The 268,057-nt window shown below is 42.8% G+C and overlaps 11 protein-coding genes across 20 annotated transcripts; 5 read left to right on the top strand and 6 right to left on the bottom strand.

Annotated features, from left to right (window-relative positions):
* Positions 1 to 12,798: 12,798 nt before the first annotated feature.
* Positions 12,799 to 17,717, bottom strand: mstnb (myostatin b). Its single transcript, XM_029673580.2, has 3 exons — positions 16,963 to 17,717; positions 15,530 to 15,897; positions 12,799 to 14,550 (listed from the first exon to the last, which is right to left on the bottom strand). Exons 1-3 carry the CDS (start codon positions 17,333 to 17,335, stop codon positions 14,170 to 14,172), a joined length of 1,122 nt encoding a protein of 373 aa, XP_029529440.1. The 5' UTR covers positions 17,336 to 17,717; the 3' UTR covers positions 12,799 to 14,169.
* Positions 17,718 to 19,160: 1,443 nt separating this feature from the next.
* LOC115130752 (small membrane A-kinase anchor protein) lies at positions 19,161 to 27,819 on the top strand. 2 transcript variants are annotated; one of them, XM_029662181.2, is made up of 2 exons: positions 19,161 to 19,709; positions 22,846 to 27,819. In XM_029662181.2, exon 2 carries the CDS (start codon positions 23,029 to 23,031, stop codon positions 23,299 to 23,301), a length of 273 nt encoding a protein of 90 aa, XP_029518041.1. In that variant the 5' UTR covers positions 19,161 to 19,709; positions 22,846 to 23,028; the 3' UTR covers positions 23,302 to 27,819. The 2 variants fall into 2 exon arrangements, with proteins under 2 accessions (XP_029518041.1, XP_029518051.1); XM_029662191.2 differs by lacking the exon at positions 19,161 to 19,709 and adding an exon at positions 20,247 to 20,352.
* A 41,755-nt stretch (positions 27,820 to 69,574) lies between these two features.
* On the bottom strand, positions 69,575 to 73,617 carry LOC135561028 (uncharacterized). Its single transcript, XM_065002285.1, has 2 exons — positions 73,180 to 73,617; positions 69,575 to 70,498 (listed from the first exon to the last, which is right to left on the bottom strand). Exons 1-2 carry the CDS (start codon positions 73,510 to 73,512, stop codon positions 69,761 to 69,763), a joined length of 1,071 nt encoding a protein of 356 aa, XP_064858357.1. The 5' UTR covers positions 73,513 to 73,617; the 3' UTR covers positions 69,575 to 69,760.
* A 46,821-nt stretch (positions 73,618 to 120,438) lies between these two features.
* On the bottom strand, positions 120,439 to 135,215 carry lss (lanosterol synthase (2,3-oxidosqualene-lanosterol cyclase)). Its single transcript, XM_029673118.2, has 22 exons — positions 135,069 to 135,215; positions 134,474 to 134,642; positions 131,946 to 132,084; positions 131,498 to 131,606; positions 131,173 to 131,294; positions 130,874 to 130,970; positions 130,530 to 130,665; positions 130,254 to 130,362; positions 130,044 to 130,162; positions 129,493 to 129,590; positions 129,370 to 129,397; positions 129,163 to 129,219; positions 128,915 to 128,986; positions 128,689 to 128,739; positions 128,324 to 128,473; positions 127,965 to 128,061; positions 127,739 to 127,844; positions 127,575 to 127,640; positions 124,165 to 124,245; positions 123,844 to 124,017; positions 122,316 to 122,394; positions 120,439 to 122,041 (listed from the first exon to the last, which is right to left on the bottom strand). Exons 1-22 carry the CDS (start codon positions 135,083 to 135,085, stop codon positions 121,904 to 121,906), a joined length of 2,214 nt encoding a protein of 737 aa, XP_029528978.2. The 5' UTR covers positions 135,086 to 135,215; the 3' UTR covers positions 120,439 to 121,903.
* A 205-nt stretch (positions 135,216 to 135,420) lies between these two features.
* On the bottom strand, positions 135,421 to 161,487 carry mcm3ap (minichromosome maintenance complex component 3 associated protein). 2 transcript variants are annotated; one of them, XM_029672873.2, is made up of 28 exons: positions 161,403 to 161,487; positions 159,234 to 160,992; positions 158,863 to 159,110; positions 158,641 to 158,722; positions 158,220 to 158,385; positions 157,789 to 157,982; positions 157,417 to 157,553; positions 156,904 to 157,101; positions 156,376 to 156,644; positions 155,917 to 156,079; positions 155,558 to 155,718; positions 153,798 to 154,036; positions 153,150 to 153,481; positions 152,610 to 152,710; positions 152,346 to 152,477; positions 151,946 to 152,059; positions 151,605 to 151,757; positions 149,495 to 149,692; positions 149,304 to 149,372; positions 149,055 to 149,189; positions 147,644 to 147,797; positions 140,750 to 140,993; positions 140,502 to 140,599; positions 139,689 to 140,079; positions 139,212 to 139,466; positions 138,832 to 138,961; positions 138,361 to 138,691; positions 135,421 to 136,204 (listed from the first exon to the last, which is right to left on the bottom strand). In XM_029672873.2, exons 2-28 carry the CDS (start codon positions 160,849 to 160,851, stop codon positions 136,031 to 136,033), a joined length of 6,486 nt encoding a protein of 2,161 aa, XP_029528733.2. In that variant the 5' UTR covers positions 160,852 to 160,992; positions 161,403 to 161,487; the 3' UTR covers positions 135,421 to 136,030. The 2 variants fall into 2 exon arrangements, with proteins under 2 accessions (XP_029528733.2, XP_029528656.2); XM_029672796.2 differs by having other exon boundaries at positions 161,366 to 161,452.
* On the top strand, positions 161,468 to 163,331 carry LOC115137231 (endoribonuclease YbeY). Its single transcript, XM_029673457.2, has 4 exons — positions 161,468 to 162,060; positions 162,270 to 162,401; positions 162,822 to 162,890; positions 162,975 to 163,331. Exons 1-4 carry the CDS (start codon positions 161,851 to 161,853, stop codon positions 163,068 to 163,070), a joined length of 507 nt encoding a protein of 168 aa, XP_029529317.1. The 5' UTR covers positions 161,468 to 161,850; the 3' UTR covers positions 163,071 to 163,331.
* On the bottom strand, positions 163,328 to 192,862 carry LOC115136997 (ubiquitin carboxyl-terminal hydrolase 37). The gene is made up of 24 exons (XM_029672995.2): positions 192,692 to 192,862; positions 189,847 to 190,054; positions 186,381 to 186,546; positions 186,187 to 186,275; positions 185,971 to 186,086; positions 185,553 to 185,630; positions 185,177 to 185,265; positions 184,992 to 185,085; positions 184,711 to 184,866; positions 179,192 to 179,323; positions 178,713 to 178,836; positions 178,416 to 178,633; positions 178,080 to 178,197; positions 174,191 to 174,270; positions 173,916 to 174,080; positions 172,591 to 172,641; positions 169,437 to 169,572; positions 169,090 to 169,306; positions 168,716 to 168,876; positions 168,366 to 168,426; positions 166,576 to 166,691; positions 166,016 to 166,085; positions 165,535 to 165,673; positions 163,328 to 164,662 (listed from the first exon to the last, which is right to left on the bottom strand). The coding sequence occupies exons 2-24, from the start codon at positions 190,018 to 190,020 to the stop codon at positions 164,572 to 164,574; spliced, it is 2,841 nt and encodes a 946-aa protein (XP_029528855.2). The 5' UTR covers positions 190,021 to 190,054; positions 192,692 to 192,862; the 3' UTR covers positions 163,328 to 164,571.
* A 186-nt stretch (positions 192,863 to 193,048) lies between these two features.
* LOC115137122 (CCR4-NOT transcription complex subunit 9) lies at positions 193,049 to 213,935 on the top strand. Of its 4 annotated transcripts, XM_029673329.2 has the most exons (10): positions 193,062 to 193,310; positions 193,434 to 193,496; positions 193,607 to 193,910; positions 194,260 to 194,439; positions 195,676 to 195,791; positions 195,879 to 195,988; positions 196,118 to 196,227; positions 196,341 to 196,439; positions 205,117 to 205,208; positions 213,006 to 213,935. In XM_029673329.2, exons 4-10 carry the CDS (start codon positions 194,398 to 194,400, stop codon positions 213,172 to 213,174), a joined length of 738 nt encoding a protein of 245 aa, XP_029529189.1. In that variant the 5' UTR covers positions 193,062 to 193,310; positions 193,434 to 193,496; positions 193,607 to 193,910; positions 194,260 to 194,397; the 3' UTR covers positions 213,175 to 213,935. The 4 variants fall into 4 exon arrangements, with proteins under 4 accessions (XP_064858355.1, XP_029529104.1, XP_029529189.1 ...); XM_065002278.1 differs by having other exon boundaries at positions 193,062 to 193,496; XM_029673244.2 differs by lacking the exon at positions 193,607 to 193,910 and having other exon boundaries at positions 193,058 to 193,496.
* Positions 213,936 to 216,170: 2,235 nt separating this feature from the next.
* On the top strand, positions 216,171 to 242,612 carry plcd4b (phospholipase C, delta 4b). The gene is made up of 16 exons (XM_029672674.2): positions 216,171 to 216,566; positions 220,237 to 220,290; positions 220,494 to 220,652; positions 226,051 to 226,279; positions 226,735 to 226,864; positions 227,205 to 227,436; positions 229,845 to 230,046; positions 237,176 to 237,320; positions 238,369 to 238,521; positions 239,365 to 239,526; positions 239,803 to 239,953; positions 240,109 to 240,225; positions 240,315 to 240,490; positions 240,617 to 240,749; positions 240,967 to 241,116; positions 241,875 to 242,612. Exons 2-16 carry the CDS (start codon positions 220,269 to 220,271, stop codon positions 241,973 to 241,975), a joined length of 2,262 nt encoding a protein of 753 aa, XP_029528534.1. The 5' UTR covers positions 216,171 to 216,566; positions 220,237 to 220,268; the 3' UTR covers positions 241,976 to 242,612.
* On the bottom strand, positions 241,746 to 253,043 carry znf142 (zinc finger protein 142). 3 transcript variants are annotated; one of them, XM_065001959.1, is made up of 9 exons: positions 252,760 to 253,043; positions 251,178 to 251,314; positions 249,391 to 249,877; positions 249,040 to 249,270; positions 247,951 to 248,775; positions 247,675 to 247,852; positions 243,947 to 246,962; positions 243,628 to 243,733; positions 241,746 to 243,510 (listed from the first exon to the last, which is right to left on the bottom strand). In XM_065001959.1, the coding sequence occupies exons 2-9, from the start codon at positions 251,178 to 251,180 to the stop codon at positions 242,891 to 242,893; spliced, it is 5,466 nt and encodes a 1,821-aa protein (XP_064858031.1). In that variant the 5' UTR covers positions 251,181 to 251,314; positions 252,760 to 253,043; the 3' UTR covers positions 241,746 to 242,890. The 3 variants fall into 3 exon arrangements, with proteins under 3 accessions (XP_064858031.1, XP_064858057.1, XP_064858004.1); XM_065001985.1 differs by lacking the exon at positions 251,178 to 251,314; XM_065001932.1 differs by lacking the exons at positions 251,178 to 251,314; positions 252,760 to 253,043 and having other exon boundaries at positions 249,391 to 250,349.
* A 3,814-nt stretch (positions 253,044 to 256,857) lies between these two features.
* Positions 256,858 to 264,652, top strand: LOC115136607 (mitochondrial chaperone BCS1). Of its 3 annotated transcripts, none has more exons than XM_029672376.2 (8): positions 256,858 to 256,970; positions 260,125 to 260,503; positions 262,254 to 262,393; positions 262,562 to 262,756; positions 262,896 to 262,959; positions 263,219 to 263,391; positions 263,977 to 264,094; positions 264,195 to 264,652. In XM_029672376.2, the coding sequence occupies exons 2-8, from the start codon at positions 260,184 to 260,186 to the stop codon at positions 264,445 to 264,447; spliced, it is 1,263 nt and encodes a 420-aa protein (XP_029528236.1). In that variant the 5' UTR covers positions 256,858 to 256,970; positions 260,125 to 260,183; the 3' UTR covers positions 264,448 to 264,652. The 3 variants fall into 3 exon arrangements, with proteins under 3 accessions (XP_029528236.1, XP_029528058.1, XP_029528329.1); XM_029672198.2 differs by lacking the exon at positions 256,858 to 256,970 and adding an exon at positions 259,539 to 259,804; XM_029672469.2 differs by lacking the exons at positions 256,858 to 256,970; positions 260,125 to 260,503 and adding an exon at positions 259,591 to 259,804.
* Positions 264,653 to 268,057: the final 3,405 nt, after the last annotated feature.

Here is a 268,057-nt window from a genome sequence, read left to right as displayed (position 1 = left end):
ACCCCGTGGGGTCAAAATGATCACAAGAACGGTAATCAAAAATCGCAGAACCACACGGGGGGACCTAGTGAATGACCTGCAGAGAGCTGGGACCAAAGTAACAAAGCCTACCATCAGTAACACACTACGCCGCCAGGGACTCAAATCCTGCAGTGTCAGACGTGTCCCCTTGCTTAAGCCAGTACATGTCCAGGCCCATCTGAAGTTTGCTAGAGAGCATTTGGATGATCCAGAAGAAGATTGGGAGAATGTCATATGGTCAGATGAAACCAAAATATAACTTTTTGGTAAAAATTCAACTTGTCGTGTTTGGAGGACAAAGAATGCTGAGTTGCATCCAAAGAACACCATACCTACTGTGAAGCATGGGGGTGGAAACATCATGCTTTGGGGCTGTTTTTCTGCAAAGGGACCAGGACGACTGATCCGTGTAAAGGAAAGAATGAATGGGGCCATGTATCGTGAGATTTTGAGTGAAAACCTCCTTCCATCAGCAAGGGCATTGAAGATGAAACGTGGCTGGGTCCTTCAGCATGACAGTGATCCCAAACACACTGCCCGGGCAACGAAGGACTGGCTTCGTGAGAAGCATTTCAAGGTCCTGGAGTGCCCTAGCCAGTCTCCAGATCTCAACCCCATAGAAAATCTTTGGAGGGAGTTGAAAGTCCATGTTGCCCAGCAATAGCCCCAAAACATCACTGCTCTAGAGGAGATCTGCATGGAGGAATGGGCCAAAATACCAGCAACAGTGTGTGAAAACCTTGTGAAGACTTACAGAAAACGTTTGACCTCTGTCATTGCCAACAAAGGGTATATAACAAAGTATTGAGATAAACTTTTGTTATTGACCAAATACTTATTTTCCACCATAATTTGCAAATAAATTCATTAAAAATCCTACAATGTGATTTTCTGGATTTTATTCTTCTAATTTTGTCTGTCATAGTTGAAGTGTACCTATGATGAAAATTACAGGCCTCTCTCATCTTTTTAAGTGGGAGAACTTGCACAATTGGTGGCTGACTAAATACTTTTTTCCCCCACTGTATGTAAGCATATTACTAGCATATTACTTCAGAAAATTGTGCCTTCAGAAATTATTGACACCCCTTGACTTTTTCCATATTTTTTTGTGTGACAGCTTGGATATAAAATTGATTACATTGAGATTTTGTGTCACTGATCTACACATAATATCCCATAATGTCTAAGTAGAATTTTGTTTTTAGAAATTTAAAACAAATGAATTACTGAAAATCTGAAATGTTTTGAGTCAAAAAGCATTCAACCCCTTTGTTATGGCAAGCCTAAATAAGTTCAGGAGTAAACATTTGCTTAACAAATCACATAAGTTGCATGGACTCACTGTGTATAATTTAATAGTGGTTAACATGATTTTTTTTAATGACTACCCCATCTCTCTGTACCCCAGACATACATATGTAAGGTCCCTCAGTCACGTATTGAATTTCAAACATAGATTCAAGTTTTCCAATGCCTTACAAAGATGAGCACCGATTGGTAAAAAAAAAAAAAAAAAAGCAGACACTGATTATGCCTTTGCGCATGGTGAAGCTGTTAATTAGGCTTTGGATGGTGTATCGATACACCCAGTCACTACAAAGATACAGACGTTCTTCCCAACTGACTTCACCCGAGAGAAAGAAAACTGCTCAGGGATTTTACCATGGGGCCAATGGTGATTCTAAAATGGTTGCTGTGATAGTTTTTTCCTATCAACAACTTGTAGTTACTCAAATACTACTTGTACCTAAATGACAGCATGTACAGAATAAAAAAATATTCAAAACATGCATCCTGTTTGCAATAAGGTACTAAAGTAATACACATGACAATGAAATGACCTTTTTGTCCTAAATACAACGTGTTAGATATTTTTTGCAAATCCAATACAACACATCGCTGGGTACCCTACTCTGTATTTTGCTTGTCAGGATAAAAAGAAACGGAATATAGCTAACCACAGGTAAAATCCTAGAGGAAAACCCGGTTCACTCTGCTTTCTACCAGACACTGAGAGACGAATTCACCTTTCAGCAGGACAATATCCTTAAAACACAAGGCTAAATCTGCACTAGAGTTGCTTACCAAGACAACATTGAATGTTCCTGAGTGGCCTACTTACAGTTTTGACTTAAATCTGCTATGGCAAGACTTGAAAATGGCTGTCTAGAAGTGATCAACAACCAACTTGAATTTGAAAAAGAATAATGGGCAAATATTGCACAATCCAGGTGTACAAAGCACTTAGAGACTTACCCCAAAATATTAACAGCTGTATTTGCTGCCAAAGGTGTTTCTAACATGCATTGACTGGGGGGGATACTTATCTAATCAACATGAGTGTTTTATTTGTCCTTCCACTTTGACATTATTTTGTGTTGATTACTGACAAAAAAATTACAATTCAATCCATTTTAACCCCACTTTGTCACTAACATGACAAAATGTGGAAAAATTCAAGGGGTGTGAATACTTTCTGAAGGCATTGTATTATGACAGATGGTTGTGCATAGTCCCAGGATGTAAAAGGCATTAATTAATACTGTACTGTCATTTAGCCAGTGCTAATTTGTGTTGTTGGTTCTTGCTGTTAAATTACATTTGACCAAGCAGGTCATACTGTTATAATGAATAGTTCCTTCTGTAACTAATTGTAACTATAAGTTTAATTGTAATGGTAAATGTGCTTAGCTATGCCGTGTCTACAACAGGTAGCAACACCAGAAATTAGCACAGTGTGCAAATCTCTGAGCCATCTTGTCCAGGGACTATACACAACTATCTGTAATTAATAAAGACCCCAGCAGCTGTCACTAATTAAGGGAAGGGAATTGTGGCAGCAGCTAGCACCCAGTGGGCCACTGCATGTCCGAGTGGAGAAACTTGCCAAATAAGATCCATTCCAACAGTGCCACAATGACGCTCAGAGCTGGCAGGCTTCTGGAGCTGTTTGGATATGTGTGACGAGTCAGACTGTGAGTCAGATGTCACGCTCCGCTGCTTGAAGACCAAAGAGCAGCACTGGTGGACAAATCCAATTACACGATATATACAAAAGTATGTGGACGCCCCTTCAAATTGATCGATTAAGCTATTTCAGCCACACCCGTTGCTGACAGGTCTATTAAATCGAACACACTGCCATGCAATCTCCATAGACAAACATTGACAGTATAATGGCCTTACTGAAGGGCGCAGGGACTTTCAATCAGTACATCAAATTTCTGCCCTTCTAGAGCTGCCCCGGTCAACTGTAAAAGCCAACCGTCGGCTGGAGTGGTGTAAAGCTTGCCACCATTGGACTCTGGAGCAGTGGAAACGAGTTCTCTGGCATGATGAATCACAATTCACCATCTGGCAGTTCGACGGATTAATCTGGGTTTGGTGGATGCCAGGAGAATGCTACCTGCCCAAATGCATAGTGCAAACTGTAACGTTTGGTGGAGGAGGAATAATGGTCTGGGGCTGTTTTTCATGGTCTGCGATAGGCCACTTAGTTCCAGTGAAGGGAAATCTTAATGCTATATCATACAAAGACATTCTAGGCGATTCTGTGCTTCCAACTTTGTGGCAACAGTTTGGGGAAGGCCCTTTCCTATTTCAGCATGCCAATGCCCCCGGGCACAAAGCGAGGTCCATACAGAAATAGTTTGTCGAGATTGGTGTGGAAGAACTGAGTGGCCTGCACAGAGCCTTGACCTCAACCCCATCGAACATCTTTGGAATGAATTGGAACGCTGACTGTGAGCCAGGCCTAATCGTCCAACATCAGTGCCTGACAAGTCGTTCGTTCTAAATGTTCCATTGCCATGATGGCAGGCAGCGTTCTTATCCCTTGCTTGCTCGCTAACCAACTTCAGCTAACACAGTCACGTCAAACAATCTAGGAAGAATAACAGCAAAGTAGCTGCATTTGCCTTAAAACACCAGTCAAACCTCAACAGTGAAGATGCGACTCCGGGATGCTGGCCTTAAGGGCAGAGTTCCTCTGTCCAGTGTCTGTGTTCTTTTGCCCATCTTCATCTTTTCTTTTTATTGGCCGGTCTGAGATATGGCTTTTTCTTTGCAACTCTGCCTAGAAGGACAGCATCCCGGAGTCGCCTCCTCACTGTTGACGCTGAGACTGGTGTTTTACGGGTACTATTTAATGAAGCTGCCAGTTGGGGACTTGTGAGGTGTCTGTTTCTCAAGCTAGACGCTCTAATGTCCTCTTGCTCAGTTGTGCACCGGGGCCTCCCACTCCTCTTTCTATTCTGGTTAGAGACAGTTTGCACTGTTCTGTGAAGGGAGTAGTACACAGCGTTGTACGAGATCTTCAGTTTCTTGGCAATTTCTTGCATGGAATAGCCTTCATTTCTCAGAACAAGAATAGAATGACGAGTTTCATAAGAAAGTTCTGTGCTTCTGGCCATTTTGAGCCTGTAATCGAACCCACACATGCTGATGCTCCAGATACTCAACTAGTCTAAAAAGGACAGTTTTATTGCTTCTTTAATTAATTAGAACAACAGTTTTCAGCTGTGCTAACATAATTGCAAAAGGGCTTTCTAATGATCAATTAGCCTTTTAAAATGCTAAACTTGGATTAGCTAACATAACGTGCCATTGGAACACAGGAGTGATAGTTGTTGATAATGGGCCTGTGTACGAGCCAGTTGTGTGTTGTGACAAGGTAGGGTTGGAATACAGAAGATAGCCCTATTTTTCCTATTTTGTTGCCTTACAACCTGGAATGAAAATATATTTTTTGGGGGGGGGGTTGTATCATTTGATATACACAACATGCCTACCACTTTGAAGATGCAAAATATTTTTTTATTGTGAAACAAACACGAAATAAGACAATAAAACTGAACTTGAGCGTGCATAACTCAATACTTTGTAGAGCCACCTTTTGCAGCAATTACAGGTGCAGGTCTCTTGGGGTATGTCTCTATAAGCTTAGCCGCTGGGATTTTTGCCCATTCTACAAGGCAAAACTACTCCTGCCATTTCAAGGAGGATGGGTTCCGCTGGTGTACAGCAATCTTTTAAGTCATACCACAGATTCTCAATTGGATTGAGGTCTGGGCTTTGACTAGGCCATTCCAAGACATTTAAATGTTTCCCCTTAAACCACTTCAGTGTTGCTTTAACAGTATGCTTGGGTCATTGTCCTTCTGGAAGGTGAACCCCTGTCACAGTCTCACATCTCTGGAAGACTAAAACAGGTTTCCCTCAAGAATTTCCCTGTATTTAGCTCCATCATTCTTTCAATTCTGACCAGTTTCCCAGTCCCTGCCGATGGAAAAACATCCCCACAGCATGATGCTTCCACCACCATGCTTCACTGTGGGGATGGTGTTCTCAGGGTGATGAGAGGTGTTGGGTTTGCACCAGACACAGCGTTTTCCTTGATGGCCAAAAAGCTCAATTTTAGTCTCATACCTTCTTCCATATGTTTGGGGAATCTCCCACATTCCTTTTGGCGAACACCAAATGTGTTTGCTTATTTTTTTCTTTAAGCAATGGCTTTTTTCTGGCCACTCTTCCGTAAAGGCCAGCTCTGTGGAGTGTACGGCTTAAAGTGGTCCTACGGACAGATACTCCAATCTCTGCTGTGGAGCTTTGCAGCTCCTTCAGCGTTATCTTTGGTCTCTTTGTTGCCTCTCTGATTTATGCCCTCCTTGCCTGGTCTGTGAGTTTTGGTGGGTGGCCCTCTCTTTGCAGGTTTGTTCTGGTGTCATATTCTTTCCATTTTATGGTCTGGAGTCCAAAATTTAGATTTTTGCTTCCAACTGCCGTGTCTTTGTGAGATACAGAGGTGAACAGATGATCTCCACATGTGTGGTTCTCACAGTGAAGCATGGAGGAGAGGTGTGATGGTGTGGTGGTGATTTGCTGATGACACTGTCGGTGATTTAGAATTCAAGGCACACTTAACCAGCATGGCTACCATAGCATTCTGCAGCAATACGCCATCCCATCTGGTTTGTGCTTAGTCCCACTATCATTTGTTTTTCAACAGGACAATGACCCAACACACATCCAGGCTGTGTAAGGGCTATTTGACCAAGAAGGAGGGTGATGGAGTGCTGCATCAGATGACCTGGCCTCCACAATTATCCAACCTCAACCCAATTGGTTTGGGATGAGTTGGGCCGCATAGTGAAGGAAAAGCAGCCAACAAGTGCTCAGCATACCATATGTGGGAACTCCTTCATGACTATTGGAAAAGCATTCCAGGTGAAGCTGGTTGGGAGAATGCCAAGTGTGCCAAGCTGTCATCAAGGCAAAGGGTGGCTACTTTGAAGAATCTAAAATCTTAAATACAGTATGTATATGAAATATTTTTGTAAGCATTCACACCCCTGAGTCAACACATTGATGTCTCTAAGAGTTTTGTAAACCTGGATTGTTGACACATTTAAATTCTTCAAGCTCTGTCAAGTTGGTTGTTTTGCTAGACAGACATTTCTGTCATAGATTGTCAAGCAGTTTTAAGTCAAAATTGTAACTAAGCCACTTAGGGATATTTGTCATGGTAATGTCATGGGGAGCAACTCCAGTGTATATTTGGCTTTGTGGTTTAGGTTATTGTCCTGCTGAAAGGTGAATATGTCTACCAGTGTCTGTTGGAAAGCAGACTGAACCAGTTTTTCCTTTTTGCCTGTGCAAAACTCCCTAATCCTTGCCCATTGACAGGCATGCCACTAATATCATGCAGTCACCACCATGCTTGAAAATATTAAGAGTGGTACTCAGTGTTGTGTTTTGGATTTGCCCAAAACATAACACTTTGTATTCAGTTATTTTTTTTTCACACATTTTTTTGCAGTGTTACTTTAGTGCCTTGTTGCAAATAGGATGCATGATTTGGAATTTTTGTTTTATTCTGTACAGGCTTCCTTCTTTTCACTGTAATTTAGGTTAGTATTGTGGAGCAACTACAATGTTGTTGATCCATCATCAGTTTTCTCCTGTCACAGCCATTGAACCCTAACTGTTTTAATGTCACCATTTACCTCATGGTGAAATCCCTGAGTGGTTTCCTTCCTCTCCGGCAACTGAGTTAGGAAAGACACCTGTATCTTTGTAGTGACTGGGTGTATTGATACACCATCCAAAGTGTAATTAATAACTTCACCATGCTCAAAGGGATATTCAATGTCATTTTTTTTTTACCCATCTACCAATAGTTGCCCTTTGCGAGGCATTGTGGTTGAATCTGTGTTCATTGCTCGACTGAGGAACCTTACAGATAATTGTATGTGTGGGGTACAGAGATGAGGTAGTCATTCAAAAATCATGTTAATTATTATTGCACACAGAATGAGTCCATGCAACTTATGAGACTTGTTAAGCACATATTTACCCCTGAACATATTTAGGCTTGCCATAACAAAGGAGTTGAATTGTTGACTCAAGACATTTCAGCTTATAATTTTCTAAAAACATAATTCCACTTTGACATTATGGGGTATTGTGTGTAGGCCAGTGACACAAAATCTAAATGTAATCATTTTAAATGCAGGTTTTAACACAACAAAGTTGAGAGGTGTGAATACTTTCTGAAGGCACTGTATATGCTGCATGTTTGGTTCATAGTCAATAGACTTACCTCATTACAACACAAAACCCTTAGTTTTAGTATACCAAAGTTTCTAAATGGAAACTGTTGATCTGTCGCTGTGGTGGGGGAGGCACATTCTCAGAAAATAACGGCTAACGGCGCACATATTCATTCCCATTGAGGAGGCTAATTATTAACAGGGATGTCCAATGAAGTTTTGTCGGCCCGTATATATTTGGCTCTGGAAATGACTGCTTGTCAGTTTATTGTACATTTTACAGCATTATTGCTTCTGAACATTTCACTCAACCCAGAGTTTTCCGTATAATTAATTGTATGTAATAATATCTCTAAAAACGTTTCATAAATATTGTTCTGAGACATGTCAAAACATATCCCCCATCTGACAGATAGCTGATATTCTTCTTCATCCGGCTGTCGGAACTGCACAGGAATGACACTGGGAGACATGAGGTTTCCATAATCCAGACTTCTCCCAGTCTCCTTAGAGAAACATCTATCCTCCATCACTGTCAGCCCACGGCCCCTGAGAACACTTGCTTCATTGCCTTGGGCCTTGGCTGTCTTTTAGCCACATTTATGTCAGTCACTGTCCTCCTCGTAAACGAAGATAGATATTTAGATGTGTTGTAAACACGATTGTTGCAGCGGATGTAACTCCAACTGTCATGTCACACAAAAGACAAAAAAATAAGTAATTTAAATGTATCTTGAATGGACACCAAAAAGATCCCAACTTTCAGTAGCTTTACAATGCCATTAATCATGTGATAGTTTCACAGAGGTCAGTATAGTTTAGGGATGGGAGCGCTGATTCCTCCCCTAAGTGAAAAAGCAAGCAGCGGTGTGGACGGGAAGGATAAATCATTGTGGCCTGACGACAGGTAGCCTCCAGCAGCTGCACATCTGGCTCCCCTTGTCCCAGACTGGCTCCTTTTATTGCATTTCATTGCTTTCTTCGGACCCGAGAGAGACTTTAACAGACTACCTTTCAGCTGGCCCCTTATTCTCATCCTTTCTTGGTTATTTTAGTGATTACTACATATCTGCAGGTACCTGGATGCCTAGCAGTGTGAGGATTGAGAGGCTTCCCACGATTGAGAAACTTTCCCAGGCTTTCCCTGTGTGGTTGATTGGCCCATCTCTTGCTGCACTTTTATGCCAGTGTCTATCCTAGCTACTTTGATTTAGTTAATTACTCACACTTGTGTGATGAGCAACCTTCTTGAGACTTGAATACTTTCTGCCATACATACCAACTCCATACCAGTTACCAAAGACCCAAAACACTTGTACCTCCTTTGGTATGGCTTCCCAAAACTCTCCAACACAACTGGCATAGTAGTGATGATCCATTGATGACCCCTCAGCTATTACACCAGGGGTGGGCAACTCCAGCCCTTGGGTAACTGATTGGTGTCACACTTTTTCTCCATCCCTAGCAAGCACAGCTGATTAATCAAATTGCATTCTAAACTGAAGATCATGATTAGGTGATTATTGGAGTCAGGTGTGTTAGCTGGGGCAAAACTGTGACACCAATCAGGCCCTCGAGAACTGGAGTTGCCCACCCCTGTATTAGACTTTCCTCAATCAGTTAGAAGAACACAAAGGGTTTTCGTCAAAGGGTTTTCATCAAGTGCGACAGCTTCATCCATCCTAATCCCTATCAACCCGTGTACGTTACAAGGAAGTCCTTCCTTTCCACAATCTGCCAGAGTGTTTCTCCAGATGTTTTTTTTTGTTCAGACTCCGTATGTCTTGCACGTCTGCCGAAGGCTCCAGATGTCGGACTGCCCCTGGCAGCCTACCCCTTCCCCTTGTTTGTGGCTCTCTGCCCCGTCCGGGACCGGGATGAGGTGGAGCATCCTAATACCAGACGGAGGGGAATCCTGAGCGCAGCAACCAGAACTGTTTCCCCCTCCTTCCCCTTTTCTCACTGTCACATCCTCACCTGTCAAGCACGGAATGTTGTTGGCAGTGTCACTTCTCTGGAAATGCTAGTCTTGCGGTGACAGATGTAGTGATGATCAGTCAAAGCGTTTCCCTGCTGCTGTTCATTTAGCAGCAACACTTACCTGGCACAGACCAGGAAAACAATTCAACATGTGCAGTACTATTGCTACCTTGACAGATATTTTTTGGAGAATGGGGATTTTGGAGAATGGTGCTGATTTGGAGGTTTATCACTTAAGCACACCTATCTGATGATTAAATTTGAATGTTGGAGGTGTTCAAGAAGTGCTACTTATTTATGAAAAAGCTGATCTGGCTGCTCCAGTAGCCATGACAGCTGTTACAGTAGACTTCCAGTCATTGCGCTAATGCTAGTTAGCAATGGCTCGCAAAACTACCTTCAACTTTCTTCAAACTGCACGCAGGAAGGAATTGCTAAATCTCGCACTATCCCTTTAATACTTAGATAGCATTACCTAATACCTAATTAACAAACCATTTACTTACTAATACTTATGTACATGCCATTTTCACCTCTTTACTCATTTATTAAAAGTCTATATTTTTTTCACACACACAAATGGCAGAGAATATACGATTACAGTCATGTAATACCCTCCCGGTATTACCTTCATTAGCTTAATGATGTAGTCATGTTAATTACTGCATGAACTCATTAACTAAATAATCCACATGAGTAATGAAGCTGTATTCTAAAATACTGCCGATTAGGTACTAGATCTACATTGAACTAGCTTCAACAAATATTCATTGTAAACATAATGGAAAATATGTGATGTTGGCATAAAGAATACTTAATGATTTGTAGCACTATTACTTAATCATTTGTTTGTGCTAACTGCTGCATTAACTAATGTTAATTCATATCTAAGTCTATATTGTAAAGTGTTACATCAGGTATTTTATCAACTGAATGTGTAATTTTCTACAATCATAAACATTGTGGAAAATTGTCATGCAATGTTGTCATCATGTTTATAAGTTTCAATGTAGTGTAATTTGTGTATATGTCATTGATTACATGTTTTAATTGAATTAATTGCTTCTACCTCTGAGAATGATTTGGAAGTAACTTGATTTAAAAAAAAAAATGTTATTCTTGGATTAGTGATAAGGTTCCTTCTATTAAAGATTGGCACAAGATACTATTTGAATGGGTGCCTCTGGAATATCTGACATGTACATTGCATTCTAAAACAGACCAGTTCTACAAAGTATGGGAACCTTATCTAAATTACCTAGAACCTGAGGTATCAGCTATTATGCTGCAAGGATTCTCTTAGAATGGCGGGGATCTATGTATTTCAGAACTACACTGTACGTTCCATGTGTGGAACCTAACTTCTTGGTTTAAACTGAGCTTTTTTGTTTAATTTCTGTTTGTAAGTTTGTTTAAAATGTATGTATTGAGAGATGCAATGATGGGAATGGGGTGAGAGAAGCACCAAGCGGGAAGAGGAAAATGGTGTACGTATGTATGGGTGTGTGTGGTATGTATGTATGTGTGTACGCGTATATATGTGTATATGCATGTGTGTATGTATGTGTGTGTATGTATATATATATATATATATGCGTAGGTATGTGTAAGTGAGTGCTGTTTTTTTTTGTGTGTGTGCTTTGTCTCTGTTGTTGTATCTCTTAATATGGGTGAAAATTGTGAAATTCCAATAAAAATACTGTTACCATTTTTTAAAATTCTACCTACTACTATTCGTTGGGCTTTTCTAGAACTTCCTGCCATTGCTATGTAGCCTAAAGGCATGATACGTGTAGGGTCCACGTAATGTGTAAAGCTCGCTCCCATAGTGCTTTACTTCCTGAAAATGCACCTGTTACGTGTACGTATGCATTAGTTGGGATGGCAGTGGGCAAGGAATAACTTTGGGGGAAAAGAATACTCTCAAGGAAAGCTGTTCTGTGAATCTACTGCACCTGTCTGCTAGACTTCAGGGTTTCGACCTCCCTGGTGCCCATTTTTTGCCCTAGCCTGAGTTTTTTTTTATCCTAGCCTGTGAATTGCCTGTGTAGTGGATGAGAAATTCAGGTGGCATGTTGGCTTGATGACATCTCTGACGTCACCTTCCGTGAGATCTGAAGCCAATTGTCGCTCATGGGATGACAGCTGATTAAAATAACCAACTCATCATCAAGCTTGAATTATTTAATCAGCTGTGTAGTGCTAGGGAGAAGAAGAAAAAAACATGCACTCGGTGGGGCCCCAGGACCGAGTTTGGGAAACCCTGTACTAGAGTCCCACCTGACTGTCATGGCAGGCCTCCAGCTCACAGCAAGAAAGGATGTCACTCTGGGCCAATGCTCAGTTCGCCCTCTACCGGTCAGAAGTGAAGCCTCATGAAGCCATCAGTTCAATAAGTCATGCTGTCCGAACGCAACAGATTTCACTTCCTCTCTCATTAGACTGCAATGCCTTCTACAGCCCTGACTGACTGCTAGACCCCTAGCTGGAAAAGCAGATTGAAAGAAAGTTGGCATGAATGATGTCCACAATACGTATGATATAATGTTATCAGTGAATGTTGATCTTATTACTTTTCTGTACATCCATGCATGGGTGCATGCACAAACTCACACACCTCCTGTGGCATATCCATCAGTAGAAGACATATGTTGAAAGAATAAGGGTGGATAAACTCAAGTGAATGAGACATGTTGTCCAGACTACTCTGATCACTGCATATTGTTTTGGTGATGAAACGAAAATGGTAACACCACCGCTGGCTGGGTCCGTGTGATTGGTCAGCTGAAAGGCACCATGTTGGTCCAATCGTTTTAATGGGGTATGGTAGGATCCATGCTGTTCCTTAGCCTGGACACACTTTCTGTGACCATGGATGGGAGGGTTTTGGGTCTTGCGCTATTTGGCTGAATTGCCTGTGTAGTGGATGAGAAGTTCAGGTAGCATGTTGGCTTGATGACATTGCTGACGTCACCTTCCTTGAGATCTGAAGCCAATTGTCGCTCATGGGATGTCAGCGATGTCATCATGGGATGTCTCTTGCTCTGTTGGCTATAAGTGGTGTTGTGCAAAGTATTTTGAGTTTGAGCCCTGTTCAGGGGAACAGAATGAACTGTATTGCGGTCTATAATTCACATTTCATTTGATGTGAATTGGAACCTTAGGGATGCATTAGTCTTCATGAGTTTATCACAAGAACCATCCTCTTATGATTCAGTTTACATGACTGAGGCTTGTGCACATGAACAGGAATGTTAGAAATGACCTTTATATGATTCCACATGGCACTTGTGTCATTCAGAAGTCATTGCTGAAGGAGCACATCGCCCCTTGTCTAGAATACATGCACAGCCTCTAGTAATTCCTAGGGCAGTAAAATACCATTACTAAGCTATTGGATGAAATAACTGAACTTAACATATAAGCAAGCACCTTTATTTGATTAACAGGTATATAGTCGCATTTGTACTGTTTTCTTGCTAGTTTGTGGTCTTATACATTTACTAACAGTGGTTTAGAAAGGCAACTGCTAATGGAAACAATGGTATATGTATACAATACAAATTTTACAACTTTTGTAGCAACCAATTCTTTCTATTGGTTTGCCATAGTGCAAACTGTGTTATTTGTAAGACAGAGTTTAAACGTGGTTTTAACATTCATACTTTTCAAAATATATTTATCTGTCTTAAACACATCTCAATGTGTAGACTGCATTCATTGTGCCTCCGGTTCAAGTCCTCCTGTCCAGTAATGTTGATTTACAATAAGAATAATTCAAGTGAGTAGGGCAGTTCAGGCAGTTGAATGGTGGTAAAGCTATGATTAAAAGTTGAATAAGAATGCACTGTTGCTGTGTGTGTGCATGGTGTTTATGGCATTATGTATGAAGGCCAGTTCAGACTGAGACCTCAGCTATAGTTTTCCAAGCCCTTTCAAAAGTCGTTGAGGATTCCCGGTTTCACTCTCAAACATTGCTTATATGATTATCACACCGATAGGTAAGCGTAGCTGTAAAATCTTGGGGGGAAATGAGTCTGTGTGTGTGTGTGTGCACCTATGTTTCTGACCTGGGTTGAAATATGATTTGTTTTCTTTCCAGTACTTAAGCTGTGCTTGCCTGGTGCAATGGAATCAATGGATTATTCCCCAAAGTGCAAACCCCACCTGTCTCCATTAAACAGTCAAAGTATTTGAAAGAAAACAAATACTATTTGAACCCAGGTCTGGTGTATGTGTGTCCATCCATGTCTGTATGTTTGAATAACTGGACGGAGCGTGTAACATTTAACAGTTTTGTGGGAACATGTGGCGTACTTTAGGCTACTACGTCCACTCCCAAGTCCAACAGGCGTTGTGTTCCTACATCCATGTGGTTTTAGGCCATTGTGGCTGCGAACATGTGATTGGAGGAGGGGAAAAAAAAAAAAAATGAACGAGACATGTCCGTGGTGGAAGCGCTGCTCAGCGAATGAACGGGCATTTCTTTAGCCGCTATTCTGGCTCTATTGCACCGTGTTCTGCAGAAAGCACTGGTAGTGGTGGATGGATCTGTCCCAAAGTCCAGGGGGGAGACCCTGGCTGAGCCCCTCCCCCTCACCGGCAGAGCTCTCGCTCACGAGCAGCCGCATCGGTCCACCACCATGGAGGGGATCTTGCCGTAGATTATCTGCTCTTTGCGGTTGAAGTAGAGCATGTTGATGGGGGACATCTTGGTGGGGGTGCAACAGGGCCCGGCAGTGCCGCGAGGGTTGGCCTTGTTCACCAGGTGGGTGTGGGGGTACTTCTGCAGGTGCATGTACTCGCACTCACCAGAGCAGTAGTTGGCCTTGTAGCGCTTGGGGGCAATAATCCAGTCCCAGCCAAAGTCTTCAAAGTCTACCGTGAGCGGGTAGCGACAACAGCGGGACTCGGGGGAGTTCTCGTCACAGTCCAGGCCCGAGTCTCTCCTGAAGCGCTTTGGGCCCTCTGAAATCGTCACCTCCATGAAGGGTTGCTGTAAAGGCACAATACGGAATGGTTGAAAACCAGAAACAGGCATTGCTTGATACATTGGGAAATATATTTGATTTTGCCTCTCCAATAAAACATTGCTTTTTTAATAAAGGTAAAAAATTCAATAAAAAAATTGCTGGTCAAGGTTACAAACCTGGTGTTGTGATACTTTGAGCCACTGAAAATGTGTGTGTGTGCGTGTGTGTGTGTGTGTCCTTGTGGGGACCTAAAATCCCCAAAAGTCCCCACAGGGATAGTAAAACAAGGAAAGTTCTCCCTCGCCATAAGGACATAGGCTATTTTAAGCTTAGGGGTTAGGTTTAGGGGCTAGAGTGACAAATAGGGTAAGGATTTAGGGTTTGGGTTACAGGTTAGGGTTAAGGTTTAGGGAAAATTGGATTTTGAATGGAAAACAATTGTAGTTCCCCATGAGGATAGAAGAACAAAGTGTGTGTGTGTGTGTGTGTGTGTGTGTGTGTGTGTGTGTGTGAGAGAGAGAGAGAGAGAGAGAGGCTGTAGGCAATTACTCTGATTAGCACAGTCACACAGAGGACTTCAGGAATTTCTGGCCATGTAAATAATGTGAACTTTTATGTAATCAGGTGATAGAACATGATATTATTGGTGGCCAGGGAAACTATTCTGTAATAGATATACTCCTTTAATGAGGTCTGTGTGTTAATACTAAAGATTCTAAAGTACTTTGAAAATGTGATTGTTAGCTAAACATAAAAGCACATGAGAGCAAGTCTTAGGATGCCAAGACCCCTCTGATCAACAACTGGTATTTGAAGCCAGATGAGTCTTGCCACACAATTTGACACAAAAATGTATTTGCACTCTTGACAAGGGTGGTACGTGTTGATATTGCATCATTACGCATTAATACATGGGTTATGGATTATTTCACATAGATCCCACGGGGATAAATTACAAAACTATTTGTAAATTGCTTCGATGGGAGATCAATCTAAACTCACCAGTCCTTCTCCTGCTTCTGCTGAGGTAACGGCCAGATCATTTCCCTTCGAGTCGAACGCATTAATCTCGATCCCCCAATTCGTCTCCGGCTGCCGCAGCCATACGGACAGCACTTGTTTCACGTCGATACTTTGCCAAGAGCTGACTCCTGCATTCACGTCGATCTTTAGAGACCGGATACCTATGTGCCTGCCCCCGTCCGTGACAGGCATCAGGCGGGAGATTTGCAGAAACACGGTGGTGACTTCGTCAGCTGGCAGAAGGTGCACCCATAACTGCGCATGAACTATGCGGTTCACCTGAATCTTCGAACTGAAGGAGAATAAGCAACACTTGGGTTTCCGATCGACTTGGACGATGGATTCGGCTGGAGGAGAGAAATTAGAACATTAATTACAATTTGGAAATGTCATCTCTAATTCCACATTACAATTTGATTTATAAACTAAATTAAATGACTGCAAAAAACGTTTGCAGTTGTATTTAACACAAAACACAAAAGAACCCCCTTGGTAAACCAATTTCAAAATGTATATTTAAAGTTACAATGTCATGACAAGTATTGATAAACTATAAAACACAACAATGTGTCATCTCCAGGGTATCCTCCAATATAGCCTACCCTATCTAGTTTTAGAACTTCCACACTCAACACCAGAGTGACACTGGCACATTATACGATGGAACTTGGCCCGTGCGTATTGTTCGTAAATTTACTGCGTAAAATTCTATAGTGGTTTCAATTTAACATGAAATTACAGATCAATACGAATTCATCATTCGTATGAAATTCCAACCTATTCTCAACATAGTGGTGCAAGTAATACGGGATCAGATATGCAAGTGCGCTCTGTGCCCAATGCGTAAAAACAGCTGTGGTCTGGTGCCTTTTTAACGTTATTAAACACTGAGTGTACAGAACTTTAGGAACACCTTCCTAATATTGAGAACAGCCTCAATTCGTCGGGGCATGGACACTACAAGGTGTCGAAAGCGTCCCAAAGTGATACTGACCCATGTTGACTCCAATGCTTCCCACAGTTGTGTCAAGTTGGCTGGGTGTCCTTTGGGTGATCGACCATTCTTGTACACAGCGTGAAAACCCAGCAGCGTACATTCAAACCGGTGCGCCTGGCACCTACTACCGTACCACGTTCAAAGGCACTTACGTATTTTGTCTTTCCCACTCACCCTCTGAAAGGCACACATACGCAATCCATGTCTTAATTGTCTCAAGGCTTAAAAATCATTATTTAACCTGTCTCCTCCCCTTCATCTACACGGGTTGAAGTTGATTCAACAAGTGACATCAATAAGGGATCATAGCTTTCACCTGGATTCACCTGGTCAGTCTATGTCATGGAAAAAACAGGTTGTCCTAACGTCCTAACGTTTTGTACACTCACTGTGAATAATAGTCTGTCAAACTTACGTTCAGTGGCCATTGTCATGATTGTTTCTGTGATGGCATGTTCATCATCTTCTTCCATAACTCCATCCTTATTGTCATCTCCAAGAACATCGTACTGGTCAAGAAGTTGCTGCAAAGGCGGCGCCTTAGGCAAGAGCTGCTTGACAACATCTCTGCTGATATTGGGAGCTTGCTTGAGTCGCAGTTTGCTAAGAATTTGGGACTTGATGGCGTGTAATCTCATGTTTTTGATCTGCTGTCGGACCTCGCATGTTGAGCACTGCTCGCCGTCATCCGTGGCAGGGGGCTGGTGGTGCGCGGTTTGATCACCAAGACCCACTGGACCGAAAGCAACCATGAAACTGAGATAAATCAGAACCTGCGTCAGATGCATTATCTAAGGTGCGGAGTTTGCTATAAAAATTGAATCCCAAATGTAATATGTATTGGCATATGTGAAGGCGGACTACAGAGTTGCCTCTGTTTGAAATCAGGCTCTACACTGATAGGTGTCATACTTTAATTCGGCAGCCCTTTTTATATTGCAACTTTGGCCTCTCTTTTGTGTCGTCAAAATCTATGATTGGTTGGGCTGGCAACAATGAATTTAACAGACAGACATGAACTGCATTTTTCTGTCAAACCTTAAAGAGGTACGCAATGGCAAGGTTTGGAATAGTTTTGAGACAACTACACTATCAATCAGACAAGACAGTACTGCAAATGGTCAAATAAACATTTCGGATATGGTTATTGATTTATTGCATGAACTTAAGTCAGCCACAGCCTGTCAACATCTGAATGCCACTGAGAAACCTGTTTTATTCAGCCTGTCCCATCACACCAGCGGTGGACTGGAACCAGAAATCGATTCTGGCATTTATAACACAATGGCACATTTTCCCCCTTGAGACACCCACAACTAAAAATGTTTCCTCATGGCCCCCACACCAGCCCATTTTATTCATTGAGGCCACCATTATTAGCCAGATAATTATCATTTTGCGCAAAAAAAGAAAAAAGAAAGTTAGGCAAAGAATTTACCAACCCTTCTGACATTTGCCAGGAATGCCAGATGGTCAGTCTGCCCCTGCATCCCATCAAAGCTACAGGGATCAAATGAATCTGAGTTTTGACCACTTCTTTACAATCAGTTAGTTATATGATCAGCTTGCCTATCTTTCTGAATCTCTCTTGAAAATGTAAGGTCAATTATTTACAAATATGACAGGAACCAATATTTAGTCTATGTAGACCTATAGGCTACATGGAGTAGACCTACATGTCTCCAAACATACTTTCCAAAGGCAAAATGTATTAATCAATAGGCTATAGGATAGATACCATTCCAAATATATAGCGAAATGGGCTGTAATGTAGGCCTACTATACTGTACTAAACGATAGGCTACTGGTTATTGTTGCCTTGGGGTGTCTGATTTGCGAAAGCTTTTTTGTCTAGACGTTTAGTGCCATCGTGCGGCTTATCGACAACTACAGTTGCAACATTACACACAGGTTATGAAATATTATTTTCATTTACAGATGAAAAGTAACATATAGGTTCTAATGAAAGTCAATCAAATCGTCTAAATGATGTACATTTTACGCAGCAATATGGATGGCATGACACAATGACTTGGTCACGAGTCATGTCAATGGTTTATAGCCTATTATCATTATGGAATTTCAGACTATATCCCTTATGTGAAAGAAAACATACTAAACGACTTTAACTAATGTACACTTATGGACTATACAGTTTTACGCACACTCCTCCAATGAGTTTTACAGATTTACGCATTCGTCAAGAACGAATTCGTCATATATATATATTTTTTTAAATGACAACAATTGGTTTGAAATATATCCGAGCACATATAGCTTGCTATCAATACTCATAAAACCTCTGCGGCTTAAGCGAAAGCACACTACCGTACCTCCTGTGCCATAATGGTCCAGACCCCTTGGCAGACTCAGTAGTAGCCTAAAATTTAGACACAGGGAAGCTGCACGGGGGTACACTTCCAGCAAAGGCCTGGGAGACAGGATTATAATCTATGGCATTAGTTTATAGCAACAACTGAATATATTCCTTACATTGTAATAAATCACTGAGAAGTCAAGCATGCCACAAGAGGGTGATATTGTACAAGTATCGGTATCCTGATTGTATGCGCACAATTTACTTCCACGACATAGTCGACACAGCTACTAATTGCTGTTGAGTGTGTATTAAAAATATAATTACGTCCTACAAGCTACGGCCGCCATTAGAAAGTGTAGTCAAACAGGCAACAATTTCAACGATGACCTATGGACAATCTCGAGTAGAATGATGGCAAGAAGGTGTAGTCATCCAGGTATGACTATTCATGGCTTTAAGACCTTAAATCGATTTAGCATTTAGTTAAATTACTGCACAATGTGGTATGGTGCAACATTGGATGCCCAGTTTGGTAACGTAGTGCACATTTCGTGCAGAGAGAGAAACCGACCAATGCTATCGCTGCCTTCCAAGCTTCAAGTTCAAATCATTGGACGCATATGCAGCGGTTTGAAGGCGATAAGGAGATTGAATAGAAAGGAGAGGCGGCACACATATTTCGGTTCACAATCCGTGTGGATGTATGACACTTCTTTATTGAAATCAACCATAGGGGGAAGTGTCGTTAAAGAGAAAACGAGGATGTGATTTCCCCCTGGGTGAATTTGATATTCATGTGGGTAAACTCACATAGTCCTACTTTTCCAAGAGCCCTCTTGAAGGTACGTATCCCAGGCATCAACGATATTTCATGATATGTATTTGTGTGGGAAATGGGCTATAGGCGCAGGCTACCTCTAAATAATGCTGTATTGAGCAGAAATGCGCTCACGAGTAGGGATTTTTCAGAATCCTGTTTCCAAGGGTGACAACTATTTCGCCCTCTATTTCCCCATCCCGGTTAGCATTTCTCCTTGACCTTTTATGTTCACATTTCAATAGTGAGATTATTTCATATATGCCCTTACTAATTCAAGAAAGGTGGGTTATAGGAGAATGGGGGTTAAACGTCCCTGGTATGGCCAACTTCACCCTCACATTCCCAAGGACGGTAATGAAATGGACACATTTTTTATTTAGAAAAACTTTTTCTCAAAGAATAACCTATACGACTATATTACACAATCAGGTTATTTCTAAATGTAAAATATAATAAAAAAATGTAAAGTAGAATTGTTATATGTGTTGGTTGTAATATCCCCCCCGGCTTCTAAATCCGCTGGGGAGGGAGGTAGGGTTATAGGGTCGCGTCCCATGATACCTGGGCTAGAGCGACATGCTTGCCACGTTCCATGCTTGAGCGAAATGCTACATTGCCACGTTCCTTATAGGCTACCTGGGCTAGAGCGACATGCTTGACATAAGGTAACAGACATCACCTTTCCCCACTTTGTCTTAAAATATGAAAAGATGTGTCATAAAAATCTGATTGAAGTTTCAGGAATCAGCACGGTACTTATATAAGCGGGAAACCACTGTCAAAAAGCATAAGCTACAATGCTAGCATTTTGCAGCATCTGTAAAAATCTAATTGTATGTGAGAGATGAAGGGATGATATAATAGTGTGCTGCTCTGTCAGAGAAATAATCACATGCCACCTTGAATCTGGATCAGGCAGCACACACACACGCACAGGACAGATGGAGATGTGGACTACAGCAAATAACATCAGTCCTTTGTGCATTCAACCTAGAGCCACACAGTCTATTTACACAATGCCTAGTCAGTCTACACACCCCTTGCAGTTTTCACATTTTGCTGCCTTATAATTAATAACAACCTAATCCACATTTTCAAAGTGAAAAAAATGATAAGTAGTTTGGAAAATGCTCTATATCTACACAGAACAGAAATATAAACGCAAGATACAATTTCAAAGATTTTACTGAGTTACAGTTCATATAAATAAATCAGTCAATTGAAATGAATTCATTAGGCCCTAATCTATGGATTTCACATGACTGGTAATACAGATATGCATCTGTTAGTCACAGATACCTTTAAAAAAAGGTAGGGGTCGTGGATCAGAAAACCAGTCACTATCTAGTGTGACCACCATTTGCCTCATGCAGCGCGACACATCTCCTTCGCATAGTTATTCAGGCTATTGCTTGTGGTTTGTGGAATGTTGTCCCACTCCTCTTCGATGGCTGTGCGAAGTTGCTGGATATTGGCGTGAACTGGAACACGCGGTTGTACTCGTCGATCTAGAGCATCCCAAACATGCTCAATGGGTGACGTGTCTGGTGAATGTGCAGGGCATGGAAGAACTGGGACATTTTCAGCTCCCATGAATTGTGTAGATCCTTGCGACTTGGGACCATGCATGGGGTGATGGCGCCGGATGAATGGCACGACAATGGGCCTCAGGATCTCGTCACGGTATCTCTGTGCATTCAAATTGCCATCGATAAAATGCAATTGTGTTCGTTGTCTGTAGCTTATGCCTGCCCATACCATAACCCCACCATGGGACACTCTGTTCACAACGTTGACATCAACAAACCGCTAGCTCATACAACGCCATACACACTATGCTGTCTGCCATCTGCCCAGTACAGTTGAAACCAGGATTCATCTGTGAAGAACGCACTTCTCCAGTGTGCCAGTGGTGGATATAGAGGTCCTGGGCTGGCATGGTTACACGTGGTCTGCGGTTGTGAGGCCGGTTGGATGTACTGCCAAATTCTCTAAAAGAACGGCTTATGGTAGAGAAATGAACATTAAATTCTCTGGCAACAGCCCTGGTGGACATTCTTGCAGTCAGCATGCTGTTATTTCAGCTCATGAAACACTTTACATATTGCGTTTGTATCTTTTGTGCCATTAACTTCATCGAACTTTAACTCCAGTTTCTCTACAAGCTATACAGAACAAAAATATATTTCCTTCAAATGTTGATATTTGCTTCCATAACACAATTCAATATTACTTTTGAAATACAATAAATAGCCTTATAACTTTGACAAGTTAACAAATTATATATTCGATTCACGTCTCCAAGTAAACCAAAAATAAAAGTTAAAGAATGTGATTAACCCAGTGGCTCAGATGAAGCTATTGAAGCATTAGATACATCTCTTTTAGATGTTGATATTTGGTTGCATTATCAACCAAACACAATTCAATATGACTTTTGTAGTACAGTAAATAGCCAAAAGTTAAGGCAATCTTAGAAACTAATGTAACAGTATCTATTCAACCTTAAAATGAGTAACACATCCATGGCCACATGGAGGTTTTCTAACCATACATGTATTTTTATGTAATCATAGAAAGCGTGCATGTTCAACATAGCATGTAAAGGTCGCACGTCTGTGGAAATCTTCACAATTGCTGTAATAATCTGTGGCAGAATCTTGAACAGCATTGATCACTTGCACTATGTACTTTTAATGCAGTCTAATCTCAACTGCAATCCAGGTCATTTGGTTGTGCTATTAGATTAATGGTTGAAAGCGCAGTGATAACACATTCAGATGACTTAACTTAACCAAAAATCAGACATGGTTTTTCCATTGGAATTTGGTTGCGCTTTAGATGGTTGAAAGCGTAGTGATAACACATTGGGAATTCAACAAACTTCTGGCTGTCCTTTTTTGAGTGGGTGAATAAAAGGTTGAAATCTCTCATTGATCAACGTCTCAACCAAATATGACCCAAAAGGTCCATGTTGAAATGACGTGGTTTGTCTGGTGTGTAGCTACTGCTGCATAGGTGGTAACAGAGGGGAAAATGCTAAGTCACTGTGAAAATAGTAGGCCTCTCAATCCTTTCCTTTGCTATCTGGTATTTTTAGGCTGCCTCTGATGGAAAATAAAACACTGAAGTCCTCTCCCTATTTTCTCTCCCTACAGCACATGGGAAAGATCTGTGTAGGGGAGGTACAGGAGCATGGCTGACCGTCTGGACTATTCCAGTGAAGCTCGGTCCAGACAAGAACCGGCTTCCTAGCCGTCACTTCTCGACCAGAGCCTAAGCTCCTCTGACACACTCCTGCTTCACCAGCTCCCTGAAATCAATGCTACATTATTTCTATCATGGGATGCGTCAAATCCAAGAAGAGCGATCCGACCCAGTACGCCAACTCGGTGGAGAAGGTGGACGGCAAGCTTGGGAAGCGATGGGGCGAGAATGCGCTGCTGGTCCACTCTGAGACGGGGTCGGGGAAAGACTCTGCCCGGGTGGACCCCATCCTGCTGGAGTACGCCCAGCGGCTGTCGGAGGAGATTGTGGCCCGAGCAGTGCAGCAGTGGCTGGAGGTGGACAGCCGCTACAGTGACATCCCCTACATCGAGTGTGACGTGCCATGAGGGGAGGGGGCAGGCAGTGCAAGAGGCATTTCTGTTCTGGGATTCACCTTGACCCTCTGGGGAGAGAGAGACAAATGGATGCCCAGAAGACAGGAGACCAGACAGCACTCAGATTCAGGGTGAAACAAAAAACACTACGAACATGTACCAGCTGGAGATGACAGTTTATCCAAATCTATGGTCCAAAGCCATTTTTCTGTTTAATTAATACATACTTGGATGTTGTAACTCATTTGGTGACATTTTGACCTTGACTAACAGACAAAGACCTTGGCTACTCCTCTCATATTCAATTTAGACCATGTGCTTCCCTCCATCGTTAGCTAGAGGATGAGAGTTGGGGTGGGTTTGGTTAAACCGTCTTGGGAGCCAATAAAGCAGGAGAGTATCATTGAATCCTGCTTTGAAAATTACCGGTTCTGCCTTTCAGTAAAATTATACCGTTTTTGTTGTTGTTGCTTGACGCGTGTCATCCTGGGGCCAAATTTCAGGTCCTATGTAGGAAATTATTAATAGGCCCCTCAAGTGGCCAGTGTTTTTCACTTGAAATGTTTGCTGGGATCAGCAGCTACACACCTCCCTCTCCATCTGTCTTCCCAGACAGAAGCTCCCAGTTTAGGGTTATTGGATAATGGCGTCCCAGGGGGCCTGTGGTCCACATCCACCAACAAAGGAAACTCATTCTTCAAACTACCCATGAAGTAGGTCCGGGACGATACCAGTATCGCGATATTCGTTAGTATCGGGGCAAGGAAACAAAACATGAAGCGAATTTAACTTCAGCCCTAATGTTGGAAACAAAAATCATTATGTTGTCCCATTCATTTATTTTCCAAGCTATAGCACACGATATTTTACATACAGCAGGTTTTTAAAGGACCAAAGAGCTTCGTGTTTTTATTTTTGCCATGGAAAGAATATCGCGATACGGGTATCGTCCCGGCCCTACCATTAAGCATGTTTGACCACAAGCTGCAGCAACCGAGGACCTGACTACGGTCACTTTGACAAAATGATGCTCTAGGAATGTTTTACAGAGGTTCAGCGTCCTCCCATTTTGTGAATTTGAATGCCAATGACAATAGGACATTCCTGAGGGCTGGCTAGGTCCGCATGCCATGAGTAAATCAGGACATTAGGACGGATTCACACACTTCTACCGGGACTTTGCTTCTGGGCACAGAAAGAGTGCTGGGTTCACAAATACCTTTTGTTTTGGCCAAAAATGTCTAGGGCCAAGCACCCTGGTTTTTACTTACTGTATTCTATCCAATGATGAACTACTGCCATCTGCCCCATAGAATTTACAGCAGAAATATGCAACTCTAAAAGGCCATGCTATTTTTATTAAGAGCAAATGGCATCTTAATTGTACGATGCTATTTTAACAGGCCAAAGACACACATACTCACAACAGAGTTGAGTTGTTTGGAATAAGGGGACCACAACTGCCAAAGTCCTTAATGAATGTGAATACAAGCACAATATGTTTGACTGGCTTTCTTACGACGTTTATTCAATAGAAGGCGATATCAGTCATAGTTTAGTCATAGCACGTCAGTTCCCACCCTACCACAAACGATGTTCAAGAAGCTCTAAAAAAGGTGCATTAGTCTAGGCTGGGCAACATGGTACATTAACAAGTGCACATTATTTCACTGGAAAATCAAGTTTTGGTGAAGTTTGGAATGTGTATCTCAAGTGAGAATTCAGCTGCCAGGGCATTAGGTTTGCTCAGCAAATAAATGTGGTGGTTGTGTGCTTTAACTGCTACACCAAAAACTCCATTACAGTTAAAAGCAACAAATAGTGTTTATAACGACATTTGCACTAATCTGGGTTGAGTGATTAATCTCTTGAACCATCCCAAAAATTCTGTAAACAAATTGAAAAGCCTGTCGAATGCCTCCCAGTCGAAACAGTTTGCGCGTATATTGCAACAACATTTTGTGACGTTATTCTTTGTTTTGGCTGTTTTTTGTTGTTGTTGTCTGTTCGCGCACACAAACATTTTTCTTGAGGCAAGTTGAAGTTTGGTAGCCCAAGTATATGCCCCTTCGTCGGTGATTGGTCAACAGTACTACTCCTAGTAGCAGTGGGAACTATAGACAGGATTCTTCAAATTGTCATGCACATTTTCTCACTTGAGAAATACTGCACCAAACATCTTAGTTAGATGTAAAATTACTAAGACCTCCTCAGCAAAAATGCCAACATTAATTACTAATAATTCTTGATTTATCTTCGATTAATTCTGACTCTTTTGAGGAAGTGTTATTGGCTAAGTTGTTGCTACGGCATCTCAAGAGGGACAAACCGTAATATTGCTGCTTTTTTCTTGTTTTTCAAGCGAAGGTCTTTTTAAGGGAGTTTGCTAGTAGCAAACCAAACCTAATTTGCAGGCCCATTTAGCGGTGTACCCAATTTTTTTCCCCATACTGAATTCCTAAATCTAAAAACTGGGAGGTGGAGGGTTTAGAAACAGATCACTGTTATCACTGCTTCAGCTAAATGTTGTAACAACTTACAGATAAAGCTGCAAAAAACAATACATTCAAAAGTTGATTTCCATCAAGCTTGATTTTGACTCCAGTAAATTGGTTGATAAAATTAATGTTTTACTATGCAGAAGACAACTAGTACTACAGTATATAATGTATACAATGCATTCGGGAAGTATTCCGACGCCTAGACTTTTTCCACATTTTGTTACGTTACAGCCTTATTCTGAAATGGTTTCAATTTTTTTTTTTTTTATCTACACACAATACCCCTTAATGACATAGCAAAAACAGGTTTTTAGTCTCGAGTCTTCTTGGGTATGACGCTACAAGCTTGGCACACATGTATTTGGGGAGTTTCTCCCATTCTTCTCTGCAGATCCTCACAAGCTCTCAGGTTGGATGGGGAGCGTCGATGCACAGCTATGTTCAGGTCTCTCTCCAGAGTTTGATCTGGTTCAAGAATCACTCAAGGACATTCAGAGACTTGTTCCGAAGCCATTCCTGCATTGTCTTGGCTGTGTGCTTAGGGTAGTTGTCCTGTTGGAAGGTGAACCTTCACTCCAGTCAGGTCCTTAGTGCTCTGGAGCAGGTTTTCATCAAGGATTTCTCTGTACTTTGCTCCATTTATCTTTCCCTCAATTCTGACTAGTCTCCCAGTCCCTGCCCCTGAAAAACATCCCCACAGCATGATACTGCCACCCCCATGCTTCAACGTAGGGATGATGCCAGGTTTCCTTCAGACTTGACGCTTGGCATTCAGGCCAAAGAGTTCAATCTTGGTTTTCATCAGACCAGAGAATCTTGTTTCTCATGGTCTGAGTCCTTTAGGTGCCTTTAGGCAAACATGTGCCTTTTACTGAGGAGTGGCTTTGTCTGGCCACTCTACCATAAAGGCCTGATCGGTGGAGTGCTGCAGAGATGGTTGTGCTTCTGGAAGGTTCTCCTATCTCCACAGGGGAACTCTGGAGCTCTGTCAGAGTGACCATCGGGTTCTTGGTCACCGCCCTTCTTCCCCGATTGCTCATTTTGGCCGGGCAGGCCAGCTCTAGGTAGATTCTTGGTGGTTCCAAACTTCTTCCATTTAATAATGATGGAGGCCACTGTGTTCTTGGGGACCTTCAATGCTACATAATTTTTGCTACCCTTCCCCAGATCTGTGCCTTGACACAATCCTGTCTCGGAGCTCACGGACAATTCCTTCGACATCATAGCTTGGTTTTTGCTCTGACACGCACTGTCAACCGTGGAACCTTATATAGACAGGTGTGTGCCTTTCCAAATCATGTCCAATCAATTGAATTTACCACAGGTGGACGCCAATCAAGTTGTAGAAACATCAAGGATGATCAATGGAAACAAGATGCACCTGAGCTCAATTTCGAGTCTCATAGCAAAGGGTCTGAATACTTATGTAAATACAGTATTTTGTTTGCTTTATACATTTGCAAAACATTTGATAAACCTGTTTTTGCTTTGTCATTGTGGGGTATTGTGTGTAAATTGATGAGGGAAAATAATGTATTTATCAATTTTAGAGTAAGGCTGTAACGTAACAAAATGTGGAAAAAGTCAAGGGGTCTGAACTTTCCGAGTGCACTGTATTTCATAATAATAAAACTGTGATAGCCTTCTAAGTTACGTCGAACACAGAAATACAATGCTTTGGATTATGGTCAATGTTGCAGTTCACAATGCTTCCATCTTGAATGAAATACAAGGTATACCAACGTATGTACAATCTAGGTATACCTGGATTCTTTCCTTCGAAATATGATGTCAGTATCGGTAACCATGGCAAAATTACAGTAACAGTCTTTCAGTCAACCCTTTAGTTTGATTATGAACTAAATGTGTTTTCTGTTGGGAGATCCTAATGCTTCCTTTGAATCGTCTGAATCTATATATTTAAATATAATATGCATTTCACCTGCAGCACTGTACAGGTCTGTAAATAACTCATTGATTAAAAAAGGTGAATACCAATAAAGCTGAAATCTATGCCTTCTACCATTGATTAAGTGACTTAATCTCTTTTTTGCGAAAGGGCATCGGCGAGGTTAGAACCTGTGACCCTCTATCCCAGTGCATAGTCAACTGCTGTTGAGGCACTTAGAATGTTAATAAATTAGAAATGTGATTAGTGAAATATGTTGGGTAATGTTGGCGGGGAAAAAAGTAAAACTTGGGTTCGAACTGGAAACTTTGCGGGTCACAACCCGCGTCTGACATTCCCCATCCACCTCAGACCCCTTTAACCTTTACTAAACTGACCAGTGAGCTTTAATCCAACCAATCAATTCGTCCAACTACCTCCCGAAATGCTTGGGAAGTTCTGATTGCAATCAATTATTTTAATCGTCAACATTTTTAAAGATATGGGCACAATCAGAATGTGGGCAAGATCAGGAGATAGGACATATTCGCACCTGGTATAAATGGGTCCGTTGATCATGAGCAACAAAGGTTAATCATCTGATAATGACCCTAACCCTTACTTACCCCTTACTGAAGTCTCAGGGTACCACATCAACACTGTATTCTCATTTGAGAATGGCTTGAGAAAAATCGTCTGGAATCAAAGCTACCCTTACTCTAACTTTAAGCAATTTACATTTCCCTATTCCCTAACCTTAACCTTTGGATCTGCTGTCTTCTGTCTGAATTAAATCAAATTATATTTGTCACATGCGACGAATACAACATGTGTACTTCAGGAAACAGCAGCGGGATCACCCCCCTATCCACATCGACAGGACAGTAATGAAGGTGGAAAGTTTTAAAGTTCCTCGGCTTACACATCATGGACAAACTGAAATGGTCCACCCACACAGACAGCATCGTGAAGAAGGCGCAACAGGTGACAAGCCAAATTTCTTTGGCTTGTCACCTAAAACCCTCACAAACTTCTACAGATGCACAATCGAGAGCATCCTGTCGGGCTGTATCACCGCCTGGTATGGCAACTGCACCGCCCTCAACCGCAAGGCCCTCCAAAGTGTAGTGTGGTCTGCACAACGCATCACCAGGGGAAAACTACCTGCTGTCCAGGACACCTACAGCACCCGATGTCATAGAAAGGCCAAAAAGATAATTAAAGACCTGTAACCTGTTCACCCCGCTATCATCCAGAAGGCGATGTCAGTACAGGTGCATCAAAGCTGGGACCGAGAGACTGAAAAATAGCTTCGATATCAAGGCCATCTAGCTGTTAATACAGCCATCACTAACATAGAGAGGCTGCTGCCTACATACAGACTCCAATCACTGGCCACTTTAATAAATTGATTTAATAATGGTCTCACTAGTCACTTTAAATAATGCCACTTTAATAATGTTTACATATCCTACATTACTCATCTCATATGTATATACTGTATTTTATGCCATCTTGCCTATGCCGCACGGCCATTGCGCATATATACATATATATATGTGTGTGTGTGTGTGTACATATTCTTATTCCATCCCCTTATATTGTGTGTATAAGGTAGTCGTTGTGAATTTGTTGGATTACTTGTTAGATATTACTGCACAGTCGGAACTAGAAGCACAAGCATTTCGCTACACTCGCATTAACATCTGCTAACCATGTGTATGTGACCAATAACATTTGATTTGATTTGTGTAGACCTTACTGTGAAATGCTTACTTACAAGTTAACAAACAATGCAGTTTTAAGAAAATAAGAGTTAAGAGAATATTGACTAAATAAATGAAAGTTAAAAAAGTTACAATAAAATAACAATAACGAGGCTATGTACAGGGGAGACCGGTACCGAGTCAATGTGCAGGTGTACAGTTTAAGGTAATTAAGGTAATATGTACATGTAGGTAGGGGTAAAGTGATTATGCATAGATAATCAACAGTGAGTAGCATCACCTGCAGTGCAAATAGTCCGGATAGCCATTTGATTAATTCTTTAGCAGTCTTATGGCTTGGGGGTTGAAGCTGTTAAGGAGACTTGGCGCTCTGGTACCGCTTGCCGTGCGGTAGCAGAGAGAACAGCCTATGACTTGGGTGGCTGGAGTCTTTGACAATTTTTTGGGCCTTTCTCTGACACCGCCTAGTATAGAGGTCCTGGATGGCAGAAAGCTTGGCCCTAGTGATGTACTGGGCCATACGCGCTACCCTCTGTAGCTCCTTACGGTCGGATGCCGAGCAGTTGCCATACCAGGCGGTGATGTACTGGGCCATACGCACTACCCTCTGTAGCTCCTTACGGTCGGATGCCGAGCAGTTGCCATACCAGGCGGTGATGTACTGGGCCATACGCACTACCCTCTGTAGCTCCTTACGGTCGGATGCCGAGCAGTTGCCATACCAGGCGGTGATGTACTGGGCCATACGCACTACCCTCTGTAGCTCCGGATGCCGAGCAGTTGCCATACCAGGCGGTGATGACTGGGCCATACGCAGCACCCTCTGTAGCTCCTTACGTTCGGATGCCGAGCAGTTGCCATACCAGGCGGTGATGTACTGGGCCATACGCACTACCCTCTGTAGCTCCTACCACGTGAGCAGTTGTCTGGGATGCACTACCCTCTGAGCAGTTGCCATACCAGGCGGTGATGTACTGGGCCATACGCACTACCCTCTGTAGCCACGGTCGGACGCAGTTGCCTACCCGGTGATGTCTGTAGCTCTCTTACGGTCGGATGCCGAGCAGTTGCCATACCAGGCGGTGATGTACTGGGCCATACGCACTACCCTCTGTAGCTCCTTACGGTCGGATGCAGGCGGTGATGTACTGGGCCATACGCACTACCCTCTGTAGCTCCTTACGGTCGGATGCCGAGCAGTTGCCATACCAGGCGGTGATGTACTGGGCCATACGCACTACCCTCTGTAGCTCCTTACGGACGGATGCCGAGCAGTTGCCATACCAGGCAGTGATGCAACTGGTCAGGATGCTTTTGATGGTGCAGCTGGAGAACTTTTTGAGGAATATCCACAACCTATCCACTACCTAGAGTTGAAACAGATTTGATCATGTGCTCAACCTATCCTTGCCTATCCAGCTCCCTCTGCGCCTGTGTTATGTCCCTTTAACGTTAATTGAATCATTAGATTAGCTGATAGACTGTCAGGTCCAGGAGATTTGTAATCGGCCAAATGGATTAATGGATCACACAAATTAGCTTTGATATAGTGACTCAGAAGCTTTAGCAGCTGAACAATACAGGCTTGTACACAACGCCAATGTTTAACATTCCACTTTATAAATGGAATATACAACTAAGTGTTAATATATAGTTACATAGGCAGGTACAGTGTAATTATGCTTTTGTCAACGGCTTCAAACAACACATCAAATTACAATTGTTACGATCAGGTTTTCATACACATCTTGATCAACGTAATTATTATACAACATGCTTTTGAAGCTACGAGTTGGGAAATTGTAGTCATTGAATTGTACACCAGAGTGCACAATGAATTGAGAACTGGCCTTTAGCATACAGTAATACAATGCCAAATGTAACACTGAGTGATCACTTCAGATACATGACACGGGCAAGAGACATTAAGAAGGATGCCACCTGGCTGGTGCCTTTTGAAGGGCAAATTCTAAACCCTAAAAATCTCTGACACCAAGAGAATTACTGAGCCTGTGTTCTCCAGGAGAGAGTGTTTATGCTGGTTCATTGTTTACTTAGCAAACTCCATGGCGGGTCATTTAGCTTCTCTGGCCTCATTTCTCTCTGGGAGCCTGCCTGTAAGTGCTCTTAACTGTGTGCTGAGGGTTAGAGTGCTGCAAATGGGATTTAATATAACCAATGATTTGAGCTGCATACGGAGAAATTCAATCAAAGTCACACTGCAGGAAAATAATGTAACAGCTCAAGTGCTGCAAAAATCCCCCTTTTCATTAAAATACAAATGAGGTAGAAATGACAGTAAATTGCTGTACATTTTGACATGGTGTTTTCCCAGCTTCCTGCATTGTGTATTTGATTGAATGTATTGGACAGACTCACATGCACAGGAAAGTATGACTCAACAAGGGCCATAAAAACCACCTGACAGTACCATCCCAAGTTATGTGATACTTCAAACAGGATAGAACCTCTTCCTTACCCAGCGGCTCCACCTACTCACCAAAACAAACATTTGCTTCTTTGCACCACCAACTGTAATGAGAAATATTGCCCTTTTGCCAATAATTCTGTACATCAGCACAACAGAGATATTAGATCATCGCTTGATCCATAGTCCTACGATTTGCAATTCAGCACTACAAACTTTGAGACCAGCTAGCTAGATAATGTAGATGTATATTAGGGAACATCAATTTAGTAAATCTAGTAGAAACAAACCAAAATGATTCACTGTGTTATCAACCATCATTGTAGGAAGATAATATACTTTGAATCCATGTTGATAGATGTCATGTAACAATCATTGACACAGTATTGTTATAATGCACTGGTGAGGTCATACTCTCTCTGCCCCCACAGAAATGGGCACGGCACTGTGGTGTGGTCTTACCAAAGTCCTGCTGTTGTGAGAGGCCTGGCATGCCATGTCTGATGGTCCTTTCCCTGTCTCCTTTCCAACTGTATGACCACTAATAGGTGAATATGGTGGCTTATTTCAACCATAAAACTCAATGAGAACATGGATTATATTGAGTGGACATGAAAGAAAGGATACGAGGGACAGAAACTAATTTAGGCAACTTGGACAACTCCTATGAAAAGACCTCATGAGTGGGAGGTTATGGAGGACCAAAGTGGTATCCCTTGATCTAATCTATGGGGTTGTCCTTAGAGCTTGAGGTCATGCTCCCCCAGTGGCAAGAAGTAGTCATCCACACTCTGTTCTGAGACCTCCTCCAGTGTGGATGGTCTCCACTTGGGGCCGTGGTGCTTGTCAACCAGCACTAGGCACACAAAACAATCAATTGCATACTGCCAGAAACATCCTAATAGACAGAAATGAGGGATGTAGAGCAGTTTTTGCCAACTACTACTCAACATTGTACAGAAAAAGGATTTTGCAGGAGTCAAACACCTTACCTGCCTTCACACCCTCGTAGAAGTCACTGCCCTTCTGCAAAACAACTCAAATAAAAACTCATGACACACATACCTGTTTTAAACTAACTACCCAGGATAAGGGTGCATAGCTGCTGAGGGGCGATCCTATTCCAAACCCAGTAAATTAGTCAATTGCATTACCTTTAGATGGAAAAACTTTAAATTGCTAAGAAAAGAGAAAAAAAGGGGGAAGAGGAGGTAGTATTAAGGGCCTGGGGACTTTTGGCACGTACCACCATGCAGGCTTGATTGAGCCTGCACTCCATCACCAGAACCTCCTACAAACTCTCGCCGCTTCCCTCCTGAAGCTGCTTGAAGGTTCTCTTCAGCGATGTGGGAGACATCTTGGCTAGGATCTGTCAAATTTACAAACACAAACCTGGTTAGCTGTAGCCTAGTTTGTTATGACCATAAAGTATTGATCATTAACTTTATGGTCAATACACTGGAAATGATTTCATGTGATATTGTGAATAGCCTATATCATTGTAGTCACCCACAATTACTAGCTTTGCATTGATATGTGCAAATCACATTTTATTTGTTACATGCTTCGTAAACAACAGGTGTAGACTAACAGTGACTAACATACGGGCCCTTCCCAACAATGAAGTTGAGGGGCTGCACATGTAATTCACAGCCCTAACCCCCTAAATGCCCTTTCCCTAATTTCCCACACACCACCATCTGAACTCATCACTTAGTGTATGTCGGCAACCGAATGTGTTACTCTCACATAATTTTATCATGTGAAAAACTTTTATTATTTTTGTATTTTACCCCATTTTTCTCCCCAATTTCGTGATATCCAATTGCAATCTAATTACGATCTTGTCTTATCGCTGCATCTCCCCAACAAGCTCGGGAGGTGAAGGTCGAGTCATGCATCCTCTGAAACATGACCCGCCAAACCACGCTTCTTAACACCCGCCCACTTAACCCAGAAGCCAGCCGCACCAATGTGTCGGAGGAAACACAGTTCAACTGACGACCAGGGTCAGCCTGCAGGCGCACGGCCCGCCACAAGGAGTCACTAGAGCGCGATGAGCCAAGTAAAGCCCCCCCGGCCAAACCCTCCCCTAACTCGGACGACGCTTTGCCAATTGTGCACCGCCCTAATGGGACTCCCGGTCGGATCAAACCAGGGTCTGTAGTGACGCCTCAAGCACTGCGATGCAGTGCCTTAGAGCGCTGCGCCACTCGGGAGGCCCAATGTGCACATTTTTTAAAGCAATGTTACTACTCAATGAAAAAACTATTTTCATTTAACATACACATTCTTGACAAGGAACCAATGTTATAATCCCCAGTGTGCAGGTGGGATTTACATCCACTAAGAATGTGTGTGTTAGTGAAACAACCAGTGTCAAAAATAGCCCACATTACACAACAGCTTTTCATGAAAAACACATACGGTAGACAGGTCCATGTGTACTCGATGATAAGAGTGTATATAAATAGCGACTAGTGGTGATCTCTCTCTCTCTGCTCAAAAGTACCCTGTGCTGCAGGCCCCGACTATTAGCAATGCACCAATGCTAAATATAACAGAACACTTGGTAGTGCAGTGTGCTGCAATGCTGGTTCTGGAGACACACATGGTGTGCTGGCTTTTGTTCCAGCCCAGTACTAAAACATCTGACAACTGTAATCATCAAACCCTTGATTAGTTGAATCAGGTGTGATATTATTTAGAGCTGGAACAACAGCCTGGACACCCTGTGGATACCTAGACTACTGCCTTCAGGCTACCAAGGGGCAACTAACAGAGAGAATCTAATAACAGTTGACCCAATATGACTCAGGCTTGTTTACTGCGTCAAGGACTGTGGTAATGCCACGGTTCAATGCCTTCTAGGCCAGAGAGGCTGCGACTGTCACGCATGGACACATTATTGTAGTCACAGAGGAAAGTCATCAGTGCTGGAGAAATGTACTGTAACTGGTTGTATGGAAGGGAAGGAACTCAACTTGCCCTGCCAGTGTGTTATTACTGTAAATATGGCTATGCTCTCTAAGAGCCGGGGTTCAATTGGTGTGTGTGTGTGTGTGTGTGTGTATGCGCACACAAACAAGCGTGCGGGTGCATAAGCCAGCATTGAAACAAGGACAGTGTTGGCTGGAATCAATCAGTTTGGATGTGCAAAAGACACCACGCTGGTTTTTAACAGTAAAAAAAATCATGTTTTTCATGATGTATTAACCAAAGTATTTAAAATGACTGTTGCTTCTACATTGAAACAGTTTGATCATAGAGTTGTCAAACACTTGGATTCAGGAGGTTGGATTATTAAGGGGATAGAGTGACATCCCCCTGACTCATTTTAATACACCAATGGTAACATGATATTCTATTACTGAATTTAAATAAGTACTACCTTGTAACCAACATTGGAGAAAGCGTGTTTGCAGGGGGGTGTGGTTTATATAGCTGGATACCTACTCCACAGGTGCCAAAATTATAATTAAAAGTGTACACTATTCATCTATGGCAAAGAAACTTACACTACATGACCAAAAGTATGTTGACACCTGCTAGTCGAACCACTCATTCCAAAATCATGGGCATTAATATGGAGTTGGTCCCCCTTTGCTGCCATAACTGCCTCCACTCTTCTGGGAAGGCTTTCCACTAGATGTTGGAACAGTGCTGCTATAACAGCCTCCACTCTTCTGGGAAGGCTTTCCACTAGATGTTGGAACAGTGCTGCCATAGCAGCCTCCACTCTTCTGGGAAGGCTTTCCACTAGATGTTGAACACTGCTGCTATAACAGCCTCCACTCTTCTGGGAAGGCTTTCCACTAGATGTTGAACACTGCTGCTATAACAGCCTCCACTCTTCTGGGAAGGCTTTCCACTAGATGTTGAACACTGCTGCTATAACAGCCTCCACTCTTCTGGGAAGGCTTTCCACTAGATGTTGGAACAGTGCTGCTATAACAGCCTCCACTCTTCTGGGAAGGCTTTCCACTAGATGTTGGAACAGTGCTGCTATAACAGCCTCCACTCTTCTGGAAAGGCTTTCCACTAGATGTTGGAACAGTGCTGCTATAACAGCCTCCACTCTTCTGGGAAGGCTTTCCACTAGATGTTGGAACAGTGCTGCTATAACAGCCTCCACTCTTCTGGGAAGGCTTTCCACTAGATGTTGGAACATTGCTGCTATAACAGCCTCCACTCTTCTGGGAATACTTTCCACTAGATGTTGGAACATTGCTGTGGGGACTTGCTTCCATTCAGCCACAAGAACATTGAGGTCAGGCACTGATGTTGGGCGATTAGGCCTGGCTCGCAGTCGGCGTTCAAATTCATCCCAAAGGTGTTTGATGGGGTTGAGGTCAGGCCTCTCTGCGAGCCACTCAAGTTCTTGACAAACCATTTCTGCATGGACTTCGCTTTGTGCATGGGGGCATTGTTATGCTGAAACAGGAAAGGGCTTTCCCCAAACTGTTGCCACAATGTTGGAAGCACAGAATCGTCTAGAATGTCATTGTATGCCGTAGCATTAAGATTTCCCTTCACTGGAACTAATGGGCCAAGCCCAAACCATGAAAAACAGCCCCAGACCATTATTCCTCCTCCACCAAACTTTACAGTTCGCACTACGCAGGTAGCGTTCTCCTGGTATTCGCCAAACCCAGATTCATCCGTCGGACTGCCAGATGGTGAAGCGTGATTCATCACTCCAGAGAACGCGTTTCCACAGCTCCAGAGTTCAATGGTGACGAGCTTTACACCACTCCAGTCGACACTTGGCATTGCGCATGGTGATCTTAGGCTTGTGTGCAGCTGCTTGGCCATGGAAACCCATTTCATGAAGCTCCAGACAAACAGTTCTTGTGGTAACGTTGCTTCGAGAGGTAGTTTGGAACTCAGTAGTGAGCGTTGCAACCGAGGACAAATTATTTTTTACATGCTATGCACTTCAGCACTCAGCGGTCTCGTTCTGTGAGCTTGTGAGGCCTACCATGTCGTGGAGGAGCAATTGTTGCTCCTAGACATTTCCACTTCACAATAACAGCACTTACAGTTGACTGGGGCAGCTCTAGAAGGGCAGACATTTCACAAACTAACTTGTTGGAAAGGTGGCATCCTATGACGGGGCCACGTTGAAAGTCGCTGAGCTCTTCAGTGAGGCCATTCTACTGCCAATGTTTGTCTATGGAGATTGCATGGCTGTGTGCTTGATTTTATATACCCGTCAGCAATGGGTGTGGCTGAAATAGCCGAATCCACTCATTTGAAGGGGTGTCCACATACACCAGACACAGATATATACAAGTATCTGGTGTTAGCTAGTTACTGGATAGCCAGGTCTTCTGCCAGCATGGAACAAAAGGGGAAGAAGGGTCATTCAAAACTGACACAGTAGTCATGTCAACACATCTGTCAGTACTGCTGTGAACCACATGATAAGTAACATGCCAAACGGGATTTCAGTGTTGTTTGAGTTTCTTTGTGTAACCACCAAATTTGTTAGAGATGATTTTACTGCAACACTGCATCTAAGTTTCTTGACATAGGCATTTCAAATAGCTGCCAGTCAAGGTAAGCTCATGATTATAAGCTCCCCGCCCACTCAGCCAGTCTTTTCAAACTTCCTGGTAGTTAGCTATGAGAGAAAAAAATACTTTCACATTTTTGGGGGGTGATACTTCAGTCAATCAAAAGGGTCCTTTAATACTATCTGTTCCTGGAGTCTGCTCACAACTGTGGTCTACTCTTCAACAATAAACACTACAGCAGATGAAGAAGCCGGGTGTTGAGGTCCTGGGCTTGCATGGTTAAAAGTGGTCTGCAGTTGGGAGGCCGGTTGGACGTACTTCCAAATTCTCTAAAACAACATTGGAGGAGGCTTATAGCAGAGAAATTAACATAAAATAATCTGGTAAACAGCTCTGGTGGACATTCCTGCAGTCAGCATGCCAATTGCATGCTCCCTCAAAACTTGAGACATCTGTGGCTTTGTCTTGTGAGACTAAACTGCACATTTTAGATTGCCCTTTTATTGTCCACAGCACAAGGTGCACGTGTGTAATTATCATGCAGTCATGATCATTAATCAGCTTTTTGATATGCCACACCTGTCAGGTGGATGGATTATCTTAGCAAAGGATAAATGCTCACTAACAGGGATGTAAATAAATTTGTGCACAAAATTTGAGAGAAATAAGCTTTTTGTGATTATGGAACATTTCTGGGATCTTTACATGTTGCTTTTATATTTTTGTTCAGTATAGTATCTGAAAAGTACAGATGTTTCGTTATACCGTGCAACACTAATTCTAATGTTTAGGACTGGCAACGCAGACAGTGTTGGCATTTCCAATTATTTCCATTTCCACTATGGAAAATCTCAGGCCGATTGGCACAATATTATGCCCCATATTGTTGTTCACCTCCATCTCTACTGGTTTACTGTAGGTCCCAAAGTCATTTATATTTTATATTACCCCTGTATAAACCCACATACAGTAGGAGGCTATAAAAAGCCTATCCCTGAACACACCATCCCAAGGCACCAGATTTCTGGAAAGCTGTCTGATGAAAGGCATGTTTGAGTCTCTTGGTCTGCGTCACAAATGGGCTGCGGCCCTATGGGCCCTGGTCAAAAGAAATGCACTAAAAAGGGAATAGGATGCCATTTGGGATGCAGCCTTGGTCACCTTCATTTGAGGCCCCTTCAGTCAACTTTATAGAGGGGCCATAAATCTGCTAGGAAAAATTATCTGATGCACCAATGCTCAATAAAACAAGGCGGAGTAGGTTACTTCCAGCCCTGGGTCAAGCAGACGTTACTGATGAGGAACCACACATGGACATCCACACACACAGTACATCCTACTGTACCAGTCCAAAGTTTGGACACACCTACTCATTCCAGTTTTTATTTTTATATTCTACATTGTAGAATAATAGTGAAGACATCAAAACTATGAAATAACACATATGGAATCATGTAGTAAACAAACAAAAAAGTGTTCAACAAATCCAAATATATTTAAGATTCTTCAAAATAGCCACCTTTGCCTTGATGACAGCTTTGCACACTCTTGGCATTATCTCAACCAGCTTCACCTGGAATGCTTTTCCAATAGTCTTGAAGGAGTTCCCCTTCACTCTGCGGTCCAACTCATCCCAAACCATCCCGATTGGGTTGAGGTCGGGTGATTGTGGAGGCCAGGTCATCTGATGCAGCACTCCATCACTCTCCTTCTTAGTCAAATAGCCCTTACACAGCCTGGAGGTGTGTTGGGTCCTTGTCCTGTTGAAAAACAAATGATAGTCCCACTAAGTGCAAACCAGATGGGATGGCGTATCGCTGCAGAATGCAGAAATGCATTCCAGGTGACTACCTCATGAAGTTGGTTGAGAGAATGCCAAGAGTGTGCAAAGCTGTCATCAAGGCAAAGGGTGGCTACGTTGAAGAATCTGAAATCAAATATATTTTGATTTGTTTAACACTTTTTTGGTTACTACATCATTACATATGTATTATTTCATAGTTTGATGTCTTATTATTCTACAATGTAAAAATAAAAATAAAAACTGGAATGAGTAGGTGTGTCCAAACTTTGGACTGGTACTGTATATGACTGAAATAATCAAATTTGTAACAGACGGCTCTCCCTTTCAGTCGGTCACTCAGCAGAACATACTGTACTACGTGGAGTTGACCAATCCTATTCGCCTGAAGCAAACTGAATTCACGCCCAGAGGGTCAATGGATGCAGATCCAGCCCAGAAGCCCTGCCTTCCTGGCTATTATATCAGGTCTGGCATCCATTCTATAAATTCTTCGCTCTTCAGCTCGCCTGAAGGAAGAACACTCTGATTTGGCTCTGACTTCGTTGTCTGTTAGTGGGGAGAGAGTACTAGATGTTGCGAGTTTTGGGTCTTGGTATTGTTTTTTGTGTTTGCTTGGGTAGGAGTTGTGTTGGCTAAAAACCAACTCGTTTTTGCTTTGCTTGTGTAGCTAGTGCTTCCTTGCTTGAGTAAGATGGGCAGTGGTAAGAGTAAGTTCAAAAAGGCTAACCAGTTTGAACCTCCTACCATGCCCTACCATGTGGTTTCACAATGAAAATTAAAGATACTCACAATACTCACTGTTGTCTCCCGGTGGATTCATCTTCCATTGAGATTCGGGCTGACTTTGTGAGGAATATTGGTGATCAGAGTTGATAGGGGTATCATCCCAGCCAAATGAGGCTCATTCCAGTTTCTCTGGCAGTGTTCAGAGTCCGTATTCCGCGGAAATGATATACACTCCCTGATGAGCTCTGGAGGATTTTCAGGGGTGTGAATCGGATAACATCAGTCCGGGGAAGCCTGAAGCCCTGGCTTTGGATTCGGCATGAGGGAGAACCATTGGGGATGAATGCACCTTTGATGGTGTTTTCTCCTCCGCAGCGAAGTTCCTCCAGGTTTGGGCGAAGGTATTTACCTCCTGTCCCTGCAACGGTGATGCGTTGCTTATCCTCCGTTGAAAGATTTATACTGAGGCTAACAAGGTGGCTAATCCTAGCACAAATATACAGCGCCGGTTCTCTGGATTCCTGGGGGGGGCAGTTGGATGTATTTGGATGAGACAGTTTTGCCAACAAAGCTGTTTGACTCCCCAACTATTACTGTTCCAACAGTGCTCCCAAGTGACTCAGTGAATGGTGAGCAAGTTACTGGTTGCCGAGGTCCCCGACCCCATTGTTGGCCGGGTATCAGAATGCACAGTCTTTCCCACGTTCAGACAAACAGTTGTCAAGAGTGGTGGATATGAAGGCAGGAGAATTATGTGGATATATTGAAGCAACATCTCAAGACATCAGTCAGGAAGTTAAAGCTTGGTCGCAAATAAGTCTTCCAAATAGACATTGACCCCAAGCATACTTCCAAAGTTGTGGCAAAATGGCAAGGTATTGGAGTGGCCATCACAAAGACCTGACCTCAATCCTATAGAAAATTTGTGGGCAGAACTGAAAAAGCGTGTGCAAGCAAGGAGGCCTACAAACCTGACTCAGTTACACCAGCTCTGTCAGGAGGAATTGGCCAAAATTCACCCAACGTATTATGGGAAGCTTGTGGAAGACAACCCGAAATGCCTGACCCAAGTTAAACAATTTAAAGGCAATGCTACCAAATACTAATTGAGTGTATGTAAACTTCCGACCCAATGGGAATGTGATGAAAGAAATTAAAGCTGAAATAAATCATTGTCTCTACTAGTATTCTGACATTTCACATTCTTAAAATAAAGTGGTCAACTGTATATTGTGACATTTTATATAATGTTCATTAGAGTTGTCACATGTTAAATGGGACACTTCACGCTCACAGGCATTAACTACTCGGAGCGAATATGGCTAATGGTTATGCATGGTTGTCAAATCACATCAAATGTCATACACATATTTAGCAGATGTTATTGCGGGTGAAGTGAAATGCTTGTGTTCCTAGCTCCAACAGTGCAGTAGTACTTCACTTGTGGTTATACTAGGTTTTACTTTACTTGTGGTAACCAAGTGAATAGGAAAAATATTTTTTTACATATTTAAAATAAAAACAGGCAGATATTGTGTTCATACAGGAATCACATTTAACAGGCATTGAAATGTAGAGGATGCTGTGTTGCATAGGTTAATCATAGCTAATTGAATTCCAAACAAAGTGGTGTGATTATCCTGATAAGCCAAATACTTCATTTTGTAATGTTGAAGCAACACACTGATGAGTTTGGCTTATCTGCATTGAGGCTCTTATAAACGGTATTAAGGCAGTGTTATGCAACATATAGTGCATCCCTGGACTTTTTCCACATTTTGTAAAGTTACAGCCTTATTCTAAAATGGCTTAAATTGTTCTCCCCCCCTCATCAATCTACACATACAAACCCATAATGATAAAGAAAAAACAGGGTTTTTCAAACGTATAAAAAAACAAAACAGAAATTACACATTTACATAAGTATTAAAACCCTTTACTTAGCACAGTACTCAGTACTTTGCATATCCTCTCAAGCTCTGTCAGGTTAGATGGGGAGCATTGCTGCACAGCTATTTTCAGGTCTCTCCAGTGATGTTCGATCAGGTTCAAGTCCGGGCTCTGGCTGGGCCACTCAAGGACATTCAGAGACTCAGCCCCTCCCGAGTTGTCTTTGCTGTGCGCTTAGCATCATTGGAAGGGGAACCTTCGCCCCAGTTTGAAGTCCTGAGTGCTCTGGAGCAGGTTTTCATCAAGGATCTCGCTGTACTTTGCTCCGTTCATCTTTCCCTTGATCCTAGTCTCCCTGTCCCTGCCGCTGAAAAACATGACACTTGACATTCAATTGTTTTAGCATGATATCCTATTGGTAGTTACTGTCTTGTCCCATTGCTGCAACTCCCCTAAGGACTCGGGAGAGGCAAAGGTCGAGAGCCATGCATCCTCTGAAACACGACCCTGCCAGGCGGCATTGCTTCTTGACACACTGCTCGCTTAACCCGGAAGTCAGACGCACCAATGTGTTGGAGGAAACACAATCAACTTGCAGGCGCCTGGCCTGTTTTAAAGTTTTTATGATGATTTATATACATCCTCCTGTTCAGCGAGCCTCATAGATATGGATACTTTTTTTGTCTGGTATAGAATTACCTAGATTATCAGATTATCTGGTAGAGGACCTGGACTGTACTATAACATTGTACTATAACATTTTATATGAAAGCAGGGAAGCCACCTGGTCTGGATGGCCTTCCTGTAGAATATATATATATATATTTTTTAAAGTATATAGACTTTCTTGTACCTGTATTGACAATGGTTTTCCAGGAGGCATTTAAAAATGACTCCCTTTCAGACACCTTTATATTCGTATGGCTGCAGGGGCAGTATTGAGTAGCTTGGATGAAAGGTGCCCAGAGTCAACGGCCTGCTCCTCAGTCCTAGTTGCTAAAATATGCATATTAGTATTAGTATTGGATAGAAAACACTCTGAAGTTTCTAAAACTGTTTGAATGATGTCTGTGAGTATAACAGAACTGATATGGCAGGCAAAAACCTGAGAAGAAATCCAAACAGGAAGTGGGAAATCTGAGGTTGGTCGATTTTCAACCCAGCCCCTATTGAATAAACAGTGGGATATGGATAAAGTTGCACTTCCTATGGCTTCCAGTAGATGTCAACCGTCTTTAGAAACTTGAATGAGGCTTCTACTGTGTTGTGGAGCCGGATGGGAGCTCTTTGAGTCAGTGGTCTGGCAGAGAGCCAGGTCCTGGCCACGCACATTTCACATGATAGCGACCTGCGTTCCATGGCTTCTCTACAGACATAGGAATTCTCCGGTTGGAACTTTATTGAAGATTTATGATAACAACATCCTAAAGATTGATTCTATACTAAGTTTGACAAGTTTCTTCGACCTGTAATATAACTTTTTGAAGTTTTCGTCCGACGTTCGGATGGACCTGCACGAGCGTTTGGATTTGTGTACTAAACGCGCTAACAAAAGTAGCTACTTGGACATAAATAATGGACATTATCGAATAAATCAAGCATTTATTGTGGAACTAGGATTCCTGGGAGTGCATTCTGATGAAGATCGTCAAGGTAAGGGAATATTTAAAATGATGATTTATAGTGTAATTATTTATAGTGATTTCTGATTTCTGTTGACTCCAATATGGTGGATAACTTTGTTTGTTTGCTTTTCTTTATTTTCAGATTATTGCATGGTTGCTTTTTCCGTAAAGTTTTTTGAAATCTGACACAGAGGTTGCATTAAGAAGAGGTATATCTATATTTCCATGTCTAACAATTGTATTTATCGACATTTATAAAGAGTATTTCTGTAAAATGATGTGGCTCTCTGCAATTTCACCAGATGCTTTTGGAACTAGTGAATGTAACGCGCCAATGTATACTGAGATTTTTTAAATATAAATATGACAAAACATACATGTATTGTGTAACATGAAGTCCTATGAGTGTCATCTGATGAAGATCATCAAAGGTTAGTGATTCATTTTATCTCTTTGTGCTTTTTGTGATTCCTCTCTTTGGCTGGAAAAATTGCTGAATTATTCTGTGAGTTGGTGGTGACCTAACAATCGTTTGTGGTGCTTTCGCTGTAAAGCCTATTTGAAATCGTACACTGTGGTGGAATTAACAACAAGATTACTTTTAATCTTTTTAATTTACTGTTTGAGGAATTTTAAGTATGAGATTTATGTTGTTTTGAATTTGGCGCCCTGCACTTTCACTGGCTGTTGTCATATCGATCTCGTTAACGGGATTGCAGCCCTAAGAAGTTTTTAAAAAGGCTTTGATATTTTTTATCACTAAAAAGGATAGATACTACAGAGCTATTAGCCTCAATGTGGATTGTAAGATTCTTACTAAGACTCTTGCGATACACTTAGAGAAGGCACTACCTAATATCATATATTGTGACCAAGAAGGATTTATTAAGAACAGGACCTCAACTGATAATCTCATGTGGTTAAACCACTCCAATATAGTTCCTACCGCTGCTGTCTCCTTAGATGCCGAGAAGGCATTTGATAGGGTAGAGTGGGCTTTTCTCTTAAGAACCCTAGGAAAATTCAGGTCTGGACCAGACTTTTGTAAATGGATAGGTGTCCTTTATTCCAATCCTAAAGCAACAGTACTTACAAATGGAATTATGCTTCCTTTTTTGTCTTTCTAGAGGCACAATGCAGGGTTGCTCACTCTCCACTCTCCTGTTTTAGAGTCTCTTGCGACAAGGATAAGAACAGATCCAGAAATTATAGGTGTCCATGGAGGAGGTAAAGAGCACAAGCTGCAGGCAATATTCTACTGCTGGTCTCTGATCCTCTTCAGTCTGTACCACAATTACTTACTTATATTTAATCATATTCTAGTTTGTCAGGCTACAAAATGTATTGGAATAAGCCGGAAGCAATGCCAATTAATGCCCAATGTTACTCTGGAACCGTTACCCCATTTAATTTAAAATGGGTTCCTACTGGGATGAAATATTTGGGTATTAAATTGAGTTCAAATTTGGAGGAAGTGATAGGCAAACAAATTGAACCACTACTTATCAAGATTAAGACCAATTTATTTATGATTAAGACAAAAATATGATGTGGGAGACAAACCAGATTTCTAGAAATATTTATAATTGAGGGAATGTTTGTTAACCGGCTATCAACAAAATCCAGGAAAGAACCCAATAGCAGAGTATTTGGAATGACCCCAACATAAAGCAGCCCATTTTTACTCAATATTTAGTCACCTGCAGAGTAAAGACTTTACAAACCAAATTTTCCTTAAGTGTGAAATTAAGGAGGATACCTGGTTGAAGATCTTGTCCAGTTTAGGGAGGAACATAAGGGAAGCCAGGGGGAAACTTACTCAAGATACTACATTAGGTTTTATTTGACCCCAACAAGGCTTCATCAGGTGGGGCTGACCAACAATTCTCTGTGTTGGAAATGCCAACATTAGTGTACATTAGTGCTACCTTTCTGGAAGGATGTTTTTGAAATATCTGGAGAAATGGTTGGGGTTAACAATTCCAGTTTCACAGAGAATATGTCTCTTGGGTGATAAAACAGAGATACCTAATGTAACAAATGAGGAATATGCACTGATCACTGTTGGTATCGTTACAGCAGCTAGAGTAATCCTTTGAATTTGGAAGGGCCATGTCACTCCTACTCTGAAACAGTGTATAGAATCAATGTTGGAGGTATCATCTTATGAAAAAACATGCTTGCTAGGATCACTGGTAGAAAAGACAATTCTAGAAGCTTGACGTGTTTTATTTGTCATGTTGTTTCTAAGACTGAGAGGTGATGACTTATGTCTGTGTCCCCATTGAGATCTGTATTCTAACTGTTTATGTGTGCTATGTTGGAGGTCTGAATGTCATGTTCATTGTTTTGATGTTGTACAATTTTTGGTTTATTTGTTCGTTTGTTGAAAAAATGAAAAAATAAATAACTTTAATAACAACACTTGTAGTCTGTGCGTCCCAGAGATTGGTTCACGTCCATAGACCTGAAGGATGCATATTTTTATGTGTTATACATCCTCCCCATTTCCCTATCGCCCGCATCTTTTCTGTGGTGGTGGGGTCGGCTTTGTTGATGGAATATGGTTCCCATATTCATTCTCTGGGGTTTATAGTGATTCACAAGAAAAGTTGATTGACTCCGGCTTCTGGACTCGGTTCTGAATCATGCGTTTTTTGTCCCAACAGAGGAGGGTCGCATTCCGGCTCTGTCTGGCATGGTTCCAGCTGGGGCAAACGGTGTCTTTTCGCTTGTGCCTGCGGTTATTTGGTCTGATGGCCTGTATGATAGCTGTGGTGCCTCTGGAACTTCTGTTGATACGTTGGTTTCAGCGCTGGGTGATTGCCGACAACAGGACGGTGGTGCCGTACATCAACAGGCAGGGAGGGACACGGTCTCGCTTTCTCCTGAACCTGGCCAGTTATCTTCTCGTATGGAGCAGCGTGTATTTCCTGTCTCTCAGGGTGACGTATCTTCCCAGATCTCTCAACATGGGTGCGGATCTACTTTCCAGGGGGGGGTCCCCATCTCTACGGAGTGAAGACTGCACCCCTCGGTAGTGGTCCAAATAGGGGACAGGCGGGGCTGAAGAAGATCTTATGCATAGAGAGAAAAAGCGCATTGTTGTCTGTTCTTCTCAATAAGTAATCTTGGCACGCCGTTGGGAACGGATTCTTTGGCGTATCAGTGGCCTAAGACCCTGCTTTATGTGTTCCTCCAGTGGAACTGATTCAGGCCACCGTGGATAGGGTCCATCAGGAGGGTCTGTTATTGATTTGGTGGGACAACATTGATTGCCGGAGATCATTGATTGCGGGGTTCCGTGTAGTCGGGATCTATTGTCCCAGGCGCATGGGATAATTTGGCACACACGACCGCAGATATGGGATCTGTGGGTTTGGCCCCTGAAAGGTTGAACCCTCAAATGTGATTACGACTGTACAGTCAGCGCATGTGCTTTCTACAAGACAGCTGTATACATATACAGTGCATTCAGAAAGTATTCAGGCCCCTTCGCTTTTTCCACATTTTGTTACGTTACAGCCTTATTCTAAAATGTATTAAATATTTTGTTTTACTCATTCTTCGACACACAATACCCCATAATGACAATGGGAAAACAGTTTATACATTTAATTTTTTTTTTATTATAAATAAAAAACTGGAACTTGTTTTTTATTTGTACTTTTTACCCCCAATTGGTAGATACAGTCTTGTCCCATTGCTGAAACTCTTGTACGGACGCTGGAGAGGCAAAGGTCGAGAGCCATGCTTCCTCCGAAACACGACCCCGCCAAGTTGCACTGGTTCTTGACACACTACTCGCTTAACCCGGAAGCCAGTGGCACCAATGTGTCGGGGGAAACACCGACCAACTGCCGATCGAAGTCAGCGTGCCGCCACAAGGAGTCGCTAGAGCGTGATAGGACAAGGACATCCTAGCCAGCCAAACCCTCCCATAACCCAGACGACACTGGGCCAATTGTGCGCCGCCTGATGGGTCTCGCGGACGCAGCCCGGAATCTAACCCAATGCAGTGCCTTAGACTGCTGTGCCACTCAAGGCCTGAAAACTTTACATAAAAAGGCACATGACAGCCTGCCAAAAAGAACCTTAAGGACTCTCAGACCATGAGAAACCAGTTTATCTGGTCTGATGAACCAAGATTGAACTCTCTCACCTGGCCAATACTATCCCTACGGTGAAGCATGGTGGTGGCATTATCATGCGGTGGGAATGTTTTTCAGGGCAGGGACTGGGAGACTAGTCAGGATCGAAGGAAAGATGAACGGAGTACAGTACAGAGAGATCCTTGATGAAAACCTACTCCAGAGCACTCAGGACCTCAGACTGAGGTGAAGGTTCATCTTCCAACAGGACAACAACCCTAAGCACACAGCCAGGAGTGGCTTTGGGACAAGTCTCTGGCTGTCCTTAAGTGGCCCAGCCAGAGCCCGGACTTGAACCTGATCGAATATCTAAACATCTAACCATCTAAAAATAGCTGTGCAGCGATGCTCCCCATCCAACCTGACAGAGCTTGTGAGGATCTGCAGAGAAGAATGGGAAAAACTCCTCAAATACAGGTGTGCCAAGCTTAAACTTGGGTAGCAGGGTAGCCTAGTGGTTAGAGTGTTAGACTAGTAACCGCAGGGTTGCAAGTTCAAATCCCCGAGCTGACAAGGTTCATATCTGTCGTTCTGCCCCTGAACAGGCAGTTAACCCACTGTTCCTAGGCCGTCATTGAAAATAAGAATTTGTTCTTAACTGACTTGCCTAGTTAAATAAAGGTAAAATAAAAAAAATAAAAACTGTCATACCCAAGAAAACTTAAGGCTGTAATCACGGCCAAAGGTGATTCAACAAAGGGTCTGAATGCTTATGTGATATCTGTTTTTATTTTTAATACATTTGCAAAACAAATTGCTTTGCCATTATGGAGTATTGTATGTACATTGATTGAATTTTATGTATGGTGTGTACAACAATTTAATCCATTTTAGCATAATGAAACAAAAAGTGAAGGGGTCTGAATACTTTCCGAATGCACTGTAAGTGGCGCGAGTTTGAGGGTTGGTGTCAGGTTAAAGGTGTTTCTCCTTCATCAGAGAGCTTTGGTGGACATTTTTGTGTTCTTGCATGAGGATTTTGAGCAGGGCCTTTCATTTTCCATATTGAAGGTTTATATGGCAGCCAACTCAGCTTGTCATGTAGGGATTGACGGCTCTACCCCAGGGTCTCATCTTCTGGTTGTGCAGTTCCTGAAATGCGTGTGTCAGCTCAGACCAGTGTCTAAGCCTACAGCACCGATCTGGGACCTGCCTTTGGTCCTGGATACTGTGTGAGCCTTTTTTTGAACCATTGGAACCTGTGAACCTAAAAGTCCTTTCCTACAAGACTGCCCTGCTCATGACCTTGGCCAAGGGCATTGGGGATCTCCACACACTATCACACTACCGGAAAATTTCAAGAACTTTCTAAGTTTCTTCAAGTGCAGTCTCAAAAACCAACAAGCGCTATGATGAAACTGGCTCTCATGAGGACCGCAACAGGAAAGGAAGCCCCAGTGCTACTTCTGCTGCAGAAGATAAGGTTATTAGAGTTACCAGCCCAAATAAATGCTTCACAGAGTTCAAGTAACAGACACATCTCAACATCATCTGTTCATACAAAAATCCCTGTTCAGATCACTGCCAAAATCTGCATCTAATTCAGGAAATTTTTCAATGATGCCTCAATTGTACAGGATTGGAGTATTCCTGTGTCAAATGATGCAACGCTTCAATCACATTGGACAAAGGAGCAGATGTAAAGGTTCCAATAGTTTTGTCCTTGGCATGACTGTCAAGCCCTAACCTTAGAAATCCTTTTATTTCTCTATTTGGTTAGGTCGGGTTGTGACTAGGATGGGCATTCTAGTTTTTTGTTTCTAGGTTGGCCGAGTAATGTTCCCAATCAGAGGCAGCTGTCTATCGTTGTCTCTGATTGGGGATCATATTTAGGCAGCCTTTTCCCACCTGTTGTGTGTGGGATCTTGGTTTTGTATTGTTGCTTTTTATCCCTACAAAGCTGTACGTTTCGTTTGTTACTCTTTATTGTTTTGTTGCTGGTTCACATTAATAAACATGATGAACGCCTTCCACGCTGCACCTTGGTCCACTCCTTCCAACAACGATCGTTACAATGACAATGCTATTGGAACAGAGAAAGAGAGAGAGAGAGAGAGTAGGCTCAAGGTTTAGAATCTCTGACCTGATTCTGGGCTGAACATGTAATATCATAAATGCCAGATTATGAATCCCGTTGGAGCCTGAGGCAGGGAGGGTTAAAGATGAACACAATCTCTTAATCCTATGATAAAGGGGGTTAAGGGACTGGGGCTGAACGATGGGGGAGGGACATCCAAATGAAATCCCAGATGGATAGTACATACAGTGTGCAGAGAGCACCGTTCGACTGGGTTTGTTTCAAAACCATGTGCCAGTGTGTTTTTCTGTTTGGCACTAATTTCTGATCAACATGCAGAAAGACTGTTCGTCATGTTTCTCAGAGGTTGAAGCAAAACCACTGATTAATTTGCGCTTCTCTTCATTTCCGGTCAACGTACAGAAAGACTGGTGAGATTTCACTTGCTCTTACACCCTGTGAACATGAAGCGTTCAGAGAAGCATGATTGGACATTGGATCTGAACTTTTTCATAGAAAGTATCGGACTGTGGAAGAAATGAAGGACGAAATGCTTCACGATCGGAATATATCGACTTGCAAGACCATTTGTCATTGTGTAAAGTCCAGACCACAGTAAAACCATGATTGGGAGGTAGACTTTGTGTGGGTGCAAACATTTGTGTGAGGAGATGGTGGGTGTCTGAGATAAACCGTTTGTCTATCCTTGTGTCACAGTTTTTGGGGTAATTGGACAAGAGATTACAAAGACACCAGCCAAGTGAACTGCAGTGATGGGATAAGGGCCAGGGGGTGGTGGTGAGAAAAAATGATATACTACTAGGCCAATCGTCTCATCTGAGTCATTGATGGCCAGGGGCAATTCCTAAATGCTCCTTTCACCATGACCTCAAAAAACCTTTCAAGAGGATGGAAGCAGTGTTGGCGTACCCCTGGCGTTAGCATTCAAATGCAAGAGAAAGTGTAACAACTGAATTGAGATCTGAGAATTGAAGCCTGATCTGTAGCTTTGAGCTTTGGCCTTTCCATTGTAGTAGGGTCAGAGAGGCAGAAGGGAAGAGAAGTGCACTGCAACTTGTGGCTCTAGGCACTTTGAGAAGTGTGGCCAAGCAGCAGGGAAAAAAGCCAGCCAGCGCCAAATAGGATTAGTCCCTCAGCCCTAGCTGAAGTTTCAGTCTAACTCCACCCAAGACCATCTCTGCTAATAAGATTACTAGAGCCCGAACGATAAATCGGTTGACCGATATTATCGACCAAATTTAGCCTTTCACGGAAATATTTGTATCGGTCTTTATTCCACAGATAAAGCGCCAATATTATATACATAGAATAAACAAATACATCTGCTCATTTGCGGTCATTTCTTTTTTCTTTTGAATGGTTTCTTGAAGAGGGTGCCTACGAGCTGCTCATTGAACAACACTCAGCCCAAGGTGAGAGATAGTAGGCATGGTGGTTTGACGGTGAGTAGCTTACCACAGCCAGCATATCTGAATAAGTAAATAATCAAAAGTATACTTCAACAAGCGAGCGGTCCTGTCCTCATCACATTCTCACTTAGTTAATGTTAACTGGCTAGCTAGCCAGCAAGGTAGTTAGCTTAACTAGCTAGCAATCTATGTTAATTATGTGCCAATACTGAACTGGTGCCAAAGTGAACACTCGTCCTTGATACAAAAAGAGCACCGTTACTGTATGTGCCTATTATGTTAGCTAGTCATTCAATAATCATGTTAAACACTATTATTTCACACAGTGAGTCCATGCAACTTATTATACAACTTTTACTCCTGAAATGATTTAGGCTTGCCATAAGAAAGGGGTTGGAAACTTGACTCAAGACAATTCAGCTTTTCCTTTTTTATTAATTTGTACAAATTTATAAAACATAATCCCACTTTGACATTATCTGGTATCATGTAGGCCAGTTACACAAAATCTAAATTTAATACATTTTTAATTTAGGCTGTAACTCAACACAATGTGGAAAAAGTTAAAGGGTGTGACTACTTTCTGAAGTTAATCGGTGGACTTTTGCTTCCATAAAATTGGTAACAGACTCCAAAATACCATTACGGTCGGGCTCTAAACATTTCTGCATGCTGCCCTGCCAGCAACCCTGGCCTGTGCTGGCTAGCTACGTACGCACACACACACACACACACACACACACACACACACACACACACACACACACACACACACACACACACACACACACACACACACACACACACACACACACACACACACACACACACACACACACACACACACACACAGACAGACAGATTTACACTCTGAAACAGATGGGTCTCGGTTTGTGCAATTGAATGATTATCCTGATTATGTTATTTTTCCTCTGCTGCCTTGCCAGTCCAGGGGCACATGCTGTGTGTTCAAAAATGACAAACTGTTGTTTTTTTTCTCTATGAAAATCTTCAGGATTTACTTCAGTGGTAGCCCATCCGGCAAACATTGAGACCCTTGGAAACATTACATTACTTTCTTATGCCGAATCATAACTGACAATGACAGCTCCATCTCTAAGAAAAATATAGATGAACTGACCTTGACAGTTGGCTGCACCCACCCACCCACACACACACACACAGACAGACAGACACAATCAGAGATCAGAAGAACTTCCCGACAGTCACGTCTCAGTGGGAGACAGCATCTGCAGCTCAGGTGGAGCACAGTCAGGAATGTAATTATTTAGACACAGCACACAGAAGTCTCCTTTTTGTGTGTGTGTGTGTGTGTGTGTGTGTGTGTGTGTGTGTGTGTGTGTGTGTGTGTGTGTGCGCGCGTCCGGATTGATAGACTTAGAACACAGCATCTATCAGAAGAATTAATGGCATTGTACAAACAAACTTTCACAGTCCAAGAGGTATTTCAATCTGATTTTGGATCATATAACTGCTAGAATAAACGTCGCTTTAAAGGGCTCAATGGCTCGCTTCAAATGACTCTAACAGGCCGTGAGGGTTCCTGAAATAATAAATCATTCTAACTTCATACACTGAGTACACCAAACATTAGGAGCACCTTCCTAACATAGAGTCGCAGCCTCCCTTTTGCCCTCAGAACAGCCTCAATTCATTGAGGCATGGACTCTACAAGGTGTCGAAAGCGTTCCACTGCAATGCTGGCCCATGTTGACTCCAATGCTTCCCACAGTTGTGTCAAGTTGGCTCGACGTCCTTTGGATGTTGGACACTTCTTGATACACACGGGAAATTGTTGAGTGTGAAATACCCAGCAGCGTTGCAGTTCTTGGCACAAACCGGTGCGCCTGGCACCTACAACCATACCCTGTTCAAAGGCATCCACATTATTTGTCTTGACACTTCACCCTCCGAATGGCACACATACACAATCCATGTCTCAATTGTCTCACAGCTTAAAAATCCTTCTTTAACCTATCTCCTCTCAGTCATCTACACTGTGGATTTAACAAGTGACATCAATAAGGGATCAGAGCTTTCACTTGAATTCACATGGTCAGTCTAATTCATGGAAAGAGCAGGTGTTCTTAAATGTTTTGATATACTGTACGTACACAAGCCAGGCTACCTACCTACCTACCTACCTGGGCCATCAAGGCAAAAAGTCTGTGAATCAGCTCCCTCTTGCTTGCCTGGACAACCACCGGTACTAACTTCCTCGCAGTGGGAAACCCTGAGGGGAAATTATCGTATGAGGGGAGCCTCATCTATAATATTAGAAGCGACCATGATAGACCCCATTACGTATCTTTCTGGTAGGGCTGGGAGATGTATCTCATTAATTAGAGGAATTCAATGTATATATATATTTTTTTTTAAACAACAAGAAAATGGCTCCGTCTGGTTTGCTTAATATAAGGAATTCCCGTCAAAATAATTATTATTGCAAGCTAACGTGACTAATAAAGGAATTCGATTATGTTGCAAGAGAAAATATCATTTGCCCTCATTAAACTAGCCAGATCAATTTCCATCAATGGATGTCGATTTAACTTGTATGACTGCTAGGATTGTGAATAAATCCCTTATGCGCATGAGCGTAACTATAGATAAATCCAACAGGAGAGTTTGAGGGATGAAAGTTAGACACATTGATCTCAAAATCTCTGTGCAAGAAACACTTCAACAAACTACAAAAGAATGTTTGGCTATTTTCTGGCAATTATGCCTTCATTATGTGTCAGATGTTAAGACTACAAACCGTTATAAAATGGCCTATTTGCGAGATTGACTTGTCATGTCAGTAGGCATAGGCTTACTAAAAGCTAGGTTTATGATTGTAATTCAACTTTTCCATGGTTTGTTTAGCTGGATGCAAGTATCCCATAGTTACTGATAGCCTACAGTAGCCTAGGCAAGATGAAAGATGAACGATTTAGCAGCTTGCGTAGTTCAAATTAGACACACTCATTTATTTAACATGAATAGCGAGTCGATTTTGAGGTAAGAAGTGCATCTATTGCCAAACAGCTTGCTGGTATAGGCTACTGAGGACGGTGTTATAATGAATCAATATATTCATAATATGGATATGAACTGAAGAGGCCTATGCTTGTCAACAACAGCCAGTGTTTATTTCTTCATTTTTTAAATTTATTAAAACATTTTTTATCTGATTGACTGTTACCTTAAATCTAATGCATTCTAACAACAGCTGATTGGCAATTGCGATAGAATTGACCATGATCACAAATGATAACTTTCAGTGTCATTACCTAAACATGGCCATTAATAATTGCATAATAACACAAGGCTACAACAACAATAAAGTTATAGACTATTTATTAAATCCGTTTTCCAGCTTCAGGTAGTAACAAGTAACACAAATTGATTTGCAATGACTCCATTGATCACATAATATCAACATATTTATTGTATCCAATGGTAGGCTACAATAGCCTACATAGGCATATAAATACATAGGCTACTTAATGGCCAACAGATTGTGATGGAAAATGTTATGTGATGGAACATTTTATGATTGTGCTTTTCTAGAAACACATTTCTGTGTTCTATGTTTGTGCTTTTCTAATAAACAATTTTTGTGTTCATGCAAATGACTGGTTAAACAAATCCTCACTATCAGTATCTCCAATTTGGCCGTACACCCAGATCCTTGTTTTGAGAACGAAAGATATCTCTGTTTCAAGGTCTCAGCTTAGAGAGAAGAAGCCTTGTGAGGTATTGGTCAGTCACATGAATGAAGCAAATGTTAATGCAAAATTAATTATGATGAATGAATAAGTTAAATCATGCAAATATAACTTGTCTGCAATATATAAGAGAACTAACGGGACTGCTCCGGTAGAGCTCCTGATCGACATGTGTACTTGGTGCATTGAGTTGGTTGGAAAGAATGATTCATTTAAGATTGATTTGAATGTCCCTGTGTAGAATGTCCACAACAAGATGTATCACTGTCCACATTCAATTTTAGTTTCATTGTGGACTTTTCCCCATATCCGAAGCAAGTGAGGGAGATCCATAACTTCCATTTGAAATTTCCACTCGCGCAGCACTCGAGACCCAAGAACTGAGCATGCGTAAAACCTTTCATTTTACATGGTTTTTCCATAAGCAAAGTTGACATTAGAATGCATTTTAAACCACCTTCAAGCTAATTTATCTAATGCGCTCTAGAGCAACTTTTTGAAGTTTACATGTGCATTGTCATCTTAGAACTGATGGTGCGCATCAGTTCTAGCGCTTTAATATTTTTTGAGGAAAAAAGGTTGGAAATGGGTGTCTCCATAATGACAATCTAAATAGTCTACCTACAACTGGTAAAAAGTTGTAATGATCTGCACGTTTGCTGCTCTGTATCCTCTCACTCATGTGACCCAGCTGCCTGCTGCAGTGTGTACAAACCTGGTCAAGAACTACAGGAAACGTATGATCTCTGTAATTGCAAACAAAGGTTTCTGTACCAAATATTACATTCTGCTTTTCTGATGTATCAAATACTTATGTCATGCAATAAAATGCAAATTAATTACTTAAAAATCAAACAATGTGATTTTCTGGATTTTTGTTTTAGATTCCGTCTCTCACAGTTGAAGTGTACCTATGATAAAAATGACAGATCTCTACATGCTTTGTAAGTAGGAAAACCTGCAAAATCGGCAGTGTATCAAATACTTGTTTTCCCCACTGTATATGTAATAAAAATGCCATGGTGGCCGTGGTGCAATATAGAAATAACCTAAAACCCCGCAACCAATATACAGTGCCTTGCGAAAGTATTCGGCCCCCTTGAACTTTGCGACCTTTTGCCACATTTCAGGCTTCAAACATAAAGATATCAAACTGTATTTTTTTGTGAAGAATCAACAACAAGTGGGACACAATCATGAAGTGGAACGACATTTATTGGATATTTCAAACTTTTTTAACAAATCAAAAACTGAAAAATTGGGCGTGCAAAATTATTCAGCCCCCTTAAGTTAATACTTTGTAGCGCCACCTTTTGCTGCGATTACAGCTGTAAGTCGCTTGGGGTATGTCTCTATCAGTTTTGCACATCGAGAGACTGAAATTTTTTCCCATTCCTCCTTGCAAAACAGCTCGAGCTCAGTGAGGTTGGATGGAGAGCATTTGTGAACAGCAGTTTTCAGTTCTTTCCACAGATTCTCGATTGGATTCAGGTCTGGACTTTGACTTGGCCATTCTAACACCTGGATATGTTTATTTTTGAACCATTCCATTGTAGATTTTGCTTTATGTTTTGGATCATTGTCTTGTTGGAAGACAAATCTCCGTCCCAGTCTCAGGTCTTTTGCAGACTCCATCAGGTTTTCTTCCAGAATGGTCCTGTATTTGGCTCCATCCATCTTCCCATCAATTTTAACCATCTTCCCTGTCCCTGCTGAAGAAAAGCAGGCCCAAACCATGATGCTGCCACCACCATGTTTGACAGTGGGGATGGTGTGTTCAGGGTGATGAGCTGTGTTGCTTTTACGCCAAACATAACGTTTTGCATTGTTGCCAAAAAGTTTAATTTTGGTTTCATCTGACCAGAGCACCTTCTTCCACATGTTTGGTGTGTCTCCCAGGTGGCTTGTGGCAAACTTTAAACAACACTTTTTATGGATATCTTTAAGAAATGGCTTTCTTCTTGCCACTCTTCCATAAAGGCCAGATTTGTGCAATATACGACTGATTGTTGTCCTATGGACAGAGTGTCCCACCTCAGCTGTAGATCTCTGCAGTTCATCCAGAGTGATCATGGGCCTCTTGGCTGCATCTCTGATCAGTCTTCTCCTTGTATGAGCTGAAAGTTTAGAGGGACGGCCAGGTCTTGGTAGATTTGCAGTGGTCTGATACTCCTTCCATTTCAATATTATCGCTTGCACAGTGCTCCTTGGGATGTTTAAAGCTTGGGAAATATTTTTGTATCCAAATCCGGCTTTAAACTTCTTCACAACAGTATCTCGGACCTGCCTGGTGTGTTCCTTGTTCTTCATGATGCTCTCTGCGCTTTTAACGGACCTCTGAGACTATCACAGTGCAGGTGCATTTATACGGAGACTTGATTACACACAGGTGGATTGTATTTATCATCATTAGTCATTTAGTTCAACATTGGATCATTCAGAGATCCTCACTGAACTTCTGGAGAGAGTTTGCTGCACTGAAAGTAAAGGGGCTGAATAATTTTGCACGCCCAATTTTTCAGTTTTTGATTTGTTAAAAAAGTTTGAAATATCCAATAAATGTTGTTCCACTTCATGATTGTGTCCCACTTGTTGTTGATTCTTCACAAAAAAATACAGTTTTATATCTTTATATGTTTGAAGCCTGAAATGTGGCAAAAGGTCGCAAAGTTCAAGGGGGCCGAATACTTTCACAAGGCACTGTATTTTCACCAAAGGCATCGTTTTCAAAGTAGCCCAATTCTATATTGTGCTTGATAGATTGTTTATGAGACCTGCGTTAAATGTCTATAATGCTTGCTTCAAGAAGTTAGTCATTATTAGTGAATGTGCATTTTGCATGGTTCAGGTTACATTTGTAACAAAAAAGGGCATTTTCATAGACAGATTTGAAAGCCATCTCAGTGATTATTGCAAAAAAGCAGGTTAAAATATTTTGACAAAATAATTTAATTATTAGTGAGTCATATGGTTGTGAAAGGCCTAGGTATAATTTCAGAATCCCTGAATTCATAAGATATTGCTGAATGTCTGAAATGCAATGTAGTTGATATTTAATTGTACAACAAAGCTTATTTAGATATATTTTTTATTAAATTGCCTTTGTAAAGTATTCAGACCCCTTGACATTTTCTACATTTTTTTAACGTTACAGCCTTATTCTAAAATGCATGAAATAAAATAAAAAATCCTCAGCAATCTACACAAAATACCCCATAATGATAAAGCGAACAGGTTTTTAGATAAAACATTTAATTTAAAAAACTGAAATACATCATTTACAAAAATACTCAAACAGGATTGTGTCGAAGAACAGAGAGATCCTTGATGAAAACCTACTCCAGAACGCTCAGGACCTCAGACTGGGGGCGAATGTTCACCTTCCAACAATGACCCTAAGCACATCCAAGACAACACAGACTCTGAAAGTCCTTTAGTGGCCCAGCCAGAACCCGGACTTGAACCCGATCGAAAATCTCTGAAGAGACCTGAAAATAGCTGTTCAGCAACGCCCCATCCAACCTGACAGAGCTCGAGAGAATCTGCAGAGAAGAATGGGAGAAACTCCCCAAATACAGGTGTGCCAAGCTTGTAGTGTCATACCGAAGAAGAATCGAGGCTGTAATCGCTCCCAAAGGTGCTTCAACAAAGTACTGAGTAATGGGTCTGAATATGTATGTAAATGTAATATTTCAATTTTTAATACATTAGCATAAATGGCTAAAAAACGTTTTTTGTCTGGTCACTGGGGTCTTGTGTTGGTTGATTAGGGGGAAAAGGCAATTTAATACATTTTAGAATAAGCCTATAACCTAACAAAATGTGGAAAAAGTCAAGGGGTCTGAATACTTTCCGAAGGCACTTTATATCATGAATCGCCCAGAAGTTTGAAAAAAATTGAGATATGACTTCTACGCCATAATCACCCAGCCCTACGTTATGGCCAATTACTACTGGGTCGATATACAAGACCTTGCAAACCACACATAATTACAGGTTGGTCTAAAAACCTACCAAAAACACAGAAGGATCTGGATCGATTCAGAGGCAGCTCCTCCCCCTTAATGACTGTGCTGTTCATCTTTGTACAGTATAAGAGGGGAATCACTACAGCAGCAGCCAGTAAGATGCGATCAGTCAAATCAATCACAACATAACAAAGAAGCAAAGAAACTCCCAAAATGATCTGGGACACATTACAGCATGGGGTGCCATGAAAGCTTTCTATTGTTCATTACAATCGATCGTCTCAGGAAAAGTGGCCCATCTTCAATAGACGAGACGAGTAAGGTGTTCATCATGCCCAGTGGAACATGATGTTGGCAAACCCCACACCTGGCAACTTGGTAAAAAGTGCACATGGGAATGAGTGACGGTCCGAGACCAAGGGTTGACACTTTGAGACTCTGCGTGAGACCGGCCTCAAGCATTTTAACGATGGTTTGATTTGCAGTTGGCCGCGTGGCGAGCATTCCTTCCTTCCATAGCGGGTAGTGCCCACCAGGTGATCATCTGCATACCTTCTGTTCACGCAGCATAACTGGATGTCAGTTTCCATATAAAACTGTATTTTCCCATGGTCCCCATAACCATCAACACTCAAAATAATATGAATAACATATAGCCAAATACATTTTTGCACCCAGGTTCATATTCTCATTTTAAATACCCATACTTACTGTAGTTTGAACAAATCAGCCATATATTGACCTAAACAGGTAACAGGCTATTGCGTAATTAGGGTCGATATACAAGACCTTGCAAACCACACATAATTACAGGTTGGTCTAAAACCTGCCAAAAACACAGAATGATCTGGATCTGTTCAGATTTTTTAAAACAAATGACTCTGTCACCTGAAAGAAGTGTGACCATCTATTCAGGGTAGGCGGTCAACAAACTATTTAAAAATGTTTACATAAAACATTTAAGGTTTAATTGTCACATCATGCCATGTGAAGCCTTTGTAAAACATTAGGCAACCGCAGAGAAACAGCCACAGAAACAGCTGTGTATGTTTCTGTGTATGTGTGTAACCCTGCTCTGCCTGTTCATATCTGACTGAAGAGGATGCTCTTCTTGCAATGTCTGCATGGCCTATTTATTATTAATGCACTGAAGTGACTGTGCCAAGCAAGGTGAAAATACACACAATCACAATAACATGAGCCAAACATGGACCTCAGGGGAGGGCAGGGGTCGATGCCGGCACAGTGTCTTACCGATTGCCGTCTCCGGCATGGCGAACAGAGTCTTCTCAGTGGCCACCCGAAACCTCCCGTGGACTGAGAGGCCCACACCCTGAGGGAGAGAGAGGGGAAGAAAGGGTTAGTGTGAGTAAGATAAGGGAAGATAATGAGGGGGAAATTATTAATGAGGGAATTGGGACAGAAGGAAATGGGCAAGAGAGAGAGAGAGAAAAAAATATGAGATAGAAAGAAGATGAGAAAGAGACTAGAGCAAGAGAAAGAAAGGTAAAAAGAAGGGCACACAAAGATCCATCGCTAGATATGAGTGATGTGACTGATGGAAAGGTATGTAACAGATTGTAAATGCAGACTGAGGCAGAGGCCATGTTAAGCCCTTTGTGTGTGTGTGTGTGTGTGTGTTTCTGTGTGTGTGTTTAACGAGCCACACGGGGAAGGAAGAAGGGTGAAGCATCCCTTTACTGCCATAGCAGCACACCAAACGGTGTGTCCAAGACAAGGCAAGGACTGCATCGTTACCGTGGAAACAGCCTCCGTCTCTCACTCTCTCTCACACACACAGTGCAAAAAATATTAAAACTCAAGTTCACCCAAAGTCAAGCACCAATGGCAGGGCGGCATAATACAGTGGAGAATCTGATATGATCAGACTAGATATTGTAGACACTAACATTATCACACCCTGTCCTGGTCTGTAGCAGCCATGTCCCTTCAAGGAGCCCTGTAGCACAGTGGAAGCAGAATATTAGTGTCTGACTGCTGAAAAAATATATACTAGGCCTGATATATCAAAATGCTCTGTAGACTTATCAAGTAAACTGTTTTTGATTGAAGATGGCACTAAAGATGTAAACCCGTCTGATTGAAAATGGTTGCAAAGTACCTTTTCCAAATGGAAACTGCCGTCAACACGAGCTCATTTTATAGATGTTTCCCCTCTATAAGAGATCAGTTTTTAAAGAGCAGCACTTTGTTAACATACAGTGCCTTTGGAAAGTATTCAGACCCCTTGACTTTTTCCACATTTGGTTACATTACTGCCTTATTCTAAAATGGAGTAAATAAAAAGTCAGTCTACGCACAATACCATATAACGACAAAGCGAAAACAGGTTTTAAGAAATGTTTGCAAATGTATTAAAAATAAAAAAAACTGAAAAATGTAGCTCAGGTGCATCCTGTTTCCAGTGATCATCCTTGAGAAATTCAATTGATTGGACATGATTTGGAAGGGCACACACACCTATCTATATAAGGTCCCACAGTTGACAGTGCATGTCAGAAAAAAAAACAAGCCACGGGGTTCAAAGGAATTGTCCGTAGAGCTCCAAGACAGGATTGTGTCGAGGCACAGATCTGGGGAAGGGTACCAAAAAATGTCTGCAGCATTGAAGGTCCCCAAGAACATATTGGCCTAAATCATTCTTAACTAGAAGAAGTTTGGAACCACCAAGACTCTTCCTAAAGCTAAAATAGGCAAATTGGGGAGAAGGGCCTTGGTCAGGGTGATGACCAAGAACCCAATGGTCCCTCTGACAGAGCTCATCTATGGTGATAGTAGAACCTTCCAGAAGGACAACCATCACTGCAGCATTCCACCAATCAGGTCGTTATGGTAGAGCGCCAGACGGAAGCCAGTCCTTAGTAAAAGGCACATGCCACCTGCTTGGAGTTTGCCAAAAGGCACCTAAAGACTCTCAGACCATGAGAAACAAGATTCTCTGGTCTGATGAAACCAAGATTGAATTCTTTGGCCCGAATGCCAAACATCACGTCTAAAGGAAACTTGGCACAATCCCTAGCATGGAGGTGGCAGCATCATGCTATGGGGATGTTTTTCAGTGGGAGGGACTGGGAGACTAGTCAGGATCAAGGTGAAGTTGAACGGAGCAAATTACAGATACAGTTGAAGTCGGAGGTTTACATACACCTTAGCCAAATACATTTAAACTCAGTTTTTCACAATTCCTGAAATTTAATCCTAGTAAGAATCCCGTGTCTTAGGTCAGTTAGGATCACCACTTTATTTTAAGAATGTGAAATGTCAGAATAATAGTAGAGAGAATGATTTATTTCAGCTTTTTTCTTTCATCACATTTCCAGTAGATCAGAAGTTTACAAACACTCAATTAGTATTTGGTAGCATTGCTTTTAAATTGTTTAACTTGGGTCAAACGTTTCGGGTAGCCTTCCACAAGCTTCCCACAATAAGTTGGGTGACTTTTGGCCCATTCCTCCTGACAGAGCTGGTGTAACTGAGTCAGGTTTGTAAGGCCTCCTTACTCGCACATACTTTTTCAGTTCTGCCCACACATTTTCAATAGGATTGAGGTCAGGGTTTTGTGATAGGCATTCTAATACCTTGACCTTTCTGTCCTTCAGCCATTTTGCCACAACTTTGGAAGTATGCTTGGGGTCAATGTCCATTTGGAAGATGCATTTGTGACCAAGTTTTAACTGATGTCTTGAGATGTTGCTTCAATATATCCACATAACTTTCCTGCCTCATGATGCCATCTATTTTGTGAAGTGCACCAGTCCCTCCTGCAGCAAAGCACCCCCACAACATGATGCTGCCACCTCTGTACTTCACGGTTGGGTTGGTGTTCTTCGGCTTGCAAGCATCTCCGTTTTTCCTCCAAACATAACAAACAAACAGACCAGAGGACAATTCTCCAAAAAGTACCATCTTTGTCCCCATGTGCAGTTGCAAAGCGTAGTCTGGCTTTTTTATGGCGGTTTTGGAGCAGTGGCTTCTTCCTTGCTGAGCTGCATTTCAGGTTATGTTGATATAGGACTTGTTTTACTGTGGATATAGATAATTTTGCACCTGTTTCCTCCAGCATCTTCACAAGGTCCTTTGATGTTGTTCTGGGATTGATTTGCACTTTTCCCACCAAAGTACGTTCATCTCTAGGAGACAGAATGCGTCTCCTCCTGAGCGGTATGAAGGCTGCGTGGTCCCATGGTGTTTATACTTGCGTACTATTGTTTGTACAGATGAACATGGTACCTTCAGGCATTTGGAAATTGCTCCCAAGGATGAACCAAACTTGCGGAGGACTACAACATTTTTTTCTGAGGTCTTGGCTGATTTCGTTTGCTTTTCACATGATCTCAAGCAAAGAGGCACTGAGTCTGAAGATAGGCCTTGAAATACATCCACAAGTACACCTCCAATTGACTCAAGTGATGTCAATTAGCCTATCATATGCTTCTAAAGCCATTACATAATTTTCTGAAATTTTCCAAGCTGTTTAAAGGCACAGTCAACATAGTGTATGTAAATGTAAACCCACTGGAATTGTGACAGTGAATTATAAGTGAAATAATCTGTCTGTAAACAATTGTTGGAAAAATTACTTGTGTCATGCAAAGTAGATGTCCTAACCGACTTGCCAAAACTATAGTTTGTTGACAAGAAATATGTGGAATGGTTGAAAAACGAGTTTTAATGACTCCAACCTAAGTGTATGTAAACTTCCAACTTCAACTGTAGGTAGTTGATGAAAACCTGCTCCAGAGCGCTAAGGACCTCAGACTGGGGTGAAGGTTCACCTTCCAACAGGACAACGACCCTAAGCACACAGCCAAGACAATACAGGAGTGGCTTCGGGACAAGTCTCTGAATGTCCTTCAGTGGCCCAGCCATAACCCAGACTTGAACCCGATCAAACATCTCTGGAGAGACCTGAAAATAGTTGTGCAGCAATGCTCCCCATCCAACCTGACAGAGGCTTGAGAGGATCTGCAGAGAAGAATGGGAGAAACTCCCCAAATACAGGTGTGCCAAGCTTATTTCGTCATATCCAAGAAGACATGAGGCTGTAATCACTGCCAAAGGTGCTTCAACAAAGTACTGAGTAATGGGTCTGAATACTTATGTAAATGTGATATTTAAGTTTTTTATTTTAAATAAATGAGTAACATTTTCTTAAAACCAGTTTATGTTTGTCATTATGTGGAATTGTGTGTAGATTGATGAGTGAAAAAAAATCATTTAATTAATTTTATAATAATCCTGTAACGTAACAAAATGTGGAAAAGGTTACATGATGTGGATAGGTGATTTATACGTCTGTGGATGTGCACACAGCACAGCAGCACCTGCTCTGCGTTGATGTCTGTGAAGGAGCGTCTGGTCTGCAGTACCTCCGTGACTACAGACAGACAGGCAGCTGGCAGTAACAACAATAAACATGAAGCCAAATCAAACCAAAGACGACCCCAACCACCCGGGGTTCACCTGGGGGTTGTGTGACCAACAGCCATGCAGACTAAACATCAACAGAGTGAACAGACGTCACTGCAGTGTTAACTGGAAGATATGTAGCACTGATGTGACTTAGTGAGAGCCCCTCATTGACACGCATTGGCTGCAACAGACAACTACCCCAGAGCTGAGGTGTGAAAGGCCACATTGGGGACAAGTACAAGGAGGGTGGCTACCCATTCATTTTTTGAATGAAATTAGGACATGCTGTACAGGAGATCTTTCTAGAGAAATAAAGGAGTAGAATAACAATGTTTTTGAGGAAATAAAGAGAGCGGGGAGGGACCTTGGTAAGGAAAACAGAGCTATAACTAGTTGATTAAACTGCCCTGGACAGGTCACCTCAGATAAGGGTCATTGGTGCCCGGCAGCTGGAAATGGTGACTGTGTCCTTTGCTGTAGGTGTGTTGGGCTGTCAGCGGAGATGAGTGTCATGGTTGTGTCAATACCTCCGCTCCTCCCAATACATTCCAATTTGCATCCTTGCAGCAAGTCAAATCAATCACATTCTGCTCAAGGTCTGAGTCGTCGAGTGATTCCTGTCGAACTGAAGGTTGATTTATATAGAAAAATGCGCTTGTAGTTAGGGACTTCAACATATTTGACTAACTTGCATGAAACTGTATGAATCTATATTTCATGAAGTTCAGATTACATTTTGATTGAATCTGAAGGGTAAGACTTTGTGAAGTGTTGTGTGTGTAAATGGCCGTCAAAGGACATTCTGTTCATGTTTGGAATGTCTCACAGAACCTATCAGATCAGGTCACCAGAGATATAGAGAAGCCATTAAACATCTCAAATGAACGGAATATGAGTTGTCTATCTTGCTGGCACTAAGCAGCATTTTCTCCAAAGTGGAAAATACCACCCATTGACATGGCTGTGCAGGCTCTGGAGACTGGAGTGGAAAAGCAGATTCCCCGCACATAGGTTTACAGAGAATTATTCTCAGGATGGAATCTGAGGCTGTATATCTCTCACCTTTTTATAGCAATGGGAACTGCTGGTCGGAATGAAGGAGCATGAAAGGGGAGCATTTCATTTAGCATTTCATAAGATGAAATCATACCCATAAAAGTAAAGGAACAATATGATCTACGGGTACCACCGACCACCTAAGTACACGTTCAGGGTATCTGGATTCCCGGAACATAGGACTTGTCAAACAACTAGTCAAATATACAGTATAGCCCAGGCATAGCACATTTCATACTTAACATTTTACAGCTTCATCAGGGGTCTCTGGGGTATTCTCAATTATATCACTGGAGGCTCCTCAGAACAGGAAGAGGAGAACCATCCTCAGTGAATTTAATTCTGAAAGAAAATGTGGGGAACATTTAAAAAGTTAGATAAAACTATACTAAATATATTCATGTCACCAATCAATTAATTAAAAACAATTAAGGTCTACAGTAGCCTCAACAGCACCCTGTAGGGTAGAACCATGGTGTAGCCAGAGGACAGCTAGTTTCCGTCCTCCTCTGGGTACATTGGCTTCAATACAAAACCTAAGAGACTCACGGTTCTCACCCTTTTCCATAGACTTACACAGTAATTATGACAACATCTGGAGGACGTCCTCCAACCTATCAGAGCTCTTTCAGCATGAACTGACATGTCCACCCAATCAAAGGATCAGAGAATGAATCAGGTACTGAAATCATAAGCTATAGCTAGCTTGCACTGCAGTGCATCAATGTGTTTGACTCAAATAGAGAGAAAGACAATAGTTGAACAGTTTTGAACAATTAATTTCCTTAAAAATGAATGAGAAGCGAGAGAGAGAGAGAGAGAGAGCTATATTTCATTGTATTTTTTCACTTTCACTGAGCTAGCAAATGCAGGTTAGCCTACACAAACAACAGGCTCAAACAGAGAGGGACACAATGTTAGCTAGCTGGCTGGTTATGGCTATCCAACACTGGAACTCTTCCAAGTGAAGGTAAGTTTTGGTTTTATTAATTTATTGCCACCGGGGTAACTGCTAAACTGCTTGCTGACTGTACTGTATGATTGTAGCGGGTTAACTAGCGCTTTAGCTCTAGTAGCTATGTTGACTATGACATTACCTAATATGGTGACATGGATGTAGGCTGTATGTAGCGGTTAGCGGTTATGATATTTTGAGGTAGTACGCACACGCGGATATTCTGTGTTGAGCGGTTAACAAAGAAATAGGTACACCTATATGCTTCATTTAGAGTTATTAATGTAACTTTAGTTGTTCTACATGTTTTGATTTTTAATACATTGTAAGGCTGCATGGTGCGACTAATGATGATTTGAAAAAAATCTCATGAAAGGCATGAACTCTGATTTGTTTTTTGCGCAGGCTGTACATACTTCATCAGTCTCTCATTCACAATTTGACAAGCACTTGATAATGCCTCAAATTTCCCAGCGGCATCCCCTTTGTGTGGCCGTAATGCCCCCTAAAAAATCTGGCCTTTTGTGGCCAGTGGCAATTGTGCCCTTGGGTTGAATATAATAATGATAATTCCCTTCTCCCTGAGTGCTGCTTGCTCTGAAGCACCTCTCACCTCACATGGATCTCCATCACGTATTATCAGGTATGAAGGTAAGACACAGATGCAGACAATGTCGAATTAATAATGGTTTAATAATCCAACAGGGGCAGCCATAGGTCAAGGCAGGCAGGGGTCAGTAGATTTTCAATAGATTTTCAATTACATTTGCATTGATGTCAGAGTGATTAGAGGGACAATAGAGTGCTGACTACCAGGCAGTTAGCAAGCTTTTTTAATTGAATATCCAAAATATACAATATACTTGCAGTGAAGCTGCTCAACAACTACATCATACCAGTCATCCAACAGACTATCATTCAGAGCAACACACAGAAGCATCCAGGGTCAATGCCCTGCTCAAGGGCACATTGACAGATCTCCCACCAGGCCAAAAAACGTACCCTCCAAGATCCCCCACAGTTTCCCAATAGCGGTCCCTCAACCATCCGAGACCGCTCCCACAGCCCCCCCCCCCCCCAAGAAGATTTTTTTTAATGAAAAATACAATTAATTTTATCGCCACCCCCAAGAATTAACTAAAGAGAGAAAAGAAAAAGACAGAAGAAAACAGCAAACAACAACGCAAAAGACATCAAGGACAACTAAAATCATAACAGCAATGCCAACTGTATATGTTCGTGTGCACGTCTGGCACGATTACATGTATGTGTGTGTTCCTGTATGCATTTATTTGAATGAGAGTGTGTGTATATGCATGTGTACAAACACCTGCATGGCATCAGCCTCAGACAAACTGGCATTAGCTGTAAAAACACAGTGTCATTCAAACATAATAAAAAGTATGTTTTATTTGGACTTTATTTTGTACTTTTATCTTTGACCATCATTCTATCTCCCACAAGCAACTCCACTCCCACTTGTCTCGAATTCCACATCCCAACCCTCAGCTTCTCTCAGCCCATCCCACCTATCTCTGCTGGCCACCCTCTTTGGATTTCTACGCAACACATATCTTTCAACTATGCTGTGATGTTTAACGTACAATTTCAATCTATCTAATCGAATAGAATCCAGGTTGCGAGTTGAAGATAAATACTTTTACTAAGAGTATTAGTATATTAGTAATTGACTGACCCATTTCTAGGGTCAACCTAACAGTACTATTTCTAGGGTCAATTTTAGATCAATAGACAGGTATTTAGTGATCAATGGTTGCAGGATCTTGTCTATTTTTACAAGTTTTCAATTGAAATTCATTGTTGAAAGCTTATTTATATATTTTGTGATATGAATACCAAGTAGGTCACCATCAGCCAATTTTATAGGTAAACCTCAAGGTAATGTAAAAGTTGTATTTTTAAAGTTCCAATATGTAATATTGTACACTTTCATAATTAGGTTTTAGTCCAGAGAGTACAGAAAAGTTATCTTCATTGAGACATCGCAGGGATCTAGCTTGCGGACTTAATATAAAACTTGAGTCATTAACATCAATGGACACCTTTGTTTTTTAGCCTTGGATTTCTAATGCTCTAATGTTGTTATTGGATCTGATTTTAATAGCTATCATTTCGATGACCATAACGAATAGATATGGTGACTGCGGACACCCTTGGTTAACTCCTCGACAATTCAAAACTCTGAGAAGTAGCCGTTATTTACTATTTTACACCTGGGGTTGCTATACATTATTTTTACCCATTTTATAAGACAATCACAGAAATTGAAAAAAATCCAGGCATTTATAAATAAAGTACAGTCTTACTTTATCAAATGTCTTTTCAAAATCTGCTATAAATACCAAACCTGGTTTCTTAGATGTTTCATGATGTTCTATTATTTCTAGTAGTTGTCCTATATTATCTCCAATGTATTGTCCATGTAAAAAACCTGTCTGATCAGGATGAACAATAGCTGGTAAAATCCTTTTAATTCTGAGTGCTATGCATTTCGGTAGTATTTTTGCATCACAACATTGAAGTTTTTAGATAGACTGGATCTTAATATTTTCCACCTGGGTCTTGTTTTAACAATAGAGAAATCAGACCTTCCTGCTGAGTACCTGACAGACTATCATTTCTATAGGAGTAGTTAAAACAATCTAACAATAGAGCTTTACGTATATCAAAAAGGCTTGATATACCTCTACTGGTATGCCAACAAGCCCTGTGGTTTTTCCAGACTGAAAGGATTTAATAGCCTCAAAATATTCTTCCTCTGTAATTTGGCCTTTGCACTGATCTTTGTGTACATTTGTTAATTTTCCATTTGTTATATTATTTGGAAATAATTCCTTACCGAGACGGAAAAGAGAACATCTGCCTAAAATATTCAGCTTCCTTTTTAAAAATATCATTCGGAGAATCATAGATGTCTTCAGTAATGAGTTTCTGCTAGTTATTTTTGTTAGCCTTCCTGTATTGGAGATTCAATTTTTCTCCATATTCCATCCAGTTTGCTTTATGTTTGTAATAGATTACATTAGATCGATCATTCTTGAATAAGTTCAAGTGCTTTTTGTTTCTCCTCTAACTTATTTTGTATCTCTGTCGTATCGTTTTTATTGCTATCTACCTGTACTATTAGTTCATGTATTTCCCTTGTAAGTCTTGTCTCTTTAGCCAGAAACTGCTTTTTAACACTCCTACCACTCCTACCAACACTTAACACTCCTACCATAATGATTTGATCATTTGTTGCCTGTAAGTTCAATAAATTGGTAGAAATATTTTTGAAGAAGTATGGATCTGTAATGCTGCGGGTGTCGTGGGTGTGGAGTCAGACGCAGGAGACAGAGAGTGCAATGCTGTGCGTCTTTAATTGCACCAACGCACCACAGGGTACTCACAATAGTAACGACCCCAAACACAGGGAATGAAAAATGTACAACGGAAAAGTCACGACCAGGCACTAACACGTACCTCTACAACAGAGCCGAAGGTTACACTGAAATAATCCCGCACAACAACCAGGCGGGCCGGCTGTCTAATAAAGACAAACTAATCATACCTAAACAGGTGCTACCAATAAACATACAAGGAGGGGGAGGAAAGACAATCAGTGGCAGCTAATAGGCCGGTGATGACGACCGCCGAGCGCCACTCGTGACAGTACCCCCCCCTGACGCGCGGCTCCCGCTGCGCGCCGACACCGGCCTCGAGGTCGCCCCGGAGGACGAGGTGCAGGGCGATCCGGATGGAGGCGATGGAAATCCCTCAACATGGATGGATCCAAGATGTCCCCCACCGGTACCCAGCACCTCTCCTCCGGGCCGTACCCCTCCCAGTCCACGAGGTACTGCAGGCCCCTCACCCGGCGTCTTGAGTCCAGAATGGCCCGGATCGTGTACGCCGGGGACCCCTCGATGTCCAGAGGGGGGGGAGGGACCTCCAGCACCTCACTGTCCTGCAGGGGACCAGCTACCACCGGCCTGAGGAGAGACACATGAAACGAGGGGTTAATACGATAATAGGAAGGGAGTTGTAATCGATAACACACCTCGTTTATCCTCCTCAGGACTTTAAAGGGCCCTACACACTGCGGACCCAGCTTCCGGCAGGGCAAGCGGAGAGGTAGGTTTCGGGTCGAGAGCCAGACCCTGTCCCCCGGTACAAACACGGGGGCCTCACTGCGGTGGCGGTCAGCACTCCTCTTCTGCCGTCCACTCGCTTGTTGTAGAGATTCCTGGACGGCCCTCCAGGTCTCCTTGGAGCGCTGTACCCATTCCTCCACCGCAGGAGCCTCGGTCTGGCTCGGATGCCATGGTGCCAGGACCGGCTGGTACCCCAACACACACTGAAAAGGGGACACGTTAGTAGAGGAGTGGCGTAGTGAGTTCTGAGCCATTTCAGCCCAGGGAATGTAGCGTGCCCACTCCCCTGGCCGATCCTGGCAATACGACCGCAGAAACCTACCCACCTCCTGGTTCACTCTCTCCACCTGCCCATTACTCTCGGGGTGATAACCGGAGGTCAGGCTGACAGAGACCCCCAAGCGTTCCATGAACGCTCTCCATACCCGAGACGTGAATTGGGGGCCCCGATCAGAAACGATGTCCTCCGGCACCCCGTAGTGCCGAAAGACATGGGTGAATAACGCCTCCGCAGTCTGTAGGGCTGTAGGGATACCGGGCAACGGGAGGAGACGGCAGGACTTAGAGAACCGATCCACAATCACAAGAACCGTGGTGTTCCCCTGAGACGGCGGAAGATCGGTCAGGAAATCTATGGACAGATGTGACCATGGCCGCTGTGGAACGGGGAGGGGTTGTAACTTCCCTCTAGGAAGGTGCCTAGGAGCCTTACTCTGAGCGCACACTGAACAGGAGGAGACATAACCCTTAACGTCCTTAGCCAAAGTAGGCCACCAATACCTCCCCTGAAGGCTCCCCACTGTCCTCGTCACCCCAGGGTGACCCGAGGAGGGTAGGACATGAGCCCACCGAATCAGCTTGTCCCGAACACCAAGCGGCACGTACCTTCGCCCCGCTGGACACTGAGGAGGAGCGGGTTCAGCCCGTAACGCCCGCTCGATATCCGAGTCCACCTCCCATACCACTGGTGCTACCAGCTTAGAGGCGGGAAGGATGGGAGCAGGTTCGGTGGACCCATCCTCCGTGTCGTAAAGGCGGGACAGTGCGTCAGCCTTTACGTTCTGGGAGCCCGGTCTATAAGACAAAGTAAACCGGAACCGGGTGAAGAATATGGCCCACCTTGCCTGACGTGGGTTAAGTCTCCTAGCTGCCCGAATATACTCCAGGTTCTGGTGGTCGGTCCAGATGAGAAAAGGGTGCTTAGCCCCCTCAAGCCAGTGTCTCCACACCTTCAGAGCTCTAACCACCACTAGCAACTCCCGGTCCCCCACATCATAGTTACGCTCCGCTGGGCTGAGCTTCCTTGAGAAGAAAGCGCAGGGGCGGAGTTTTGGTGGCGTACCCGAGCGCTGCGATAGCACGGCACCCACCCCAGCCTCGGACGCGTCCACCTCCACTATGAATGCTAGAGAGGGGTCCGGATGCGCCAACACGGGCGCATCAGTGAACAGCGCCTTCAACTTGTTGAACGCTCCGTTCGCCTCTGCTGACCACTGCAACCGCACTGGGCCCCCCTTCAGCAGTGAGGTAATGGGAGCCGCTATCTGGCCAAAACCCCGGATAAACCTCCGGTAGTAGTTGGCAAAACCCAAAAACCGCTGCACCTCCTTTACCGTGGTTGGAGTCGGCCAATTACGCACGGCCCTAATGCGGTCGCCCTACATCACTACCCCCGAGGTGGAAATGCGATATCCCAGAAAAGAGACGGCTCGTTTAGAGAACACGCATTTCTCAGCCTTGACGTATAGGTCATGCTCCAGCAGTCTACCAAGCACCTTGCGCACCAGAGACACATGCGCGGTGTAAGTGGCCGAGTAGATCAGAATGTCATCGATATAAACAACCACTCCCTGCCCGCACAGGTCCCTGAGAATCTCGTCTACAAAGGATTGAAAAACGGCTGGAGCATTTTTTAACCCATACGGCATGACGAGGTACTCATAGTGGCCTGATGTGGTACTAAATGCGGTTTTCCACTCGTCTCCCTTCCGAATACGCACCAGACTATACGCGCTCCTGAGATCCAGTTTTGTGAAGAACTGCGCTCCGTGGAATGATTCCACCGCCGTAGCGATGAGAGGTAGAGGGTAACTATACCCCACTGTGATGGCGTTTAGACCTCTATAATCAATACACGGACGCAAACCTCCCTCCTTTTTCCTCACAAAAATGAAACTCGAGGAGACGGGTGAAATGGAGTGCCGAATGTACCCCTGTCCCAGCGACTCCGTGACATATGTCTCCATTGCCAACGTCTCCTCCTGGGACAGCGGGTACACGTGACTCTTGGGAAGCGCAGCGTCTACCTGGAGATCTATCGTACAATCCCTTCCCGGTCGATAAGGTGGTAATTTAGTCGCTTTCACTTTACTGAAAGCGATTGCCAAATCGGCATACTCGGGGGGAATGCACACCGTGGAACCCTGGTCTGGACTCTCCACCGACGTAGCACCGATGGAAACTCCCAAACACCTTCCAGAACACTCCTCTGACCACCCCTGGAGAACCCCTGTTTCCACGAAATTTTAGGATTGTGCCGGGCCAGCCAGGAGTCCCCAGCACCACTGGAAACGCAGGCGAATCAATAATAAAAAAACTGATACGCTCCCTATGATTCCCCTGCGTCACCATGTCCAGTGGGACCGTGGTCTCCCTGACCATCCCTGACCCTAATGGCCGGCTATCTAGGGAGTGCACGGGGAAAGGAGAATCTATCGGCACCAGCGGAACCCCTAACTTAAGGGCGAGTCCGCGATCCATAAAGTTCCCAGCTGCGCCTGAATCGACTAGCGCCCTATGCTGGGAAGAGGGAAAAAAGTGAAGAAAAAGGTTAAGACAAACATGTGGCCAACAGGGGTTCTGGGTGAGTTTGATGCAGACTCACCTGGGATGATCGAGAAGCGTTCCGCCTGCCATCTCTACTCCCAGACGGACCCCCCCAGCACCGATCAGACGTGTGTCCTCTCCGACCACAGTTGGTGCAGGGAAGGCCTCCTCCTCCGGTACCCCTCGGCGCAGCCCCTCCCAACTCCATCGGAATGGGAGCGGAGGGGCTGGGTGGTGGAACGCACAGGACCCTCTCTGAACGCCCGCGGGCAGCCAGCAGATTGTCCAGTCGAATGGACATGTCAATCAGCTGATCCAGTGACAGAGTGGTGTCCCGACACGCTAACTCCCGGCGGACGTCCTCTCGGAGACTACACCTGTAGTGGTCCATAAGGGCCCTGTCGTTCCACCCAGATCCGGCTGCCAAGGTCCGGAACTCCAGCGCGTAATCCTGGGCGCTCCTCCTCTCCTGCCTGAGATGAAAAAGTCGTTCTCCCACCGCTCAGCCGTCTAGAGGGTGATCAAACACGGCACGGAAGCGGAGGGAAAACTCTGGGTAGTGCTCCCGCTGAGTCTGGGCCATTCCAGACTGCGTTCGCCCACTCCAGAGCACGACCCGTGAGGCAGGAGATGAGGACACTCACCCTCTCCGCTCCTGAGGGAGTGGGTCTAACGGTGGCCAGGTATAGCTCCAGCTGAAGCAGAAACCCTGGCAACCCGACGCCGCTCCATCATAAGCCCTCGGTAGCGTCAGACGGACGGTGCTGGAGTCGAGTGATGGGGAGTCCGGAGCCGTGGGTGCCGAAGGTGGAGAGAGGAGACCACTCCTCTCCCATCGGTCCATTCTCTCCATTACTTGATCCATCGCGGATCCGATCCGATGGAGAACGGTGGTGTGGTGGAGAACCCGTTCCTCCATCGATGGGAGAGGGTTGGCTGCTGCTCCTGCTGACTCCATTCAATTTGATTTAGGTGCGGGATTCTGTAATGCTGCGGGTGTCGTGGGTGTGGAGTCAGACGCAGGAGACAGAGAGTGCAATGCTGTGCGTCTTTAATTGCACCAACGCACCACAGGGTACTCACAATAGTAACGACCCCAAACACAGGGAATGAAAAATGTACAACGGAAAAGTCACGACCAGGCACTAACACGTACCTCTACAACAGAGCCGAAGGTTACACTGAAATAATCCCGCACAACAACCAGGCGGGCCGGCTGTCTAATAAAGACAAACTAATCATACCTAAACAGGTGCTACCAATAAACATACAAGGAGGGGGAGGAAAGACAATCAGTGGCAGCTAATAGGCCGGTGATGACGACCGCCGAGCGCCACTCGTGACAGGATCATCCTGATTTGGACCAAATAGATTAATGAGCCAAGTATTTTTTTTGTCCATTTTCATATTTAAAAAGATCCACCGTCCTTGCAAATCATTCCTGACTTTTTGCACATTCAGATACTTAAAAAAATATATGTTTTTTTTATTGAATATTCAAAACATACAATATACTTGCGGTGAAGCCGCTCAACAACTACATCATACCAGTCATCCAACAGATTCCCATTCAGAGCGACACACAGAAGCATCCAGGGTCAATGCCCTGCTCAAGGGTATGTTGACCGATCTACCACCAGGCCAAAAAACATGAGCCCGATCCCTCCACAGTTCCCCAATAGCTGTGTGCATGTCTAGCACTATTACATGTATGTGTGTGTTCTTGTATGTGTAAAAAATGTTGTTAATTAAAATCATCACACCTTTTGAGTTCCTTTGTCCATGACAGAAAATTATTTCTCCACCCCATTCCTTTTTCCACCAACTTCATCTAAGAATTGAGTTTCCTGTAAACAGTGTATGTTTCCTTCCTTTTCTTTTAGCCATGTAAAGACTGATATATTTTATAATCTGCTAAACCGTTACAATTATAACTGGCTATACTTATGTCTTATTTCACCCCTTACCATAACTAGATACTTTTCTCTGTCTAAATTGACCATAATTAGTGCTTGTAAAGTTACTGTCACAAGAGGTATTATGACGGTGAAAATTAGAGCTTTCAAATGTCATATTTAGAATTCAAGAAATATGTTCTAGCAATATTTGTTTTATTCCCTTGCCTGTTTGCCTGTGAGCCAATGCCACAGATGTTAGAAAATTGAGACAAGATGTTGTGTGTAGTAAATCTGAGTAGGTTGATGTGTATGATATTGGATGTGATTTAGTGAAAGTGTCTACGATGTCTGTATAAGAGTAAGACTATAGTGTGTGCTGTCCAAATAAATCATTTGCATGGTTGAGTGTCTATGTATGTGTGTAACTTGTAGTGCATATATCCTTAATATTCATGATGATCATTGTAATCCATATCGTATCACCGTCAATGTTGCATCATAATTACATAATTGAAAAACACATCCCAGCATTTCCATAGCAACTGACGTTTCACATGATTATGAAAGAGGCCTTGCATTACCCTAGAGTTAGCAAGTTTGGTAAGCTACTAATGGCCATCAGCAGCATCAGAGCTTGGAGAAGACTAATTACTGTGACTAAACAGTCATTTGACTGCCTTCATGACTTGTGACCGCCGGTGTGGAAATAACACAGCACTAGTCACAGACACCTGATGTGTTGTGCACTGAAGTCCACAATCTAAGGGAAAAGATGTAAATCTGGGAAAAGATGAGAAGGAGAGTGCAAAGAGGCAAATTATACAAAGCACAAAATGATCATGCTGTTTGTATGTGGCTGCTATGAAAGTGATCTGAATTTGCTTATGATCGGGGGTGTATTCATTCCGCGGATTCTCTTGAAAAACATTTCTTAAAACGGAAGCAAACAGAACGGGGATAAACATACCTGAATTTGTCCAATATAAACTCTCGTTTGCAACTGTTGGACTAATGAGTGCTACACTGATCAAATATATTAACACATGAAACAATTTCAAAAGATTTTTCTGAGTTACAATTCATATAAAGAAATCAGTCAATAGAAATAAATTCATTAGGCCCTAATATATGGATTTCACATGACTGGGTATACAGATATGCATCTGTCAGTCACAGATACCTAGGGTCGTGGATCAGAAAACCAGTTGTTGTGACCACCCTTTGCCTCACGCAGCCCAACATCTCCTTTGCATAGAGTTGATCAGGCTGTTGCTTGTGGCCTGTAGAATGTTGTCCCACTCCTCTTCAATGGCTGTGTGAAGTTGCTATATATTGAGGGGGGGGGGGGGGGGACACTGTCGTACAAGTCGATCCAGAGCATCCAAAACATGCTCAATCAGTGACTGGGACATTTTCAACTTCCAGGAATTGTGTGCAGATCCTTGCGACATGGGGCTGTGCATTATTATGCTGAACCATGAGGTGATGGAGGCAGATGAATGGCACAACAATGGGCCTTAGGATCTCGTCACAGTATGTATCTGTGCATTCAAATTGCCATCGACAAAATGCAATTGTGTTAATTGTCCATAGCTTATGCCTGCCCCTACAATAACCGCCACCATGGGACACTCTTTTCACAATGTTGACATCAGCGGACCACTTGCCCCACACGATGCCATTCTACCGGTACATTTGAAACATTGATTCATCCTTAAAGAGAACAATTCTCCAGCTTGCCAGCGGCCATCAAAGGTGAGCAATTGCCCACTGAAGTCGGTTACAACGCCAAACTGCAGTCAGGTCAAGACCTTGATGAGGACGACGAGCATGCAGATGCTTCCCCGAGACGGTTTCGGACAGTTTGTGCAGAAATTCTTCAGTTGAGCAAACCCACAGTTTCATCAGCTGTCCGGGTGGCTGGTGTCAGATGATCGTACAGGTGAAGAAGCCAAATGCGGAGGTACTGGGCTGGCATGGTTACACGTGGTCTGCGGTTGTGAGGCCGGTTGGACGTACTGCCAAATAAACTAAAACAACGTTGGAGGCGGCTAATGGTAGAGAAATTAACATTACATTCTCTGGCAAAAGCTCTGGTGGACATTCCTGCAGTCAGCATGCCAATTGCACACTCCCTCTCAACTTGAGACATGTAAATATATTATTTTAAATGTATAGTTTTTTAAATGTATTTCTTTATATATTATTTTCCCCTAACCCTACTACCCCTCCCCTAATCGGAGTAAACTAATGGACAACAATACTTTGGCTTCCACTTCCAGCTAATACAGTGCATTCGGAAAGTATTCAGACCCCTGGACTTTTTCAAAATTTTGTTACGTTACAGCCTCATTCTAAAATGGATAAAATTATTTTAATCAATACCCCATAATGACAAAGCGAAAACAGGTTAACATTTTTTTTGCAAATGTATATTATTTTTTTAAACAGAAATATCTTATTTACATAAGTATTGATAGCCTTTGCTATGAGACTTGAAATTGAGCTCCAGTGCATCCTGTTTCCATTGATCATCCTTGAGATGTTTCTACAACTTGATTGGCGTCCACCTGTGGTGAATTCAATTGATTGGACATGATTTGGAAAGGCACACGCCTGTCTATATAAGATCCCACAGTTGACATTGCATGTCAGAGCAAAAACCAAGCCATGGAGGTCAAAGGAATTGTGCGTAGAGCTCCGAGATAGGAATGTGTCGAGGCACAGATCTGTGGAAGGGTACCAAAACATGTCTGCAGCATTGAAGGTCCCCAAGAACAGTGGCCTCCATCATTCCCGAATGGAAGAAGATTGGAACCACCAAGACTCTACCTAGTTCTGGTCGCATGGCCAAACTGAGCAATCGTGGGAGAAGGGCCTACAACTTGATCAGGGAGGTGACCAATAACCCAATGGTCCCTCAGACAGAGCTCCAGAGTTCCTCTGTGGACATTGGATAACCTTCCAGGAGGACAAACATCTCTGCAGCATTCCACCAATCAGGCCTTTATGGTAGAGTGCCAGACAGAAGCCACTCCTTAGTAAAAGGCACATTACACCTGCTTGGAGCACCTAAAGACTCTCAGACCATAAGAAACAAGATTCTCTGGTCTGATGAAACCAAGATTGAATTCTTTGGCCTGAATGCAAAGACTCACGCATGGAGGAAACCTGGCACCATCCCTACGGTGAAGCATGGTGGTGGCAGCATTATGTTGTGGGGATGTTTTTCAGCAGGAGGTACAGGGAAAGATGAATGGAGCAAGGTACAGAGAGATCCTTGATGAAAACCTACTCCAGAGCACTCAGGAATTCAGACTGGGGCAAAGGTTCACCTTCCAACAGGACAATGACCAAGACAGCCAAGACAACGCAAGAGTGTCTTCGGGACAAGTCTCTGAATGTCCTTGACCTGAAAATATCTGTGCATTTAACGCTCCCCATCCAACCTGACAGAGCCTGAGAGGATCTGCGGAGAAGAATGGGAGAAACTCCCCAAATACAGTTGTGCCAAGTTTGTAGCATCACGCCCAAGAAGACTCAATGCTGTAATCGCTGCCAAAAGTGCTTCAACAAAGTACTGAGTAAAGAGTCTTATGTAAATGTGATATTTCAGATTTGTATAAATTTGCCAAAACCCTGCTATGTCATTCTGGGGTATTGTGTGTAGATTGATTAATTAAATATTTTTTCCCCCCTAATTTTAGAATAACGCTGTAACGTAACAAAATGTGGAAAAAGTGAAGGGGTCTGAATACTTTCCGAATGCACTGTAAGTATTGGCCAGTACGCATATGCAGCTGTCGTTGACTTATTCCACATTTTGTTGTGTTACAGCCTTCAGAAAATACCCATAATATACACTGAGTGAACAAAACATTAGGAACACCTTCGTAATATTGATTTGCACACACTTTTGCCCTCAGAACAGCCTCAATTTGTCTGGGCATGGACTCTACAAGGTGTCGAAAGCGTTCCACAGGGATGCTGGACCATGACTCCAATACTTCCCACAGTTGTGTAAAGTTGGCTGGATGTTCTCTGGGTGGTGGACCATTCTTAATACACACGGGAAAATGTTGAGCCTGAGAAACCCAGCAGCGTTAGCAACCAGGAAATTAGGGATTTCCACTAGATAACACAGCCACAAAGTCAAATCAAATCATCAAATCAAATTTTATTTGTCACATACACATGGTTTGCAGATGTTAATGCGAGTGTAGCGAAATGCTTGTGCTTCTAGTTCCGACAATGCAGTAATAACCAACAAGTAATCTAGCTAACAATTCCAAAACTACTACCTTATAGACACAAGTGTAAGGGGATAAGAATATGTACATAAAGATATATGAGTGAGTGATGGTACAGAGCGGCATAGGCAAGATACAGTAGATGGTATTGAGTGCAGTATATACATATGAGATGAGTATGTAAACAAAGTGGCATAGTTAAAGTGGTTAGTGATACATGTATTACATAAAGATGCAGTAGATGATATAGAGTACAGTATATACATATACATATGAGATGAATAATGTATGTAAACATATTAGGTAGCATTTTTTAAAGTGGCTAGTGATATTTTACATAATTTCCCATCAATTCCCATTATGAAAGTGGCTGGAGTTGAGTCAGTGTGTTGGCAGCAGCCACTCAATGTTAGTGGTGGCTGTTTAACAGTCTGATGGCCTTGAAATAGAAGCTGTTTTTCAGTCTCTCGGTCCCAGCTTTGATGCACCTGTACTGACCTCGCCTTCTGGATGATAGCGGGGTGAACAGGCAGTGGCTCGGGTGGTTGTTGTCCTTGATGATCTTTATGGCCTTCCTGTGACATCGGGTGGTGTAGGTGTCCTGGAGGGCAGGTAGTTTGCCCCCGGTGATGCGTTGTGCAGACCTCACTACCCTCTGGAGAGCCTTACGGTTGTGAGCGGAGCAGTTGCCGTACCAGGCGGTGATACAGCCCGACAGGATGCTCTCGATTGTGCATCTGTAGAAGTTTGTGAGTGCTTTTGGTGACAAGCCAAATTTCTTCAGCCTCCTGAGGTTGAAGAGGCGCTGCTGAGCCTTCTTCACGAGGCTGTCTGTGTGGGTGGACCAATTCAGTTTGTCTGTGATGTGTACCCCGAGGAACTTAAAACTTACTACCCTCTCCACTACTGTTCCATCAATGTGGATAGGGGGGTGTTCCCTCTGCTGTTTCCTGAAGTCCACAATCATCTCCTTAGTTTTGTTGACGTTGAGTGTGAGGTTATTTTCCTGACACCACACTCCGAGGGCCCTCACCTCCTCCCTGTAGGCCGTCTTTGATGACAGGGAAATATGTACATTGTAGCTAAGAAAGTAATACTACATGTATGTTGTGTAGTATTCCAAGTGCCTCACCCTAATAATTTGGTCCCTTTTCCCCTCTTAATTTTGCCTACTGTTCTGACTTAGTGGTTCACATGTAGCCTATAACCTGTTTTAGAGAAATGTCATCATTGAATATTTTAAGAGCTTTTACTGTCTTCTTATATACCCCCTTTGTTTATCCTACGGTTCTGACTTGGGTTTACAAGGAGAAAACTGTAAGAACGGCCAATGTTCTGAATTCTGTCGATGTACATTTCAAAAGTGTTGAACAAATAGTCAATATAACTATGTCCTAGCTCGCTCATTAATGTCTTAAATCAAAATTACGGATTGCCTCTTATCCGCTCATCGTCCCCTTTTGAGATGTACAAACTATGGCATTTGTCAGTCGAAACCACATTTGTTTTTAAGCAAGTCAGCCATGTTTTTTTTTTAAAGCAGTAAATGAGGTTGAATGAACTATTTTTTGCTTCCAGACAAGGCTCCACTGATAGCCAGGTGTAGCTGTGTTGGGACAGCTTTATGTAGGCCCAAACAGTTTGTCGGCACCGTTTGTCACCGTTATAGTGCAATTAATGTCTTGTTTAGTGGTCTGGCTTTGCTGGCATGCATATATATATATATTTTTTAAATTGTTTGCTGTAAATACTAAATACTAATTCTCCATTAGCTAGTGTGCTTCAGTAGGACACAATGGAAAGAGTCACTGTGCTACGAGTGTTGCACGGTATACCGAAACTTCTGTACTTTTCCTATACTAAAACATGAAAAACGTTTCGGTACTAGAATTGTTGTTACTAGAATGTGCCTTTAAAAATATATATATATTCTCCCCAATTGGTAGTAGTTACAGTCTTGTCTCATTATAACCTGCCCAGGGACTGCGGTTGAAAATTAGCCGGCTGGCTAAAATCGGCACTTTTACTGAAACGTTGATTAATGTGCACTGTCCCTGTAAAAATAAAATGAACTAAACTAAAACTAAATTGCTGCAACTCCCGTACAGACTCCGGAGAGGTGAAGGTCAAGAGCCATGCATCCTCTGAAACACAACCCAACCAAGCCACACTGCTTCTTGACACAATGCCCATCCAACCCGGAAGCCAGCCGCACCAATGTGTCCAAGGAAACGCTGTACACCTGGCGACCTGGTCAGCGTGCACTGCGCCCAGCCCGCGCTAGTGCGCGATGAGACGGATATCCCGCCGGCCAAACCCTCCCTGACGACGCTGGGCCAATTTTGCGTTGCCCCATGGACCTCCCAGTCGCAGCCGGCTGCAACAGAGCCTGGGCTCGAACCCAGAATCTCTAGTGGCACAGCTAGCACTTATCCTGCACCGGGAGTCTGGGCTGTATCATGTTAGCTCCCCACTCATGCCTCCCAGAAGTTAACACACTTGAATAATGCGACATGGCATGTAGAAATGTTGAAACTGTTATTTACTGTTCACAGAACAATGTCCATACAGGCAAGAACACTTTACAACGCAAAATGATACTGGTAGCTTCCAGCTTTGTAGGTAAACTTTGATCAGTCCCAAATGAAAGGGAAACTGATTGTCATCTGTAGCCCCATGAAATCAACCAAAACAAGCTCAATAACGCAATGCATGCATACACTCCTATTGAATATGCATTGACCAGTATATTGTGAATAGGCCTAGGCTACATCTTGATTTACCCAGTTTATCAAGAGATTTACCATTCAAATAAATGACTACTATCAGGAATCAAGGTAAGACCCAGATGCAGTCTCGTCGAATTGACAATGGTTTAATATTCCAACAGGGGCAAGGCAGGCAGGGGTCAGTAAACCAGAGGTGGGGCAACAGTACCGGAAGCTCTGGTCAATGACGCTCCTAACAGGAATGTTCTCCATAGCCCACCAGAGTACTCGCTCCTACCGGTGAGCCTGGTTTTTTAAAGGACAAGGGGACACAAAATGACGAAGAATCCTGCAATACAGACAACTCTTCATGTCAATCCTGTATTGCCGTTCCGCTGGCGATACCCCAGCTCTGCCTAGTGGCATAGGCTCATGAAGAGGAGGTGACTCTGCCATCTTTAGCAGCCCTCGGGGCAGTTCGGGAAGCTTCAGGTTCTCTCGGCAACGAGGCCATCGGGAGCTTCCGGGATGACTTGGAGGCAAGGTGGGATCCCTGGAAATTCAATTTCCTCTCCATTCGTCGTTCCCATAATCGCTCATCGATACAGATGGTCAAGCGATGAAGGAATTGAGCTCCGTAGGTAACGCCCCGGGCTGCAAGCTTGTCCTTGACACCCTCTGAGACGCCGTGCAGGAATATATGGGACAGTGCCATTTGATTTCAAGCACTCTCCGCTGCCAAAGTATGGAAATCCACAGCATAATCAGCTACACTGCGGGAGTCCTCTCGCCCGGAGAATGGGGCATCAAAAACCTCTCTCACTTCTCCCACGAACCACTCCAGACTGGTTGTTGTTCCCACACTGCAGCAGCCCAGGTGAAAGCCCTCCCGGACATCAGCGTGATGAGGTAGGCTATCTTGGCATGATCCGAGGGGAAGGAGGGCGGCTGAAGCTCGAAGACGAGGGCACACTGAGCTGGCACCGGATCTGCTGGGTCAGTCATGGCCAGTTCGTACTATCAGGAATCAAGGTAAGACCCAGATACAGACACGTCGAATTGACAATGGTTTAATATTCCAACAGGGGCAGGCGATAGACAGGTCAAGGCAGGCAGGGGTCAGTAAACCTGAGGTGGGGCAACAGTACCGGACGACAGGCAGGCTCAGGGTCAGGGTAGGCAGAGGTCAACAATCCAGAGGTGGGGAAAAGGTAGGCAAGGGTCAAAACCAGGAGGGCAAGAAAAAAAAGAGACTGGGAATAGCAGGAGCTGATAACAAAAAACGCTGGTTGACTTGACAAACAAGACGAACTGGCAAAGGACAAACAGTGAACACAGGTATAAATACACAGGGGATAATGGGGAAGATGGGCGACACCTAGAGGGGGGTGGAGACAATCACAAGGACAGGTGAAACAGATCAGGGTGTGACAGACTGCCATTATGTTATGCAGTTAGATTGTTTTTACCGAAGTCAAATTGATTGTATGATTGATTCACTAATGCATACATGACTGTCTAATGAAAGTCTAATGTAATGATATTGAACTCAAAAGATGCCCAACGATTGAAAAGAGCAGTAACTGAATTTGGGTCTGGATCAGTGCCATTCGGTGACTTGGACTAATATGCCTTCTTGTCAAATACTAGGATATTTACCATCTACTATTCTTTCTAACCAGGACTAAAGAAAAAGAAATGTGAATCTTGCATTTCTTGCAATTGGATTAAATGGTAGTTAAAATTACTAAATGGTGAGCCTATCATCTAATGTAAGATAGGGGGCATTACAAGTTATCAGTTTAGAGTTAAGTACATAAGAGTTAAAAAATATATACAACTTACATCTGAAAAATGTGGCAGGGTGATTCAAATAACACGTTTAGAAATTGTGTCAATATAGACCAGTGGCTCTGTCGTGTTTGATCAGGCCAACAGGTAGGCTCGTCATTGTTTTCAGTGTTAGACCAGGATCTGGGCACACCATAAAAAAACAGACGGGCCAATAAATCAAGCCCTCACTCAGGGGAGATAGTTCTGATTGGACAGGGGTAAAATGCTTCCATAACACTTGCTTTCACCATCCAACCTCTGAATTTATGATTTTTCCCAGTTGTCTATCGCTAAGACATCCACACTTTCCCCCCATGGAAATATGCAGAGAACAAACTTGAAGCCCAAATGTATAAACAATAGTGATAAAGATGTTTGGTGTAAAACATCCTTTAGACGACTCCTGAGATTCTCAGGTAGTAGGCTATATTGCCCCTTACTGGTGAGTAATTAAGTAAGGTAAGTAAAATCACACTTTATTTGTCACACCATGGTGTAGACCATAGTGTGAAATGCTTACTTTCAAGCCCTTAACCAACAGAGCAGTTCAAGAAGAGTTAATCAAATATTTACCAAATAAACTAAAGTAAAAAATCAAAAAAATGTAAAAAGTAACACAATACGTAACAATAACGAGGCTATATACAGGGGGTACCGGTACCGAGTCAGTGTGCGGGGGTACAGGTTAGTTTAGGTCATTTGCACCTGTAGGTAGGGGTGAAGTGACTATGCATAGATAACAGACAGTGAGTAGCAGCAGGGTACAAAGCAAATGGAGGGGGGTTGTCAATGTAAATAGTCCGGTGACCATTTGATTAATTGTTCAGCAGTCTTATGGCTTGGGGGATAGAAGCTGTTAAGGAGCCTTTTGGTCCTAGACTTGGCACTCCGGTACCACTTGCCGTGCGGTAGCAGAGAAAACAGTCTATGACTTGGGTGACGAGTCTGACAATTTTATGGGCTTTCCTCTGAAACTGCCTATTATATAGGTCCTGGATGTTAGGAAGCTTGGCCCCAGTGATGTACTGGGCTGTACGCCTGTAGCGCCTTACGGTCAGATGTCGGGCAGTTGCCATACCAGGCGGTAATGCAACCATGCTCTTGAATGTGCAGCTGTAAAACCTTTTGAGGATCTGGGGACATATGCCAAATCTTTTCAGTCTCCTGAGGAGGAAAAGGTTTTGTCGTGCCCTCTTCATGACTGTCTTGGTGTGTTTGGACCATGATAGTTCGTTGGTGATGTGGACACCAAGGAACTTGAAACTCTCAACCCGCTCCAATACAGCCCAGTCGATGTTAATGAGGGCCTGTTCGGCCCGCCTTTTCCTGTAGTCCACAATCAGATCCTTTGTCTTGCTCACATTGAGGGAGAGGTTGTTGTCTTGGCACCACACTGCCAGTTCTCTGACCTCCTCCCTATAGGCTGTCTTATCGTTGTCTGTGATCAGGCCTACCACTGTTGCGTCGTCAGCAAACTTAATGATGGTTTTGGAGTCGTGTTTGGCCACGCAGTCGTGGGTGAACAGGGTGTACAGGAGGGGACTAAGTACACACCCCTGAGGGGCCCCAGTCTTGAGGATCAGCGGGGCACACGTGTTGTTGCCTACCCTTCCCACACAGTATTCTCACATAGGTGTTCCTTTTGTCCAGGTGGGAAAGGGCAGTGTGGAGTGCGATTGAGATTGCATCATCTGTGGATCTGTTGGGGCAGTATGCGAATTGGAGTGAGTCCAGAGTTTCCGGGAGGATGCTGTTGATGTGAGCCATGACCAGCCTTTCAAAGCACTTCATGGCTACCGACATGAGTGCCACGGGGTGGTATTCATTTAGGCAGGTTACCTTCGCTTCCTTGGGCACAGGGACTATGGTGGTCTGCTTGAAACATGTAGGTATTACAGACTCAGTCAGAGAGAGGTTGAAAGTGTCAGTGAAGACACTTGTCAGTTGGTCCGTGCATGCTTTGAGTACACGTCCTGGTAATCTATCTGGCCCTTCGGCTTTGTGAACGTTGACCTGTTTAAAGGCCTTGCTCACATCAGCTACCGAGAGAGAGCATTACCACACAGTCATCCAGAACAGCTCTCCGTGACCATATTTTTTATTTATTTAACTAGGCAAGAATTTAATTTAACTAGGCAAATTCTAAATAAGAACTTGTTCTTAACTATGACGGCCTAGGAACAGTGCCCCTGAACTGCCTTGTTCAGGGGCAGAACAACAGATTTTTACCTTGTCAGCTCGGGGATTTGATCTAGCAACCTTTCGGTTACTGGCCCAACGCTCTAACCACTAGGCTACCTGCCACCCCATACAAGAAGATGTGTCTGAATGTAGCCTGCCTGAGTCAAACCCTTTCATATGCCATAAGAAATTTATATATCTTTGTGTGCCGTGTGTGAACTCGATCTAAATCACTCACACCTCTCCATGACTTCACCCTGCCAGGGGGAAACCGACAAAAACACACAAACACATTGAACCTGATGGACACACGCAGTTCGTCTGTGCTCAGTGACCTTGGTGGGCACCCGGAAGAGGAAGGGAGGGGACACACAGCTGACAGTCTGACAGCTGGGTGAAACTATTGCCACAGTGTCTCATCCAGCATACACATGCCACATATTACTTCTCATTATGGGCTGGGCGAAATAATACATCGCTAACATGGAATGACTGGACAAGATTCTGAGTGGATCGAAATGTGTACGTATAAGTGAGATTTTCTTTAACCCTTTATTCCAAAACAATCTAGGCTACTCATATTAAATCATGGCTTGGCTTCTACTCTGTCAGACATACCACTTCCACACATTCCTATCACAATGTATGATGGTGCGCTCTTCATGGTTGTATTGACCGTCTTCGGCAGCAGCTCTATGTCTACTGTCTGAGTAACTGAGGCTAGTGCCTCTCCGGTTCTAACCATCTGCAGGACAACAAGGTATCAATTCACAACCCGGGCAAGTCTGATAGGAGGATGGGAAAAAACAGTGGCAGCAACATGCTCTGGTCTATGTCACTTCTCATCGCGACCAATGAGAGCCCACCTTGGTATCAATTCACAATAAAAAAAGGGACTACAGGATGTTAAGCACATGGCTGCCACCTGCAGCAAGGTCTGTAAATTATAGAGCGAACTGACACATTTTATTGTCAGCTATAAAAAGGGTGTCATCAAAGGACTTGAACAGTGTGTGAACTCATAGGGGCAAATTAATTGTACTCTAGACAGAGAGGCCTTTGTGTAAATGAGGTGTGTGCAGTTGAACTATGATCAAAACCTTCAGAGTAAATTCTGTTTGAAGGGAATGAAATACACAAGTACTTCCTTGAGAGTGAATGAGGGGCAATAAATCAAATGTCCATCAGTATTTCCTCCATATCAGACCCATAACTTTGCAAATTAAAGCATTTTCATACTGCTGTGGATGGTAGTCTAATGCACGTATAGTACAAAAGTTTTCCACCAAAGGCAAAATCAGTCCTTGTTTTTGGAACATTAGTCATTTCAAAGAACCTGAAATTGGGTCACTGGTGATGACTCAAAGGCTAAACATTCCAAATGTAGTATTTCTGCACACAAAAAAAGGGACATGATATTCACAAAATGACAACATATTCAAATACCTATTCTAGTTTGTGACCCAACTGGCTACCTACAGTGGTGTGTATTCATAGTGGCCAAGGGTTTCCCCCCCCAAAAAATCCCAATTAAAAAACAAAATGATTTATCTTTCGTCTCTCTATATTTCATACATTTTCTTCAATTCGCAAGAAGCTGAATGTATCTCACAGGAGAAACAGAGCCCCCCTGTCTCTCTATGTGTGGGCCATCTACCTGATGCTGTCTGGTCCAAACAAGTATGACATTGTGGCCACCCATAGCATTGAAGGCAAGGGAAGCCAGCGAGCATCGGGGAAAGGGCCAATTCAAGCTAGCTTCCCTTGACACTTTATTTTTTTGTGCGCCAGGACCATTCTCAGTTGAGCTCGCTCAGTTTAGCTCAATGCTGATTGGCAAATTTTGTATACAAGGATTTGACATCACTCCTATCAAATCCCATAGAGAGCATACATAACTGACAGAAAAACTTGAATTGTTGCATCTCGTTGTCCTCTGGTGGATAGTTACCCAGCTAGCTAAAATGGGCCCCTTCCTAAATTAGCCATGGAGGGAGAGGTTTTACTTAATTGTACATACTGACCAATGATTCTAATGGCGATTCTGATCTAACCATTAATTCACACATTGTTGTGCCCCTGGCCTGAGAGGATGGAAGTTCAATATGTAGCCAGATGTAGACGGCTAATGTTAACTAAATAATGTTGCCCGTGAATGGAAGTTAGGCTAGCGAGCAAGCATTTTAGCCAGATATTCTAGGACAACGAAAAATACAAGCATGTACTGTATGACAGAGTGATCTTTTCGTCAACATGAAAGAGAGGATGGCATTGGTGTAGGGTGATTCTAAATCAATAGTAGTTTAGTGGTCCGAAAATGTCGTAAACATTAACTTGCTTGACCATGCTGTAGGTCATGTAAAATAAAGGCGTGGTTGAATTTATTCTTCTTATCGTCTCAGCCTTTATGCCTATATATCACAGTTGCAAGGAATATGATCTAATAGGTTAAAGAGCAAACAATGCAATTATCACAACACAGAGTTAAATATTAAATATGGCTTCCCCAGTGATTTTACCCATGCACCGCTACTGGCTACTTATCTGCCATCTTGTTGGGTTTTGGCAAACCATGTTTGTGTTTAGAAGCCTACCTGTTTTTATTTTCATCTAACCTTTTCAAGGGAGATTACTGAGACAAGCTACAGTGACAGCCAGGACCACACTCCATCTCTGCTCCAAGGAAATCATGCTAATCATGCCCGCTCATGTCGCCATCTGGTGGTCAAAACATGCACCGCAGAAATAACTTGCAATGTCATCTATCTGTATGCTCGGAGGTCTGGGCAAAATAATATATTTTTATCCTCACCCCTCCCATTGTTATCCCATCAATAAGGGCCACATATGGTTTCTGATATGTTCCTTAAAATATAAAATAAAATATAAGTCAAAGCAAGTGTTGTAGAAAAAGTCACTGATAGCCAAAGGAGGGAAACTGAGTAAGGAGAAAGCGACTGACTGTAAACGAAAGTCGAAGAGTGAAGTCGGGGGACGTGTGCATCGGTGACAGCCGAAAGTCAGACACTAATGTAGTTTTCCAACAGCAAGGATCAGATCAACATAGCAATGTTGCATTGTTTTTAAAAGGTTTTCTTTATAATGTCGAAAATACTTGTCCAACACCAATATCACACACACTCACGAACCAAAATCATGGGTGTTTCTCAATATGCTTCAAATGCATTCTCCGAGGACGTTCTCTTGAATATGCTCTTGTGAGGACGAGTGTGGAGAAGGCATGAAATGTTACATTTGAGAAGCACTTGCACTCCCCCTACTGTCCATGATGCATATGCCCATTCAATGAACCTTCTTCCAGCCAGGACAATGGCAACAATAATGACGCAACAAGAGATACACAAAGAAAACATTTTACGTCATAATAATCAGCTAGATATACAGCACTGGAAAACATGGAGACCACTGCAAAATTATCAGTTTCTCTGGATTTACTATTTATAGGTATTTGTTTGGGTAAAATTAACATTTTGGTTGTATTCTATAAACTACTGACAAACTTTCTCCCAAATTCCAAATAAAAATATTGTCATTTAGAGCATTTATTTGCAGAAAATGACAACTGATCAAAATAACAAAAAAGATGCAGTGTTGTCAGACCTCGAATAATGCAAGGAAAATAAGTTCATATTCATTTTTAAACAACACAATACTAATGTTTTAATGTAGGAAGTGTTCAGAAATCAATATTTGGTGGAATAACCCTGATTTTCAATGGAGGTGTCATAATACCCATAAAACCTAGCGGTCAAACAGGGAAATGGTTCCAATAAGTTTTCCACCATTAATTTTCCCCAAGGGAAGTGTTTCATTTAGGGTTACTCTGACATTACTTTTGATAACTGTGCAAATCTCTCTAGGACAAGGTGACTTAAGAATATATTCAGTTCTATTTACTCTCAGATTCGAAAGTGCCAATTAGCATCAAAGTAGACATCATGTAAAACTAAAAATCCCTGCAAGCTCCTGCATGTCATCTCTAGCTGATACCTTTGCTAACAGGTATTTTGTCAATGTAAAACTTGCACAAGACAGTTAACATAATTGCCCATTTAAAGAAATGTAGCCTATTTATTCATTACTACATTTAGCTAACATTAGATAGTTAATCCAGAGATTCGTAGTCTCGTCCAGATCATCATTGAATTTGCAGTTCTTTATGATAGCCACTTTAGCAGCTAATTAGTATTACATTTTTGGGGTAAATACAGGCAAATATATTGATAAAAGTCACCTTGTCCTGGAAAGATTTACACAGTTACTAAAATGTAACGCCAGGGTAAGCCTACAAGAAATACAGCCCTTATTTTATGTTTTTTCTAAAATCCCATCTGGGAAAAATAAATGGTGGAAATACAATTGGAACCGTTTCCTTGGGGTATTATGACTCTTAGTGTGTTACTCTATAGTGTCTGTGACAACTTGGGCAGCCATTTTAAATTAGTCCATTTTCTTCTTCATTGGCTGATTACTCCCAACTCATAGGAATCCCCACCCAGTTGGATACTTTAAAATGGAAGCACTCAATGGCAATGTCCATGCTAAAACGGGTTTTATAAACTGGGTGGTTTGAGCCCTGAATTGGCTGAAAGCCGTGGTATATCAGACCATATACCATGGGTATGACCCCCAAAAATGTTTTACTGTTCTAATTACGTTGTTAACCAGTTTATAGTAACAATAAGTCACCTTTGGGGGTTGTGATATATTGCATCAAGCCTAAAAACAGCCCTAAACTGTGGTAAATTGGCATTTTATACAACGGGTGGGTCTAATCCTGAATGCTGATTGGTTAAAACCTCATTCCAGCCGGTGTCTATTCCACAAATTACCATCGGCTAAATCTATAATGTTGAAATGCCTATTTACTATGTTCCATCTGACTGCGCAATCCACTGTCTCATCAGCCCAGCAATTTATAAATTTGATATCCACTATGAAAAGCATCTAGACATTATCTCAAATTTATTTTGGACTAGCATTTGGTTTTTAACAGCAGAGATTTGTATAAACTTTGCTGTCTGTCTCTCCCCAACATTTGAAACATCGAATTTCAATATTGAATCAATCTCCTGCTGTCCCATAGTAATGAACTGTCGGGACGAGACATACAGGCAGACAGACAGCTTTTCTCAGTCAGTCGAAATCATGAATCAGCTGGCATCATTTTTATGGATATATACAAAGAAATGTCAATAGAAAATAGGTAAAATGAATCTAAATGCAGCTAGTTTGCAGTCTTTTCAGCTTCAGTTTGAAGTGATTGTGTGAGCTGTGTTGTTGGCTAGCTCCTCTGAATAACAGTGTCCTGACGAGAGAGCACATTTTCTATGCCAGGCAAAACCGTGCATCATTAGCTAATTGTTATGGATGTATCCAAATAAATGTCACTAGAAAACAGCTAAAACAAACGCAAATGCAGCTACTTTGCTGTTATTTTGGCTACACTGTTTCACGTGCCTGAAAGGTTAGGTGTAACAGTATAACTTTAGACCGTCCCCTCGCCCATACCCGGGCGTGAACCAGGGACCCTCTGCACACATCAACAACAGTCACCCTCGAAGCATCGTTACCCATCGCTCCACAAAAGCCGCGGCTCTTGCAGAGCAAGGGGAACTACTACTTCAAGGTCTCAGAGCAAGTGACGTCACCGATTGAAACGCTATTTAGCTCGCACCGCTAACTAAGCTAGCCGTTTCACATCAGTTACACTCACCCCCCTTTTGACCTCCTCCTTTTTCCACAGCAACCAGTGATCCGGGTCACGGCACCAATGTAACAGTATAACTTTAGACCGTCCCCTCGCCCATACCCGGGCGCAAACCAGGGACCCTCTGCACACATCAACAACAGTCACCCTCGAAGCATCGTTACCCATCGCTCCACAAAAGCCGCGGCTCTTGCAGAGCAAGGGGAACTACTACTTCAAGGTCTCAGAGCAAGTGACGTCACGAATTGAAACGCTATTTAGCGCGCACCGCTAACTAAGCTAGCCGTTTCACATCCATTACATAGGCATAGTTGGCTAGCTAGCAAGCAAGGGATAAGAACATTTCCAGCCAGTATGGCAATGGAACACTTAGAACGAACGACTGGGTATTGTCCATAGATACAGAGCAAAAAGACTTAACGACTGGGTCGCGTCTCTGGCTACCAAACTGATAGAAGAAACGTCCAGCCAATTTGTGTAGCAACCTTAGATTTATGTCGGGACTATATCTCGTGGAAGGATGAAATTGTATGATTTTTTTTTTTTTTTAAATGAAAATATCTAAATCATTATTTTTAAGTTGGTAACCCGTTGTATAAAAGTGATAATGCCCTCGAAGCCAGTGTTAGGAGGATATATTGGCACGGGCTAGGGTCAGTCTGTTATATATGGTGTAATTCTGGTGTCCTGTGTGAATTTAAGCATGCTCCCTCTAATTCTCTCTCTCTCCCCCTCCCCTCAACGGACAATGCCTCAGGACTACCTGGCCTAATGACGTCTGGCTGTCCCCAGTCCACCTGGTTGTGCTTCTGCTCCAGTTTCAACTGTTCTGCCTGCAGCTATGGAACCCTGCACCTGTTCACCGGGCGTGCTACCTTGTCCCGGACCTGCCGTTTCGACAACCTCTCTCTCTACCACACCTGCTGTCTTGACCTCTGAATGCTCGGCTATGCAAAGCCAACTGACATTTACTCCTGAGGACTGGCCACACCTCAGAGCCTGGTTGCTCTCTATGTTTCTTCCTAGGTTCCTGCCTTTCTAGGGAGTTTTTCCTAGCCAGCATGCTTAAACATCTGCATTGCTTGCTGTTTGGGGCTTTAGGCCGGGTTTCTGTGTAGCACTTTGTGACATCTACTGATGTAAAAAGGACTTTATAAATACATTTGATTGATTGATTTGTAACAACCTGTCTTCGATCAAATAAGCCTCACATCGAAAATGTGCAATTACATTTTTTGTTGACAAATTCGACTCGCTCATTAACCTCCATACAAAAATTCCTCACCTCATGTGGGTTTATTTTCATTAGAAAGATTTTGGGCGGAGTAAATCCTCTCACTTCGCTTCTTCCTGTCTGGTCTGATCCTCTCTGGAAGTGGGTAACTACAGCCCAAAATGGTTGGGTGTGTCAAAAGAAATAGGGGTGTCAAATCAAATTTTATTTGTCACATGCACCGAATACAACAGATGTAGACCTTACAGTGAAATGCTTACTTACAAGCCCTTAACCAACAATGCAGTTTTAAGAAAAATACCTAAAAAAATAAGAATTAGAAGTAACAAATAATTAAAGATCAGCAGTAAAATAACAATAGCTAGGCTATATACAAGGGGTACCGGTACAGAGTCAATGTGCGGGGCACCGGTTAGTCAAGGAAATTGAGGTAATATGTACATGTAGGTAGAGTTATTAAAGTGACTATGCATAGATAATAACAGAGAGTAGCAACAGTGTAAGGGGGGGGGGGGGGGCAATGCAAACAGTCTGGGTAGGTATTTGTTAGATGTTCAGGAGTCTTATGGCTTGGGGGTAGAAGCTGTTTAGAAGCCTCTTGGACCTAGACTTGTCGCTCCGGCACCGCTTGCCGTGCTATAGCAGAGAGAACAGTCTATGACAAGGGTGGCTGGAGTCTTTGACATTTTTTAGGGCCTTCCTCTGACACCGCCTGGTATAGAGTTCCTGGATGGCAGGAAGCTTGGCCCTAGTGAAGTACTGGGCCATACGCCATACCCTCTGTAGTGTCTTGCGGTCAAAGGCCGAGCAGTTGCCATACCAGATAGTGATGCAACCCTTCAGGATGCTCTCGATGGTGCAGCTGTAGAACCTTTTGAGGATCTGAGGATCCATGCCAAATCTTATCGAAAGAAAGTAGGAGCATCGAAAGCGCACATATAATTGGTCCGAAATTCTGTCAGTTCTTGCCAGTGAGTGTTGAGATTCGTGGAGACATCACTGTAGAGGAGGGTGCATCGAACAACTGGCATCGAAATTAACTTGAGGGTGTGGCGGAAACTCAGAATAATTGTGTAGTGAAATCACTCACACTGTGGCAAAAAATTGCATGTAAATGCACGTATCTTAACATTCTTTCATGTTGTTAACATTTTCCATATATCATTGCGGTGCGCAGGCTACTGTGTCAAAGATTACATTTGTTGATGTCCCATTTCTAAACACCGATAGCAAGCTTGCTGAAGGGCAGACCTATTGCGCTTTCAAGACAACTGGTGCCGCGTTCAGAACAACTGGGAACTCGGGAAATCTCCGACTTCTGACTTTGGTGGTTTCAAAACAACTGGGAACTCGATTTTTTATTTTTTATGTTTTGACAGGGATTTTTTTTATTTGAATAGTCATCCAACTCAGGAACTCGGGCCTCTTTCTAGAGCTCCGACTTTCTGACATGAAGATTACTGACGTCATGATTTGACCTTATTTTTTTCAGAGTTCCCAGTTGTCTTGAAAGCACCATATGCCACATTCAAGTCCTAGTCTGAATTAGGAAACGCGGAAATGTCCGACTTGGTTGTAGTTATAAACTTGCTGCTTTCAACCTGTTAGCCAGTCGGGCATTTCAGAATTACCTAGTTCTAACTAGCAAGTGAATATGGAAATAAGGCGCGTTCCTTTGACCAGGCGTTGCTGACACATGCCAGATCTTACAATGCCTGGATAGGTATTTTATTAATAAACAGATACTGGATATAATGACGAAACGCTACTTACAAAGTTAGACCTGAACGGTAGCTCAGCAGGTAGGGTCGGGACTGATAGAGCACTCAAACTATAAGGCGTCGGGTCATTTATATGTTATAGCTTTGTCGCATCCTAAACAATGCCATGGATTCACAGTTTTTGAAAAATAGTGAACTTGTTGGAGTAGGGCCTGCGTTATGGGCGGGCCTTAAGGGGCCTGGTCCACCCCTAATGTACCTTCCGGCCCACCCTACCATACCTTCTTGCCCATTCAAATAAAATATTAAAATATTGATAATTTATTTGACCGAGATGCACGCCCGACAGAAAGACCCATCATTGTCAGATAAAGTATCCGAGCAAGCGAAACAGCGACTCTATGTATCAGTATTTGTAGCCCATGTAGGCATATCTGATGCTGTCTGGACTTAAGAGTGTCAGACCGTGTCAGATACATGGGCTACATATTGTAACACAGAAGGGCGCTGATGCGGTCGATCAGATGCAATTTTTGACAAGCGTGCGAAGTGATTTGTTTTACAGTCAGATGAAAACATCATGACAGGTTGTGCTCATGGCACATTAAAAGGTTAATACAGTTAAAGTTCAATTACATTTCTATAAAGCCCACAATATAACCGCTAATGCAGTCATTTGGACTGCTCATTAATTTAAATTAGTTTTATTACTCTGCCATTTTAAGTCATGCCCCCCTCTGTCCTTGACTTTTCCTAAATAAATACATCTATATAACATACTGTCGTTGTTAGAATCTTAATATCACAAACAGAACTGATGTTATAGACAGTTTTAGGAGGGCATGTCATTTTTTAATAGGGTTTTCCCCATTGCCCCTCCTCTCGACAATAAGACCTGCCTGCTCCACTTTTTCTCCCAATAGTTGAAGATGCTGTGCCGAGTTGATAATCACCCCGAAACTGAACCTAAACTATACCGAAACGAATTTCACACATATAATTACAGATTAAATAAATTAAGTATAGGCTAAAGTATGATGGGGGAGAATGGAGGAGTTGATGAGCGAGGGGAAGCAAAGGTGCATAATCATGTATTCAGCAGCTGTAAATGAAGAACAGAACGGGCCATTCTATTGTATTTATATATTCTAACTATATATAATCTCAAAATGTTTTGTACTATGTCAATCTACTCTGGCCTACTTGGAGTACCCAGTGAGAGCGTGCGTCATTTACAATGGCAAGAAGAAGACCAAGACGAACGGATGCACTCGTTAACGTTCCTAAACCATTTGAATGAAAACGACTCCGATTGTGGGTGAAGAAATTAATCATGATGACATCTCCTGGTGAGTATTCTGCTGATTCTGAGCCTCAACCTGAACCTAGACCAATAAGGACTAAGTGGGGGGGAAAAGCCAGAACTGGCTCCGGGCAGCCGAGCGGAAATGGAGGAAAACTCGCCTCCCTGCGGACCTGGCATCCTTTCACTCCCTCCTCTCTACATTTTCCTCTTCTGTCGCTGCTGCTAAAGCCACTTTCTACCACTCTAAATTCCAAGCATCTGCCTCTAACCCTAGGAAGCTCTTTGCCACCTTCTCCTCCCTCCTGAATCCCCCCCCCCCCCCCCCCCCTCCTCCCTCTCTGCAGATGACTTCGTCAACCATTTTGAAAAGAAGGTCGACGACATCCGATCCTCGTTTGCTAAGTCAAACGACACCGCTGGTTGTGCTCACACTGCCCTACCCTGTGCTCTGACCTCTTTCTCCCCTCTCTCTCCAGATGAAATCTCGCGTCTTGTGACGGCCGGCCGCCCAACAACCTGCCCGCTTGACCCTATCCCCTCCTCTCTTCTCCAGACCATTTCCGGAGACCTTCTCCCTTACCTCACCTCGCTCATCAACTCATCCCTGACCGCTGGCTACGTCCCTTCCGTCTTCAAGAGAGCGAGAGTTGCACCCCTTCTGAAAAAACCTACACTCGATTCCTCCGATGTCAACAACTACAGACCAGTATCCCTTCTTTCTTTTCTCTCCAAAACTCTTGAACGTGCCGTCCTTGGCCAGCTCTCCCGCTATCTCTCTCAGAATGACCTTCTTGATCCAAATCAGTCAGGTTTCAAGACTAGTCATTCAACTGAGACTGCTCTTCTCTGTATCACGGAGGCGCTCCGCACTGCTAAAGCTAACTCTCTCTCCTCTGCTCTCATCCTTCTAGACCTATCGGCTGCCTTCGATACTGTGAACCATCAGATCCTCCTCTCCACCCTCTCCGAGTTGGGCATCTCCGGCGCGGCCCACGCATGGATTGCGTCCTACCTGACAGGTCGCTCCTACCAGGTGGCGTGGCGAGAATCCGTCTCCTCACCACGTGCTCTCACCACTGGTGTCCCCCAGGGCTCTGTTCTAGGCCCTCTCCTATTCTCGCTATACACCAAGTCACTTGGCTCTGTCATAACCTCACATGGTCTCTCCTATCATTGCTATGCAGACGACACACAATTAATCTTCTCCTTTCCCCCTTCTGATGACCAGGTGGCGAATCGCATCTCTGCATGTCTGGCAGACATATCAGTGTGGATGACGGATCACCACCTCAAGCTGAACCTCGGCAAGACGGAGCTGCTCTTCCTCCCGGGAAGGACTGCCCGTTCCATGATCTCGCCATCACGGTTGACAACTCCACTGTGTCCTCCTCCCAGAGCGCTAAGAACCTTGGCGTGATCCTGGACAACACCCTGTCGTTCTCAACTAACATCAAGGCGGTGGCCCGTTCCTGTAGGTTCATGCTCTACAACATCCGCAGAGTACGACCCTGCCTCACACAGGAAGCGGCGCAGGTCCTAATCCAGGCACTTGTCATCTCCCGTCTGGATTACTGCAACTCGCTGTTGGCTGGGCTCCCTGCCTGTGCCATTAAACCCCTACAACTCATCCAGAACGCCGCAGCCCGTCTGGTGTTCAACCTTCCCAAGTTCTCTCACGTCACCCCGCTCCTCCGCTCTCTCCACTGGCTTCCAGTTGAAGCTCGCATCCGCTACAAGACCATGGTGCTTGCCTACGGAGCTGTGAGGGGAACGGCACCTCAGTACCTCCAGGCTCTGATCAGGCCCTACACCCAAACAAGGGCACTGCGTTCATCCACCTCTGGCCTGCTCGCCTCCCTACCACTGAGGAAGTACAGTTCCCGCTCAGCCCAGTCAAAACTGTTCGCTGCTCTGGCCCCCCAATGGTGGAACAAACTCCCTCACGACGCCAGGACAGCGGAGTCAATCACCACCTTCCGGAGACACCTGAAACCCCACCTCTTTAAGGAATACCTAGGATAGGATAAAGTAATCCTTCTCACCCCCCCCTTAAAAGATTTAGATGCACTATTGTAAAGTGGCTGCTCCACTGGATGTCATAAGGTGAATGCACCAATTTGTAAGTCTTTTACATTTACATTTAAGTCATTTAGCAGACGCTCTTATCCAGAGCGACTTACAAATTGGTGCGTTCACCTTAAGACATCCAGTGTCTTATCCAGCTCTCTGGATAAGAGCGTCTGCTAAATGACTTAAATGTAAATGTAATGTAAATGTGCGAACTGAGCAGGTGACCATACCACCATCAACACAAAATGTCATCACTGAGAAAGCAGGCCCTACATCTCAAGCAAGAAACAAAATCAGCAACACTCAATTGCTTTTATTGTTAAGGCTATGTGACATGGACATGCTCCAACTGATAATTTAATTTGGACTGCTGTCATATATAGACTTGTATTCATTATGCCATTATTGCTTTTGTGATGATTTTCACTATTATCAAGCACACTTGGCGCTTGTAATGATGTTTAGGCTACTGATGTTTTCGTAATTTAACCATGCATCTTGCTGACCGAGTCTTGATGGTTACGATATTAATTTTTATTTTGAAGTTATAAAAAGAAGCTTATACCGGGTTCCAACACCAATGCTTTCTGTTTCATAGATGTATTATGATATATATATTTTTAATATATATATTTTTTTTTGGGGGGGGGGGGACATATATCCAAAAAGGAGATCCCGTGACAAAAACGTGCCCCCCTATGGAAATCAAATGCCCGTCCAACTGATTCGTTCTGGCGCGGGCCCTGTGCTAGAGGCAAACCTAACAGTAATACATACTACTTCTATCTGAACAGCAAATGGTGTTTATTGCTGACCAGCAGATGTCACTAATGTACATTGTGTTAAAAGCTTTGAGTCATTTTCCGGCACAATTTGGTGAAAGCCCCAAAGGCTTCAGAAAGCCTCGTTTTCCCATCACTACTTCAAACCTCTCTGCAAGTTTACGTTCAGCAGAGGAAGAGGCTTACGCGAGTGGGGTTTCTGTGCCCATAATCTGTCTACGTTAAGCAGATCATTAATTATTAAGCAAGTGAGGAGTTTTTGAATGGGGAGGGGGGCAATTTGTGTCAAATTTAGTCCAGATAAAATTGAATTGTTATTTTAATTCGTGAGGCTTATTTGATGTATTAGAAGTTTCGTATGCTTAGGTTTTAGGAGTGTACTGATTGATATAAGTGTGATGCATGTGACATCCCAGGGCAGTGGCGATTTTAGCATGTAAATCTTGGTGGGGCAAACCTAAAAATCTATTTAGGGACCAAATTATTAGTGAGGCACATGGGCTAACAGTATACTACACAACATACACTTAGTATTACTTTCTTAGCTACAGTATACATGTCTCCCTGGCATAGTATATCATTTATGCAGCAGCATACAATACATTCTTTGGACTCACCTTCGTGAACAAATGTTGTCATAAAAGTCTTGCGTTCTCTGGATTTATGGTGCTTTAAAAAAAACAAGGTCGAATCATGATGACGTCAGAGCTCTAGAAAGAGGACAGAGTTCCCGACTTGCAATTCCGAGTTGGATGACCATTGAAATGCATTTTCCCAGTCAAGGCAATTTTTTTTCCAGAGTTCCCAGTTCTCTTGAACTCACTTAAGTCAGATTTCACAGTTCTGAGTTTACAGTTGTTTTGAGCACGGCATAAATCATGCTGGATTGACAGCATGGATAATGTTGAATGTTTATCCTTTTAAATTTGGAAAATGGACCCTTAATCCCAGACTTGGAACCACAAACCCACTCCACTGAATAGCAGGCTAGTGATTGCTTTGCAATGCTTGCATGTCCCACTATACTAATTCCTTCCAAACCACTCATTGTTGAATTTGCGATTTCCAACTTGTTGTGTAATGTTTATGTCCAATGGCCGATGAGCACTAATATGTTTTATCTATAATTTTTCTTCATTATTTGTCTTCATATGACAAGGATTAAAAATAATTTGCCAGTAGATTGTCGACTAGATCCATGATGATGACTACTAGCTTGCTAGCTAAGATTTTGAAAGTATGAGGTTGACATGATCAGTCCAATCAAAGCTACTGTAGATATAACGTGATTTCACGTAATTTTATCTGTGTCCAATGACCTTGAGCCCTCTTGGATGGGCACTTCTAATGTAACTCTCTATGGCAGCACCCTTGGGGCTTGAATTTTCAAGCTTTACTCTTAGATTTGGGTGCGACGTGGTGTCCCCATGAGTGACAGAACACTGAGCCAATCACGGTGGAACTAGAGAACATAACCCAATCACACCCAACTAGAGAACATTACCAACCCCTCTGCTCCGTTTTTTTCCACTGGCTGCCCCACCACCACAGAGAGCACTGAGATAGGCTCAAACACCTGCATTTTTGAGCTGCCTTACTCAATAAAGCAACAAAGAGACTAAGTTTGTATACAGCTTTATTAACTTAATGATATATTTTTATTTTTTTATATTGTGTGCAAACTGATATGTGACATGTATTCATGTCAAAATAACATGCAAAACAGGCAACCCGCCCACATTTGAGTTTAGGTTCCTACAAATCAATGTTTAGGAATGCTTGACTTTATGAGGAAACTATGCAGGGTTACAATTATACCTTGGCTCAGATAACCAAATACCCATAAACAAATCAGAATTCCCCAGGCCCACAATAATTGAAATATCAAAAACGTATACTGTGGGTTGTAGTTATGATGTACACAGTAATTGGACAGTTGTTTATTTTTTAAATCATTTTGGCATACAACAAGAAAAAATAAGTTTCCCTCTGTATCCTTTAATTATTTTACATAAAAGAAACCATCATGCTTTAAAAAAAATCAGACCTATGAGCGGGAGAGATGTGGGTTTGTAACATCCATATATTAGGGATGGGGATTAGGGATTGGTTCTGGGGCTATAGTAAAGCACTGGGGAGAGAGATCCAGGTCTCTTATGGCTGATAAGAGGATAAGTCATGTCCCTCTGACTGCAGGCTCTAGTCGGAGTCACTGCTGCAGGAGCTGCTTGAACTCTGGATGGAGGAGAAACAGAAAAGGAACACCTTTAATTCAACATAAATTATTTCAATTGAACAGAGATTTTTTTTTACTATGGAGCACTTTCAATTAGTTTTAGACTAAAAAGATCTCTTACCCCATGACTCTGCTTCCCTTTCTTGTGACAACCCCCATGCCAATGCCCATGCTTGTGCCTGTGCCTGCATCCATGACCGTGCCCATGACCATGACCGTGCCCATGACCATGACCATGCCCATGACCATGCCCTCCGCGACCATGCCCTCCGCGACCGTGCCCTCCGTGTCCTCCATGACCGTGCCCTCCATGACCGTGACCTCCACGATGCCCGTGACCATGATCATGATCATGGCCATGATGTCCGTGCCCGTGACCATGATCATGGCCATGAGGGCCGTGCCCATGATCGTGCCCATGCCCATGACCTCCATGGGGACCCTGTACTGGATAAGATGGTGGCACAGGGTAGCAAGTGGAGGGGGGCTGGTAGGGAGGGCATAATGGGGCCATGATGGCACCAACGGTGCACCCGCCAGGGTGTCCCCCACCTGGCATTGGCGGTTCGCACCCGCTTGGGTTCACGTTGTAGCCAGTGGGATGCTGGTTTCCTATACAAGGAGAGATTTATATAGAATACGAGCCAAATTACCTACACTATAAATTGAAAGAGAGGTAGAAACAAATTAAATGGGTCTGCATTTACAAACATTTACCTTGGTTGTGACCCCACATCTCGATGTTTCAGATCAAAACCCTGAAATGGAAAAAATATTTATACTTATTTTAATGATTTATTTAAAATATTATATTTTGTCCACGCTTTCGCTAGTATAGAACCTAGAGTTAGAGATGGAGGAGGTCCTTGTCAACATATTGCTACATTCAGTCACATCTAACCAGTCTGACTGGTTGTGGAAAATGCTATCTGCAAACATATGGAACAATAGTGTCCTAGAAAGATGTGGCTGCTGGCTGCACACTAAGACCAATGTTCCTTACCAGGGAAAGTAACAGTGGGGTGTTGGCCAACATATTTTTTCAAATCCTTTTGCAGTGCTTTTTATTCATGTAGTTGCCAGGTAAATACTGTCTGCAAAGATACCTTTATAAACAGTTTTTCTCAGGTACTTATAAAAGATAATTGCTTTGACATTAATGTCAAGATACTGTATATAATATGGTATTTCAATGGATTTCCACTGGCTGGAGCATTGAAAGCACTGAGGTAATCAGTAAGCACCTAAGTTACTGAATTAATTGATATTTTACGCAGGTACTAAGTATTTATCCCAGTATTTGCTGGTAAATTAAGCACTGACACGGGTCAAATAAACTACTTTCTTGATTACCTAAGAATTAGCATTATAGCCGAAATTGTACTTTTCCAAATGGAATACAAACATTTTAGCTTTGTTTAGTAAACGTATCCCTAAGTAGATAAAAAAAATACTTATTAACAATTAAAGTTATACAAAGAACATATTTCCCTGCATTGGCAATTTTAGTCTCCCATAGTTCAAAGTACTGTAACACAGCAATCAATGTGCTATCTGTTAAACTCAATCAATCATGTTTTACATGTTTCTTTAAAAAAACATTGTTTAAAAAAATTAATCTTGTCAAAATAAGGCATATTTAGAAATAGTGTACTTACTGAGATGTAGTTCCTGTCAGGGTTCTGTCTGCATGGCTTCCCAGAGAAATAACTCGTAATTATACTGTAGAGAGAGACACACCTCCACACCTCTCGTCATAAACTAAACATACATCTCTCTTTCTCTCTCTGTGTGTGTGTGTGTGTGTGTGTGTGTGTGTGTGTGTGTGTGTGTGTGTGTGTGTGTGTGTGTGTGTGTGTGTGTGTGTGTGTGTGTGTGTCAAGGGGATGCGAGGGGGGTGGTAATAGAAGGGCAGTCATTTTTGTGTTTTTATGTAATTTGATGAATGTATAAAATAATTGGCCAATATTTGTTTCATTTTACAAAGAATTCAGTTTTAATTAAATAGTGCATATGGTCCATTGGGTTTTACGTAATGTAGTGGCTTGAAAAAGTATGTGAACCCTTTGGAATTACCTGTATTTCTGCATAAATTAGTCATCAAATTTGATCTGATTGTCACACCCTGACCATAGAGAACCATTGTTTCTCTATGGTGTATTAGGTCAGGGCTTGACTAGTATCTAGTATGATCTAGTATTTCTATGTTGTGTTCAAGTTTTCCTAGTTCTATGTTGGTGAACTTGGTATGGTTCCCAATTAGAGGCAGCTGATTATCGTTGTCTCTGATTGGGGATCATACTTAAGTTCTTCATTGTTCCCACCTGTGTTGTGGGATATTATTTTGTGTACCACGTAGTCACGGTTCGTTGTTAGTTTATTGATTTATTGTTGCTAAGTTTCACTTTATTAATAAATTATGTGGAACTTAACATCCACTGCGCCTTTGTCCGTCTCTCCACACGTCCGTGACACTGATCTAAATCACAACAATAGACAAACATGTATGTGCGATAGGTATTTTGCAATTCAGCTTTTAGCTGCAATATTCTCTTATCAGGTATTAATATTTTTGTAAATAATATGAGAAATACAAGCATTAAGAATTAAGATTAAAGACAGATGGCAATAAATATCTGGTAAGATGAGTCTTCCAACCATCACATGACTCACACTACACACCCTACACACAAAGTATGAGTAATTGGGAAAGTACTGAGCATTGGTAAATATTGGGCACATTTTAAAGAGTTGGCATTTACAAATGAGATGTGGAGAACAGACCTGGGCAGAAAATAGTTGTATTTTGTTGTGGTAGTTGAATATAGTTTCAACTAATAATCCACTTTTCTTTGATATTCAAATACAGGTCTCAGAAAACCAAATAATATTTTAAAGTATTTTGAATACCTCTCAGAAAACCAAATAATATTTGAAAAAATATATATACAGTGGGGCAAAAAAGTATTTAGTCAGCCACCAATTGTGCAAGTTCTCCCACTTAAAAATATGAGAGGCCTGTAATTTTCATCATAGGTACACTTCAACTATGACAGAGAAAAAAAATCCAGAAAATCACATTGTAGGATTTTAAATTTATTTGCAAATTATGGTGGAAAATAAGTAGTTGGTCAATAACAAAAGTTTATCTCAATACTTTGTTATATACCCTTTATTGGCAATGACAGAGGTCAAACATTTTCTGTAAGTCTTCACAACGTTTTCACACACTGCTGCTGGTATTTTGGCCCATTCCTCCATGCAGATTTCCTCTAGAGCAGTGATGTTTTGGGGCTGTTGCTGGGCAACACGGACTTTCAACTCCCTCCAAAGATTTTCTATGGGGTTGAGATCTGGAGACTGGCTAGGCCACTCCAGGACTTTGAAATGCTTCTTACGAAGCCACTCCTTCGCCTGGTTGCTCTCTATGTTTCTTCCTAGGTTCCTGCCTTTCTAGGGAGTTTTTCCTAGCCAGCATGCTTAAACATCTGCATTGCTTGCTGTTTGGGGCTTTAGGCCGGGTTTCTGTGTAGCACTTTGTGACATCTACTGATGTAAAAAGGACTTTATAAATACATTTGATTGATTGATTTGTAACAACCTGTCTTCGATCAAATAAGCCTCACATCGAAAATGTGCAATTACATTTTTTGTTGACAAATTCGACTCGCTCATTAACCTCCATACAAAAATTCCTCACCTCATGTGGGTTTATTTTCATTAGAAAGATTTTGGGCGGAGTAAATCCTCTCACTTCGCTTCTTCCTGTCTGGTCTGATCCTCTCTGGAAGTGGGTAACTACAGCCCAAAATGGTTGGGTGTGTCAAAAGAAATAGGGGTGTCAAATCAAATTTTATTTGTCACATGCACCGAATACAACAGATGTAGACCTTACAGTGAAATGCTTACTTACAAGCCCTTAACCAACAATGCAGTTTTAAGAAAAATACCTAAAAAAAATAAGAATTAGAAGTAACAAATAATTAAAGATCAGCAGTAAAATAACAATAGCTAGGCTATATACAAGGGGTACCGGTACAGAGTCAATGTGCGGGGCACCGGTTAGTCAAGGAAATTGAGGTAATATGTACATGTAGGTAGAGTTATTAAAGTGACTATGCATAGATAATAACAGAGAGTAGCAACAGTGTAAGGGGGGGGGGGGGGCAATGCAAACAGTCTGGGTAGGTATTTGTTAGATGTTCAGGAGTCTTATGGCTTGGGGGTAGAAGCTGTTTAGAAGCCTCTTGGACCTAGACTTGTCGCTCCGGCACCGCTTGCCGTGCTATAGCAGAGAGAACAGTCTATGACAAGGGTGGCTGGAGTCTTTGACATTTTTTAGGGCCTTCCTCTGACACCGCCTGGTATAGAGTTCCTGGATGGCAGGAAGCTTGGCCCTAGTGAAGTACTGGGCCATACGCCATACCCTCTGTAGTGTCTTGCGGTCGAAGGCCGAGCAGTTGCCATACCAGATAGTGATGCAACCCTTCAGGATGCTCTCGATGGTGCAGCTGTAGAACCTTTTGAGGATCTGAGGATCCATGCCAAATCTTATCGAAAGAAAGTAGGAGCATCGAAAGCGCACATATAATTGGTCCGAAATTCTGTCAGTTCTTGCCAGTGAGTGTTGAGATTCGTGGAGACATCACTGTAGAGGAGGGTGCATCGAACAACTGGCATCGAAATTAACTTGAGGGTGTGGCGGAAACTCAGAATAATTGTGTAGTGAAATCACTCACACTGTGGCAAAAAATTGCATGTAAATGCACGTATCTTAACATTCTTTCATGTTGTTAACATTTTCCATATATCATTGCGGTGCGCAGGCTACTGTGTCAAAGATTACATTTGTTGATGTCCCATTTCTAAACACCGATAGCAAGCTTGCTGAAGGGCAGACCTATTGCGCTTTCAAGACAACTGGTGCCGCGTTCAGAACAACTGGGAACTCGGGAAATCTCCGACTTCTGACTTTGGTGGTTTCAAAACAACTGGGAACTCGATTTTTTATTTTTTATGTTTTGACAGGGATTTTTTTTATTTGAATAGTCATCCAACTCAGGAACTCGGGCCTCTTTCTAGAGCTCCGACTTTCTGACATGAAGATTACTGACGTCATGATTTGACCTTATTTTTTTCAGAGTTCCCAGTTGTCTTGAAAGCACCATATGCCACATTCAAGTCCTAGTCTGAATTAGGAAACGCGGAAATGTCCGACTTGGTTGTAGTTATAAACTTGCTGCTTTCAACCTGTTAGCCAGTCGGGCATTTCAGAATTACCTAGTTCTAACTAGCAAGTGAATATGGAAATAAGGCGCGTTCCTTTGACCAGGCGTTGCTGACACATGCCAGATCTTACAATGCCTGGATAGGTATTTTATTAATAAACAGATACTGGATATAATGACGAAACGCTACTTACAAAGTTAGACCTGAACGGTAGCTCAGCAGGTAGGGTCGGGACTGATAGAGCACTCAAACTATAAGGCGTCGGGTCATTTATATGTTATAGCTTTGTCGCATCCTAAACAATGCCATGGATTCACAGTTTTTGAAAAATAGTGAACTTGTTGGAGTAGGGCCTGCGTTATGGGCGGGCCTTAAGGGGCCTGGTCCACCCTAATGTACCTTCCGGCCCACCCTACCATACCTTCTTGCCCATTCAAATAAAATATTAAAATATTGATAATTTATTTGACCGAGATGCACGCCGACAGAAAGACCCATCATTGTCAGATAAAGTATCCGAGCAAGCGAAACAGCGACTCTATGTATCAGTATTTGTAGCCCATGTAGGCATATCTGATGCTGTCTGGACTTAAGAGTGTCAGACCGTGTCAGATACATGGGCTACATATTGTAACACAGAAGGGCGCTGATGCGGTCGATCAGATGCAATTTTTGACAAGCGTGCGAAGTGATTTGTTTTACAGTCAGATGAAAACATCATGACAGGTTGTGCTCATGGCACATTAAAAGGTTAATACAGTTAAAGTTCAATTACATTTCTATAAAGCCCACAATATAACCGCTAATGCAGTCATTTGGACTGCTCATTAATTTAAATTAGTTTTATTACTCTGCCATTTTAAGTCATGCCCCCCTCTGTCCTTGACTTTTCCTAAATAAATACATCTATATAACATACTGTCGTTGTTAGAATCTTAATATCACAAACAGAACTGATGTTATAGACAGTTTTAGGAGGGCATGTCATTTTTAATAGGGTTTTCCCCATTGCCCCTCCTCTCGACAATAAGACCTGCCTGCTCCACTTTTTCTCCCAATAGTTGAAGATGCTGTGCCGAGTTGATAATCACCCCGAAACTGAACCTAAACTATACCGAAACGAATTTCACACATATAATTACAGATTAAATAAATTAAGTATAGGCTAAAGTATGATGGGGGAGAATGGAGGAGTTGATGAGCGAGGGGAAGCAAAGGTGCATAATCATGTATTCAGCAGCTGTAAATGAAGAACAGAACGGGCCATTCTATTGTATTTATATATTCTAACTATATATAATCTCAAAATGTTTTGTACTATGTCAATCTACTCTGGCCTACTTGGAGTACCCAGTGAGAGCGTGCGTCATTTACAATGGCAAGAAGAAGACCAAGACGAACGGATGCACTCGTTAACGTTCCTAAACCATTTGAATGAAAACGACTCCGATTGTGGGTGAAGAAATTAATCATGATGACATCTCCTGGTGAGTATTCTGCTGATTCTGAGCCTCAACCTGAACCTAGACCAATAAGGACTAAGTGGGGGGGAAAAGCCAGAACTGGCTCCGGGCAGCCGAGCGGAAATGGAGGAAAACTCGCCTCCCTGCGGACCTGGCATCCTTTCACTCCCTCCTCTCTACATTTTCCTCTTCTGTCGCTGCTGCTAAAGCCACTTTCTACCACTCTAAATTCCAAGCATCTGCCTCTAACCCTAGGAAGCTCTTTGCCACCTTCTCCTCCCTCCTGAATCCCCCTCCTCCCTCTCTGCAGATGACTTCGTCAACCATTTTGAAAAGAAGGTCGACGACATCCGATCCTCGTTTGCTAAGTCAAACGACACCGCTGGTTGTGCTCACACTGCCCTACCCTGTGCTCTGACCTCTTTCTCCCCTCTCTCTCCAGATGAAATCTCGCGTCTTGTGACGGCCGGCCGCCCAACAACCTGCCCGCTTGACCCTATCCCCTCCTCTCTTCTCCAGACCATTTCCGGAGACCTTCTCCTTACCTCACCTCGCTCATCAACTCATCCCTGACCGCTGGCTACGTCCCTTCCGTCTTCAAGAGAGCGAGAGTTGCACCCCTTCTGAAAAAACCTACACTCGATTCCTCCGATGTCAACAACTACAGACCAGTATCCCTTCTTTCTTTTCTCTCCAAAACTCTTGAACGTGCCGTCCTTGGCCAGCTCTCCCGCTATCTCTCTCAGAATGACCTTCTTGATCCAAATCAGTCAGGTTTCAAGACTAGTCATTCAACTGAGACTGCTCTTCTCTGTATCACGGAGGCGCTCCGCACTGCTAAAGCTAACTCTCTCTCCTCTGCTCTCATCCTTCTAGACCTATCGGCTGCCTTCGATACTGTGAACCATCAGATCCTCCTCTCCACCCTCTCCGAGTTGGGCATCTCCGGCGCGGCCCACGCATGGATTGCGTCCTACCTGACAGGTCGCTCCTACCAGGTGGCGTGGCGAGAATCCGTCTCCTCACCACGTGCTCTCACCACTGGTGTCCCCCAGGGCTCTGTTCTAGGCCCTCTCCTATTCTCGCTATACACCAAGTCACTTGGCTCTGTCATAACCTCACATGGTCTCTCCTATCATTGCTATGCAGACGACACACAATTAATCTTCTCCTTTCCCCCTTCTGATGACCAGGTGGCGAATCGCATCTCTGCATGTCTGGCAGACATATCAGTGTGGATGACGGATCACCACCTCAAGCTGAACCTCGGCAAGACGGAGCTGCTCTTCCTCCCGGGAAGGACTGCCCGTTCACATGATCTCGCCATCACGGTTGACAACTCCACTGTGTCCTCCTCCCAGAGCGCTAAGAACCTTGGCGTGATCCTGGACAACACCCTGTCGTTCTCAACTAACATCAAGGCGGTGGCCCGTTCCTGTAGGTTCATGCTCTACAACATCCGCAGAGTACGACCCTGCCTCACACAGGAAGCGGCGCAGGTCCTAATCCAGGCACTTGTCATCTCCCGTCTGGATTACTGCAACTCGCTGTTGGCTGGGCTCCCTGCCTGTGCCATTAAACCCCTACAACTCATCCAGAACGCCGCAGCCCGTCTGGTGTTCAACCTTCCCAAGTTCTCTCACGTCACCCCGCTCCTCCGCTCTCTCCACTGGCTTCCAGTTGAAGCTCGCATCCGCTACAAGACCATGGTGCTTGCCTACGGAGCTGTGAGGGGAACGGCACCTCAGTACCTCCAGGCTCTGATCAGGCCCTACACCCAAACAAGGGCACTGCGTTCATCCACCTCTGGCCTGCTCGCCTCCCTACCACTGAGGAAGTACAGTTCCCGCTCAGCCCAGTCAAAACTGTTCGCTGCTCTGGCCCCCCAATGGTGGAACAAACTCCCTCACGACGCCAGGACAGCGGAGTCAATCACCACCTTCCGGAGACACCTGAAACCCCACCTCTTTAAGGAATACCTAGGATAGGATAAAGTAATCCTTCTCACCCCCCTTAAAAGATTTAGATGCACTATTGTAAAGTGGCTGCTCCACTGGATGTCATAAGGTGAATGCACCAATTTGTAAGTCTTTTACATTTACATTTAAGTCATTTAGCAGACGCTCTTATCCAGAGCGACTTACAAATTGGTGCGTTCACCTTAAGACATCCAGTGTCTTATCCAGCTCTCTGGATAAGAGCGTCTGCTAAATGACTTAAATGTAAATGTAATGTAAATGTGCGAACTGAGCAGGTGACCATACCACCATCAACACAAAATGTCATCACTGAGAAAGCAGGCCCTACATCTCAAGCAAGAAACAAAATCAGCAACACTCAATTGCTTTTATTGTTAAGGCTATGTGACATGGACATGCTCCAACTGATAATTTAATTTGGACTGCTGTCATATATAGACTTGTATTCATTATGCCATTATTGCTTTTGTGATGATTTTCACTATTATCAAGCACACTTGGCGCTTGTAATGATGTTTAGGCTACTGATGTTTTCGTAATTTAACCATGCATCTTGCTGACCGAGTCTTGATGGTTACGATATTAATTTTTATTTTGAAGTTATAAAAAGAAGCTTATACCGGGTTCCAACACCAATGCTTTCTGTTTCATAGATGTATTATGATATATATATTTTTAATATATATATTTTTTTTTGGGGGGGGGGGGACATATATCCAAAAAGGAGATCCCGTGACAAAAACGTGCCCCCCTATGGAAATCAAATGCCCGTCCAACTGATTCGTTCTGGCGCGGGCCCTGTGCTAGAGGCAAACCTAACAGTAATACATACTACTTCTATCTGAACAGCAAATGGTGTTTATTGCTGACCAGCAGATGTCACTAATGTACATTGTGTTAAAAGCTTTGAGTCATTTTCCGGCACAATTTGGTGAAAGCCCCAAAGGCTTCAGAAAGCCTCGTTTTCCCATCACTACTTCAAACCTCTCTGCAAGTTTACGTTCAGCAGAGGAAGAGGCTTACGCGAGTGGGGTTTCTGTGCCCATAATCTGTCTACGTTAAGCAGATCATTAATTATTAAGCAAGTGAGGAGTTTTTGAATGGGGAGGGGGGCAATTTGTGTCAAATTTAGTCCAGATAAAATTGAATTGTTATTTTAATTCGTGAGGCTTATTTGATGTATTAGAAGTTTCGTATGCTTAGGTTTTAGGAGTGTACTGATTGATATAAGTGTGATGCATGTGACATCCCAGGGCAGTGGCGATTTTAGCATGTAAATCTTGGTGGGGCAAACCTAAAAATCTATTTAGGGACCAAATTATTAGTGAGGCACATGGGCTAACAGTATACTACACAACATACACTTAGTATTACTTTCTTAGCTACAGTATACATGTCTCCCTGGCATAGTATATCATTTATGCAGCAGCATACAATACATTCTTTGGACTCACCTTCGTGAACAAATGTTGTCATAAAAGTCTTGCGTTCTCTGGATTTATGGTGCTTTAAAAAAAACAAGGTCGAATCATGATGACGTCAGAGCTCTAGAAAGAGGACAGAGTTCCCGACTTGCAATTCCGAGTTGGATGACCATTGAAATGCATTTTCCCAGTCAAGGCAATTTTTTTTCCAGAGTTCCCAGTTCTCTTGAACTCACTTAAGTCAGATTTCACAGTTCTGAGTTTACAGTTGTTTTGAGCACGGCATAAATCATGCTGGATTGACAGCATGGATAATGTTGAATGTTTATCCTTTTAAATTTGGAAAATGGACCCTTAATCCCAGACTTGGAACCACAAACCCACTCCACTGAATAGCAGGCTAGTGATTGCTTTGCAATGCTTGCATGTCCCACTATACTAATTCCTTCCAAACCACTCATTGTTGAATTTGCGATTTCCAACTTGTTGTGTAATGTTTATGTCCAATGGCCGATGAGCACTAATATGTTTTATCTATAATTTTTCTTCATTATTTGTCTTCATATGACAAGGATTAAAAATAATTTGCCAGTAGATTGTCGACTAGATCCATGATGATGACTACTAGCTTGCTAGCTAAGATTTTGAAAGTATGAGGTTGACATGATCAGTCCAATCAAAGCTACTGTAGATATAACGTGATTTCACGTAATTTTATCTGTGTCCAATGACCTTGAGCCCTCTTGGATGGGCACTTCTAATGTAACTCTCTATGGCAGCACCCTTGGGGCTTGAATTTTCAAGCTTTACTCTTAGATTTGGGTGCGACGTGGTGTCCCCATGAGTGACAGAACACTGAGCCAATCACGGTGGAACTAGAGAACATAACCCAATCACACCCAACTAGAGAACATTACCAACCCCTCTGCTCCGTTTTTCCACTGGCTGCCCCACCACCACAGAGAGCACTGAGATAGGCTCAAACACCTGCATTTTTGAGCTGCCTTACTCAATAAAGCAACAAAGAGACTAAGTTTGTATACAGCTTTATTAACTTAATGATATATTTTTATTTTTTATATTGTGTGCAAACTGATATGTGACATGTATTCATGTCAAAATAACATGCAAAACAGGCAACCCGCCCACATTTGAGTTTAGGTTCCTACAAATCAATGTTTAGGAATGCTTGACTTTATGAGGAAACTATGCAGGGTTACAATTATACCTTGGCTCAGATAACCAAATACCCATAAACAAATCAGAATTCCCCAGGCCCACAATAATTGAAATATCAAAAACGTATACTGTGGGTTGTAGTTATGATGTACACAGTAATTGGACAGTTGTTTATTTTTTAAATCATTTTGGCATACAACAAGAAAAAATAAGTTTCCCTCTGTATCCTTTAATTATTTTACATAAAAGAAACCATCATGCTTTAAAAAAAATCAGACCTATGAGCGGGAGAGATGTGGGTTTGTAACATCCATATATTAGGGATGGGGATTAGGGATTGGTTCTGGGGCTATAGTAAAGCACTGGGGAGAGAGATCCAGGTCTCTTATGGCTGATAAGAGGATAAGTCATGTCCCTCTGACTGCAGGCTCTAGTCGGAGTCACTGCTGCAGGAGCTGCTTGAACTCTGGATGGAGGAGAAACAGAAAAGGAACACCTTTAATTCAACATAAATTATTTCAATTGAACAGAGATTTTTTTTTACTATGGAGCACTTTCAATTAGTTTTAGACTAAAAAGATCTCTTACCCCATGACTCTGCTTCCCTTTCTTGTGACAACCCCCATGCCAATGCCCATGCTTGTGCCTGTGCCTGCATCCATGACCGTGCCCATGACCATGACCGTGCCCATGACCATGACCATGCCCATGACCATGCCCTCCGCGACCATGCCCTCCGCGACCGTGCCCTCCGTGTCCTCCATGACCGTGCCCTCCATGACCGTGACCTCCACGATGCCCGTGACCGTGACCATGATCATGATCATGGCCATGATGTCCGTGCCCGTGACCATGATCATGGCCATGAGGGCCGTGCCCATGATCGTGCCCATGCCCATGACCTCCATGGGGACCCTGTACTGGATAAGATGGTGGCACAGGGTAGCAAGTGGAGGGGGGCTGGTAGGGAGGGCATAATGGGGCCATGATGGCACCAACGGTGCACCCGCCAGGGTGTCCCCCACCTGGCATTGGCGGTTCGCACCCGCTTGGGTTCACGTTGTAGCCAGTGGGATGCTGGTTTCCTATACAAGGAGAGATTTATATAGAATACGAGCCAAATTACCTACACTATAAATTGAAAGAGAGGTAGAAACAAATTAAATGGGTCTGCATTTACAAACATTTACCTTGGTTGTGACCCCACATCTCGATGTTTCAGATCAAAACCCTGAAATGGAAAAAATATTTATACTTATTTTAATGATTTATTTAAAATATTATATTTTGTCCACGCTTTCGCTAGTATAGAACCTAGAGTTAGAGATGGAGGAGGTCCTTGTCAACATATTGCTACATTCAGTCACATCTAACCAGTCTGACTGGTTGTGGAAAATGCTATCTGCAAACATATGGAACAATAGTGTCCTAGAAAGATGTGGCTGCTGGCTGCACACTAAGACCAATGTTCCTTACCAGGGAAAGTAACAGTGGGGTGTTGGCCAACATATTTTTCAAATCCTTTTGCAGTGCTTTTTATTCATGTAGTTGCCAGGTAAATACTGTCTGCAAAGATACCTTTATAAACAGTTTTTCTCAGGTACTTATAAAAGATAATTGCTTTGACATTAATGTCAAGATACTGTATATAATATGGTATTTCAATGGATTTCCACTGGCTGGAGCATTGAAAGCACTGAGGTAATCAGTAAGCACCTAAGTTACTGAATTAATTGATATTTTACGCAGGTACTAAGTATTTATCCCAGTATTTGCTGGTAAATTAAGCACTGACACGGGTCAAATAAACTACTTTCTTGATTACCTAAGAATTAGCATTATAGCCGAAATTGTACTTTTCCAAATGGAATACAAACATTTTAGCTTTGTTTAGTAAACGTATCCCTAAGTAGATAAAAAAATACTTATTAACAATTAAAGTTATACAAAGAACATATTTCCCTGCATTGGCAATTTTAGTCTCCCATAGTTCAAAGTACTGTAACACAGCAATCAATGTGCTATCTGTTAAACTCAATCAATCATGTTTTACATGTTTCTTTAAAAAAACATTGTTTAAAAAAATTAATCTTGTCAAAATAAGGCATATTTAGAAATAGTGTACTTACTGAGATGTAGTTCCTGTCAGGGTTCTGTCTGCATGGCTTCCCAGAGAAATAACTCGTAATTATACTGTAGAGAGAGACACACCTCCACACCTCTCGTCATAAACTAAACATACATCTCTCTTTCTCTCTCTGTGTGTGTGTGTGTGTGTGTGTGTGTGTGTGTGTGTGTGTGTGTGTGTGTGTGTGTGTGTGTGTGTGTGTGTGTGTGTGTCAAGGGGATGCGAGGGGGGTGGTAATAGAAGGGCAGTCATTTTTGTGTTTTTATGTAATTTGATGAATGTATAAAATAATTGGCCAATATTTGTTTCATTTTACAAAGAATTCAGTTTTAATTAAATAGTGCATATGGTCCATTGGGTTTTACGTAATGTAGTGGCTTGAAAAAGTATGTGAACCCTTTGGAATTACCTGTATTTCTGCATAAATTAGTCATCAAATTTGATCTGATTGTCACACCCTGACCATAGAGAACCATTGTTTCTCTATGGTGTATTAGGTCAGGGCTTGACTAGTATCTAGTATGATCTAGTATTTCTATGTTGTGTTCAAGTTTTCCTAGTTCTATGTTGGTGAACTTGGTATGGTTCCCAATTAGAGGCAGCTGATTATCGTTGTCTCTGATTGGGGATCATACTTAAGTTCTTCATTGTTCCCACCTGTGTTGTGGGATATTATTTTGTGTACCACGTAGTCACGGTTCGTTGTTAGTTTATTGATTTATTGTTGCTAAGTTTCACTTTATTAATAAATTATGTGGAACTTAACATCCACTGCGCCTTTGTCCGTCTCTCCACACGTCCGTGACACTGATCTAAATCACAACAATAGACAAACATGTATGTGCGATAGGTATTTTGCAATTCAGCTTTTAGCTGCAATATTCTCTTATCAGGTATTAATATTTTTGTAAATAATATGAGAAATACAAGCATTAAGAATTAAGATTAAAGACAGATGGCAATAAATATCTGGTAAGATGAGTCTTCCAACCATCACATGACTCACACTACACACCCTACACACAAAGTATGAGTAATTGGGAAAGTACTGAGCATTGGTAAATATTGGGCACATTTTAAAGAGTTGGCATTTACAAATGAGATGTGGAGAACAGACCTGGGCAGAAAATAGTTGTATTTTGTTGTGGTAGTTGAATATAGTTTCAACTAATAATCCACTTTTCTTTGATATTCAAATACAGGTCTCAGAAAACCAAATAATATTTTAAAGTATTTTGAATACCTCTCAGAAAACCAAATAATATTTGAAAAAATATATATACAGTGGGGCAAAAAAGTATTTAGTCAGCCACCAATTGTGCAAGTTCTCCCACTTAAAAATATGAGAGGCCTGTAATTTTCATCATAGGTACACTTCAACTATGACAGAGAAAAAAAATCCAGAAAATCACATTGTAGGATTTTAAATTTATTTGCAAATTATGGTGGAAAATAAGTAGTTGGTCAATAACAAAAGTTTATCTCAATACTTTGTTATATACCCTTTATTGGCAATGACAGAGGTCAAACATTTTCTGTAAGTCTTCACAACGTTTTCACACACTGCTGCTGGTATTTTGGCCCATTCCTCCATGCAGATTTCCTCTAGAGCAGTGATGTTTTGGGGCTGTTGCTGGGCAACACGGACTTTCAACTCCCTCCAAAGATTTTCTATGGGGTTGAGATCTGGAGACTGGCTAGGCCACTCCAGGACTTTGAAATGCTTCTTACGAAGCCACTCCTTCGTTGCCCGGGCAGTGTGTTTGGGATCATTGTCATGCTGAAAGACCCAGCCACGTTTCATCTTCAATGCTCTTGCTGATGGAAGGAGGTTTTCACTCAAAATCTTACGATACATGGCCCCATTAATTCTTTCAGCCCCAAAGCATGATGTTTCCACCCCCATGCTTCACAGTAGGTATGGTGTTCTTTGGATACAACTCAGCATTCTTTGTCCACCAAACACGACGAGTTGAGTTTTTACAAAAAAAAAAAATTGGGGGTTTCATCTGACCATATGACATTCTCCCAATCTTATTCTGGATCATCCAAATGCTCTCTAGCAAACTTCAGACGGGCCTGGACATGTACTGGCTTAAGCAGGGTGACACGTCTGGCATTGCAGGATTTGAGTCCCTGGCGGCGTAGTGTGTTACTGATGGTAGGCTTTGTTACTTTGGTCCCAGCTCTCTGCAGGTCATTCACTAGGTCATTTTGACCCCACGGTGTGAGATCTTGTGTGGAGCCCCAGATCAAGGGAGATTATCAGTGGTCTTGTATGTCTTCCATTTCCTAATAATTGCTCCCACAGTTGATTTCTTCAAACCAAGCTGCTTACCTATTGCAGATTCAGTCTTCCCAGCCTGGTGCAGGTCTACAATTTTGTTTATGGTGTCCTTTGACAGCTCTTTGGTCTTGGCCATAGTGGAGTTTGGAGTGGGACTGTTTGAGGTTGTGGACAGGTGTCTTTTATACTGATAACAAGTTCAAACAGGTGCCATTAATACAGGTAACAAGTGGAGGACAGAGGAGCCTCATAAAGAAGAAGTTACAGGTCTGTGAGAGCCAGAAATCTTGCTTGTTTGTAGGTGACCAAATACTTATTTTCCACCATAATTTGCAAATAAATTCATAAAAAATCCTACACTGTGATTTTCTGGATTTTTTTTCTCTCATTTTGTCTGTCATAGTTGATGTGTACCTATGATGAAAATGACAGGCCTCTCTCATCTTTTGAAGTGGGAGAACATGCGCAATTGGTGGCTGACTAAATACTTTTTTGCCCCACTGTATATATATTTGATGGCTACCAAATACTTGATGAAGAACCAAAAACTACAACAATTAGTTGAATTAGTCTAAATATATTATCATACGCACATGGTTTGGAGGGCTCTTAGATATGAATCTTAATATAGTCTATAGCCTATTAATATAATGACCTCAACATTAGAATAGACCTCTTTTGCAGCTTCAAAATGACTAACAAATATATTTTCATAATGAGTGAGACATAAGGTAACACTTGACATCAAGTTCTTATACATTTGATTATTACAATAGCAACATTGTTGTTACTTACATAGGACTTTGGGAATTGATTTATAATGGCATAATAATGGAGTTATTACAGGTGGAATAAGGAACAGCCACTATTCCTCTTGTGCACAGTAGTTAAAAACTCTTAGCTCATTGATATGCAATTAAAATGTTCATTTCCAAAGTTATGTAACAATATGCTAATAAAATGTTGCTCAAGGTAATTACATTTTTATTACACAGGCACAAGAAAAGTTGATATCATTGATTAATTGGTTTGACTTGATAATGTACACCTGGGGAAATGGACATTCAAAGGAGGAAAAAAACGAATGTTTTGTTGTCACATACACAGGAAAGGTGCAGTAAAATGTGTTATTTTACAGGGTCAGCCATAGTAGTATGGCCCCCCTGGAGCAAATTAGGCTTAAGGGCCTTGCTCAAGGGCACATCAACAGATTTTTCACCTTGTCGGCTCGGGTATTCAAACCAGTGACCTTTCAGTTACTGGCCCAACGTTCTAACCGCTAGGCCAGAGTTTTCATAACTAGGTCCTGCCCTAGTTTGTGTGTGCTCTATTCATTCGATCTTCAACATGCAATTCCAGATACAGCCCTGCCATTAGTTGAAGGCAGCCAATCCAATAGTTTCTGAAAAGTAGTATGGTAGAAAATTACAAGATTACGTTTTACTACTGTTTATGCATCGAATAAGGTTTCTTAGTACTCCCTCGTCTGTGTGTACTGAGTTGGCCTCTGGGGTTTTGGGCTAGCAACTGATTTATGATGGTCTTGTCCTCTGTCGGAGCCTGCATTCCATAGATTGAATTGGTGTTTGTGTACTCTTGAGGTACCAGGGAGGAGATGGCTCTAGTACGGACAGCTGATAAGAAGAACCTTGTCTTAGGGGTCAAACACTGGTTTCTATACAATTAGTAGGGATGCACGATATATCGGTAAGCATATCGGAATCGGACGATATTAGCTAAAAATGCCAACATCGGCATCGGCCCGATGTTAACGCCGATGTGCAAAACTGATGTCAATGCTGACGTGCAAACATAAATAACGTAGGTAGATGACGTAATGACACCACAAAAAAATACAGAGCTACACATAAAACACAGCATTCCTAACCTAGCCTACAATGTCTTCTGTGTGGATCTATTTTGAAGTTTCAAAGGAAGATTAAAAAAAAGGCCATATGCTAAGTTTGTGCTGCTATTATTTCCCGAGGAGGGGAGAAAGTGAAATCTTTCAATACCACAAACCTAATTGCTTATTTGAAAGTGCATCACCCCCAGACGTTCAGTGACTACTTAGAAGAAAAGCAGAAAAAAAAACTAAGCACACACTTCCAACAACTAAACAAGTTCAAGTCAGCGAGGCAACTCAAAGGCGAAATCCATTAACGCCAAGATAATAGAATTCATTGCCCTTGACAATCAACCGTTCTCTGTTGTGGATGATGTTGGTTTTCGCCGACTGGTCGGGAACCTCGAGCCCCATACCGCTGTTGCCGTCTCAATGGCATTTGAGAACATGTTTGAAACATGAACACACTAGCTAGCTCCATTCGAACAACTGACTGGAGAAATAAGCTCCTCAACTGCATCTGCAGCAGACGTGATGATACCCTCTGTCATGGCATTGAAACGCCTGCTCAACAAAACTGCCGATACAGACCGTGGGGTTAAAACCTCTACTAGAGGCTGTGAACAAGTGATTCGGTGGCATTCTCTCTGAGCCTCTTTACTGTATCGCCACTATGCTCGATGCTAGGTACAAGGACAGCTACTTCGATGCAGGCAAGAAACAGGGTTTATGTGAAATTGTACCGACACAGCTGGACAAGAAGGAAACAGACAGTGACAGTGCGCACCGAAGAAGAGGACCCAAGACAGAAGAGGCCACGGACAGACAGCTGAAACTTGACATGTATGGTGAAATCTTGGTTGAGAATGAAACGACTGAACAAATGAACAACAAACAGCACAGCAAGTAAGTGAAAGAAGGTTTTGATTGATTATGTTTTTACTGGTAATGGGGACATACGTAAATGCCAACCGTCAGTGTGTGTGTGTGTGTATTTAAACTATTTAACTGTTCTAGAATGCTTAAAAGGCCGCTAAAATGTTTAATATCGGTATCAGGGTTTTTTGGCAAGGATATCGGCCCCAAATTTCAGATTGGTGCATCCCTAACAATAAGAACAGGGAGTCGCTGACCAGCTCAACGTCTTTCTCACTTGGTTAGAATTTCCACGACAGCAGTTACTTTCTGAGATCTGTGTTGAAATTGTTTAGAAAAAGTAGTCCATTTCTGAGATCTGTATTCAAATAAGTTTTTTTTGGGGGGGGGATCCGTATTCACATCCGAAGTAACAATTTGTTCCCCCGAAAAAAAAGGAACTTTGCACAAATCCTATTTAAAACAAATTATTCCAGGTCTGGTGGAGAAGGGGTTGAATGAGGTGAGTACCAGCATTCTTATTGGCAGTCATGCTTCAGGAACAAAACAAATTGGATGTGGCATGAGGGAGGTGAAAACAGAAATGTACCTATCAAGCACGCCTTTCTTTGGAATGCCTATTGTGCAACACTTCTACTGTGTGTTATCATATGATCTCCCTTCACTATTGCTACGATTGACAGTGGCATAGATAGCTTTTTGTCCAGATAGCTGCACCCTACACCCACACAAACACAAACACAGACGCACACACACACAAAAAAAGTTGAAAGTTACAAACACTCCCCAAAACCGCACCTTGAATTCCATTAGATACTTTGATTTGGCAAATTCGGTGAGAGAGAAGGTGTGTGTGTATTGATGCAGGACGGGTCACGGGCTACTGGTTGGTAGGTTTGACTCACACTGTTCTCCCACTCAAACATCATCAGCTGTTGCAAGAGAGAAATAGTGAATTAGTGAAACCATCCAAAATGACTTTATTCTGCATTTCAAAATAAGATTTCATTACAAATCAATTACATCAATAGATTTTCAGAAACTAAGGTTGATATTAATAGGCAACATGGAAACACTTTTATTTCAGCACTATTTACAGATTGATTTACGGGCTCGATTTTTATTTCATAATACAGATGCCAAAATGACACCCTCATTTCTCACATAGCAGCTAAAAAGGTTTGTTTCGAAGAGTTCAGTCCCACCAAAATGTAAGGCAAGAGGAATGTTAAAATAGCAGGCAAGGTAAGGTGATCCCAAGGTTGAGGTCTTTTCAGGACTCACCCAGTAGAAAAATTGAAAAACGTAACTTTTACGAACAGGGCTGGGGAGGTTACTTTAGAAATGCAATCTGTTATAGTTGCTAGTTACCTGTCCACAATTGTAATCACTAACATTTGGATGAACCTAACTCAGTAACGTAATCTGCTAAACTTTAAGTTACTTTTAGATTACTTTCCCCTTAAGCGGCATTAGAAGAAGACAAAAATGAATATTACCAATTGAATGACATCTATTGCAGGATAAATCAATGTTAGAGTTTACAAAGTTCTGGCAATAAATAGATGTTGCATTTTACTTTATAGTTATGTAGGCTTCTTTTAAACGATAGCTTTCTACTTTAATATAGATAATAAAATGAGTAGGCTACATCTTCACATTGAAAATCAAGTCTGTCAGATTTCCAATCCTTCCAATTGATTTCATACCCCTTGGGTCTTCAAAAATAGGACTTGGAAAAGTGCTATTTGCATGTGAAAAATGATTTCCATATGCTGCATTTGCTATAGGCCTATTTAAGCTTTTGTTGGTGACACTTTGATATCTCAATAATTTGCAGCTGTGTGTGTGTTTGAGCATGTGTCCGTTAGGCCTATGGGCATTTTTCTTTTATCAGCACGAATTAGATTGAGCAGCAGTGTGATTCACATCAATGAGCTATATAGATATCAATAATAAGTGATATCCTAGCACCCGTAGGCTACAACACTGCTGTCATCCTTACCTCCAAGCGTTTATTCAAATTGGATGAATAATCTTTGATGCTGACAGCAGTCGCACCATTGGAAGACATAGCTTGGACTGTAGTCTACAAAAGCCTATTCCTGCTCTTTTCCCACATATCATTAAACACATTTGGTGTGTAATGGTCTCTGACTCTCTCTCAAGCGGAACACATTTAAGATTATTTGAATGTTATTGAGGAAGAAGTAATCATCTAGTTTTTCAAAAGTATCTATAATCTGATTACAATATTTTAGCTGGTAACGGATTACAGGTAAAAAAAATACTTTTAGAATCAGTTACATTTAACAGATTACATGTAATCCATTACTCCCCAACCCTGTTTCACGACCGTTCTTTATGTATAGATTAGAAAGGGCACTGTTCCAATCCTTGCTGATGAGGTGACCTCTGACCTCACAGCTTCACCTTCCCGGCCAGAGGGCTGGAGGGGAAGAGGTTAAAGAAGCGTCCCAGCGTCCACACGGTGAAGACGTTCCTGTAGGAAGTGTAGCTGATGGCACAGCTCTTATTGAATACTCCCGAGATGTTTTCCTGAGGAGAGATAGGCCAAAATACAGTTGTGGTCATCTATAAAGCTTCAGGTTATTCTTCATAGTATGTATCTCTAGTAAGAATACTCTACACTGCTTCTTGGGCTCCAAATATACACACTGACACAATCTACAATACAGTACATGAAAGAATGACAAACATCCAGAGGGCCAGACATTCAACAACAGATTATGCTAAACAATTTGACAACTTCATGCTTGAGCCTTGGGTGGAGCTAACCACTGAGCACAGTGTGACAGAGGCGGGGACTCACCTGTGGCCAGTCTCCATTGGGCAGCTGCTTGTCAACCAACAGCTGTATTCCTCTCTCAATCACCTGTGCATCTGGGTACCTGCCACAGAGCAGAGAAGAGATTGTGGGTCTACAACTTAAACATACTGAGGATGATTGGTCCCACTTTATATCATATTGTTTTAAACCATGTAGTTACAAGGTAGTGATGGGTTCTGACTCTTAAACTTTAAATATTGTTAATTATCAGGTATCATATGGAAATGAGGAGTGCCATAGTCTGGTTTCTACACCAGAAGTGAATGATTATCTGTAGGGGGAATGTATATGGTGGAGGCAATTGTGCTTGGAATGTACTGAGGAAAGGAAAGGCAATCACATGGTTAGAGTCACTGATAAGGGTGAAGAGAGGTGGTTTAGTGAGGAATGGGGGTTGGGGTCAGGTCACATTAAGGGAGAAGGATCAGTTTATTGCCCGCATCACTTAACTTCCTGCCTAGCAATAAAGATATCATGTTAAGAGGGAAGGAGGATGCTTCACACAAATTGGGGTATATATACACTTGTGCTGGTGGAAACATGTATTTGCCTGTTCTGCTGTCCGACCCTTTGGGTGAATAAACTTGGTTTGAGCTTTTATAGTTGTCTGTCATTTTTTACCCTGTTATTTAGAACCTAACAGTAGTTATTAAAGGTAGTTACAAGGTAGTCTCATAGGTAGTTACAAGGTAATGTAAACTCACCCCATTCCGTACAAATGTGCGCAATCGCAACAAAGAAAACTAATGGGACTGTAGCGACTGTGTTGACTTCCAAATCTGGGGTGTGAACTACGTTTCTATTCAATCGTTGATCGACATCATAATGGCTCTATAGTATTGGAGAAAAGTTGAAAAAAACTGACCCTCCGTTACATCGTGACGTGTCATGCCGTAACGTACAGCACGCATAAAGCAACTATTTCTGTCTTTACAATCTCTCTCCACCAGGTGTAGCACTTCTCTCATCATTTACATTTTTTTGCGTCTTCACTGCAAGCGATCATGACTCTCAAAAGCTGCGGTTTACTTCTAAGATCACTTTAGCACCGCCCTGAAAACCTGATTCAAGCGCGACACAAACCTTCAAATAGGTATGTAATGACACATTATATAAACTCTTTATAGTGTTTTATTTACATTTTAAAGGTGATAATTTGGACAGATCGAGTGAAAAAAAGCAGTTTCCCCACACGACATCTTTCTTTCTTACTATCACGCATTAGTTTCACTTCTCCACCCGCCATTTTAAAAACGACCCGACGGAGCTCATTGCCTTCTTGAATCATGCAGAAACGGGCAACGCGAAGGTCTCGGCATGGATTTTGTTGGAAAGGGGAGAAATTGTGCTTTACAATGGTATTGACATTACAGTTGATCTGGAAGTATTACGTTTTTTTGGGTGCTAAAATAAGGTCAATTGTATGGACCAAGGCGATGTACAAAAGTGAGTAAGTTTACGTTAGTTAAATAAGTAATTACAAGGCAGTTACATAAATAGTTACTGTTACCTAGCAGCCATGAGGCCCAGCAGGGCCCAGCAGGTGTTGTGGATCTGGGAGTTAGCACTCTGCACGTAGCGACGCTGCTCACAGGACTCAAAGTCCTCACCCCAGCCCCCATCCTCCATCTGGTGGGCCACCAGGAAATCACAGGCACTCTGCACCTCCTTACACACACCACTGCTGGAGAGAGAAAGGAGGCAGAAACAGACAGAGAGAGAGAGTGGGAAAGATGTATTTTTAAAGGTTTGAAAAAACGATTCCACAGACATTCGTGTTTCCTTTGAATGTGGTGTGTACATGTCTTCCTCCGGCACTAAGGATCCTTACCCATCATGGTAGGTGTGACCCATGCAGGCAAAGGCCTCCAAGCCGAACCAGACCCCATAGGTGAAGCACACTCCCCAGGATCTAGGCAACACACACCACAATAAGAAAGCACTAGGGTTGAAAAAGCACAGTAGGATTTCCTGCCTATTCCCTCCTGATTCCGAGAAGCTTCCAACCGGGATTTCTGGAAAACTTTTTGGGGGAAAGTTACCAGAATTTTGCAACCCTAGGAAGGACACATAACTAAATGGTCCGTATGACGCAGAAGAATGAATAACAACATGACATTCAAATCACAGGCACTGGCATTCAAATCACAGGCACTGGCATTCAAATCACATGGCACTGGCATTCAAATCACAGGCACTGGCATTCTAATCACATGGCATTGGCATTCAAATCACATGGCATTGGCATTCAAATCACATGGCATTGGCATTCAAATCACAGGCATTGGCATTCAAATCACAGGCATTGGCATTCAAATCACATGGCATTGGAATTCAAATCACATGGCATTGGTATTCAAATCACATGGCATTGGTATTCAAATCACAGGCACTGGTATATCACAGGCACTGGCATTCAAATCACAGACACTGGCATTCAAATCACAGGCACTGGCATTCAAATCACATGGCATTGGTATTCAAATCACATGGCACTGGCATTCAAATCACAGGCACTGGCATTCAAATCACAGGCACTGGCATTCAAATCACAGGCACTGGCATTCAAATCACAGGCACTGGCATTCAAATCACATGGCATTGGCATTCAAATCACATGGCATTGGCATTCAAATCACAGGCACTGGCATTCAAATCACATGGCATTGGTATTCAAATCACATGGCATTGGTATTCAAATCACAGGCACTGGCATTCAAATCACATGGCATTGGTATTCAAATCACAGGCACTGGCATTCAAATCACATGGCATTGGTATTCAAATCACATGGCATTGGTATTCAAATCACAGGCACTGGCATTCAAATCACATGGCATTGGTATTCAAATCACAGGCACTGGCATTCAAATCACATGGCATTGGTATTCAAATCACAGGCACTGGCATTCAAATCACAGGCACTGGCATTCAAATCACATGGCATTGGCATTCAAATCACAGGCACTGGCATTCAAATCACATGGCATTGGTATTCAAATCACATGGCACTGGCATTCAAATCACAGGCACTGGCATTCAAATCACATGGCATTGGTATTCAAATCACAGGCACTGGCATTCAAATCACATGGCATTGGTATTCAAATCACAGGCACTGGCATTCAAATCACATGGCATTGGTATTCAAATCACAGGCACTGGCATTCAAATCACATGGCATTGGTATTCAAATCACAGGCACTGGCATTCAAATCACATGGCATTGGTATTCAAATCACAGGCACTGGCATTCAAATCACATGGCATTGGTATTCAAATCACAGGCACTGGCATTCAAATCACAGGCACTGGCATTCAAATCACAGACACTGGAATTCAAATCACAGGCACTGGCATTCAAATCACAGACACTGGCATTCAAATCACATTATATTCAAATCACATCCAGAGTCCTGACAGTCTTCAATAGCCTTTTTTACTTGTATCCTTTCCTTTATGACCAGTGTTTTGGACTTGTTAGATGGAATCAACATGGAGAAGACCTATCCATATTATCTCACCCATCAGTTGTCATAGGGCCCTAAATGATTCCTTATGACCTTTAATAGCTTTATATACTTAGATGCCCAATGCTTTCCTTGGTCATGAAGTAAAGGAGACGAGGAGACACTCAGCCATGATATATAGTGCATTTGGAAAATATTCAGACCCCTGGACTTTTTCCACATTTTGTTAGGTTACAGCCTTATTCTAAAATTGATTAAAAAAATGTTTTTCTTATTTTATACACACAATACCCCATAATGACAAAGCAAACTCAAGTTTAGATTTCTTTTGCAAATTTTAATTAAAAAAAAAACAAATGTCACATTTACATAAGTATTCAGACCCTTTACTCAATACTTTGTACCTTGCTACAAGCTTGGCACACCTCTATTTCGGGAGATTCTCTCATTCTTCTCTGCAGATCCTCTCAAGCTCTGTCAGGTTGGATGGGGTGCATTGCTGCACAGCTATTTTCAGGTCTCTCCAGAGATGTTCGATCGGGTTCAAGTCCGGGCTCTGGTGGGCCACACAAGGACATTCAGAGACTTGTCCCGAAGCCACTCCAGCGTTGTCTTGGCTATGTGCTTAGGGTCGTTGTCCTTTTGGAAGGTGAACCTTCTCCCCAGTCAGAGATCCTGAGTGCTCTGGAGCAGGTTTTCATCAAGGATCTCACTGTACTTTGCTCCATTCATCTTTGCCTTGATCCTGACTAGTCTCCCAGTCCCTGCCGCTGAAAAACATCCCCACAGCATGATGCTGCCACCACCACCACACCTCACCGTTGGGATGGTGCCAGGTTTCCTCCAGACGTGACGCTTCGCATTCAGGACAAAGAGTTCAATCTTGGTTTCATCAGAACAGAGATTCTTGTTTCTCATGGTCTGAGAGTCCTTTAACTCCAAGCGGGCTGTCATGTGCCTTTTACTGAGAAATGGCTCCCGTCTGGCCACTCTACATGTAGACCTGATTGGTGGAGTGCTGCAGAGATGGTTGTCCTTCTGAAAGGCCCGCCCATCTCCTCAGAGGAACACTGGAGCTCTGTCAGAGTGACCATCGGGTTCTTGGTCACCTCCCCGACCAAGGCCCTTCTCCACCTATTTGGCCGGGCAGCCAACACTAGCAAGAGTCTTGGTGATTCCTAACTTCTTCCATTTAAGAATGATGGAGGCCACTGCGTTCTTGGTGACCTTCAATGTTGCAGACATTTTTTGGTACCCTTCCCCAGATCTGTGCTTTGACACAATCATGTTTCGGAGCTCTACGGAGAATTCCTTCGACCTCATGGCTTGGTTTTTGTTCTGACATGCACTGTCAACTGTGGGACCTTATATAGACAGGTGTGTGCCTTTTCTATATAGACAGGTGTGTGCCTTTATATAGACAGGTGTGTGCCATGTCCAATCAATTGAATTTACCACAGGTGGACTCCAATCAAGTTGTAGAAACATCTCAAGGATGATCAATAGAAACAAGATGCACCTGAGCTCAATTTCAAGTCTCATAGCAAAGGATCTGAATACTTAAGTAAATAATGTATTTCTTTTTTTTATTTGTAATAAATTTGCAAACATTTCTAAAAACCTGTTATGGGGTATTGCGTGTAGATCGATAAGAACAAAAAAAATATGTAATCAATTTTAAAATAAGGCTGTAACGTAACCAAATGTGGAAAAAGTCAAGGGGTCTGAAAACTTTCTGAATGCGCTGTAAGTGAGACCGGAAGCTACTTACCCTTCCCATGACCCATCGGGCCTCTGCACCCTCCGGCAGTACTCCAATCCTTCTCTCAGAGTGGACCTGAGTTAAAACAGTTAGAGAAAGTGATGCTTTTAGGCAGCAGCTTGGAGAGGGTTAGGGTTCCAGGCTAGAGGTATAGCATGTGTGTGTGCGTGTACCTGATCTCCTCTGTCCGGTATTCAGGGTACACGTGCTGGAAGTGTCTCAGAGCCTGCATGACTGCTGAGGTGCACTCCACATAGGTGTAGTCTATCATGATGTCACCTGAAAGAAAGAGATAGGGGTGGTGGTGGGAGAGAGTACAAAGCTTGTATTTATATCCAAAAAAAGGTATTATATCCATAAATACAACACAGGGATCGGGGGGGGGGGTGAAAGACTCACCAAACACCTCTGAGGGGTTGAGTAGCTCCAACAGTCTCCCTCCTCGCTTGGTCTCATAAGTGGCAAAACCGCCGTCTCTGTTTCTCATGCTTAGCAACTGCAACACACAGTCAACCAGGGCAAGTGTCAGTATTGTATGTTGCTTTTTTGTTGTATGATGGAATCAAACATGAGCTGAGAATTTGCATTATTATCAGCACCGTGAGACATCATCTTGAAAGAAGTTGAAAGTTGGGGAGATAGTAGAGAGGAAAATAAATGAAAAATCGAGAAAAGCCCCCGACACGATATATCAAGTTGTGGTAAAAACTGTGATTGGGTTGTACAGTAGATAGAAGTTAGTTGGTGTTGCCACTGACCACATTGACGGAGTCACACAGGCGCTCTGAGGGGACGTGCTGACTGATGAAGGGACAGTGTTCCTGCAGAAGCATCACTGACTTTAGGCCCTCTGCCGTGCAGTCGGCCACGATCCAGCCACAGTCCCGCGTGCTGAAGGGGAACCCTCCCTGATAAACACACATTCATGCATGTAAGCGCGCATAGACAAACACACACACACACAAATGCACGCACACAACCATGCAGGACACACGGATGCGCAGGACAAATACACACAATCACTCACACACGACCATACAGGACACACGCACACGGTCTTGCAGGACAAACACACCCATACAGGACACGCAGACACTTCCTCTGACTGGCAGTAATGGTTCACCTTGTTCATCTGTCTGTAGTATTTCTGGTATTCTGGGGGGTTGTCTGGTATCTGATGAAAGGAGAAAAACTGGTCAGACATCGGGAAAAAATCCATATAAAAGCAACAGGTGTATTAGGAACCGAGGAATGTGTGCCCTCAAGGTGTTTTGTCTGGCAGCGAGCCAATACACTAGACTCTGTGATCTGTGTGAGGAACTCAAGCCCATTTCCTGTGACGCTCTCACCTGTGTGATGGTGAGGAACTGGTGGGCGTGTTTAAGACACTCTTCTAACCTGGGGCTGTCCTGAGCCCCTGCCTGAATGACCCCAATTGAGGGAAAAACACAAAAACATTACAAATCCTCTCAACTTTGACATCTTTACAGTTATCAATCATCACATGAATGGAGAGTAATGCAGGCAGAACGTAAAGCATGATGAACAAGTCAGATGGGTTCTTTGTATTCTTTGTAGAGTAACATGAATATCTCACTTCTAGGAACGCCTGAGCTGTGAAAGCCGTGTCCCATAGCTGTGATCCATTGGTTCCCTATAGGAACACAACCAGACTGCATGTCAGGAAAACAGGTCAGACATTAAAAGTGCTTTTCTGTCTACTTAATTTGGGTCAGGAAACCAGCCCATAATGCAAAAGATTAACGACATTCTGTATATCATGGCTAGCCAATACCCAACATACCTGCATTTTCATACCATCCAATCCCAGCCTATCGCAAAGCAGGAAATGGAAAACAAACATGTAAGTAAACACGCTCACAACCTACTGCATTGTCACATACAACTGACTCACTAACTGACTGACCAGAGGTAGTCTGGGATCCTGGACACGTGCTCCTGGAAGGCAGCGGAAGAGGGTCCGTCCACGTGCCAGCGCACCAGCATGTTGATCGTTTTGGAGATCTGAGGAGTGAAACTAGGCGTTAAATCACCGCCACGTAACAACTGACACACAATTCTGGATCACCTTAAACCAGTGTAAACGGCCAAAACAGCATTAAAGATGGAATCCGCACTAGGGGAAATAGCGCCACTAATGTTATCCGCCCCACGGCCGTTGTCGTTTTTGTTTCGTTGAAGAAGCAGAGGTGGGGAAGCGTTGCATATCGAGGTAAAGAAAATAAATCCAGTACATATGCTTCTGGTCTACCGCCCGTGCAATGATGTCTGAGGGGAAAGAACTGTGTTCATTGTTCGCAGTAACTTCTTTGCTGTGATAATATTGCAAACCAATGTTTCACAAAAAAGGATTCCAGCTGGGAAGTGCAAGGAAATACTAGATAATTTAGATAATAAAACACAAGTGGCATCAAAAAAAAAAAAAAAAGGTACTTCGATTAAAGTTCAGTTTCTTACTGGGCCGATGCTGATGCACTTGGTGAAACGGTCGTCAGCCTGTATGTGGTCGTACAGCTCTTTGACCGCTCTTCCTCGTAGACTGCTGCTGTGGTGGGCCTCATACACGTTCATGACCACTGAGGAAGAACAGAGAATTCAAGGTTACAGTTATAACGTCGTCACAAATGACCAATCACAAACTATTAATACGGTATGTGCAGTGCTTACTGTAAGCCACGGTGAGTAGCGTGCTGTGTGGTGTGTACATGTCACATGCTGCCACATTGTTCCGCTGACCAGGCCAGTTGATGGTGGCATAGTCCTGGACATACAGCTCCTATAGAACAGAGAAGGATGCTACTAAGTCCATGCACTCTATTGCAGCTCCATCTTATCCTAGCTGATCTTTGGGGCTGTGCCTACGTGGGCAACTTCTGGCCGGAGTGAGTGGAGCACTATGACAGAAACATGTCGCCCCCAGGTGGGGTGAAGTAACTACTGCACCTGTCTGAGGCTGAGCACCAGGGGGTCCTCCTTGGCAGCAAACCTGACAGCGTAGCAGTAGCTCATAGGGAGGTAGACCTGGCGACAGTGGCACCAGAGAGTGGATGGGTGAGCAGGGAACCAGGTAGGGAACAGCCTGAATAGAGGACAAAACATGGACCAAAGAACAGGACAAGTTGAAACATAGCTGAGGGAATCAATATCCCAAATAAAGGTTAAAGTTCACAAGTATTCAAGAGTGAGCGGCCTATCGAATTTCAACTTTTATGTATAGGTGCTATATAAAGGCGAATTAAAATCTATGTACAATTCTGATCAAATTCGTATCAGGACATCAAGCGTACCACATCTCCGGGAGGAGCGTGTTCATTCCTTCCCAGCTGTACACATTGAGGATGGCCAACCAGAATTTACCCCAGGAGGGGATGCCAACCGCGCCTCCTGTACAACAGACAGACACACAGACATGATCTGACTCTACAATGGTAACAATTTCACCTCTTATGAGGTTAAAAGCATTTAGACACTTTTTATTTCAGGTTTAAAACATATACAGGTGATGCTCTCCAACATTCCCTTTCATTTTTTTCAAAGAGCTCAATTAATTGACCCCCCCAAAAAAAATTAAATTGTTAAATAAGACCTTTGTTGTGCAGGTTGTTCCTGGCCCTAACCATATCCGGGTCATCCGGTCCCACTCCCAGAATCCTCAGGGTTGTGTAGCTGAGGGCCGTGCCAAACACTGTGGACTTGTCTTCAATGTGTCTGACAAGAAATGACCAAAACACAACAATAAGAAATCTTTGAAGCTTTGACTGCGCTGATACTCACAAGCCTCATAAGCTGTGGTAGAAACATTTCTAATTGAACTACTGGAGAATATCTAAACAGTGTGAGTGGGCATCCCTCTTATTTTCACACTGTATTTTGGGGTAGAAGTGAAGGAGAGCAGTGATGAGAACACTCACAGGCCCCAGCCTCCATCAGCCAGCTGGACAGAGCGCAGGTATCTCACCATCTCCTTCTTCCAGGCCTCAGGGAGAGGGATCTGGGTTATGTGACAGGTGATCAGGAGACCTGAGGATAGCACAGACAAACAGACAGACCACTGATGTCACCTCAGATGTTGTAAGTACAGATGTGAGTCTCATCGTTAACTTGAGTGTTTTTACTGTTTTCATAACCCATGTATTACATTATAACTACCATGGCATAATGTACACGATAACCACGTCCGACCCCGTCCACTGTTATTTTCCCATGGACATGACACAATAAAACTCAATGACCGTGCTTGTTATGTGTACATACATTATCTGTAAATATGGAAGTGAATATTGGATGGCATTATGCAGACATTTAATTTTACGAGATGCATACTGTACTTCCTCTGAAAGTGCATCTAATTGTGTGTACCTGGTAGCAGGAAGAGGGGTCCTCCGTAGTCTCCTGCCCAGTGGCCATCTTCTGCCTGGAGCTGGCTGTAGAATGCCATGCCCTTCAGGGCTGACTCCACTGCAGTGTGGGCTGAGGGAGAGCCAGGGATGAATTTACTCTGTAGAGGGGCATAGGTACTGTCACAACAAAGCATGGGTCAAAGGTCACAACACTAATGACAAGCTCGTTAGAGGAGAGATTTAGTTCCACCTTTTGTTCTTGTGGGGCCCAACTATTCTATCATTGAATTTATACTTCAATGACACATATGTATAAGAGGTTAGGATGAGAGAATATGCACTTATTCTTGCAAGGGTTTCAACCATACGGTTTATGGCTTCAACTAATAATATATTATAATAATTTGGGGGGTGCTTATATTTTACCTGTTCAATTTATATTGATTTGAGTCAATTAAGGAACAAATTATTATTTACAATGAAGGCCAACTAAGGGGACATGTAGGCAATCCAAAAAATGCAATACAAGTGTGCAATGGAAATTTTATTTATTTCAATTTTTTTGCATTTCAACTACCCCTGAGACACCCACAGGGAGTGGGGTCACAATTGTACAGCACCCCTGGAGCAATTAGGGTTAAGTGCCTTGCTCAAGGACACAGCTACAGATTTTCCACCTGGTCGGCTCCAGTATTCGAACCAGCAACCTTGCGGTTATTGGCCTAACGCTCTAGCCTTAAGGCTACCTGTCATGCCTAATGCTTACACTTCAGATAGCCTAGGTCAGTCTGTTCTCATGGACTAGACGTAACATAGTAAAAGTAAATCAGAGACACTGAAATGAGTATGTTATGTTAGGTTTCATATGGTTACATAAGAGATGTAGGCCTCATTTTTCAACTACTTAAAACTTTTGCAACTACTTAGCATGTCTGCTAACCCTTGCCCTAAACCTAACTCCTAAACTTAACCCTAACCCCTAGCTAACGTTAGCCACCTCGCCGGTATTTGTAACATACACAATATATACAAAATATGTGGACACCCCTTCAAATGAGTGGATTTGACTCATTTGGCCAGTCAGCCACACCCGTTGCTGACTGGTGTATAAAATTGAGCATACAGCCATGCAATCTCCATAGACAAACATTGGCAGTAGAATGGCCTTCCTGAAGATCTCAGTGACTTTCAACATGGCACCGTCAACATGGTACCGTCATCCAACAAGTCAGTTAGGAAAATGTCTGCCCTGGTCAACTGTAAGTGCTGTTATTGTGAAGTGGAAACATCTAGGAGCAACAACGGCTCAAACGTGAAGTGGTAGGCTACACAAGCTCACAGAACAGGACCGCTGAGTGCTGAAGCACCTAAAGATCGCCTGTCCTCGGTTGCAACATTCACTACCGAGTTCCAAACTGCCTCTGGAAGCAACGTCAGCACAATAACTGTTCATCCGGAGCTTCATGAAATGGGTTTCCATGGCCGAGCAGCCGCACAGAATCCTAAGATCACCATGAGCAATGCCAAGCATGGTCTGGAGTGGCGTAAAGCTCGCGGCCATTGGACTCTGGAGCAGTGGAAATGAATCACGCTTCACCATCTGGAAGTCCAACAGACGATTCTGGGTTTGGCGGATGCCAGAAGAACGCTATCTGCCGAATACATAATGCTAACTGTAAAGTTTGGTGGAGGAGGAATAATGGTCTGGGGCTGTTTTTCATGGTTCACTTCATGGTTCACTTAGTTCCAGTGAATGGAAATCTTAACGCTACAGCATACAATGACTTTCTAGACGATTCTGTGCTTCCAACCTTGTGGCAACAGTTTGGGGAAGTCCCTTTTCTGTTTCAGCATTACAATGCCCCGTGCACAAAGCCAGGTCCATACAGAAATGGTTTGTTGAGATCGGTGTGGAAGAACTTGACTGGCCTGCACAGCCCTGACCTCTTGCCCATCAAACACCTTTGAGAATAATTGGAACACCGACTGTGAACCAGGCCTAATCATCCAACATCACTGCCCAACCTCACTAGTGCTCGTGGCTGAATGGAAGCAAGACCCGCAGCAATATTCCAACATCTAGTGGAAAGCCTTCCCATAAAAGTGGAAGCTGTTATAGCAGCAAAGGGGGGACCAACTCCATATTAATGCCCATGATTTTGGAATAAGATGTTCAACGAGCAAGTGTCCACATACACTACATGACCAAAAGTATCATACATTTGGCAAATTTGCAGCTTGTTATACATTTAGCAAACTCATAACATATAATGCGAATTGAAATTCGTAACATATCATATAAAATGGGTGATGGACATCCACAAATTAATACATACCATATGAAACGTAACATCATACTAAATAGTGTCTCGGATTTACGTACAGAATAAAAGTAACTTCATACTAATTAGTGTCTTGGTTTTCCGTACAGAATATATAATACGAAATGTATCGAGAGAAGGTTGCCTAGGTAAGTCCTCTCCTTTAGTAGATACAGTTGACATTCCCAATGGCTAGTGAAAAATAAACACGGATGAGTATGTGTACCGTATCCAAACCAAGTGAATGGGCTTCAAGCATAGTCTGCTCCCTGTCTGGTGTGTCTTGATCCTCTACATAGCGCCATGTCTGCCTGCCCTCTGTGTTACTCAGCCTCCAGCGGGTCAGGTCTGTCGCTGGCTCCGTCTTGTACGGCCCCCCCCTTCTACGAAGGCATCTGAGGGTGCAACAATTGACAGCGCGCGTATGCGTATGCGTATGGAATTCATGGGCGCGCATATCCACTGGGAACACATTGGTTGAATCGACGTTGTTTCCACGTCATTTCAATGACATTACGTTGAACCAACGTGGAATAGACGTTGAATTGAAGTCTGTGCCCAGTGGGTGTGGCGCTTGAGTAATTCTGCACCACAATTTGTATTGTACATAATGGCCATTGTTGAAATTGATAGTCGTTGACATGTATCTTGTTCCTTTCCTAATGAGCATGCATGTCCTTTCTGATCCAAGTTAATCTTGTGAAAGAGCACAAAGCAATCAGCTACCAATCAATTAGCAAGTTATAACTTCCTACAAACGTTTACTTTTATAGCATATATAATTTCATACACATAATTGAACATGTTCGTTCTGTACTTACGTTCCCTCGGTCATCATTAAAACCTTATGAATGAATTAAATCCTCCGCAAACTTCAGCTCTGATCCACAGGATCGGCCCCCATTTGTGATACTGTGGGAATTGAAGTTCTCCTTTCAAAATATTTCCGTTGGATAAACACTAACTCGTGCCACAGAGGACTGCCCTTCCCATGGTACCAAGCAGTACCACCCGAGGTGGTTTTTGCATGGAGAGATATGAGCAGACAAACGACTGTCCAATCACAATTTAGAGAGGCGGGGAAATGGGCGGAGTTTCAATGTGGCGCTCTAATGAGTGCTCGAACATGTTGCTTTCGTGAATGTGAGAGCTTTACCATGAACTCTTGACATATCTATTTATTTTACCTTTATTTAACTAGGCATGTCAGTTAAGAACACTATATGGCAACATTCATCAGAAGACTTATTTAGATTACTATGACAAATATAACCCCAGCATTTTAGACAAATATAGCTCAAAATGAAACATAGGCACAAACATAACCAAAGTAATTCATTTGGGTCAATCCACAAAATATCCCTAAATCAGTTCATATGGAGAAATATGATAATAAACCATCCTTGGGATATAAAAAAAACATCTACAAGAAGACTAAGCAACTAATTACAACGAATACATAATCGTGGATATAAACTTAAGTCATGTTAGGTCTGTCAAGCAATTGCATGTGTAGGTCACTGAGATCCACCCGTTATAGGAAGGCAGACACACGGAACAAATCAGTTCCCTTTCATAATGCAAAACTACTTAACAAAACTAAAAAAGAAAAAGCAATGAATCTTTCTTCTCAATTAGAAAACCAACATTTAAAAAAGTAAAAACACAGTGACAATATTATGGGTTTACATTTTCTGACCACAATAACAGATTTTCAGATGGCAACAAGTCCAAACAGCAAAAGCTAAGGCCTTTAACTAAGTGGTGGCCTTTAACATGAGATTCAGTCCTCGACAATGTTCAATAAGCTGTTCAGCTTGAGCCCGCACGCAAGCTCCTCCTCTCGACTGGCTAATAAAAGCCTATCCAATTCCTTCAGGCGCTGCGCCATGGATACAGGAGCACCCTTGAGCCAATCGCACTCTGCTTTCTCCAAAGGGTCTTCTGATTCTGCCTCCTACAAAAAAATAAGACATTGAAGTATATCAGTTAAGTCACTCTACTATTGTACTATTCATCGCAAATGCTCCCAACACTTGGGTGAGAGAGACAGTGGGTATATTCAGTGGTGGAAAAAGGACCCAATTGTCATACTTAAGTAAAAGTAAAGATGCATTAATAGAAAATGACTCAAAAGTGAAAGTCACCCAGTAAAATACTACTACAGTAACCGTATTTGGTTTTAAATAAAAGTATGTATCAAAAGTACATGTAATTGATCAAATGTACTTAAGTATCAAAAGTAAATGTAATTGATCAAATGTACTTAAGTATCAAAAGTACATGTAATTGATCAAATGTACTTAAGTATCAAAAGTAAAAGTAGAAATCATTTCACATTCCTTATATTAAGCAGACGGCACAATTTTCTTGTTTTTTAAATTCACAGATAGCCAGGGACACAGTCCAACGCGTAAACAATTGACAAACAAAGCATGTGTGTTTAGTGAGTCTGCCAGTACAAATTCCCCCCAAAATAAGTTTTTTTTTTACTAAAGTACTTTAAAACTACTGGACAGTGGTTACAGTATATAGTGTGTTGTGTATATTGTTATAGTAGCCTACTTAGTGTGTTTTGTTTAACACATGTTCAACAGTGTAAATTATCAATTACAGTGCTTTCAGAAAGTATTCACAACCCATGACTTTTTCAAAATGTTGTGTTATAGACTGAATTTCCTTTGACCAGCGATTATAGTTGTGAGGCTTTCTAGGTAATTGTAAGAGTTTTGCATACCTGGATTTGACAATATTCGCACATTATTATTTGAAATTCTTTATGCTCTGTCAAGTTGTTTGTTAATCATTCCTAGACAGCCTTTTTCAAGTCTTGTCATAGATTTTCAAGCAGATTTACGTAAAAACTATAACTCGGCCACTCAGGAAAATGCACAGCCTTCTTGGCAAGCAACGCCAGTGTAGATTTGGCCTTGTGTTTTAGGTTAAGTGAAATGTGAATTTGTCTCCCAGTGTCTGTTGGAAAGCAGACTGAACCAGGTTTTCCTTTAGGATTTTGCCTGTGCTTAGCTCTATTACATTTCGTTTTATTAAAAAAAACTCCCTAGTCCTTGTCAAAGACGAGCATACCCATAACACGATGCAGCCACCACCATGCTTGAAAACATGACGAGTGGTACTCAGTGACGTGTTGGGTTTGCCCCAAACATAACTATTTGTATTGAGTACAAAGTTCATTACTTGACCACATTATTTGCAGTTTTACTTTAGTGACTTATTGTAAACAGGATGCATGTTTTGGAATAGTTTTATTCTGTACAGACTTCCTTCTTCTCACTCTGTCATTTATGTTAGTACTGTGGAGTAACTACAATGCCATTGATCCATCCTCAGTTCTCTCCTATCACGGCCTGTTTTAATGTCACCATCAGCCTCATGGTGAAATCCCAGAGAGGTTTCCTTCCACTCCGGCAACTGAGTTAGTAAGGACACATGTATCTTTAGGTGGTGTATCAAGACACCCAGTCACTACATAGTGTAATTAATAACTTCACCATGCTCAAAGGGATATTCAATGTCTGCTTTTACTTTCACCCATCTACCAATAGGTGCCCTTCTTTGCAAAGCATTGGAAAACCATCCTGGTCTTTGTAGTTGAATCTGTGTTTGAAATTCAATGCTCGATTGAGGGACCTTACAGATAATTGTATGTGTGGGGTACAGAGAGAGGTATTCATTAAAAAATCATGTTAAACACTATCATTGCAAACAGAGTCCATGCAACTTATTTATGTGACTTGTTACCCCTGAACTTATTTAGGCTTGCCATAACAAAGGGGTTGAATACTTATTGACTAAAGACATTTCAGTTTTTCCTTTTTAATTCATTTGTAAAAAATATAGGCCAGTGAATTCAGGCTGTAACACGCAAAGTAAAAGGTTGTGAATACTTTCTAGAGGCACTGTAAATGAGATATTTCTGTATTTCATTTTCAATTAATGTAAAAAATAATAATCTAAAAACATGTTGTTTTCACTGTCATTATGGGGTATTGTATCTAGATTGTATTTACTTTCTCAGTGCACTGTAATAGTGTTTATGTGTGTGCATATATATGTACGTGTGTGTGTGTGTGTGTGCGAAGACAGTCGTACCTGTGTAGCAGTGGACGCACCACCAGAAGTACGTATGGGGGCCATGATGTTAGTCATGGAGAGCAGGCTAGAGGGCATGAAGAGGGGCATTGAGAGAGAGTCCAAGGGCTCTATCTCTAGCCAGCGCTGCAGCTGTTCCTCACACCTCTGGCTGTGTGCCCTCTCCTCCTGGAGGCCGTGGAGGACCTTGTGGGGCAGCAGGTCCCGGAGTGAGGGGGTGTGTGTGATGTCCAGAGTGTGGCAGGGGGCAAAGCGGTCCGGACGATCCACCAGGCTCCGGAACAGCTTCTGTCTGAGGGGAGGGAGAGCTGCGAGGCCTCCTGGACTGGCTCTGAAGAGGAAACGATCATTTTTCATTTATCAATTCGCTGAAGGGAGTATAAGCCAACAGACTCAGGAGTAGATTTGAGAGTGAGAGAGAAATATAGAGGGAGAAAGAGAGACAGAGTAGTGAACCAGTCTCCTCCTTACCCCTGTGTCTCCTGCTGCTTCTCTCTGTGTGTGAGGCTGACCGCCTCCGTCCACTCTGCCGGGGGCTGGAAGCCCTTCAGTCCCTCCTTGGGGAAGTAGACCAGGACCTCTCCATCTTCTGTCACTGCATCTGGAACAGAACCACCAGAGTCTGGGATTAAGTTTAGCTCTTTACAAATTCCAATGCAATAAAGGCTTTTTAACTTGTTTTCTTGCTTTCTTCATACAGTACTTTGATGTCTCAAATCCCGCTGAAAGCTCAGTATATTCTGTCTAGCATAAGGAGCTGCATTTGTCTTTGGTGCGGGAAATGTCACCCAAAGTGCTAGAATAGGCCTTGAGTAGAGCAGACAGAGTAGATAAACCAATAGTCATCTCACCGTCACAAACTGGGCTGTCAGGGGGTTGCCAGTCCTTCAGCTTATGGTCTATGCAGAGAGCCACCACCTCGTCCCAGGGGACCTGCTGGAAGGATGGGCCCTCCTCCTCCCAGTGGTCCTGGGCTCCAGCCGTGGAACAGCGCACCCTCTCCAGGAGGTTCTCCAGACGGGACATGAGGAGGGGCTGGCTGTGGCGCGAAGTTGGGATCTGGCCGGCGTACTGGAAGATGGCGGAACACAGCTGGGGCCAGGAGGCTGGGGGGAATTTTATTCATGAGATTAAAGAGTAGATGGGAGGGCAATGTAAACAGTTGTAATTTGAGCAGCAATAAGGGATACATGTTAGCCTGGGTGCCAGTCTGTTAGGCAAAAGCAAAAACAGATCTGGGATCAGGCTACATAAAAGTCACAAGTCAACAGAATCACACACAAGCACAACTACACAGTCACACACACACAAGCCAAAAAGCTACCCACCTGTGTTAGCGGGAATGTCCCAGCTGGGTATCTGCAAGCTGACTACAGCCATCTGGAGCCAGGCCAGGTGTTGGGGAGAGTTCCAACCCAGATGTGGCACCAAGTCCCGGGTCTCAGGCAGGGCGAACTCCCCCGGAGGCCAGGACAGGCTGGAGAGGTACTGGGAAGACACTAGGTCAGCCAGGAATGCCAGCACAGCATTGTAGAGTTTAATGACAGGGGCTGGGTGTTGGCGCGCCAGCCCTGCCCCCGCCCGGTCCTGCCGGTGGCTGTAGAGGCGGGCACTGAACTCGCGGCCTAGCCCGGCCTCCACGAAGTGCACCAGGGTCTGGGAGGAGAGGAGGGCGGGCACTGGGGCACGTGCCAAGAGCCAGCGTACCGCTTGGCTCACCTGGGGGCAAGCAAAACCCCATAAAACAACACATTAGAATACTTCCAATTCAATAAAACTTGGGTTGCGACGATACCAGTATCCCAATACTTTTTACATGGCAAAAACGAAAACAGAAACAGATCAAATTCTTTGGTCCCTTAAAAACCAGCTGTAAGATAGCTTGGAAAATAAATAAATAAATGAGACTCTGGATGCAAACATAATAAATGAGACTCTGGATGCAAACATAATGATGTTAGTTTCCAACATTAGGGCTGTTATAAAGAAATTAAATCCCTTTCGTGGTTTGTTTCTTTGGCACAATAGTAACGAATATCGCGATACTGGTATCGTCCAGGTTGTAAATACAACACTACTCATTTAATTATCTTAGGAGCAATTTAAATAGTTGTATTTTGTTTCAAGAGGGCTGTCCGTACCTGCTCTGAGCCCTGTAGGTCGCTGGTGGTCTCTGGGATGTGGACGAACACGTGTTCTGATATCAGACCGTCTTCAACTAACGTCTGGAGCATCAGGTCTAACCAGAAGAGAAGAGGAGGCAGGCAGATTTTCAGATTTGGTACTTAATAAGGACTTAATTTAGAATATGTGCCATTGAGTGAGTGACCACTGAGAAAATGCTGGTGATGTCCAGCCATGTGTGCATGTGTGGTTGGGGTACCCCTACCTTCCTCCAGTTTCTGTGTGTTGTGGGGGCCAGGCACCAAAATGGCAAGGGGCAGCGAGCAGTCCCAGATGTTGGCCTGCTGGAGCTGTTTGAGCTGGAGCAGAGCGGAGAGCATGGGCACGTCCTGGTCCTCGCTGCCTGGGCTGGGGGCAGGCAGCAGCATCAGCAGGGCCCCTGTACCCTGGAGCTCTTGGCCCTCCTCCAAATTGGACAGGCCCTCTTCACTCAGCGGGCCCCGAGATGCCTGGTAGGTACAACACACACAGACAAAGTCAGTACAAGGGGTGGCAGGGTAGCCTAGTGGTTAGAGCGTTGGACTAGTAACCGGAAGGTTGCAAGTTCAAACCCCCAAGCTGACAAGGTACAAATCTGTCGTTCTGCCCCTGAACAGGCCGTCATTGAAAATAAGAATTTGTTCTTAACTGACTTGCCTAGTTAAATAAAATAAAAAAACAACTACACTGCTGTCAGAAGTGTCTTGATATTTGCTTAGATGGGATTGGTGAATGCATCAGGATGTTAATCCGTCAGTGTAGAACAAGGGTGTCAAACATACGGCTCACAGGCCAGATCTGGGGTCAATTCCTGCCCGCCGGAGGTTCCAGTAAAAAAATATATACATATATATATTTTAAAAATATATAATATAAGTTGGAAGTTTGGGATTGATTTGCACCAAAGTACGTTCATCTCAAGGAGAACGCATCTCCTTCCTGAGCGGTATGACTGCTGCGTGGTCCCATGGTGTTTGTACTTGCGTACTATTGTTTGTACAGATGAACGTGGTACCTTCAGGCGCTTGGAAATTGCTCCCAGGGATGAACCAGACTTGTGGAGGTCTACAATTGTTTTTCTGAGGTCTTGGCTGATTTCTTTTGATTTTCCATGATGTCAAGGAAAGAGGCACCGAGTTTGAAGATAGGCCTTGAAATACATCCACGGGTACACCTCCAATTGACTCAAATGATGTCAATTAGCCTATCAGAAGCTGTTTAAACCCTCTTAGGGCTAGGGGGCAGTGTTCGGAAGTTCAGATGACTGACGTGCCCAAAGTAAACTGCCTGTTACTCAGGCCCAGAATCTAGGATATGCATATAATTGGTAGCATTGGATAGAAAACCCTCTGAAGTTCCTAAAACTATTCAAATAATGTCTGTGATTAAGGCGCTGTACTGCAGCATCAGCTATGCCACCAGACTCTGGGTTCGCGCCCAGGCTCTGTCATAACCGGGAGGTCTGTGGGGCGACACACAATTGGCCTAGCGTCGCCTGGGTTAGGGAGGGGTTGGCTGGTAGGGATGTCCTTGCCTCATCGCGCACCAGCGACTACTGTGGCGGGCCGGACGCAGTGCGCGCTAACCAAGGTTGCCAGGTGCACGGTGTTCCCTCCGACACATTGGTGCGGCTGGCTTCCGGGTTGGATGGCGCTGTGTTAAGAAGCAGTGCGGCTTGGTTGGGTTGTGTATCGGAGGACGCATGACTTTCAACCTTCGTCTCTCCCGAGCCTGTACGGGAGTTGTAGCGATGAGACAAGATAGTAGCTACTAAAAACAATTGGATACCACGTAATTGGGGAGAAAAGGGGGTAAAATTAAAAAATAAATAATGTCTGAGTATAACAGAACTGATATGGTAGGCAAAAATCCAAGGAAAATCCATCCGGAAATTTGTTTGGGGGTCACAAGCCATTTCAATGCTAGCCTATGGGATATAGGGACCCAAATCGCAGTTCCTATGGCTTCCACTAGATGTCAACAGTCTTTAGACAGGGTTTCAGGCTTGTTTCTTGAAAAAATGAACAAGTAGTTGTAGTTTATCCAAGGTGTCCCTCATTAGAAAAGTAGTCTTGTTGCACTCGTGAATGAGTTGCGCGCGCTTCGTTATTTATCTTCCTCATTGAACATACTATTCTCTGTCTTAAATATTATTGTTTATTTAGATATTAGAGTACCTGAGGATTAATTAGAAACATCGTTTGATTTGTTTGGACGAACATTACCGGTAACTTGTTGGATTTGTTTGTATGCGTGTTGAACGAGTGGATTACTGAAATCAATGGCGCCAACTAAACATACTTTTTTGGATATAAAGGACTTTATCAAACAAAACAACCATTCATTGTGTAGCTGGGACCCTTGGGATTGCAAACAGAGGAAGATCTTCAAAGGTAAGTAATTTATTTTATCGCTATTTGTGGTTTTGTGATGCCTATGCTGGTTTGAAAAAGTATTTTGATGTGGGGCGCTATCTTCAGAAAATCGCATGGTATGCTTTCCCCGTAAACCCTTCTTGAAATCTGACAATGCGGTTGGATTAACAAGAAATTAAGCTTTTAAATGATGTAAGACAATGTTTAATATTTTAAAAAATTATTTTGAATTTCTGCAATTTCACCAGATGTTGTCGTAGTGGAACGCGAGCGGGACACTGAGCCGCAAGAGGTTTTAAAGGCAGTCAACTTAGAAAACTTCTGACCCACTGGAATTGTGATACAGTGAATTATAAGTGAAATAATCTGTCTGTAAACAATTGTTGGAAAATGACTTGTGTCATGCACAAAACTATAGTTTGTTAACAAGACATTTGTGGAGTGGTTGAAAAACAAGTTTTAATGACTCCAAACTAAGTGTATATCAACTAAAAGAAAAATCTTGGTCGACCGATAGTCATCTGTTCTTTTGATATAAAGACACAACCTATGCTTGAATAAAGTCAACTATATATAGGCTACTGAGCTTTGTCTGATGCTTTAAGCACTGCAATTAAAAATCAAGACACACAAATTACTAAAGAGGGAGCAAGAGATCAATATAGCCTAACCAGAAGAAAAAAACCTGTTCCCAACCCTCCTCCTCCCTCTGCTGCTGGTATTAGCAGATACTGCCATTAAGCTCCTGAAGTTGCCGGTAATAGGCTACACCAGCTGTCGGCAACCTTTTCCATTTGGAATAACAAGTTATTGTACTTTACTGATCTGCGTGCCAGTTATGATTTTCATATGCATGGATCAGATTCATTTAATTTATAATAGTCTTCATATCTCAAAATCATGTGGTTAATAAAAATGATATCTAAATGAAAATGATACCAATCTAAAATTAACTTTGCCATTGCCAATATGTAAAAATAGCCTACATAAACCAATAAATAAAAACATTGCAGCCTGCAGTTAGAAAATATCAGAATAAAAATAAATATCCTATAAAATCACATTTGCTACGCATGACTTGTCTGAAAGAATCGTGAAACATTGTATCAACAATTAACTTGGCCCATCCTGATAGTGATAGCAAATATTCTGGGCCCTCAGTTTCCAGTAGGCTGACAGACAAACAGACACAGCTGTAGACTTTTTTGCTCAAGGGATAAGAAGTAATCAGGTCAGCCTATTGATGACGTTTTCTACGGATCAGAGCACGACATATTTACCCCTTTCATGCCGAGTGATTATCGAAAGGGAGAGAGCTGGAAACAACATCAAATAGGCTACATTGAGGAACTATTGTCATTCTCAATGGAAGTAAAAACTTGCTAATTGATGAGAAGAAAAAATTACTTTGACAGGCTACACAGTGAAGGTGGGTTAAGACAATCAGAAATAGTATCAGATCCCCAAACGGGCACATTTATAGGCCTACATTTGTACGCAGACCAGGTAGCCTAGGCCTACTTCTATGCATAATCAGGTACGTGTCCTTACTCAAGACTGACAAAAAAATACAAAACTGAAATACCACATTTACATAAGTATTTAGGCCATTTACTCAGTACTTTGTTGAAGCACCTTCGGCAGTGATTACAGCATCAAGTCATCTTGGGTATGATGCTACAAGCTTGGCACACCTGTATTTAGGAAGTTTCTCCCATTCTTCTCTGCAGATCCACTCAAGCTCTGTCAGGTTGGATGGGGAGCGTCGCTGCACAGCTATTTTCAGGTCTCTCCAGAGATGTTCGATCGGGTTCAAGTCTGGGCTCTGGCTGGGCCACTAAAGGACATTCAGAGACCCTCTACAGTGGTTACATCCTCTACAACCACTGTGATTATCATTATCGGACCCTGTTGGTCATCTATGAACATTTGAACATCTTAGCCATGTTCTGTTATAATCTCCACCCGGCACAGCCAGAAGAGGACTGGCCACCACTCATAGCCTGGTTCCTCTCTAGGTTTCTACCTAGGTTCCGGCCTTTCTAGGGAGTTTTTCCTAGCCACTGTGCTTCTACACCTGCATTTGGGGTTTTAGGTTGGGTTTCTGTATAGCACTTTGTGACATCAGCTGATGTAAGAAGGGCTTTATAAATAAATGTGATTAATTGATTAACTTGTCCCGAAGCCACTCCTGCATTGTCTTGGATGTGTGCTTAGGGTCATTGTCCTTGATAAAGGTGAACCTTCGCCCCCAGTCAGAGGTCCTCATCAAGGATCTCTGTACTTTTCTCCATTAATCTGTCCCTCGATCCTGACAAGTCTCCCGGTCCCTGCCGCTGAAAAACATCCCCACAGCATGAGGCTGCCACCACCATGCTTCACCTCCCTGACCAAGGCCCTTCTACCCCAATTGCTTAGTTTGGCAGGCAGCCAGCTCTAGGAAGAGTCCAAAATGCTTCCATTTAAGAATGATGGAGGCCACTGTGTTCTGTGGCAAAAGGCAAAAAATATCGGACCCCTCCCTCAGTGGCCGGTCCAGTTCCAGGGCCACATTCATGGGCTCTAAGGCCATCTGTTGACTGGGGGATAAAAGAAGAAATTGCCACAACAGCAGGTGACCAGCAGAGGGAGCCAAATGCATGGGAAATACAAGTACTAGGAATTAAACAAGAACCAAGCTATAGGAAGACTGAGGAGTGTTATGAACCGACCTACCAAGACGACACCCCAACGGAAGAAAACCTACGGGCATCAGTGCTAAAGGAACTAACATTAGACTAAGTGCTACCATACGTAATGCAATGGCACTCTGTGCTAAGATAGATTGCACTCCCGAACATCTTCCCCCAAACTGAGTGTCTAAAAGAGGTATAAAAGGAGGAGAGATCAGTGCCTAGGCATGATACTCTACCCATATGATTTGGACATCATAGAGAATCATCAGACCAGGTAAATTACTTTTACTATACTCTGTTTGTATTGACTACTTTGATCTCAAGGCGCGAGCAAACTATAGACTGGTATATCTTAAAGAATAGTGTTTTACTACGCACCTCTATAAAAAGAATAAGTGAACAAGATTGTGTACGAGAGAACTTCGCCCCTCAACAATGCGAGGTGTGGAGAACTCTTGATAGCAACAACGTTCCATCTTTGGTGTGTCAGTAACAATCGCAGTTCGGCAAGAATGAAAAAGCCCAGAAATAGTTACAGCCTCGTAGTAGCCAAGAGTCGATAAGAAGGAATCAATATCTAAACAGTAGACAGTAAAAACCATAGGAAATTCAGACTAAATAAGAATATTATAGTAGTATAAACTGCAGAAGGCTGCAAAAATATTACTACTCTTATAAAGAGCAGTTTCGGGAAGGACCAAGGGAATAGAGCTTCAAGGTAAATATATGGGTGTTTGCTTTGTTTAAAGAGTCATAAAGAAGTGTGTTTAAGCTTTTTACCTTTGCAAAATATTACGTGGCATAGCATAGCGCATTAAGGATTGATTGAGCATTATTGATGTATTGGTACTGTATAACCATTGAATTGTAATAACGTGTATAAAGACCAAAAACAGATTGACTTAATAAAAGCTTGAAACTTTGACAACTAGGCCAGATTAGCAAACGCCTCTGACACTCTCACGGAACAGAAAGTGACCCTGGTTATAGGTTAAAGTGATTGCACTAAAGAATATTTCATTGTGTGGACAATAATATATCTTTGGAAAAGTCAAATACATATAACAATACTAGTTTCCAAGTGACTACTAGCTAACGAGCATAATAACTAACAGAAGATTAGTTATTAGGTGTTGATATATAAGAGAAGAGGACACAAGGTTAGGGAGTATAGGAAGAGACTATAAACATAAAGTAATAAAGTACTCATCTATCCAAGGCCCCATACTAGACCGGCAAATAAGGGAGTGACAACGTGAATGAAGGAACAAACCCAACTCACCCAAAGGGCCATTACGAATACATAGAAGAATTGGTGGGGCCGCACGGCAAGGCCCCTGTTACACCGAAGTGACAAAAATCCTAAAGTACTCTGCCTAGCCAGGGGACGGGATAGAGGCTTTTGCTGCAGGCGACGGGCAAAAGTGAGCACCGTGACAGTTCCTGGGGACCTTCAATGCTGCATACATTTTTTGGTAACCTTCCCCAGATCTGTGCCTAGACACAATCCTGTCTTGGAGCTCTACAGATAATTCCTTCGACATCATGGCTTGGTTTTTGCTCTGACATGCACTGTCAACTGTGGGACCTTATTTGGACAGGTGTGTGCCTTTACAAATCATGTCCAATCAATTGAATTTACCACAGGTGGACTCCAATAAAGTTGTAGAAACATCAAGGTTGATCAATGGAAACAGGATGCACCGGAACTCAATTGAGTCTGAATACTTATGTAAATAAGGTATAAGTTCAAAAAAATATATTTGCAAAAATGTCTAAAACCTGTTTTGTCATTATGGGGTATTGTATTGTGAGTAGAATGATGAGGGGAAAAATGTAATCAATTTTAGAATTACCATAACGTAACAAATGTGGAAAAAAGGAAGGGGTCTGAATACTTTCCAAATGCACTGTATAACACATATACAGTATGGCCCTCCAGATCTCGTTGAAGACTGAATGCGGCAGCTGGGCCAAAATTAGTTTGACACCCCTTGTGTAGAAAGTAGTTATTCAACTTATCACTAGTCTTAGTGGAAAATGTTTTGATAATGTTGTTTTAGCTCCCACCTTGATGCTGATGTGTACTTTGTGAGTCTTCTCTCCTGCTTCCCTGAGTCCGTTGGTGATGCAGAGAGTCCTCAGTGTCCCCTCCTGCTCCTTCTCGGTGTCGTTTGCACTTTCACCTATGCCAAACTTCGTCTCCAGCCAGTCTGTCAGGATCCTGCAATAAGAGCACAGAGAACACACTCAATAAACACAAGTGTCATGAGAGGTAAGAAGCACTTGGAAAGCATGAGTGACTAGCTGGTGAAAATAAGTGGAGAGAAAATCAAATGTATTTATAAACCCCTTTTAACATCGGAAGATGCTTATACAGAAACCCAGCCTAAAACTCCAAAGAGCAAGCAATGCAGGTGTAGAAGCACGGTGGCTAGGAAAAACTCACTAGAAAGGCAGGAACCAAGGAAGAAACCTAGGAAGGAACTAGGCTCTGAGGGGTGGTCAGTCCTCCTCTGGCTGTGCCGGGTGGCCCATTGCATTCGGATAAAAATATACAAGAGGCTGCCCAGTTTGAACATACAGTACATATGAACATTCACCAAGTTCTGCAAGATGGACTTTGATGCACGCTGTGGTTATTAGCAGTATTCTATCAAAAAAATAAATGTAATAAATAAGTGTTTGTGTGAAAAAGAAATAGCTAATTCTGAATTCAGTCCTCACTGGGAAAGCTAAGATTCAGCTGACTTTTCTGCCTCTCCAGCAAATTATTACAGATCTTAATTGCAACACTTTTCATAAACTCTTGCGATTGACTCAGAATTTTATTCACAAAAGGTCTGATGATTTTCGCGATAGACACAATTGGAAAATTTGAGCCTGTGATCTTTACCACTGGCAGAGATGAGAGCAAGACAATCTGATTTTGATGATGTTGCCTCTCCCATGACTCTGGATGTGTTCTACAGATCTGTTGTGGATTCCACCAAGAGCTGGGATGAGTCCCATGACATCATGAAAGAGCATTACAGCAAACTGGTTGATAAGAGAGATCCATTGTATGTGGTTATCTTTGGAAAGGTGAAAAGCTGAATGAGTTTCAGGACAGAAAGAGGCACTCGGAAAGCATGAGACCAGCTGGTGAAAATGGTCAGGTGTGTAGAGAACGGTGGTCCATGCATCCAGTGCCACTTTCAGAAGAAAGAAAGTCCTCAAGAAGAAACGGTCTCACAGGCTGCTCCTTATCCTGGAGCAGATGCAGATCAAGAACCACAGGATGGAAGCTTAGCTGCGGAGGCTTCAGAGGCAGCTGTCCATCAAACTAAAATCACTATACAGTATTTAGCAGAGCCGGCAAATACATGACACTCTTGGACACAGCCATCAAAGTACTGGTGAGAGTACTTGTATATTGCACTGTGAGAGGGTGTGTGGAATTCAATGGCAATTACATCTGCCACACTGCTTTAGATCTCACCTGTCGGCAATGCTGGCAACACTCTCGTGGTCGCTGGGCAACAGCAGGGTGGCCTTCCAGAAGATTCTGTCAGGTGGGTTAGGAACGTTCTCAACCACCAGCGTAGGCATGTCTAGAGGAGTCCACACTGACTCACTGAAGGGGACACACATATTGTTTGATGTTGTGTTTAATGTCATTGTGAGAGAGTTTGAGAAGTACACAACAGAGAAGAACTACAATGACGTAAGACCGGGGGTGACGGCTTACTTCAACAGCTGCTGGTAGTAGAAGTGGACTCGCATCTGATGAATTGCTTCTTGTCTCATCTTTAGCAACCTGGGGACATTACAGAAGAGTCAGAGGTGTGTAAGAGAGCGAAGAGGGAAAAAAAGAGAGAGAAAGAAGGACAGAGAGAAGAGGGAGGCAAGGGCCAGAGCAGGGCAGGGTAGCTCCAGTACCTGGTGCTAGACAGGGCCATGTAGCCGGCATTGCCCAGGTTGACCATGCCCCTGGCCAGACAGTCCATAGAGGGCTGGGAGGGGGCACTGGGAGCCAGGGCTTTGAGCTTGTAGCGGGGGTCCACACAGCAGGGGGCGGCAGGGAAGCCCCGCATCTGTCTCTTTAGCTGCCTGCGTACCGCCACCACGTCGCGCCACCTGACGGAGAAAGAAATAGGGAGAGATGGGGTGAGAGGGAAGCTTACATGCCTTTTTGTTGTGCAAAACCTTTTGTGGAAAGTACTAAGCAGCGCACAGATCCCTCGCGCACTCAACTTCGGCGAGATATGTCGAGTTTCCTTGTAGGCCTATTCGTCGGAGAAACTGTGAAGCCAGCTGTATAGTCTATTGGCTGCAAAACAATGTGTCTGTTTGCAGCTTTTCATTAAAAATCAGGCATAGCTCTTCTATATATGGCCTAAAATAAATATATAGGCTATAGCATACCCAATTTTGATCCGTTAGGAAAATAGAACATTTCATGTCCCAAAAAATCTTGTAAAAGGCCGACATTTGGAAGTATCAATATGACTTTAGAAACGGTGTGATTTTAGAGACACAAAGTAACAGTAGCCTATGATTAAAGGGTTAGGCTATACATCATCATTATTCCCATCATTCCAATTTAATCTCAAGTCACAATTATCAACTTTGGTATTAACATCAGTCAGCAGGCTTTCCGAGCGAGGAGAGAGACATGGGTAGGCCTACCAACGGAAAACGTCTGAAAATGATTATGAAATTCTAAAATAGCCTTTCCTAAAATAAATTCCTGCAATTCTACATGACTGGATACATTACAATATGTTCAATACCACACAAATGACCCAAATGAGAAGATACTCTGACATTGACATACTAAGTCCAGCAAAGAGAAAGTCCAGCAAAGAGTGGAGACAGATTGTCGGCCTACAATTAGAGGAAATTACAGTCAACATGTCCAGTGGCACTCACTTATCCAAGGTCCTGGTGATGTCACTGACAAGCAATGTAACCCACATATATCCACTACGTGCTTCGAAAAAATATCCTGGCACATGAAGGCTACACCTACAGATGGGAAGGACAGACCGCAAATAAATCATTCTGGAAGTGAACCGAATATGATCTCTTTTTTTAATTTTCAGAATTTCTGAACTGCTACGACGCTGTCCTGCAAGACTTGGCGAAGACCAACAACTGAGTGGAAGGCTGGCATCGAACATTTTCGGCGAATCTTGGCGCTAACCACCCCACCGTTGGAAGTTCATCGAGGCATTGCAACAACAGCCGCAGAGGTGAAATGAGATTTGCTGTCATTCTGCCACCTACTACAAGCAACAGAAGGAACTGAAGCTACTGGGTTCAGAAGTACACCATGACTTAACGGCTGGTGTCTTACCTGAAGACTCAAGCTGAAAAAAATTAGCGCCTAGCCTTCGTGACACATCCATTTCAACCCTTTCAATGACTCCAAAATCCTTATGAGACCAGAACATTAAGCACATTCTTGGACGATTTGTTCGGAACTTATTTTTATGGCGCTGGATTGTCATGTAGCCTACTCTTATTTTATATATTTTTTTGTTATTTAGAAATATATGGTTTTAGGCATACTTATTATTGCCCCATAATATTTTGTTTTTGTTGGTAAATGTTTTATAGTGAATGATTGGTGTAAAACCTAGATGAAAATATATATTTTTTTATTCAAATACATATGGGCTATTTCTAGCCTTCAGCCTTTATATGACGTATGAACAAATGTATATACAATATTCAGGCCACTACTGAACCAAGTTCTGTTGGCTTATGTGCTTCACAGCTTCCCCGGATACTCAACGTATTGTAGCCTCACGAGGACGAAAGAGTAGCGGAGGAAGGAGTTCGCGTTTTCTGCAGTGTTCACGGTAAAATATTCCGCTTTATGGCGGTGCTTCGAGAGAAGGAGCCAACACCCAACAGAGAGAGAGGGCAGGCTTTGAAAAGCAAACATGAGCCTTGAAACCTTGATAAAGGGTCTCCACGATGTCTGATGGCCCAACTGTCAACCTAAGCAGTCATAGTTGTCATTCAAATGCCTTGGTTGTACCTCTTAATGTACTTCTGTATACGCTGTAGCTCCTCCTCCAGGATGTCTTCCACCATGAGGAATATCTCTTTATCCAGGGTCTCCTCCACCAGGAAGCTGCACACCTCCTCAGAACAGCGCGCCACACATGCTGCCTCCTCCTCCATGGCTAACCTGACACACATATATTGTTACTGAAAATGACTAATGTCTGGTGGCTATTGCACGTCGGCAAAAACAACAGAGGCTCGACAGTACTGCACAGGTGCATATACACAAGGGAGAGACAGCACCATGAACATGGGGCTTGTGGTGGATATGGAATCAGGAATGTGAGTTTTGAGTGTAGAAGGGCAGCTCACTGGATCTCGGAGGCGGCAGTCTCCTGGATACACTCGGTCAAGACCTCTTGGCTTATCTCAGAACAGAGAGAGTCACTAAACTGGGCCAGGAAGACTTCGTGCTCCTGCTTTCTCCTGCCAAGGAAAAGAGGGAGAGACACGGATAATGAGTTGGGAGACATTGGACTAGAAGTTAGATGTGGAGTTACATGTTAACAGGTCAAAACTTGGACTAAGTGATTTGTTAAACTTCTGCTTCCAATGTATGGTTAAGAAAGCGAGAGATTAATAACATAATATATACCATTTAGCATACGCTTTGATCCAAAACGACTTACAGTCACGCGTGCATACATTTTGCGTATGGGTATGCAGCTAGGGTTAGGATTGAGATCAAGTTGTTTCAGAGTCTCTGACCAACCTGGCTTCCTCTATCCTGCGTTTTTCCTCGGCGAGTCTCTCTCGCTCTGCTTGGACCTCAGCTGTGGACACCTCCCAAAGCATCTGCTCCACCACCTCGCTCACCACCGCCTCCATGTGGACACTGCTCGCACTGCAGCGAGACAGAAAAAAAAGGCATTGGGTATCAACGTGAAAGGGGATGTTCAATGCTACTCCTGATGTACCACAGTGTATGCAATCTTAAGTCAGTCTTAAACAAACAAAGCAATAATATAGCACTCACCTAAGAGCGGCTGCAGCGTAGTCGGCCCCAGCGCTGGCAACCTCCTGCACCACCGCCTCCAGCACCTCCTCTACCACGCACTCCAGTTCTGCCAGGATGTCCTACGGCAGTAGGATGGACAGAAAACATGAGTCATACGTACAGGGGGACACATCTCCTACCCTTCAGCTGACTTTCATACACATCTAGAGGCAGAGCCTAGAGCTATGACCAAAAAGAAAGCAGCAACGACCTTACAACAGTCTTAACCCACCATTTTTTAAATTTAACTAGGCAAGTCAGTTAAGAACAAATTGTTATTTACAATGACGGCCTACCCCGGCCAAATCCTAAAGACACTGGGCCAATTGTGCACCACCCTATGGGACTCCCAATCACGGCTGGATGCGATACAGCCCAGGTTCAACCCAGGGTCTGTAGTGATGCCTCTAGCACGGAGATGCAGTGCCTTGACCACAGCGCCAATCGGGAGCCCATTTGGGAAACACTACCACTAAGGCAAGCTAGCATCAACCCACTAGGGGTTTCTCGCTCTCTCACCTCGTCAGAGTAGATTGGCTCAGGTTTGGGCGGGGGCGAGGGGGGTCTGACAGGCTGGGTCTGGGCAACATCAATGGGCTGGAACAGCTGCTGTTGGAGATCTGCTGCAGGGTGGACCTGGACAGTGAGCTGGGCGGGCTCTGGTTCCCCTGTCTCATCTGTGCCCTGCAATGGTTGGGCAGGCTCGGTGGCAGTGGCAAGGCCGGGGTACGGTGGTAGAAGATCCCCGAAGAGTCGTGGCTCTGCCAGCAGCATGACAGGTTTGTTCTGCGGCTGGAGCTCAACCTCCGGCTGGGTCTTGACTTCTGGCTTCTGCAGGGTGAAGGCTGGCACTGGGAAGAGTCAAAATATTTTTTATTTTATTATTAATTCTCAGTCAGAATGAGAAAGATTACAACACAGCAGCAATTGTAAAGAACATGGACACCCCTCGTACCTGTGACATTGAATCATTAGCGCAAGACTACCAATACAAACTATTGAACATTTTCACATTTTAAGGGTAGCAACAACGACAGACAACTCTAGACACCATGACAGGCTAAATAAACAATGTCAGTAAGGGCCGTCTTGAACATCAATCTATGGGCACAGCGGCTCTACAGGCCTCTACAGTTTAGCCATCTTGAACTGCAATGGCTCCCATACCCGTTACAGCCACCGGGCTGCTCCTGAAGAGTGTGGGTTCTGCCAGCGGACCCTCCCCCCAGTACTTGTTGTAGGCGTCGAAGCTGCAGACGGGGGCATGTTGGGGCGGGTTGGGCAGTGGTCCTCCGTTTACCACCTCCCCAATTAGCACAGCCCTCTTGGCCATGATGACATCAGACTTCACTTGGGGTAGGTTCAGGTCTGGCTCCTGCCAGGCCATGCGGCTCAGTTCCACCAAGCTGTGGGGTCAGGAGGTTAGAGGACATCAGAGAAGGAAGTCTGTTGCTTGATGACAACAATTACCCAGTGAAACATTGAAAAGTGACTATAGTGATTCATCTTTTGATTTTTTTTTTGTATGAATACTTTAAAGGGGCAATTACCCGTTGCTACATCCATTGTTGGACTTATAAATTAACAACATGTACACATTGATTCTTGAAGAATATAACTTGCCTCATGAGCTTAGTTCAACTGTCGTAACCCACCAAAACGCACACCATCAGAAACTCTGCGTTTTATTCAGTCAGTGTTTTTTTTTGCTTCAATAGGAGTGGTCACGGGCATGCAACTATGGTTTCCGTTCACACCAAATACATTAGTGAAACACATTTGGCAGAAAATAGCTTCATTTTATTGAGAAAAGTGAAACGCTATTTGTCAAGCAGCCATACGTACGTAAATTAGCTTACAAAGACAATGAATGGAAATCCTATTTGTAATGTTTATCATAGAAAAAAATGTAGCCAGCTACATTTCCTTATGTTTTGCTTGAAGTTAATCTTGCATTTTACCAGCTAAAAATACACCGAGAAAAGTTGATACAAAGTCAGAGAGCCTTCCGTTCGTGAATGTGGGAATGACGACGAGTGGAGAAGAGCAACTGATGCACAAAATTGGTCTGAAGCAATCAGAAATTACAATAAGAAGCATTTTAAATCTGTGTTTACACCAATGTTTGTAAACAACAGAAATGTAAACAAACACTATATGAGGAAGGCCCTAAAAATTGTCAAAGAGCCACCTTAGTCATTGACTGTTCCCTCTGCTACCGCACGGCAAGCGGTACCGGAGAACCGAGTCTAGGTCCAAGAGGCTTCTAAACAGCTTCTACCCCCAAGCCATAAGACTCCTCAACACCTAATCAAATGGATACCCAGACTATTTGCATTGCCCCTCCCCCTCTTTTACACCACTGCTACTCTCTGTTGTTATCATCTATACATAGTCACTTTAATAACTCTACCTACATGTACACATTACCTCAACTAACCGGTGCTCCCGCACATTGACTCTGTACCGGTGCCCCCTTGTATAATATAGTCTCACTATTGTTATTTTAATGCTGCTCTTTAATTTCTTGTTACTTTTATTTCCTATCCGTAGTTTTTAAAACTGCATTGTTGGTTAGGGGCTCGTAAGTAAGCATTTCACTGTAAGGTTTACAGCTGTTGTATTCGGAGCATGTGACGAATACAATTTCATATAGACTCAAAACATGGTTAAAACTATACATTTTTTTCATGGATGATATGAGTTTTCGCAAAACAGGGGCGCGAGGTACTCTTTGTTATTGTTTCTACTGCTTATTGCCGCTTTAAAAACATTGTCCCTCTGGGCTCTTTACTGTTGTGAAGATGTTACATTTCAAGCGATACATGGAGGTGCAACCTGAACATCAAATAAGAAACGTTATATCTTGTTTTCTCCAGTAAATATGTTGGGTGCATATATTGTTTTAGACAGGTACTGGTACTGACCCGCCACTAACGTTGAGGCCGAATTGCTGGATGAAGTCTGTGGCCTCAGCGGCGTCTTCGAACATGAGCATGCGCACCAGATCCTCCAGGGGGAAGATGGTGGACTTCTGAAGGCCCGCTGTGTGGGCGTTATTCAGGGTCCTCAGGGCCTTGCCCCTCACCTACACACACAGGAATGCATACAAACACATAGGCACAAACACACAAACGTCCATCAATTCCCAAGGGACAACCAGTTGGGATGTGACCCTCATTTACTACAGGTTCAACTTCCTACTACTTTTCAAAGCTAACTACAGACCCACTAAAAATCACATGGAGGAGGAATGTTACTAGGGTAGGTGACTTTTATTGCTGACCTGGTTGAAGTATCTGTGCAATAGGCAGCCCGCCAGGTAGGAGGCAGACTTCACCAGCTTGAAGAAGCGTACGAAGTTGTTGCTGTTGAGAGCTGCGAATGCCTGCACGGCAAATTTCACCTCTGGAGAGTTGCGCACCTCGTCCCTGAACTGCTGCACCTCACTGTGTGGACCACAACAAAAGAGAGCATACTCTCAGTCAGAGTGGAGGATAAGGGCGGTGTTTGAAACAGTAAAACAAAGACAAGCTTACAGTTCATCAGTAGTATGTTTCCAAATGGAGAATAACTAGGGTAATGTCACAGTCGTAAGAACAAAACAGAAGAAAATGGTCTGTAACGAAGGGAGACTGGGAGGTAAAACTGGCCAATAAGAGACACTTATTACCTTTTCCGTTCCCAAATCTTTTGCTACAGTGTACCCTAATAAACACGACCCAATCGTTGGTGAGTGACTCACCGGAGTACGTCCCCAACGTCTAGTTTGAGAAGCACGTTGTACTGGCGGAACTCAGCCTCCTGGGGGCAGTAGACACCCCTGGTGGACAGGTCCTGGTACATCTCCTTCAGGCTCTGCAGGCACTTGGTCATGTTCTCGTTGTTGATCTTGGCGTCGAACGTCATCATGTGCTCCTGGCACAGGTGGTGGGCACAGTGCACGTGGAAGCGGGTGCACTTCTCGATCAGCGACACTGTCAGCGGGTCGCACAGGTGCTGCTGGGTGATGTCCTGGGAGGAGAGGAATAGAGTTAGCATAACTCCAACGGACAAAGCCCCTCAGACCACAGCAATGTGTTATGAACACTTTTTCATTAGCTTTTATTTTTTTTCTGCTCTCAGCTACTCAGCATTTCTTAGCACTTTCCCATTCCTTTAACTTGCCTAGTTAAATAAATAAAAAATACAAATTGTGACACCGATAATAAACTATTAAAAAAACAGTACCAGCTAGCTAGCTAGCTAGCTAACCAACAGTAGCTGTGTGTACCTTACGGATGCCGCGGGTCCTGTTCCACACAAAGTCGTACCAGTCGCGGTAGTTGTCGTGGCCCTGGTCCATGATCTGGGTGACGAGGTAGTCCATGGTCATGCTGAGCACGGGGAGGGGCCGCAGCTCGTAGGGGAGGGGCTCCTCCTGGTCTGCCGACGACCTGCTGTACTCCTTGATGGCCGCCACGTGGTCCACCTGGACAGGAAGTGGTTACATCTCATTATAAAATGTATAAACAAGGTTGATATCCTTTAACTGAGACGTTTGGACAGGAGTATATCCCACTCACAATGTCAAGCACTTGGAGTTTGAGGACATATCTAGATAAATAGCACACATATCAAAATCATCATTATTATGATGATTATCATATGCCATTAAGTGGAACATTCTATTGATGACAGGGTGGTGCACTTTACACAACAGTAGCACAGGTGCAGTATACTTGCAAAATGTGTGCATGAGAGAATTTGTGTGACTTTGAAACAGGGATAAAAGAAATGGCTTTACCCTCTCAGTGTCTGGGACGACCTCAAAGCAACTGAGCTGGTTGCGTGTCTCCCTCATGTAGCGCTCCTTCTCAGGGCACATGTCTGGGCATGTCCCCACAAAGAAAGACAGCTCCAGGTCTGTCCGTTTGGGCCTCCCTGCACATTGAACAACAGAACCAGTCAGCCTCTACAGACCAGATTTTTATTTAATGTTTATTATTATTACTTTAATTTCTTCATTGTTGTTATGCCAACAGTCAAAGAAATCAACATTCAGTTCTTTCTTTCATGTCAACTAATGGCTTCATACAAGAAATGCAGGAAAGTCAATTCAGAAGTGCGTGGCCAGTTCCAGGACTGCATGTCAGACTGACAGCTCTACTATACCTACCAGCTCGCAAGATCTTGTCCCTCTGCTCCAGGAAGCGGTACTTCTCCTCGGCTGTCTCAGCCACCTGGCCAATCAGGTGGAGGAGGGAGGAGGGCACGGGGCGCTCAGAGCTCTGGCCCTCGGAGCTGCTGTCCTGCTGGGGCTCGCTTTCAAACTGCAGGGACTTGGCTATGGACGGCTTCTTCACTGGGGAGCTGAGAAGCAAAGTGTCTTTTTTATATCGGACTTCACATCCTGATGTGTTTAGAGATTAACTCTAGTCACCCACGGCTAGCTAACACCCACAGTTATCCCCCAGTTAATAAGCCTCGAAAGTATCTATTATCTTTACAGTATAAGTCGTATGTTTCCACAAGCATTTCGGGTTATAAAAGCACTTCACAGAAACAGGAAGTCTGGCCCAGCTAGCTGTGAGGGGGAGCCAAGGTTACCTCCTGCTGAGGTTGACGGTGCTGCTGAGGGCAGGGGCTCTGGGGAGTGGCTTCCTCAGTGGAGAGGAGGACTGGAAGACCCCCAGACTGGTGTCTGAAACCTGGTTGTCCCTGTTCCTTTCTTCCTCCTCTCCCTCTGGGGCTCGATCGCCTTTCTTCCCCGGGCCTGACACAAACACATAAGGAGCAATACACACGAGCGCGCACACACACAATCAATTTCTAAAGACAGAATGGCTTCAATCAAGGTGCATGGAAATACAGGGGCAGCTGATCAAGAGCTGGACAGTGGGCTACTTGTCTGTCAGATGATTTTCCTTAGATAAGCCTATTAATTGCATACTTAACTAGTAACAGTAATTTGGTCTGCATTGTCTGTCTTAACTCTGCAAAATAGGAGGATGCGGCCACAAGGACTTACTGTGTTTCTTCCTCTGCCAGAAGATAACAATTTCCTGTCTGTGCAGCATTTTACCCTTCTTCTTTGCCTTTGCTGCTGATGCCTGAAAGGTATCACAGACGTTTGAAAACAAACAAAAAAATATTCTCAGTTAAATTCGGCACAATCATATAATATGTAACGGAACTGAGAATCCCCAAAAGCATGTCAAGTTGCTTCTGTTGTCTGTAGAGTGGTACTCACGTGGTCTTGGAAGTGGACGATAGCCAGGTTCTTATGGGGTCGGCAGTAGACCCGGCAGACTTTCCCGAAGCGGCCAAAGTGCTTTTCTATGACGTTCTTTTTGTTGAGGCTGAGTGGGATGCTCTTGCACTGGAGGATGGTGGCGTCGTTGGGGGACATGCCCCCCAAGCTGTCCGTGCTCTCGCTGCGCTGCCTTCTCCTAGCTGGGGTCTTGGTCTCAGCGTCTGGGTCGGGGGCTTCCACCGAACCTGGAGGAAAAGGTGAGAAGAAAATCAGCATGACAAAATCTGTGATACAAATGAAACATTTTGTTGGTACATTTTGGTTCACAGCAAGGAATGCTTTGCTTCATTTTCAAGATGAGGACTTACCAGTCGCCTCTGCTTTCTCCAGAACCTCTCTGGTGGGGGCCTGAGCACTGGGAGGAGTAGCGGGTCTGAGACTGATGGGAGCTTGCGTGTCTGCTCTCTCCCCCTCCCCCCATCCTGGAGGCTGCTGCTCCTCCTTCACGGGGTCCCTCCTCACTGAGTTGGCTGTGGATTTCATAATGCCACTCATTGCCCTGGAGAAGAGTCCACCCACGGGGCCGCGGGAGGACCTCAGGAGAGGCCGTTTGGAGGGGTGTCTGGGTAAGTCAGCTCTGGCTTCAGCTTGGGCGTCCTCTGATTGGGCAGGCTTCCTTGAAGCGGCTTTGGGACTCACTGGCTCCTCCTTCCGCTTAGTTCCTTTTCCAAGTCTCCCCAACACGGTCACTTCCCTGGTGCTCTCCTCATCGCCAACTTTCTCCTCGGCTTGGGCCTCGGTTTTGAGGTCTCCGAATGTAGAAGTCTGGCCGAAGCCGACTCCTCCAAACAGTGACATTGGGGGCGCGGGCTGGGACTGGAGGACTTTGGTAGAGAAGCTGAAGGAGGAGGGGCTGCTGGGGACCGGAGCTGGTTGGGGGGCAGCGGTGCTGGAGCTGGAGTTAGTGCTGGAGAGAGCGGATGGCTGGGAGAATGTGAACTGCAGGCTCCTTCCGGAGCCTATGCTGAGAGGGTCTTTCTGGGCCAGGCTGGTAGTGGCAATGGAAGCGGAGATGGAGGGGGCCACCGCCGGCTGGGAGAAGCTGAAGCCAAGCGGGCCACTCTTGGATCCGGTCAGGAGAGAGAAGCCTGAGCTGGCTGGTCCACTGCTGTCCTTGGTGCTGAAAGAGGGCTGGGTGGTGGTGGTGCCACCGAAGGGCTGCTCGGATGCAGAGGCGGGCTGGGGGTTAGCCGGCTCTGGGCTGGCACTGAAGATGGGCTTAAACAGCACCTCGTTGGACGGCTTGAAGCTGAATTCTGACGTGCTGAAGCCTCCACTCTGGACAACGCTCTGAGCTGTAGGAAAGGAGGTGGTCGTAGCGCTGGGTGGCGGCTGGCCAAAGGGCGACTGGCCAAAACTCAAAGGCTGTGCCGACCCTGCAGTGGTGGTAGTGGTGGGGACAGAGGAAGCTTGGGAGATCCCAGAGGAGAGGCCGAATGCCGGGGCCTGCTGCTGCCCGTATGCAGGTGGCTGCCCAAAGGCAGCGCTCTGTCCAAAAGCAGGCATCTGTCCAAACCCAGAACTCTGAATCTGTCCGGTGGCCTGACCATACGATGGCGGGGGAGCACCACTAAACCCAGAGCTACCCTGCCCCAATGAGGACTGACCAAAGGCTGGAGGCTGACTTATTGAAGAGAATGTCGAGGTCTGCCCTGACGCCTGACCTAGTCCTCCACTTTGACCAAAAACAGAGTCTTGTCCAAGCGAAGGCGTCTGCCCAAATGCCGGAGACTGACCAAAGACTGAAGGCTGACTGAAGGCAGACGGTTGCCCGAATGTTGCGGTTTGCCTAAATGCTACATTCTGTGGAGGGTTGGTGGAACCCTCCTGTCTGAAGGCCTGGAACATGCCACCAGTCTTGTTAGTGTTGCTGGGGGCCTGGAAAGCTCCTCCCTGCTGTCTCCCAAACAGACTATTGGGATTCATGGTGGAAATGTCAGAATAGTCTCAATTGTACTCAACGGCAGTCACTTATTCACTTGAACTCACATAAGCCGTTCTAGAGTCCAGGTTGCGGAAAGTGTGTGTTCCTCCATTTGAAGTGTCTTCAGTGAAGCATCATTGCGCCTGAAAACAAGCAAAGTAAACATTAGCATGTTGATGTTATATAGCTAACTTAACATGTTTTCTAACGTGGTTTATGGAAACATATTCATGTTATCTAATTTTTTTTAAACTAATTATGTACACGTAATTCAGCTTCAAAGACTACGTAAACACTTTAATGGCGTACTTTACATGTAACTAGCTAGATGGTTAACATGTTGTGACTTGGAAAATGTTAGCTAGCTCACGTTAGTTACATCATGTAAACCTAGCTAGCTAACGTTTAGTTTGTTAGCGCGCTAGCGAATTTACAAGACGTGCTACTTGAAAATTAAGGACGTCTTTAATAACGCTAAAACGTTCGGTTGCTTTTTATAATACAGACGGACTTTACCTTTATATTGTTTCAAACAAGATAGCTAGTGACCTACTTTTTAAGTATTCCTCTATGCTCATCAATTTGAATAGAAACTTGCTGACATCCGGTTCCGGTCCAACCTATTTAGGCTCCCAGATTCTACATTCCACCCCGGGAAGGATCCGCAAGAGAAGAATGCCAGCTGAAATGTTCATTGTTTGTTTGAAGCAATAGGATATTTTGTCATATAATAATATATTGGATTTGTATCATTACATCAGCTCTAGAGGACCTTGTTGTAGAATAGTACATATTTGTATTCATAATCTAAAATAAGAATGCCTTCAACAACTGGAACGACTGAGTCACCTTGATTGAACCAACGAGCATTCGCCGGCTAGCAACACGCTAGTTACCTAGGATACCTGTTTCTTGTATGTAGACATTCGTAATATTTACGACTACTTGATAAAAACTATTTCCTTTAGAGTTTTTGTAACATTAGTGACTGGCGTTTTCAAATGGGTGTAGTTCTACGGAATCTTCAGAACGTGGTGCCGTTGCGACGCGCGAGGCTACGGAAGGATGTGGAGACGTTGAGGCACATATTGGGCATCCAAAAATTTGATTTGGGAGTCATTTGCGTGGACAACCGCAAAATTCAACGCATCAATAACATTTATAGGAAAAAAAATATGCCCACTGATGTCCTCTCATTTCCATTCTATGAGGTTGGTATCTAAGTTGCCTTCCCAGCATTCATCTGCCCCTGTCAAGAGGTCTGGGATTTCATGGCACGGGTGTTAATGCACCACAGGTTCAAGATGCAGTGGTGGGATGGTCTCTGGCCTCTGGAAGTGTTACCCTGTTCGCTATGTGAACATTTGGAAATTGAATTTAGGTAAAGAACCGGTGATCAATGTTTGTTTTGTTTTTAAAGGAGCTGCGGCCTGGGAAGCTGCCCTGCCCCATTTACAGAGATGAACTGAACCTTGGAGACATTTTCTTAGGGGTTGAATACCTGATGAAACAGTGCCAGCAGCAGTCTCAGGATCTTCATGGAATTCTCACAGTGAGCAAGCTACTAGTAAAACAGCCACACAATGCATGCACAACATTTATTTTATTTAACTAGGCAAGTCAGTTAAGAACAAATATTTATTTACAATGACAACCTACAACACAGTAATATCATGCAAGACATTAAGTCACATTTTCAAAGCCAGGGTCTTTTTGGCGGGAGCTTAAGAGTGAGGCGGGGTGGCCCACCTTGCCTTTTTAGAATGGTGTGATTAACAGTTTGTCCTGTGACTATCATGTGATAATCATTCACATGCAAAAGTCTAACGTTTCTAGTGAACTACTTGCCAGCACACACTAAATATGGTTCTGGGTCCCAAGATTGACAGACAATTGTTTTTATTACACTAAACACTAGTTGCATTAGTGCTTGTTCATTTTACTTTTTTTTGTCCCCCTTCTCCTTGCTCAGTCAGTCACTGCTCATGGAATCTGTCATTTGTTGGGTTACAGACATGAAACTGAGGAGGAGTGGAAAGAGGTATGGATGATAAGTGCAATGGCTAGGTCCCACATTTTTTCAATGAAAGATTTCCTTTTAACAGTTGTATATCTGTGCTCCCAGATGCTGCAGAAGGAAAGCTACATACTTAATGAGTTCAACAGATTCACTGGCAGACAGCTGGTGCCTCTGACCAAGAAATGTAGCCAAGACGGGTGACCACCAAGAAGAACCACCTGCAATGGAAGGCCTTTGAAACAAATGGACTTAGCTTTGGATGGATTTGGAAACTTGCAAAAACGATTCCTTGATCATAAATAAAACTGCCCATTTCCAAGTGATAGCTACAGACCGTGTCAGCCTTCATGTGATTGCTGAGCTTTTACCTATGGAGCTAGACAGACTACTCTTTTTTTTTTTTACAATCAAACTGCACTACTCATGACTTGACATTGACAATTAAAAACATCCAAAACCATAGTTTAAATTCATTTTTATTTTAAAATGTGATGTAGGAAGTCAAATACTGGAGCCTGAACTACAAAAAAATAAAATAAATCCCCCCTCTGCCACTCCTTTGCCTTCCACATCAGACACGCTTGTCAACCTAAAACATGTTCATTTTCACTTAATGCAAGCAGGAGACCAGTAAATAGCTAGCCAAACCCTAATCTTAGCAAAAAGTAGTCTAAAACATGTGAATACTGGCCTGGTCAGGTGTGATGAGACATCCGAGCTGGCCATTATAAACAGACCTCTGCTAAAATAAATAGTTAAATCTTATGGCCTTATTAAAAGCAAAGCCTATGCAGCATAGCTTACGCATGTAATACATGTTTCTGCATTGTCAGCGGTTTGAAGGAACACATTCTAAACAAAGTGGTTGTGCATTTTTTAAAGTAAAGCGCTTTAGAAAAAGAAACTACCGGTTCTGTACTGGGAGGCACTAGGGAACCCCTAGGAGCGTAAGCTTAAAAAAAAAAAAAAAAGCAAGCTACTTTATTAATGTTTAGTTTGTCAAGGTGATAAAACATGAATAAAACAGCAACAAACAGTCCATATGTAAATCATTGCAAGAAAAAAACAAAAACATCCTCAACTCAACTCTAGAACAGAATACAAACATAAGCAGTATTGGCAAATCTATGCCACAAAATAAATATTGCACCACATGTATCCGATGCATATAGAAGAAAGTACTAACCTTAAATTAGCTTTAATTCCAGCACAGAAGAATAAATCTTGGTTTTTGATAGATTAGAAATTGAGTCAACCATACAATCCATCTGACACTTTCTATCAAAGTTCTTAAATGCATGATAGTTAATATCATACGAGTGCCAAGAAACTATTTTCAAGTTATTCAACAAATCATAGAAAAGAAACAAAGTTTGGGGGCTAATCTCTCTCAGGCTTGAATAAACAAAGAACATAGTCAACTCCTATATTTTGAGTGTGCTGCATGTCTCATTTCTGAGTAGACCTGGAGAAAAGAATGTGGGCTGTATGTGTGCTGATGTCTTGCGCCTGACAGAAGCTACCTTGGTCTGTTGTGTTTTGTTTTAAAAAAAGGGACAAAGTGCCTGAAGAGGGCAAAATGTGGACGGCAATCAGTAGTACTGGAGAAGGGTTCTCTTTAACCCGACATGTCTGATGGGGAACAGCTCTGTGCTGTTGGAGTGTGTTGGTTAGTGTGATTAATTGATGACAGACTGGTGGCTCAGAGGGGCTGCAGGACGGTCCTCCCTGCCTCTGAGGCTCCTCCACTGGCCCCGGTTCTCTCCAGCTCAGAAAGCTCCTCAAACACATCCCTGAGGAGAGGAGGGAACAAACACAGCAGTCAGTCAAGGCATCCACACCCATCATAGTGGCTTTCAGTGTATATGATACACACAACACCAAGTTAGGCAACATCTCCTACAATAAGTGAATGTACAACTTCATTTGTTTTAATGTCCTTTATTTGTAATAAACCCCCCCAGCATTCTTTGAGATAGTAGACTGTTTAATTTCACCCCTTAATTTCTGACAAAAGAGCTTTGAACAAATTGCTTTTCTAATTGCATGAGAGGGGGGGGGGGATTTTGTTCCAGCTTCCGCTCAGTTGGCCATTGTTGTTGGCAGCCCTGCTTACTGGAGCTGGGTCTCGCTCAGCCGCCACTGGATTGTACTCAGAAACAGGTGTAGTGCATAGTGACAGGAGGCTGGTTGTTAACTCCTTATTATAAAACTGGGCTGTTCGAGCCCTGAATGCTGATTGGCTGACAACCGTGGTATATCAGACTGTGTACCACAGGTATATGACAAAACATTCATTTTTGCTGCTCTAATTACGTTGGTAGCCAGTTTATAATAGCAATAAGGGGTTTGTGGTATATGGCCAATATACCAGGCTAAGGGCTGTATCCAGGCACTCTGCGTTACGCATAAGAACAGCCCTTAGCCGTGGTATATTGGCAATATACCACCCCCCCCCAGTGCCTTATTGCCTAAGCATAAGAAAACAGGGTTTTAGTATTCAGTAGGGGATACCGTTGCAAAGTTATTGCAACTGAAAACAAATCTGTTCTTATTGGACAAGTTCAGGACACGTTTCACTGCATTTTCTCCACTGAACACAACCCCGCCCTCCATCTGAAGCTGGAATAGGGACCTTGATGGAAGAGATAAGAGGGACACTCACTTGTGCATGTAGAAGAAGATGTATCCGCTGCGGTCCCGGTCCCTCTGCACCATGGCCTCCTGCGTGCGCGACACGTCCAGGTCGTTGTAGGTCAGCCACGATTGCTTCTTCATGTCATAGATGTCGCTGATGTAATGGCCTGAGAGTCGGGCAATTGAATTATAGGTTAATATTAGACTACAAGAATCCAGTGTTTGGGGTTCTCATGGTATCGTAATCATATGCTGTCTCAGCTCACACAACCTTACATTTTCATGCTTTATGTGGTTTCACGGATGAGTGATAATCTGGGGCTCCTGCTACACCGTAGTGTGTTTTGAGATGCTCAGAAATCCGTTGCTACCAAAAAATATGAATGATATTGATGCTTCAATATTCATTCAACTTGAACACATTTTTTGGGTCCCACAAATAACGGTGCATCTCGTAACACAGCCATATATCTTAGCAGACTGTGGTTTATAGGGAGGGCAGTGCTTACCAGAGGAGGAGCTGCTCCCGATGTGACTGACTACACTGATCAGCCGGAAGGAATTGTCCAGATCTCCACTCTGGGAACAAGAAAGGAAGAGGTGTTCAAGCCAGAACGTTTCACTCCATTTCAAAACGTTTCTCCTTACTTAATGTCAGACACCCAGAACTAAAATGTTGTGTAATTGAATCAGAAGCTCGATTAAGTTCTGGGGGCGGCGGGGGGCATATACACACACACACGTTAGAAAAGATACTAACAAGAATAGCCATTTCTCAACCCCCTAAACAGAAACTCTGCCAGTTTCAGGCAAGTCTATGGGCCAAATGTCCCATTTAGAAATTCGAAAGAGGCGAGCACCTGCGAAATCGTGATTTGTCCAAATCAGCGACAAAAAAAAACTGCGTACCAGAACAAAGTTGCTCGTTAGTCGTCACATCTCAGTCTCTTGTAAGACACTACTACCATTTATGTTACGTGTGTCTGTCCACGAGAGTTTACTCCCTACTGAACAGGACCCTGGTGAAGGCTGGTTAGTGTGGGAGATGAGGAAGAGGGAGGCTCTGTACCTCAGCGTTCCTCTTCAGGTCCCCAGCCTCTGCTTCGCTGTACTCCATATCCAGCACCTCTTCGTTCCCAGAATCCTCGTCTGAACACAGCAGCTCTGGCAACGAGTTGTTGAACTCTGGGAGGGAGAAACCAGAGCAGAGCAGAGCAGATCAAGACACGTGAAAACCACTGAAATGCGCAACCCAGGTGTTGGAACCAGTTCAGGGAACCAAAAAATAACAACATTTTCAGAGGAAGTGAAACGGAACCGGGAACAAAAGGGATCTCTCCTGTTCTGGAACAAAACCGTTATTTTCATATCTTGCCTACGGCTTACTAACATTCTTTTTAGTTCCCAAAATATTCCTTATGTCTAGAATATAATTTGGTAATTTTGTGAAGTTATAATGCTAGTAACAGCCTAAACACATTCCAATTCACATCATGATGTTCTCAACTTACAAGCCAAGCCCCCTCCATGTCCACCACGTTGCCCTCTCCTCACCTGTGAAATTTCGCATCTCGCGCCTGCACTTATCTGACCAATCAAACATGTAAATAAGACAGTGATGTAAAGTACTTAAGTAAAAATACTTTAAAGTACTACTGAAGTAGTTTTTTGGGGGTATCTGTACTTTACTATTTCTATTTTAGACAATTTTATACTTGTATTTCACTACATTCTTAAATGACTCCATACATTTTCCCTGACACCCAACAGTACCCGTTACATTTTTAATGCTTAGAAGGACAGGAAAATGGTCTAATTCACACACTTATCTGGGGGACTCACTAAACATATGCTTCGTTTGTAAATTATGTATGAAGTTTGAAGCGTGTCCCTGGCAATCCATCAATTTAAAAAAAAAAAAAAGAAAGAAAAGAAAATGGTGCCGTCTAGTTCGCCTAATATAAGGAATTGGAAATGATTTATACTTTTGATACTGAAGTACATTTGAGAAATTACATTTACTTTTGATACTTAAGCATATTTAAAACCAAATACTTTTAGACGTTTACTTAAATAGGATTTTTCTGGGTGACTTTCACTCGAGTCATTTTCTATTAAGAGATCTTTACTTTTACTCAAATATGACAATTTCCACCACTGATCAGGAATGGGCAAATGCCGGCATGCGGCCCGCAGGCCCCTTTTTGGAGGCCCTCGGATCAAATTCAACTCAACTTACTGTTTGTTGCAAGTTAGAATAGTAGAATACACAAGGTGCAATTTAGAAATGTGGATGTGAATCAGCAGTTTCTCTATTGTTATGTCTGTCACTGATAGTCAATTAGCCCATGTCAACTAAATGTTTTCAGATTGGTAAATTAGATTGCTGGACGCTAAACTAAACTTGTTATCACGTTCAAATTATCAGCCAGGGACCCTCCCATTGATTTTGTTAGTCTCACTCAGATACCATATTAAAACTGTAAATATTTCTCTCTACACTATGACAAAATGTATAAAATTTCACAAAATGAACTCTAAAAGTTAAGTCTCTCCGCTGTCAAGAGGTGGGCCACTGAAATGTTTTGCCCGCAGTGTGTGTTTGTGTGTGGGGGGGGCAACTACAGCCCCTCATGAGTCCAGAGTGTGTGGCCCCCACCCCTATCGAAGTTGCCCCTCCCTGACCTATATGAACTGCTACTTTTTTAAATGTATTGGTTCGAACCGATTCAGAACGTATTTTCTGGTTGGAACACCGGAACTGATTCCAACCCCTGGTGTAAACACACACACACACTACTTTTCTTTTGTGATGCTGAGTATATGCTTAAAAAAGGTGTACCAGTGTCTATGCTGTACCTTGCAGGCTGAGCTCTGTGGCTCTCTTGAGGTCGTCGTCCTCCCTCATTTCTTGGGCTTCCTGTAGGACATACCACAAATTGAAAATGTCACTGGAATGTATTGCGATGGTGCAACAAGGCAGCATTGCTGGATACAGGGTCAAATGGACACCTAGTTGACATTATATAAAGTTGGTGGGCCAGAGCTTAAAACCCATTTTGGGTATTCACCAAAACATGCAGAGGGAAGATTAGCCTACATTACAAAAACATTGGTGAACCACAGACACCAGGTTTATCCAACAGTAAAAAGGGTAGAGCTGTATCGGTCTCTCTATGTAATGGCCTAGTGTGTGTTGGGAGTCTTACATGCTCCTGCAGGCTCTGGGCCAGGGCTTGCTGCAGCTCCTGCTCTTCCCGCTCCTGCTCCAGGCTAAACTGCTGCACCCAGTCCAGCTCCCCCTGCACCCCCTCAGGTGTCTGGTTTTCCTTGTTTTCGTCCATGGTCAGATCCAAGGAGTCCAGCGCATCTACACACACAGATACACTCTGTTGCGCAAGGGTTGGTGAAATGCACATTTCAAAACAGTCCATGGTCTTCATGACTTATAGGATAGTTCAAGGAAATTACAATTTCACAAATTTCATAATGGACATCTAGTAACTACAGAGAGTTGTGTTATCTGTTTAAGCCTACACTTCCCCCTTCTCTCCTGGCTGGGGTGTGTGTGTGTCGTGGTTACCTGCAGACGGTTTGCTGTCCGTCTCCAGCAGGTCTGGGTGGTAGTTTGGCTCCTGGGTGTCGGGGTCGGCGTCCCCGAAGCCCGTGTCGGGGCTGCTGGTTGGCTCGTCCTCAGGGGCGGGGCAGGAGAGACCAGTGTCTTGACAACTCATCTCTAGCACTACCGCCAGCATCGCCTCATCGTTGATGTCTGACGCGTCTGTGTGTTGGACGCCTCGCTGGACCGAAACACACAACCAGAGCCCACCATGTCACAACGGACCTAAACCAACAGTATTCTTTCAACCTGTCCCTGCATGTGTCAGTGGTTAAGTTGTAGGAACTCATTTCTCCCCCGAGTCCCCTTACCTCCTCTGCTTTGTCGTCAGGCAGACAGTCGCTGAGGCGTCGCTTGCGGCTCACCGCCTTCCGGCTCAGCTCCTCCTCGCTGTCAGAGTCCACCAGGATACTGCTGGAGCTGCCCCCTGCCTTCAGAGACACTTTCCTGGGGGAAGGAAATAAAGACAGTGGTTAGAAGATCCAAACATTTACACCTGTGGTTTTCAACCTGTGGACCAGAGGTGGTCCAACATTTTTTCATTTATTTTTAGAATCTAATTTTGTCATTTATAATTACTTTACACAATGCAAATTGTAATAACAACGTATTTTATTTAACGAGGCAAGTCTCGCATATTTATTTACAATGACGGCCTACCAAAAGGCAAAAGGCCTCCTGCGGGGATGGGGGCTGGGATTTTTAAAAATACAAATTTAAAAAAGGACAAAACACACATCACGACAAGAGACAACGCAACACTACATAAAGACGGAACTAAGACAAACACAGCACGGTTGCAACAAAACATGGTACAAACATTATTGGGCACAGACAACAGCACAAAGGGCAAGAAGGTAGAGACAACGACACATTACTCAAAGCAGCCACAACTGTCAGTAAGAGTGTCCATGATTGAATCTTTGAATGAAGAGATTGAGATAAAGCTGTCCAGTTTGAGTGTTTGTTGCAGCTCGTTCCAGTCACTAGCTGCAGTGAACTGAAAAGATGAGCGATTCAGGGACGTGTGTGTTTTGGGGACCTTTAACAGAACGTGACTGGCAGAACGGGTGTTGTATATATATATCTTTTGTATTTTCTATTTATCCATTATTTTACCAGGTAAGTTGACTGAGAACACATTCTCATTTACAGCAATGACCTGGGGAATAGTTACAGCGGAGAGGAGGGGGATGAATGAGCCAATTGTAAACTGGGGATTATTAGGTGACCGTGATGGTTTGATGGCCAGATTGGGAATTTAGCCAATATAGTATATGGAGGATATAGTATATGGAGGATGAGGGCTGCAGTAGAGCTCTCAAATACGGGGGAGTGAGGCCGAAGAGGGTTTTATAAATAACCATCAACCAGTGGGTCTTGTGACGGGTATACAGAGATGACCAAGTTTACAGAGGAGTATAGAGTGCAGTGATGTGTCCTATAAGGAGCATTGGTGGCAAATCTGATGGCCGAATGGTAAAGAACATCTAGCCGCTCGAGAGAACCCTTACCTGCCAATCTTTAAATTATGTCTCTACAATCTAGCATGGGTAGGATGGTCATCTGAAATCAGGGTTAGTTTGGCAGCTGGGGTTGAAAGAGATGCGATTACGATAGAGGAAACCAAGTCTAGATTTAACTTTAGTCTGCAGCTTTGATATGTGCTGAGAGAAGGACAGTGTACAGTCTAGCCATACTCCCAAGTACTTGTATGAGGTGACTACCTCAAGCGCTAAACCCTCAGAGGTAGTAATCACACCTGTGGGGAGAGGGGCATTCTTCTTACCAAACCACATGACCTTTGTTTTGGAGGTGTTCAGAAAAAGGTTAATGGTAGAGAAAGCTTGTTGGAGAGCATTTAACACAAAATCTGGGGAGGGGCCAGCTGAGTATAAGACTATCATCTGCATATAAATGGATGAGAGAGCTTCCTACTGCCTGAGCTATGTTGTTGATGTAAATTGGGAAAAAAGCATGGGGCCTAGGATTGAGCCTTGGGGTAGTCCCTTGGTGATAGGCAGTGGCTGAGAAAGCAGATGTGCTGACTTTATACACTGCACTCTTTGGAGTAAGTTAGCAAACCAGGCCAAAGACCCCTCAGAGACACAAACACTCCTTAGCCGGCCCACAAGAATGGAATGGTCTACCGTATCAAAAGCTATGGCCAAGTCAATAAAAATAGCAGCACAACATTGCTTAGAATCAAACAATGGTGACATCATTGATGACCTTTAAGGTTGCAGTGACAAATCCATAACCTGAGCGGAAACCAGATTGCATACCAGAGAGAATACTATAGACATCAAGAAAGTCAGTCAGTTGATTATTTACAATTTTCCCCAACACTTTTGATAAACAGGGCAAAATATAAATAGGTCTGTAACAGTTAGGATCTGCTTTGTCTCACCCTTTAAATAAAGGACGAACCGTGGCTGCCTTCCAAGCAATGGGAACCTCCCCAGAAAGGAGAGATAGGTTAAAAATATCAGAGATAGGCTTGGCGATGATAGGGGCAGCAACCTTAAAGAAGAAAAGGTCTAAACCATCTGACCCAGATGGTTTTTTGGGGTCAAGTTTAAGGAGCTCCTGTAGCACCTCGGACCCAGCAACTGCCTGCAGGGAGAAACTTTGTAGCGGGGCATGGGAAAAAGGGAGAAGGGATCGGGGATAGTTGCATTAGAAGGCGTGGGAGATGAGGAAATGTTGGCCGGGCAAGGAGGCATGACTAAGTCAAACAGGGATCCTGACTTAATGAAGTGGTGATTATAAAGAGCTCAGCCATGTGCTTCTTGTCAGTAGCAACCACATCATCAACATTAAGGGACATGGGCAGCTGTGAGGAGGAAGGCTTATTCTCCAGGTCTTTAACCATTTTCCAGAACTTTTGGGGGTTAGACCCACAGAGAGAGAACTTCTCCTTAAAAGTAACTAACGTTGGCCTTCCGGGTAGCCTGAGTGCACTTATTTCTCATTTGCCTGAACGAGAGCCAGTCAGCCTGAGTATGCATGTGCCGAGCCTTTCACCAAATGCAATTCTTGAGGTGGAGTACCTCTGCAAGATCACAGTCGAACCAGGGGCTGAACCTGTTTTTATTTCTCAACAATACCACTGAAAATATCAAAAAAGAAGGTCCAAACGTCTTCGACAGAGACGTGAGAATCAAGCTGATTCTACACCGTTTTACAATAATAATAAAGCTATTAATAATAAGTTACATTTACTGATAAAATGAACTCTAAATTTGACCGCCAAGATACTTTGTTAAATTGCGCCATTCCTGGAATGTGGTCCTCAAGAGTTTGCCGGTGATTTGGTAGTCTCTGGAATGGGAAAATTTTGGGAACTGCTGATCTACACAATGTTCACATCAAAGAAACAAGAGACCTACTGTAAACATGATTGGTGTCCATGGGGTGGAAGTGATACCATAGTGTTAGAGAACGGTTGAATGAGTGGCTTACCAAAGTAGTGAGGAGGAGTTCACCAACTGGGAGGCCTTCAGTGTTCGTGCCCTGTACAAAAAAACAGGGTGTGGTAAGGTCATTTAATTTCTGCCGAGCACATTAGAGTAGGATTGTATTGCATTGACAGGCAGAGTGGTCTTTCAATAATCCCTTTGGCGAGATGTGCTATTGAGATCAAAGAACAGATCAGTGTGTAGCCACATGTGCACATTTGTTTCTAATCCTTGCCGATTAGTGAGTTACGTGCACATTTTCGGTCAGCAAACAGGTTTTGTACAGACCAACCCTGGAAAAATCATGGGTGTGTGCATCAACTGCATGTTGATGAGAGAGGGAGACATTACAGCAGGTAGGGCTACAAAATAATGACATACCAACTAGTTAGCCAATTCAACACCTATCGTGTAGCCTGGATAGTTCTCTGTAGTTAACTATTATCATGTATTAATGTAATTGTCATGTCCAATGTCCTAAAAACTTCACCACCATAACTACAAATGGCGACATGCAGTTGATCAACAGGTGCGTTAATAAATCAATGCTTACTCCGGCTGTAGAAGTCTGACACCATTGAAAAGCTGGGATTCCCCTCTGTTCAACATTGGGCATGTCACTGACAACTTTAAAATATATTCTTAGATAATCCTAATTAAGAATTTAGTAATGTCTCCCATGCTGTCAATAGATCTCCCCTGAAAGGATGTTATCGATAAACAGCTACCTTGCTTTGAAGTAGGCTACTTTAGCCATTTTTTTAATATGGCAAGACCTGAAACTGGTTGTCTAGCAATGTTCCACAACCAATTTGACAGAGCTTGATTTTTTTTAAAGAATAATGGGCAAATGTTGACAATACAGTGTGGAAAGCTCTTAGAGACTTACCCAGAAAGACTCACAGCTGTAATTGCTGCCAAACGTGCTTCTACAAAATATTGACTCAGGGGGTGTGAATACGTATAGAAATGAGATATTTCTGTATTTAATTTTCAATAAATTTGCAAACATTTCTAAAAACATGTTTTCATGGGGTATTGAATATAGATTGGTGAGGAAAATAATCCATTTAGAATTCAGGTTGTAACAATGTAGAATAAGTCAAGGGGTATGAATACTTTCTGAAGGCACTGTAACAGGCCTAATAACACATTTTATTTTGTAAAGTGGTGCCCTGCATCATACAACAATTTTCCGTTACCTTTTTGGTCCAAAGTGTTAAACACCCCAAAAAATGTGGAGTACAAAAATTAATGTCCGGCCTTGGTAAAATTGTATAATTATGCAACAAACGTTAGATAATTTTCACTGTGGGGTGTGTTTCTTACATGGTTCCATGTGCGCTCCAGCCCAGGCTGAGGGGGGGCTGCGTAGTGTCTGTGCAGTGGGACAGCAGTGTGAGATAGCGGGGAATCATCACCTGCTGGCCCAGCTTACTGTTTAGGGACAGCTGGGCGTTGAAGCTGTAGCGCTTCAGGTGCAAGATAAGAACTCTGCATGGGGGGGAAACAACAGAAAGGAATGAATTTAGGGTTCTGGTGAACCTCATCCCACTTCTCATTCACTTTAACATCAGATCACTGTTGTAGACACACAGGCATACCTGGGGAGTCGGCTGAATTTATGAGTCACTGTTGCCGCTTTCCTGCTGCACTTCTCACAAGAATACTCGATTTCCTCCACCTGGAACACACATCAACACACATTCAACTCATCTACTTTCTATTAGGATGTGAATACTAGGTTAACTGTTTCATTGCATTTAGTGCAGGGGGGGGGGGTCAAACCTGTTTGCCTCTAGGGCCGCATTCGTTCTTCAACGAGGTCCGGAGAGCCACACTGAAAATATTAAATTTCCTTGGCGTCAAAGTTTGCTAAAAAAAAAATGATCCTCTATCCTTAACTTTGGTAATTTGATGCTCCCTGACTGTCTAGCTTTCATTTCAGTTATTATTAGTGAGCTGGACAGTCAAGAAACGGTGACTGTATCTCCATTATTTCTTCAGTTTCAATTTGGTTTTAGTCATTTTTAAAGTATATTGAGTATGTCCCTCCCACCCAATTTGTTTTGTTTGGTTTTTAATATAAAAGTTGGTCACCCATGCTTTAGTGAGTTGATATTAGGGCTGTTACGGTGACCGTATTACTGCCACACCGGTGGTCACGAGTCACGAAGGCAGTCACAGTAATTAGGAGTCTCCAAGTGCTGATGCTGCTGATGGTCATTAGTAGCCTAACAAACTTGCTAACTGCCTGGTACTCAGCACTCTACTGTCCCTCTAATCACTCTGACATCAATGCAAATGTTATCAAATCTAAATCAAACACTTCATGAGAGCCCATGTTGTGCAACATTTCTATAGGCTATGCAATTGCATGAAAAAGAAGAGTGATGGCCTTTACTTAAGAGGATCCCATTAGCTTTCTATAGGCTAGCCCTTCTATATTTATATCTCAACTTAATAAAGCACATTGCTCATCTTTACAACAGAAGTATAGCCTACCTGGCTGGCATTTTTTAAATATTTTTTTAATTTCACCGTTATTTAACCAGGTAGGCTAGTTGAGAACAAATTCTCATTTGCAACTGCGACCTGGCCAAGATAAAGCATAGCAGTGTGAACAGACAACACAGAGCTACACATGGAGTAAACAATTAACAAGTCAATAACACAGTAGAAAAAAAGAGAGTCTATATACATTGTGTGCAAAAGGCATGAGGAGGTAGGCGAATAATTACAATTTTGCAGATTAACACGAGTGATAAATGATCAGATGGTCATGTACAGGTAGAGATATTGGTGTGCAAAAGAGCAGAGAAGTAAATAAATAAAAACAGTATGGGGATGAGGTAGGTAAAAATGTGTGGGCTATTTACCGATAGACTATGTACAGCTGCAGCGATCGGTTAGCTGCTCAGATAGCAGATGTTTGAAGTAAGTTGGTGAGGGAGATAAAAGTCTCCAACTTCAGCGATTTTTGCAATTCGTTCCAGTCACAGGCAGCAGAGAACTGGAACGAAAGGCGGCCAAATGAGGGGTTGGCTTTAGGGATGATCAGTGAGATACACCTGCTGGAGCGCTTGCTAGGGTGGGTGTTGCCATCGTGACCAGTGAACTGAGATAAGGTGGAGCTTTACCTAGCATGGACTTGTAGATGACCTGGAGCCAGTGGGTCTGGCGACGAATATGTAGCGAGGGCCAGCCGACTAGAGCATACAGGTCGCAGTGGTGGGTGGTATAAGGTGCTTTAGTAACAAAACGGATGACACTGTAATAAACTGCATTCAGTTTGCTGAGTAGAGTATTGGAAGCTATTTTGTAGATGACATCGCCGAAGTCGAGGATCGGTAGGATAGTCAGTTTTACTAGGGTAAGTTTGGCGGCGTGAGTGAAGGAGGCTTTGTTGCGGAATAGAAAGCCGATTCTAGATTGGAGATGTTTGATATGAGTCTGGAAGGAGAGTTTACAGTCTAGCCAGACACCTAGGTACTTATAGATGTCCACATATTCTAGGTCGGAACCATCCAGGGTGGTGATGTTAGTCGGGCGTGCGGGTGCAGGCAGCGAACGGTTGAAAAGCATGCATTTGGTTTTACTAGCGTTTAAGAGCAGTTGGAGCGTGAAAATGAACCACGGGAAAAGCATCCTCCATTTGCTATTTAAGTGCATACAGTAGATGTATTTTTCCCACTGCCCGGTTTGAGACAGGTGCATGATAATGGTCCATCCTAAATCAAATCTCACATTTTATTTAGTATATGTAAAGACAAGATTAAATCAAGAAGTCTGATAGGTGACAAAATTAGCCGATCACTTGTGAATGATATATTATCACTTATGAACGATGCCCAGCCTGTGTGCAATAAGGCTTTTTATAATCATAGTAGCATACCTCATGTAGCCTAGCCCATAGGCCTATAAGTTGTCATACGGTTTGTATCACAACTAGTGACCAAATAACTTCTTAAAATGAAGCACATTAATCCGCTTTACAAGGGGTGTAGAGCCTAACTGGCAACATAAGCAGCCCGCCAGTTTCAAGTTTGGGGAAGATAATTTACCATAAAAGTGTACCTTTATAATAAAAGCATTACATGCATAATCACATTTGCGGTCACTTTTGATAATGGTGTTTTCCCCCTAATGGAACATTTGTGCTTATAGACTACTGCCGTGTGCACATTGCTGCGCTTATAATTTGAAGAAATAGCCTAATAGTTTATCAACATTTTAGGTTAAACATTCTGTTCTGTTGCAGCAGCCTCATTGTGTAAAAAAAAAATGTTATGCTAGTGATTGTATTAATTTGGCATCCCACAAGTGTTCCAGACTATGTTGGGAATATTTATTTCTTGCACAGAAAATAATAGGTCAACTTTTGTACTATACGGGATAGTAGATTGACATCGGCAAGTGCTTCTGCTGTTTGTTAGGCCTACTCATCTTGTTGGCTGACAAAGTAAATGTAGACAGTTTCTCCAATATCTTTAATATGCACCTCGGAATTGTATAAGGACACGTGCAGTTGCATCCCCGATGTGTCTGTCTTCACGTGACGGAGACCCATGTGAGTGAGAGGTGCTTCAGAGCACACAGGGAGAAGGAAATTCAAATTATTATATTCAGCCCAAGGGCACAACGGCCACTAGCCGCAAAGGGCATGGATATCTTGAGGGGGCAACACAGCCAAACAAAGGGGATACCGCCGGGAAATCCGAGGCATTATCAAGTGCTTGTCAAATTGTGAATGAGAGACTGATTAAGTGTGAACAGCCTGCACAAAAAAACAAAGCAGAGCTCATGCCTTTCATGTGACTTTTTTCAAATCATCATTAGTCGCATCATGCAGCTTTAGAATGTATAACAAATATAAACAAGGAGCCCAATGTTTGTAGAACTAACGTTACATAAATAACTCTAAATTAAGCATATAGGAGTACCTGTTTCTTTAACTGCTCAACATAGAATGTGCGCACTCTCAAATCGTTTGAGGAAAATTTCAGCTTTGTTCAATTGTACTACTTCATACTATAAAACATAAAATAATGGCATGGGATTCTAAGAAAATGTCTGCTAAATGAGTATAGCCCACAGCAATATGGCAAAGCCAGATAAGGACAACAAGGAGTATGCTATTCTGTTCTTCTGAAATGGACTACATTTTCTTCATATCATGTTTCTTTAGACCAGTCTAAAATAAATAATGGATTTATTGTGAAAGTGAAGGCCATAGTACATGGATTTATTAGACTTTTTAAAATGTAGATGTCCAAAGGTCTGTATCAGTGGCTTGTAGGCTGTGTGTGGAAGCCAGGAATTGCTAAATGTGTTCATGTTAATTGATCATTAGGTCAATTACCGTGAGACCGGCAGTTATTTGCTTGACAATGCCCGGCTGACGAAATTTCATGACTGCCACAGCCCTAGTTGATATACAATATATTTGGACAGGAGCTAGCCTGGTGGTTTTTGGGGACAGCGGACACGCACCCTGAAGAAGAGGTCCAGAGAGTCCTGGATGGACCGGAGAGGGATGGTCTTCTTCCTGCGAGGCAGGTCAATGGACAGGTCGTTGAACTGCTCCCGTTTGGTCACCACTTCTCCACAGCTGAAACCACACAATAGCACAACCTTTTTTCATAATTTGTTGTTTATAACATGACATTCAGTCAGTCTTTATGACAACTTCATATGCTTAGGAAAGGTAATACCATAAAAGCTAAAGGTATGGACTATTAAAAGCTAAATCTATGGAGTCTATTATTTTATTTTCCATCAGGGAAGAGATGTACCACCCAGAAATCCACAGTCTGATGATCCACTCACCCTTTGCAGGTGATGGTGTGCTGCACCTCAAATTCCATGTTGACCACCACAGGGCAGGTGTACGTGTGTGAGGTGTCCGCCTCCTCCCCAGGCCTGACCGCGGCCGCCTGCTGGGGGGCCTCGTCCCACGCCGCCGATTCGCTCTTCCAGCTCTTGTTCACCTTCTCCATGTCCTCCTTAAGCTGGTCCAGACACTGGCTCAGGAACTCATGGGCGTCCTGGGGAGGGAGGGAGGCGTGAGTATACAGAGCTACAAAAGAGCCAAAATGGTTGTGGTGCAAATATTATAGGTCTTACGTTCTGCATGTATCCAGAGAAGCGCTCAGCTGTGGAGGATATGGAACTCTTCACTCTCCTCAGCAGGTCTTTCTTTACCTCGGGGCACGAGATGTCCTTCTTGGCCAGCAAGTGGGCAAAGCGTCTGCATGCACAACAGAGAGGAGGGTCAGTGAGGGTGCAGGGCAGGTACACAAGTCAGCTGAGCAGTTAGAGAAATACTGAGTCATAGCCATGAAAACACTAAGCCACCTAAACAAAAAGCTTTTAAAAAGAGTAAATCCAACGTTAAAGTGGAAATATTGACTCTACTCAGTTGGTAGAGCATGGCGCTTGCAACGCCAGGGTTGTGGGTTCGATTCCCACAGGGGACCAATACAAAAATGTGTGCACTCACTGCTGTAAGTCGCTCTGGATAAGAGTATCTGCTAAATGACTAAAATGTTTTTTTTTTAATTTTTTTTTTTTTTTAAAGGATGACTGCAGTAACAGTAGGCTACCTGAGTAGGGCGTTGGCGGGGATCTTCTTCCATGGGATTCCCTGCTTCAGCAGGTCATTGGAGAACGATGGCAGGCTGAAGAGAGACTGCAGGATGGCGTTCATGTAACACGTGTTGCCCAGGTTGGAGAATCTGCAGCAAAGAGGTTAGAGAAAACTGTAAGTATAACTCCATCCATGTACCACAACCACTGGTGAAAAGGCATGTTTTCAACTGAAAGCATCTACTTCGGCACATTAGGGCTGTAAGCGACAACAAAAAGTCTGTTGACCGAAATGTCTTCTTTCGACCAATCAATTGGCTGACATTCTTTTGTGTGTATTTTTCCTTTTAGACACACCCTGTGTGTTTGAATAAAAATCAACTCTATGTATTAAGCTTTGATGCTTTAAATCTTAAGAGCCTACACCGTTGGGAGGGTGGGTTCAAATCTGACATATGGAATTGTTTTGAGATGGTCACACTATGGATCATTTAGCCATTTGATTTTGAATATCAAGGACCCCTTTATTTATATAAAAAAACATAACATTGGGATATCTAAAAAAACGTACTACCATAAAATGGCAAAAAATACATTCAAAATAAATCAGAAACGAGGTTGAAGTGTTTGTCCTATATCTGGGAGATGAGAAAGATCATGATATACAGTGCCTTCAAAAGGGATTCAGACCCATTGACTTTTTTCACATTAGGTTAGAGCCTTATTTTAAAATATATTAAACTGCCCCCCCCAATCAATCCAGACACAATAACCCATAATGACAGGGCAAAAACAGGTTTTTAGAAATGTTTGCCAATTTAGTAAAAATAAAAAAACAGAAATATCACATTTACATAGGTATTCAGATCATTTACTCAGTACTTTGTTGAAGCACCTTTGGCAGCGATTACAGCCTTGAATCCTTTTGGATATGACGCTACAAGCTTGGCACACTTGCATCTGGGTAGTTTCTCCCATTCTTCTCTGCAGATCCTCTCAGGCTTTGCCAGGTTGGATGGAGAGCGTTGCTGCACAGCTATTTTCAGATCTCTCCAGAGATGTTCGATCAGGTTCAAGTCCGGGCTCTGACTGGGCCACTGAAGGACATTCAGACTTGTCCGGAAGCCACTCCTACGTTGTCATGGCTGTGTGGTAAGGGTCGTTGTCATGTTGGAAGGTGAATCTTCGCCCCCAGTCTGAGGTCCTGAGCAGGTTTTCATTAAGGATCTCTGATCTCTGTGCTCCGTTCATCTTTGACTCGCTCCGGACCTTCCAGAAAGACAACCATCTACATAGAGGAACTCCGGAGCTCTGTCAGAGAGACCATTGGGTTCTTGGTCACCTCCCTGACCAATGCCCTTATCCCCCGATTGCTCAGTTTGGCCAGCTCTAGGAAGAGTCTTGTTGGTACCAAAATTCTTCCATTTAAGAATGATGGAGGCCTCTGTTCTTGGGGAACTTCAATGCTTCAGACATTTTTTGGTAACGTTCCCCAGATCTGTTGTCTTAACACAATCCTGTCTCAGCGCTTTACGGACAATTCCTTTGACCTCTCATGGCTTGGTTTTTGCTCTGACATGCACTGTCAACTGTGGGATCTTATATAGACAGGCGTGTGCCTTCCCAAATCATGTCCAATCAATTGAATTCAACACAGGTGGATACAATCAATTTGAAGAAACATCAAGGATGATCAATGGAAACAGGATGCACCGGAGCTCAATTTCGAGTCTCATAGCAAAGGGTCTGAATACTTATGTAAATAAGGTGTGTTTGTTTTTAAGACATTTGCAAAAATAAAAGAAACAGCTTTTGCTTTCATTATAGGGTATTGTGTATAGATCTGAGGAATTATTTTTCATTTACTCCCTTTTAGAACAAGGCTGTAATGTAACAAAAAAAATGGAAATCTGAATATTTTCCAAAGGCACACATTTTTTTTAAATATATTTTTTTAAATAGTATTATTTTACACATATTAAACATTTTTGGGGTAGGTAGCAAACCTACCTTCATACTTACATTAAAAAAATAATAATACTGGTGCTGGTTACCTTCAGACAAGTCCCGTGACACTTGTGGTGGTCGTAAAGCAAAACGGAGAATCTCACCTTTCCACAGTGGACTCACAGTTTGTAGCCCAAACGGTTCGGAAGCTACAAACAGAATTTGGCACATCGACACTATGGACTTCAGACGAGTCACGTGACACTTGTCCATGGTCGTTGAGCAAAACGGAGACCACCATCGTGTTTGTTTGAGTCTACCCTTTCCACAGTGGTTTAGTTAGGACGCTACAGATGTTTGTCTCGTGGTCTGACAAACATTGCTCTAGCTATGCCACCTTTCACTGCAGATGTGGAAGGGCGACATTGGCGGATTGAGACTGATCCAATGAAAAAAATAGATATCACTAGGTTAAAATGACGGATTTTGATGGAGATTTTTGTATTACGTTACTTTGACTGACCGGTGCGTCAATCGAGTCTAGAGGGGTTAAGCGCACTCTGATGAAATAAGTCAAATGACTCAAGAGGGGGCCAGAGAACAAGATCGCCAGAATAATAAAATCTTAACCTGAACCTTTACCATCCTCCTCCCGTTCCTGCTGACTTTCGCAGACTCTGCCGAAGTTGCCAGTAATAAGCTACACGAGTCGTCGGCAACCATTATCATGTGGAATGCCAATTTGTCTTAATACTTCTACCAATCTGCGTGCCAGTTCTTTCATGGAACGGTTTAATTTAATTTATAATAACGTCTTTATCTCAATCATTGTCATGTGGTTAATCAAACTTGTATCCAAATGAAAATTATACTAACTTAAAAAGTAACTTATACTGCCAATCACCTACATAAGCAAACAAATAAAAAAATATTGCAGCCTGCAGGTTGAAAATATCCTGATAGAAATAAATCACATTTGCAGACAGGCCATGGCCACAAACTTTAAACATTGTATCAACTATTAACTTGGGTCTGACCCAAAGCAGATGATAGCAAACTTGCATAAGATATTCTGGGCCTTCAGAGTTTCCCGTGCCAGTGAGCTCGGGCCAGACACAGGCATAAGGGATAAGAAATAATCAGGTAGGCCTATTTGATGACATTTCCACTGGATCAGATCATGATATTTTTCCCTTTCATGCTGAGTGGTTATTGAAAAGAGAGCTGGAAAGATTTTTTCAAATAAACTCAGCAAAAAAAGAAACGTCCCTTTTTCAGGACCCTATCTTTCAAGGATGATTCAAATAACTTCACAGATCTTCATTGTAAAGGGTTTAAACACTGTTTTCCATGCTTGTTCATAAACAATTAATGAACATGCACCTGTGGAACAGTCAAAGATAAACAGCTTACAGACAGAAAATTAAGGTCACGGTTATGAAAAGTTAGGACACTAAAGAGGCCTTTCTCCTGACTCTGAAAAACAAAAGAAAGACGCCCAGGGTCCCTGCTCATCTGCGCCTTAGGCTTGCTGCAAGGAGGCATGAGGACTGCAGATGTAGCCAGGGCAATAAATTGCAATGTCCGTACTGAGACGCCTAAGACAGCGTTACAGGGAAACAGGACAGACAGCTGATCGTCCTCGCAGTGGCAGACCACTTGTAACAACACCTGCACAGGATTGGTACATCCGAACATCACACCTACGGAACAGGTACAGGATGGCAACAACTGCCGGAGTGACATCAGGAACGCACAATCCCTCCATCAGTGCTTAGACGGTCCACAATAGGCTGAGAGAGGCTGGACTGAGGGCTTGTAGGCCTGTTGTAAGGCAGGTCCTCACCAGACATCACCGGCAACAACGTCAGCTATGGGCACAAACCCACCGTCGCTGGACCAGACAGGACTGGCAAAAAGTGCTTTTCACTAACGAGTCGCGGTTTGGTCTCACCAGGGGTGATGGTCGGATTCATGTTTATCGTCGAAGGAATGAGCATTACACCGAGGCCTGTACTCTGGAGCGGGATCGATTTGGAGGAGGGTCCGTCATGGTCTGGGGCGGTGTGTCACAGCATCATTGGACTGAGCTTGTTGTCATTGCAGGCAATCAGGCAAACTCTGTGCGTTACAGGGAAGACATCCTCCTCCCTCATATGGTACCCGTCCTGCAGGCTCATGCTGACATGACCCTCCAGCATGACAATGCCACCGGCCATACTGCTCGTTCTGTGGGGATTTCCTGCAAGACAGGAATGTCAGTGTTCTGCCATGGCCAGGGAAGAGCCCGGATCTCAATCCCATTGAGCATGCCTGGGATTTGTTGGATCGGAGGGTGAGGGCCATTCCCCCCAGAAATGTCCGGGAACTTGGAGGTGCCTTGGTGGAAGAGTGGGGTAACATCTCACAGCAAGAACTGGAAAATTTGGTGCAGTCCATGAGGAGATGCACTGCAGTACTTAATGCAGGTGGTGGCCACACCAGATACTGACTGTTACTTTTGATTTTGACCCCCTCCCTTTGTTCAGGGATAAATTATTCAATTTCTGTCCACATGTCTGTGGAACTTGTTCAGTTTATGTCTCCGTTGTTTAATCTTGTTATGTTCATACAAATATTTACACATGTTAAGTATGCTGAAAATAAACAATTGATAGTGAGAGGACGATTCTTTTTTTTGCCTAGTTTACATAGAGGAACTACTGTCATTCTCAATAGATATAAAAAACAGACTGTTTGCTTTCTGTTCGAGGTTGAGAAAACATTACTTTGAGAGGCTCCACAGCTCATTAGTGGTGGTGCATTAAGCCAATCAGAAATACTATCAGATCCCCAAATGGGCACATTTATAGGCCTTCATTTGCACGTAGTCCAGGTAGCCTATAGGCCTACTTCCATGCGTAATCAGGTGCGCGTCCTTACTAAAAATTGACAGGAGCGCTCAATACAAAAGACTAACCAAATTGACAAAACTCTTAAAAGAAATTAAATAAACCCATACTTGTTTCTCACAAGTGTAGCATAGGTTGTGCGCTCTTCAAACAATAACCAAACAAACATTGTAGATTAAAAAAAATATAGGAATTAACGGCAAATGTACTGCTGGTGATTTATGTCATGGAAAATTAATAGACACTAACTCAAACAATTCACACAATGAAGTTAAGAACCAATGAATGTGCACAAATTGGCAGGAGAGCGAGCATTCTGGAGAGAGATGTGCATTGTGCATCTTAGCCACACTCCCCTTCTTCTTGGACTGTGCCATCCACGCAGCCGACACAATGGATTAGTCTTGGCCTCCATAATGGATTAGATCACAGAGATGGGCGTGAATAAGACCGGTGTCTCGTGTTCCTTAAATTGTAATTGCAACTGCTTGACAAAAAAATAAAAATCTTGGCGGACCAACAGCCTAACGACCAAACAATCGACTAATTGGGGTCAGCCGTATGGCACATTCATAACGAGCATTAACAGATATAGTAAATCACACATTACTGGTAGGTGGGCAACACTATAGAAGCCCCTCATTGACTCCGGAGGTTAACTTTAGAATTATCAGTATAACCCTGGGATGTCTCCTTACCCTTGCAGTGGAGGCTGGGGCTGGGCCAGAGTGGATGGTCTCGGCTTGTTCCAGCCACCGTAGTCCAGCATGGGGCGCACTTTCTTGAAGGGGGTCGAGTGATTGGGTAACATGAGACTTCTCTTAGCCGAGGTGGTCTGGGATGTACTGGATGGCCTGTGGAGGGAACGACAAACGTTGAAGAAGTCAAAGTGTGGCAGCATCTTAATGATGCATAAGAATGTTTTCTTAACATCTATGGGACAACCTGGTTAAATTAAGGTGCAAAAAAAATAACTTGCCTGTCGAGGAAAGAGTGACTCGTGGAGTAGTCTTTGGTCACCGATCGGCTGCTGTAGAATGACGTGGGCTGAAGTGGCGCTGGAACCAGTAAAACTGGTGGGAAAGGTAGACAGTTATCACAGGGCGACTAGACACGGCACAGTTCTAGTCTGGAGAAGGTCATCTCAGTCTGACGAGGGCTTACCAGAGCAGCGGTTCTCCTCTGCCTGTTTCAGCTTGTCTTTGCAGCTCAGAAGAAACTTCCTGGAGGGATCCGACATGGTCTTGTTGTTGCTGAGATACAAGAAACAGTTTAGATTCACTGGTGCACAACTCTGCCCTACAAAGGCAACGTGCAGTAACAGCAAATTTGGTCAAAAAGTTGAGATCTGTTGTAATGGCAGTTTCCCTTTTACGCTAAACCGGTGCTTCTAAAATCATGGCCGTCACTGTAAAAACACCTACCCCCTCACCCCCACTTGCTAGACACCCCGAGGCCGCAATGGACATAAGCTTAAATTGACAGGAAGGGATGTGAAGTCAACCCTTTGCTTGGTAAAGTAACACTGTCATTGTCATACCTGGATGAGTCATTCTCCTTGGGGTAGTCCTTAGTCAGGTCACTGTCAGAGGTGAGGTGTCTCTTCCTCTTCTCAATCCTGAAGGGGCAAAAGATGGTTCTGAAGATGATGAATATGAAGTACACATTTTTAAAATGTCCCTTTAAGAGTGGTTATGAGACCAATGCATACACGAAGACTAAAGCCTCTGTCAAATGAAGAAATGCAATCTCAGGAGAAAGGATAGCGAGACAAAAGAGTGGAAAAGGTTGGGATTCTATACCCCTCACCCAGAAGTACGCACTTGTTCATTCCCCCATGTGAACTTAAAAGTCCAATCCACTTAAATAAATTAGGGGGGAAAGTATGAGTGCAGTCAGGACGCAGCCTGCATGTGATGCTTCATCTACCTGGATGGTTGGTGTGTTGGCTTGCCTACCTGTTCTCAGACAGCCCACTGCGGGAAGGTGTGGAGGTGACTCTGCTGGGACTGCTCAGAGGTTTGCGGGGCATAGTCTCCTCCCTGTTGTCCACACTGGGTCGTCTGGGTGTTGTCTGAAACAAGAGCCAGATTTAAATAAGTAATATTTTCAGAGAAGCAAAAACCAGGAACAGTATGGTTGTAAATGACAGGTACTTTCTTACAACTCTTTACCTGTCGTTCTCCAGGTGGGCTAATCTCTTTCTTTACGGATCGATTCCCGAGCACACTGAAGCTTGCACTTCCCTGGGATGTCTTTAGAACTACAAGAAAACAACACTTGTCTAACAGAAGGACACCAGTTCCGCAGGAAATCATGCAAATTCGTAGAAACAGTTAATGATCTACAAGTTCCAATAGATTGTTACCTGTTGGTTTTCCCTGCTTCAACTTCTCAAGATATTCTTTCATTTTCTCAGCCACAGCAGTGGGAATTCTCTCAAGGGTGACTACACTGCCATCCTTAAGAGACACCACAATTCGTCGCATAGTGTGCATGGAATGCATCATGACATTCTTCACATTCTGGTTGAGCTGAAAGCAAAGACATATATAATGAACATACTTTTTTTGCCCAACTGTATTTAGTCAGCCACCAATTGTGCAAGTTCTCCCACTTAAAAAGATGAGGCCTGTAATTTGTCATAGGTACACTTCACTTTCTGGCTCTCACAGACATGTAACTTCTTTAAGAGGCTCCTCTGTCCTCCACTCGTTACCTGTATTAATGGCACCTGTTTGAACTTGTTATCAGTATAAAAAGACACCTGTCCACAACCTCAAACAGTCACACTCCAAACTCCACTATGGCCAAGACCAAAGAGCTGTCAAAGGACACCAGAAACAAAATTGTAGACCTGCAGCAGGCTGGGAAGACTGAATCTGCAATAGGTAAGCAGCTTGGTTTGAAGAAATCAACTCTGGGAGCAATTATTAGGAAATGGAAGACATACAAGACCACTGACAATCTCCCTCGGGCTGTGGCTCCACGCAAGATCTCACCCCGTGGGGTCAAAATGATCACAAGAACGGTGAGCAAAAATCCCAGAACCACACAGGGGGACCTAGTGAATGACCTGCAGAGAGCTGGGACCAAAGTAACAAAGCCTACCATCAGTAACACACTACGCCGCCAGGGACTCAAATCCTGCAATGCCAGACGTGTCCCCCTGCTTAAGCCAGTACATGTCCAGGCCCGTCTGAAGTTTGCTAGAGAGCATTTGGATGATCCAGAAGAAGATTGGGAGAATGTCAGATGAAACCAAAATAGATTTTTTTTGTAAAAACTCAACTCGTCGTGTTTGGAGGACAAAGAATGCTGAGTTGCATCCAAAGAACACCATACCTACTGTGAAGCATGGGGGGTGGAAACATCATGCTTTGGGGCTGTTTTTCTGCAAAGGGACCAGGACGACTGATCCGTGTAAAGGAAAGGGGCCATGTATCGTGAGATTTTGAGTGAAAACCTCCTTCCATCAGCAAGGGCATTGAAGATGAAACATGGCTGGGTCTTTCAGCATGACAATAATCCCAAACACACCGCCCGGGCAACGAAGGAGTGGCTTCGTAAGAAGCATTTCAAGGTCCTAGAGTGGCCTAGCCAGTCTCCAGATCTCAACCCCATAGAAAATCTTTGGAGGGAGTTGAAAGTCCGTGTCGCCTAGCAACAGCCCCAAAACATCACTGCTCTAGAGGAGATCTGCATGGAGAAATGGGCCAAAATACCAATAACAGTGTGTGAAAACCTACAGAAAACGTTTGACCTCTGTCATTGCCAATAAAGGGTATATAACAAAGTATTGAGATAAACTTTTGTTATTGACCAAATACTTATTTTCCACCATAATTTGCAAATAAATAAATTAAAAATCCTACAATGTGATTTTCTTCTCTCTCATTTTGTCTGTCATAGTTGAAGTGTACCTATGATGAAAATTACAGGCCTCATCTTTTTAAGTGGGAGAACACAATTGGTGGCTGACTAAATACTTTTTTGCCCCACTGTATACTATATCAAGACGATTCGATACACAACATCCCTAATCGGAGCTCAGGTTTCAACGAGACGCATCAAAGATAAAAGTGCATCGGTCCGAGGACCCCAAATGATCCAAATGTAGTGTGCATATTTGAGATTGTTCAAAGAAGCCACCCTTTGCCTTGATGACAGCTTTGCACAACCTTGGCATTCTCTCAACCAGCTTCATTAGGTGGTCAACCTGGAATGCATTTCAATTAACAGGTGTGCCTTGTTAAAAGTCCATTTGTGGAATTACTTTCCTTCTTAATGCATTTGAGCCAATCAGTTGTGTTGTGACATGGTAGGGGTGGTATACAGAAGATAGCCCTATACGGCAAAAGACCAAGTCCATATTATGGCAAGAACAGCTCAAAAAAGCAAAGTGAAACGACAGGCCATCATTACTTTAAGAAATGTAGGTAGTCAATCTGGAAAATGTCAAGAACTTTGAAAGTTTCTTCAAGTACAGTCGCAAAATCCATCAAGTGCTATGATGAAATTGTCATGAAGACCGCCACAGGAAAGGAAGACCCAGAGTTACCTCTGCTGCAGAGGATAAGTTCATTAGAGTTAACTGCACCTCAGATTGCCGCCCAAATAAATGCATCAGAGTTCAAGTAACAGACACATCTCAACAGCAACTGTTCAGAGGAGACTGCGTGACTCAGGCCTTCATGGTAAAATTGCTGCAAAGAAACCACTACTAAAGGACACCAATAAGAAGGAGGGACTGACTTGCTTAGGCCAAGAAACAAGCAATGGACATTAGACAGGTGTAAATCTCTAATTTAGTCTGATGAGTCCAAATTACATTCTTTGTTCCAACCACCGTGTCTTTGTGAGATGCAGAGTAGGTGAACGGATGATCTAGGCATGTGTGGTTCCCACAGTGAAACATGGAGGAGGTGTGATGGTGCTCTGCTGGTGACACTGTCTGTGATTTATTTAGAATTCAAGGCACTTGACCAACATGGCTACCACAGCATTCTGCAGTGATATGTCATCCCATCTGGTTTGAACATAGTGGGACTATCATTTGTTTCTCAACAGGACAATGACCCAACACACCTCCAGGCTGTGTAAGAGCTAGTTGACCGAGAAGGAAGGAGTGCTGCATCAGATGACCTGGCCTCCACAATCACCTGACCTCAACCCATTGAGATGGTTTGGGATGAGTTGGACCGCAGAGTGAAGGAAAAGCAGCCAACAAGTGCTCAGCATATGTGGAAACTCCTTCAAGACTGTTGGAAAAGCATTCCAGGTGAAGCTGCTTGAGAGAATGCCAAGAGCGTGCAAAGCTGTCATTCAAGGCAAAGGGTGGCTATTTGAAGAATCTCAAATATAAAATATTTTGATTTGTTTAACACTTTTTTGGTTACTACAGGATTCCATGTGTATTTTTTTATTTAACCTTTTAACTATGCAATTCAGTTAAGAATAAATTATTATTTTCAATGACGGGCTACTGGGGAACAATGGGTTAACTGCCTTGTTCAGGGGAAGGACGACAAATTGTTTTACCATTGACACCTCATGGATTTGATTCAGTAACCTTTCAGTTACTGGCCCAACGCTCTAACCACTAGGTTACATGACACCATATGTGTTATTTCATAGTTGATGTCTTCACTATTATTATACAATGTAGAAAAAAGTACAAATAAAGAAAAAACCTTGAATCCGTCGGTGTCCAAACTTTTGACTGGTACTGTACCTTAAAAGACAGTCTTAACATACACAATTTCAGCTATTCAAGTCCAATGTAATCATGCCATTTTGTTAGGTGAATGAGCACATATAGGGAAAACTATTACCTGGAAACTTTTGAGTGCACCACCGGCATTGAACTTCAGGCACAGGTTGACTTTGTTATCCTTCTCAAGAACCTTGAAGGTCCCCTCCTTCCATCGAGTGGTGCCCACGTCTATGCTGTTGTAGCGTATTTTGACAACGCTTCCGCTGGAGAGCTTGGGCACTGCTGCTGCCATTAGTGATGGTCAGGGTTGTGCTCTCCAAATAAACCTAATGGAAGGGAAAAGTAGATTGTGTGAAAACAAGGACATATTTTTTAAATTAGGCTTGGGCGGTATACCGGATATTTGGAAATAGCCACAGGATTGCTTTTCAATACCGTCAAAACTATTTAGATTTTTTAAAATTATACATTTGAATGTGTAGCTACTTAAGTAAATACCTGCAGTCAACTTGTGCAATACAATAGGAGATAAATTGATTAACAGTAGTCCCCAGTCACGTGGTATTTGTGTACAAGCATACAACAATGAGAGACCGAAGCCTTGTGAGTCACTTACTGTTTGTTGTGCAGCACGCGACAGGTGCTCTAGTTACAGTATGGAATTCACAACTAAATGTTTGCAAGCTAAATATCTTATGTTAACTGTCTAAAATGTGCTACGGTGTGCATTTGTTTGCTAATTTAGTAGCTAGTTAGCCATCTAGCTAAGTGCTTAGCTCATTGCAAAATTAAGCTTTGCTTGGTAATAGCAGTGAATTCCATCCTGGATCAAGTATTTGTTTCGTGCATGCAGCAAACTGAGTAGCATGCACTTTTGAATTATTTGTATAATTTTGAGCTGGAATGTCTGTCCTGCAAATAGTATAAAATGTTCGCAATGCATTGATTAGCATTTAGTTTACATTCACCTTTAGATCTCAGAGGCTCAGTGGGATTTGAAAATAGTGCCCCTTGTGTTCAGTGCAAGTATTACAGAATATCACAGGATATTACAAGAACAATATGAAGGTATGACAATCTGGAAACCGCCCACGACTACTTTAAATATATTTTTAACATTTAGACCACGAGTAAGAGAGCAGTAACTGAGTTGTCCAGTAACTTTTAACACATTGTTGGCGCAACACCAGTTGTTCTGTCCTATGGGTAAGTTAAATAATATACTGTGCAGACCAGTGCACGTGACCTGGGCAAATTTTTCAAGCTGTAAATTGAAATGTTCTGCTTATGTTTGGTCACATGGTGTTCTTATTTGGCAGTGACAAATGTTTGCATGATGCAATTTCGTTTTTAACCTATTCAGGGAGGGGTTCACTTGTTTACCGAATTGCAAGTAAAGTCTTGGGAAGCTCTGCTAGGCAGGGAAGTGTAAGTGTGGCATTATCCACAACAATCAAAGGTATTGTTTACGCATTACCCATTGGGCTGCAGTGTATTACGACAAGCATACTTAGCCAATTGGTTAAATTTAGCTAGCAAGCAAGTGACATAGCTAGATAGAGGGGGAACTAACGTTACTTAGCTAGCTATAATCGAAATGGCATAACGATGCTTAGCTAAGTATGCCCCCATTGTATGACAAATAGCCATGTTCAGAGATTCAACCTTATCTACAGGGATCTCCCAAACTAATGTAAAAGAGGGGCACTGCGCAAACTTGTGGACTTACATATTTTATTCTATTTAGACGAGGGATGCAAAAAAACATACCTGTGGGCATAGCGGGACAAGAAAGCAAGAACAGTAATTGTAAAAGCAAGCCAGCATGATGGTATGTGCTGCTAGGGTGATTTCCTTAAAAAAAAAAAAAATGTAAACATAGCAAATCAACACTAGGACAGATGGCAAAAGTAAAAAATATTTTAAGATGTTTTATTTTTTGCCCACGCTACAAATTAATATAGCTGTACACTAATACAGGACTAGGGGCAATGTGCAAACTACTTTTTAAGAAATATAAAACTATTTATATTATACCACATACTATTTTGCGCAAGGACGCTGTCGGTGTGATCGAAGCGTTATGCCTACAGCGTCATTGCGCAAAATGGTATGCAGCATCATCTGGATATATGTGCAACAAAAGTTCAACATTTACACATTTACCTTCTGCTACCATTTCTATCAAGCAATCTACGCATATAGTTTGAGCAAACATTCGAAGAAATCCAACTTTTGTACACACAAAACGCACTGCAACTGCCTCCACAATGCTGCAAGGCAAACGCAGCGTTCCATTGGAAATGAATGTACTTCTAGAAATTCCAACATGCAACAGAGCTGTCCGTGTGACCGAGGCGTTACACAACTCTGCAAGCGTATTCATGTCGGAATACATTTGGTTGCTTGTAAATGTTTTCTTTACACCTTTTTTGGATGTAGATACCGGCCATGAAGGGAGTAAATGTAGATAGATCCTAAGCGAAACTCCATACTGTAGTTGGTGTGTAATGAACGTATTTTGACATTAATACGCTTTCAGAGCTGTCTAATTCGTTTGAATCGGAGCCTCCTGGGCAAACATCTCTGACGCACAGATACGGTCTGGGGCAGGGAGGACACAACCACACTACACTCGAATGAGTTTCTGTTGGCTAGATAACTGCTATGATGCACCGCTAACCACTAGTTAGTTAGCTAACCTTAGCTAGCTTAGTAGCTAGGTAGCTGGCTAACTGAATATTACGAGATGAGAATGACGCCCCCAAATCAACTCAGCAAAACAACATTGGATTGGTACACATCTAGCTAGCTGTGAAAGTCTAGCCGTGTCCCATGCACGATCAAGTTCCTAACTAACGATAGCTGGCTGCTAAAAAGGACAAGGAATAGCTAGCTAATTTGATTTTGTAATTTGGAGATAAACATCGCCTTGACTTAATTACAAGACAAGGAACACTTGCCTTTGAATGAAATATCCCTTCAACGAAACTTGTAAATTTGAATATTTTTGTTTTAAATCCTCGGGGAGTAGTAAGTTGGTTTAGCCGGCATTCGTTGGCCCCAGTATTATGTTGTTGACAGTGTGGTCCGCACGACGTTTTCCTCCAGTACTCGATGATGGCGGGAATGTGAAAATCTAGAGGAAATGATATACGAGAACACATATCACATGTCTTCTCGCGATACTTAACCACGATAAATTGATACCAAAGATGGTGAAAAAAATCAAGATAATTCACTCATGCCGTTAAGCATCGCAAAATATGATCAGTTCCGGTTTACTTAACAGGGTGTGTCTACCATAGACACCAATGCAATAGCAGCTGGGTTCTGACTTTTATTGAACCAGAAAACCCCCCAGAAAGAAACAGCGAGTCGGGGGTCTCGCTTCAACAAATCAACAAATGAAATGCATAACTGTCTTACTAGCTTCCTATCGATATCGACCTACCATGTAAACGAAGGGTTATATTTTGTTTAAAGATAATAGCTATGTTGCTTGTGTTATAGCGTTAGACAGCTATAAAGCAGATATCCTTCTCAAACAGTTCGCAGCATGTTGGAATAATAAACGCGCGGGTAAAGGTTTAAACGTAGTTCCAGTTCCGATGTGACCATTGTAGCAAACTAAGACCAAATATATTCTGCTAAAACTAAGCTAGCTAGCTAGGTAACTAGTTGTAGTTTTTGTTTTATTTGTAGCTAGCTCAACAGCTTACGGGAGATCATATCCAGACGCTTCAGACAATGCTGGCTACAGGCGCAGTAAGTTTGCAATATTGAATTAGATAGCTAACGTTACATTGTATGCCGTGTTATCTATCAATATACATATTCATTTTGTGTTATGGTTCTTTTCTGTCGCCACCCACCAGATCCATGCACAACTCGGGGAGTCCAACCAGTACACATACTACCGATGTGTCGCAAAGCTAAATACTCGGGAGGTCTCTAGTTTACACAGCCCAAACAGGATGGGTATAATTTGTCGAACGTTCCAACAGGAATTTGTTCCTGAAACTTCGTAAAGTAACGTTACAAGCTACGCATACAAAGTAGTATGATCAATTCACCTAGCTAAGTAGCTGCCGAATAGTGATCAACTCAACACGTAGCTTATTCTTAATGTTTGTCCATAGGCTACCAGAGTGAGGACAGACATTTTTCGGAATAAACGTGGTGAGTGAAAAACTTTATGAAATGGCCCACTCCCTACCCGGTATCTTATTCTGCCGCTATACAACTTTGTATGTGTTGTTTGTTGGCAACCTTATTGTTGGAATAGATTCCAGTTGAAACGTTGCACAAATTATACCCACCCGTCCGAACACATGATTGCAGTTCGTGCATTGTAAAATTTAACTAGTTAAGTTAGTAACTAACGTTAGTTAGTCAGAGGGCAGCAAACCGATCTTGATTAATCTGACGGATGAGCCTAGAAAGGGAGAGCATTCGTTGGAATTGTATTACATGCTCAGATGTCATGTCTGAGGTTGGTTGGTTCACCCCCCCCCCCCCTTTCTCACAGGCTGCAACCACAGCCCTGGTTCAGGTGGATCGGGAGAAGATCTACCAGTGGATCAACGAGCTGTCTACCCCCGAGACCAGGGAGAATGCCCTCCTGGAGCTCAGCAAGAAGAGGGAGTCTGTCCCTGACCTTGCACCCATGCTATGGCACTCTTGTGGAACCATTGCTGCCCTCCTGCAGGTAATAAATATATTATCTTTGCTTACTGTAATAGCTATTTCACATTACTGAGCCGATTCAAGCCAATCTGTAATGCACTTTCATAAGAGGAAATATACATGTGCATTGTTTTAGGTGGCCTCCCCCTATGTCTTTGTGTCTTAGTCATTGTGGCATTGTGTTCACTCAGTTGGTAGAGCATGGTGCCAGGGTTGTGGGTACGATTCCCACAGGGGATGTTAGCAGTTGATGTTTTTCTTCAATAACACAGACCCCAATGCAAATCAGAGGGAGAAAAATCTATTTATTCAAAGAGAACAAATCATAGTTGTTATGCTGGAAAGTAGATGGTCATTCTTCCCTGTCCTCAGTGTTTTCTCCACTGAACAAAGATACCAGATGTAGTTTATAACACAACCTGTGGTTGACAGATTAGAATTACTTACAGTAAAATTGGACCAATGACCAAATACCAAGTATCTTGTTTAAGGCTCAATGAATAGACAAGTCGGACCAATGAGAACTTGCCACATGTCGCTATGAGTCCAAGACTGAAACACCTACACAGATTCCAAATAGATGTTGAACTGAAAAACAACTATTTCCATTGATCGTTATTTCCCCAATGACCTCTAGTCCTCTGCGTTGTTTATTTATCTTAAAATATTCTTACAGGGTATGAAAATGTATGCACTCACTACTGTAAGTCTCTCTGGATAAGAGCATCTGCTAAATGACGTAAATGTAAAATGTTGCTGCGTGAAGGTACCTACAGTGCCTCCTTAAAAGACATGCATTTTACCTTTGGCGACTACTAAGTCTTTTTTAAACCTCCAGCATTGTGCTGGATGTGGCGACGTGTAGTTCATACATGCATAATCTATGAGCAAAACTACTGTCTTACCTCAATTAGCCATGAAATCGCTAGTTAGAAACTAAGTTTGTTGGGAAGCTTTACTGCGCCATTTTCCCCCATGTGGGCCATCCCCTATCAATTCAGGTTCTAGCCAATGAGCTTCAGCCTCTAGCTATTTGAGTGGCAACAAGGAAGATGTGCGCACACACAGCAGAGCAGTGGCGTGGTGCACATCCCGTATCTGGACATGTGACGTCGTAGCAATTTTCAGGGACTACTTTTGGCTCGTGAGCACTACTTTCAGATTTACTGGCTAAAAAGTATACAAAAGTACAGCAGAATCTCTTTAAGAGGACGATACTACTTCACATTCTAATTGATTTGCATTCTGTTTCTTTCAGGAAATTGTGAACATCTACCCCTCCATAAACCCACCAACTCTGACAGCCCACCAATCCAATAGAGTATGCAATGCCCTCGCGCTCTTACAGTGTGTCGCCTCCCATCCAGAGACTCGGTAATGCACCATCTTTCTTTTCAATATGTAAATGATTGTGTTATGTGTCACTATCTTACACATTCAAAATGTAACCACCTCCTCCAGGTCTGCATTTTTGGCAGCACACATTCCTCTCTTCCTCTACCCCTTCCTGCATACTGTGAGCAAGACACGCCCATTTGAGTACCTGCGCCTCACCAGCTTAGGAGTCATAGGTAACATCCCTTTCTACCTGCTTTTGTCTGCCTGATTCCAATGCACCCGATTGTTCATGCCGCAATTCTCTGGTTCGTTAAAAACACCTGAATGCCTCCAACTGTAGTTTGCTGTTTGTGGTCCTGCAGGTGCTCTGGTCAAAACAGACGAACAGGAGGTGATTAATTTCCTGCTCACCACAGAGATCATCCCTCTATGCCTGCGCATCATGGAGTCAGGCAGCGAACTCTCCAAAACGGTAGCTAATCTATCCAGCTTCTGCCATATTGCTTACACACCTTATGTTACGTGCATATAAACAAAAGGAAATGTATAACCTTTTAGTAATTCTCCCTTTGTCCTCAATGTCAGGTTGCTACTTTCATACTCCAAAAAATTCTGCTGGACGACACCGGGCTGGCGTACATATGCCAGACCTATGAACGCTTCTCTCACGTGGCAATGATTCTTGTAAGTATCATTTGTTTTCAGAGGAAGGTTTAGCACAGCTGTATATACGGGGGGGTTGTTCAGCGATAAAACCAGACACGTGAACAAATGGGGCTGTACCTGTGCAGAGCACCTGCCCATTTGCCTTCCCAGTCTCCAAAGTGCCCTTTTCTGTGGTGATAAAATTTCCCACAAAATGTTAGTTCTTCTGAACCCACTGCCCATAAATCGTCTTGAAATTGTCATCCATGCATCAGAACCAAAAAGTTCAGCGTCTTGATTGTTGACCAATTACCAATCATCAGCAATGGCGTGCAAAGGGACACGTGCGTATCAAGATTAGTGACCAGAAAGAACTTAAATGTGTTTGAATACCCAAACTATATACAATTCGTTCATTTTAGTATACTGTAAACAAACAGTATCGTTTCAGTTGAGCATTATAGAGCTTTGCCTGCCTACCGGAAGTTGACGCTGTTGCGATGCAACCTCTTGCTAGCTTGTTAGCATAACAAATGACTAGCTAAACATTTTACGATTTCGGGTGTGTTCGTAAATTCAATCTGGATTTCCAGGGTGCACTCTGGGCCTTAGTAAATCCAGAGCGTTGTCAGATTGTCCGTTTGTAAATTCAGAGCGTTTCGTTCTCGGGAGTGTTCAGTGCGCACACTGGACATTCTGGCAGAGGAGTAGACCTCACAACGGCATTCAAGCACCCAAACTAACTGGCTAATGTTGGCTAGCTTGCTAGCTACTTCCAGACACAAATAAGAGAACACCTCACTCTGACAATTTTACTCCCCCTAGAAGAGCTGGTTCGGCTGTTTTTATGTTGTCCAGAGCGTTGTTGACTAACTGTGCTGCTGGCAACAATTTAATTACGTTTTTTGCCAACATTTACTGATAGCAGCCATATTCAACTGGTGTTGAGTGTTCGTAAATTCATCAGTTATTCTGCACTCTGGCACACTGCCTTGAAATCGGAGTAGATAGCCTGAGCAAATTTAAGAACGCACCCTAGGGTTGATCGGCGCGTTCAATGGCAGTCAAGCACTAAAGCTAATGTTGGCTAGCTACTTTCAGACACAAATGAGAACACCTCACTCAACATTTTACTCACCCTAGCAGAGCTGGTTAGACTGTTTGTTATCCAGAGCGTTGGTGACTAACTGTGCTGCTAGCAACAATTTAATTATGCTTTTTTTTGGCCAACGTTTACTGACACTGGCCATATTCAACGGTGTTGAGCGTTTTGTAAATTCATCAGTTATTCTGCACAAGAGTGCTCTGAAATCAGAGTAGCAATCCGGAATGAACCATTTCCATTGAAACGCACAACGACTATACCACTTAGCTAAGAATTATGTGAATAATCGAGTCAATAAACGTTGGGTAGTTAGTTAGCAGATAGTTAATATACTGCCTGGCCAGTTCAATTTATTAGTAGCCAACTAACTGCTGGTACATACTGCTGTAATGCTATGCAGTTCGTAAGGATAGCGTAGTTAGCAAATTGTCAGCCAACATAACGTGTAACGTAACTTATTTGAAAAGTCATTACTTCATTACATTGCTCAACATTTTCTTAACTTTGATTATAATTAGTTAAAGCAATGAATTTGCATCTGCTCTCGTTGGACTTTGGCTCCATATTTTCCGCCATTTTCTTCAAATCTGAAAACGCTGTGAAACCACGGCCATTTTATGATGAATTGCATTATGGGCCCTAAAAGCACAGAAATAGTGTCCACTGCATGTATACATCATATTTTGGCAAATTTAGTAGGGCATCCGGTAACTTTTGTCATACTAACTATATCCGTACTATGACCAATAAGCATATATATATACTTAATTCACGTCACAAGTAGTGAGGTTACTATGAGTATTCAAACACAGCTCTTGTTTAATTTCCTCCAATTTTGCCTGGCAAAAACAGAGTAGGCCTACATTTATCATCCATATAAAATACAGTTTAGCAATCTACTACTGACTCATCTTTGCCAGAACAATAGGAACAACAACCCGCAGGATTGGGGAGTAACAGATTACATGTAATCATTTACATATAAGGGACTACAAAAAAAGGGTAACTGTAATCCGTTACCAGCAAAAATATTTTTATCAGATTAGATACTTTTGAAAAAGTAGATTACTCCGAATATTACTTTAATATAGAAAGGATGTTTTTCTCTGTTTTCTCAATGACATTCAAATCAGCATTGAAAAAAGGCGCAAGTTCAAGTTTGTTCCACCTGAGCGAGTCTGACCACAAGTCAGAGACCACTATGATGACACACCAAATCTGTTTGATGGATTGCGCAAAAAGAGCAGGAATATGCTTGTGGGTTACAGTTCAAGCTATGTCTTCCAATTGTGCGACTTCTGTTGGCATCCAAAGACTATCCAACATGAATAAACGCTTGGCGGTAAGGATGCCAGCAGTGGTGTAGTCTACGGCGATACGGATATCACTTATTGATATCTACAGTTGAAGTCGGAAGTTTCGATACACTTTAGCCAAATACATTTAAACTCAGTTTTTCACAATTACTGACAATAAATCCAAGTAAAAATTCCCTGTCTTAAGTCAGTTAGGATCCCCCTTTTTCCTCCAAACATAATGATGGTCATTATGGCCAAACAGTTCTATTTTTGTTTCAGACCAGAGGACATTTCTCCAAAAAGTACGATCATTGTCCCCATGTGCAGTTGCAAACCATAGTCTGGCTTTTTTTATGGTGGTTTTGGAGCAGTGGCTTCTTCATTGCTGAGCGGCCTTTCAGGTTATGTTTATGTAGGACTCGTTTTGCTGTGGATATAGATACTTTTGTACCTGTTTCCTCCAGCATCTTCACAGGGTCCTTTGCTGCTGTTCTGGGATTGATTAGCTCTTTTCTCACCAAAGTACGTTCATCTCTAGGAGACAGAAGGCGTCTCCTTCCTGAGTGGTATGACGGCTGCATGATCCATTGGTGTTTATACTTGCGTACCATTGTTTGTGCAGATGAACGTGGTACCTTCAGGCATTTGGAAATTGCTCCCAAGGATGAACCAGACTTGTGGAGGTCTACAAATTATTTTTCCTGAGGTCTTGGCTGATTTCTTTTGATTTTCTTATTATGTCAAGCAAAGAGGCACTGAGTTTGAAAGTAGGCTTTGAAAAAGATCCACAGGTACACCTCCAATTGACTCAAATTATGTCAATTAGCCTACCAGAAGCTTCTAAAGCCATGACATCATTTTCTGGAATTTTCCAAACTGTTTAAAGGCACAGTCAACTTAGTGTATGTAAACATCTGACCCACTGGAATTGTGATACAGTGAATTATAAGTGAATCTGTCTGTAAACAATTGTTGGAAAAATTACTTGTCATGCACAAAGTAGATGTTCTAACCAACTTGCCAAACTTATAGTTTGTTAACAAGAAATTTGTGGAGTGGTTGAAAAACGAGAATTAATGACTCAAACCTATGTGTATGTAAACATCCGACTTTAACTGTACATAAAGTATTGATGTGAATCACTGCTGCTCTCTCATTTGGCTATTTGCACCTTATGGATTGTGGTTGTCGTGGACGGCTGGTCACAAATCTAAATGTGTATTTGAACCCAATAATGGTTGAATTCAAGAAGCTTAAGCTGCCTGTCAATCATTGTTTTTGAAACCAATGGACAGCCAGTGAAAAATGCGCTCTTGCAACAGCTGCATAGTGCAGATCCCAGCCTATGGAATAAAAGCCGGTCTTTTTATTGCTCAATCTGATACAAAAAATAAATCCAGAGGCCTAATGGACACATGCTAAAACACACACAGCTTTGATAGTCTTAAAGGGGCAATCAGTAGTTGCTACATAAAAATTTTTGGACTTATATATGAATGTAAATATGTAATTTAATCTTATGTTGCAGAAAGCGATGGGTTAGAAGAAGCCTACATAACCAACCCGTAAAGTCAAATGTAACTATGTAAACTTTAACATTGATTTATCCTGCAATACTGTAAACAATTGTTGGAAAAATTACTTGTCATGCACAAAGTAGATGTTCTAACCAACTTGCCAAACTTATAGTTTGTTAACAAGAAATTTGTGGAGTGGTTGAAAAACTTTCAATTGGTAACATACATTTGTCTTCTTCTCATGCCTCTTAAGGGAAAAGTAATCTAAAATTAACTGAATGTAGTCAGATTACTGAGTTTGTGTAATGCAAAAATTACGTTTATGATTACTATTTTGGACAGGTAACTAGTAACTGATGGATTACATTTAGAAAGTAACCTACCCAACCCTGGCTACCTGCTGATTTGATTGATACTTTTTCATATTTCAGATGGGCCTAGTTTGGGTGGCTACTGATTCTTTGTCTAAAGATATGCAGCCGTAACATCGTACTGCCTTCAATATTAGGGGATGAAGATCTGTAACATATTCTAGTGAATTTACTACAATATTTATAAGGAATAACAACTACCAGGTTGGCAACGAGCACTCTGCAGGCAGGCTGCCCTCCAAAGTGATACAGTGCCTTCAGAAAGTATTCATACCGGTTGACTTTTTTGTTGTGAATTACTTGAATTTAAAGTGGGTTAAATGTTGATATAAAAAATAATCATAATTGTCACTGGCCTACACACAATACCCCATAATCTGAAAACTGAATTGTTTTTGACATTTTTACAAATGAATTAAACATTTCTTGAGTCAATAAGTATCCAACCCCTTTGTTATGGCATACCTAAATAAGTTCAGGAGTAAATATTTGCTTAACAAGTCACATAAATTGCAGCCTGAACCAGGGAAACCTGGTTCAGTCTGCTTTCCACCAGACACTGGGAGGTGAATTCACCTTTCATCAGGACAATAACCTAAAACACAAGTCCAAATCTACACTGGGGTTGCTTGCCAAGTGGCTGACTTCTAGTTTTGATGTAAATCTGTTTGAAAATCGATGGCAAGACTTGAAAACACCTGTAAAAAGGTAGGTGTCAAGCTGCTGGAAACTTAAGCTTATATCCCCATCTTCACATTCCCTCCCCCAGAGTTTGATCTGCTTCACGAATCCACACACGTTGTGGTACATGTTTAGAATGTGTGTGTCTTTTACCTTGCGGGGGTAGATTCAGGTTGTTCAGTTTGCTGAACACATCGGCGAGCCGGGCTCCCCAGTCTGTCCTCGAACACAGCCACAAGGGGGTGTGAGTGCTTAGACAGGAAATGACTTACCTCCGCACGCAGCTCAAAAAGCCTCTGAAGCGTTTTCCCTCTGAATAGCCAACAGACGTCGGTGTGAAGCAGTATCTGCTGGTCCTCAGTCCCACTGTCGTCACAGAGCCTTTCAAACAGTCGGTGATTCAAATGCCTGGAGATGATAAAGTTAATCACTTTCACTGCGTCATTCAAAACATCATGTAACTCAGGACTCATTATCTTGATGGCCAATGACTATGAATGATACAGTGGGATTTAACTTATTTATGTTGGCAATTAATCATTTCGTTCCCAGACATTGATGCAGCACGATCCGTGCACACATGAAAACAGGATTTCCAATCCAGATTGTGTCTGAGAAAAAGCGGTCAATAATGCAAAACACATCCTCACCTGTAGTTCTCCCCGTTAGCTTCTTGCAGAACAGAATGTGCTCATTCATTTCCGAAATGTCTCTGTATCACACACGCAATCAATTGGGCTTCCCCACTGACATCAGTCGATTTGTTCAACCGCAGAGAAAAGGTACCTGAATAAAAAATATGAAAAATAATCGATTGATCAATATCAACGCCCATGTCATCGATCCTACGGCACACTGTGTTATTTGACAATGGTACAGTCTAAAGTGCATCAGCTGCTGTCTTATCAATCATAGTTTCTGCGAGGATAAGCAATGGATCACGTGCACTTGGTGCGAGCATAGGATCAAACAGATCCAACTGGAGAGCAGAGGCCAGGTAGCCAGAGAAATGCGCACACGCAGAAACTAAAGTGAAAAAAGGTAGGCCTTTTCAATTATAAAATAACTAGATATTTCACACCAGTAAATATTTTCTTGCCTTTTCTTTCACATTTTTCGAAAATCTTCTCAAGTTTCCTCTGGGACTGCCCACGCATCCCAAGGTTGGGAAACACTGGAATAATTTTTTAACCTATAATTTAATTGAATTATTATACATTCTGTTTTACAGAAAGTGATTCGATCAATTGATAGCCACATAGTCACACATTGTATAATATTACTTCCCAAGCAAATACCTTCTTTTTTTTACTCCTCTACTTTAGGTCATAGCCATGTTTCTGAATGTCAGAGACAAACCAAAGATATTGCCATGTGCATCACTCACGTCTTTCTTTTGTTAAACAAAAAAAACTATTCTTTGCTTATGACAAGCAAACACATGACATGATGCAGCCACCACCATGCTTGAAAATATGAAGAGTGGTACTCCGTGACGTGTTGTGTTGGATTTGCCCCAAACATAACGCTTTGTGTTCAGGACATAAAGTTAATTACTTTGCCACATTTCTTTCCCAGTTTTACTTTACCGCTTTATTGCAAACAGGATGAATGTTTTGGATACATTCTTTTGTAAAGGCTTCCTTCTTTTCACTCTGTCATTGAGGTTAGTATTGTGGAGTAAGTAAAATGTTGTTGCTCCATCCTGTTTTCTCCTATCACAGCCATTAAATTCTGTTTTAAAGTCACCATTGGCCTCATGGTGAAATCCTTGAGTAGTTTCCTTCCTCTCTGGCAACTGAGTTAGGAAGGACGCCTGCATCTTTTGTAGTGACTGGGTGTATTGATACTCCATCCAAAGTGTAATTAATAAGTTCACCATGCTCAAAGGGATATTCAATATATGCTTTCTTCTTCTTTTTTTACCCATCTACAAATAGGTGCCCTTTTTTGCGAGGCATTGGAAAACCTCCCTGTTCTTTGTGGTTGAATCTGTGATTTGAAATGCACTGCTCGACTGAGGGACCTTACAGATAATTGTATATGTGGGGTACAGAAATCGGTTAGTTATTCAAAAATCATGTTAAACCCTATTATAGTGAGTTCATGCAACTTATGTGACTTAAGTACATTTTTACTCCTGAACTTATACTGAACAAAAATATAAATGCAACAATTCATATATGGAAAATCAGTCAATTTTAAGTAAATTCATTAGGCCCTAATCTATGGATTTCACATGACTGGGAATACAGATATACATCAGTTGGTCACAGATGCCAACAACAAAAAAGTAGGGGAATGGATCAGAGAAACAATCAGTGTCTGGTGTGACCGCCATTTGACTCATGCAGCGCGACATATTCTAAATGTATGTGGACACCTGCTTGTTGGACTTCTCATTCCAAAATCATGGGCATTAATATGGAGTTAGTCCCCCCTTTGCTGCTATAACAACCTCAACTCTTCTGGGAAGGCTTTCCACTAGATGTTGGATCATTGCTGCGGGGACTTGCTTCCTTTCAGCCTCGAGCGCTAGTGAGGTCGGTCATTGATGTTGGGGGATTAGGCCTGGCTCGCAGTCGGCGTTTCAATTAATCCCTCAAATGTTTGATGGGGTTGAGGTCCGGGCTCTGTGCAGGCCAATCAAGTTCTTCCACACCGATCTCGACAAACCAAACCATTTCAGTATGGACCGCACTTTGTGCACGGGGGCATTGTCATGCTGAAACAGAAAAGGGCCTTCCCCAAACTGTTGCCACAAAGTTGGAACCACAGAATCGTCATGAAAGTCATTGTATGCTGTAGCGTTAAGATTTCCTTTCACTGGAACTAAGGGGCCTAGCCAGAACCATGAAAAAAAGCCCAAGGCTATGACGATGCCACTTTGGAAGTCACTCGGCTACGCATGCCTCTCCCTAATGTCAATATGCCTTGTCTATTGCTGTTTTGGTTAGTGATTGTCTTCACTTTAGAGCCTCCAGCCCTGCTCGATATGCCTCAGCTAACCCTCTTGTTCCACCCTCCACACTTGCGGTGACCTCACCTGGTTTAATTGATGTCTCTAGAGACAATTCCTCTCTCATCGTCACTCAATGCCTAGGTTTACCTCAACTGTATTCACATCCTACCATACCTTTGTCTGTACATTATGCATTGAATCTATTCTACCGCGCCCAGAAACCTGCTCATTTTACTCTGTCCCGAACGTACTAGACGACCAGTTCTTATAGCCCTTAGCCGTACCCTTATCCTGCTCCTCTGGTGATGTAGAGGTTAATCCAGTTCCTGCAGTGTCTAGCTCCACTCCCATTCCCCAGGCCCTCTCATTTGTTGACTTCTGTAACCGTAAAAGCCTTGGTTTCATGCATGTTAATATTAGAAGCCTTATCCCTAAGTTTGTTTTATTCACTGCTTTAGCACACTCTGCCAACCCGGATGTCCTAGCTGTGTCTGAATCCTGGCTGAGGAAGGCCACCAAAAACCCAGAAATGTACATGCTTAACTATAAAATGTTCATACAAGATAGAACTGCCAAAGGGGCGGGGTTGCAATCTACTGCAGAGAGAGCCTGCAGAGTTCTGTTTTACTATCCAGGTCTGTGCCCAAACAATTTGAGCTTCTACTTTTAAAAATCCACCTTTCCAGAAACAATTCTCACCGTTGCCGCTTGCTATAGACCACCTTCTGCCCCCAGCTATTGTGTTTTTCTACCCCAAACATGTTGATTCCCTTTATTTTCAGGGGAAAATGGTGCTGCAGCTTTCGAAGGAACCATCTGCACGTCTGCTGAAACATGTTGTACGCTGCTACCTTCGCCTCTCTGATAATCCAAGGTAAATTAAGTGTTAAAACAAATCGAATGTATTTATATAGCCCTTCTTACATCAGCTGATATCTCAGTGCTGTACAGAAACCCAGCCTAAAACCCCAAACAGCAAGCAATGCAGGTATAGAAGCACAGTGGCTAGGAAAAACTCCCAAGAAAGGCCAAAACCTAGGAAGAAACCTAGAGAGGAACCAGGCCAGTCCTCTTTTGGCTGTGCCGGGTGGAGATTATAACAGAACATGGCCAAGATGTTCAAATGTTCATAAATGACCAGCATGGTCAAATAATAATAATGATCACAGTAGTTGTCGAGGGTGCAGCAAGTCAGCACCTCAGGAGTAAATGTCAGTTGGCTTTTCATAGCCGATCATTAAGAGTATCTCTACCGCTCCTGCTGTTTCTAGAGAGTTGAAAAAAGCAGGTCTGGGACAGGTAGCATGTCCGTTAACAGCACTTTAAAGAGATTCTCTGATACTTTTGTATACTTTTTAGCCAGTAGTTCTGAAAGTAGCGCTCACTTGCCAAAAATTGGTCCCTAAAAATAGCTTACCACGTCACATATGTGCACCATGTCATTGCTCTCTCTCGCTCTGCTGTGTGCGTCTTGCTAGCTGTCACTCAAATGGTGAGGGGCTGAAGCTCATTGGCTGGAATACTTACTAGTCGTCAAAGTCCCAGAGCATGTCTTTAACACCAGCAGGTATAGGCTTATGCATTATGATGCCGTTATAATGCACTGTAAGACTTGTTATAAGCATGTATGACGCCGTTATGTGTTAGTACTTTCTCATAATGATCTTGTCTAAAATGTGCAGATTCTTAATATATGAGATATTAGAAAGGGAAAGCTTCACTTGTTCTCTTTGTTGGTGCACTGTCTCTTCTTGTCCATCAAGAGGAGCTGTGCCATGAATGTAATTTAAGCCAGGAGGTCACTGTGTCAGTCAGAGATGCAGTGCATTCCGAAAGTATTCAGACCCCTTCCATTTTTCCACATTTTGTTATATTACAGCCTTATTCTAAAATTGATTAAATAAAAAATAAAATCCTCAATCTATACACAATACCCCAGAATGAAAAAGTGAAAGCAGGTTTTTAGAAATGTTTGCAAATGTAAAAAAATTAAAATAACATTCCTTATTTACATAAATATTCAGACCCTTTGCTATGAGGCTCTATGTTAAGCTCAGGTGCATCCTGTTTCCATTGGTCATCCTTGAGATGTTTCTACAACTTGATTGGAGCCACCTGTGGTAAATTCAATTGATTGGACATGATTTGGAAAGGCACACACCTTTCTATATAAGGTCCCACATTTGACAGTGCATGTCAGAGCAAAAACCAAGCCATGAGATTGACGGAATTGTCCCTAGAGCTCCGAGACAGGATTGTGTCGAGGCACAGATCTGGGGAATGGTACCAAAACATTTCTGCAGCATTGAAGGACCCCAAGAACACAATGGCGTCCATCATTCTGAAATGGAAGAAGTTTGAAACCACCAAGATTCTTCTTAGAGCTGGCTGCCCGGACAAGGGCAGGGAGAAGAGGGAGAAGGGTCTTGGTCAGGGTGGTGACCTAAGAACCCGATGGTCACTCGGACAGAGCTCCAGGGTTCCTCTGTGGAGATGGGAGAACCTTCCTGAAGGACAACCATCTCTGCAGCACTCCACCAGTCAGGCATTTATGGTAGAGTGGCTAGACCGAAGCCACTCCTGTAAGAGGCACTTGACAGCCCGCTTGGAGTTTGCCAAAAGTTACCTAAAAGACTCTCAGATCATGAGGAACACGATTCTCTGGTCTGATGAAACCAAGATTGAACTCTTTGACCTGAATGCCAAGCCTCATGTCTGGATGAAACCTGGCACCATCCCTACGGTGAAGCATGGTGGTGGCAGCATCATTCTGTGGGGATGTTTTTCAGCGGCACAGACTGGGAGACTAGTCAGGATTGAGGCAAAGATGAACAGAGCTAAGATCCTTAATGAAAACCTGCTCCAGAGCTCTCAGGACCTCAGACTGGGGCGACGGTTCACCTTCTAACAGGACAACGACCCTAAGCACCACAGCCAAGACAAAGCAGGAGTGGCTTCGGGACAAGTGTCTGAATGTCCTTGAGTGGCCCATCCAGAGCCCAGATTTGAACCCGATCGAACATCTCTGGAGAGACCTGAAAATAGCTGTGCAGCGACGCTCCCCATCCAACCTGACAGAGCTTGAGAGAATCTGCAGAGTAGAATGGGAGAAACCCCCTAAATACAGATGTGCCAAGCTTGTACCCAAGTAGACTCGAGGCTGTAATCGCTGCCAAAGGTGCTTCAATAAAGACTGAGTAAAGGGTCTGAATACTTATGTAAATGTGATTTAAGTTCATTATTTTTAATACATTTGCAAACATTTCTACAAACTTGTTTTTGCTTTGTCATTATGGGATATTGTGTGTAGATTTGATTAAATCATTTAATTTCTTCTCATCAATGTTAGAACAAGGCTGTAACGTAAGTAAATGTGGAAAAAGTCAAGGGCTCTGAATACTTTCCGAATGCACTGTATGCTAGGACTGGAAAACGTGAAACCATGGAACTATACCAACGGGCCAACTGGCCATCTGGCATTTCGGACAAAAGTCAGATGGGCATTTTCAGTGGGCCTGTGATGATTTTTTATTTATTTTTTGTGTGCAAAATGATCCTTTTCTAGCTAATACTGGGGGGCCTCAAGGAAAACATGTATTTACCAGCGAACAAAAACTGCTAGTGTGTATTCATTTTTTTATTCAATAAAAGTTATAAATGACATTCTGACTTAAGACATTTTCCTCAAAAAGCCTATTCTAGAAATCAAGCCATTACCAAGCTATTTCCACATAGCATGTAGTGCCTTTTCCACATGAAAATGGTAGACGCTTCTTGTCAGAACATTCGCTTTTTTACGTGGGTAAAGCGGTAGTTCGAAAATTCGTCATTGGCTTTGATACTCTGATTGGTTAGAGATTATTCAAAACCTGATGATTTTGTTTTGTACAATGCTCCTCATCACCACAAACGACTTAAATAATGGCAGTCTCAGACTAAAGTGTGTAGTGATGACAGGGCAGTGGAAGAATTTCGGGAGCATGTTTTGTCTTTTTATTTTTTTACAGGTGTTTTCATTTTGATGTGTGTGTATATTACTCCTGAACCTGTTTCTGAGAAACACACCTCTTCCTGCCCGAACAGTGGAAGTTCCCTGCTTCCTGCCCACACAAAGTCAAGGTTTCTAGTGACACTGCGGTGCTTCAGTGCATTGTGGTCTCATGACCTACTCACAGGTGGAACTGTTATCTGGGTCGGAGCTTATTTTTCCACTCTGAGCAAAAAGGATGTTTTATGTATAGGTTACTCAGTTGGTAGAGCATGGCACTTGCAACACTGGGACAGTGGGTTAGATTTCCGGGACCACGCATACGTAAAATGGATGGATGCATTACGATTTGGATAAAAGTGTCTGCTAAATGGCATTATTATTAGTTCAAAACGTTGAGTTGATGTCTGAAATCATTCATGCAAGATTAACATAATAAGTATAGAGCTTTTCATTAGAGTTCTCTTAAAGCTCTACTGAAGGAAATAAAAACAACACATTTAAAATCAAGGGATGTAAAATGGCAATAGTGGACTAGGTGCTAAATACATTTTAGATTAGGTTTAGGACTTTGAAATCCACGTCTAAAGACTAACGCTCATTTAAAAGTTCAGAGTGATGGGGTGGCTCTCAGATGGTCAGGGAGTGCATTCCATAGGCGAGGGGCAAGGGAGCAGAAGGCTCAGCCTTGCATAGTTCGGAGACAGTATGGAATGGCTGGAGCGGAGAGTGCGAGATGTCTTGCTGATTGAGATAAATTCGCCGATGTAGGTGGGCCTCAATCTTTTCAAGGCTTTAAATACAAGCATGAGTTGATCCTGTAGTTGACCGGTAGCCAGTGGGGTTCGGCCAGTATTGGGGTGATGTGGTCGGACTTCTTGGACTTCCCAAACAGCGCATTGCCGAAGTTAATCCGAGAGAAGATGTGGATGAGTTTATCTGCATCTGGCTAGGAGAGTGATGGTAAGACCCCGGCAATGTTTTCAAGATGTAAAAATGTTTTATGTGGGCATCGAAGGACACCGAATGATCAAACTTGACTCCAAGGTTGGAGATGACAAAGGACAGGTGGATGGCCTGCTTGGGTGTCCGAATAAGCATAGCATTAGTCTTGTTACTGTTCAACATTCATCCATGCCCTGATGTCCTCTAGGCAGCTGCTGACATTTGCTAGGGCAGAGATGGTGTCTGTTTGGTGTTATTTTAAATTTTGGTATCGTTACCGTAGCAGTGGAAGTTGATGTTATAATCTCTGAGGATTTGGCTGAGAGGGAGCATGTAAATTAAAAAAAAGAATAGGCCTCTCCAGTACTGTTGATAGGAAGGGAAGGTTTGAGATGGGCCTGTAGCTGGATAGGATGTCCTGATCAAGGATGGGTTTCTTGAGTAAGGGGGTGACCTACTGCTGTTTTGAAGATTGATGGTACCTCTCCGGTCAGCAGCAGTGCTGCGTACTCACGCATTGGGCAAGAGACACACATTTTACCTTCTTCACAAGCTCAAGAGCCACACCTTTTATTTCTCACTCATTGAAAAAAAAGTACTGCTTTTATTTTGTAATTCAGTGCATTAACTTCAACTGTGCATTCCACATCACAAGCAATGTAACTGGCAGCTTCACGCTGGAGATGCATAATTTTCCTGTCACCACACTATGAACCGCGTCAGATTGAAACTTGTGATTGGTTTAGTAAGGGTCCAAGACCACGGCCTCCACAATCACCCGACCTCAACCCAATTGAGATGGTTTGGGATGAGTTGGACTGCAGAATGAAGGAAAAGCAGCCAAGTGTTCAGCATATGTGGGAACTCCTTCAAGACTGTTGGAAAAGCATTTACTGGTGAAGCTTGGTTGAGAGAATGCCAAGAGTGTGCAAAGCTGTCAAGGAAAACAATGGGTACTTTGATGAATCAAGAAAATATTTTGATTTGTTTAACTTTTTTTTTGTTGGTTACTACGTGATTCCATATGTGTTATTTCATAGTTTTTATGTCTTCACTATTATTCTACAATGTAGAAAATGGTACAAATAAAGAAAAACCCTTGAATGGGTAGGTGTGTTCAAACTTTGGACTGGTAATGTATATAAAAATTAGGGCTGACTCCATTTAGCCGACTGGTCAATTGTTTGGAAATGACTACTAAAACGAGAGGATCAATGAACATTGATTCTGGAAAATGAATTCTCAGTATATTGCACGCAGCATTTCAGTACCAACATCATTTTAGCCTGTTATACTAGCTGTCAAGTTTGTGTTTTTATAAATGTGCAATATGCATCAAAAACAATTGTGTGTGTGTGTATATAGGGAACTGGCAACTCGTTCTCATTCTGAGAAATTAGGTAGGCCACTTGATTTCAACGTCAGAACAAAGTGGACAGACAAGCATGCTGTTCAAACAGTTGGAGATGGACAGAACGGTGTGTTCCATAACAATTCAACTGTTCTGCCTTGTTAGCTAGCAAATAGTTTGAAGTTGGCTAAACTTGAAATATGAAGATTAGCTGACTACTCACTAGGAAGTGAGCTTGTGCTTGAGCGATTGCGACCTGTATTAATGTTCTATTATACCTGCTGAAGATAAATATTCATTCAATTTTTCTTAAATGTGGGGTTATTTATTCTAATCAAATGTCACATGAACATATTCAAACCCCCAGTTTTTGGGAGACATAGATCAGGTGGCCAACCCTCTTGTAGAGCTACCTCCAATCAGCATTTTCTATGGTCCTATTTTAAAGGATTAGTTCACCCATATGAATTAGATATTTACATGTTGTTTTCTTATCGACAAGGAAAGACTGCAATCCATCCTATGGTTAGTCAATAGCCACCCTCACCAACCATTTAATATTAGCATTTTCTAATGCTCTAAATGTTAGCATCTCATGCCCAAATAATTTCTAAGTAACTTCAGATCAGGTCGACAAGTTTTGATTGTGTATTCAACTTTAAAAGTATCCTGAATACACCTTACCTGTGCTAAAACACTCTGGTCATGGGCCTTAAATGCTGACCACACAATAAATGTACACATACATGTCATTCAATCATTGCATCCAAACTGCTCGCGCGTGTCAACAAGCATTTGCGTAGCCATGGGCTAAAATAGAACTTGGTTCTATTTGTGATGCTTGATGCGCTGCAAGTCCCACCTCCCCAATCTCCTCATTGGTTTTTAGGAGCATATACCCACATGGGGGATTGAAGGATGAACTGAGGTCCACAGTCCAGTTGGTGTTGGTCATGCACCTTAAAGTTGGTTGCCAACCACCATATAAAGTCCAGAGGAAGAAGACCTGAAGGAGGAGAGCTTACTAGAAACAAAATCGGTTTACCCTTTTATCTGTGGATTAATTGTCGGAGTAGAGGACCTTGTGCATTTCAGGTAAAATAACAACTCAATGTTTATATCCCAGGACAAATTAGTTAGTAACAGCAAGCTAGCTAACTAAATTGCCATGAATGTTTAATGCTTTTCGACCTGTCCCCAAATTAATATAGTTGGTTCAGTGTTCATTTTGATATTTCAACCTGCGTGTCCTGGACTCGTCTGGTGTGGATGGACAAAACCAACATGCTCATGATGGTGGATGCTTGCCCTGTTGAGTCAGCATGTTAGCCATGTGAAAATATGTAGAATAGCTGGAAATTGGCTTTAAAACATTTATATATATTATTTTTTTACGGGGGGGGTGTACACCCAGACCCCACGGTTAGAGGGTGGAACCATTGACATTCACAATATGAAATCTCACTCTGAGCTGTCTTCAAAAGTTGGCAGCCCTGCAGCAGGGACTTGTTGATCAGGGTAGTGATGAACATAAGCAGGTTTTGAGTTGGGATAGGGAGCAAGTGGTGGCCTTAATTTTATAAATGTTTGACTGCACAGCGGAGGATATAACTTCTGTAAAGTTGCTGAGGGGGAGGGGTAGTCTGTAAGATGCAGTTAGTAAACTACAAAGGCTGCCACGGCAACCATGGATCTCATGTTGTTAAGAATGTCTTAATCGTTGGTCTGGGGGTGGGGGGGTGAGCAATGAAACTACTGTGTTGAGGTGAATGTATCACATAGCTGCCTGTTGCTCTACCTTGTAACAGGAAATGGATACTCCCTTCATCTTATAGAGGAGTGTGGGTGGTGGATGTTAAGTTAGTGGCAGAGGTGGACTGGCCATCAGGCATTTCAGGCAAATAGGCTTGTCCATTTTTAGCCCACTGAGCTGATCTAAATTTTTGCGCAACTTTTTAAGTTTCTGGCTAATACTGGGAGCCTCAAGGAAATAAATGGGCCGATTGGGGGGCCTTGAGGGGGAAAAAACGGGCCGGTGTGTTACAAATCCCTGGGCCAATTTCTGGTCCCAGTTCGCCACTGTATATGGACCTACAGTCTCTCTTACACTTACCCAGTTGTCTCAGATACACAGAGGAGTGAACAAGAGCAGGGGTGGGTGGGGGGGATGTACTGCAGTCCAGGGTCATGTTCAGAAGCATAACGTTCTTGAACGTTGAAGACAGGAATGCCATGGAGAGTCGACATGATTCCTTCTTCAGAGTTGCGTTTGTTCTTTGTTCTAGCATATTCCTATCTAAATGTTAGCCAACGTTGTTTCCTGATGAACGTGCCCCTAATATATTTGGTGTTCTGTTCACTCATTACATCTAACCTCTGACCCCCAGAGCGCGAGAAGCACTGCGCCAGTGCCTGCCTGACCAGTTGAAGGATGCCACATTCGCCCAAGTGCTAAAGGACGACACCACCACCAAGCGCTGGCTGGCCCAGCTGGTCAAGAACCTGCAGGAGGGCCCGGTGACGGACGGCCGAGGCATCCCCCTGACCACACAGTAACCTCATCAACCCCTTTGACACTACCTGAGGAACAGTACCGTGCTGGCAGAGCCACAGAAGAAAAACATGATTAGTACTAATTTTAAAGTACCCGTGTTAATATTTAAGAGTAAATGTTCTATAAGAGGTGCCGGTACTCAAGAGTAGAAAATAATAGGCTCCGGTACTCTAGTGGTGTGCGCCTGTCCAATTTAACCACTGTCCAAGACCAGGAGAAGATGATGCTGTGTAGAACCATAAACTCTGTGACTCACTTGTTGTTGCCGCTCACCTGGCATTCTCCCTGAGACGTTCTCACAATGCTTCCTCAATGCTTATGGAGGTGTTTGCGTAACATTTCAACAGGGTAGAACGTTGACGTCATTAAAAAGGAAATCAACATTGGTCTGGTTTTAACCTGGTGTTTCCCACTGTTTTTGTTCTGTCCTGAACCAAAACCACTACAGGCATTTTCTAAGTGTTTTTTTTTATATTTGTATATATGTTTTCTTTTAACCATCTAGAGCAGGGTTCCCTGAATTTGGCCCACGGGAGATTTTATTTGTCACCCCAAGGTCCTCAGAAACCCCCAAAAACGTGTAATTTTAATGCATTTTCTTTTTACTGTTGTACATAAGACTGTAAAAACACCAGTAAATCAGCTTTAAGTGAATTGGGAAATCTGTTCCAAAGTATTCCCATGTATAATAGAGATACTGTATGTGATGGTATACAAATGTAAACAAGGTTTTTAATAAATATATCTGTTTGGGCTTCTTGCAGTCAATTTGCAGTCTACACATTATTTCTAATAATGTTCCAGCCCCCTGACCATCCACTCAAGACAAATCTTGCTTAGGGCCCACAAAAGGTGGCTCTGCATCAACAGAGAGCTACCTTTTTGCTTCGGAGTTATAGGAGCTATACGTTGAACATATCAACTGTAACGTATTCCAAAACAAAGCCCCAATCTCAGCAAAAAACGCCTACTTTCTTGAATTGTTGAAGGAATAACTGTTTGTCCTCTATTATTGGAAATTGAGATTTCAAATGTGATTTCCGAGTTATTGTAAATTATCTGAGCGCAGGTTATTGAAGAGAAGAAAGGTTTCCCTTCACTTGTACATTAGCCTTTAACAGCTTTTAGCCTACCATTTCCGCCATAGGGACCATTAACAATACAAGGGAGGGATTTTCATTTTGTTTATTGGGGTAGATTCCATTTGTAAATAAACTGGATCCCTTGAGGATCTCTGCTAAAATCTGTAATGTGCTTTCCTGTCGGGAAAGTGCCCATAAATGTTTTTTTATATCCACCTATCTGGAACGCTCCATTTTATGTTACAAGTGAGTGTGCATTAGGAAAATGAGAATGACATTTTGTAGATATTGAAAATGTATTATGATTAAAAAAATATAGGTGTTATACTATGTGAAATAAATTGTACTGATTGCAAAGTAATTTATTTAAATACTGCTACTACGAGTGAAATGGGGTTGCATCTTCTAGTTGCAAAGGGGCAATTGCAAATTATACCCAAACTCCAGGATTTTCAACTAATGTTTTCCGTTAGATATCCAAAGAAAGGTTTGGTCCACAGGAGGGTAGAATTCTCATAAGAGTGATATGTGATGCCGTGAAAGCTGTTCCCACGGCTCATTCTACCACTCTGGTCTCTTGACTGCAGTGTATGGGCACACAGCCAAATGGGATGGCGCTTTCTCGATTAGGTCCTTTCTCTTTAGTGTAACTCACTCTACCATTTCCTACCATGTTTTCAGATATGGTACCAGTCATTGTACCAGTGCTAAGTGGGTAAATACAGACACATCAGAGAGGGTTTTAGATGTTGGAGAGGATGGGACATAATGTAACTATCAATATATTGGACAATAAACTCAGCAAAACATGGCTGCATGTGCAATAGATGTAAATTAACTCAGATGGGATTAGTGCAGTATGTATGAAAACGATTGGGTTTGTGAGAACTCGAGTACTGTATGCAGGTCTCTACATGTATTTTGATCTTGCACAGGCAACCTAACCCCTCCTTGACTAAGGTAAGCACAAAGGCCTGTCTGGGTTTCTGCCCTTTAAATGGCGGCTGAACTTCCTGATTTGGCCTCGTTTACTATTTGGGTTATTAAGAAATGCTAGCATCCACGATAAATTGAAACGTGAGTTGGTTTCGGGGTGTGTTTTGATTTTATGTGTGTGTGTTCAAAGGTGGGAAGGAGACAAATTATTTTGCCAATTAGCTTCAGCCGGCTAGTGCGCGACCGTGGTTTGACTTTGGATAGCCAATCGCTGGTGCTAGTTAGGGACCATCAATAAATTACACAATGTAAATGAGACTATTTTCATGTTGCACACTTTTTAGTTTTCTCATGAAATGCTTTTTATGTCATTGAAATTTGGAACAATTAGAATTTGAACATATTGTCCCATGTGTAATTTACCGATGGTCACAAACTAGCCATCCAAGATCAACTGAAATTTATGAGCGGCATTGCGATCGGGTCGCATGCAGCTGCACTCCGAATTGATGATTACTTGCTGTGAGCATGTAGGCAGGATTGAAACAAACCCAACTTTAATTTACATGGTGATGCCGTCACGACCACGAGTCTCACAAAACTGTTTTGGATGAGAATGACTTTATGACCAAAATTATCCTTTTACACCTTGTAGTCAATTTTGAAAATAGAACACATGTTTCTGACTCATCAATGCCACAGGCTGTTTTCTAAATGTGAAGTTGGTTTTTAGGGGCATTTGCTCTTTAAACCAGGAAGAGGAGTGAATCGGATCTGCAGTCAGCTGATATATAAGGGAGAGTGTGTGGAGACAGAGAGAGCAAGACATTTAAAGTGAGAGGCAGCATACCGGAAAACGGTAAAGGAGAGCGAAGAGAGCAGCCTTGGAAAAAATGAACAGCCCTCATCAGAGGCGAGGGGGGAGGAAAAAAAGAGGGAGTGGCAGGAAAGGGAGGAGAGGGGGTAGGTGGAGGGGGGAACAGTGTACCAGCATGCGGCAGTGTTGTCTGGGGATCAGTTTTCCCAGACAACGCAGGCAGAGTGGAGCCTGGTAGACAGAGAGGCTGACACTGAGCCAGCTTTCCTCTGGACACTCCCCATCTCCCTGTGCTGGGCTAGTGGTCTCAGGACACTCCCTGAGTGTCTTAAGTTCTGGAGCTTTCTACTGGGCTTGCTACCTCCAACAGACCCCCATCTCTGGGGGCCAGCTATCTTTTGGGCACTCCCTAATTCTGATCTAGAGCCCTTTCCTGGACTGGCTCTCACCAAACATCAATCTATTCTGGAGCTCGTCACAGCAGTGGCAGCCCAAGCTGAGTCGGGGCAAAGACCAAGCTGAGTCGGGGCAAAGACCCAAGTGAGCAGTCTACAATTTGGTAAGTCTCTTTTTTTTCTCCTTTGACCCTTCACATTACTTTACAGAAACTCAACTTTTTTCCTCATCTATACAATACAGTATATGTTCAGTAGAGTTTTGTGGTTTAGTGTTGATTTAGTTGGTTTGATGATAATATACCCCCTGGTCCCTGTTTTAATACTGTCTCATATTACAGCATCTGGTTCTACTTTGTTGTCCTTCAGCCAGCCTCCCTCCCTGGCACAAGCATGTTTTACAGACATGAAAAAAAGACTGGTTTGTTTATAGGATTCTTCGCATGATAAAAGACTGGTTTGTTTATAGGAGTCTTCACATAGCTCCTACTGAAGTGTAGAACCAACCTGTGAGGGTCAAGCACAGAGCTTTCATCAAAGGGGAAGTTGAACATTCCTGTGGATATCACAAATGGTTATAGTAAGGGGTGCTTGTAGTGGAGTCATATGGGCATATAATGAGGCTGCCACTTCACTGGGTGTATCGTATTTCTATATTACTTTGAGTATTTTTTTGTGTGAGTATGAGACCAATTTACCAGTGAGTCATGATTCTGTGCGTGTGTGTGTTGACCACACTCTTGCACATATTAGTCAAGTCCCCTGAAAGAGTTCTCTGTCCCGAAACACTCCTGCCACCGCCCCTCAAATAACATAGAGGGTTATTCTTTGGCTAGAACCATATGACTTTTTTTGTATTTGTAGTTACAGAAGGGGTCCAGGAAATGAGAGTTCTGTTTCTGCCTCTTCTTTAACATCTTTTCACAAACATCGCACAACAATCAACAACATCACTGGGGTGGTTAAAAAGTATCAAAAATATAGTTTCTTTGCTTTTGCTATACTTGTATTGCTAGGTAAAGAGTTGATATTTACTAACAGTGGACCTGGAAGGGAAAGTAACTGTGGTATTTTGAACAGTGGAACATGGACCTCGCTGTGAACAGTTGAAAACAACCCCTGAGGATACTATAAATATTTGCCATTGTTCTACAAAGATAAAAGGAAAGAGAGCCATTGAAAAAGCCCCCAAAAAAGGGAGAGTAGCCATTTGAACTATCCCTTTATGGAACATTTGTTTGTTGTTCAGTGTATACAATACAATAATCCTTGTGAGTTTCCTCTCTGATAAGGTTTAAGAACCTCTTTCCCAAGGGACTAGACAGCTGAGCCAAAAGTTGCCATCATTAATAGGCTTGGGCGGTATCCAGATTGTCATACCTCCATACCGACCTTGTGCCATACCGGGATATTCGGTAATACCAGCACCGAACACAAGGGGAGCTATTTTAAAACCCCACTGACCCTTTGTAATCCAAAGGTTAGCAATGCTAAGAAGTACATGTAAAATCCCATAGAGAATGCTAACTAAATTATTAGGAGCGCATTGCGCTAATGCATTTGCAGGACAGACATCCCAGCTAAAAGTTATACAAGAACCCAAAAATGCAACTCAAAGTTTACAGCACACACAAAACAAATATTAGGCAACAATGCTCTTGATCCAGCACAGGATTATCGGCAGTTACCAAGCAAAGCTTGATTTTGGAAGAAGCTAACCACTTAGCTAGATAGCTAACTAGATACTAAATTAGCAAACCAAATGCAAATTACAGAGCATTTAGCACATTTTAGACAGTTAACTTAAGCAATATAAGATATCTAGCTTGCAAACATTTACACTACCTGTCAAAAGTTTTAGAACACCTACTCATTCAAGGGTTTTTCTTTATTTTTACTATTTTCTACAATGTAGAATAATAGTGAAGACATCAAAACTATGAAATAACACATATGGAATCATGTAGTAACCAAAAAGCGAATAAAAATATTTTATATTTCAGATTCTTCAAAGTAGCCACCCTTTGCCTTGATGACAGCTTTGCACATTCTTGGCATTCTCTCAACCAGCTTCACTTGGAAAGCTTTACCAACAGTCTTGAAGGAGCACTTGTTGACTGTTTTTCCTTCACTCTGCGGTCCAACTCATCCCAAACCATCTCAATTGGGTTGAGGTTGGGTGATTGTGGAGGCCAGGTCATCTGATACAGCACTCCATCACTCTCCTTCTTCGTAAAATAGCCCTTACACTGTCTGGATGTGTGTCCGGTCATTGTCCTGTTGAAAAACAAATGATGGTCCACTAAACCCAAACCAGATGTGATGGTGTATCACTGCAGAATGCTGTGGTAGCCATGCTGGTTAAGTGGGCTTTGAATTCTAAATAAATCACAGACAGTGTCACCAGCTAAGCAACCCCACACCATAACACCTCCTCCTCTATGCTGTATGGTGGGAAATACACATGCGGAGATCATCCGTTCACCACACCGCATATCACTAAGACATGGAGGTTGGAACCAAAATTTGGACTCCAGACCAAAGGACATATTTTCACCGGCCTAATGTCCATTGCTCGTGTTTCTTGGCCCAAGCAAGTCTCTTCTTCTTATTGGTGTCCTTTAGTAGTGGTTTCTTTGCAGCAATTTGACCTTGAAGGCCTTATTCACACAGTATCCTCTGAACAGTTGATGTTGAGATGTGTCTGTTACTTCAACTCTGAATTTATTTGGGCTGCAATTTCTGAGGCTGGTAACTCTAATGAACTTATCCTCTGCAGCAGAGGTATCTCTGGGTCTTCCCTTCCTGTGGCGGTCTTCATGAGAGCCAGTTTCGTTATAATGATTGATGGTTTTTGCGACTGCAAGTTCTTGAAATGTTCCATATTAAAGTAATGATGAACTGTCATTTCTCTTTGCTTATTTGACCTGTTCTTACCATAATATGGACTTGGTCTTTTACCAAATAGGGCTATCTTCTGTATATCCCCCTACGTTGTCACAACACAACTGAAGAAAATAAATTCCCCAACTGAACTTTTAACAAGGCATACCTGTTAATTGAAATCCACTCCTGGTGACTACCTCATGAAGCTGGTTGAGAGAATGCCAAGACTGCAAAGCTGTCATCAAGGCAAAGGGTGGCTATTTGAAGAATCTCAAACACATTTTTGGTTACTACATGATTCCATGTGTGTTATTTCATAGGTTTGAAGTCTTCACTATTATTCTACAATGTAGAAAATTGTAAAATAAACAAAAACCCTTCTAAAACTATTGACCGGTAGGTAAGTTGTGAATTCCATGCTGTAACTGGACCTGGCATGTGCTGCACAACAGTGAGTGACTCCCAAGGCTCTGGTCTCTTGTCATTATGTGCTTGTAAACAAACACCACGTGTCTGGGAACTACCGGTAAGCTTCATTATGAAAAATTGTGACAGCTGAAATGATGAACAAGTTGACTGCAGGTATTTACTTGCAGTTTACTTTCAGGTATTTAGCAACACATTTATTTTTTTTACTTCAAAGAAATCGTTTGGACGGTATTGGAAAAACCAGTGCAGCACACAGACTGTCAATCATCTACCCCCCCCTAGCCAATCAATAGAGGATGGATAGAGAAAGCAAAAGCTTTATTAGATTTCTAAGCTCTGCAGGCAACCCAGCCATAATGTTGACGACACAGTTAGAACAATTATTAAGCCACACTGATTAACAAGTAGGGAGGTAATTGGTTTACCACCGCTAATAATTTGTAGAGTTTATGTAAATGTTTCACTATCACAGCGTAATAGGTATCGCAGCAATTATGTTTGTCCTCTTTTTTTTGGCAGGATATCACCAAGTGCATGTGTCAAGGCTGTTGATGGATTCTCCCCAAAGCTTGTGTAAGTTGATGGGTACTAAAACTGTTGCATGAGGAAACAGGCAATAATAACATTTTCTTTTCTTTGATCAAATCTCAAAAATGAACTTTTGGAGTACATATGTCAGCCTCCATTAAACAGAATAGAGAAGCTACACTGGTGTCTCAATTGACCAAAAATGGACTGTATTTGTAAACACGATGGTAACCCCTGATCCTGCACAGTTGCCAAGGGTGACAAGGACCTCCAGGTGATGAAGGCGGGGGCCATGTTGAAGAAGGTCAAGTCCAAATCATGGAAGAAGCAGCGGCATTTCCGGCTACAGGAAGATGGCCAGACCATCTGGTATAAGTCCAGGTGGGCAGGAACAAGCCACTCCACCTGTGAGTAACGAGGGTGTGGGTGGCGGGAGGGAGCACGGATGAGACGTTATAAGAATTGACCACAGACTGTACATACTGTAGATAACTGAATTAAGGCCACATTATTTCTCTTATTTTAAAGGATGATGCGTAGAACCATTCCTTGAGATATCACTTTAGCATTGAAAAAGCAGAAGTATGTCTTCACATAGGCCCCAATTCCGACCCGAGTTAAGCGCGTGTCAATGGAACGTTATATTCCCTTTTTATGCACTTCTCTCTCTATGCGTTTTCTGACCTTGAATTAAGCATGAGAATAGCATGCTATTCACCCACTTCGTTCGGGCGGAGATCTAAGAAATGAAAGGTGCAGAAGTGTCAACAGATGTATTATTTTATAAAAATGTTACCTTAATTTAACTAGGCAAGTCAGTTAAGAACTAATTCTTATTTACAATGACGGCTACCCTGGCCAAAGACGGACGACGCTAGGCTAATTGTGTGCCGCCCAATCACGGCCGGTTGTGATGCAGCCTGGATTCGAACTAGGGTGTCTGTAGTGACGCCTCTAGCACTGAGATGCAGTGCCTTAGACCGCTGTGCCACTCGAGAGCCCATATTCTGACCTTGACTTAACTCCCTCATAATTACGCCACATTTACGCGTGAGGAAACCATGAATAAGGTTGAGCAAACCTGCCAGTTCCAAATGGAAAAAGCATCTTTCTGTTTTCAGATAGCAATAGCAGCATTATCCATGCACTGTCATTTATAAATGGATAAGAGCTATTGATAAGAGCTAGGTAAATGAGTAATCCATTTGGAGAAGGGGATTGTAAATACACAGCCATCGTTTTAGATCATTTTTCCTTGGAGAAGAATGTGAAACCACAGTGAAAAAGCCTATAAATAGCTCTGCTGTTAGTCAGAATTTTCATTGTGTGCCCTCATAATTTGTGTGGATGAAATTTGGACACCCAAGCTATAGGTTTCTGTGGGGCTTAATCTGCCCAGTTGATGTATGGACTTTAAATAATGTTTTAAATATAGCTTATGCCCGAGCTTTTATTTTATTCTACAATTTGTATTATGTTAAATATTAGCCACTAACGGGAGCCACCATCGGTAATACCCACATACATTTCTGTCACTTTATTGTTCGTTTTCAATTTGTAGCTTATGTCGTGTCTTTACTATCATTAACTGAAGACTGATAGTTTTTAATCAAAGATTCTCTGTAATTAGTTACTATGCGATCAACTGATTAATCACGTAACTAATTAACTAGGAAGTCGGGGCACCAAGGAACAATATTCAGATTACAAAGTTATAATTTCCTAATATAACTTTTCAGATATTTTATCTGATCAATTAGTCTTCGAATTAATTAATTTTGACTTTACCTCACGTTAGTCTCATTCCAAACGTCGTAAATTGTTGGTTATCTGCACGAACCCAGTCTTCACTATGAGTCTTCCATACATTAATTGTCTTAAATCATTTATTTATTACTAACTAAGTAATTCACAGAAATGCATAAACAAACAAGGTAAATGTGGTGATAGGAGGATGTGCCCTAGTGGGCTAAACCGGCATGGCGGCTTGTTAGACAAAAGGGAAGTGGGGGTCGACTAAGAAGTAAATACAGAGTTAATAATTATAACAATTGAAATGCTAATCCTTTACACATGAACGCTCACTCATTCGGGAACAATTGCAATCAATGTATATATTTACACTCAGTGTGTTGTCTTGATCGCTGGTGAAAAGTTTGTGTCTTTTGTAGAATTGTCCGTCTCTCGTCCTCTCTCTCTCTCGGTTTATATATTTATTTTTTTATTTTTTTATTTCACCTTTATTTAACCAGGTAGGCTAGTTGAGAACAAGTTCTCATTTGCAACTGCAACCTGGCCAAGATAAAGCGTAGCAATTCGACACATACAACAACACATAGTTACACATGGAATAAACATAACATACAGTCAATAATACAGTAGAACAAAAGAAAACAAAAAGTATATATACAGTGAGTGCAAATGAGGTAAGTTAAGGAAATAAATAGGCCATGGTGGCGAAGTAATTACAATATAGCAATTAAACACTGGAATGGTAGATCGGCAGAAGATGAATGTGCAGTTAGAGATACTGGGGTACAAAGGAGCAAAATGAATAAATAAATACCAGTATGGGGATGAGGTAGGTAGATAGATTGGCTGTTTACAGATAGGCTAAGTACAGGTGCAGTGATCTGTAAAATGCTCTGACAGCTGGTGCTTAAAGCTAGTGAGGTAGATGTGAGTCTCCAGCTTCAGAGATTTTTGCAATTCATTCCAGTGATGGGCAGCAGAGAACTGGAAGGAAATACGACCAAAGGAGGAATTGGCTTTGGGGATGACCAGTGAGATATACCTGCTGGAGCGCGTGCTACGAGTGGGTGCTGCTATGGTGACCAGTGAGCTGAGATAAGGCGGGGCTTTACCTAGCAGAGACTTGTAGATAACCTGTAGCCAGTGGGTTTGGCGACGAGTATGAAGCGAGGGCCAACCAACGAGAGCGTACAGGTCGCAATGGTGGGTAGTGTATGGGGCTTTGGTGACAAAACGGATGGCACTGTGATAGACTGCATCCAGTTTGTTGAGTAGAGTGTTGGAGGCTATTTTATAGATGACATCACCGAAGTCGAGGATCGGTAGGGTGGTCAGTTTTACGAGGGTATGTTTGGCAGCATGAGTGAAGGATGCTTTGTTGCAAAATAGGAAGCCTATTCTAGATTTAATTTTGGATTGGAGATGCTTAATGTGAGTCTGGAAGGAGAGTTTACAGTCTAACCAGACACCCAGGTATTTGTAGTTGTCCACGTATTCTAAGTCAGAGCCGTCCAGAGTAGTGATGCTGGACAGGCGAGCAGGTGCGGGCAGCGATCGATTGAAAAGCATGCATTTAGTTTGACTTGCGTTTAAGAGCAGTTGGAGGCCACGGAAGGAGAGTTGTATGGCATGGAGGTCTGGAGGTTAGTTACCACAGTGTCCAAGGAGGGGCCAGAATATACAGAATGGTGTCGTCTGCGTAGAGGTGGATCAGAGAATCACCAGCAGCAAGAGCAACATCATTGATGTATACAGAAATGAGAGTCGGCCCGAGAATTGAACCCTGTGGCACACCCATAGAGACTGTCAGAGGTCTAGACAACAGGCCCTCCGATTTGACACACTGAACTCTATCAGAGAAGTGGTTGGTAAACCAGACGAGGCAATCATTTGAGAAACCAAGGCTGTCGAGTCTGCCAATAAGAATGTTGTGATTGACAGAGTCGAAAGCCTTGGCCAGGTCGATGAATACGGCTGCACAGTAATGTCTCTTATTGATGGCGGTTATGATGTCGTTTAAAACCTTGAGTGTGGCTGAGGTGCACCCATGACCAGCTCTGAAACCAGATTGCATAGCGGAGAAGGTATGGTGAGATTCGAAATGGTCAGTAATCTGTTTGTTAACTTGGCTTTTAAAGACCTTAGAAAGACAGGGTAGGATAGATATAGGTCTGCGGCAGATTTCCAATCTTTGGGAATCTCAGACGATACGAAAGAGAGGTTGAACAGGCTAGTAATAGGGGTTGCAACAATTTCGGCAGATAATTTTAGAAAGAGAGGGTCCAGATTGTCTAGCCCGGCTGATTTGTAGGGGTCCAGATTTTGCAGCTCTTTCAGAACATCGGCCATCTGGATTTGGGTAAAGGAGAAATGGTGGGGTTGTGGTTAGAGGGGATTGTTCAGAGTGACATTCGTTATAGAATGGATGTTTCGGCGCTTGTCGTTCTTTGTGTTCAATGATACTGAATTCCTAGCTGCAGACTAGTAATTAATATCAAAGACTTGTTCTCATTCTGTCGGTATCGATAGTCTAAGAGTTTAACCACGTGGTATGGTTAAAAGATTCAGCAATGGTCTACAACCTTTGTACTCCCGTGATTGAGAGAAACATGGTCTGGTGATAATTTCTCAAAGTTGGGTTTTATTCGGAATGGCAGAAAAGGGCTGTCCCAGGATGTCTGACCCTAACTGGGCTCAGGGGTGGTCCTCTGATTTAGTTCAAATCCAATTCCCTTTTTGAGTTTTCCTTCATTAAACAGTCCAAAATCACATTGTAAAATTGTGTAAACAGTATCATACTCACTCATTCATCTAATACAAAAATTTGATGTAAACATCTGGGGCTATTATATAAACAGCGTTATGGTAATGTGGCCACACCTTCTCCCATGAGCTTCCCAAGTTGTGACAAATGGACCAGTTCGTAGCTGGATTCTTCACCGATCTTTTAAACTTTCTCCGGAACATGAAATTTGTCCGTACCTCAAGTTCTGTGAGGTGAAAGGATTTCCTTTGTCTCCATGAAAAACTACTCTATAACTGTGTGTCCATGAGGTCTTCTCAGGAATTTACGACCTCTGACCACAGCAGCCTAGTTGAAGGAGGCAAGGGGGAGGCAGGGAGAGGGGGATGGGCTTGCTATACCCAAAGAGGCCAACGTCATGACACTTACATTTAGCAACATTCCGTTTCCGTTCTCTTTTTTTTGTCACATCCATGTAAGTTGTTCCTCTAGCGTTAGTGGGTCATATTAGGTTAATGTTGTGAAATAATTTGGGACTTGAAGCCTATTTGAATCATTATGGAATTCAGACCACATGTAGCAGATTAAACCTGGAGCCTGGCGCACGGTTCACGACGACTGGACCGTTGTCATACAGTTCCATGATTAGTAAGAATTAGGGTAGATTTACAGGACTATTGTTCAACCTTTATTGTACACTTTTTCCTTTCCCACCTTCCAATATTTCATGGATCGAACTCGAATATAACAACTTTCAGGATGAATCAAACCACTTTTTTTATTCGTCAATATACAGTATTTAGTATGTAAAGGCTCTCCAAACCAGTTTTTCTATGATTCATACATGCTTTCTTAACTCTAAAATCTTCCTAAATAATTTACAAGATAAGCGTATTTTTAAATCTACCAGTTGGTGCTGAAACGGAGACAAAGATGCATATTTAGATGGCTTCTTTCATTCTTCTCTATTTTTATGAACCAGTTATCGCGATGCATTCTAGTCTGTCGCCAAAATTCGAATTAAAGGTACATCGTATTTAAAGGGATGGCTTAAGATAAATGTACTGAAAACCCTTTTTAATAAAAACTCCACGAGAAAATCTGTTGGCCAGCAAATGGGAGGGTTTTCAGCGGTTGATTAAAATAAATTTAGTTCACACAAGGGAACCATGACTGCAAAGCCCATTATGAACCTTCATAAGGTAAGTCTGAATACCAACTACTGAGAAGCACGTAGGAAATTACGCCTTTCTTACACACGCCTTTCCTAAGTATGAATCTGACCGATAATGCCTAATGTTCCTTTCTAGTCTCTGTGGCTGATGTTGAGGTGGTGCGTGAAGGTCACCAGTCGGAGGTCTTGCTGAGTGTTGCTGAAGAGTTCCCCGCTGACCTCTGTTTCACCCTGGTGTTCCGTGGTCGCCGCGGCAACCTGGACCTGGTGGCGGAGTCACCTTCTGAGGCGCAGGCCTGGATCCGGGGTGTAAGCAAGCTGATACAGAATGCTGAGAGCATGGATGACAAGGAGAGGGTTGACCAGTATCCTTATCCCATTCAGATAACAGGCAGATTATTAGATGGTTTGTAACACTTGACTTGGTGGGGCCTTATCATAATACATTTATAACAATTGATCTAAACAATCAAAACCATAGAGGTCCTTTTAAGTTACTGGAGGGGCTAATGTTCCAGAATGGGGTGAAAATGGCAGCCATATTGTCAGAAAGAAATCCAAACTAGTCTATTTGGAATTAATGGCAGTAGAGAAAGACATCCAGATTTGACTTATGCAGGAAAATTGCTCCCTGGTTCTTTTGACTGACCGAAATGGCTGACCTTTATCCCATCATAAGAAGGTTAATTTCCATTCTAGTATTCTAATGCTTCATTCTGTGGTCAAAAAACACTTAAGTTGTGAGAGTAAAGTCTTTGTTTTTGCTCCTTTCTAAATCATGTCTTACCAAGTGTTGCCCTTAGCCAGCATCTTCCCTCAGATGGATCTGGGACTGGTTTCAGAAGGCGGACAAAAACAAGGACGGACGGATGAACTTCAAGGAGGTGCGCACACTGCTGAAGATGATGAACGTGGACATGAATGAGGAGTATGCTCTTCACATCTTCACGGTGAGGTACCCATCAAGTTCGTGAGGTCTTCCGTTTAGTGTATCAAAAATATACTATTTTCTATATTTATTCTATGCTTCCCACTGCTCATATGACATCCTCAGTCAATGAATCAACCTTGCATTGTGAGCAACGGTTCAATTGGGATGTTGTTGGTCGTGGAATAGTTCTCAACGTTGATAATATTTAACAGAAACCTATCACAGTCAAATATCAGTAACTAATCTGCCTTCCATCATCCGGTGATGGAATTCTGTTTTAGCATGATTTATTGAGAGTACAATACCACTGTAAGACTGCAGAAGTAACAATCTATGCTGCTTATTTTCTTTACCCCCAGTTGGCAGATAAGTCTAAGTCAGGTTGTCTGGAGAACGAGGAGTTTGTCCAGTTCTATAAGATACTGACGGAAAGGAAGGACATGTGGCGGGTGTTCCAGGACTTCTCCCGAGACGGACAGACATTAACCCTTGCTGAGCTGAAGGACTTTCTGAGGCAGGAGCAACAGGAGGGGGAGAGGAGTTGGGAGCATGCCCAGGAGCTGATTGACCGCTATGAGCCGTCAGAGACCGGTAAGGACCACTGTGCAACTGTAACAAACCACAGTCAACCGTAATGAATTATTTCATTAATAGCCTCGGTGAGACAATGTGAATCACAATGAACAGCAACCACAATATTAATAACCTAGTTTACTTCAGTAAACCACAAGAGCCCACAATTAACCATTCAACAAGTAAGAAAACTAGCTGTATGTTGCATGTCACTACTTCACAGGAGAGGCATTTTGAACGTAAACTTTTTTTTAAGTATCAAAAAATTTTTTTGTAGAAATGCCTTCTGGAACATGTTAACTTTCATGTGTCTTAATAACAAACGTGTATGCTATCTGTAAATACGAATACAATTATTAAATTACGAGCCTAGTTGGTTTTGCCACAGATAAAGACAGGGACCTTCCCGCTAGCCATGATTGGCTGAGATAATGGATGGCCTGGACATGCCGAGAGATGAGTTCAGATTGGTCTGCCATGTAGCACGCTTTTGTCTACAACATGAGCTGGTCAGTTCAGTATGTGTGTTTAATCCTTTCTAACACAGTAGAATTGCAAAAGTGTTGCTCTCCACTTTCTGGAGGACCGAGTTTTGAAATCAGTGGAATGCCGGGTGGAATTGGAGTGTGATAGCTAAGTAGATGGAGAAAATTCTGGCATTTGATTGTAAATATGAGGAGGGAGTCGAAAAGAGAACACACAAAAGGCTGTTGTATATAAAACGCCTGTCTCCGGATTACATATTAAAACTAAGGGCAACCATGGCATCTGTGACAGAGAGGGAGAAGCGTCCATCCATGTCTACATGTAAAATAATCTAGCAAGCTACATTTTAAGATATTACACGATTCTAATTTTGTCAAAGTCGTTTTCATTTCAAGTTAAAGCGTACTGTTAGCTAGCTAGATAAAGTTAGCTGGGTGGCTCACAAGCTAATTTTAAGTGTATGATTTGTGTTGTAATATTATTTGTATCTCAGAGCCATTTGCATTGCTAATTATAGCCTAATGTTAGCTAGCTAGCTAAGATTGAACCTGGTTGGTTAGCTACCTGCAGATTCATGCAGGGTAGTAACGTTATGAGTTGAGATTATGGTTCATTGTTTAGCTAGCTAGCCAGCTAGCTACATGTCTAAACAAAAGACTCCACTATGCAAGTAACCATTTCACTACACTGTTTACACCTTCTGTATTCTGTGCATGTGACAAATAAACTTAGATTTTATTTCATATAATATGTGTTTACCAGAAACGGTAATGTGAAGAACATGACCTGCACCAAAGTCAAATTATGATATAATGTTAGGCCAACAAGACAGTGTCCAAGTTCAAAAATGATCCAGTAGAATTCCTTGTTTTTATTTCATCACACTCACAACCGTTAGCTATTTTCTGTAATTGGCTCGCCAATAACTTGTAAATAATGATCTTGCTGTGAGTTTATTTTTCTGTAATAATGAAGACAAATGGGCTAAAGTGAAGACGTCAGCTATATGATATGGTCATCATTTGAACTGGCTAGCCAGCTAACTTAACATTAGCTAGCTAACAAGCTAGAAACAAACCAAAACATTGTTTAGAAAGTTGCTTTTAGTTGCCTGGTTTGCTAGATTGACATATACTAAATTCATTTTTAAATGGGTCAGTTTATTGGTGTTAAAATACACTAGCTATTTTGGACCACCAGGCTGCTGATGTCATGCAGCTGGTAGTTTTTGAGTTTATACTTTATAGACTTTATACGACAACAACAAGTTTGTCGGAAGACAATAGAATGTTCATGATGTCACTGCGACAACTGTCGATAGGCGTAGTATAAACCAGCCTTTAGTCTTGAAACCTTTTGGTTGTTTAGTAAATGTCCCTACATCTGAATCCTTAAAGAGATGGGTGGGGCTAAGGCTTAAGAGGGTGTGAACGATGCTGAAAGAACGTAGACAAAGAGAGCTCTCCAGTAGGTTTACCAAAACATTCAAGGGCCATTTTCTCAAAAGTGACATTACAAGTTCAACTTTCAAAGTAGAATTACTTTCCCATTGCCCCTCAACTGTAGTGTATGATATACCATTTTCCAGCTCTGAGTCTCTACTTTTATCCAACTAAAACAACCCTACATAAGAAAGAAAAAATCTACATAAGACCGACTCAAGCCTGTCGGTCACAATTTGTTCCGGCATGTGTCTGGCACCATCTCCTATCTTAACTTAAATAACATATTCTGGGTGATCTGACAAATAAAGGAGGAGGTCATGACAGTCCCCCCCCCCCCTCATATCTTTACCAGACACAGGCAAGAACCAAGGATTGTTTATTACACCAAAGACAAGACAAGTTGCACAAAGTATAATTTCCTTTACAGTAGTTACTGAGCATTTTTTGATTGGGTTTGACTTATGATAAGACGGAACTTCCCATGTCTCCTCACAGCCAAGAAACAGGGGGCCATGTCTATAGATGGCTTCCAGATGTACCTGGTCTCTCCAGAGGGCGCCATCTTGGATCCCCAGCGGCTGACCCTGAACCAGGACATGAGCCGGCCCCTCAGCCACTACTTCATCTGTTCCTCCCACAACACCTACTTGATGGAGGACCAGCTCCGAGGACAGAGCAGCCAGGAGGCCTACATCCAGTGAGGAACAAAATTATCCTCACCATTACAACCCTTAGCTTCATACCTAACATCCAATTATATCCCTTTGTAGCTCAGGGATGGGCAAATCCCGTCCTCCGGCCTGATTGGTGACACACATTTGCATGGGTGCCTGACTTTGAAAGTGGGAGTGCAATTCATTTGACAGGTCTGAAACCCTACCAACCTTGTGACTCACAAACATCCCTCCCCCTTCCCTGAAAATACCACCCATAGTGATAGATTGACAAGCCAAACTGTTAAGAACGTGGTCAGGCATTGTTAAATTGCACATTAAGTTAATCTTATTTTTGTCTCATGTAGCCTAACCTGAGAATCTTACCTTTTTAAGATGAGAGAAAATACAAGTTTTTATTTTAATTTTTAATTTTTAACTGTAGCAGGCCTGGGCTACTATAATTTTTTTTTATTATCATAATGTTTTTAATGGTGGGCTTTTAAACAACAACTACAATGAGTAGGCTACATATTTGACAACGAATGAGGAATAACAGAAGTGTAGTCTCAGCAAGCACATTAATTGACCTTTCAGCTTTTTCTCCACCATGGACTTTTTTTGCTGCCTTTTCTTGACGCACTGTCACCATTACATTTGTTGTATTAACTTGTCTCAGCAGCATACATATTGGATGCAAAGAGGGTAGGAATGGCTTTTTGGTCCATATTACACTTACCAAGCCAAGCAGAGCTGTTTTATCGAGATACAAATCAAATCCAAATCAAATTGTATGTCACATGCGCCGAATACAACAGGTAGACCTTACAGTGAAATGCTTACTTACACGCCCTTAACCAACAATGCAGTTTTAAGAAAATACCCCCCCAAAAAGTAAGAGGATAAGAAATAAGAATAACAAATAACAATAGCGGGGCTATACACAGGGGGTACCAGTACAGAGTCAATGTCAATGTGCGGGGGCACCGGTGTCGAGATAATTGAGGTAATATGTACATGTAGGTAGAGTTATTAAAGTGACTATGCATAGATAATAACAGAGAGTAGCAGCAGCGTTCCAAAGGGGGCAATGCAAATAGTCTGGGTAGCCATTTGATTAGCTGTTCAGGAGGCTTGGGGGTAGAAGCTATTTAGGAGCCTCTTGGAACTAGACTTGGTGCTCTGGTACTGCTTGCTGTGTGGTAGAAGAGAGAACAGTCTATGACTAGGGTGGCTGGAGTCTTTGACAATTTTTAGGGCCTTCCTCTGACACTGCCTGGTATAGAGGTCCTGGATGCCAGGATGCTTGGCCCTGGTAATGTACTGGGCCATACGCACTACCCACTGTAGTGCCTTGCGACCTGAGGCATGCGTGCTCTCGATAGTCCAGCTGTAAAACCTTTTGAGCATCTGAGGACCCATGCCAAATCTTTTCAGTCTCCTGAGGGGGAAAAGGTTTTGTTGTGCCCTCTTCACGACTGTCTTAGTGTGCTTGGACCATTCTAGTTTGTTGGTGATGTGGACACCAAGGAACTTGAAGCTCTCAACCTGCTCCACTACAGCCCCATCGATGAGAATGGGGGCATGCTCGGCCCTCCTTTTCCTGTAGTCCACAATCATCTCCTTAGTCTTGGTTACGTTGAGAGATAGGTTGTTATTCTGGCATCACCTGGCCAGGTCTCTGACCACCTCCCTATAGGCTGACTCGTCGTTGTCGGTGATCAGGCCTACCACTGTTGTGTCGTCTGCAAACTTAATGATGGTGTTGGAGTCGTGCCTGGCTATGCCGTCGTGGGTGAACAGGGAGTACAGGAGGGGACAGAATACGCACCCCTGGGGGGCTCCAGTGTTGAGGATCAGTGTGGCAGATGTGCTGCTACCTACCCTCACCACCTGGGGGAGGCCGTTCAGGAAGTCCAGGATCCAGTTGCAGAGGGAGGTGTTTAGTCCCAGGATCCTTAGCTTAGTGATGAGCTTTGAGGGTACTATGGTGTTGAACGCTGAGCTGTAGTCAATGAATATCACATAAGAGTTCCTTTTGTCCTGGTGGGAAAGGTGCGGTGTGGAGTGCAATAGAGATTGCATCATCTGTGGATCTTTTTAGGTGGTATGCAAATTGGAGTGGGTCTAGGGTTTCTGGGATAATGGTGTTGATGTGAGGCATTTCAGCCTTTCAAAGCACTTCATGGCTACGGACGTGAGTGCTATAGGTCTGTAGTCATTTAGGCAGGTTGCCTTCGTGTTCTTGGGCACAGGGACTATGGCGGTCTGCTTGAAACATGTTGGTATTACAGACTCAATCAGGGACATGTTGAAAATGTCAGTGAAGACACCTGCCAGTTGGTCAGCTAATGCCCGGGGCACACGTCCTGGTAATCCATCTGGTCCCGCAGCCTTGTGAATGTTGACCTGTTTAAAGGTCTTACTCACATCAGCTACGGAGAGCATGATCACACAGTTGTCCGACAGCTGATGCTCTCAAGCATGCCTCAGTGTTGCTTGCCTCGAAGCGAGCATAGAAGTGATTTAGCTCGTCTGGTAGACTCGTGTCACTTGGCAGCTCGCGGCTGAGCTTCCCTTTGTAGTCTGTAATAGTTTGCAAGCCCTGCCACATAAGATGAGTGTCGGAGCCCGTGTAGGACGATTCAGTCTTAGCCCTGTATTGGCGCTTTGCCTGTTTGATGGTTCGTCGGAGTACATAGCAGGATTTCTTATAAGCTTCCGGATTCCCTCACCTTGAAAGCGGCAGCTCTACCCTTTAGCTCAGTGCAAATGTTTCCTGTAATTCCTGGCTTCTGGTTGGGGTATGTACGTACAGTCACTGTGGGGATGATGTCCTCGATGCACTTATTGATAAAGCGAGTGACTGATGTGGTGTGCTCCTCAATGCCATCGGAATAATCCCGGAACATGTTCCAGTCTGTGATAGCAAAACAGTCCTGTAGTTTAGCATCTGCTTCATCTGATCACTTTTTTATAGACCGAGTCACTGTTGCTTCCTGCTTTTTGCTTGTAAGCAGGAATCAGGAGGATAGAATTGTGGTCGGATTTACCAAATGGAGGGTGAGGGAGAGCTTTGTATGTGTCTCTGTGTGTGGAGTACAGGTGATCTAGAATTTTTTCCCTCTGGTTGCACATTTAACATGTTGATGGAAATTTGGTAGAACTGATTTAAGTTTCCCTGCATAAAGTCTCCGGCCACTAGGAGCGCCGCCTCTGGGTGAGGGGTTTCTTGTTTGCTTATTTCCTTATACAGCTGACTGAGTACGGTCTTAGTGCCAGCATCCGTCTGTGATGGTAAATAAACAGCCATGAAAAGTATAGCTGAAAACTCTTTTGGCAAGTGGTGTGGTCTGCAATTTATCACAAGATACTCTACCGCAGGCGAGCAAAATCTAGAGATTTCCTTAGATTTCGTGCACCAGCTGTTGTTTACAAATATGCACAGACCTCCCCCCCTCGTATTACTGGAGTGTGCTGTTCTGTCTTGCCGGTGCAGCGTATATCCCGCTAGCTGAATTTCCATGTCATCGTTCAGCCACGATTCAGTGAAACATAAGGTTTTACACTTTTTGATGTCCCGTTGGTAGGATATTCGTGATCATACCTCTTCCAATTTATTGTCCAATGATTGCACGTTGGCGGGTATTATTGACGGTAACGGCAGCATTCCCACTCGCCTTCTGACGACCCTTACGAGGCATCCCGCTCTGTGTCCCCTGTACCTGCGTCGCTTCCTCTTGCAAATAACTGGGATGTTGGCCTTGTCGGGTGTTCGGAGAATGTCCTGTGCGTCCTGCTTGTTGAAGAAAAAATCTTTGTCTAATCCAAGGTGAGTGATCGCTGTCCTGATATCCGGAAGATCTTTTTTTTGCCGTAAGATACGGTTGCAGAAACATTATGTACAAAATAAGTTACAAATAACGTGAAAACCCCCCCACATAATAGCACAATTGGTTGGGCACCTGTAAATCTGCTGCCATTTCTTCTGGCGCCATTTTGAGCGGGATTTCAACTCTGCTCACATGTTCTGATACAGACACAGCTTGGCTACACTGTAACCACAAAGCGCCATTTTGTACTTGCATATGGGTCTCAGCCAGGAATGTTACTTTTGTAGCTTAATGAAAACATTTTAATAATGTGATTTAACCGATTGATTTAAGGAAATACATTGCCTTCAGATAGTATTCACTTTCACACACCGTGTTGTTGTGTTACAAAGTGGGATTAGCATTGATTTAATTGTAATTTTTTGGCAACAATTACACTAAATACTTCAATGTCAAAGTGGAAGAAAAATTTGAAGATGTACATTTTTTTAATAGTAAATGAAACACTAATATACTGTATCTTGATTAGATAAGTATTCAATCCCCTGAGTCAATACATGTTAGAATTGCCTTTGGCAGGGAATACAGCTGTGAGTCTTTCTGGGTCAGTCAGTTTTGCACACCTGGAAAGTACAATATTTGCCCATTATTCTTTAAAACATTTTTTTAAAGCTCTGTCAAGTTGATTGTTGCAAGACAATCCATTTCAAGTCTTGCCATACATTTTCAAGCTGATTTAAGTCAAAACTATAACTAGGCCACTCAGGAACATTCAATGTCATCTTGGTAAGCAACTCCAATGTACATTTGAACTTGTGTTTTATTTTATTGTCCTGCTGAAATGTGAATTTGTCTACCAGTGTCTGTTGGAAAGCAGACTGAACCACATTTTCCTCTAGGATTTTGCCTGTGCTTGGCTCTATTCCGTTTCTTTTTATACAAAAAAACTCCAAAGTCCTTGCCAATGACAAGCATACCCATAACATGATGCAGCCACCACCATGCTTGAAAATATGAAGAGTGGTACTCATTGAAGTGTTGTGTTGGATTTTCCCAAAACATAACACAGAATCAGCTAGGTAAAAAAAAATCTGCCGGGGCTTCCAGAGTGGCGCAGTGGTCTAAGGCATTCTGGGTTCGAGTCCAGGCTCTGTCGCAGCCGGCCGCGACCGGGAGACTCGTGGTGGCGGACAATTGGTCCAGCGTCGTCCGGGTTATGGGAGGGTTTGCCCGGCAGGGATGTCCTTGTCCCATCGAGCACTAGCGAGTCCTGTGGCGGGCTGGGCGCATTGCACGCTGACATGGTCGCCAGGTGCACTGTGTTTCCTTCAACACATTGGTGCGGCTGGCTTCCGGGTTAAGTGGGTATTGTGTCAAAAAGCAGTGCGGCTTGGTTGGGTTGTGTTTTGGAGGACACACTCCTCTCCTGAGTCCGTATGGGAGTTGCAGCGATGAGACAAGACTATAACTGCCAATTGGATACCACGAAATAGGGTAGAAAAAGGGGTAAAAGTATTTTTTTTATATAAAAATAATAATAAAAAAATCTGCCGACGTGCCCTTGAGCTCCTTTAAATTGCTCTGGATTAGAGCGTCTGCTAAATTACTAAAATGTCAAATCAGTTATCTCCTATCACAGCCATTAAAACTCTGTTTTAAAGACATCATAGGCTCATGGTGAAATCCCTGAGCGGTTTCCTTCCTCTTCAGCAACTGAGTTAGGAAGGACACCTGTATCTTTGTAGTGACTGGGTGTATTGATGCACCATCCAAAGTGTAATTAATAACTTCACCATGCTCAAACGGATATTCAATGTCTGCTTTTTTCCCCCAAAAATTTACCAATAGGTTTCCTTTGTGAGGCATTGGAAAACCTCCTTGGTCTTTGTGGTTGAATCTGTGTTTAAAATGCACTGCTCGATTGAGGCACCTTACAGATAATTGTATGTGTGGTGTTCAGAGATGAAGTAGTCATTCATAAATCATGTTAAACACTATTGCTCACAAAGTGAGTCCATGCAACTTATTATGTGACTTGTTAAGCACATTTTTACTCAACTTATTTAGGCTTTCCACAACAAAATGGTTGAATACTTGTTGACTCAATACATTTAAGCTTTTCATTTTTTATTAATTAAAAAGAAAATCTAAAAACACAATTCCACTTTGATATTATAGGGTATTGTGTGTAGATCAGTGACACAAAATCTCATGATAATCCATTTTAAATTCAGGCTCGCTGTAACGTAATACATTGTGGAAAAAGTCAAGGGGTGGGAATACTTTCTGAAGGCAATATAGATGCAGAATGGTGTTAAATGTCTGTAAACAGCTTGGGGAGGAAAACTATTTCACAGATTTTAATCATTTAATATCTGGCCTACTGATTATTTCTCACGGTCTACTTGCGAATCTATAAGATACTCATTGACCAGACATGCAGTGTTCTGCCAAGGTGGAACCTTTGGTAGTAGGCTGATGGAAGGCTACTCACAAGTCAGAGTCGGCGGTACAGCGAAGCCTAATCAGACACGCTCATCATGGTTCATACAGGAAAAGTGAAATGATACAATGAATTTTCTCATGGTGCACGCAGCTCAAATGATATGTAAAAACACCTTTGAACCAACCTCATCGGCCATGAAACGACGATACAAATGGGGGGTGGGGGGTGCTATTAATATATTAAATGGTCATATGTATTTTAGTAGACTAACTCAAAAGATTGATAATCATTGAATATGACAAATTACCCAATGGATCATGATCATTTTCTGATAAAAAAGTGAGGGTGCAAAAACATACGTTTGCACTCTTATTTTGAAGGTGTGGGTGCAGTTGCTACATTTGTGCCATTGCTCAGGTGCCTATGCACATTTGCCTCAGCCCTAGCTGACACACATCTAATAACCAACTAATCATGGTCAGACATTCTCGGGGCGGCAGGTTGCCTCGTGGTTAGAGCGTTGGGCCAGTTGCCAAAAGGTTGCTGGATCGAATCCCCGAGCTGACAAGGTAAAAATCAGTCTTTCTGACCCTTCCTGAACAAGGCAGTTCCCCGGTAAGCCGTCATTGAAAATAATAATTTGTTTTTAACTGACTTGCCTAGTTAAATAAAGGTTAAATAAAAAATGGTTTCAGGTTTAGAATACAATTAGTTTAATCAGTGTTAGGTAGGTCTGGGGGAAATGTGTGATGCCAATCAGGCCCTCTAGGACTGGAGTTGCCCATCTCTGGCTTGTATGGAAGTGAGACACAGAACTTCTAATTTCTTACAAACCAAACCATCTTTCAAACAGTTTTCAGTCCATGTCTGAGTGTCTGCGTACTTGCTGTGCAGGGCTCTAAAGCGGGGCTGTCGTTGTGTTGAGGTGGATTGTTGGGACGGGCCGAATGGAGAGCCGGTTGTTTATCACGGCCACACCTTCACCTCCAAGATCCTCTTCAGAGATGTCATCACCACACTGGGAGAGTACGCCTTCAAGGTGGGCACCTCAATACCTGAGTTAATTATACCGTTTGCTGTGGAAATTCACCTCTAAGGACTCAAATTGAAAGTAAATTAATCCATCTTTATTATCAAGGTTCACAAACTCAGTCCATGCTTGATGAAAACTCTCACAAGGGCATTCCCTACACAAACAAGTCATATAAGCATGATTTACATGATTCATTATTAATGTTAGTTCCTGCATGTGACTGACCGATACCTCATGAGACTTCTCTCAAAGCTGAGACCTTGAAACGAAGATACTTCTCTTGGATCCCAGAGCAATGTTATGGGCGTACTGCGGATGTGAGGATTCCTCCCATGTACAATCAATCAGTCACTCACATGAGTGGCTATTAGAAAAGCAGCATTGATCTGACACACAAACAGAACATGACCACTCAGCTATTTTTGTATTACATTTTTTTTTTGTAATTATTTACCCCCTTTTTCTCCCAAATTTTGGGATTACGACCTTGTCTTATTGCTGAAAATCCCGAACGGGCTCGGGAAAGGCGAAGGTCGAGTCATGCGTCCTCCGAAACATGACCCGCCAAGCCGCGGTTCTTAACACCCGCTCGCTTAACCCGGAAGCCAGCTGCACCAACGTGTCGGAGGAAACACTGTTCAAATGATGACCGAAGTCAGCCTGCAGGCGGCCGGCCCACCACAAGGAGTCGCTAGAGCGAAGCCAAATAAAGGCCCCCCCCCAGCCAAACCCTCCCCTAACCCGGATGACGCTGGGCCAATTGTGTGCCGCCCTATGGGACCACCAGGCTGCAGTGACACCGCAACACTGCGATGCAGTGCCTTAGACCGCTGCGCCACTCACAAGGCCATGACCACTCAGTTCTATTCAATCCAGTCTCTAAGTGGTTCTTGTCCTGACCATTTGTCTTCTGTGTTGGTTTTTGCTTCAACCAAGTATTCAGCATCATAAACCAATCTGTCTTCAGCCTTAACATATAAAAAACATTACTGTAATAGATCCACACATTCCTTTAGGAATTCCTGTTTAGTCCCTCATCTGTCCCCTCTCCCAGGCATCTGAGTTTCCTGTCATCCTGTCCCTGGAGAACCACTGCAGTGTGGAGCAGCAAAGGGTCATGGCCCAGCTCCTGGACACCATCCTGGGGGACATGCTGCTCAGGGAACCCCTGGATGGACTGGTTCACCAAGAGCTGCCCTCTCCCCACGTAAGACCCCCTTCAATGTGTTTTCTATTCTATTTATCTACTCTACCGTAACCATTCACCAACAAGGCAAGTCAATTGAGAACCCATTCTCTACGGATTTGATTTCCTGTCTGACTATGTTCAGGTTTTTATTCAGCAGTGTAGCTAAGAGCAGTACCAGTCAGTGGCTTTACTACATTGTTATATTATAAAATTATCACTGGGCCCCCAATGTAAAGCAGAACAGTAACTGAAAGTCAACAGACCAGATGAACTGTAAAGACATTCACACTTACAGGTAGCCAAAAATAACTAACTGAAAGCCAAAACCACAATTAGCCCACATATCTGAATCTCTGCTACAATATCATTGGACAGTATTTGCATATTTCCCAGCGATCTTTGCATACCAATAAAAAATGACATTGTTACTGTTCAGTGAGGTTTTATGTGAAGCAAATAGATGTATTGTCATCAATACATTGAAACATTTAAGTTACATATTACCATAATTGGGATGTGTTGTTGACTTGTAGGCGTGTCTTATAAACAGCATGATGCATTTTGATATGGTTCATATAGTGGACATTGTGATTGACTATTGACAAGTCTGGTGTACAAATTATACAGCCCGGGATGCAGATAACTAGGGTTCCCATGCATAACTTAATAGTTAGGGCTTGTGAGCCCCCAATGGCCGTGGGCTCCAGTGCACGCGCACCGCCAGCCTCGCATTCCGCCACTGAGTACAGTCTGTATTCTCCAGTGATTTGTTTTATTCTTTTTCCATTCAGAGCACTTTAGATAATCAATACCGAAGTTTATGATTGGCAGAGTGTGTGTGTTTGTGCATGCACATATTAGGATCTGAAGGGAAAGATCCTGCTGAAAGCAAAGAAGATTGGCGGCCTAGAAGAAAGTGAAACGCTGATCGATGAGGCCACTGACGAGGTTAGCGATGAAGCTGAACCTGAGAGTCCGTCTGCAGAAAACCTGTCTGCAGAGGCCATTTGTCTCCATGATAAGGTATGGGGATCTATGGATGGATGGAGGTGAACGTCTGGCAACTTCTTGCCATCATCTGCGCCAACTATTACACTTATACATTCACACATTATTACTGTTAATACATCCTGCCATTATGTGAAAAATATAGATAATGTTTTTGTCTATCACACAGTAAGCAAGCAATGAACACTGTACCTTGATCTGCCAGCTAATCATGTTTTGCCTTGGTTCAAAAGCCACAAAGCAAGTGAGTTTAGGTCACTTACGCAGGCATGTCATTTCCTGTCTCCTCAGAAATCCAAGTTCTCTAGGGAACTCTCGGATCTGGTGGTGTACTGCAAGAGTGTCCATTTTCACAGCTTTGAGTACTCTCGCTTACACTCCAAGTGCTACGAAATGTCCTCTTTCTCTGAGTCCAAGGCCAGGAAACTTGCAAAGGACACAGGTACGCCCTGAACTATTTGAGCAATACCTACATGGCAAACGATGTATTCATATATTGCCAAGGATCATCGGTGAGGAATTCACTCCCATTCACTGTTGTAGGTCCCCTGGGTTAGGGGATAGGAAAAAACGTCGCTGTATGGCTGTCTTTCTCAGGGACAGAGTTTGTGCACCACAACAGCAGACAGCTTAGCAGAGTCTATCCCAGCGGCATGAGGACCGATTCCTCTAACTACAACCCACAGGAGCTGTGGAACGTGGGCTGTCAGATAGGTGAAACATATTGCATACCGTAATTTACATCCATACATATAGAAATAAATACATGTGATTGATTGATTGGTTGATTAATCTACTCCTAGTGGCGCTGAACGTCCAGACGGCTGGGCTGGAGATGGATCTGAACGATGGGCTCTTCCGTCAGAATGGCTGCTGTGGCTACGTCCTCAAACCTGACTTCATGAGGAACGATGACTCTTTTGACCCAGAAAGACCCCAGGACTGGGATGGCTACACATCACTCCAACTGTCTATCCAGGTCCAGAAACAACTGCTCTGTACCATACAACTATGTTGTGTGCCTTTGTGCAGTTTGTGTGTACTGAAGGTTTACTTTTTGCAAGTTTATACTTTTCCGAGTCTTGATTGTGTGTGTGTCCATCAGGTAATTAGTGGGCAGCAGCTACCAAAGGTGAACCAGAAAGAGGGCTCCATCGTTGACCCTCTGGTTAGAGTGGAGATCTACGGAGTATCACAAGACCAAGCCAAGCAAGAGACTAGTTACATTGACAACAATGGTGAGGACCATTTTACATGGCCTGACAAAGAGATTCATTGGGGTCTTTGTACAGACTCGGTCAACTCGGGGACCAAAATGCATGCATTATTATTATTATTTACATGTAAATAGTACGCACCTTGCCATGTTTAAGTACATTAGATAGAACATGACATAGAACCCCAGTCCTTCTCTTGGCTGCCTAAATCCTGGTCTCTGCTGCCCCCTGTCTACAGGTTTTAACCCTCTATGGAACGAGACCCTCAATTTTATCATCCACGTCCCAGAGTTGGCCCTGGTGCGTTTTGTGGTGGAGGACTATGACAAGGCTTCCAGGAATGACTTCATGGGCCAGTTCACCGTGCCCTTCACCTGTATTCAGCCAGGTAAAATAGACATGTTCATATTACAACTGAGATAGCGTAGTCTGGACAGCTGGGTAAATCTCAAGTGCAGTTTTCTTCAAATTATTTCACAAAATAATGTTATCCTATTGACTTACCTGGTTAAAGGTTAAATCAATTAACATTTTACATTTACATTTAGCAGACGCTCTTATCCAGAGCGACTTACAAATTGGTGCATTCACCTTATGACATCCAGTGGAACAGCCACTTTACAATAGTGCATCTAAATCTTTTAAGGGGGGTGAGAAGGATTACTTTATCCTATCCTAGGTATTCCTTAAAGAGGTGGGGTTTCAGGTGTCTCCGGAAGGTGGTGATTGACTCCGCTGTCCTGGCGTCGTGAGGGAGTTTGTTCCACCATTGGGGGGCCAGAGCAGCGAACAGTTTTGACTGGGCTGAGCGGGAACTGTACTTCCTCAGTGGTAGGGAGGCGAGCAGGCCAGAGGTGGATGAACGCAGTGCCCTTGTTTGGGTGTAGGGCCTGATCAGAGCCTGGAGGTACTGAGGTGCCGTTCCCCTCACAGCTCCGTAGGCAAGCACCATGGTCTTGTAGCGGATGCGAGCTTCAACTGGAAGCCAGTGGAGAGGTTAAATAAATTAAACCTGTCTGAATTGTACATCTCAGCTGAGTTTTTATTTAAGCCTGTTATGTACAAATGTACATATCATACTGTCTGAGTGATGGTTTCCTGACAAAAATCTGAATTTCTACTGGATGCTCTCCCCACTTTTCCCAGGATATCGGCACATCCACCTCCTGTCCAAAGACGGAACGGCTATCCCCCTGTCTACTCTGTTTGTCAACGTCAAGATCTCTGAGGTAACAACAGAAGTCTGATGGCCCAATGATTGGCTGAATAACATGCTGCAAACTCCAACTACATGGGAGGGCTACAATACCTCATGATTGCGGTCACTTTCAAATGAACTGTTATCAGTATTGAAAATACATCGGTATGAACTGCTTTACAGTATTTCTGCATAAATACCCATTTCTGTTCAAGCAAACATTAGTGGGACCTCACACTGATGAAAAAACACCTGGGAACTCACAGCAATTAAGTGATATTTTGCCATTTCCCAAATATAAAATATTTTAAAATAATCAATGTTTTTTAACTTGTCATGTCATAGGAACGCATTGAGCAATGTTCAATAGCACTTGGCTGATCGAACTGATACAATAACTGACATACTGCAGGGCTCACAAGTCCTTTTAGGGTTACAGACTATGCAATGACCATTGTTTTTATATCATTGTTTCATAACCATTCAACACTTGTATTGTGTGCTGTTCGAGTAACTTAACTGCATAGACAATTAGTCCTCCATCCAAGCCTTTCCATAGACATTTTGTACAGTTCCTCAAAGTGTGGCATGAAACTATATCGCTATCTCATGCGTCGTGTTGTAAAAGATTATACTGTAATGTATGCATGCGCATAGAGCTCTATAAATAAAGAGAAATGAAAGACCTGCTGTTTTGAAAACATCTTAATATAAAAAGTTATATTCCTATTGGTTAAACATTTGTCAGTTAGCAATTTGTTTATATGCCATTAATTGACAATGTTTTAATACTAAACATACAATTGTATATTTGTTTCATGGTGCACAAGGTCCTTTGTTGATGTTTAATTCAAGTTTACCGCTGTAGCCCAGTCCTCATCATGCTTGGATGAGGAAAACTGCATCAAAACGTTCACTAAAAGTGTCTGTTTTCTCAGGTTCCAGTTGAGTGGGCTGAACCTTTTTACTCCTCACCTTGCTGGCCTTCTGTGACCTCCTCCACCCTCTCTTGCACCAACACCTCCACCCCATCCGGTACAATCACCTCCATCCCCTCCTCCCGAGCTCCCTCCTCCACCTCCTCCCCAGCCCCCTCCTCCACCTCCTCCCCAGCCCCCTCCTCCACCTCCTCCCCAGCCCCCTCCTCCACAGCCCCCTCCTCCAGCCCCCCCAGACGGGCATCCTGCAGGGTTAGGCTGAGGGCGTGGGGATCCTTGGCCACCCCTTGCTCCACAGGCTGGTCCGGATGGTGCCCCCGGAGGTGCTTGACCACCTGGAACTTCTGCTTGGCACGGTAGGGGCAGTAGCGGCACATGAAAGGCTGCTGGTTGGTGTGGGTGAGGTAATGGTGGCGGAGGCCGGCTGGCCAACGGAAGGCCCTGCGGCACAGGCCGCACACGTAAGGCCGCTCCTCGCTGTGTTTACGCTGGTGGGTCTTAAGGAGGAAGCGCGTCTTGAAGCCTTTTCCACACTTCTCGCAGATAAAGGTGCGAGCGTCACAGTGCTGCGTCTCCCTGTGGATGCGGAGGGCGTCACCCCGGTTGGTGCGGTACGGACACTCCTCGCACGCATATGGCTTATCCCCTGAGGGTGGAGGGAGAGAGAAAGAAAGGGCAGGGGAAAGGTCATTTTATGATCGAATTCCAACTAAATGTATTTGTTATAAATGATGACAGCAATAGTGTGACTCATACTTTGTACCTGTATGTTTGGTCATGTGATACTTCAATTGGCTCATCCACTTGCATTTGTAGCCACACTCAGGACAGAGGTACTTCTTCTCCTCCTGGTGGATCCTCATGTGATACTATAATGGAATGACAATGATGATAAATAGGTATCTACTACACCATTTGTAACACATGGTATCTTATTATAGAAGGTCCTCTACCAGTCCTTGTAGACTTTTTAAGCCCAATGGTTTGGTATTAGACCGAGAGGACCTGACTTCTATAAAATAAAATGGTGTAGTACCATGTGTTACATTACAGCAAAGATTTTGAAGGACCTCATTGCTCACCTTTAGCCTTGATGGATCTACGCAGGAGTAGCTGCACTGCTCACAATGGTAGGGCTTCTCCCCTGTGTGTATGCGAATGTGCCATGTGATTTTCTGCTTGTTGCGAGTCGAGTACTGGCAGTCTGTGCACTTGTAAAGGCGGGTACCCCCGTGGGAGCGAACGTGCTGCTCAAAGACCAGTTGGTGGCGACAGGCGAAGCCACAGATGGCACACTTCAGTGGCTTGTCCTCTGGGGGGCCATCCTCATGCTCGTCGAGAAGGTGCTGGATGAGTGGCTGTCTCTTACGGGTGGCAAAGGGGCAAAGCAAGCACTGCTGGGTGAGGTGGGTCCTCTGGTGCTCCTCCAGGCCCTCCCGGGAGGGGAAGGTCTCCTGGCAGGTGGCACAGTCCAGCTGAGGGTGCTTTTTCTGCTGGTGGACCTTGAGGGTGGCCTGGCTGCCACAGCTGAAGTCACATTGCTGGCATGCTACGCTGGCGGGGCTCAGGTGTTTGCGGCTGCAGTGCTGCTTGAGCGCTGTGTCGGAGCTAAAGCGTGCCTCACATTGGCTGCAGGGGTGCAGGAGCTTCCCTGTGTGGCAGCGGAGGGTATGTCGTCCGACATCGTTGAGAGAGTAGCTGCTGAAGTCGCACAGGGTGCAGAAATGAGAGGGCTGTTTGTCGTGGACACGCTTGTGATGCTGGCGGAGTTTGGAGGCAGCGCCAAAGGTCTGGTCGCAGACGTCGCAGCTGTGGCGGCCCATGCCGGTGTGAAGAGATTCATGGGCATATAGGCGGTAGCGCCGTGTGGTGCTGAACGGGCAGAAGCGGCAGCGGTGGGGCTTGGCACCTTCGTGCTTCAGAGCCACGTGCTGGGTCATGCAACGCTCTTGCTTACAAGTAAAGGGGCAATGGTCGCAACGCAAAACTGACCTTTTGACCTTTTTTAAGAGCGATAACTTGTCTTTCCGATGGACCAGTACATGGTTAGCCATAGCTTTCTGTGACTTGGCCACAAACGAGCAGAATTCGCACTGCACCTCGTCTGGCTTCAGGCAGCCTCGCTTCTCGTGGTTGATCAGTGCTCTCTTCTGTTTGCACCTGAAAAGACAGTTGGGACAGGACAATTTAGGAGAATAGCTTGGATTTGATACCTTTATCTCAACCACATCTTCTTCAGAACCCCTTTTAATATTCTCCTCCTCCTCATTGCGGTCATCATCCTGCTCCAGAGAGCTAACAATTCGGACAGCCTTCTTTGTGGGAGTTTTTCTTGTGCACGTCGAGCAGTGGCGCTCTATCGTCACAAGCCTGGAGGACCTGAAACTGCACGTCTTGCAAGTGAATTTCATGTCATCTTCTATATAGCTATGCGCATTGTCATTCTCTGTGTTCACAGGATGGGCTTTGTCTGTCTTTCCTAAAATTTCCCCCTCATTGATCTTTTTAATCTTCACAGGTCTCTTTACCCTGCCAACTTTCACTTGCCTTTTTGTCTTTCCAACTGTCTTCCTTTGGTTTTTCTGTAGTGCTGTAGATCCTCTCTCACCCGAGCCTCCAGGATTGGTCAAATCGCACAAGTTTGCTTGCTCTCCTCTCATTTCTGGTTGTGTGTCTATGGAAACTTCGGTTGGCGCAACATCACAAGATACTAACTCTGATTGATCGGCGGTTGTGGTTTTATCAGGGATCTGGGATTTACCCTGAACTGAGTCCCTTTCTCCAGACTGTCCAGCAGAGGGAGTGCCAATGAACCTCCTGGTGTTCTTCTGCAGAGCGGGACACTTCCTAAGGCGGTGGGTGTCCAGGCCTCTCTTCTGTTTGAACTGCGCCCCACAGGCTTGGCACTTGAGTCTCTTCCACCTGGCGAGGCAGAGGGAACGGCAGTGGTGTCGGAGAGAGGTCTGCTTGCGAGTCACGTAGGAGCAGTGTTCGCACCGGTATATGCTAGCCTCTCCGGCCTCATTCTGCACCACCAGCATTTGAACCCGGCCTTCCAAGACCAGAGCCTCCGCCTGGTCCTTGTCTTGCTTCCTCATGGCCTTCAGACGAATCTCAGAGTCGGCGCTTTGCGCCAATGATTCGGCGGATGAGTTGCAAGCTGCGCTAGACACCTCCGCTATCTGTGTGTTGTTCTCTGCAGCCTCTGCTGGTTGCCTTGTAGCGGTTAAAGGAGTTTCTCTGTCTTCTGAATCGTTTAGGTCATCGCAATCCTCCATAGCCATGTCCTCTTCCTCCGCCTCACTTGCAGATGCTGGCTTTTGGCTCAGGGTGTTAGATCCTTTAGGGTCCACTGTGGGTCTTCTGTAAGTTGGGTCTCTGCTGTTTGGCGTCTCACCCTGCATGGATGCCATCTCAGTGCACTCTGTGTTAGCTATTGTTGTCAAAACTAAAGTACAGCATTGCTCTGGATTATCTGTTGAATTGTGACATGCCAGAATCCCTTTGTCAACTACCACTTGGACAATATCAGAATTTTTATTTGCCATTTCTGTGGTTTTGGGGCCAGTTACAGTTTCTAGGTTGTGTTCATTTTGAACAGCAGAGCCAGCGACTTTCTCCTGTAGGTTCTTGATAGGACCTTCTGCAGAGTTCTTGGCTGGCATTTTGTAGAAGCCCTGCAGTAGGTCCACAGAGTTCTCCCTCTCCTTCTCTGCATAGTTCTCTTGCCACTCCTTATCGCCAGGCACGTATCCATGAGCCTTCCTCTTGTGGATGAAGAGGCCGGTGCTGCTGTAAGTGGAGTAGGGGCAGAGGGCACAGCGGAACTCTCGAGTCCGGGTATGTTTGCAGTTCTCGTGGTTGTGCAGAGCCTGGCGGTAGCATGTCTGATAGGGACAGTACTTGCACTGGAAGACTGGAGGCTGATGGCCCTCTCCCTGAGAGTGCTTGAGGAGCATGTGCTTGCGAAGCTCGTACTTGCGCTTGCAGGAATATGCACAGACTTCACATATCAGTGATTTGGCCTGGTGTCGGAGTTTGTGGCTGTTCAGTTGGTCCGTGCGGTGACAACGGTAGGAGCACTGGTCACACTGGTACCTAGGAGAAGAAACGGACTGGATCGGTCAATCTCTCAATGCCTAAGTGTGGCCTTAGGTTCATTAACTCCTGATATGATATCCAACTTCTCACACCAAGACGTGCTAGAGCAGACATACACATCAACTTGGGTGAACATCAGACAAAAAGTATTTTGTAATGCTTTTATCTGTTAAAAATCCCTACACTACTGCATGCACACCATAAAACAGACCACTATTTTCACTTTTTTGTTACCTTTAATTTACTAGGCAAGTCAGTAAAGAGCAAATTCTTAATTACAATGACAGCCTACACCGGCCAAACACGGACGACGCTGGGCCAATTGTGCGCCGCCCTATGGGACTCGCAATCACGGCCGGCTATGATACAGCCTGGGATCAAACAAGGGTGTCTGTGGTAACGCCTCAAGCACTGAGATGCAGTGCCTTAGACCGCTGTGCGAGTTCTCGAAGACTGACAGTACCAGTCAAGTTTGGACACCTACTCATTCAAGGGTTTTTCTTTGTTTTTACTATATTGTAGAATAATAGTGAAGACATCAAAACTATGAAATAACACATATGGAATCATGCAGTAACCAAAAAAGTGTTAAACAAATGTTTGATTCTTCAAAGTAGCCACCCTTTGCCTTGATGACACCCTGAGTAGGTGTGTCTAAACTTTTGACTGGTACTGTATGTGCAAAATAACTAACTAGTAAATCACTTACCTGAGGTCACCAGCATGTTTGCGCATGTGCACATTCAGGTAGTGTTTCCATTTAGTGACATATCCACACTCAGAGCACATATGATTCTTGTCATCTGAGTGGATGAGCATGTGTTTTGAGAGGTAGGTCTCATCACGGCACCTGAAGTCACAAAGGTTACACTTGTGTGGCTTCTCACCTTGAAAGAAAAATACATGAATGACTTTCAAAAATGAGTTATCTGGAAGCTATGGATGAGTAGAACAGTCCAATGTTACGTTACTTTTTTCTGCTCACCACTATGCATCAGCATGTGCCGTCGTAGGACCCGCTTGTGTGCGGTGACAAAGCTGCACTGATGGCACCGGTGGATCTTCTCATTGGCGTGGAAATGGCCGACATGCTGCTGGAACTCCACGGGATTGAACGTGGCAAAGGGGCAGAAGTTGCAGGTCAACTCCTCGTCCCCGGCATGGCCTTGCAGTTTGTGCTGCCGGAAGAGGCTCTTGTTGGAGCAGGAGAAATCGCACTGTGAGCAGTGGAAGGCCAAGTGTGTCCGGTAATGGGCCTCCATGTCCTGGGGGCTACCAAAGATGGCGTTGCAGGCATGATGGCGGCACTCTACGGCCTTGATTCCATGGACATCGGCTGCGTGTCTCTGGAGCTCCTTCCGGTCAGAGGTATTGAAGGAGCATCCCTCCTGGAAGCAGGCCAGTGGCTGGCTGTCCCGCGACGTGTGGTGAGACTTCATGTGGGACTTGAGCGCCTGGCTCTGGCGGAAGCTCTGGCCGCAGGTGGGGCAGGGGTAGACTTCCGGGTGGATGTCACCCCCTACCTCGTTGGAGTGCACACTGGCCAGGTGGCGGTGGAGCGAGTTGCGCTCCACAGAGGCGTAGTCGCACAGGTGGCAGCGATGGACCTTCTGGCCAGACTCCCGAAGCATGTGGATGCGCAGCTTGCTCTTACTGGTGAAGTAATGGTTGCAGGTGGGGCACTGGAGACTGGGATCTGGGAAGTGGAGGTGGAGGTGCTCCAGCAGGTGGGAGCGCATCTTGAAACAGCGGCGGCACTCGGGGCAGATGTGAGTGCGATACATATGCTCCATGCCTGCCATAATATGATCTTCAGGACAGGGAGGAGATGTGGGTGTTATCTTTTGTAATGAAACAAATGAAACAGAACAACTTATTTCCTAGTATGTAAATGTAGACCTAGATTTACTGACATAAACCTGATTTAAAGTGATTTTCAAAAGTATGGTTAGCACAACATTTATCTGATATTTGATGACCTGGCAAAACCCTACCTCACCAGAAAACTTGAATGGTCCTGAACACAGAAGAGAAGAACAACAATGCCAAAGCAGGTCTAGAGATCCCACACTACCTTTAGATGGGTTCTCATTGATGTTCGTAGCTGCTTTGTCTTTTTGCGCCTCCTCTCTGGCTCTATTGTCGATGTTGTGCTGCTGTGTCTCTTCTTCATCCTCATCATCTTCTTGTGATGATGACACATAAGCTGGATTGCGTTTCCGGGCCCTTTTTGGCCTTCCAGAGCTGGTCTCAAGAGCCGATTGGCTGTTTCCACCCTGGCCTGTCGTTGTTGGCACCTTGTCACCTGAGCACAAAAATGTACACAAATTGAGGCATCCCGTGTTGGCTCTACCCTAAATATAACAATGTGTGTGAGTGAGTATTCGTTTGTGTGGAGAATGATGCATTTATTCTAAAAGTTTACCCTCAGGTGCAGCAAGTGGACGGTCATGTTCCACACCATGGGTACTCAGCTGTTTAGCATGAGCGGTCACAAAGTCACAGCGGGGGCAGTGGAAAGGCATATGGATACGCCAGTGGCCCTCCATCTCAGAACGTGTGCGGAATGCCAAGGTGCAGGACCGGAAGGTACAAGAGACGAGGGTGAGAGCATGCTGTGAGTGCAGGTGTTCCTGGAACAGCAACCTGTGTGAGGTGCTGAACTGGCAACCCTCCTCGGAGCAGTGGAACGGACCTGTGAGTTCCTCCCTCCGATGGCTTTGGAAGTGGTGTTTCAGTGCACCTGGCATGGTAAAGACCTCATCGCACAAAGGACACTTATAACGGGTCAACTGTCCCTTTTTGGTGAAGTCCACAGTGCAAAGGTGAGAGGAAAGGCGGCTGCTATCGGAGAATTCCTTCCCACACTTTTCACAGAGACACAACCCCTCAGTCTCCATTGGCTCATTTGTCTGTTGAGAAAATATTAAGAGCATTATGCCATATAACATGACAGGCAATTAATACTAAATAACAATGAGTTAGTGTGCCTATCACCAAGGACTATGCCAATCAATCAAATGTATTTATAAAGCCCTTCTTACACCAGTTGATGTCACAAAGTGCTGTACAGAAGCCCAGCCTAAAACCCCAAACAGCAAGCAATGCAGGTGTAGAAGCACAGTGAAATGTCAACTACTGGAGCTGCCTGGTCACACAGGGAGGAATATACAGTAAAATGTTTACCTTAGGTGTCCCTACCTATGTATTTACAGTTATAGGCAGTGTTGTTTCATAGTACTGTTTACAACTGGTATAAGCTGTTTGCATGCATGTAAATAAACTCACAACTGAGTGATTAAAATCAATGGGGTAGGATTAGCCTAGTCCAAGCTCTTCTCTGTCCTAGCACCCCAATTGTGGGACTAGCTTCCCCCTGAAACTAGGACAGCAGAGTCCCTGCCCATCTTCCGAGAAAAACGTCTGAAATCCTACCTCTTCAAAGAATATCTAAAATAATCCCACAGCACCCCCCCTCCCAAAAATGGTCCTGGTAAACACAAAAAATATATATGTAAAGGGAAGACCGTTTGGATTTGGCTTTACAGTCACATCGCATCAAAAGCCATTGAAAAAAAAAACGTTCATTGTTGCATCCCGTTGTGTTTCTGTCCTCCAGTGGCAAGCTAGCTAAAATTGTTATTTTCCTAAATTAGCCATGGATGGAGATAGGGATTTGGATTTGTGGTTTTACTTAATTATCCGTACTGGTCAATGATTATAACGGTTGTGATGTATTGTTTTTGCTACCTTTTTTCCACCTGTGTAATTCTGTCCTTTTCCTGCTTATTCTGGGGTTTGGACTAAATACTGTGGAAAATGTGCTGCTCACAAATGACAAGCTACATGGACCTGTTACATTGACAAGAAGGGAGTTGATGCTGCGTTCAGGCATGCCTTCCTTGTTTGGAGTGAGTTAAGTGTTTCTCATTCTGCTGGATTTGACCTAGTATTTTATATTAAACCTAACTTACACATCCAGTTGTTTATCCATTTGTAACTCACCCACCAAAAATCACAATATGCTGTTTTACATGTTATTTGTGCTGGTCTAATTCTTAAACTAGAAAAGTAGAAGAATATGCGCGCCCTCGGATATTACAATTTTTTCACATGGTGCGCTGTGATGTCCCAGGTTTATGGCATTGATGAATAAATAATTAACATTTACTTAGACGTTATGTATAAAAGACATTCGTATGAATTGTTTACCATTTTGTTTTCTTTAAAACAATGGTAATTGGAGTTCAGGTGATTGATGGGTGACTAGGTGCATTCTTCTCAAATAAATATTCTTATTTATTCATGGTTATGGATTCATTCTGCAATGAGTTCATTTGGCTTTGAATCTGCAACAGAACATGTCAAAGTTAGTGCATTCGGAAAGTATTTAGACCTTTACTTTGTCTACATTTTATATTACAGCCTTAATCTACAATGATTACATTAAATAAAACATCCTCAATCTACACACAATAACCCATAATGACAAAAAATGTTTGCAAATGTATAACACACACCAACAACAAAAATGATTATTTACATAAGTATTCAGACCCTTTGCTATGAGACTTAAAATTGAGCTCATGTGCATCCTGGAAAGGCACACACCTGTCTATATCAGGTCCCACAAATCAAAGAACCAAGCCATGAGGTTGAAGGGATTGTCCGTAGTGCTCCAAGACAGGATTGTGTCGAGGCACAGATCTGGGGAAGGGCACTAAAAAATGTCTGCAGCATTGAAGGTCCCCAAGAACACACTGGCCTCCATCATTCTTAAATGGAAGAAGTTTCAAACCACCAAGACGCTCTTCCTAGAGTTGGCTGCCTGGCCAAACTGAGCAATCGGGGAGAAGGGCCTTAATCGGGGAGGTGACAAAAGCTTCAGAGTTTCTCTGTAGAGATGGGAGAACCTTCCAGAAGGACAACCATCTCTGCAGCACTCCACCAATCAGGCATTTATGGTAGAGTGGCCAGACAGAAGATACTCTTCAGTAAAAAGGCACATGACAGCCCACTTGGAGTTTGCCAAGATTCAACTCTTTGGCCTGAATGCCAAGCGTCACGTCTGAAGGAAACCAACCACCGCTCATCACCTGGCCAAATCCATCCCTACGGTGAAGCATGGTGATAGCAGCATCATGCTGTGGAGATGTTTTTCAGCGGCAGGGAATGGGAGACTAGTCGGGATTGAGGGAAAGATAAACAGAGCAAAGTACAGAGGGATCTTTGATGAAAACCTGCTCCAGAGCACTCAGGATCTCAGACTGGTGTGAAGGTTCACCTTCCAACTCCCCAAATACAGGTGTGTACGCTTGTAGCATCATACCCGAGAAGACTTGAGGCTGTAATCACTGCCAAAGGTGCTTCAACAAAATACTGAGTAAAGGCACCTAAAGCCTACATGAAATCCCATTCGAGAAAAACAAATGGTGAAAAAAATTATTGGAACCATTTCTGTGTTTGTCCGCTAGGTTTTATGGGTAATTGTGACGAGCCCACTGTTGCCCTCTATAAAAACGAAGTACTAGCTGATAAACACAATTAGCATTCGAAATTATGTTTTGAGTTCTCCAGTAACAACTTAATTATCAGCAGTGCTGAATAATGACAGCATTTATGAAACAGAATTCTGACCTACTGCGTCAACTTCTGAGATTCTTTCTCTTGAAAACAATGTATTTTACCCCGTCAGACCTTTCTAAATGGACCTGTATTCTGATGGATATGATATCGTTACATATGTTATGTAATGAACATAAATTAGCTAAGTCATTTAATGAGCCTGTCTTACCTTAATAAGGTATTGAAGCTGGGTAGATTGTTTTTACTTTGCAAAATCGCCACTTCAATGACCAAACGACGCCATCACTATGTTTATTTTGGTGGAGCAATGATTAAGTATTTCCAGTTGAAAGAATCTCATCATAATTAGTTGCATACTCAGGGCGTATATGTAAAGCATGTAGATATAGCTAACTAGGTATATTGTTGACAATTAAAATCATTTTCGGTCATTTAAGTTTGGTCTAGCATTAATAATGACGCTGCATTTGAAGACCAGGAACCAACATCAACTGCGCCCTGAAAAGACGGAGCTATTTTCATAGAACACCGGAAGTATTATAGAGGTCGCCACATGATTCACGGCAACAACATGAACAACGATTTAGAATAACTAATTGTTCTATCCGTGACATTAGTGTCCCGATAGCAACTTTAAGACTTCCAGTTTTCCGGTTTGCCTTCAAAATAAAAGTCTTCGGTAAAACGCTGTGTATGATACGATACGGTAGTTTGGTGGTGACACCTTATTTGGGAAGGTAATGGTTGGAAGGGAATAAATGGAATGTCATAAAACACATGGTTTCCATGTGTTTGATATCATTACATTCATGCCATTCCAGTCATTATTATGAGTTGTCCTCCCCTCAGCAGCATCCTGTGAAATCAATATTTTTTGGCAGCTTTGCATAGTCATAGAGCATACTGTTAAAATTCGTACAAAATTAAATTAAAGCTGATGGGGGGTCACCTTGGGGTCATAATAGGGGCTGCAAATTTTTTGATGTATTATAATAATCTAATTTGATTTGATTTGATAATTGATTATGTTAATGTTGTATTAATAGAAGGGGAAGGGCTATAAGACCCATCCCTCACTACATCGATAGAGTCCTGGACTACAGATTAGCAATATATATATATATGCATTATAAGGTTTAATATTGTTCCACAGTTATTTTCTAGCCTCTGCTTCTTATAAGAAACAATCTGAGAGATGTGTGAGTTATTGCAGTCAAAACAGGGTGTCTATGAGAAAGCGCCTCAAGGCTAAAAGAGATTCATAGACACAGAACCCTGGGGGAGTGAAAGAGATAAGAGACAAGTCAGACTACTAACCAAACGTTTAGTTTTGGAGGGGGACTGTGTCATGTGAACTGCTGCTGGCTTTTTACTCTGCCCCCTCCATAGCCCAATAGAGCTTGCCAGCTGGTAGTCTTAAAAAACAGTATTTAATTACCTCTGGTTCATTCAGCCATTCCTATGGGGAAAGAAAAGGGTTTTGGGATAAACACTGAAATTAAGACTGAAGTCATCTTATACGTTTTGTTCTATGAGATAGTATCAATCAGTTAACATTACCTTTATGAATTATGAAGTCTTAAGTTTTTTCTGAATACATAAATTCTTCAAAATTCACAAAAGGTAACATTAGCTGATTAGCTGAAGATTATTTTTATGAGAACAAAACGTATAAGATCTCCAAAGCCTGTGTTTACCAAAGAACTTATTTTCAGCGTTTATCTCAAAACTCTTCAAAAATTCTAGTCTTTTCCTCATAGGCTTTGTACAACAAACAATGGCGGAGTTAGTGCCTACAAAAAGACACCATTACTATTGCTTTCTATGCAATATACTGTACTGGACTGTCTACTACCTGTCTCAGCTAAAATGAGATGGGAAAAGACTCAGTAGGGTGAGTATGAATTAAAACCTAAGTCATATGAAGCATTAATGGACTTTAATTGTGGTCAAAACAAACTTCTTAAAATGGGGTGCCCGGACACTATAGGGCTCAAATATAGCACTGTGTCATAGGATGCATATATTGTCATTCCAAAATAGCTTATATTGTAAAAGACATATCTTTTATCTTTTTTTTCCCTTCTGGTAGACACTGGAAAAAATACAACCTACAATATGTTTATTTGAAAAGTCAAGAGAAATGCAAGTATTCATCACATTGAAGTTAATTAACCAAATTGATCAACAGTTACACAGAAGTTTCAAGTTTTGTCACATGCACAAGTACAGTGAAATGCTTACTTGCTAGCTCTTTCCCAACAATGCACTATTCAATATCAAATAGTATAAAGTCGATTATTTTTCAAAACACAGGAAATAAGAAAAACTAGAGAAAGTAAGCTCCAGTATATACAATACAGGGTCTGTGGCAGTGCCAAATGTACAATGAGCAGGGATACTGGAGAATTTGAGGTAGTTATGTACAGTGGGGCAAAAAAGTATTTAGTCAGCCAGCAATTGTGCATGTTCTCCCACTTAAAAAGATGAGAGAGGCCTGTAATTTTCATCATAGGTACACTTCAACTATGACAGACAAAATTAGAAAAAAAATCCAGAAAATCACATTGTAGGATTTTTAATGAATTTATTTGCAAATGATGGTGGAAAATAAGTATTTGGTCACCTACAAACAAGCAAGATTTCTGGCTCTCACAGACCTGTCTTTAAGAGGCTCCTCTGTCCTCCACTTGTTACCTGTATTAATGGCACCTGTTTGAACTTGTTATCAGTATAAAAGACACCTGTCCACAACCTCAAACAGTCCCACTCCAAACTCCACTATGGCCAAGACCAAAGAGCTGTCAAAGGACACCAGAAACAACATTGTAGACCTGCACCAGGCTGGGAAGACTGAATCTGCAATAGGTAAGCAGCTTGGTTTGAAGAAATTAGGAAATGGAAGACATACAAGACCACTGATAATCTCCCTCGATCTGGGGCTCCACGCAAGATCTCACCCTGTGGGGTCAAAATGATCACAAGAACGGTGAGCAAAAATCCCAGAACCAGAACTAGTGAATGACCTGCAGAGAGCTGGGACCAAAGTAACAAAGCCTACCATCAGTAACACACTACGCCGCCAGGGACTCAAATCCTGCAGTGCCAGACGTGTCCCCCTGCTTAAGCCAGTACATGTCCAGGCCCGTCTGAAGTTTGCTAGAGAGCATTTGGATGATCCAGAAGAAGATTGGGAGAATGTCATATGGTTAGATGAAACCAAAATATAACTTTTTGGTAAAAACTCAACTCGTCGTATTTGGAGGACAAAGAATGCTGAGTTTCATCCAAAGAACACCATACCTACTGTGAAGCATGGGGGTGGAAACATCATGCTTTGGTGCGGTTTTTCTGCAAAGGGACCAGGACGACTGATCCGTGTAAAGGAAAGAATGAATGGGGCCATGTATAGTGAGATTTTGAGTGAAAACCTCTTTCCATCAGCAAGGGCATTGAAGATGAAACGTGGCTGGGTCTTTCAGCATGACAATGATCCCAAACACACCGCCCGGGCAACGAAGGAGTGGCTTCGTAAGAAGCATTTCAAGGTCCTGGAGTGGCCTAACCAGTCTCCAGATCTCAACCCCATAGAAAATCTTTGGAGGGAATTGAAAGTCTGTGTTGCCCAGCAACAGCCCCAAAACATCACTGCTCTAGAGGAGATCTGCATGGAGGAATGGGCCAAAATACCAGCAACAGTGTGTGAAAACCTTGTGAAGACTTACAGAAAACGTTTGACCTCTGTCATTGCCAACAAAGGGTATATAACAAAGTATTGAGATAAACTTTTGTTATTGACCAAAAACTTATTTTCCACCATAATTTGCAAATAAATAAATTAAAAATCCTACAATGTGATTTTCTGGATTTTTTTTCTCATTTTGTCTGTCATAGTTGAAGTGTACCTATGATGAAAATTACAGGCCTCTCTCATCTTTTTAAGTGGGAGAACTTGCACAATTGGTGGCACAGAGATTCTGTAACTGTTGGCTAACAAAGGAAGCGGGGCAGATCAACACAAAGTGATCCTCCAAATGATATTTTACAAAATCAAGGTACACATCTATTATCTTATCACTGAACCGGTTTCCATTGGTTATTGTATCAAAATTCTCAGTTTCCTTCGAGTTGGCTGAGGAATGTCTTGAAGTTTAGAGGAATCACATTCCTTGCATTTGACAGTGTAGGACTACTTTCAGACCAAAGTGGAGAACCCCTGCACTCCTTATCCGGTCATGTTACACAATACAAAATTTGTCTTTGTGCAGCAATTTGTTGAGTAATTCTAAACTATAGCACACTGACGACTTTGATGTTTCGGGGGCAGTTTACATGCCAAAGCTGGCCATGACATGTATAAAATTTCACAAATGGGTATTCTGAAACTGTAACTATACTGGAAATCACACAATATGCAAGGTAGAGTAAATCTTCTAGGTAATTTGATCCAAGACATGTCCATTTTTGCAAGCAAAGTCTTTGGGGCATGGGTTACATGAAAGCTTGAATGTTAAGAGGCTTTTGAATTCTTAGATATATTACATGCTTTGCTCTGTTGATTTGAACCAACAAGGTATTCTCCTATGCTTTCTGCAGAAATGTCCCTCGGTTCCACTATCAGTTGTTTTGTTGTCTACTATCAGTTGTTTTGTGGTCTACTATCAGTTGTTTTGTGGTCTACTATCAGTTGTTTTGTAGTCTACTATCAGTTGTTTTGTAGTCTACTATCAGTTGTTTTGTAGTCTACTATCAGTTGTTTTGTGGTCTACTATCAGTTGTTTTGTAGTCTACTATCAGTTGTTTTGTGGTCTACTATCAGTTGTTTTGTAGTCTACTATCAGTTGTTTTGTAGTCTACTATCAGTTGTTTTGTAGTCTACTATTAGTTGTTTTGTAGTTTACTATGCTGATGTAGTATTTAGAAACATTTAAACGGGTAACGTTTTATCAACTGTGTGATTGGAGAAGTATTCATACTGTGGAATGACAAATCTGTTTCTGAATCAAGTGGTTTGTTTGCGTCTGAGGCTCATTAACTACTTCATAAATATATAACCCCTTCTGTACTCGTGCCAACCCCTTCCCTATTTGTGCCAACAGAAATGTGTCATTAATTTTCCCCTATCTTAAAAAGTGTCAAAATCCAGCTCTGACCAGAAATGCCCCCTTGTAGATTTTGTGCCTGGATGACATGTTACAGATCTCAATCTGTTTCTTGTTGCCAACAGCTGGGATTTCAATTGTACTGGATGGAAAGATGGGGTCTCTCTTTACTGTACCATTTTCTGCTACACAGGGCACAAAAATAACAAGAATATCTGGTGTGATGGTCCAAACTGTCTGTCTAATCAATGCGCCATCACATTGACTGCATTTTGTGGGTGCACCCCCCTAAGTGATTACATGTTTTATTTTATTTTTTAATTTTATTATTATTATTATTATTACTGAATTTTACCCCTTTTTATGACGTGTCTGTTACCGGCTTTGTTTTTTTTCATTTATATTTCGAGGTTGGACATTTGCTTTGGTGCTGGCTCTACAGCACATATCGGTCTCTACCCCTCTAGTGGTCTTTACCAATCATAACCCTCTTGTTTTCTTTAAAAAGACGAGCTCCACAAATCACCAATTTATTTGCTGGATTCTCATATTGCAGGAGTTTCCACCTTGTCCATGGTCATGACAACTTGTTTGCTGATTGTCTTTCAAGGGTGGGAAATCAATACGTTTTGTGTTTAGCCAGTGTGTAGCCCTGGCACACGTTTATTTTGACTGCATGTTTTGCCATATTGGCGATGAGTTTTGTTTTGGTTGCACTCATTCCAAGGGGATGAGAGTTATAGAAATGTATGTGATTTTACCTGTTTCTCAAAACTTCACAGAGTTTAAGGCAGCTATAGAAATACATTTACAAAAAGGGAAGAAAAAATGAAAAATATTGTTTAAAAAAAAGTGTGTCTGTGTGTTTCTGTATATACAGTACTAGTCAAAAGTTTGGACACACCTACTCATTCCAGGGGTTTTGTTTATTTTTTTACTATTGTCTCCATTGTAGAATAACAGTGAAGACATCAAAACTAGGAAATAACACATGGAAACTATGTAGTAACCAAAAAAGTGTTAATTAACCAAACAAGTGAGATTCTTCAGTAGCCAGCCTTTGCCTTGATGACAGCTTTGCACACTCTTGGCATTCTCTCAACCAGCATCACCTGGAATGCTTTTCCAACAGTCTTGAATGAGTTCTCACATATGCTCAGCACTTGTTGGCTGCTTTCCCTTCACTCTGCTGTTCTACGCATCCCATTTTTTTGACTGGTACTGTAAATTGCCTGCAACAGTGAAATGGGCTACTTCTATGTGCATTAATGAGGAGGCAGAACACACCTCAATTCAAACTGTTGTTAGAAAATACAACTTTTTGAAAATAATTAGAAATTGACAAGTTGAAACAGCCTATAGATAATTAGCAGGCAGCATGGATTGGTTTGAGGACAGTGCGGTTTAACTGTCCTGTTGCGCAATAATCACATTTTGGAAAAGTGAGTGTGCTCGAAATGGTCTAGATACCATCTTCATCTGAATGTATGATATCGCCTGAATATGGCACATGGAAATCTAGTGCATTCACAGTGTCCAGAACAATAACTTATCCATTTAATTTAAGATGTTTGCTTTTCTATCCTTTTCTGAGCGACTGAAAATGTATGATATTGAAAATATACTAAAAGGCCAGCAACACTCTGTGTAATTCAGTGCTACATGAAATGCCACTATATATACATTCTACCTACCCTACAGAGTATTCTCTACAATACTTTTACTGCAGCACCTAGAATAGGTTTAGCTCTATAAGCCAATATGTATTTCATACAAGGTGATTTATTTGCATTGGGGGCATTTATTTGACCTCGGACCATTTTTAATGCAATTGTCACTTAAATATGAACAAATATAAATAGTTGTTCATGTTTAGACAATTTCCATATATCGTGAATAAATACAGGTTATTGACAGTTTTCTAATATTACTTTGGGGACTTTTATTAGAAACATTTTCGAAATTCCGTGACCCGGAAGTACCTTTTTAGTGTTGCTGACGAGACGCTGATGAACCAAACCACAGCATCGCCACAGCACTGTGGAAATTATATGCCAAATCTGTAGTGTAACAAGGCCAAGGGTGCCATGGTTCTAGGAATGAGACTGGAAAGGGAAGACTGTGAGGACACCTCTTTGGGATGCTCATAACGTATGTAATAAATTGTGGGACACAACATCAGGTGTCTGTGTATTGGTTGAACTCCAACCAATAAAAGAACAATAAACAAATTTGATTTACACAACTCCCGATGTTGTGTCCGAAAGCTATAATATAGCCAGCTAACAAGCTACCTTCTCTATTTGCACAAAATCTCAAATCTTCTGTCTGTTGCTACAACATTCTGACAGTTAAATTTACCGGCGTGATCAGAGCAAGACATCCAACCAGCCTGAGCCTGTAGCTAGCTAACTAATAATGATACTGACTGTAATTTAGCTAGCTGTAAGAAAGTCTTATTTTTCTTCTAGGTCGAGGTGTTGTATAGCTTCTGAGTAGCCTAGCTACATAGCTAGGAAACACAAGGACCATGCCTCTATCAGACTTCGTGGATGCCTTGAAGGACAACCCTTACTTTGGGGCTGGCTTTGGACTGGTGGGGGTGGGCTCGGCCATTGCTGTGGCCAGGAAATCAGCTCAATTTGGGATGATCTTCTTCCGGAGGAACTACATGATCACCCTGGAGGTGCCCAGTCGGGACAAGAGCTACCACTGGCTGCTGAGTTGGATCACCAAGCACGCCAAGCACACGCAGCACCTGAGTGTGGAGACCTCTTACATGCAGCACGAGAGTGGACGGGTACACACACAGTTTGACTTCCACCCCAGCCCTGGCAACCACATAATCTGGTAAAATGTTGACAAGACTCAATAACCCTGACTGTACTCTCTGATTAGTTAGAGATTAGTTGTCTGATGAGTTGTCGTAGTGGTCTCTCATAGTTCTGCTCTGTTTTTCTCTGAGCTGATGTGAGAAAATATATGCGGAACTTAACATTGTCAACAGATACTATACAGTAGGATATCTCTTCACAGGCACAGTCAGGTCCAAAATTGTCACCGTTGATAAAGATGAGCAAAAAATGCACTATAAAAGAAATTAACATACTGAGCTATATTGTGTGCTCAAAATATATTTTATACCCAAAGAGAGATGTATTTTTTAATAAGTAATAATTCTTCTAAAAAATATGGGTGGTAAAAACGATTTTTTCAATACCTTTTTAATGCCTCACTTTGTGAGGATAACAGCACTGAGTCTTGGGAGGGATTTGAGATCATTCCTCCATACAGAATCTTTACAAATCCTTTATATCATTTGTCTGAGCTTACGGACTGCGCTCTTCAATTCAAACCGCAGGTTTTCAATGGGATTCAAGTCCGGAGACTGAGATGGCCATTGCAAAATGTAGATTTTGTGGTCAATTAAAAAAAAATTGTGTGGATTTTGTCTCGCTGGAAGATTGACTTGCGGCCAAGTTTCAGCTTCCTGGCAGAGGCAACCAGGTTTTTGGCTAAAATGTCCTGCTACTGTCTGGGTAAGTTCATCATGCCATTGACCTCAACCAGGACCAGTAACATCAAAGATCCACCACCATATTTTACAGTAGATAAGTGGTTATTTTCTGAATATCATTATTTCGACGCAAAACCCACCACTGCAAAACCCACCACTGGTGTGTGTGGCGAAAGAGATGTTTTTTGATGTCATCCAACAAATGTAAACGCCTGGAGATAGCTAAATGGCATTGGCACTTGGATTGGAACTGATGCTATGGTCCGATTACATGAAAATAGAGCTCTTTGGCCATGCACACAAGTGGTGAGCTTTGCGTAGAAAGAAATATGCATATTCATAAAAGAACCCCATACCCACTTAGTGATTGGGGGGAAAATATTGATGAGGTTACATATCGGGATATTATTTTTTATGTATAATTTTGACAATATTGCAATATTTTTGCGCTATTTGGCTGTACCTGCACCAAAACTCGTGTCTTTCCTTCATAGCTTGTTCTCCATCTTCTTTTTAAATATGGAACCAATTTGTTTTCAGCACTTTTATTTCCATGAATGATCAAAACTAGTTTTCTCATGGCTCTCTTTTATCCCTCTGCAGCAGACATATGGTGAGAAATAGGATTGGAACATCTAATCTTAATAAAATCATAGTATCTCATCGCAATACATATCGTATCGGCACCTAAGTATTGTGATAATATTGTATCGTGAGGTCCTTGGCAATTCCCAGCCCTACTGGTCCCCTGTGGGAATCAAACGTTGCAAGCGCCATGCTCTACCAACTGAGCCACACGGGGTCTTTGTTAAGGTCAACAGCGTCATGAACTTTACCCAGTATCAGGACATTTTAGCAGAAAACTGGTTGCCTCTCCTTCTTTGAGCAATTGTATTAATATAACATTTTCAATTTTCACTTTATTTTATTTTTTCTCATCTTTATCGAGGGTGCCAATTATTTTGGACCTGACTATATGTACACAGCTCTGTAGCAACACATACCAGAATTTAGAAAAACACTTTTTTTTCAGAGTGTGAGTTGGTAAACTTTGTGCTGACTGCCATCCCTGTTTGAGTGCAGGTATGGGAGGAAGTGGATCCGAGTGGAGAGGACCAGAGAGAAACAGATGGTGGACCTCCACACAGGCACTCCCTGGGAGTCAGTCACGTTCACCGCCATGGGCAGAAACAGAGACGTCTTCTTCAACATCCTGCAAGAAGGTACACTAGAATCATCGAGACAAGTAGACACTGAGAGTGGCCCAGGAAAATGTGCACACAACTTGATATCTGATTTGATTGGCTGTTGCAGATAAGGGAGATTGGCTGTATTACTAGCTTGTGAAATGGAGTTGATTGGCTCTGTCTGTCTGTTTGGGTGTGATGCAGCCAGGGAGTTGGCCCTGAAGCAGGAGGAGGGTCGGACGGTGATGTACACGGCCCTGGGCTCTGAGTGGAGGCCCTTTGGGTTCCCACGGCGACGACGGCCCCTCAGCTCAGTGGTCCTGGAAGAGGGCTTGGCCGATAGGATTGTAGATGATGTGAAGGAGTTCATCGGAAACCCCAAGTGGTACACAGACCGAGGTAATTCCAATTCAGTAATTAATGACAAATGAATAGCTGTTTTGAAATTGAATTGACCCCATTCCTTTTCACCATACAAGCAGATGAGTGTGTGGTTTTGTCAGGGTTAATGTGGTTGTGTTTTGTGTTCTGCATTCAGGGATCCCCTACAGGAGAGGTTATCTGCTGTATGGACCTCCAGGCTGTGGGAAAAGCAGCTTCATGTGAGTATGCTGATGATGGTAGTATGGCAGCCCCAACCTTGCTTTGAAGCTTCGTGTTAGTGGTGTTTACTCTCCACACTTATCTGTGTATAATCCCTTATAAAATGTATTCAGTTTAAAGGGATAGATCTCTCAAAATACAAGTTGACATGATTTTCCACTTACCTTTGCTGTTGTCAATTGGCCCAGTTTACCGAGATGGCATTAGCCTCCTTGAACTGAATGTTTTGTTGTTGCATGCTCTGTCTGTGTGTTTCAGCACTGCCCTGGCTGGAGAGCTGGGCTACAGCATCTGCCTGATGAGTCTGAGCGACCGCAGCCTGTCTGACGACCGCCTCAACCACCTGCTGAGCGTGGCGCCGCAGCAGAGTATCATCCTGCTGGAGGACGTGGACGCCGCCTTCGTCAGCCGAGAGCTGCTGCCCACCGAAAGTATGTACAGTGGGGAGAACAAGTATTTGAAACACTGCCGATCTTGCCGGTTTTCCTACTTCCAAAGCATGTAGAGCATGTAGAGGTCTGTAATAAATCCACAGGTACATCTCCAATTGACTCAAATGATGCCAATTGGCCTATCAGAAGCTTCTAAAGCCATGACATCATTTTCAGGAATTTTCCAAGCTCTTTAAAGGCACAGTCAATTTAGTGTAAGTAAACTTTTGACCCACTGGAATTGTAATACAGTGAAATAATCTGTCCGTAAACAATTGTTGGAAAAATGATTTGTGTCATGCGCAAAGTAGATGTCTAAACCGACTTGCCCAAACTATAGGTTGTTAACAATAAATTTGTGTAGTGGTTGAAAAAGGAGTTTTAATGACTCCAGTATGTATAAACTTCCGCCTTCAACTGTTGGTTAGTTAATGTTTACTTGATTGTCATTCACTGTGCTTACTATGGGGACGGTTTGATCAAGACTCTTTACTTTAATAAAGGTTTAATAAAATAAAAACAATACTCTTCCTTCCAGTTCGGTTGCTCTTTTAGGACTCATTATTGCATCTCTCTGTCCCACAGGCCCTCTGGCCTACCAGGGCATGGGCAGGCTGACCTTCAGTGGCCTCCTCAACGCTCTGGATGGAGTGGCCTCGTCAGAGGCCAGAATAGTCTTCATGACCACCAACTTCATAGACAGGTATGAGCCACCTTGAGATTTAATACAGTATCTAGCAACATTTTGTATTGTGATCTAATCCTTTGTGTATCCTGACTACCATCTCCATTCATCCCTATAGGTTGGACCCAGCTCTGATCAGGCCGGGCCGTGTGGACTTGAAACAATATGTGGGCCACTGCACCCACTGGCAGCTCACCCAGATGTTCCGACGCTTCTACCCAGCTGAGTCGGCTACAGAGGGGGACCGCTTTGCGGAGAGCGCGCTGGCCACCCACCCCAACATCAGTGCTGCCCAGGTGCAGGGGCACTTCATGCTGTTCAAAATGGACCCAACGGGCTCCATAGACAACGTGGCTAAGATGAAGGAGTGAGGAGACTTAAAGGACTCTGGGAAGGAAGGTCACGGAAGAAGTCGTCATTTGACACGAAAGGAGAAGTTAAAGGGACTCTGTTTGAGACGGAAAATGCTGTAACTTCTCAAACTTTTTATGTGCTTTTTTATTGCAAAGTCACATACTGAATAAAAGTGAGTGAGTGTAAATTAAACATGTTTTAAATAAAATCAAAGGCACATGAGTAAGTTGGTACTATTGACGTGGTATTTACAGTATATAGAGATTCAAAGTAAAAGGGTTGTGGCATGTATTACACTCTCCGAATTCTAAGAATTTTGATAATTTAATGGAAATTCTGTCTGAGAAGCCATCCAGTTCACAGAACCACACTTCTATAACAAGTCTCAACTCCCTCCTACCGGGACACGCTGCTGTGCAAATCAAACACATTTCTCAAATCCACTCTGCATTTGATTGCAGATTGGCATAAGTCTACCTTCACCTAGGTAGCCTTTCTCATTGGTTGATTTGAGAAGTCTGTCACAATCTGTGTTTGGCAACTGCTTAAGTATTGATGTCCCTAGCTTATACAATGTTATTAATTTGAGGTTGGTTGGTACCTGTATTACTGAGTTTTGAGATTGGGAGAAAACTAAGTACTGCAATATTACGATGTAATTACTGTAGAAACTAATCCAGTAATTATATAATGTACTAACAGTCATGCTCGTAACTGACAAACTCTGAACAGGTCCAAGATGTAAAGTTAAGCCCCTCTACTTCCTCTTTGTAAGAGTAAGCTCCACAGAAAGATACGTTGAGTAGAGATCAAATGTTAATACGTGCAACGTTTTTTCTGTATTTTTTGCTCTGTGTCTTATGCAACCTAGCTGACTTTATTTAGGAAGTGGAGGAGGTCTACTATATATATATATATATACATATATATATATATATATACAGCAGTTTACATAGGTGTCACACTGTTTGGACAGAATGGAGATAGGGTCGCTTCTGTAAGTGTATGTGCCAATCATTTGGGTTTATCACTATTGTATTTTCTCCTTGATTTACAACATAATTGTATACTTTGCGTTTTTTATTTTAGATGAGTTGTGTCATTTAATGACATTTCTTTGTGTTTTAGTACTAATTACTCTACATTCACCTACTCTGGATACAGTCAAGATGAAGGCCCCCCCCAGCAATTACCCAGCGGGCTAAGCTGGTTGCCCAATGGGATGTTCTGTAGTAAAGTCAGATTCTCCATCCCTTCATATCTCCAGCTTATGGGGCGGCAGGTAGCCTAGCGGTTAGAGAGCGTGCCATCAACCGGAGGATTGCTAGTTTGAATCCTGGTTCCGATGGGGAAAATCTTGCGGGAAGTGAGCTTGCAACCGGAGGGTTGCTCGTATCAAGTCCTAGATGCCATTGCCTCCCGTTGTGCCATTGACAAAGGTAATGAACTCCCCACAACAACAGCTCGTGTGGCTGCCCCCAGCACCTCTCCAAAACCTGTATGTGTGTCTTTCAGAGGGGTTGGGTTAAAAGCGGATGTAATTTCGGTTGGACCTATGCAATTGACCAAAAAACTGACCTTGATCTTCTATCCATCCATCCTTTTCATCTGATGTCTTGCCGTATTTCAGTTTCACACTATTAATTGAATTCCGTTACAATATCTTTTCTCTCTGAAATAAGTTATGTTTTGCCAGAGAGACTTGTGGCTGCTCTTAACCCTGCAGCCAAACTGGACTCAGATATTCAAAAGAGAGACTGTCATTTTTTAGATATGACAAGATGGATGAGCCACTGACTGGGACTATAAATGGAGATTGAACGATACGTCAGTAAATTCCAATACAGATCATGAATACAGAATCCATTTTGTTTCAGCAGTTTACATGGATGTCTACACTTGTATTGGTGTGAAAAGAGCAGGATATACACATGCCATTTTCAAACTATACACATGCACGCTCGCAGCTTCAAATTTGATTTGTAAGCAATGCTATTAATCTTACTGTGGTAAGGTAAGTTTATCTAACACAGACATTAGGATGTTTTAGAAGGACTGGTAAGGCTGATGTAAGATGCTCAGCTGTGAAGTACATTGTGAGCATTTCCAATGCATCTCCCCGTTACAGAGAGGCCCAGAGCTGTAGCAAATGTTTCAAAATGGTGGCTGAATGTAGGAGACTCAGTGACTGAGCTGTGGGGTTGAGGGCTCTTCTACAGGCTGCAAGTTTGTCTGGGACAAGATTCCTCCCATGAATCCCCTGGGTCCTGCTACAATTTCAGCTGTGTTAAACTAACTGATAGAGGAAGATACAAGTGTAAAGCTGGGAGAGGTGGCTGTTAAACAAGAGACAGCAAAACTCAGTTTCTCTGGTTAGCAGGTCAGTCTGACCTTGTCCCTATTGGTTTCATATGGGCTTCCCCTAACCTTGCTGAAGATGAATCCTGACAGAGTTCAACATGTTAGGAACCAGTCTCTTTCGCTGCGCTGTGAGGTTAAGGAAAGTCTTCATGGATGGAGATTGAAGAGGTTCATGACAGAGTCAGGAGAAGTGACAGGGTGTCGACCTGAGTTGGCTAACGTTTGACAAAGTTGCTCTATACCTGTGTAGTACAGCTGTAATTACTATGGTAACAGTGTCATCATGTTGTTAAGTAGTAGTTTAATAACTACTTTCCAATTGTATAATAATGGGGTTGATGTACAGCATAATATGATTGTTCTGCAGTTGTACAGGTGGTAATGTGACCTTGGAGATTCCTACGCATCCTGTGACAGGGAAAATATGTGACTGCTGTAGAAATAAGACTACTCCCTCCCATTCCATCCCAACATTTTATAAAGATGGATCACTCCATCGGGAACCAGACTACAGGAGAGTTGACCATCCCCTCAGCATCAAAGACTGATGAGGGCTTCTACAAGTGTAAATACCGAGGCTCTGGAGAATCACCAGAGAGCTGGAAAGGTAAGACATTATCTTTGTACACAAAGTTCTCATTGATCCAAATCCATATATATTTAACGTCCATTTAAAACTTGTACTACAATTGCACGTCTGTTATTTCAGAGTCTCCAGCCCCTAGGCCCTCTACTACACTAATATGCCATTCGGCCATCACTCATTCATATATTTTTATGTACATATTCTTAATCATTAATTTACACTTGTGTGTATAAGGTAGTTGTTGTGAAATTGTTAGGTCAGATTACTTGTTAGATATTACTGCACGGTCGGAACTAGAAGTACAAGCATTTCGCTACACTCGCATTAACATCTGCTAACCATGTGTGTGTGACAAATACAATTTGATTTAATTTGATGTTATGGGTATGCTTGTAATCATTAAACACTGGGGAGTTTTTCAGGATGAAAAATAAATGGAATGGAGCTAAGCACAGGCAAAATCCTAGAGGAAAAACGTTTTCTGTCTGCTTTCCACCAGACACTGAGAGACGAATTCACCTCTCAACAGGACAGTAACCTAAAACACAAGGACAAATATACACTGGAGTTGCTTACCAAGAAGACAGCGAATGTTCTTGAGTGGCCGAGTTACAGTTTTGAATGAAATCTACTTGAAAATCTATGGCAAGACCTGAAAATGGTTGTCTTGCAATGATCAA

This window comes from Oncorhynchus nerka, linkage group LG1 (genome assembly GCF_034236695.1).
Source record: "Oncorhynchus nerka isolate Pitt River linkage group LG1, Oner_Uvic_2.0, whole genome shotgun sequence".
Classification (NCBI taxonomy): Eukaryota; Metazoa; Chordata; class Actinopteri; order Salmoniformes; family Salmonidae; genus Oncorhynchus; species Oncorhynchus nerka.
This window is presented reverse-complemented; position numbering and strand designations above follow the sequence as displayed.

Coding starts and splice junctions, on each gene's coding strand:
- mstnb (XM_029673580.2), bottom strand. CDS start 17,335: ATGCATCTGACGCAGGTTCTGATTTATCTCAGTTTCATGGTTGCTTTC. Junction 15,898..16,962: donor CATGACAATGGCCACTGAAC/GTAAGTTTGACA, acceptor TCTCTCCTCCAG/CCGAATCCATCGTCCAAGTC. Junction 14,551..15,529: donor CAGAAGCAGGAGAAGGACTG/GTGAGTTTAGAT, acceptor GTGCCTTTACAG/CAACCCTTCATGGAGGTGAC.
- LOC115130752 (XM_029662181.2), top strand. CDS start 23,029: ATGGGATGCGTCAAATCCAAGAAGAGCGATCCGACCCAGTACGCCAAC.
- LOC135561028 (XM_065002285.1), bottom strand. CDS start 73,512: ATGGACCACTACAGGTGTAGTCTCCGAGAGGACGTCCGCCGGGAGTTA. Junction 70,499..73,179: donor ACGCTTCTCGATCATCCCAG/GTGAGTCTGCAT, acceptor TCCCCTTTTCAG/TGTGTGTTGGGGTACCAGCC.
- lss (XM_029673118.2), bottom strand. Junction 129,591..130,043: donor AGTGCATCAGCATCGGCCCA/GTAAGAAACTGA, acceptor TTCACTCCTCAG/ATCTCCAAAACGATCAACAT. Junction 129,220..129,369: donor TGGATGGTATGAAAATGCAG/GTATGTTGGGTA, acceptor GTGTTCCTATAG/GGAACCAATGGATCACAGCT.
- mcm3ap (XM_029672873.2), bottom strand. CDS start 160,851: ATGAATCCCAATAGTCTGTTTGGGAGACAGCAGGGAGGAGCTTTCCAG. Junction 156,080..156,375: donor GACGTTGGGGACGTACTCCG/GTGAGTCACTCA, acceptor TGGTCCACACAG/TGAGGTGCAGCAGTTCAGGG. Junction 155,719..155,916: donor TGCACAGATACTTCAACCAG/GTCAGCAATAAA, acceptor CTGTGTGTGTAG/GTGAGGGGCAAGGCCCTGAG.
- LOC115137231 (XM_029673457.2), top strand. CDS start 161,851: ATGGGTGTAGTTCTACGGAATCTTCAGAACGTGGTGCCGTTGCGACGC. Junction 162,061..162,269: donor TCTCATTTCCATTCTATGAG/GTTGGTATCTAA, acceptor TTGTTTTTAAAG/GAGCTGCGGCCTGGGAAGCT. Junction 162,891..162,974: donor CTGAGGAGGAGTGGAAAGAG/GTATGGATGATA, acceptor CTGTGCTCCCAG/ATGCTGCAGAAGGAAAGCTA.
- LOC115136997 (XM_029672995.2), bottom strand. CDS start 190,020: ATGGCAGCAGCAGTGCCCAAGCTCTCCAGCGGAAGCGTTGTCAAAATA. Junction 186,547..189,846: donor GTGCACTCAAAAGTTTCCAG/GTAATAGTTTTC, acceptor CTTTGCTTTCAG/CTCAACCAGAATGTGAAGAA. Junction 169,307..169,436: donor CTGACGACAAAGCAGAGGAG/GTAAGGGGACTC, acceptor GTTTCGGTCCAG/CGAGGCGTCCAACACACAGA.
- LOC115137122 (XM_029673244.2), top strand. Junction 195,792..195,878: donor GCCTCCCATCCAGAGACTCG/GTAATGCACCAT, acceptor CACCTCCTCCAG/GTCTGCATTTTTGGCAGCAC. Junction 196,440..205,116: donor CTCACGTGGCAATGATTCTT/GTAAGTATCATT, acceptor CTTTATTTTCAG/GGGAAAATGGTGCTGCAGCT.
- plcd4b (XM_029672674.2), top strand. CDS start 220,269: ATGGATTCTCCCCAAAGCTTGT. Junction 220,291..220,493: donor GGATTCTCCCCAAAGCTTGT/GTAAGTTGATGG, acceptor GATCCTGCACAG/TTGCCAAGGGTGACAAGGAC. Junction 238,522..239,364: donor AAGAGCTGCCCTCTCCCCAC/GTAAGACCCCCT, acceptor TGCACATATTAG/GATCTGAAGGGAAAGATCCT.
- znf142 (XM_065001932.1), bottom strand. CDS start 249,916: ATGTTATATGGCATAATGCTCTTAATATTTTCTCAACAGACAAATGAG. Junction 248,776..249,039: donor CAATGAGAACCCATCTAAAG/GTAGTGTGGGAT, acceptor CCTGTCCTGAAG/ATCATATTATGGCAGGCATG. Junction 243,734..243,946: donor TAGATCCATCAAGGCTAAAG/GTGAGCAATGAG, acceptor ATTCCATTATAG/TATCACATGAGGATCCACCA.
- LOC115136607 (XM_029672376.2), top strand. CDS start 260,184: ATGCCTCTATCAGACTTCGTGGATGCCTTGAAGGACAACCCTTACTTT. Junction 260,504..262,253: donor CCTGGCAACCACATAATCTG/GTAAAATGTTGA, acceptor GTTTGAGTGCAG/GTATGGGAGGAAGTGGATCC. Junction 264,095..264,194: donor ACCACCAACTTCATAGACAG/GTATGAGCCACC, acceptor TCATCCCTATAG/GTTGGACCCAGCTCTGATCA.